At 43.4% G+C, this 216,141-nt stretch overlaps 4 protein-coding genes across 12 annotated transcripts; 3 read left to right on the top strand and 1 right to left on the bottom strand.

Annotated features, from left to right (window-relative positions):
- Positions 1 to 13,402: 13,402 nt before the first annotated feature.
- STIL (STIL centriolar assembly protein) lies at positions 13,403 to 91,258 on the bottom strand. 8 transcript variants are annotated; one of them, XM_045981400.1, is made up of 17 exons: positions 91,102 to 91,258; positions 88,825 to 88,908; positions 85,147 to 85,254; positions 82,077 to 82,189; positions 81,566 to 81,753; positions 80,346 to 80,593; positions 76,999 to 77,082; positions 75,620 to 75,706; positions 69,440 to 69,590; positions 66,939 to 67,048; positions 61,545 to 61,659; positions 59,434 to 60,369; positions 52,316 to 52,481; positions 48,544 to 48,772; positions 31,937 to 32,147; positions 30,195 to 30,445; positions 13,403 to 15,529 (listed from the first exon to the last, which is right to left on the bottom strand). In XM_045981400.1, exons 2-17 carry the CDS (start codon positions 88,863 to 88,865, stop codon positions 14,743 to 14,745), a joined length of 3,825 nt encoding a protein of 1,274 aa, XP_045837356.1. In that variant the 5' UTR covers positions 88,866 to 88,908; positions 91,102 to 91,258; the 3' UTR covers positions 13,403 to 14,742. The 8 variants fall into 8 exon arrangements, with proteins under 8 accessions (XP_045837356.1, XP_045837362.1, XP_045837368.1 ...); XM_045981406.1 differs by lacking the exon at positions 91,102 to 91,258 and adding an exon at positions 90,918 to 91,089; XM_045981412.1 differs by lacking the exon at positions 91,102 to 91,258 and adding an exon at positions 90,186 to 90,349.
- Positions 91,259 to 102,417: 11,159 nt separating this feature from the next.
- Positions 102,418 to 140,700, top strand: CMPK1 (cytidine/uridine monophosphate kinase 1). Of its 2 annotated transcripts, XM_045978065.1 has the most exons (6): positions 102,420 to 102,673; positions 130,919 to 131,065; positions 135,394 to 135,546; positions 137,049 to 137,125; positions 137,358 to 137,454; positions 138,395 to 140,700. In XM_045978065.1, the coding sequence occupies exons 1-6, from the start codon at positions 102,503 to 102,505 to the stop codon at positions 138,434 to 138,436; spliced, it is 687 nt and encodes a 228-aa protein (XP_045834021.1). In that variant the 5' UTR covers positions 102,420 to 102,502; the 3' UTR covers positions 138,437 to 140,700. The 2 variants fall into 2 exon arrangements, with proteins under 2 accessions (XP_045834030.1, XP_045834021.1); XM_045978074.1 differs by lacking the exon at positions 137,358 to 137,454 and having other exon boundaries at positions 102,418 to 102,673.
- A 28,870-nt stretch (positions 140,701 to 169,570) lies between these two features.
- On the top strand, positions 169,571 to 171,222 carry FOXE3 (forkhead box E3). The gene has a single exon (XM_046021309.1). It carries the CDS (start codon positions 169,721 to 169,723, stop codon positions 170,669 to 170,671), a length of 951 nt encoding a protein of 316 aa, XP_045877265.1. The 5' UTR covers positions 169,571 to 169,720; the 3' UTR covers positions 170,672 to 171,222.
- A 19,240-nt stretch (positions 171,223 to 190,462) lies between these two features.
- Positions 190,463 to 192,763, top strand: FOXD2 (forkhead box D2). Its single transcript, XM_046021300.1, has one exon. The coding sequence runs from the start codon at positions 190,492 to 190,494 to the stop codon at positions 191,983 to 191,985; it is 1,494 nt and encodes a 497-aa protein (XP_045877256.1). The 5' UTR covers positions 190,463 to 190,491; the 3' UTR covers positions 191,986 to 192,763.
- The last annotated feature ends 23,378 nt before the right edge of the window (positions 192,764 to 216,141 follow it).

Genomic DNA, 216,141 nt, shown 5'->3' with positions numbered 1-216,141 from the left:
GGGGTTGGCTTCCCTCTCTCCCTCTTCTGGTCCCCTTTGCTTTTGCTGGCAGCATCACTTAACTAAAAGTGTGGGAGTCATGTAATTCAGAGTTCCAAGCCCAGTGCTGTCATCCTTGAGCAAGTCAGTTCACCTCTGAGCCCCTGCAAATAGGTGCTGGCTATTCCCATCAGAAAGCCCAAGCAGGGAGCGCTTCCCTGAGAAAATGATGCCTGGACTGCGATCTAAGAGTGGGATCCAGGAGCACCTGGGTGGCTCAGCAGGTGAAGCAACTGCCTTCCGCTCCGGTCATGATCCCAGGAAACTGGCTTTCTGGGATTGAGCCTCGAATGGAAGGGAGAAGCGGGGAGCCTGCTTCTCCCTCTCTCTGCCTGTGCGCTCTTTCTCTGTCAAATAAAATCTTTATTTTTTTATTTTTTTAAAGATTTTATGTATTTATTTGACAGAGAGAGACACAGCTAGAGAGGGAACACAAGCAGAGGGAATGGGAGAAGGAGAAGCCAGCTTCCTGCTGAGCAAGGAGCCCGATATGGGATTTGATTCCAGGGATCATGACCTGAGCCAAAGGCAGATGCTTAACAACTGAGCCACCCAGGTGCCCCAAATAAAATCTTAAAAAAAAAAAAAAACTAAAAAAATTCTTATTATAAAAAATTTAAAAAAATAAGCGTGCAATCTGAGGGTGGGTAGAAGAGTGAACATCTAGAGCCTTCCACGTGGGACAAGAGCCAAAGCAGAAGGGCCTTAATTTCACGCAAGGAACAGAAGAGTTTAGTCTGGTTGGAGCAAGCCTGCGGTCATTTTAAAGGATTGGTGGGGAGGGTGTTTTGTTTATTTGGTTTGAGAGTGGGCATAGTCCTATGTAAGATCAGATTTGCATTTCTGGAAAGCTCTTTGCTGCAAGGTGGAGAAGGGATGTGGGTGGGTGGAAAGTGGGAAGACTAGTTCTGACATACAGTGGTCCAGCTGGAGGGTGGTGGACTGAAGCTGATGAAGATGGCATGTATTTAGGATACAAAACTGAATTTGTAAGAATATGGTTTAAGAGAGGAGGGAGAAAGAGAAATCCAGGAACCCTCTGGCTTTCGTTTGCCTAGATGTTGGTGTCATTCCTGGAGATGGGGACCTGGAGTAAAAGGGGCAGAGGGAGAGACTCTGCATTTGGTTTTGAATTCCTTGACTTTAGGTGTTGGAGGTATCTACAGGCACTCGGATTCTCTTATGGGGCATTAAATGATCCTACCAGGTTGTAGGGAAGGAACAACGGACAGAGGCAAGGCTCTTGTGAGCCAGCCCCATGGCAGAGGATGTGCCCAGGCATCGGTCGTGAGTTGGGGAGGTGACGCTCACCAACCCCCTCTGTTCGCAAAGCTCCAGATTGTGACAGTCTGGCAGCCATCCCGGACCTGTCCTCCACCCCCACCCCGGGCCTGGAGCTGGGGGCTCGTGACGTCTACACCCTCCCCCCAAGCCCTGTTTCCGACGGTCTGTGGAAAAACGGAAACTGCGCACTGAGCCGGGCGCCGCCCGAAATAGCATCTGGTGCCTGTCGGTCAGCGAGCTGTCCGAGCGTCCAGGAGCGAGTGACGTGGCCCATGGCCCCGCCAGGAAATGCCACCCCTCCTCCGCCCGCCCCAAGCAGGGGCCTTGGGCGGGCAGGAAACCCAGAGCGCCTGGGCTGGGGGGCGGGGTGGAGGGAGGAGGGGAGGTTGGGACCCAGAAGGGTCAGTCTGGAGTCTGGTCCTGGAGGGGAGCAGCCTGGAGGGAACAGCCTAGCGGGGTTTGGTGCGTGCGGCTCTGGTGGCCACTCCCCGTTCTGTCCCTCACCTCCCTCCATACTCCTACCAAAGGCTGGGTTCTTCCTAAACCCCAAATTTTAAGCTTTAATTTTTTCAAGTGTTTCCTCCTACACGGTTCTGGGTTCTAGCGGATCTCTGAGCTTTCTCCCCCGAGCTTGTTTTCCGGAGGGGAGGCTGGAGGTGTGCGCGCTGGTGGGCAGCCTGGTTTCCTTCCAAGACATCCAGGTGGTGGTGCCATGTTGCAGATACCGGCCTAAGCACTTCAAAGCTGTTAACTCAGCTGATCCTACAACAGCCCGGTGAAATAGGGGCTGCCATGACCTCCATTTTGTAGGTAGCCAGCAGAGGCACAGAGGCTGAGCAACTTTGCAGAGCCACATTTTCAAGGTTAAGAACTCCGACTGGAGAAGGTGTCATGGTTTCCCCCCTCCCAGTTCCCTGCGGTCTCCCTCTGTTCCTTGCTCTGAGAGACACCTTGCCCTGCCCGCAAGCAGGCCTGAGACGGAAATCCAAGCTGAAAGGTAGGGAGAGGCCTCTCTGTGCTACCAAACCCCAGCACAGCTGTCACGGCTCCCAGGGACATAAAGGGCATCCCTCTTTCCACATTTCTCAAAGTAGACCATCAGCATCACCTGGGAACTTGCTAGAAATGCAAATTCCCAGGCCCCGCCCCAGGTCTGATACATGGAAGACTCTGGGCCCGGAAGTCTACGTTTCAACAGGCCATACAGGTCATGTGCATGCTACCCCAACTTTGAGAACCGCTGCTCTGGTTTGCCGCTGTCGCCTGCAGGAAGGGCCACCGGAAGACCCTTGAAAATACTGTTCTTCCTAATGCTTTGAAGCCATATCCCTCTCCCTGACCCACAGCCCTTACAGGAGCATTCAGAAGAGAAGGGGTGCTCCCCAGAGGCAATGGTTAGTGTCTTAACTCTGTCCTCACAAGCAGAGTTGCCCAGACAGCTCTGCCATCCACGGGTTTGCTCCTAGAGCCATCGGAAAAGGACAGAGCGCATGTGCCGCGTCCCCCCACCCCCACCCCAGCCCTCTCACTAGCAAATAGTGACTAGTGGTCACTGACCCATGCCCAGGACTTAGGGTATGCGTACATGCCTGTGGGCGGGCCCCTTGGGCCGCTGGAAGGGGCTCTATGTCCTGAGCACCTGCTATGTTTGCCTGCACCACTCCCTGCTTCTGCCTCCCCTCTGCCATGTCCTCTCCCATAGCCCTGCCAGGCTGCTAGTGTGACCCCAGCTTTAGAGATGAGGACGCAGGAGCAGCTCACCCAAGGTCACTCAGCTGGTTGGCACCCATGTTGGCTTGGACCCGATGTCCTCGTCATTCCTGCTAGCTATAATGATGTATTTGCTACCCTGAGAGAACTACTTCACAATCGAGGACAGGGGGTAGCACTGTGATTATGACCCACTCTAAATCCTTTGTGACCCTGAATATTAAAAACAAATAGCTATTCTTAATTTCTTCAGGAATCTCCACACTGTTCTCCAAAGTGGCTGCACTAACTTGCATTCCCACCAACAGTGTAAGAGGGCTCCCCTTTCTCCACATCCTCTCCAACACACGTTGTTTCCTGTCTTGCTAATTTTGGCCATTCTAACTGGTGTCAGGTGGTATCTCAATGTGGTTTTAATTTGAATCTCCCTGATGGCTAGTGATGATGAGCTTTTTTTCATGTGTCTGATAGCCATTTGTATGTCTTCGTTGGAGAAGTGTCTGTTCATATCTTCTGCCCATTTTTTGATATGATTATCTGTTTTGTGTGTGTTGAGTTTGAGAAGTTCTTTATAGATCCTGGATATCAACCTTTTGTCTGTACTGTCATTTGCAAATATCTTCTCCCATTCCGTGGGTTTCCTTTTTGTTTTCTTGACTGTTTCCTTTGCTGTGCAGAAGCTTTTGATCTTGATGAAGTCCCAAAAGTTCATTTTCGCTTTTGTTTCCTTGGTCTTTGGAGACATATCTTGAAAGAAGTTGCTGTGGCTGATATCGAAGAGGTTACTGCCTATATTCTCCTCTAGGATTCTGATAGATTCCTGTCTCACGTTGAGGTCTTTTATCCATTTCTAGTTATGACCCTGCAATTGCACTGCTGGGTATTTACCCCAAAGATACAGATGTAGTGAAAAGAAGGGCCATCTGTACCCCAATGTTTATTGCAGCAATGGCTACGGTCGCCAAACTGTGGAAAGAACCAAGATGCCCTTCAACAGATGAATGGATAAGGAAGATGTGGTCCATATACACAATGGAGTATTATGCCTCCATCAGAAAGGATGAATACCCAACTTTTGTAGCAACATGGACGGGACTGGAAGAGATTATGCTAAGTGAAATAAGTCAAGTAGAGAGAGTCAAGTATCATATGGTCTCACTTATTTGTGGAGCATAACAAATAACATGGAGGACATGGGGAGATGGAGAGGAGAGGGAGTTGAGGGAAACTGGAAGGGGAGATGAACCATGAGAGACTATGGACTCTGAAAAACAACCAGAGGGTTTTGAAGGGGCAGGGGGGTGGGAGGTTGAGGAACCAGGTAGTGGGTAATAGGGAGGGCACGTACTGCATGGAGCACTGGGTGTGATGCCAAAACAATGAACACTGTTATGCTGTAAATAAACAAATAAACAAACAAACAAAAAAAACCAAATAGCTAAAACAATTTAAAAGACAATTTAAAATTTAAAAGACTGACAATAGCGCTGCCCGGGTGGCTCAGTCATTTACGTGTCTGACTCTTGATTTCTGCTCAGGTCATGATCTCAGGGTCATGAGATCGAGCCCCATGACGGGCCCCACGCTCAACATGGAGTCTACTTGGGATTCTCTCTGTCCCTCTGCCCCTCCCCACTGCCCTCTCTCACGTTCTCTCTCTCAAAATAAATAAAATATTTTAAAAAAATAAGACTGATAATAGCAAGGAATGGTGAGGAGGCGGAGCAACGGGAGTTCTCATACGTCGAAGGGAAATGTGCAAAAATGACTCACCCACTTTGAAGAACTCTTTGGCAGTTCCTTATAAATATAGGGTTTATAGACATATACTTACTTGGGACAATTGAAAAGTATATATCCCCAAGAACACTAGGACCCAATTCTCACAGATGCTTTAGTCGTAACAGCTAAAACCCAAAAACATTCCAAATGCCCATCAATAGGTGAATGGATAAAGTGTGGTGCATTCATACAATAGAACACAACTCAGCAGTTAAAAAAACCAAACTACTGATATACGCAAGAATATGAAATCGTCCCCAAAACATTATGCTCAGTGCAAGAGGATGGGCCCAAAGAGTATATTTGTGTCTGATTCCATTTTAGAGAACTCAAGAAAAGGCAAAACTCTGTAAGGACAGAGTTCAGATCAGGGGTGACAGGAGAGATGCCAGCAAAGAGGCAGAGGGGAGCTCTCTGGGAATGAAAATATTCTATACCTTCTTTCACGGTGCTGCTTTTACGAGCCTATGTGTGTCAAAAGTAAAAAATCTGTACACTACAAATGGGTGCATTTCATTGTATATAAATCATGCCTCCGTAAAGTTGATTGCAAACATTTTTTGTGGTCTGGCTTCAGTCCTATCCTGTCCAGGATGCCGTCCCTGATCCATCCTGTGCTGACACTCCCTCTCGCTGTCCTCGTTAGCGTGCCCCAGAGCCCTCCGGGACAGCCTGACAGCCTGACACTTGTTTAGGGCCAGACCCCCGAGCAGGGTAGATATCTGAGGACAGGAGAGGAACTGAATTGATGTTGTTTGCAAAAGTGACAGACACATCTGCCAGGAAGTAAGGTCACTTCCTCTGACCCTCAGTTTCCCCATCTTTAATAGGGATGGGGTGAGGGGACCACAAGAACTCCCTCCCTTTTATCTCTTATCATCTCTTTCACTCTGCTGTCTCTATCTCAAACTCTCACTCTTTGGGTCTGCTCTTCTTTCTGTCTCTGCCTTTAATCTGGCTCTCATCTTCACCTCCTTCCTCTTTCTGGGTCTCCACTCAAGCTCTCAGTGACAACTCCAGTGCCCCCACGAGGAACCTGCTTCCTCGTCCCACCCTAGCAAATCAGACCCGTAGAGTCACAGCCAGTCTGCCAGCAAACTGGGGCAGCGGCACGGGAGTGACGAAAAGGATGTGAAGGGAAGGGGAGGGTTTTTTAAAAGGTACCATTAAGGAGGCACACAGGCCTACCAGGCTCTCTCACACAGCTCTGAGTCCCCAGGAAAAGCCGTGGCAGAAGGCCCTGTCACCTGCATGGCCCTGTGTGGCCTGCGTTGTGTGTGTCCAGCTTGGAACTTACTCACAGGACTGAGCCTAATGGCTTGGATAAGAATACGTGATTGAAGGTCAACTGCACGGGGCTCAAGTTCCTCCTCAACTACTTAGTCGCAGGTGGCCCTAAGAAAGTCACTGCACTTTTCCCTATCTCTGTTTCCTCATCTCTAAAATGGGGGTAAGGGGGCACCTGGGAGGCTCAGTCAGTTAAGCGTCTCCCTTCGCTCAGATCATTATCTCAGGGTTCTGGGATTGAGTCCTGAGTTGAGCTCCCTGCTCAGCTGGGGGGGCCAACTTCTCTCTCTGCCTCTGCCTCTGTTCCTCTCCTGGCTTGGGCTCTCTCTAAAAAATAAATAAAATAAAATAAAAATAAAACAAAATGGGGGTTAAAATAATGCACGATTCACAAGGTTGTTGGAAACGCTATGAGACATATATAAAGAGCTTAGCACAGAGCTGAGCACAATTTAATAAACAGAAGCTACAATTTTTGTTGTGAGCCTACTCCACACCAGGCCCTGGGTTCAGACCTACAGAAACTAAGACAGGAGAGAAAGACACAGAAGCAAGGATCACAGTGCAGCTTCACACATGCTCTTCCAGAGAGGGGTATGCAAGATGCTTTGGGAACGCAGGAGGGACTGTGTGTGTGTGTGTGTGTGTGTGTGTGTGTGTGTGTGTGTGTGTGTCTGCACGTGAGTGTTGGGTGCTCTCACTGGGAATGGTCAGGCTAGACTCTGCAAAATTGGGTCATCTATCTTGTAGTGTGAGTAGCCCGGTCAGGTGAGGGGAAGTGCATTAGTAGGTGCAAAGGCCCAGTGGTGGGAAGGGAAAGGGTACTTATGGGGACAGTGAGAAGCTCAGTATGATTGTCCCTCAAGTTATACAAAGGAGCTTTGTGGTCGAAAAGGCAAGAACAGCGGGCCAGGGCTATCCAAAATGCATGCCTGCCCAGCTTCATTCATTCCTTTATTCCACGCTTACAAAGTGTCTAGTTTGTGCCAAACAACATGGTAAGTGCCTGGACACCTATTCCTTTTCTTGGATAGCATGCTCTGCGCTAGGTTAAGAAACCTGGCTTCCTTCTCATTTGATTATTAAAAGCTGTGGTGGGAGAGCAGCTCTCTACCCTCTCTGGAACTCAGTTTCCTCATCTGTATAGTGGGCATGGCTCCTGCTTATTTGTTCATTTTAAACAAACACTTTTGAACAGTAATTTTGGGTCTGTGGGGGCTGCCAGGGATATGAGAGGACCCAGAGCCCACGTGTGCTACCTACCAGGAGCTGAGGCTTATGTCTATGAGGTTTGGGAGAATGGAAAAGAGCCAACTGGAATCATATCCATGATCTCAGGCCTTTGGCAGAACAAAGCTGGGTATTTTGGTTTTCCCAGGTCAGTCCCACCATGGTCTTGTATCCCCAGGACTGTACACTGGGGTCCTATGGCACTGGGTGGCAGGGGGAGAGGGACAAGGTGAACACCAAGGAGATCTCCTTAGGCAGACTGAGGGAGCCAAGGACTTTGGCTGCCCTGGGACTTCCTGGAGAGCAGAAGTTCCTGCCTCTAGCTTTTTCTCCCATGTCCCTCAAACACCCCTCCAACATGGTGCCAAACACCTATAGCAGGGGGAATTTGTACCCCAGTGAGTCCCTTGGAGACAGGGACCAGGTCTGATTTGTCTATGCCCCAACATATAGAGACAGAGTAGCAGCCCGCAACTGTATGTTGAAGGATGAAGAGTAGCACAACTGGAGAAAGAAATCGAGGGAGAGGGACACCACCCAGCAGGAACCTAGGCCATGAAGTTAGAGGAAGCCCGCTGGCCAGCCCTCCCGGCCCTAGAAACCAGCCACAGAGAATGTGCAAAAGTGTCCTGTATGGTCCTTACTAGGAGAGAGAAATGACTCTACAAGGACGCAAGCTGTGAGTCACAGCCCCTTCCTGGGGAAGCCCAGGAAATGCGGGCCTTCATGGGGATAGGGCTCCTGAATGCCTGGTCTCTGGTCTCTGCGTGTACTCTCTGTGCTCAGTGGGTAGGGAGCGCAGGTGGGGAAGGGGCTTTGAGAGTCACAGCGCAGGCCTCTTCAGCGTGATTCTGGGGATTTGGAGCAAGTCCCTCATCAGGAGTGACTCAGCTATGGTCCACGTACCTGCTTCCCTTCCAAGAAGCATCTGTGACCTTGCATCATCTTATCAAGGTAGGAGGGGCTTTAGGGAACTGAAAGACGTGCTTCCTTCAAGTGCCTGCGGTTGCCAAGGGATGAGGAGGAGGAGAGAAAGGGGAAGGAAAGATAACATGAGCTCTAAAGCTAGACAGGCCTGAGTTCAAATCCTGACTTCACCTGTGTGACCTTGGGCACATCACTTTACCACCGAGTCTCCACTTCCTCTCAGGGAGAATCCTGACACAATGCTCAGGTTAAGAGCAACAGCTCTGGAGCCAGACTGCCCAGATTTGAATCCTTGTTCTTCCTGTTGACTGTGTGACCTTGGGGGAAAGTTACTTAACCTCTCTGTTCCTAATTTCTAGCCCATAACATAAGGAATAGTAAAAGTATCTGCCTCTTAACATTTGTCCTGAGGACTCAGTTACCAAACATAAAGGGCTAGAATGCACAGAGCAGGTGTATTCAGTAAACTGTTGTTACTTCACTGAGGACGACGTGTGTCTGCAGGCGAAGCTGCACGTTTGCTCCCGTCACTTCACAGGATTATTGTGAGGTCTAAATGAAGTTCTGAGCAGGACTTGGATAGATATGAATAGGATTTGCACGTGTGTGTCTAGGCACGCAAAAATGCATTGGTACAACAGCAGGGTCTAACAGGGTCTTTGCTTCCTTGGTTATGCTCCCCAGGGTCTAGCACAATGCCCCAGATATAGGAGGGATGGTCAGTAGACCCTGTCCCTGTGACTCTTCACTGGACAAGGGAATCATATGTGGTCCCCGACTTTGAGGAGTTCCCAGCCATGGGGACACAGAGCCAACATACTAGTTGGTTGTAATAGATCTGTAAGAGGACAAAGAGAGGATCAGGGAGAGAATTGATTATGTGAAGTCAAAGGAGTAACATTTCAGTTCCACAACAGGATTTTGGGAAGGTTTCTTGCAGGATGGGGAGGGCATGTGGGGCAGGGTAGTCTTTAGGCTGTGCTTTGAAGGATATACACAGGGCTTTGACCCCATGGTGGGTTTGGAGGCGAAGGAAGTCATGTGAGCAAACCAAGCAGGCTGGGAAGTGTGTGTGTGTGTGTGTGTGTGCACAGACACTGCCTTTTTTTCCCCCTTTATGGTATAAAGGGAAATAGGAAGGGCCTAGGTTATTGCTTGATACCTAACTTACTGATTCAGATACCATGGCATATGGTAGTATGGTCCGGAGTCCTGAATTTCGGTCCCAGCTCTGTGCTTACTAAGTGTGTGAACTTGAGCAAGTCCCTTCTCAGGACCCCAGTGTCCTCATTTGTAGAAGGAGGACCAAGTGATTCTGAGGGCCCTGCAGCTCTGACACACTTGGATACCTGACGTCATCTTTTCCATTGTTTTTTTAATTAGTCCCTCTCATCCTCCTAGCCTCAGACCGCCCATGAAGAGGCAGGACACAGAGCTCTCCCCAAATCCATCCTTTTCCTGGAGTTCAGCCTCTGACCAGGAAGTGGAAAACAGGATTTCCTCTGAGGATGTTCTCTGTGACCCAGACAGCTCCGGTTTGGGGGTGGAAAGGAGGAGATAGGGAATTTCACCCATGCTTCCAAACTGTAAAACCCCTTTTTGTGGATTTGAGGTTTCCTTGCACGCTGGACTTTGAACTCCTTAAATACAGGGACTACATAATTCAGAGCTGGAGAAAGACATGGTGATACCCCTTACAACAGGTATCACTCAACATTTTGGTGGAGAAAACGGAATTTTTTTTTCATTTTAAATTGTGAAATATATTAAGCAGTATAAAAAGTAGGGAAATTTCCTTTTCCTTAACTGTGACTGTGGAAATCCTTCAAAATCCTTCAAGGCCTAACTCCAATACTGTCTCTTGCAGAACTCTCTCCCTCCTCTGGACTTGCAAACCGCTCCTTGCACCTTGTATTTCTGCATCATGGTTTCATAATCACAGAATGCCAGATAGATAGGCTAACCCTTCACCTCAAAAATTGGGAAACAGAAGCATAGTGATGAGAGGTGACTTGCCCAAAGTCATAGAATTTAGGGCAGAGCAACAAGAGAAACCCAACTGTTGCTGACTCAGTGAAGTATTCTTCCTACTTGCATACTTTCTCCCTTTGGTTTCCTGACCCCAATTCCTTCCTCCAATACTGTGCCTCTTCATATCTCCATGCTTCCCAACAAGCTGTTCTTTCTATCAGAAATAATATTTCTTCCCCTTCTCTTCCCTATTCTTCCTACAAGATTCTGGAAAAATCTAGAATATTCTCAGAATTACCCCACCTCCAGCTCCTCACATATTACACCCTCACACATTATAGAGTTTTTTTAATGAGTGCTGACCTCACTGTATTGCTAATATTTGTAGGTCTCTCCCCGGTTAGAAGGAGTCCTACACGGGCAAGTTTGTCCTGTTAATCACCTTGTGCTCAGCATCTAGTTGAGTGCCCAGCAGAATCAACGCTGGATATCTGTAGAATGATTAGGAGTAAAACAGGTGCTGGTGGGGAGAGGAAGAAACTGTTGCTGGGCTGGATGCTATGGAAGAACACAAGGCTGATGTTCTGGTTAACTATAAATGTATGACCTTGACCCAGTTGTACCTTATCTGTGTCTTTCTCATTATGTGTAAAAAGGGGCTAATGATGCCTTCCATCCATGATTCAGTCTGGTTTTGGATGTGAGGATTGTATGAAGAAGTATGTCAGAAAGCACTTTGAAAAATCCGAAGCAGTCTACAAACCCAAGACACTACCATTAAATTTATTTTACAGGCACAAAGACCTCTCAGTTAATCTAGGGAAGTAGGAAAGTTTCTGGCTTCATAACATCTAGAAAATAAAAGCACAGAAAATTCTTTTGTTCCTCTAATTTTCTGGAGCTCATAGACTACCATGATGTAAAAGCGTTGACGTGAACTCTTTAACATTGACAGAGCTGGGGTTGTCTACTTCAGGACCGTTGAGTAGAAAATAGTAATTTCTGGTCTTGGCTTAAGGGCCAGAGGACTCCTTCTTGGGGCCAAATGAGGCAGGGCAGCTTGGAGGACAGCACATACTCAAAACAGCATTGATTGCAGTATTTGGAATCATTCATCCAGCTCAACATGTTTCTTGTAGGAAGCTCTTCTGGAATTCCTCAGGCCTCAGAGAAGTTGTATTTCTCAGCGGCTTAGTAAGAGCTTGGGCTCTGGGATTGTACTTGAGCTTGCATCTCTGCTAGCAACTTACTTAAGTCAGTTATCTCCCTCAGGTTATTCCCTTAACTGTGAGAATGACAATCATCAGCTGGGGTCAGCAAGGACGCTTAAATGAATCGATCAATGCATGTGGAGTACTCTGCACAGCACCCAGTGAAGACAGGGGCCTAAAAAGATGGAAGCTGTCATGATTATGCTTCTGTGATCCTTCCAGTCTCCATCACTCCTTTCAGCGTTTCATCTGTCTCATACTGTGGTATGACTCTTTCCGGGGTGTATCTCTTTTTTCTTAGTCTTCACAGCTGGCAAAAGGCAAGGTTCATGTCTAATATGTCTGCATCTACTTCTGTGCAGGTTAGCACAGGAAGGGTAAGGCAGAGGACAAGTGAGCATAGAGTTATGAGGCGCAAAGGGTTCAGAGGTTCAGAGGGGATGTTTGGTGAAAGCAGGGAGACCAGTTGGCCAGGACCTAGATGAGTGGGTTTGTTTTCCAGAAGCTGAGGAATGGAAGCTTCATCATTTCCTTATTCCATTTGAAATAGCACCCATGTATCTATAAATGGTATGCTACGGGACCGAAAGAAAAATATTCAGACAGATATCACTTGAGGCAATCGTATCCAGTCTTTTAATCCAATTTTTCCAGTACTCATGCTTTGCTCAAAGATGCCTGAAAGCTACCATAGCAACGAATTTACCAAATAACTTCACACAGTAAGCCTTTTTTTTTTTTTTTTTGGAGAGAGAGAAAGTGTGAGCATGAGGGCATGTGGGCAGTGGCGGGGAGGCAGAGGGAACCTCAAGCAGACTCCACGCCCAGCACGGGGCCCCACACAGGGCTTGACTTCACAAGCCTAAGATCACGACTGAGCTGAAATCAAGAGTCGATGCTCAACCGACTGAGCCACCCAGGTGCTCCCAGAGTAAAACATTCTTAGAAAACTTTCCAAAGGAGGCTTCAGTGACGGTCGGTCACCTCTTCTCTAGACATGCATGTTGTGAAAGAGACAGGTTTTGTTGAATTGTCTGCAGTCTAAATTCAGTCTCCAAAACTGCTTAAGCGTGTTATCATAGGCCTTAAATCAGATGTGGTTAACAGAAGGGATGGAATTAGATTTTGCCTAAAAGCGTCAGGTTCAGTTTTTATTGTTCAGACAGAGCTGCTTATTTGCTGTGAAAATGACAGGGTTCCCAGTGATAATGGTAGAGTTAATGAGGCTGTCAGTTAATTCACTAGAATTCTCTCAGGTTTTTCATCACGTGCAGTATAAATTGTACCCACACTGGCTATTGGGGGCTAGCGTTAAGTACAGCACATGCAAAGTGGCGTTGACAATTCCGTTTCTTAGAAGTTGACTCTAGTGAAGCCTTTAAGTGGGTTTTTATGCTATTTAATAAAATAACTAAAGTGCCAAATGATGCTTACCTAAGGAAACAAAGGGAAGACACAGACTTCTTGTCCTTGCTATTTCCATGTATTACTTTGTACTGAAAAGAGCAACATTGCAGGGCAACAGGCAGCAACTGGTCAGGGCTCCAGCGGGCACCAGCAGAGAGCCACCAGGTCACTACACTTTGGCTTACAAACTATGAGCTGTTCTATCAGATTATTAGCTCAGAAGGCCCAGATGAGTTGGAAAGTATTTAGAGATCCAAAGTCCCCTTCTTTCCAGCTTACATGTCAAAGTTGGATATAAGGCAACCACAGCTTAAGTTAACTTCAGCAGAAGAGCTTTATCTCTCAAGTGAATGAGGACTTTTTCCATTTATATTTAGAAATAAAAATTTAAAACTTGGGGCACCTGGGTGGCTCAGCGGGTTAAAGCCTCTGCCTTCAGCTCAGGTCATGATCCCAGGGTCCTGGGATCAAACCCCGCATCAGGCTCTCTGCTTGGCTGGGAGCCTGCTTCCTCCTCTCTCTCTGCCTGCCTCTCTGCCTACTTGTGATCTCTATCTGTCAAATAAATAAATCTTAAAAAAAAAAAATTAAAACTTAATTTTTGAGAAGGTGGGAGAAAAAAGGAAGCAACACTAACATCTTGAATGGATCTCAAGGACCTCATGCTTAGTAAAAACCAATTTCAAAAAGTTATACACTGTGCTGCCATTTATGCTGACATCCTTAAAATGGCAACATTCTAGTGATGGAGAACAGACCATTGGTTGTCAGGGATTAGGGCTGGGGCGGTGGATTGTATTTTAAAGGCACAGCACTAGGGAGTTTCTTTGTGGTGATGGAACAGTTCTGTATGCTGATTGTGGTGGAGGGTATACAAATCTGTAATAACTGACAAAATTTCACAGACTTATACACCAAAAAGTAAATAAATGAGTGCATGTAGAAACCTGTGAAACCTGCAAGGCCTGTGGTTTAGTTACTAATATCACACCCAATGTCAATTTCTTGGTTTTGATCATTTGCTACAGTTATGTAAGATACCATAATTGGGGGTCACTGGGTAAAGGGTATACCTGAACTGTGTTATTATTTTTGTAAGTTTTGGGGAGTCAAATAAGTTTTTTTAATAACAAGGGGAGAAGGATATGCTATAGAGGAAAAGAGTAAATCTAGACATTTTTATTAAGTTCTATTAAAAATATGAAAAAACTTGAAATACTCAAAAGTTTATAAAACAACTCATGCTCAATAATTTTCTTATTTTGTGATAGCTAGCGCTATCAGCTGAAAATGTTACATTAACTTCAAACCACCAGACTGCAAATGATTTACCTCCACAGAATTTAACAAATATGCATCTTAATTAAGAGAACATATATACTCATTGTATAAAAGATCTTAAAGTTATTTTTAAAAATAAAACCTTCCCCTTAAATTCAATAAGGGCTGATTTAGCTAATTTAGTCAGGGTCATGATAAGTTTATTTTACGTTATTTCAGGTGAAACTGGGTAGATGCAGAGATGCAACACACTAGGAAAATGGAGTTACTTCTCAAAATTTACAGTATAAAACAGCAGTTCATATTCAGAGTTGGATAGTACCAGTTTACCTATATCTGTAGAAATAAGTGATCTCAGGATTTGTTTTAACAATGGTTGCAGGGATGCTGAATGGCTCTCCGTGAACAGAGCACTTCTCCCTCCTCTACGCTCGCACCATCTCACCGACCATCAGGTCACCCGTTCAGCTCTTTGCAGTCAGCTGTTACCAAGAAACAGACTGGCCCCTAGAATGCTTAGGGTATCCCCCAAACTACCAAAGGCTCCGGCTTCCCTAAGCCTCTTCAAGAGACACCCTCTATCCTCGTAACAGGAGGGTGGCAAGTTTAAGGTTTAAAATAATTTTGGCAACTGTCTGAGCCGCTTTACATCTAAGAAGGTACCTACTGAATTCATACTACTCATTTGTTTTAAAGTTTCAGGTTTTAAACCTTCGGGAAGAATTGGAGTGTCCCTTTCATTTTCTTTCTCAGGATGTTGGGTAAACTCTGCTTTTCCAGTTCGGAGGTTCATTATAGGACTTGGTTTATGGTTTTTTAGTAAGAAAGCGGGGTTTTCATCCAATTGCTGCATTGCTTTTGGCTGAACAACATCATTTGTAATATTTCTCAATACTGGTGTGTCTGTGTGGGTGCTCCCGGATTCACAGTCATAACGATTAATGATTTCACAGGCATTCCTAGAAGGCTCTTTCTGACAGTCAAGTTGTTCAGGTGTGGATGTAAGTTTCTGAGTCAATAAATGTTCACTCTTACTCTCAGTATTGTTTGGAGGCTCTTCTTCATCTTCGCTGTTGTCACTGCTTTGCATGAGTCCATATCTCTTCATATATTTTTTGGTTGCAAATGACATGTTGTTTGGTGAAATTAAACTAAGCCCCACCGTGCTTCTGTCTGTATTAATATGTAGAAGGCTAAAAGATGAATCACAGTTATTTTGGTTTGATCGAGTGAGAGACAGTTGTGACAGCTGATTTTCATTTAAGTACTTCAGAGCTATAGCATTTGCCTCCATGCTCAAATCCACACCGCTGGGGCTTAAGCCACTCATGCCAACATTAGCAAATGACATGTAGTTTAATCCAGAAATCACTGCTTCAGGGCTGATGCATGCCAACACACTGAAAGACACAAAGGAGTAGGCCATCATTTATCATCATTTATTTTGAGTACCAAAATTGTGTTATTCTAAATGTATTCCACTCTATGAAAGTAACAAAAGGTCTTCAGCTTTAGGCTTCATGGTGCTTTTTTAGCTGAGTGCTCGAACATCTAAGTCTTAATGATCTAGATACATTCAAGAGATAAACATGATAAACTAGAAGATAATCCCTGACTCAAAGACTGAAAGTGGAATACAAACTAGTTTTTCCAAACTTATACATACATCATGGTTTTAAGAAATACAATACTCCAAAATGAAAAGTGTTGGTAAAATAAAACAAAAATAAAATCAAACAGAAAAAACATCTGATGATGTACCATTTATATATAAGCTTTGTGAGTAGCTCAGAATATTAAATTGTACATGGTTGAAGAGATTCCATTTGTTTGTTTTTTTTTTCTTTTTAAAAGATTTTATTTATTTATTTGACAGAGAGAGATAGTGAGAACAGGAACACAAGCAGGGGGAGTGGGAAAGGGAGAAGCAGACTCCCTGCTGAGTAGGGAGCCTGATGTGGGACTCGATCCCAGGACCTTGGGATCATGACCAGAGCCAAAGGCAGATGCTTAACAGCTAAGCCACTTGGGTGCCCCGAAGAGATTCCATTTGAATAAAGAACATCAACCAGTCTCTGGATATAGACTAGTGTGTGTGTATGTCTGTATACACTAATTTTCTTTCATTAGATATAATCTTCAACTCATTTTTGATTGGTGTTATCTCAGTAATATTAACCAATCTACTTGCCTTTTTCTTTAATACCATAAATACAATAATAGCTGCTAAATTTTACTGATGCCTTATTATACGCCAAGCACTCTGCTAAACATTCAGTATCTCAATTAATCCTCAAAGAAACCTTTCTCAGAGATGTCTTCCCTTTCAAATATTCTGACCTCATTCTCCACTCTCCAACACTTCACATTTGTATCATTTACTGTCAGTCCATATATTTAACTCACATTTCTTTTTTTTTTTTTTTTTAAGATTTTATTTATTTCACAGACAGAGAGCTCTCAAGTAGACAGAGAGGCAGGCAGAGAGAGGGAGAAGCAGGCTCCCCGCTGAGCAGAGAGCCCGATGCGGGGCTCGATCCCAGGACCCTGAGATTATGACCTGAGCGGAAGGCAGAGGCCTAATCCACTGAGCCACCCAGGCGCCCCTTAACTCGCATTTCTTATTCATCATCTAACTTGTTCATGAAACCCCATGAGGGCCCCAATCAATATCCTTGGTTGTTATAAACAGTATCTGGTACATAATAGGCGCTCATTTAATATTTATTACATGAATACAAAATAGGTACCATTATCTTGATTTTACAGTTGAAAAAACTAAGGAATAGAGATTTTTAACTGCTTTTCCTAACTGAACAGCTAGCAATTGAAGAGCTAGACCCAGGTCTCTCTTATTCTCTGGGGCTCTACAACCACTGTTTCACTACATTATATTCAGCAACTTGTATTTTGCTATCAGTTTTTCGGTTCCCTAAAAGTTAGAATCTTTTGTGTACCATTTGTTGTGGTAAACATTATATTCCAGTCAAAAACTATGATATGACTTTCCTTATCAGCCAATGAAGCTGTTTTATACATGCCAGCCCCTGTCTATATGACCAACTCTCTAAAACCTAAATAATGACCAGGTATTTTCATTCTGAGAAGCATCCGAAATTCTGAAGAAGCTATTTCCAACCATTAATATTCCTGAAACCAGTGATGTCATCACCAAAAAATGGAACTATATGCTCAATAATGTTGGTTTTTAAAACCATCTTGTAATTTTTCCTTAAGCTTCTTGGTACTTTCTGCTTTGGAGACTGTCTTAATACGATGGAAGTGATACCTTTATCTAGACATTCTTCTTCTTCTTCTTCTTCTTTTTTTTAAAGATTTTGTTTATTTCAAAGCAAGAGAGAGAGCACAAGAAGCAGAGGCAGCAGAGGGAGAGGGAGAAGCAGGGGAGCCCAACTCGGGGCTCGATCCCAGGACTCTGGGATCATGACCTGAGCCAAAGGCAGACACTTAACTGAGTCACCCAGGTGCCCCTAGACGTTATTCTTTTATGAAATATTCATAGTGGCATTATCTTCTGAATATAAACTCTTTTTCTACTTTTTTTTGCCTATTTCTTCAAAATTATAAGCAATTGGCATACTGAATCAGGAGACCTGTACCCATTAAAATATATATATATAGGTATAATAGCTCTAGAGATAATATTAATGTAAATAATTTGAATAGACAAAAACTTCTAGTTCAAAATGTTAAATATTTAGAAAAAGAAGGTCTAATTTGAATTAGATTTTCTTTGACAGAATAGCTAAATAATCTATATAAATCTGTAAATCAGTCAATATCTGTTTGGAAGGTTCTTTAAGTTTCATTGTGCAACACAGCTTGCTAATCTCAATTTGGGGTTAGGGGAAACATTACTTTGAAAAGAAAACAAATCAATAATCCTCAGAACCAGTGCATATAAACACCAGGGTAATTAAAGATGAGAAGCAAAAGGAGGCCATTCCACTAATCAAATCCTTACAGCCTTGAGCACAAATATACTATGGTAGAATCTCATTATATAGGCAGTCACAAAAGGAGGAGAATCCATTTATGTTTGTATATAAGAGTCACAGGCTGACAATTAAGGGAAGCTCAAAAATCATTCCAACTTTCTTCAAGATGAAAACTAACCTTGACTTTATTGTCCTCTTTGAATCCCAATTAGTCACCTCATACTTATCCTACATGGAATTTTCAACTAATAAGTAGAAAGGAAGGAAGCAACTAAGAGACTGCTTAAGATCTGTTTTGAATTTGAAAGGAATTGGAAATCTGCCTATAAAGGTTATTGCCAGACACCAAAACCACAATCTCCATCTTCCCCACAATTTCTAGGGTTGTCTAGGACCTTCTTTCATTGCTCTGCTGTCTAATCTTTGCAGTATTCTGGAACAGGAAAGCAGAAAGGAAATCTCTGGGGCACCTGGGTGGCTCAGTTGTTAAGCGTCTGCCTTCAGCTCAGGTCATGATCCCAGGGTCCTGGAATAAGCCCAGCACTGGGCTCCCTACTCAGCGGGGAGTCTGCTTCTCCCTCCTCCATGCCCCCCCACCCCGCTCATGTATGCTCGCTCTCTCAAATAAATAAAATCTTAAAACAAAAAAAAAGAAAAGAAAGGAAATCCTCCTTCCCTTGTTTCAGCTACTCATCTGGTGGAAGGACCTGCTCCTGAAGTCCAGAACTGGAACATGAAATAAGTTTTCACACAGGTATAATGACAAAGAATAGGTGGTATAGAGAACCAGGGAGAACGGTGCAGACTGTAAGAGTTACACAGTACTTTTTAGGATACTAAACTAATTTAAGACACTATTTCTAAAGCACAATGTACCTTAAATTCTAAATAACTGTCTTATGAGCTTTAAGCATACCAGTTATATACTTATATCTGTTAAAAGATAATAAGACCATAAATACTGACAATAAATACTACAGAGGTGCTAAAAATAAAGCATTCATTGTAAGCTTCAGTGATGACCCAAATAGTGGGATTTCACTAATTTAGCAAATGACTTATGGGAGGCCTACCAAATGTGGTAGAAGAAAAGAGGATTCAGGGGCGCCGGGGTGGCTCCATGGGTAAAAGCCTCTGCCTTCGGCTCAGGTCATGATCCCAGGGTCCTGGGATCGAGCCCTGCGTCGGGTTTTCTGCTCAGCAGGGAGCCTGCTTTCCAACCTCCCCCCACCCCGCCTGCCTCTGCTTACTTGTGATCTCTATCTGTCAAATAAATAAAATCTTAAAAAAAAAAAAAAAAGAAACGAAAAGAAAGGAGGATTCAGAGATATATATGAAATTCCCGATCTTGCTGGAAAGACTATCACAGGAACATGCTATAATCTATTGGGAACAAGGTATTCTGACTAAAAACATCAATATTCTGATGAGGGGTCCAGGAAACTTTGACAAAGGAGGTACCATCTGAGTTCAGCTTTGAAGGACAGATAAAAGGATCTGGCAGGCAGAAAGGTGAAAAAGTATTCCACATAAAAGTAAAGCAAGGAACCTTGCAAATACAATGCTGGGTAAGCTGGAAATTGGGTAGAGAATGACAGATTATACTAAAAAAATAAGTTTAAGACAAACTGTGAAACAATGTAAATTAAACAGGTAGGCTTTAGATGGTCTTATGTTTGGAGTATTCTCAGTCTAAGATTAATGACAGACAAAATCTTACTTCTATGTGTTAGAAACAGTTTCAGTGTAAGTTTCATTTTAAAACCTTTGTTTTCTAAGGTTCTAAGGTTTGTTCGTTGATTGGCTGATTGATTGGGGTGGCAGAGGAAGAGAGTATCAAGAAGACTCCACACTGAAATGGTGCCCGATGGAGAGTTCAATCTCATGCCTCTGAGATCACAACCTGAGCCAAAACCAAGAGTCAGACACTTACCCAACTGTGCCACCCAGGTATTCCAGTTTCATTTTTAATCATAATAGTTTCTAAAACTCATTAATAATCAATAAAATATAAATTAAGAACAAACTAAGAAATAAATTAATTAATTAACTAAGAATAGGTTAAGATATATTTGGTCTAAATTAGCACATATCTTTTAAAAGGGCAATTTTAGTTATCCCTCCTATGTGCTTCTTCAACAAACTGTATCTGTCCTTTTCATAGGAGGCAACAGAATATATTATAGTTGACTATCTGAGTGCCTTCTCCACTACACTATGAGCTCTGTGAGGGCAAAGATGTCTTAAACTTGTATGCCATGATGTCTCTCAGGGCTGGCTCAAAATGAAAGTTCAATATATATTTATTAAAGTAAAATGAGTGAAAATACTGGTTAAATAGTAAGATATATAGCTGGTAAGACTATAAAACCTTACTCTTTCAGAAAGCAATGCAGCAACAGCTTTAACATTTTCTGACCTTTTTGACTTAGTCTTCCCATTTCTGAGTCTCTAAGGAAATAATCCTAAAACCAAACAAAAATGTAATCTTTGGAATAAGATGTTCATCATAACAACATTTAAAACAGTTAAGAAATTGGGGCACCTGACTGTCTTGGTCAGTTAAGATTCCGACCCTTGATCTCAGCTCAGGTGTTAATTTCAGGGCTGTGAGTTCAAGCTAGGCATGGAGCCCACTAAAAAAAAAAAAAAAGGAAGAAACTGGGGTGCCTGGCTGGCTCAGACAGTACAGCATGTGACTCTTGCTTTTAGGGTTATAAGTTCGAGCTCCATGCTGGGTATTGAGATTACTCAAAAATGAAAATCTTTAAAAAATAAAAAAAAAATTTAAAGGGCACCTGGGTGGGCTCAGTTGGTTGAGCGACTGCCTTCAGCTCAGATCATGATCCTGGAGTCCCAGGATCGAGTCCCACATCAGGCTCCCTGCTTGGTGGGGAGTCTGCTTCTCCCTCTAAACCTCTCCCCTCTCATGCTCTCTCTCTCACTCTTTCTCTCTAAAGTAAATAAATAAAATCTCTTAAAAAAATCTTTAAAAAAAGTAATTTAAGTAAGAAATTGTAACTAACTTCACAAGTTCTTTTCAGTTATGACAAGAGGGGAAGGGTAAGGTAAACAAATGCTATGTCCCACTTACTGGATTATTATATCCCTATTAAAGTTGATGCTCAGAAAGGGTTACAACAACTTGGAAACATTATTTACCAGTGTGGAGTAAAAAAAAAAAAAAAAAATTGGTGGGTTTTTTTTTTTGGTAGACACGGGATGGTCAAAACACAAAGCAGCAAACAGTATCACCATGAGACCCCACCAAAATTAAATAAGCAGTAAGCAATAGAGCAAAACAGTAACAAAATAAAACAAAAAACAAACCATGGACTTTGGAATTAGAGAAGAGTAGGTCTAAAATCACAGGTATGGGGACTTGAGCAAATTGATACTTAATTTCCTTATCTATAAAACAGAAGTAATAGTGTCTACCACACAGATTACTGTTAAGGATTAAATGAAAAATATTGCATAGGAGATAGTCCAAGATGGTGGAGGAGTAGGAGACCTCTGTCTCATCTGGTCCCAGGAAATCAGCTAGATAGCCACCAAATCATTCTGAACATCTACAAATTCAACAAGGGATCTAAGAGAATAGCTGCAACTCTACAAATAGAAAAGAAACCGCTTTCTGTAAGGTAGGAGGTGCAGAGAAGTGAATCTGACACAGTATATGGGACAATAAACTGCTGAGAAGAGAGGGCCCTGCTACCTGCAAGTGATAGAGCAGTGGAGCACAAAAATCAGAACTTTTGTAACTCTGCTCCAGTGACAGACATTGGGGCCTGAAAGGTGCTCAGCTGGCTAAACAGGGTGGAAACCTAGGTGGAACAGCAGTCTCAAGATGACACTAGCTGGGCTTAAAATAAAGCATAGAAGACACTACAGAATCCCTTTCTGGAAAAATAAAAGAACTAGAATCTAATCAAGCCAAAATTTAAAAGGCTATTAATGAGATGCAATAAAAAATGGAGGCTCTAACTGCTAGGATAAATGAAGCAGAAGAGGAATTAGTGATATAGAAGACAAAATGACAGAAAATAAAGAAGCTGAGAAAAAAGAGAGATAAACAACTACTGGAGAAGAAGCTGCGGAAAAGAGATAAACAACTACTGGATCACAAGGGAAGAATTTGAGAGGCAATTGATACCAAAGAGCAAAACAATATTAGAATAATTGGGATCCCAGAAGAAGAGGAAAGCAAGAGAGGGGGGACAGAAAGTATACTGGGGCAAATTACAGTTGAGAACTTCCCTAATCTGGGGAAGAAAACAGAAACTGAAGTTTAGGAGGTACAGAGAACCTCCCTCAAGATCAATAAAAATAGTCAATATCTTGACATATAATAGTGAAACTTGCAAATCTTGGAGACAGACAAAAAAATCTTGAAAGCTGCTCAGGACAAGAGGTCCATAACCTACAAGGATAGAAACATTAGACTGGCAGTAGGCCTATTCACAGAGACCTAGAAGGCCAGAAAGGATAGGCATGATATATTCAGGGTGCTAAATGAGAAAACATGCAGTCAAGAATAGTTTATCCAGTAAGGATGTCATTCAAAGTAGGAGATAAAAACCCTCCAGGACAAACGGAAACTAAAAGAATTTGTGATCACTAAACCAGCTTTGCAAGTTAAAGGGAATCCTCTGAGGGAAGAGAGAGCCCAAAAGTAACACAGACCAGAAAGGAACAGAGACAATATACAGAAATAGTGACTTTATAGGTATTACAATAGCACTAAATCCAACTCTTTCAATAGCTACTCTGAATTGCAAATTGAGGCTAATTGCCCCAATCAAAAGACACAGGGTATTGGATTGGATAACAAAGTAAGACCCATAGATATGATGTCAGCAAGAGATTCATTTTAGGCTCAAAAACACCTCCAGAGCAGAAAGTGAGGGGGTGGAAAACCATTTATCATGCTAATGGATATCAAAAGAAAGGTAGGGTAGCAATCCTTACAGCAGACAAATTAGATCTTAAACCAAAGACTGTAGTCAGAAATGAGGAAGGACACTATATCATAATTAAAGGGCCTATCCAACAGGAAGATCTAACAATTATAAATATTTATGCCCCTAACATGGGAGCAGTCAATTATATAAGTCTATTAATAACAAAGTTAGAGAAACACATTGATAATAATACAATAATAAATAGTAGGGGACTTTAACACCCCACTCACAGCAATGGACAGATCACTTAAGCAGATCAACAAGGAAACAAGGGGCTTGAATGACACACTGGGCCAGTTGGATTTCACAGATACATTCAGAGCATTCCATCCTAAAGCAAAAGAATACACATTCTTCTCAAACGCATATGAAACATTCTCCAGAACAAATGACATACTGGGTCACATCAGGTCTCAACTGGTACCAAAAGATTGGGATCATTCCCTGCATATTTTCAGACCACAGTGCTTTCAAACTGGAACTCAATCACAAGACGAAATTTGGAAAGACCTCAAATACATGGAGGCTAAAGAGCATCCTACTAAAGAATGGGTCAATCAGGAAATTAAGAAGAATTTTTTAGAAAAGTCATGGAAACAAATGAAAATGAAAACACAACTATTCAAAACCTTTGGATGCAGCAAAGGCAGTCCTAGGAGGGAAATATGTAACAATACAAGCATACAAGCTTTTCTCAAGAAACAAGAAAGGTCTCAAATACACACCCTACGTTACACCTAAAGGAGCTAGAGAAAGAACAGCAAAAGAGGAAAACTGAGAAAGATTAGAGCAGAAATCAATGAAATAGAAACCAAAAGAACAGTAGAATAGATCAAGGAAACTAGAAGCTGGTTCTTTCAAAGAATTAATAAGATTGATAAACCACTGGCCAGACTTACCAAAAAGAAAAGAGAATGGATCCAAATAAATAAAATCGTGAATGAAAGAGGGGAGATCATAAGCTACACCAAGGAAATACAAACAATTATAAGAACATATTATGAGCAACTACACGCCGGCAAATTGGACAATCTGGAAGAAATGGATGCATTCCTAGAGACATATAAACTACCAAAACTGAACCAGGAAGAAATAAAAAACCTGAACAGACCCATAACCAGCAACGAAACTTAAGCTGTAATAAAAAATCTCCCAACAAATAAGAGCTCAGGGCCAAATGGCTTCCCAGGGCTATTCTAATAAACATTTAAAGAATTAATACTTATTCTTCTGAAGCGGTTTAAAAAAATAGAAATGGAAGAAAAACTTCCAAACTCTTTCTATGAGGTCAACATTATCATGATCCCAAAACCAGAAAAAGACCTTACCAAAAAGGAGAATTACAGACCAATATCCCTGATGAACATGGATGCAAAAATTCTCACCAAAATATTAGCTAACAGGATACAACAGTACATTAAAAGGATTAGTCACTAAGAAGTGGGATCTATTCCTGGGCTCCAAGGGTGGTTCAGCATTAGCAAATCAATCAATGTGATACAATACATAAATAAAAGGACAAGAACCCTATGATTCTTTCAACAGATGGAGAAAAAGCATTTGACTAAGTACAGCATCCTTTCTTGGTTAAAACTCTCACAGTGCAGGGATAGGGGAACATACCTCAATATCATAAAAGCCATCTATGAAAAGCCCAAAGCGAATATCATTCTCAGTGGGGAAAAACAGAGCTTTCCCCCTAAGATCAGGAACACAGCAGGGATGCCCTTTATCACCACTGCTGTTCAAAACTGTACTAGGAGTCCTAGCGTCAGCAATCAGACAACAAAAAGAAACAAAGGCATTTGAAACAGCAAAGAAGTCAAACTCTCACTCTTTGCAGATGACATGATACCATATGTGGAAAACCCAAGACCTCACCCCAAAATTGCTAGAACTCATACAGGAATTCAGCAAAGTGGTAGGATATAAAATCAATATCCAGAGCTCAGTTGCATTTCTGCACACCAACTATGAGATAGAAGAAAGAGAAATAAAGGAGTTGATCCTATTTACAATTGCCTAAAACCATAAGATACCCAGGAATAAACCTAACCAAAGGGGCAAAGGCTCTGTACTCAGAAAACTACAGAATACTCAGGAAAGAAACTCAGGAAGACAAAATGAAATAAAAAATCATTCCATGCTTATGGATTAGAAAAACAAATATTGCTAAAATATCTATGCTATGTAGAGCAATCTACACATTTAAGGCAATCCCTATCAAAATACCATCAACTTTTTTCAGAGAGCTGGAACAAATAATCCTAAAATTTGTATGAAACCAGAAAGACCCCGAATAGCCACTGAAATGTTGATAAAGAAAACCAAAACTAGTGACATAATTCTGGACTTCAAGCTCTATACAACACTGTCATCAAGACAGTATGGTACTAGCACAAAAACAGACACATAGATCAGTGGAACAGAACAGAGAACCCAGAAATGGACCCACAACTATGTGGTCAACTAATCTTTGAAAAAGCAGGAAAGGGGGCACCTGGGTGGCTCAGTTGGCTGAGCGTCTGACTTCGCCTCAGGTCGTAATCCCAGGATCCTGGAATCGAGCCCTGCATCAGGCTTCCTGCTCAGTGGAGAGCCTGTTTCTCTCTCTCTCTCCAATAAATAAAATCTTTTAAAAAATTTTTTTTAAATAAAGAAAAAAAGAGAAAAAGAAAAAGCAGGAAAGACTCTCCATAGGTGGAAAGACAGTCTCTTCAACAAATGGTGTTGGGAAAACTGGATAGCAACATGCAGAAAAATGACATTGTGGATCATTTTTTTATACTAGACACAAAAAGAAATTCAAAATGGATGAAAGACCTAAATATGAATCAGGAAGCCATCAAAATCCTGGAGGAAAACAGGCATCAAAATCCTAGAGGAAAAGAGACCTTGGCCAAAACAGCTTCTTACAACACATGTTACCACATGCAAGGGGAAGCAAAGGCAAAAACAAACTACTGGGACCTCATCAAGATAAAAAGCTTTTGTACAGCAAAGGAAACAGCTCAGGTCTGACTTTGGCTCAGGTCATGATCCTAGAGTCCTGGGATCAAGCCCCGCATCGGGCTCCCTGCTCAGTGGGGAGTTTATTTCTCTCTCTGCCCCTCCCCCTGCTCATGCTCTCTCTCTCTCCAGTAAATAAAAACAAAATAAAATTGTTTTAGAAAAAGAATAAAAGGAAAAAGTAAAGCTTTAATAATAAATGAGTTTGGTATGAATATGGTTTTTTCCTACATTTCACAAAGAAAGTTTATATTACCTTGACAATGAAAACAAAACAAATAGCAAACTCTATTTCCAAAGCTCTACAATATTTTATACAACTTATACCGTATAATAAAACTTAAAATTTTTTTTTCATATGAAGACACAGCTATGTTACTGTTAGGTTTTTGCCAGCCTACTCCTCTATGGAAATACTTAATTTAACATATTGCTTTGAACTGAAAACAATTTTCTTCAAATTGGCTTTCACCTCCTTGAGAAAATTATCTTATATGAAGTTAAAATTCCATCTATGAAAATATATCCATGAGTTTTTCAACTCACAAAATCAAATTTTAAAAATGGGTATAGGCCACAATATTAAAATACTTAAAAATTTTTATGTATATATAGTAAAACTGCAACTGTTTCTTAAAAAGCCATTTTTTTTCAGATGTTATTATAAGTTCAGATGACATTTTCTTCATTTTCTAAAACAGCAACTCTGAGCATGTATACTTTTCATAGTATAAATTTATAATGTAGATTATTATTTAAATGGAGAACAGAATAATCCTGATTAAAACAATGACTACCCCCATTGGTAAATCAAAAAGACTTTACTTCCCATTTCATTCTAAAGCATCTAAAATACCAATCAGGTTCATTATATGCTGGAAATTTATGATTTCCAATGTGTCACTATAAGGACATTAAAACAAGGTAACCAATCTGAAGAAATAATTACTTAACCTCCCCCCCCCCACCCAGCACCGCATCAAAATAGTGTTCTACACAGATAGCAGGGTGATTTGTATATTCTAACATACATTATGTGGCTTCTATCTCACAGTATTGAGCTAAAACCTTTAAAAATGCTAGCCTTACTCTCTTACACTGTTGGTAGGAATGTAAATTGGTGACTATTTTGGTGAGCAATGGCAGCAACTACTAAAACTTTAAATGCACATATCCTTTGATCCTGCCTACTTCTAAGAGTTTATCCAACAAATATACTTGTACAAGCGCCTATAGAATGATGCTTACTTAGCATTGTTTGAGATAAGAAATAAGAGATACAGCCTACAAGTCCATTAACAGAGAACAGGTTCATTATCTTATCGTACATGGATACAACAGAATATCATGCAGCTGTTTAAATGCATGCGAAAGAACTGCATATACCTATAAAGAAAAGTATCTAAGACATAATTTTAAGTAAACAAAACAAAACCAAATTGTAATATTCTTCACATCCATATACACTTGAACATGCATGGAACATTTCTACAGAATACAAAAAAAAGTTAAGAGAAGTAATGTTGGCAGGGGGTTCAGATTGAGGAATTTGGGGAGTGGGAGCTTTTACATTTTACCTGATATTCTTGTGTGCTATTTATTACTTTCTTAAATCATGAAACCATATTACTTTTGCAACTAGAAAACAATAAAAATAATTAACAGAAAATATGCTAATCTTAGTAATATAACTTTCAGATTTTAAAAACAAATATGGGCTAAGTCATCTTTGATAAAGAGGAATCTAAACAGAAGAACATGGCCAATTGTAACTGGTAAGCAATGAGTAAGCTTTGTACGACTATATTGGTCAAAACACATTCCTAAGGAAAGGAATGTTTTGCCTTTTAGATGGCACAGCTGCGTAACTGAATATCCAATAGCTGACACAGACCCTATCACCTCCAGGAAGACCTTTCAGACACAAGAAATGAGTAAGATTCATTTCTTTTTTCAAGAGTCCCAGAGCATTTTATTGGCATCTTTACCTAGGAGACATCTGACAGTATCTCTTATGTATGTAAAACCCACTCTCCTACTACAGGGTAGAGATGGTCTCTTTGTTATCACACACCTACTAGGCCCTGAATAAATGATGAAGCAACTGAATCGAGTGGCAAGCTTATACCTTTTCTCATGAGATTGCTGTAATACATTTAAATATTTTTCATGTTTTTTTAAAAAATGTATTTATTTGTCAGAGTGAGAGAGAGGGCATGCACAAGCATAGGGAGCAACAGGCAGAGGGAGAAGAGGGCTCCCTGAGCAAGAAGCCCAACACAGGGCTCAATCCCAGGACCCTGAGTTCATGAGCTGAAGACAGACACTGAACAGACTGAGCTACCCAGGCGCCCCCTACAATTTTTTCATCTTTTTTTTTTCATTAAGATTTTATTAATTTATCATTTGAGAGAGAGAATGAGAGAGACAGCATGAGAGAGGGGGAGGGTCAGAGGGAGAAGGAGACTTCCCGCAGAGCAGGGGGCCTGATGTGGGACTCAATCCTGGGACTCCAGGATCATGACCTGAGCCAAAGGTAGTTGCTTAACCAACTGAGCCACCCAGGCACCCCATTTTTCATCTTTTGAAATGAGTTTTACACAACTATATGATGCAACTCATCCTCAATAAAGCAGGAAAGACCACCCATAGATGGAAAAGACAGTCTCTTCAACAAATGGCGTTGGGAAAACTGGATGGCAACACGTAGAAGAATGAAATTGGACCACTTTCTTACACCAGACACGAAAAGAAATTCAAGATGGACAAAAGACCTAAATGTGAGACAGGAAGTCATCAAAATCCTAGAGGGGAATACAGGCAGAAACCTCTGTGATCTTGGCCATAGCAACTTCTTCCTAGACATATGACCACAGCCAAGGAAACGAAAGCAAAAATGAACCATTCAGACTTCATCAAGATAAAAGCTTCTGCACAGTGAAGGAAAGAAATGAAACTAAAAGGCAGCCTATGGAATGGGAGAAGATATTTGCAGATGACATATCTAAAGGTTAGCAACCAAAATCTACAAACTCAACATCCAAAAAACAGAATAACCAAGTTAAGAAATGGGCAGAACATGAATAGACACTTTTCCAAAAAAGGCATCCAGATGGCTAAAGACACATGAAAGGATGCTCAATAATAACACCCATCATCAGGGAACTACAAATCAAAACCAGGATGAGATACCACCTCACACCTGTCAGAATGGCTAAAATTAACAACACAAGAAACAAAAGATGTACTGTTGGTGGGAACGCAAAATGGTGTAGCCATTGGTGCAGCCCCTCAGGAGAACAGTATGGAGGTTCTTCCAAATGTTAAAAATAAAACTACTCAGGGTGCCTGGGTGGCTCAGTAGGTTAAAGCCTCTGCCTTCAGCTCAGGTCATGATCTCAGGTCTTGATCCCCTGGAATCAAGCCCCACGTCGGGCTCTCTGCTCAGCAGGGAGCCTGCTTCCTCCTCTCTCTCTGCCTATTTGTGATCTCTGTCTGTCAAATGGATAAATAAAATCTTAAAAAAATAAATAAAATAAAACTACTCTATGATCCAGTAATTGCATTACAAGGTATTTACCTAGTAGATACAAAAATACAGATTCAAAGGGGTACGTGCACCCTGATGTTTATAGCAGCATTATCAGCAATAGCCAAACTATGGAGAGAACCAAAAGGTCCAATGACTGATAAATGCATAAAGATGATGTGATATATATATATAAAATGGAACATTACTCAGCCACCAAAAAGGATGAAATCTTGCCATTTGCAATGATGTGGATGGAGCTAAAATGTATGCTAAGTGAAATAAGTGAGAGAAAGACAAATACCATATGATTTCACTCATATGTGAAATTTAAGAAATAAACGAACATAGGGGGAAAAAGAAAATAAGAGGAAAATAAACCATAAGAGATTCTTATAGATAGATAGGAAACAGGGTTGATGGAGGGAGGTGAGTGAGGGTATTCAGGAGCACATTTGTTATGACAAGCACTAAGTATTATTTATAAGTGATAACCCCTGAATTCTACTCCAGAAACCAATATTGCAGCATTGTATGCTTATTAACTACAATTTAAATAAAATTTTGAAAATAAATAAAGAAGTAAAACAGATTTGAAAGTTACCTGGCGTGATCCACTTTATGTGCATTTTTATTCACTTTAGTGGGAGAATCAATTTTTACTCCAAGGCTTCTTAGTTGTTTAAGGGTTGCATTAAGAACACAATCTTTGTCTACCAGACCTGAATCACGTTTTTTTTTCTTTGTATGGTAAACATTTTGTGTTCTGGTGCATTCATGGCTGATAATTACTGCTTTGGTCGATGGCTGCTCAGTCTCTTTGGAGGAGTTATTCAGTAGGTGGTTCACTTGACTCTGATGAAAAGAAAAAAGATATATTTGAAAAACCACTATTAACAATCTTAGGAAATAAAACTGCAAGTAGCAGCATAAGTAAGGCCAGGGAAAAGCAAAATAAAGACTAGCCAAATTCTACAAAGAATCAAGTACATTTGGAAATTTTTTATATTTTGGGGTTTTTATAAAGGAAGCCCATCTCAATGAATGATTTTATCAGACCCTAGAGGAAGTTTAGAATGTTCAGAACTTGTTCATTTTAAAGCTAACAGATTTAAAGTTATTTGAATAATATTTCAAGTGTTTTCAAGGGTTTATAGGAACTATAAACAAAAGTTTTAAATCGTGCTTTCATTTGAAAAATGGTAATGTTTCAGAGTTATATATTAGATCTTTAGGTTACTTTCAGAATTTGATTTCTCTCTTTTCTCCGTCAGAATGAGAATGACCTATGATACCACCTCTGCCTTCCTGACATTAGAGCGCATTTCATTCCCTGAGCACACAGCTGCTAGCTCCAGTAGGCAAAAAAAAAAAAGAAAAGAAAAGAAAAAAAAGACCCAGCAGGCAAACAGCAAGTATGTGTCCACAGATGAATACTTAGGGCCCTAGAGGTATGGAGAAATCAAATGTTCCTTAGTCTACACTTCAGATGGAAGTGACAGCCAGGGTCATTAAAGCTTCAAGTCTTAGTTTACATTCTAATTTTTCCAAGATGACTAGATGACCATTTCTTCCAACTAGAATTATCCTTTTTATTCCATGTTGCCTTGCTTACAGCACTTCTCAGCCTGTCCTATAATTGTTTGCTACTGGTATCCATGTGTTATTTCCCCTAGCTTCTCAACAGCAGAGACTATCATATTTATCTTTATATTATTCACTTTTTTAAAATAAGATTTATTTACTTGAGAAAGAGAAAGAGAAGGGGGGTGTTGGGAGGGAGGCAAAGGGAGAGAATCCTCAAGCAGACTCCCAACTGAGTGCAGAGCCCACTGCAGGGCTCAATCTCATGACCCATGAGATCATGACTGGAGCTGAAACTGAGTTGGACTTAATGGACTGAGCTCCCCAGGCACTCCTTTTTACTTAGTTCACTTACTTAGTTTTCTTTTTACTTAGTTCACTTTCTTAGACTAAGTATTCAATAAAAATCTCTTTACCTGAATGCAATATTACCATAGATATTCTCCTACTTTCCAACTTCCTGCAAATTGTTCCTTATTTTTTCTGGTACCAACTTTACTCTGTTTTTGTTGTTGTTGTTGTTGTTTTGTTTTATGATTTCCCCCGGCTACCTAAGTATCTGATGACTGGGATCCTTATACAAAATTACTGAATTTAGGTTATCATAATCACAAAGAGCTAAAAGAAATAAATGATGTGTCATTAATTTAGGGAAAATCTTTTGATATCAAGGGCCCAATCAGTTTAAAGAAAGGAGAGGCTTAACTAGTCTACCTGAAAGTAATCATCTCAGAACAGATGAAATGTATTACTGTTTCTTACCAATAAATCCTGGTATATTTTCTGATTATCTGTAGGTTGATGAGGCAAGGGTTGCATTACTTGCTCAATTTTTGGTTCCCCTGATGTTACAGAGTGGTTACTGGCACCCTCTGTTGGTCCACTCTGTAAGCACATGCTTACATTTTCTGCCAGCATGGAATTCGGAAAGAACACAGGCACATCAGGTTCTTTTCTCACACCTGGGGAAGAGCTGCTTGGAAGGATATACATAATGTGTTAGTTATCAAGATACTTGCAAGATACATTTATTTGAAGTGCAGTAACTTTGAAATAAAGGGATAAGATTCAACAGCATTCTGCTTTGTATTTTCAGCTCTCATCTTGATAGGCTGCACATAAAGCAGACCGTAACACCTTTTCAAGTCATGTTATTTATAGTCAGACAACTTTTTTTTGAAAGCTGGCAAACAACCTGTTGATTTCTCCCGAACTTGATGCAAGTATCACAATTTTTAAATATATTATTTGTTTGCTTTAAGTTTTAAAATATAGTTAAGATCCCTGGCAAGGGGTGCTGGATTGGCTCAGTTGGTTAAGCTTCTGCCTTTAGCTCAGGTCATGAGCCCAGCGTCCTGGGATCAAGCCCTGCATCAGGCTCCCTGCTAGGAGCCTGCCTCTCCCTTTCCCTTCTGCCTGTTGCTCCCCTTGCTTGTATTCTCGTGCTTGCTCTCTGTCAAATGAATAAATAAAATCTTAAAAAAAAAGAAAGAAAAGATTCCTGGCAAATAAGAGTTCCTAAGTTGCCATTTATAATCACATTATATATTTGGTAGTATTTCTTTCCTTCTTTATGCTTTTACTTATTTTTCGAATTTAATACAATGAGCATTTATTACTTTTAAACTTAGCACATAAATACATATTTCTTAATTTACTATGGAAAGCAATATTAAAAGACATTTCTTAGAAGAACAATAATGTGGCTATTGTAGAGAAAGGTAATAATAAATATTAGCTAGCAGAAAGCTTATTATAGGCTAGGCATTGTTTTAAGTGCATCCTTTTACAAAATCCTTACCAAAAAGACCTGTAAGATCCTACATATTGTGCCTATTTGACAGATGAGGTCATGAGGCACAGAGAGGTTAGCTAACCGCTCAAAGTTATACTAAATATGAAAAAAATACAGTTTGTTTTTTAAAAGATTTTATGTATTTATTTGAGAGAGAAAGAGATAGCAAGAACAGGGTTAGGAGAGAGCAAGAGAAAGAAGCAAACTTCCCACTGAGCAGGGAGCCCGACATGGGGCTCAATCGCAGGACCCTGAGATCATGACCTGAACTGAAAGCAGACACTTACCCAACTGAGCCACCCAGGAACCCCTCGTACATAGTTTAATACCTAGAGAAAACCACTATTAACATTTTAGAGTACTTTCATCTATACCCTTTTTTTATATAGGTAGTTATTTTCTCTGAAAAACTATACCATACCAAAGGTAGTTTTGGAGGCTGCTTTTTAAAACCCAATATTATATCAAGTATCTTTTCATTTCACTAAATATTCTTAAAACAAGTTTTAACTGTTACATAGTGTTTCATTTTACAAGTATAACTTTTCTAACCATACATCTCATTTTTAAAACTCAGTTTATTTCCAATTTTTCCATATTGCTTAGTATTTTTTTTAGAGAGGAGGTCAGGGGCAGGGAGAGGATCTTATGCAGGCTCCACGCCCAGTGTGGAACCTGATGTGGCACTCTATCTCAGAACCCTGAGATCAAGATCTGAGCTGAAATCAGGAGTTGGATGCTTAGCCAACTTGAACTACCCATGTGCCCCCCATACTGCTTAATTTTAACTTCATATGTATAATATACCAGTATTCATTGGTATATTATAAGATCAGTAAATACTAGCTGAAATAAGTATTTATAAAATACTGGTTAAGATATAATTATAAGGAAAAAAATCAATAACTCTGACCACATAAAGTAAAAAATTTTTATGGGGCAAAAAACATCAAAGTCAAAAGACAACTGACAAACCGGAAAATATTCACAACATACACTACAAACACCTAACATCTCTAATATATAAGAACACTTAAAAATTGGAGGGCAAAGAACCTAAAACTCTGGTAGGAAAATGGTGAGAGACATAAACTGACAATTCATAAAAATATGGAAATAACTTGCAACATGAAGAAATGATTCAACTTATGCATAATTTTTAAAATGAAAATTAAAACACTACCAATACCATTTATCACCTATTAGACTGGTAAAAATTTTTTAAAATATGGCAACATATTTTGTTGGCACAGCTGTGGGAAAACAGGTAATTTCATTCACTGCTGCTGAGATCAAAAACTGCAATCTTCTGCAGGGAAACTTGGTAATAATTAACAAAATTACATATGCACTTAAGTTTGGATGTAAAAATCCCACTTCTAAAACAATTCAAAAATACACATGCCACCAGGTAATCACTGTAGCAACGCTTGTAGTTGAAAAATACTAAGAAGAAAGTCCATTTTTAATTTTTAAGATTTTATTTATCAAGAGACACAGAGAGAGCATGCACAAGCAAATGGGAGAGGAAAAGGGGGAGGGAGAAACGGGACTCAATCCCAGGATCCTGGGATCATGACCTGAGCTAAAGGCAGATGCTTAACCGACTGAGCCACCCAGGCGCCCCCTGGGAACAGTCTAAATACTCATAAGTAGGAGAGCATTTACTAAACTATGGCACATCCACATAGTGGAGTACTATATAGCTATATCAGGAAAGATCTCTAGGACTGATCTGGAGTATTTCCAGTACTGGAAGTACTGGAAATACTTACTGTTAAGGGAAAAGAGAAACGTTCAAAAAAATACCTATAGCATGCTACCTTTCTACACTTCGTATAAGAAAGAAATGTCATAAGAAAATAGAGACGTTTACTCATCTGTGTAAAAGAAATACAAGAAAGGCAATCCAGTAACTAAAGAGATTGGTGATCTAAAGGAGATGGGTGGGAAAAGGGATAGGAAAAGGGGGGATTTGGGAACAGGGTGGCAGGAATGAGAATGGAGTAACTCTTCTTTGAGTATATACTTTTTCTATTTAATTAGGTCTGTTAAAGCCACAGTCATGTTTCAGATACCTAAAGAACAAATAAAGTCAACCAGAATTTGAAGCAATCCTCAAGTGGAATACAAATAATAATAAATCAACCTAATGGTATTACAAACAAACAATATAACCACACAAGGCAACACAAAAGAAAATAACCTACCTAAATAACCATGAAAAAAGGTATTTTCATTGGATGTTGTAAGGCTAAAGATAAAAAGAACTGTAAACAAATGCACATACTCTAGTAAATCCATTTTAGAATTCTAAGCAATTCTGAAATTACTTGATGTGTACATTAGAATAATTAACTATAGTGTACATGAAAGCCAGGTTTCTCACTGTTGGGGAAAGAAGGTATCAATAAGAAAAAGGGAGGTGCTGGACTGGAATCAGAGGATTGGTATGAAGTCAAGGATTTTGAAATACAGACAGATAAATGTAGACATAAATAAGGGTGTGCGTGTGTATATCCTAAGAGGACCTAGGAGCACAGATACGAAGTAGCAATGCTATACCTACTGCTCAGATCTTTGTTTCTAAATACATTCTCTGATACCATTGCTCCTGGTTTCTGCAGTTGATTCCAGGGTTGGGGCTGGGAAAATACAAGGTGAGCCTGGAACATCTTGTGGTGCCAAAAAACAAGAACATGATTGAAAAAGGATGAGGGCTTTTCTAAAAGAAACAGAAGCCAATCTAAAAGAGCTCCCAAAGACAAAAAATTGAAACAATTTAAGCAAATAAAATAAATAATAGTTTGAACTATAATTCATAGAATAAAAGAAATGTCTGGGAGTCTACACAGACATAAATAAATGAATATATAAGCAGAGAAGGAAAACAGCTTTTCCTTACAGAAAAAGTCTGATTTACAAATGTGGAAGGAATGAAGAAAATACAAAATCATCAGTAGTTAAATACTATGGTAATCACCATGGCAGGTATATCTATAGACGGACGCTTGAGTCAAACGGAGAAAGCTCAAAAAGAATATTTACAGAGTCTCAAGTATCTGCCTTAAGGTATTTATTCAATTACAAAGGGAAAATTGTTAACTTTATAGTGATAAAAACTAGCAGATGTCACATTAACTGAGTGTTAAAAGTTAATAACGTGACATCATGTAATCCACTGATAGGATACACTGAGAGGACAGGGCAGTAACACCTCTTTGTGGTAATCTTGCCAAAAACGCAAAACTTCAATTTAATCATGAGAAAGTAGCAGACAAACCAAAATTGAGATATTCTACAAAATAACTGACTCATCAAAAGTGTCAAAGTCATGAAAGACAAGAAAATAATGAGGATCTGTCACAGATTTGGACTAATAAGACACAACTAATAAACCAATGTGAAATCCTATATTGGTTCCTGGAACAGAAAAGTACATTATTGGAGAAACTGGTACAACCAGAATTTGCAGTTTAGTATACTAATGTAACAATGTTAATTTCCTGGGTTAGATCATTTTACTACGGTTATATAAGGTGTTAACATTAGGGAAACCTGAGTGAGTTCTACTATTTTCCTAACTTCTCTGTAAATCTAAAATTTCAAAATAAAAATGCTTAAAGCAAGATATAATTCTACATTTAGTTTCTTTTCCTCAAATAAAATTTGATTAAGAAGTTTGAGTTGGGGGCGCCTGGGTGGCTCAGTGGGTTAAGCCGCTGCCTTCGGCTCAGGTCATGATCTCGGGGTCCTGGGATCGAGTCCCGCATCGGGCTCTCTGCTCAGCGGGGAGCCTGCTTCCCTCTCTCTCTCTCTGCCTGCCTCTCTATCTACTTGTGATCTCTCTCTGTCAAATAAATAAATAAAATCTTTAAAAAAAAAAGAAGTTTGAGTTGGCACACAGCAATTCAGTAACGTGACAGGATACAAAGTCAATGTACAGAAATCAGTGGCTTTCTTATACACTAACAATGAAAATACAGAAAGGGAAATTAGAGAATCAATTCCATTTACTATAGCACCAAGAACCATAAGATACCTGGGAATAAACCTAACCAAAGAGGTAAAGGATCTGTACTCGAGGAACTATAGAACACTCATGAAAGAAATTGAAGAAGACACAAAAAGATGAAAGACCATTCCATGCTCTTGGATCGGAAGAATAAACATTGTTAAAATGTCTGTACTGCCTAGAGCAATCTATACTTGTAACGCCATTCCGATCAAAATTCCACCAGTATTTTTCAAAGAGCTGGAGCAAATAATCCTAAAATTTGTATGGAATCAGAAGAGATCCCGAATTGCTAAAACAATTCTTGTTGAAAACAAGAAACAATTTTTGTTGAAAAACAAAAACAAAACTGGCGGCATCACGTTACCTGATTCCAAGCTTTACTACAAAGCTGTGATCACCAAAACAGCGTGGTACTGGCATAAAAACAGACACATAGACCAGTGGAATAGAGTGGAGAGCCCAGATATGGACCCTCAACTCTGGGTCAAATAATCTTCGACAAAACAGGAAAAAATATTCAATGGAAAAGAGACAGTCTCTTCAATAAATGGTGCTGGGAAAACTGGACAGCTATACGTAGAAGAATGAAACTCGACCATTCTCTTACACCGTACACAAAGATAAACTCGAAATGGATAAAAGACCTCAATGTGAGACAGGAATCCATCAGAATCCTAGAGGAGAATATAGGCAGTAACCTCTTCGATATCAGCTACAGCAACTTCTTTCAAGATATGTCTCCAGAGGCAAAGAAAACAAAAGCAAAAATGCACTTTTGGGACTTCATCAAGATCAAAAGCTTCTGCACAGCAAAGGAAACAGTCAACAAAACAAAGAGGCAACCCACGGAATGGGAGAAGATATTTGCAAATGTCAGTACAGACAAAAGGTTGATATCCAGGATTTATAAAGAACTCCTCAAACTCAACACACACAAAACAGATAATCATATCAAAAAATGGGCAGAAGATATGAACAGACACTTCTCCAATGAGGACATACAAATGGCTATCAGACACATGAAAAAATGCTCATCATCACTAGCCATCAGGGAGATTCAAATTAAAACCACATTGAGATACCACCTGACACCAGTTAGAATGGCCAAAATTAGCAAGACAGGAAACAACGTGTGTTGGAGAGGTTGTGGAGAAAGGGGAACCCTCTTACACTGTTGGTGGGAATGCAAGTTGGTGCAGCCACTTTGGAGAACAGTGTGGAGATTCCTCAAGAAATTAAAAATGGAGCTTCCCTATGACCCTGCAATTGCACTGCTGGGTATTTACCCCAAAGATACAGATGTAGTGAAAAGAAGAGCCATCTGTACCCCAATGTTTATAGCAGCAATGGCCACGGTCGCCAAACTGTGGAAAGAACCAAGATGCCCTTCAACGGACGAATGGATAAGGAAGATGTGGTCCATATACACGATGGATTATGCCTCCATCAGAAAGGATGAATACCCAACTTTTGTAGCAACATGGACGGGACTGGAAGAGATTATGCTGAGCGAAATAAGTCAAGCAGAGCAATTCAAGTATCATATGGTTTCACTTATTTGTGGAGCATAACAAAAAACATGGAGGACTTGGGGAAATGGAGAGGAGAAGGGAGTTGAGAGAAATTGGAAGGGGAGATGAACCATGAGAGACTACGGACTCTGAAAAACAACCTGAGGGTTTTGAAGGGGCGGGAGTGGGAGGTTGGGGAAGCAGGTGGTGGGTAATAGAGAGGGCACATATTGCATGGAGCGCTGGGTGTGGTGCAAAAACAATGAATACTGTTACACTGAAAATAAACAAATAAAAAAAAAAAAAAGAAGTTTGAGTTGGAGTGCCTAGATAGCTCAGTCCGTTAAGTGTCTGCCTTTAGTTTAGGTTGTGATCCCAGGGTCCTGGGACTGAGCCCCACATCAGATTCCGGGCTCAGTGGGGAGCCTGCTTCTCCCTCTGTCCCATCTGTGCTCTCTCTAATAAATATATAAAATCTTAAAAAAAAAAAAGGTCTGGATCCTGAAGAAGGAATAACAACAAAAATATTAATGCACAAATATTTTAACAAATAATAAAATTTACAAATAGAGATTATTATAATCACCATTTAATATCTCAGACATAAAGACACACTGTTCTTAAAATCAGAAAGGAGCTCTCCAAGATACCCAGTTCATCCCTTCCTTAAAATGAAACTGTGCTTAAACCAGTAAGGACCCCAGTGAATTTATCCTAAACTCAGTGCAATTATATTGTATAATTTCCTCTAGTATCCAAATTTGGTATACTTAATTAAATACCAAGAATTGTATCTTAAAAAAAAATATATATATATATATATGTATATGTATATATATATTTCTAGTATAATTGACCTACAATGTTAATCAGTTTCAGGTATAACCAAGATTAAAACTTTTTTTTTAAGATTTTATTTATTTATTTGACAGAGGGAGACAGAGCACAAGCAGGGGGAAAGGCAGAGCGAGAGGGAGAAGCAGGCTCCCCACTGAAAGTGAGCCCAATGCAAGACCTGATCCTAGGACCCCAAGATCATGACCTGAGCTGAAGCAGACTATAACCAACTGAACCACCCAGGCATCCCAAGTATTAAATCTTATACACAGGGGGAAAGTAATCATTTAAGAACCTTAAGTGCAAGAAATATTTGCAAATTATGCATTTGATAAGGGGTTAATATCTAAAATATATAAAGAATTCCAACTCACCAATAAAATACCGAATAACCTAATTAATTAAAATGGGCAAAGGACATTTCTTTCCAAAGACAATATAAAATGGCCAACAGGTATATGAACAAATGCTCAACATCAGTAATCATGAGAAAAATGCAAATCAAAAACAATGAGCTATCGCCTCACATCCATTAAAACTGCTACTGTAAAAAACCCCAGAAAATAATAAGTGTTGCCAAACAAAACCCTGTGCACTGTTGGTGGGACTATAAAATGATTGACTCTATTCTGAAAAACAGTATGGAGGTTCCTCAAAAAAGTTAAAAGTACAACTACTTGTGATCCAGCAATCCCACTTCTGGGTATATAACCAAGAGGACCAACTGCAGAGTCTCAAAGAGATATCTGCACCCCCATACTCACAGTAGCATTATTCACAAAAGCCCACAGGTAGACGTAACCTGCATGTTCATTGATGGATGAATGGTTAAACAAAATGTGATATATACATACAATGGAATATTGTTCAGTTTTAGAAAGTAAATAAATTCTGCCACATGCTACAACATAGATGAACCTTGAGGACATTACACTAAGTAAAATAAGGCACTCATAAAAAGACAGATACTGTATGATTTACTTACATGAAGTATCTAAAGTAGTCAGAGAAACAGAATGATGATTACTAGGGGAGGAGATAGGGGAATAGCTCTTTAAAGGGTACAGAGTTTCAGACTTACAAGATGAAAAATGACTGAAGATCTGTTTTACAACAATATACATGACACTACCAAACTGTACCTTTAAACAGCATTAAGATGATAAATTTTATGTTATGTATTGTTTACCGAAACAACAAAACAAACAAAAACCTTAAATGACTTGTTAAAACAAACACAACTGCTTATTCTGCCAACCGAAGCTCTCCAAAATTTGGTAGCCAATTTGGTTTTTCAGCCAATTTCTTACAATGTCTCCTGTTTTACTTTATATTCTGAACAAACTAGATTACTAATAATTTCTGAATTCAGCCCATATATTTTCAGTACACAGTGTAGTAATTCTCAATCTTGGCAGCACAGCAATATCACTTGTAAAGTTTGGACCTCACCCTTCAGAGATGCCAAATGTGTGAAGGGCCTGGATATCTGTCTGTATTTTCAAACGCCATAGACTTGAGGATTACTGCTCTAATGCATCTAAACTGGCACACTCTTGTCAAACTATCCTATCTGCCCTCAAAGGGTCACTTTATTTTATCTATTTTTATTTTTAGTATTCTTTTTTAAATATTTTATTTATTTATTTGACAGACAGAGATCACAAGTAGACAGAGAGGCAGGCAGAAAGAGAGGAGCAGGCTCCTCGAGGAGCAGAGAGCCTAATGTGGGGCTCAATCCCAGGACCCTGGGATCATGACCTGAGCCAAAGGCAGAGACTTTAACCCACTGAGCCACCCAGGTGCCCCTATTTTTTTTATTTTTTAAAAATTTATTTATTTGAGAGAGAGAGAGAGAGCAATTACAAGCAGTGGGGGGAGGGGGGCAGGAGAGAGAGAGGCAGAATCAGACTCCCTGCTGAGCAGGGAGCCCTAGCAGGGCTTGATGCCAGGACCTGGAGATTATGACCTGAGCTGAAGGCAGACACTCAACCAACTGAGCTACCCAGGTGTCCCTTGAGGGGTCATTTTAAAAGTCTGCTTCCTGGAACGCTTGGGTGGCTCCCAAGTGGGTTGAGCATCTGCCTTTGGCTCGGGTCATGATCCCAGGGTCCTGGGACTGAGTCCTGCACTGGGTTCCCTTCTCAGAGGGGAGTATGCCTCTCCTTCTGCCTGCCACTCCTGCTTGTGCCCTCTCTCCCACTTTCTGATAAATAAAGTTTAAAAAAAAAAATTTTTTTTTAAAGTCTGCATCCTCTAAAATTCTAACTGGATATGTTCTCTTGCTTCCTTTAACCCTCATTAGTACTTCCCTTTATCTCTTATGTCACATATATCCTCATTTATAATACAGTTATCTGTGTGCTCATCATGTTTTGGCCAAATTTTGTCATCTTTTGGGGCCTCAATTTCCTCATCCACGAAGAGGGAAAAATGATATCCACTTCCCTGGGTTGAAAAAAATGTGATACAATTAAAGGAGATACAAAATACCTAGCATAGTACCAGATACACATAGTGGGTGAATCATAATTATTGTTAGTTCTGGGTGAATCATAATTATTGTTAGTTTTCTTCATCTCTTGTTGCTTTCCCCTTGTTCCCCAAACATCAAACTGAACCTTTATCTTCAACCGTGTTAACTAATTTCACTTTAATGAAAACAGCAAAACTCTCAAATGGAGAAGCAGAAATCTAGGTTTTAATAGAGATTTTATGGCTTTTTGGGAAATTACTTGTACTGAGCAGGATTTTTATCAACCAAACATTTGCAAAGCACTTTGTTTTTAAGGAGTGCGGGTCAGTTACTGAGTTTGCCTTACTCCTTCATCTTTAGCTAAAAAGTAACAGTAATTAGGTACTAAGTGCTTTACATATATTAACTTATTTAACCCTTACAATAATCCTGAGATAGGTGCTTTTATTGTCTCCATTTATACATGAGAAAACCAAGTCATCCATAAATTATGAAACCTGCCTATGGTCACAGTGCTGTGATTCAAATCCAGGCAATCTGGCACCAGAACTCATCATTTTAATCATAATCCTTCAGCTACTGCATTTTCAAGAATTTTAAAATATTTGTTTTGTGTTTAACCTAGTAAGCAAAAACAAAAGAAAAATAAAAGAACTAAAACATTAAAGATTTTAACCTCAAAATATTCAAGGTTAAAACAAAATCTCATTTTATTTATATCTTTTTAAAAGATCTTCTTTTTTAAATTTTTTTTATTTTTTAAAGATTTTATTTATTTATTTGACAGAGATCACAAGTAGGCAGAGCAGCAGGCAGAGAGAGAAGGGGAAGCAGGCTCCCTGCTGAGCAGAGAGCCCAATGTGGGGCTTGATCGCAGGACCCTGAGATCATGACCTGAGCCGAAGGCAGAGGCTTAACCCACTGAGCCACCCAGGTGCCCCAAAGATCTTATTCTTAAGTAATCTCTACACCCAATGTGGGGCTTGAACTTACAACTTACGAAAGATCAAGAGTCACGTGCTGTACTGAATAAGCTGGCCAGGCACCCTAAAACAAAATTTTAAAAGATGATTCTAATATGACAAGTATTAGTAGGTAGGTCCAAAGTATGACTTCCAAAGAAAAATGGGATTTTTTTCAAATGCAAGTCTCTATAAATACCACATACCACTGTTCTTCACTGGGAAAAAGCTTTCAGTTACCAATTATGCTTTGAGGCAAATAAATTTATCCCTCACAGACTGCTTTAACATCAGAAAGAAGATTCAGGAAGACTATGCAAGGGAGACAGGGAACCCAGGTGGCTAGGTGCCATGTATGAACACCCAGCAGTGGGAAGCACAGCATGAGTCAGATCACATATTTGGTATGGACACTGCGGAGTGTATGTGCTATGGCGAGTGCTGTGAAATGTGTAAGCCTAATGATTCACAGACCTATATCCCTGGGCAAATAATACATTATATATTAATTTTTTAAAATCACATATTTGGGAAGAATCTTATAGAAGCACTAAAAACACTATGGACAACAATGAAGATGGTATTTAGTCCAAATCAGTACATTATGCTGAAGATCAGATTTATAACTAGTTACGTGTTGGGGATCAATAGAGCTAGGTGCCCCCAAAAAGCAATCAACTACATTCTACCAATTAACTCAGATTTCTCAATTAAAAACCACAATGGACTGGAGATGTTTAAGTTCTGACTTAGAAACTATTTCAGGGGGAAACCCCCACAATTCTAGAAAAAAGTCTACAGTTTACAGAAGTCAAGAAGGATAAATAAGAATAACCATAGTTAGTTCCTCTTTGTTCTCTGCTATTTTTTAAGTTTTTAAAAATTTATTTAAATAATCTCTACACTCAATGTGGGGCTCATTCACGACCCCCAAGATCAACAGTAACATGTTCTTCCAACCGAGCCAGTCAGGCACTCTTTTTCTCAGTTCCTATAATTATTCCAAATAAAATGTGGACTTATCCTGGGGCTCACCTTAAATTGCTCTTCCTTGCATTGAACTCATATGAAATAGGTAACATGGGACCCATACACTGGGTCGAGTTCTAAAGATACAGAAACGAATATGATCCCTGTCCTATAGGAATCCAATTTAATGGGGGAGACATATTTACATACCTTTTTTAATACACTGTGGTACATACTATGAGAATTATATGATTAAAACATATACTATACTGAGCAAAGGGGATAAATGTTTCTAGTTTTCTGGAGGAACATGTTTATTGTTTTAATCACTATGGTAATCAGAATAATTTAAAATGACAAATATTAGAGGCACAAAGAAATAAAAAAGCATTTCATGCTCATGGATTGGGAGAACAAACATTGTTAAAATGTCCATACTACTCAGAACAATCTACACATTTAATGCGATCCCTGTCAAAATACCACCAGTATTTGGTCTACCAGAGCTAGACCAAATAATCCTAAAATCTGTATGAAACCACAACAGATCCTGAATAGCCAAAGAAATTCTGAAAAAGAAAAACAAAACTGGAGGCATCATGATTTTGGATTTCAAGCTAGCTGCAGTCATCAAGACAGCATAGTACTGGCACAAAAACAGACACATATATCAATGGAACAGAATAGAGAACCCAGAAATGGACCCACAACTATATAGTCAACTAATCTTTGAGAAAGCATGAAAGACTATCCATATATGGAAAAGACAGTCTCTTCAACAAATGGCGTTGGGAAAACTGGATGGCAACATGCAGAAGAATGAAATTGGACCACTTTCTTACACCAGACACAAAAAGAAATTCAAGATGGATGAAAGACCTATTATGTGAGACAGGAAAGCCATCAAAATCCTAGAGGAGAACACAGGCAGAAACCTCTGTGACCTCGGCCATAGCAACTTCTTCCTAGACATATCACCACAGCCAAGGAAACGAAAGCAAAAATGAACCATTCAGACTTCATCAAGATAAAAAGGCTTCTACACAGCGAAGGAAACAATCAACAAAAATAAAAGGCAGCCTATGGAATGGGAGAAGATATTTGCAGATGACATTATCTGATAAAGGTTAGCAACCGAAATCTACAAAGAATTTATCAAACTCAACATCCAAAAAACAAAATAACCAAGTTAAGAAATGGACAGAAGATATGAATAGACACGTTTCCAAAAAAGACACCCAGATGGGTAAAGACACATGAAAGGATGCTCAATAATAATACCCATCATCAGGGAACTGCAAATCAAAACCAGGATGAGATACCACCTCACACCTGTCAGAATGGCTAAAATTAACAACACAAGAAACAATAGGTGTTGGCAAGGATGTGGAGAAAGGGGAACCCTCTTGCACTGTTGGTGGGAATGCAAACTGGTGCCACCCCTCTGGAGAACAGTATGAAGGTTCTTCAAAATGTTAAAAATAGAACTACCCTGGGGTGCCTGGGTGGCTCAGTGGGTTAAGCTTCTGCCTTCGGCTCAGGTCATGATCTCAGAGTCCTGCGATCGAGCCCCGCATCGGGCTATCTGTTTGGCAGGGAACCTGCTTCCCCCTCTCACTCTGCCTGACCCTCTGCCTACTTGTGATCTCTGTCTGTCAAATAAACAAATAAAATCCTTAAAAAAAAAAAATAGAACTACCCTATGATCAAGAAATAACATTACCAGGTATTCACCCAAAGGATAAAAAATACAGATTTGAAGGGGTACATGCACCCCAATATTTACAGTAGCATTATCAACAACAGCCAAATTATAGAGATTGACTGATGAATGGATAAAGATGTGGTGTACACACACACACACACACACACATTATTCAGCCATCAAAAAGAATGAAATCTTGCCATTTGCAGTGACACAGATGGATCTAGAGTGTATTATGGTAAGTGAAATAAGTCAGCCAGAAAAAGACAAATACTATATGATTTTACTCATATGTGGGATTTAAGAAGGAAAACAGAAGAGGGGCACCTGGGTGGCTCAGTCTTTAAGCAGCTGCCTTCAGCTTGGGTCATGATCCCAGGGTCCTAGGATCGAGCCCCACATCAGGTTCCCTGCTCATCGGGAAGCCTGCTTCTCCCTCTCCCACTTCCCCTTGCTTGTGTTCCCTCTCTCGCTGTGTCTCTCTCTGTCAAATAAATAAAATCTTAAAAAAGAAAGAAAGAAAGAAAGAAAACAGATGAATATATGAGAAGGAGGAAAAGAAAAAAGGAGAGAGGGAAATGAGCCCTAAGAGACTCTTTTTTTTTTTTTAAAGATTTTATTTATTTGACAGGCAGAGATCGCAAGTAGGCGGAGAGGCAGGCAGAGAGAGAGAGGAGGAAGCAGGCTCCCTGCTGAGCAGAGAGCCCGATGCGGGGCTTGATCCCAGGACCCTGGGATCATGACCTGAGCTGAAGGCAGAGGTTTTAACCCACTGAGCCACACAGGTGCCCAAGCGCTAAGAGACTCTTAACAACAGAGAACAAAGTGAGGGTTGATGGAGGTGTGTAGGTGGAGGATGGGCTAGATGGGTGATGCGTATTAAGAAGGACACTTGCTGTGATGAGCACTGGGTGTTATATATAAGCGATGAATCACTGAATTCTTCTCCAGAAATCAATATTGCATTGAATGTTAACTACCTAAACTTTAAATTAAAAAAATAAATAAAAGTAAAATGCACCTATAAAGTATCAGGCAAAAAAAAAAAAATCTGTCACTGTTTCTAGCCACAATGACTTTCCTAAACTGTCATGCTCCTGCACAACTCAGGGTCTATACATGCCATTTCTTCTACCAGGAACACTCTTCAGATTTTCTCATGTCTGCCCCATGCCACCTCACCAACAAATTCACCTCTTTTAACTGTTACCTATGGTGTTTTACACTACATCATTCCTCTATCTTCAAATTTATTCTATTTATTCTGCACCTGATTCCTTTTAGCACTTCCACTTTTAGCATAGTCCACAAGTCTAAGCTCCTTCATCTCACTTGGGTTGGCTTTTACTATACTAACCAGTTTCCCTACTTCCACTCTAAACTCCTTCCATTCATTTGCCACAGAACAGCTGTTTAAAAAAATGAAAAATCAGAACATATAACTCTTTTGTCTAAAATCCTCCCTGGATTTAGTGAGCATAGAATAAATTCAGAGCTCCTTTCTACATCCTACAAAGCTCCCACATAATTTGGCTTCTGCCTATATCCCTGACCCCACTTCCTATAAGCATGCTCTCTTGAGCACTTTCTCTCTCTCCAACCCGCACTTCCCCCCCTACTCCTCCCTCCCCCCACCCCCGCCTCCCTCTCTGTCACTGTTTCTAGCCACAACGGCTTTCCTAATTGTTTCCTGAACTGTCACGCTCCTGCACAATTCAGGATCTATACATGCCATTTCTTCTATTTTTTTTTTTTAAGATTTTATTTATTTGACAGATCACAAGTAGGCAGAGAGGCAGGCAGAGAGACAGAGAGGAGGAAGTAGGCTCCCTGTCAAGCAGAGAGCCCGATGGGGGACTCGATCCCAAGACCCTGAGATCATGACCTGAGCAGAAGGCAGAGGCCTAATCCACTGAGCCACCCAGGCGTCCCTACCAGGAACACTCTTCAGATTTTCTCAGAGCTGGCTCCTTCTCATCATTCTAGTCACTGCTCAAATGTTACCAGCTCAGGGAAGGCTTCCTTTACCATCCCCTACTTAATATATCCTTCGCTCCCGTGCCACCAAAGGGTTACACTCCACTTGATCACCCTGGTTTATTTTCTTCAGAGCAGCTGTCATTACATGAAATTAAATTATTTGTTATTTATATGGTTATTATTTGTCATGGGAACGAGTCATGGAAATTCCATGAAGTTAGCAGCTTTTCCTAACCTACTACTCAATCTCTAGGGCCTAGTTCTGAGGCAGCTTTTATTAGAAGCTCAAATATATTTGAATTTCTTGAAGATCTAAATTACTTTGAAATCCTTGTTTAATAAAAAAAAATCTTCAGGAAAATTTTCAAACACAGGCAAAAACAGTATAACAAACTATTATATACAGTTTTAAAAATTACCTAATTTTTAAATTAGGTACCTGGGTGGCTCAGTCAGTTGAGCAGCCGACTCTTGATTTTGGCTCAGGTCATGATCTCAGCATCCTGGAATCGAGCCCCATATGTAGGACTCTGCACTCAGCACGGAATCAACTTGGGGTTCTCTCTCTCCCTCTCTCTCTGCCCCAAGCTTCCCCCGACCCCACCCTGCTCACATGCACTCTTGCTCTAAAATAAATGAGTAAATCTTTAAAAAAAAAAATTACCTACTTATAATCAGTCTTACTCCAATTACACCCCTAGTCATTTCATCTTCCACCAGCTATTTTTTTCCTCACCAGGTTACTTTAAATCTCAGAAATAAATTCTTACATATGTATAATTGCAATATGGAGAATCTTTAAAAATTTACAAAATTCAGGACTCCATCTCCATCTAGGGCCTAGTTTCAGAATCTCTACAGTGAGGTCTAAGCATATGGATGTCTGAAATTTTCTTCAGATGTTCTGATTCAGCTAGACTGTAACAAACCCATGACTGACATCTGGGAACAGTTCTAGGAGGACCACAACTGTCAGTTACATAAGAACTGTATCAGGAAAGACACTATTGAAAATACCGTTTAAAAAGCAAACAGTTTCTGAGTTAAAACACCAAAAGAATATTAGAACTTAAAAAGAAAAAGAGGAGGATGAATGCTGAATCAAAGACACCTTACTTGGATACAGAAAGTGGTTGATTAAATTCTTCCACAGCAATGTTGCTTTCTTCAAAGCTAGGAATATCAACTGCTTTCAATGAAGACGTGCTACCTGGTGGACTTGTGACTTCATTATTAATATCAACAGAAAAATTCATGTCCTCACTGGAAATCTTGGTATCATCTTGCCTCAGCTGAGATTCAGGCTCTTGATCATTGCCTGCAGCATTCCAAAACAAGCTGGCACCTGGAAGTTAAATGATTAACCACATACTGAAACAAATATCCTATTATAAAAATAATCCTCTGACAAACCTCTAAGTAAGACTAACTGTATTGTTTTAACACAATTACCTAGAAATGTTTGCAGATTATCTCTTCTCAGAAATGCCATAAAGAGGTAAGGTGAAAAGCCAGAGGACTGGTGTACAAGGTGGAGCCTCAGTGGCTCAGCTGGCTAACTGACTTGGTTTCAGCTCAGATCATGGTATCAGGGTCTGGAGTTCAAGGACATAGTGCTCTACATTGGGCACAGAGCCTACTTAAAAAAGAATAAGCAACAAAAAAACAAAAAACAACCTGGGACGAATGGTACAGGGGACATTCTGGGCCCTGTCTCTTCAAGAGGTGTGGCTCTCAAATGATGTGTTTCACAGATAAAGGTTCTGAACACGATTTAGGGTGTATGTGTGTGTAGAGAAAACTGCTCTTCTGAAAAACAAGGGAAAACATATAAAATAATGAGTCCCTAGGTTCTCTGATTTCTATCTTTAAATACAATATTTATGAGAATATTCAGGGATGTATCAGACATATGTAATATCATCAATTACTTAAAAATCAAATGTTTGGGTGCTCCGGTTGGCACAGTCGGTTAAGCATCCAACTCTTGGTTTTGGCTCAGGTCATGAGATGGAGCCCCATGACTGGCACCATACTCAGTGAGAAGCCTGCTTGAGACTCTCTCTCCCCCTCCCTCCGCCCCACCCCCAAAGCTCACATGCACATATGCTCGCTCTCTTTCCAATAAATTTTAAAAATCTTAAAAAAAAAAAGAAAAAGAAAGGACAAATATGACAAAGTTATGTAAATGGGGCTTCTCTTCTGGAATATTTATCAATACATACCTTTAGGAGATTAAGTAACATTGTAGAATAAACATGTTTTAAAAGCCATTTAGTTCTAACAATTATTAATAATGCTTTTTTCTGCATATAAGTAATAACTACCTCAGGTCATCCAAGTTGAATAACTGAATATGAATCTATGAGGTTTCAAAATAATTTCGGAATATCAGCTTAAACATGTAAATGACTTCACTCAGTTATCTTTTATTCAACACACATTATGATTAGGCATCATGTTAGCTAATGACATACAGTCATGGAATAAGGCAATGTTCAAGATCCTAAAAGCTTGTAGTCTAGGAACAGATTCAGATGAGAAGCAACTGTAATATAAAAAAAGCACAGTTTATAGGAGGAAACTGCACTTTTTTGGTATGTTTGGTATGTATGTTTGGTTAGCTCACAATACCTACAGCTCCTTGTCTGGACCCCTCTACAACATACACAAACTTCCCCTGGAAACTGTCACCCCTGCAATTAACAGAGGTGAGACTCCAGCAGATATGTTCCTATTACATGCTTCTCAACCCCCTCACCACTGAACCAGGGATTAAACCCTAATCCAAACTAGACCCTTCAGGTTCTCTGCAATTTGAAACAAGACGTAAGGAGAGTAACTTGGTTTGTTTACATGGCTAAAACTGTGTAACACATACACTTTGGAGCTTTGGGTGAGCTAACCCAAAGCTCCAAAACTGAGTAGAAAAAAACCGAGTAGAAAACTGAGTAAAACAGCCATATAATTGGATAGCCCTAATGGTATTCTAGCCTCTAGTTCTAGTTTTTTCCTGAAGTCAGCCCCACTCTTGGCCTTGGTTCTCATGAAACAACTTCATATCCTTCCAGTCAATTCCCCTTCCTTACGTAAATTATTTCAAAGTGGTTTACATTACTTGCAGCCAAAGAATCTTGACTAATACTCAGTAATATCTGACTTATAAATGTACAAGAGGTTCTTCCTTCTCTCCTTCCTTGCTCCCCTCTACAAGGGCAGTTAACATATGGGTTCAGAGATAGAATATAGAAATCTGAGGCGCCTGGGTGGCTCAGTGGGTTAAAGACTCTGCCTTCAGCTCAGGTCATGATCCCAGGGTCCTGGGATTGAGCCCCACATCAGGCTCTCCGCTCAGCAGGGAGTCTGCTTCCTCCTCTCTCTCTGCCTGCTTCTCTGCCTACTTGTGATCTCTGTCAAATAAATAAATAAAATCTTAAAAAAAAAAAAAAAGAATATAGAAATCTGCCTTCCTTCCTTTTCTCCCTCTCAAATATTTATTCTCCAGGTTCAAATCTTCATCTGTTACTTCTACAAGCCTTAGGTCATCATCCTATCTCCACTCCTCAAATGTATGGGTTTCACCATCTTCATTTCCCAAAGCAGCTCAAATGCAATAGATATTTAGACTGAAATCCTCCTCTCTCTTTTGCTTCTTCTCTAACTTGCCTTCCCTAGGTCCTCTAAGCTGAAAATCCTGGAGTAACTTTTATTTTCATTTTTAATAAACTTTTAATGTTAGAATAATTCTAGATTTATAGAGAAGATAAGAAAGAGGTCCTATATACTCCTCACCAGTTTCACCTGACATTAATATCTTACATTACCATCGCATTTTTCAAAATCAAGAAACCAATATTGGTGCATTACAACTAACTAAATCTCCAGACTTCATCTGGATTTCACTGATTTTTTTCACTAATGTCCTTTTTTCTGTTCCAGGATCTAAACAAGTAACTTCAGAATCCTACCTATTCCAACTGCCACATCCAATTAGTTAACCAAATCTTATCAACACCCTACATAACTCTTTCTCTTCATTCTTACCACCATCACCCTATGTACTAGGCGTCTTGCTAGATCTTAGGGATGTTCTTGAAGATCTCATGGTCTGGTGGTGATCAAACAAGTGAACAAATATAGGCCATTACATTATTAATTGATTTTTTAAAGAACTTTAATGTTGCTTACCAAATAAAGGAGACATTCCTTTTTGAAAGATATAATAAAAGCTCTCCTTTGTAGTCCTAAAATAGACAATTCAGAGCTCTGTGTTTTCTCACTGTGCCCCTCCTGTTTTCCCTACCCACCCTGTTTTGCCATCTCTCAATTCCATCTCCTAAAACCCTACACATCCTTCAAGGCCCAGAATCAATACCACTGCATAGATAAAACAAACCTTCCCTGATCCCTCAAACCACAGATGACTATTCTTATAAGAACTGTGTCCAGGGACGCCTGGGTGGCTCAGTCATTAAGCGTCTGCCTCTGGCTCGGGTCATTAATACCAGGGTTTTGGAATTGAGCCCTGAGTCGGGCTCCCTGCTCAGCAGGAACCTGTTTCTCCCTCTCCCGCTCCCCCTTCTTGTGTTACCTCTCTCTCACTGTGTCTGTCAAATAAATAAACTCTTTAAAAAAAAAAGAAAAAAGAACTGGTCCAGTCTAGGAAAGAAGCAAAAACAAATTATCATGTCATGTGGACTCCCATTTGTTTTCTGATACAGTTCTTTCATAAAGAGCAAAATTACACAAAGACTTAAATAAGTGTTACTCTCTTCACCTTGGCTTTGGTTTTGTTTGTACCATGCACCAATTTCAAACAAAAAAATTTAAAAGTGATATGAAAAGAATTTTTTTTAATTCCTTACAAATTAAAAGAGAAGGAAATTACCTGTGCTCACAGCAATGCTTACACTTTTCCTCATGTGCAAGCCAGGGGAAGACTGTGCTTCCATGGAAACCAGCTCCATCTGTCTTGCAGCTTGCACCGTGTCTTCAGCAGAGGTGGTCTTAGGGGAACAGGGTTGTAGAGACTGTGCTTCCAACAAACGCTGAATCTGTATCAGTTAAAAACATATTTTAAAATGAATTACAAAGTGCCCCAATCATAAATAACTAACTTTTAACTCTATTTTCTCACAATTCAGTTAGATCACACCATAAAGCTTATTCAATGCAGAAATCACTATCCTTCATTATTAAGGAGCCCTTAAGTAGGCTAAGTGCAAATTTTATTTATTTATTTTTTTTAAATAAACTCCAGGGGCACCTGGGTGACTCAGCCGTTAAGCATCTGCCTTCGCTCAGGTCATGATCCCAGGGTCCTGGGATCAAGCCCTGTACATGGCTCCCTTCTCAGCATAAGCCTGCTTCTCCCTTTCCCACTCCCCATGCTTGTGTTCCCACTCTTGTGTCTCTCTGTCAAGTAAATAATCTTTAAGAAAAAAAAAGTAAACTCTATGCCTGATGTGGGGCTCTTAGAACCCCGAGATCAAGAGTTGCGTGTTCTACTGACTGAGCCAGCCAGGTGTCCCATAGCTAAGTGTAAATTTAAAAGTAAAAACATAAAGGCATTTAAACTGGCATTTATAAATTGACACTTGTATAAAAAAAGCCTGAATATTAACACTTCAAATCAGTATTTCATTCCTTTTCCACTTACAAATCAAAATCAAGGTAAGAGCTATAATCTAACTCCTTACCAAATAGTGAACATTTTGACACAAGGTTCTTCTTATAAAGGGTAATCAGAATAGTCCAGATTTGGCCACGCTAATACTGGAATCATTAATAACAGTAGCAAACAATTACTGAGTGCTTCCTGTTTTATAAAACACTATAGTGAGAGCTTTTATGTATGATTATTACAATCCAGCCCATTAGGAATGTACTACTATTTTCTTTTTTAGATTTTATTTATTTATTTGACAGACAGAGATCACAAGTAAGCAGAGAGGCAGGCAGAGAGAGGGAAGCAGGCTCCCTGCTGAGCAGAGAGCCCGATGTGGGTCTTGATCCCAGGACCCCAAGATCATGACCCGAGCCGAAGGCAGAGGCTTAACCCACTGAGCCACTCAGGCGCCCCAGGAATGTACTACTATTAAAAACCCTTTATAGATAAGAAAACTTGAGAAATTAACATTATTTGCCCAGGTCATGTAACTAACCAGTAGCAAAGCTGAGGTTCAAACACCAAGTTTCCCGTGCTTCTTTTAAAACGGAAATATAACTCACATATCATTAAATTCATCCCTTTAAAGTATACAACTCAGTGGTTTTTAGCAAATTCACCACAAAGTTTGCAACCACCACAACCATCTAATTCTAGAACATTTTCATTAATCCCCTGAAAAAACCTGTACCCACTAGTGGTCACTTTCCATTGCCCACACCCAGCCTCTGGCAACCACTAATCTGCTTTCTGTCTCTACAAATTTGCCTATTCTGGACACTTTACATAAATGAAACCACACTGTATGTGGCCTTGTATCTTGCTTCTTTCACTCAGCATAACATTTTCAAAGTTCATTCTTGTTGTACCTATCAGTACTTTATGGTTGAATAATATCCCATTGTATAGATATGTCACATTGTATCTACCCATTCATGAGCTGATGGGCATTGGAATGTTTTCACTTTTGGCTATCATAGATAATGTTGCTATGAACATTTGTGTACAAGTTTTTATGTGAGCATATTTTTTCACTTCTCTTGGTATATACTTAGAAGTAGAAGAGCCTCCCTTTTTAAGCTGCAATTTTCTATTTCCCTATAAATTATACGATTGTGGGGATGCTTGGGTGGCTCAGATGGGTGGCTTAGCCTTTGGCTAAGATCATATCTCAGTGTCCTGGGATCAAGTCCCTCATCGGGCTCGATGTACAGCAGGGAATCTGCTGCTCCCTCTGCCTGCCACTCCCCCTGCTTGTAGGCACACACGCTTTCTCTCTCTCTCTCTCTGACAAATAAATAAAAATCTTAAAAAAAAATTATACCATTGTGTTCAATTTGTCTCATTAATTCCAGCAAATTACCTTTACTAATATAGGGAAATATAAATTGTCAATAAATTATTAAGATCAGTAGAAATATAACCTGCATTAATAATACAAAATGGCGAGGCGCCTGGGTGGCTCAGTGGGTTAATGCCTCTGCCTTTGGCTCAGGTCATGATCTCAGGGTCCTGGGATCGAGCCCTGCATCGGGCTCTCTGCTAGCGGGAGCCTGCTTCCTCCTCTCTCTCTCTGCCTGCCTCTCTGCCTACTTGTGATCTCTGTCAAGTAAATAAATAAAATCTTTAAAAAATAATAATAATAATACAAAATGGCATATGTATTTATAGTGGTTTACAGTGTGGACTCTGGTGTCATGAGGATATAAGTTTAAATCCCACTCTGCTACCTTTTAGGATGAGCTATTTAACCACAATGAGCCTCAGTATCACTTAAAATTAAAGTAGTTGTAAGGATTAAGAGACAAAATTGGGGTGCCTGGGTGGATCAGTGGGTTGGGCCTCTGCCTTCGGCTCGGGTCATGATCTCAGGGTCCTGGGATCAAGACCCACATCGGGCAAAAAAAAAGACAAAATAATTGTAACTTTTTGTATGTTTACTATAGCCAGGACCTACACTAACCACTTTATATATACATATACATATAGACACACACACATACACATAAACTCATTAAACCATCCAATCTACGTATAATACCAATCACTGCTCCGAATTTACAGATGACAAGAGTGAGGTTTAGAGATCACACAGGAAGCACTCAATAAAGCTATAGTGATTAATCGAATGGTACTGGTGTTAGAACAGACAGGCAAATCAATGGAGAATATAGTATAGAAGTAGATACAAACGCATGATACTTCCATTACACCATAAAAAAAGTATTTCCAAATCATTAAAAAGATATATTTCAATAAATGCATGAGGACTGTTATCTGAGGATTAAAATGGAAAAACCTCTTATCTCATATATCAAAATAAAGCAACAAAATAATCCTGATGGGGGAGGAAAGATGAAGAATAGATTATTTTTTAAAGATTTTATTTATTTGACAGAGAGAGAGAGATCACAAGTAGGCAGGCAGAGGGGTGGGGGGGAAGCAGGCTCCCTGCTGAGCAGAGAGTCCAATGTGGGGCTCGATCCCAGGACCCTGAGATCATGACCTGAGCTAAAGGCAGAGGCTTAACCCACTGAGCCACCTAGGTGCCCCAAGAATAGATTTTTTATAATCTTGAAGAAGGCTTTTCTAAACATAATTAACATGCAGAAAGAAAATCACCAATAAACATAATTATATTTAAATTGGAATATTCTGCACAAAACAAATGGTTAAAACAAAAAACATTTAAGACAAACTATAAGAAACACTTACCACATATATATGATAAAAAACCAATTTCTTAATTTACAGTGAGCTCTTACAAATTAATTAGAAAAGGACCTAAAATGGATAAATGACAGACTTTACATGAAGAAAATATAAATGGCCAATAAATAATAAAATGATCAATCTGGATTATGATAATACAATGCAAATTAAAATAGTATCTTTTTGTAAGACTGATAATAATTTTACTAGTTTTATATGCACAATATTGGAGATGTGGAAAAACAACTTTGGAGTATTAAACTGGCACAACCTTTTTGGGTGGCCATTCTCATTCAAGTTACAAAGTATGTACTAAGTAACTATTATAAGTCAAGTATTATTCAAGGTGCTTTTTAAAAAAATACAGTGATGAATCTTGTAAGCTCCCTCCCTACAGCTCCCTAGAGACAAAAACCAAAAACTCATAATTAAGGCTTGACCACTGAGAAGGAGTGAGCCATTAGAAGGTATAGGCAGAGGGGCAAGCTCAAGAACCTGAAGTGGAAACAAACAAGTTCATGTTTTTGAAGAACAAAAAGCACATCTTGCAACTGAAGTGTAGTGAATACAGAAGATGGTAGCAAGAGATGAGCTAGAAGAGGAGGCACACAGAGCCAAATGACAAGGTTTCAAGGGTCAGGGTAAGGAAAACCACTGAGAGCGAAGCCCTATGATCTGACTTGAGCTTTAAGAAGATGGCTGTCGGCACCTGGGTGGCTCAGAGGGTTAAAGCCTCTACCTTTGGCTCAGGTCATGATTCCAGGGTCCTGGGATCGAGCCCCACATTGGACTCTCTGCTCAGCAGGGAACCTGCTTCCTCCTCTCTCTCTCTGCCTGCCTCTCTGCCTACTTGTGATCTCAATCTGTCATATAAATAAATAAAATCTTTAAACTAAAAAAAAAAAAAAAAAAAAAAAGGCTGTCATGTTTCCATTGTTTCCAAGGAAAAATGGGGACAGTACTAGAAGTAGCATGGTTGGATAAGAAAAGAAGATGTTTCAATTAGGGAGGTGGCAGGAAAGATGGTTAAGAAACAGTTAAGTTCAGGGGTGCCTGGGTGGCTCAGTGGGTTAAGCCTCTGCCTTTGGCTCAGGTCATGATCCCAGGGTCCTGGGATCGAGCCCCGCATTGGGCTCTCTGCTCAGCAGAGAGCCTGCTTCCCTTCCTCTCTTTCTCTCTGCCTGCCTCTCTGGCTACTTGTGATCTCCGTCTGTCAAATAAAATCTTTAAAAAAAAAAAGAAAGAAAGAAAGAAACAGTTAAGTTCATGATACACCTAGAAAGTAAAACCTGGGTTTCTGACACCCAGGATTTTTGCCTGAGCAACAGGATGAGAAGTGATGTCATTAACTGAACTAATAATGATAATGAAAATAGTAATAGTCAACATGTATTGAGCGCTAACTATATGCCAGGCACTATTCTAAGCCACTTCTCCCTAGTAACTCATTCAATCCTTAGAACGCCATACACTTATGTACATTTTTGTTTTGTGAATGAAAAAACTGAAGTTTGAGAGGTGAAGTAATTTGCCCAAGATTGCATTACTTTATTTTACACTGAAACTGGACTAAAACCCAAGGAGGCTGGTGCCATCCCTTCACCACTACACCAAAATGAGACTCAAAACAAGTCTCCATTAGGACTGGAACAAGTCTGGCTATCTTTGAACATTTAAAATGTGTGTTCTCTTCAACTTCACACTTTTACTTCTAGGGATCTATGCTACAGAGATATGTGCACACACACAATGCCAAGCACAGGGATGCTGACGCTGCACTGTTTGCAATAGGAGAAACTTCAAACTAATTAGAAAATTTGTTGTACATCACTTTAACAAAATCCTATACAGAATAAGAGAGTTCTATATATTATTATACAGAAAATATAAGATAGTTTTTTACATGTAAATAAAGTGGTACCTAAAACAAAGTTTAAAAAAATTCACATGAGTTGTGGCACCTGGGTGGCTCAGTTGGTTAGGCGCCTGTCTTCTGCTCCGGTCATGATCCCAAGGTCCTGGGGTCAAGCCCTGCATCTGGCTCTCTGCCCAGCGGGAAGCCTGCCTTTCCCTCTCCCTCTGCTGCTCCCCTTGCTTGTGCTCTCTCTCTCTCTCTGCCAAATTAATAAAATCTTCAAAAAAATATTCACGTGAGCAAAATAAAAGTGTGTGTGTTTATCATAAAAGCATTTTCTACATCATTTTTTTGTATTCTCCAAGTATAATGATTCAGATAATGTGCTCACTAGTCTATATCTACATTTTAACCCCAAGTAACTCAGATTTCTGTTTAAAAGATCTTTTTAGTCTGCCTTTTTTAAAAAACAAAACAAGAAATATATGAGAACTATTTCTTTTCTTTTTTTTAGAACTATTTATTTTCAATGTGAAACATTTAGCTACATTAAAACGAGTGCCTAATATTTGCAAGGATTTATAAAAATCAAACTTATATTTTACATTTTGAAGAATTTACTAGGTCTAAAAAACAGTGAAGCTACATTCTTCTCAGGTGTCCTATCTACAGCATTTTAAAGCAGAAGGGGTCTTTAAAGTTTTTGGGGTTTTTTTTTTTTAAGATTTCTTATTTATTTGGGAGAGGGAGAGAGACAGAGAACATGACTGGGCAAGCCAGGGCAGAAGGAAAGGGAGAAGATGATCCCCTGCTAAACAGGGAGCAGCCATAGGGCTTGAACTCAGGACCCTGGGATCATACCCAAGCTAAAGACAAACACAGCTTAACTGACAGAGCTACCCAGGTGCTCCTAAGCAGAAGTTTTAAATTGTCTTTTTTTGTTTTTGCAAAATGCAAACACTATGACTCCAGTTTTATAAAACAAAGATTTTTTTTTAAATTGTACATGTATATAATGTCCATTTCACATATATTTACATAGTTATAGGATCATGGGCAAAATATTGAAGAATACATTTCAGGTTGTTTTCATTCATGCTGGGGGAAGGAGGGCAGAAGGAGGTAGGGGATTTGTGGTAGGTATGTGGAAGAACGGTACCAGTAAGAAAAGGAAAAGAAAAAAAGGTACGAGACTGAATGGTGTAAGGATATAACTAAAATACTAAAAACTTCCATAAAGGCCTGAAGAAAGGAAGCATTTCATAATAAAATGAGTGAAATACATCTAGTACAGATACACAGAAGAGGTTCTAGAACTATTCTCTAAAGGCACACTGGATAAAAGTACTAAATATACTACATGGTTGACAAATTAGAGCTGTATCAGAATCTCTTGGGCAGGTTTTATATTTAGTTGTATACCAAGGTTTACTAAACTACACAGACTTTTTGTTAGAGGCAATAAATGGAAGAAAAATGTAGTTTGTTGTAGATTAGGATATGCACAAGGCAGAGAAAAGAAGGTTTACTTTCTAGTCCCAGTTCTACTCCTAACTAGCAATGTGTCATTGGGTAAATTATTTTCTCTCTCTAATCCTCTTTTTACTTATCAGTAAAACAAAAGAAACTAGAATTCATTTTCCAAGGTTTTTTCTAGTTTTGATATTCTACAATTTTATTCCATAAAATGTAGTTACTGAAGAACTGCCAGTTATTTTTAAGCAACCATATTAAAACCGTGAATTTAAAAGAACTAAGAAAGCTTGCAAACCTGTGCCTGAAGCAGTCTCAGCTGTCTGTCTTGTTCTGTGAGGAACCTATATGCATCCGGAGACAGTCCCATCATTCCGTTATCTGAGCCAGTCCTGGGTGTGTGCATGCATACTGCACAAGGCGGTGGGTTACAGGAGTCCACACATGAAGGCAGTCTTGCCACAGGCGATGGTTCTACATTGCTGTGGGGAGAGCAACCACCCATGTTCCCCTGAGGTCTCAAAGCTACAGGACTACTTGAAGAATAGAATGCATTAGGGTACCAAGCTGGACATCCACCTAGGTGAAATAATGAATGCTTGTGAACGGCTTCAGACTGGAGGTCTTGAACAGACCCTACTGTATTCACTCCTTGCCAAGAATTTATTGGACTATACTGCACGTGGGCATGATGCTGACAACAACTGCAAACATTCGTAGGACAGTAAGATGGTGGTGGAGTAGGTATCTGAAGTTCCACTGGTCTTCCTGAATTATGGGATGAAAAAACCAAATTGTGTGGGTGAGACCCTGAGGCAAGAGAAGACTGCTTGGAATTTAATGTGGAGGATCTTAAAGGATATTCTTCTTTGTGGACATTTGAATTAGAAGATGGCCTATTAAGAGAAGATGCTTTAACACTGTTCTTGATATGGACGTTCCCATTCTTACAGGTAGATGGCTGTCTTACTTTGTTGTGCCTCAAAGGAACAGTGCTCTGGGTTAATTGATTTGGTAACCCTTTCAAGGAAAGCTCTCCAGCTTCAGCTTCTAGGCTGCTTTTGTCATCGTAAAGCTGGGGTTGCAATGGCTCTAAGTGTTCAGAGTGGTTAATCAACAAAGAAGGATTTTCATTATTCACCATTTCCAATGGCTTAGGCAGAGGATTTGATTCTATGAAATTGCCATCCAAAACAAGGGAAAGTTCAGGAACTGATGGCTGGATCTTAGAAACCTATAAATGGGAAAGAAATGAAAGAGGAAAAGTATTTTTTTGGATGTTCCACTTTCTTTAGACTAATAGTTTCCAAACTATATCCAATTACTTATTAAAAATTGTTTATTCTTTAGACAGTTGACACATATTTTCTGGGCATCTTCTATGTGCTAGCACTAGGAATACAACTGTGAGTAAAATAAACAAGGTCTTTGCCTTCACAAAGTTATTACTTAACAATGGAACTCCCTTTATTGGAATATTGATTTATGTTGCTTAAATCACATAACACAATATGGAAAACTGTTTTATAATACTTTTTTTACCCTCTCTCTGCAAAAAACGTATCACTGGCAAAATGTTTCAATAGATCTTATAGCAAATAATGTTTCTGCCTCTTCAGTAACAAAAGATCTTCTGATAAGTATTTCAGAATATTTTTCTACTAAGTGAAATTATTCACTGCCAATACCAACTAAGAGTTGGAAGAGAACAGGAAAAAATAAACTAAATATTTGCTGTCGTGAATTTGGTTATAATTTGATATTAATTTTGAAAAATCTTTCCTATTCCTTTTTCTTCTAAAAAGTAATTGGTCCAATTAAGGCACGACAATTCCACAATAACCCACTGGTTGCCTGTATAATCAAAAAATTATAACAGATTGGAGATTTAGCAATCTCCAAAAGCAAGTATCGTGTTTTCTCAGATTTGGTGATAACAATATCAAGTTCTGGAGAAGGTTAAGAATGTTGAGTCTATATGGGTTAAAGGCACCAAGTTCTGAAACCAAACCTTCTGAATTACTAGCTTTACTGAATTTCAAACCTCCTGAATTCTGGCTCTACTCTTACTAGTACAATACTGGGCAGGCAACTTAACCAATCTGTGCCTCAGTTTTCTTTGGAAGCGATATAATGTAATATGTACACACATTTACACATGTATCATTATACATATAACAAATAATAGTTACATGTACCTGTGAAAAATATCTGTATCTATATATACAGATATAGCCATATAGATATATACCTAGATATATCTTTGAATAAATTTCAGTAATATTATTGAAAGTTTTTTTTTTTTTTTTTTTTTTTTTTATTTATTTTTTTTTTTTATTGAAAGTTTTAACACGAAGAGATTTTAGGTTTCTAAACACATAGGTGGGTTCTTTATAAGATCAGTGATACCTTCTGACTCACAGGATGAGGACTAGGAATTGGTCTTGGAGAAAAATCTTCATCTTCAACACCAGAATCACGATCATTTATTGGCATTTTTCCTGGAGATAACTTTTGGGAGGACCTAAAGAATACAGGGGAGTAGGGAAAAGTCTTCAGTAATCTGTTTATTTGTTCCTTCTTTTTGAAACTGAATAAAGTCTTTTAATAAGCCCCAGTAGTATCTGGATCATTCAATTTGGTATCTGACAATCAGATTATTTTGTTTTTCAGGCCAGTGTTAGCTGCCTAGAAAAGGTGGTCCAGTCGGATTCATGCTTAATAAACTACCTCCCTTTGCCTGATCATGGGAAGTTAACTCAGTTATTCTTTTTTTTTTTTTTTAAAGATTTTATTTATTTATTTGACAGAGAGAGATCACAGGTAGTCAGAGAGGCAGCCAGAGAGAGAGGAAGGGAAGCAGGCTCCCAGCTGAGCAGAGAGTCAGATGTGGGGCTCGATCCCAGGGCCCCTGGATCATAACCTGAGTCGAAAGCAGAGGCTTTAACCCACTGAGCCACCCAGGTGCCCCTAACTCAGTTATTCTTAAAGTCACAAAATATCAACAGTTACTGAGCATCTTCTGATTAACCACTTTGAGGAACTAGTTATAAATAAGGCACAGTGCTTGCCATAAAAAAATTATAAACTGATGATAAAGCTGTACACTCACTGCATTCAACACTCATTAAACACTGTTAAAAAGAGAACTCGATAAGGAACTACTCCATTTTCCTGAACACTTATATTTGTAATGGGAAACTGAGACATTAACTGAGGTGCTTCCTCCTCCTACTGAACCAATTGTCATCATTGTGTCACAGCGGCCTGCTCTAATAGAACAGAGACCAATTTTGAGTTCTGGTACAGAGTTTCAAAAGTTGAGAGTTTAAGATTAAAATTTGGAAGACTATATGCATTGGGTTTTTTTGCATCCTAGATAAAGTTTCAAGAGGATGAGTTCAGGGAAGAGAAAAGAAGAGCCAGAAAGAAGCTAAAAGAGTGTAGACATTAACAGAATCGCTACGAAAGGGTCCCACATCCTGTTTCCCTGGCATTGAGCACAAAAGAAACCCCCAGGTGGATTTGGAAGGTCTGAGAAACCTTTGTCCTAGACCCTGATGGGTCTGAGAAGCAAACACAGAGGTCCTTCTGAGTCAAGGGGCTGCAAAGAAATAATCAGGATGTCTGCATGGTGTGTTTAAGCATCAGGGTCTGCACTCGGCCCCAAAGAGTTCTCCCCCAGCACCCAAGAGTGACATGGAGAATATTATGATACTCCCTGTGCCTAAGTGTAGCATGGACATGACAGAGAGCCAGTGACCTGACTAGAGTAAGGAGGTTATAGCAGAGGCCCACACAAATCTACTGCCAAAGACCAGATGCAAATGAAAACACCTGAGCAGATGGCCGCTTGGCTGGATCATAATCATGCCATCCCACATCACCACTATTGGTACAGCATTAAGTCCTCCAAATTGTATATAACCTCATAGAAAAGAAGATAAACAGATCTTGAATTGACTGAAATTTGGTTTCTATAACAACTGGGTAGTCAAATTAGAAATCAAGTTCAATTACTTTTAAAAAGAAAAAAAGTGGGGCGCCTGGGTGGCTCAGTGGGTTAAGCTGCTGCCTTCGGCTCAGGTCATGATCTCAGGGTCCTGGGATCGAGTCCCGCATCGGTCTCTCTGCTCAGCAGCGAGCCTGCTTCCCTCTCTCTCTCTCTGCCTGCCTCTCTGTCTACTTGTGATCTCTCTCTGTCAAATAAATAAATAAAAAAATTTTAAAAAGAAAAAAAGTTACATTTTTTTGAACCCGTTTGTGGCAAGGAATTAATATATTTTTTAAAGATTTTATTTAGTTATTTGAGAGAGAGAGAGGGAGAGAACACAAGCAGAGGGAGAAGCAGACTCTCCACTGAGCAGGGAACCTGATGCAGGGCTCAATCCCAGGACCCTGGGATCATGACCTGAGCTGAAGGCAAACGCTTAACCAACTGAGCCACCCAGGAGCCCCAAGAATTAAAATTTGCTATATGCTTACTTATGATAACAAAAACATATACAAAACACACATAAAATTTCTGACATCGAGCAATAAAATGCATTTCTGAGCTTTTATAGCAGCCAAGGCAAAAAGAAAAAACCTTATGTTGTATAATTATAACATCAGTTCTTTAGGTGAAACAAACATTTTATTAAACATCTAAAAGTGACTGATGGTTACTAAAGCTTTGATCAGAATTGAATATTGGCAAAATTTTCAAAAATAATGTTAAAGAAATTATGTTCCCTTAATCTAGTCTTTTCTTCCATAAATATTTAATAAAACTTTGAATAAAGACTTAAAAAGACAGTGAAGGTGTTCCTGAAAAGCTGTAAGAATATAGTTTTCTGGTGATCTAACCTATATCAAGGATAACTTAAAATGCCCAAAGATGGAGATAGTATATTTAGATAATTTTCTAAACCTCAGAAACTGTGACTATGTTTACTGCACTTGGTAAAAAGGAGTGTGCAGATGTGATTAAGTTAAGGAACTTGAGATGTAGAGATTATCCTCGATTACCCAGGTAGGCTCAATGTAATCATAAGGGCCTTTATAAAATGGAGGCAAAAAGGTCAGAGTCAGAGAAGGAGATGTGAGGATTAGCAGCAGAAGTCAGAAGCTAGCTTTAAAGACAGAGTGAGGGGCCACCAGAAAAGGAATGCATATGGCCTCCAGAAGCTGGAAAAGGGAATAAAATGGATTCTAAAGTTTCCGGAAGGAATGCAGCCTTATCATCACTTTGACTTTAGCCTCAAAGACCATTTTAGACTTCTGATGTCCAAAGCTGGAAGATAATAAATTTGTATTGTTTTTAAGTCAACAGGTTTGTGGTAATTTGTCAGAGCAACAACCAGAAACTAATACAGATTCAATCATAACTCCCATTTTACAGATGGAATAATGATGTTTAAAACCAGGACTTGAATGCAGATGTCTTATACCAAACTAAGCTCACAACTATTATGTTGTGCCCACTATAAAGTTCATATAGTTGGCATTTATTTTAAAATTGTACCATAGTTAATTTCTCCCTACACAATCAAGTGTTAAGGACAGATGAATGAATACTATAAAAAAAGTCAGGCCATTTTCTCAATAAATGCAATAAACTACAATGAAGTTGCATTCCTTCATTGTACCTCCTATTCCTCATGCGAGACACTAAACAGACAATATTAAAGCAGCCCCTAGACAAGTTAAGATCATAGTCAAAAAGTTGAGAAAAGGACAAATTAACTGCTAGAGCAAGTTAAAATAACAATAGTTTTAGGGGTACCTGGCTTACTCAGTCAGTCAAGCATACAACTTTTGATCTCAGAGGCCTGAGTTAGAGCCCTATGTTGGGTGCAGAGTTTACTAAAAAAACAATAGTTCCAGACCCACAGCATCAAGAATAAACCAGCACCCCAAAGTAACTTTTAAATGAGGTTATTAAACATTTGGCAAATTACTAACTTACATTAGTGGACCTCTCCAGTAACACGGAGAACACTGAACACACTTCATCATTGGACTTTAAATTCCATGACAGAAGAAATCATGTCTGCAACTGTTTTTAATACCTCCATATCCCCAGCCTTTGGCATATCGTAGAACAAATGAGAAAGCTGGAATAGGGATCTGAAGGGTTAATTTAATGTGTCAACTTGGCTAGGCCATGGTAACAAGATATTTGGTCCATTATTATTCTAGATGTTTCTGTGGAGATATTTTCTGGGGGCTGGAGGAGGAGGAGGAGAATGGGGCAGAGTGAAAGAGAGAGAGAATCTTAAGCAGGCTCCATGCCCTGTGTGGAGCTTGATGCTGCGCTCAATCTCACTAGCCTGAGACCAGGACCAGAGCCAAAATCAAGAGTCAGATGCTTAACTGACTGAGCCACCCAGGTGCCTCTTTGTGAAGGTATTTTTTAGATGAGATTAATATTAAAATCAGTAGACTCTGAGTAAATCAAATTATCCTCCACAATGTGGACAGGTCTCATCCAGTCAGCTGAAGGCCTTAATAGAACAAAGAATTACCACTCCCAAGAAGAAGGACTTCTGGGAGTGCCTGGGTGGCTCAGAGGTTAAGCATCTGCCTTCGGCTCAGGTCATGATCCCAGGGTCCTGGGATCAAGCCCCGAATCAGGCTCCCTGCTCAGCGGGAAGCCTGCTTCTTCCTCTCCCACTTCCCCTGCTTGTATTCCCTCTCTTGCTCTCTTTCTCTTTCTCTGTGTCAAAAAAATAAATAAAATCTTAAAAAAAAAAAAAAAAAGAACAAAGCATTACCACTCCCAAGAAGAAAGACTTCTGGGGGTGCCTGGGTGGCTTAGTTATTAAGCGTCTGCCTTTGGCTCAGGTCATGAACCCAGGGTCCTGGGATCTAGCCCCACATTGGGCTCCCTGCTCAGCGAGAGGAAGCCTGCTTCTCCCTCTCCCACTCCCCCGGCTTGTGTTCCCTCTCAGTGTGTCTCTCTCTGTCAAACAAATAAACAAAATCTTTTTTAAAAAAAAGAAGCACTTCTGCTAGCAGATCACCTTAGGACTCTAACTGCAACTCTTCTCAGCCTTCACAATTGCATGAGCCAATTCCATAAAACAAATCTTTCTCTCCCTCTCTCCATCTTGCTGTTTCCGTTTCTCTGGAGAACCCTACTATGAAGGAATATCTTTTTTACCAGAAGAGGTATATACAGACCCAAAAAGCCACAGTCATAATTTAATTACTATTCCCCAAGTACATTTTCCTTTTTAGGTAAAGAAGTTATATTTTACAGTAGTCTCTTTGATAGGCTCAGGTTTAAAACTACAAGGAAGAGAAGAATAGAAGGCAAACTAAACAAAAACAAGATGCTTCTTCCTAAGCAAGATAATTTCTTGACACTTTTTCTTCCTATGTAATAAAGCAACTCAAATGACAACCATATTAAAGTTGTCACCTCATTAAAATTATCATCTAAAGGAATGCCTGGGTGGCTCAGTTGGTTAAGCGGCTGCCTGTGGCTCAGGGCATTGATCCCAGAGTCCTGGGATGGAGACCCACATCAGGATTCCTGCTCAGCAGGGAGCCTGCTTCTCCCTCTGCCTGCAGCTCCCCCTGCTTGTGCTCTGTATCTCTCTCTGACGAAATTTAAAAAAAAAAAAAAAAAAAAAAAAGAATGATCATCCAACATCTGAGTATGCTGAGTATGAAGTAATGCATTTAAAACAAGGACATCTTATGGTATCTAAGATACATAATTAGCTTCATCAGATTGGGGAGTTACTTTATTACTCATCAAAAACTAGTAAATATAATTTTAAAAGTATACATGATAACAAAAACATTTTTTACCTTTCAATTGAAAGATGCTTGGAAACCTTGGTGAAAAACTCTGTTTCTGCATTTTGGCTTTCAGCAGTCAGCTCAAAATGGAGCGAATTCTTGTCAGAAGGTTCAACATTCTGAAATAAAGTAGGTTGTACATTGAGAGTTGACTTAAATAAAATTCTACGTAGATAAAAAGTGGCTCTGAAACACTGAGAGGAGGGAGACATAACCTTTTTTAAAAAATCATTTTTAAAATTGAGATATAACTGACATTTCACATTACATTAGTTTCAGGTGTGCGACATAGTGATTCACTATTTGGGTATACTTGCAAAATGCTCATCACAATAAGTCTAGTTAACACCCATTACCATACAGACTTATAATTCTTTCCCCTTGTGTTGAGAACTTTCAAGATATACTGTCTTAGCAACTCACAAAGATATTATTAATTATAGTCACCACGCTATACTATACATTACATCCTCAGGTCTTATAACTGACGGTTTGTACCTTTAGACTCCCTTCACGCATCCTGCCCTCCCCCAATGCTCTACCAGTCTGTGTTCTTTATCTATGAGTTCAGTTTGATTGGGTTTTTTAAGATTTCACCCATAAGATCATATGGTATTTGGCCTTCTCTGACTTCTTTAGCCCTCAAATTCCATCCATGTTGTCACAAATGGCAGGATTTCTTCTTTTTTATGACTGAATAACATTTTACTATATATACATATACATACACACACACACACACACCATGTTTTATACATATACCACATTTTCTTTACCCATTCACCCATCAATGGATACTTAGGTTGCTTCCATGTCTTGGCTATTGTAAACAGCGCTGCAATCAACATGGAGGTACAAATATCTTTTGAAGTCTGTGTTTTTGTTTCCTTTAGATAACTACCCAGAAGTGGAACTGCTTAAACATAGGTTAGTTCTATTTTTATATAACCTTTTTTTAAAAAGACTTTTATTTATTTATTTGAGAGAGAGAGAGAGAATGAGAGAGAGAAAGAGAGGGAGAGCATGAAAAGGGGGAGGGTCAGAGGGAGAAGCAGACTCCCTGCCAAGCAGGGAACCCGATGTGGGACTTGATCCCGGGACTCCAGGATCATGACCTGAGCTGAAGGCAGTTGCTTAACCAACTGAGCCACCCAGGTGCCCTATATAACCTTTTTTAAACTGTCCATTTCCCTGCCACATAAACAAAAGTGAAAACTTAATTACCTGTATTATGTAACTCACTCAATAACCAGGGATTCAGTGAAAATAAGAACTATGAACTGAGGACATGATCTAAAAATAAGTGATATATGTCTCTAAAATGGAAATAAATTATTAGACCTCAATTAAGATAATTATATTTATAATTAAAATACAGAATTTTGTTTTTAAGTTTTATTTCTTTAAGTAAGCTCTGCACCCACCATGAGGCTTGAGCTCGTGACCTGGAGATCAAGAGTCACACACTCAAATGAGCCAGCTAGGCACCTTGAGAATTTTTTTTTTTTAATTTTATTTATTTATTTGACAGACAAGAGATCACAAGTAGGCAGAGAAACAGGCAGAGAGAGAGGAAGGGAAGCAGGCTCCCGGCCAAGCAGAGAGCCCGACGCGGGGCTCGATCCCAGAACCCTGGGATCATGACCTGAGCCGAAGGCAGAGGCTTTAACCCACTGAGCCACCCAGGCGCCCGACCTTGAGAATTTTTTAATTATTAGTCTGAGACACAGGACAATCAATCATTTTACTGAAAAGTAGTCTCTGAATGTTTTCACATAACTACACTTACGGTTTCAAATATCTACTTTTTCTGTGACCAATACCTGTGTATTTTTATGTGTTTTATGAGATGCAGAACAATCTATTCTGATTCCTAGGATTAGACATAAAAACTGACTTTCAAATGTGAGAAACCATTTGTTGTATCTACATTTAAAAAACAACAGGGAGGGGCGCCTGGGCAGCTCAGTGGGTTAAAGCCTCTGCCTTCCACTCAGGTCATGATGCCCTGCATTGAGCTCTCTGCTCAGTGGGGAGCCTGTGTCCCCTGCTTCCCCACCCCCCCAACCCCCCCACCCCCAGCCTAGCTGTCGGCCTACTTGTGATCTCATCAAATAAATAAAAACAAAATCTTTCAATAAATAAATAAATAATAAAAACAACAGGGAAAACAAACGCTAAGATCACAAATTAACTCTCAATATTATTATCTCAATATCACAAAATGATACAAACATATAAATTCTTAATATTCTTCAAAGGCTTTAGAACATGAGTAAGTTATTTTGTGGAAAAGCTCTGATCCTGTATTATAATTTGGTCCTAGAGATATAATCTAAAATTTATAAAATGACACTAAGCACAAATGAATAAAGTTAATATTCAATAATAATTATAAACAAAACCTAATAATTTGAGTTACTGTTTTAAAGGGAAAAGACCACTGGGTTTAAAATGCCAACATGCAACCCTAAACAGGCATTAACATGCTACTTAATCAAATCACTTACTTTGAAAAGACGTAATGTTTCCTTGCTGGTTAGTAGCTGGAACTGAAGGTCAGATGACCTACCATCACACAGGAGGCATTCATAAAATTCAGGATCCTTATGTGTCACAGAATATAGAACTATAATGAAATTTCCAGATTCGGAAAAAACCCTGGACAAAAAAAGCCATTTAATTAAAATTTACTGAGGATACTAAGAGTATATTCTAACAAATCTACATAAATCTGTCAACCTAGTTAATAAACTACTTAAGCAGTCTAATTTTGGGAAGAAAACCGGGGGGCAGGATGACTGGGTGGCTCAGTCAGTTGAACAACTGACTTTGGCTAGGGCCTGATCTCAGGGTCTGGGGATCAGGCCTGCATCCAGCTCCTGCTTGGCAGGGGGTTGCTTGTCCCTCTCCTCCCCACGTCCCAGGCACTGTTCCTCTCTCAAATAAATAAATAAAATCTTAAAAAGAAAAGAAAAAAAAACTAGGGAGTAAATGTGCTTAGTTTTTAGTGTTACTGATTTTTATTTTTTAAAATACATTTTATGTTGAAATACATATTCCTTATAAAAACTTCAAGCAAGACAGGGATATATAAAACAAAATGAAAACCACCTCACTCTCTGGTTTAGCGTATGTAACTTCATAATTTTCTCCTTGGCATACAAAAACATTTTATACAATCTAACAAAAATGAGGCCGTACCATACATACTATATATAGTTGACCCTTGAACAACATGGGTTTGAACTATGCAAGTCTACTTACACGTGAATTTTTTTTTTAAGATTTTATTTATTTATTTGACAGAGATACAGCAAGACAGAGAACACAACCAGGGTGAGTGGGAGAGGGAGGAGCAGGCTCCCCACTGAGTAGGGAGCCCGATGCGGGGCTCGATCCCAAGACCACAGGATCATGACCTCAGTCGAAGGCAGATGCTTAACAACTGAGCTACCAAGGCGCAACATATGTGAATTTTTGTCAATAAATACAGCACAGTACTGTAAGTGTATTTACTCTTATGATTTTAATAACATTTTTTCTCCAGCTTGCTTTATTGAAGAAAACTTGTAATATTTCGAGAATATTTAAAGTATATAATACATATAACATACAAAATATGTGTTAACCAGGTTATCTATAAGGCTTCTAGTCAACAGTAGGCTATTACTGTAAGTTTTGGGGGAATCAAGTTATATGCAGCTTTTTTTTTTTTTTTTTTTTAAGTAAATGTTATGCCCAATGTGGGGCTTGAACTCATGACCCAGAGATCAAGAGTCACATGCTTGCCCGACTGAACCAGTCAGGTACCCCTATATTTCTGACTGAGTACCCCACCACCTGCACTGTTCAAAGGTCAACTGTATTAGTAATTACTATTTTCAGGTGACTGTCTCGGATTTCTTCCCATGTCACTACTCTGTATTATACCTCAGATCTCTTTATTCTTTTTTAGTGACTACTAAGTATTACAATTTACAGATGTGCCATTATTCACCTAGACTTCTAAAAGTGAGTATTTTAATTATTTATAATATTTCACTATTATAAGCATGGATAAAAACATTCATTTTATTATTCAATGAATGGCTCAACAAATATTTGTAAAGTCATCAAGGATCCTTAAAACACATACTAAAACCAACAAGAGATATCCTCTTTTCAAAAGTTCACATTAGGCCACTTCACTTTCATAGAAGACTTACATTAAAACCCGCTTTCACTAACCGAGAAATCCAGAGAGGATTTTTGCTTTTATTAAAAAAAAAAAAAAAAGGCAAAATTGAAAATAATGTTCAGCATTTGTGCTGCATGAGCCATTATAGGGGTAGCATGCATCAAAAGCGAGAGTAGCCCTGCCGGGCTCCTTCTTCAGGACTACACTCAACATCTCAGCATTAAGCAGCCATAGCTCTAAACTGTGTCTGTGAGTACTATGTTTTACCTCAATTTATTTTGTGCATCCATTAGTAAGACATGTCCTAAGGTGTCAGAAAAGCCTGAGAGGCTATTTTCTCAGTCTGGGAACAATGAAAAAATTTTCCATATAAATTAATGGTAGTTGGGGGGTGCCTGGGTGGCTCAGTGGTTTAAGCCTCTGCCCTCGGCTCAGGTCATGTTCCCAGGGTCCTGGGATCGAGCCCCGCATCAGGCTCTCTGCTCAGTGCGGAGCCTGTTTCTCCCTCTCTCTCTGCCTGCCTCTCTGCCTACTTGTGACCTCTCTCTCTGTCAAAAAAAAAAAAAAAAAAAAAAAAAATGGTAGTTGGTTCTTTGCTTTGTCATTTCAGCTTACAAAAGATTTCATAGGAGCGCTCAGTTCTTTCAGGTGGGGGAAGGAAACTGTATTTAAAAATACTTTAAGAAAAAAAAAACTTTTAAATAAACAAAGGAGCACCTGGTGGCTCAGCCAGTTGAGCATCCGACTCTTAATTTCGGTTCAGGTCGTGATCTTGGGGTTGTGAGATGGAGCCCTGCTTTGGGCTCAGGGCTCAGCACGAAGCCTGCTTGAGATTCTCTCTCCCTCTCTCTCTCCCCCCAACACGTGCATGTGCACGTACTCTCTAACAAACAAGTGCAACCTTAAAATAAATAAAACCCTTTTAGGAGTTGTCTCTCCTTTGTAAAACACTGAATGAAAGATAATTTGGGGATACGTTACAACATTAATAAAACAGTGCAGTGAGGGCTGTAGAGGCAGAATGTCTGTTCTGCTCAGTTCCTCTTTTGGGTCAGACAAGCCCACTGTTCAGAATGTTGCATAGCACCAACCTAAACTATGCTGAGCAGTGCTGACTTCTCTTTGGTTCATAGAGTTGGCAGTAATTAAAGAGTTCAGGTATCAAAGAAACTGCCTAATGCTTCAGACTGAACACAGACTAACAGAGTTTCAAAACTAATTTTACCTAGCATTTACTGGCAATAAGTAGTTAAAAGTAAGACCAGTCACTGATAATAAAACTTAGTTGTACTAATATACTAAAATGAGTATTTGTTTTATTGCAAATAAAACTAATTATCTTGAAAATGTGAAACAAAATATAAAAAGTAGAACTGCAAAAAGTACCTGAAGAAAACACAAGAGTTTTTTTATTTCAATAAATATTCCTGAGTGGGCAATTCCTTTCTAAGACTGAAAAAGAAGACCGATAATCTGACTTAGAAGTTAAGTCTGGGAAAAACACCATTAACCAAAATTAAATGAAATGGCAATCTGGGGGAAAAAAATCTTTGCCATATACACATACACAAAATTTTTGTATTTATATAACCTCTACCATACATACACACATCCATTTTTATAAATGTACATTTCTGTGTTTTACATACTATATATGTATATAGAGAATGAGAAAGAGAAATAGAGCTATTACAAAGCAACGTGAAAAAGACGCATAATCCAACAGAATGGCCAGAGACATGAATGTGAAGATCCCAGAAGAGGTTATAAAAATCAGAAAAGACCATTTCCCAATCACCAGGTTTGTAAAGATCAGAAGTTACCTCTGAGGTTTGCTACTTTCCCCTCCCCTTCTTCCTCTCAGGCATAACCTCCTTGCTGTCTCTTGAAGATGCAAAGTGGTCTTTCACCCACAGTCTTTGCACTTAATGTATCCTCTGACTGGGACGCTGCCACAGACGGCCACATAGCTTACCTCCTCCCCTCAAACCTTTGCTTCCCTGACCACCTTATTTAAAACATCAACTCTTAGGGTGCCTGGGTGGCTCAGTGGGTTAAGGCCTCTGCCTTCGGCTCAGGTCATGATCCCAGGGTCCTGGGATTGAGCCCCACATCGGGCTCTCTGCTCCGCAGGGAGCCTGCTTCCTCCTCTCTCTCTCTGCCTGCCACTCTGCCTACTTGTGATCTCTGTCAAGTAGATAAATAAAGTCTTTAAAAATAAAATAAAATACCAACTCTTTTCAGTAGAACATGTGACACTTCATCTCGGGGTTGTAAGTTCTAGCCCCAATTTGGGTGCAGAGATTACTTAAAAAATTTTTTTTTAAATCTTAAAAAAAATAAAATAGGGGCGCCTAGGTGGCTCAGGGGGTTAAAGCCTCTGCCTTCAGCTCAGGTCATGGTCCCAGGGTCTGGGATCGAGCCCCGCATTGGGCTCTCTGCTCGGCGGGGAGCCTGCTTCCTCCTCTCTCTCTGCCTGTCTCTCTGCCTGGTTGTGATTTCTCTCTGTCAAATAAATATTAAAAAATAATAATAATAAATAAAAAATAAAATAAAATTTCAACTCTTTACCTATCACTACCATCCAGACACACAATATCTACCTCCTCTGCTTATTTTTCTCCACAGCGCTCATCACCTTATAAAATACTACTTATTTTACTTATTCTGTTTACTGCCTATCTCTGCAGGGTCTTTGTTTACTGCTTATCCCCATTATCATGAACAGTGCTTGCTACACAGTAGGTGCTCAATAAATATTTTGTTCAACAGTGTTAGTGAGGGGATGGAGAAAACAGGCACTCTCAAACAATGTTGGAATGATTATAAACTGGCAGTCTTTGAAGGGCAATATCTACAAGAATTTAAATTACAAAAGAAAAAAATTTTAATTACATACTCTTTGACGTAGAAAAACCACTTTTAGGAATTTATTCTACAAATATGCTTATATATGTACATATGTGTATGTATACAAAGATGTATACACAAAATTGCTGCAAAGGCAAAAGGATGGGGCGCCTGGGTGGCTCAGTGGGTTAAAGCCTCTGCCTTTCGCTCGGGTCATGATCCCAGGGTCCTGGGATCGAGTCCCGCATCGGGCTCTCTGCTCAGCGGGGAGCCTGCTTCCTTCTCTCTCTCTGCCTACTTGTGATCTCTATCTGTCAAATAAATAAATAAAACCTTAAAAAAAAAAAAGGCAAAAGGACTAGTTTTTAAGATATAATACATATTCTTTTTTTTTTAAAGATTTATTTATTTATTTATTTATTTGTCAGAGAGACAGAAAAAGAAAGCGCAAGCTGAGGGAGCCCCCAACAGAGAGAAAGCAGGCTCCCTGCTGAGCAAGGAATCCAATGTGGGACTTGATTCGAGGACCCTGGGATCATAGCCTGAGCCGAAGGCAGATGCTTAATATACTGAGTCACCCAGGCATCCCAATACATCTTACTTTCTATTCTAACTGTCAAATAATATGACTAAATTTGTATGTGCCAAGATGTAATGACCTCTAAGGTATAATGATAGAGAGAAAAAAAAGCAACATACAGAAAAGAACACTATGTTCCTATTTGTGATAGGAGAGTGTGATATCTTTTAGGAAAGAAGCATAAGATACTGTTTAACATTTAATACTGACTGTCTCTGGGAATAGGGTCTGGGGTATGGGGAAGAAGAGAAACTTAAGTATCTTTACATATATTTGATTTATTGCCATGGACTTGTACCACCTTTTCAACAAAGTTTTTTTTTTTTAAAGTATATTATAGAGGCACCTGGGTGACTCAGTCAGGGAGCCTGCTTCTCCCTCTCCCTCTGCCTGCCTCTCCCCCTGCTTGTGCATGCATGCGCTCTCTCTCCTTGTGTCAAATAAATACATAAAATCTTAAACAAACAAACAAGAAAGGATATTACAGCTACCCAAGCTAGACACAAACAGGCCTGGAAATTTTAATAGATGAAAAGCTAAGAGGCAAATGGTGGTATCACATACAAAATAACAAGATTAAATGAGGAGCTGAAGTTAGAAAGTTTCTTTGCTAGTTCCAATACTTGTGCTTCAATTCCAGAAAGAAAATTAAGTATCTCTTCTCAGATATTTCTTATGGTACTAGTATTAACACTGTGTAACTTAATAAAACACATATAAGGCAACAAATTCAAACTCATTTTCAATCACTTCACTGAAAATTAATCTATTTATAAAATAGGATGCTATAGTAGATGATCTCTAGGTAGCACCCCCACTCCCAGCCACACCTGAAAAGTGTATCTTCTGTTATAGTACTGTGGTTAGACAAGTGAATTCCTTCACATTTCCATGTATACTGCAACCTCTTCTTTTCTGTCTGGTTTTATTCCCATTTAATGTAAGATTTGTTTTTCTTAGTGTGCTTATTCTACTGTTCTGTAAGTATTATAAAAGGTTAAGGCACTGCATGAATTTTAAACAAGACCAATAAAACATGAACAGGGAGAAGATCAAAATAAAATACAAAATATCACTTGCCTTTCTTGAATAGAAGAACTAAACATGTATCGTAAGCAGCAAGCCCATACCTGAGGACTATAGATATGTATAATTCCAGATAGCCAACTAAAAGAAAAAATACAAATTAAAACGTATAGTCACTTCCAAATTACTTAATATACATTAGATTACATTCTTCTCAAGGTGATATAGCAGAGTGTCTTGGTATTCACCAGCAACACATTAAAATAGCTCATAAATAAGAAATCTATGGACACTAGACCATGCTAATAATTAAAAGGAATATAGATATATAGACAGAGAGATATTTCTCTCTGCCCTCTTCCACTTAAGAGGACAAGAAAATGGTGGTTAACAACACAGATGAAAGCAGAAATCAATTAGAATAAACTAGTCTGGACTAGAAGAATGGGCTAAATTAGGAGAGAATGCTAACACAGCCTAAAACTATAGTGTTATTGAGAGGATTAAACATACATATGTTTATGTATGTTTACATACATACATATGTATAAATATGTATGCTGTAACATACATATGTAGCCCCAAACACCCAAGGCTCTTCACTTCGTATAACACATAGCCAATACCAGGACCACAGGAAAAAGAATGTAAGATTTTGTGGTCTGCAGAAGATTTGTACATTCTCATTGTTTAACTGCACATACCACTAGTCCCCCCCCTCCTATAATCCAAATTCTTAAAGGTACAGCTCGTTTGCTTTTTTTAAGGAAATGTCCCTTATAATCCCTCTAATGAATACTAATAATGCTCACTGTCTATATTGCTCATTTCATAATAAATCATATACTTCCTTATTATTTTCCTATTTGTGAATATACATATATTTGATTGCTCCACCTTGATTACAAATTTCTTGCAGAGCTTTAAATCCTAACATAGTACCAAATATGTGCTATGCATAGTGTAAGCACTCAATAAATACTCAAAGAACATAAATTTCTGACTGAATAATCTGTCTAAATGTCATTAACCATGAACTCTAAAGAGAAAGCCATTAACACCAAAGGGAATTACCGCAAAACTGCCTGGCAGTATATTTTGAAGAGTTATTCTGAGCCCTGTGTTCTTCAAGGTGCTTTAAGGAAAGGGGATAGTGATGAAGGTTAAAGAAACAGGGTTCTAAGGTTTCGATTTCAATCAGAAGAATTCAACTTTATATGTTTTATTTACTGGAATTCTTCCTAAGATTGAGCAAAATCTGGTTTTAACTGATTCTGCTATGAAAATAAGAAAGCTTAAGAATCATTGGCCTTTGTAGCTTTATAAGATGACCTAAGTATTAAGTATATATTCATAGTACAACTAATTAACATGCTTATTATATACCTTTGGATACATATGTGGCTGAAAAAGTTTTCATATATAATACTTACATTCCCACTAATGGTAGAGAACAAACCTTGGGATCTGATTCCAGCAAAAGTAACAATTTGCGTGTTTCATCCATGGTAAGATATCTAAACAGAAGATATTCATGTAAAAAAACAATTAAGAGTATGTACTTTTTACCTAAAAGAGATAATCCGAGTGCTTGGAGAAGCATATTTTAGGCAGGGAAGATGATTCAAATGAATGCTTTCTCTCATACACACACACATACACACACACACACACACACACACACACACACACACACACACACAGAAAATAGGTCAAAATGTAAAAAAAGAATCCAGTAAGAGGAAGAGATTGAAGAGATTTAGTATCTTAAAATTTCTACTAAAACGGTCATTGACAATCATATACCTTTTTAAAAAGTTTTGCTCTAAAATTATCCACTTATTGGGGCACCTAGGTGGCTCAGTGTGTTAAAGCCTCTGCCTTCAGCTCAGGTCATGATCCCAGGGTCCTGGGATAGAGCCTCACATCGGGCTCTCTGCTCTGCAGGGAGTCTGTTTCCTCTCTCTCTCTCTCTCTCTGCCTGCCCCTCTGCCTACTTGTGATCTCTTGTCTGTCAAATAAATAAATAAAATCTTAAAAAAAAAAAGTATCCACTTATTTTAATCAGGAATATTAAAATCAAGGCTATTTCAGATTCAAATAGGTTTCCCAGGGAGAAGTGAATTTCCTGTTACTAGAAGTGTTCAAGCATCCCAGTGACTTGACAAGACTGCAACAGATGTGACTTCTCATTAACAAAACTAACTTATGTGAGATATATTCAATTTTCCATGCACTATACTCTTCCAACTACTACCAAAGAATGCTGGAACCATTATGATAGACCCCAAAATTCACTTTTTCCTAAAAGGACATTATACCACATTTAAACTTTGTTATTACATTTATTATTGACAGTAGCTTAAAGTTTATTTTTTTAAGTAATCTCCACACTCAGTGTGAGGTTTGAACTCAAGACCCTGAGATCAAGAGTCACATGCTCCACCAACTTAGCCAGCCAGGTGCCCCTATTATTGACAGTAAGTTTTAAGAATATGAACAACTATAGAATTGTCAAGAGTTTGGGTGCCTGGATGGCTCAGTCAATTAAGTGTCAGGACTCTTGATACCAGCTCAGGTCATGATCTCAGGGCTGTGAGATTGAGCCCTGCATCAGGCTCCACGCTAGGCATGGAGCCTGCTTACGATTCTCTCCTCTATCCCTCCATCTTCCTCTGCCCCTCACACTCTACACACCCAACCCCCGCACTCTCACTCACTCTCTCTCAAAAAAAAGGTTAATTTCATCATTATGGCTTTAAAACACAAAAGTGAAAAGGTTAGAAAGTTTGCTAGTTCCAATACTTGTGCTTCAATGATGCACAAATACTTGTGCTTCAAAATGATGCTATTAGTGATACAAAGTCTTAAATAGTACCACTGAGGATATATTTTATTGCTATAACCCTAAAACACAAAGATAAAGAATGTATCAGGCCATATGACAAGATGATTAAGCCTGAGTTGGCAGGGAGATTTATGGATCAATAATGATACTTAGGGCCACCTATCCAGTTCAGTTCATAGAGCATACAACTCTTAATTTCAGGGTTGTGGGTTCAAGCCCATGTTGTGTATAGAGATTACTTAAAAATAATATCTTAGAAAAAAAAATGACTTCTGGGGCACCTGGCTGGCCCAGTCAGAAGAGCACCTGACTCTTGATCTCAAGGTTGAGTTATTAGAGTCCCTCATTGGGTGTGGAGATTACTTAAGATAAAAATAAAAAAATAAATTAAAAAAAAATACAACTGCTCTGAAAGCTCTTCTGTCTTGACCATCTGATAAATTCCTATTCTTTAAAAGAACTAGCTCAAGCTTTCCATGACTTTCCCAGGCAGTTTGGACATACCTTCCTGCTTTCCCTGCACTGTATAAAAATTCTCATTATATTTATCTGCATCATGTTTATATATTAATATACTTTATGGATAACTAATATGGTTTTTATCTATTAAATTCCAGTGTGTAACACAATACCTCTTCTATAATGGATCCTAAAAAATATCAGGGTAAATGAATGAATGTGGTCAAGGAAAAGGACAAACGTCACAAATTAGATAATTCGAGGTAAGAAGGGGCAAGGAAGACAGGTAATTAGATAGAATATTGAACATCTTGGTTTACTACTAACACACCAAGGGGTTACAGAAGGAAAATTCAAAGAAAGATAAATTCATACTTCACTAGTAGATGGGCACAGGTACTAAGAAAAACTAATTATTTGGTGAATTTTAACAAAAATTCCCATGTCCCAACTGAACAGCACTTATTACTCCTAGAGAATTAAAAGTTTCACTTAATTCAAACACTTGATCAATATCACCTTCGACCAGACCATGATATTGGAACATACACTTTTCCCTTTGTACCACTCCAACCAGAACGTTGCTCTGGTCAGCATGCAGGACTCAAAAATAGGACTTTTCTTGCTATTCCAGGGACCCTCTGAAAAGAAAACCTTCTCTTTTTCTTTCCCTCTTTTGAAGAGACATTTTTAGAGGACTGGACTTGCAGTTGAGTGTATCTTGGCAAACATTTTCAGCTCTAGAGACCTAACAGGAACTAGGGTGGAGTCAGTAGGAAAGGAAACCAGAAGTGAGTTGCTTAGACTTTAAAGCAGAGGGTGCTTCCATTGTCTAACCTAGCTCAGTAGACAATAGATAAAGAAAGTGGAAGAGGATTCACGGAAGCAGCCCTGCTGAGGGTCAGAAAGCATGCAATTTGGCTTCCATTTCCTAAGAAACTAAGAGTGGTGACAGAAAGCTGGAGAGGATGCTGCTCTAGCTATGTGGGGGAACTCCACCCTCAAGTGGTTGACAATTTGGTAAGCAAGAGTACTATGAATTTTATTTAGCTATCTCCTTTCTCTCTCTGCCATGCTCATTATTCACAATTAAAACAAGTAATAAAACAAGCAAGTAATAAAAAAATTTTCAGCCTCTGTAGGCTCATAGTCTTAAAAAAAAAAGACAGACAACGAACCAAACCTAGGCAAAATACAAAGGGCAAAATGACACAGAGGATAATGCCTCCTAATTTCAAATCATGAAATACAATCAATTTTAAATATAAATTTTACCATTAATTTTTTGGGGGATGATAAGCCACAATATTCAGAAAAATTGAACAACTTATTTTTTCACGTTCCTTGGCTATTTATCTAGCCTCCACACATCTCTGGCATATAAACTGAATGCACAAATATTTCATATGATGTGAATACCATAAAAACATACTAATGTAACCAATATTTTAAATTAATTTATCTCTTACTTACCCAGATTTATAGGTACCTTGAACTTGAGAAATATTCAGATTACTACTCAAGTTTCTTGCCAGAGCTGTTGGAATAATGGGGATGGGCTTTACAGGTGTGCACTTAAAGGTGTTTGCCAGAGTTACTGCTGCCCAATGCAAATCCAAATCCACAATGTCCAAACTTTCCCTGGAAGTGATATGAGCTCTTAGGGAAAGCAGTTTACCACAATCCAAGGAATCTTTGCTACATACATGGTGCTGCAGAGCCTGAGGAATCAATATTATATAATTACTTTAAAACTTAGAAATTTGTCCGTATCTCTAAACGTTCTGCTTCATACTGGTACAACATATACACATCCTGATCTAACAAAATTAAACAATTTCTGATTTGTAACATTTCAATTCTGATTTTTTTCCATATGACCAAAAAGTTACATGAATAATTATGTCAAGCGAAGTAAGATTTACTGTACCAAGTTCCATTACATATTGCCAACTTAGATGTCCCAGCATCATTTAAAATTCTTATTAGAGAATGTCACTTCCAATAAACATTTATCACATGAAAAAAACAGATGTAAACTAACTCCAACTCAACTAAGAAAATCTAAAGTCCATTCTTCTTTAACTATTTTCTTATTTCCACAAATTGTCAAGTCAGTTCTTCCTGCATAGTTGCTCAGGCCCACTGTGTCCTTCCTAGACATTCTGCTACCACTCTACTCCAGGCTAATACACCTTCTAAAACACACATCTGACTACAGACTTGGCCTACCTACTCGCTCTAACCACAGTCAGGCTGCCCTATCAGATTAACTATCCTTGATTTAATAGTATTTCCTCTTTTCAGAAACTTTCAATGACTCTACATAGCCCATATAACAAAGTTCAGATTCCTTAGCCTGGCAGACAAGGCTCTCTACAATCTGGCCAAACTAATAGTCCAGTCTGATTGTCCACAAATGCAGCAAAAATCTATACCCTTAATATTACCCTGAGCACATCTTGCATTTTGTTATCTTGCTCATACTGCCTTCCCTTCTGGAATACTACTCATATTACCTCCCTAGAATTCTTGCCTTCAGAAACCACATTTAATCATATTTTAGCAACAATCATTCAATCAGAAATTATTACGAATACTTGTTAAATATGGATTTATTGAAATACAACATAATACACATAATTTGATACTTGGGTTCAATTAAGGATAATCAAGTTATCAATATATCTCACCTTAAAAGCTGAACTGAAGTCATCTGCATCATGAACTATTAATTCTTTTGAACAAAGTCCATGAGTATGAATTTTGCATGGAATCACAAAGTCCCCAGGAAGAGAAGCAGTAGGGGTTCTTTCTAAGCATTCAGGTACTTCTCTACCAGGATCAAAACGATCTACTGTCAATGTCACACTTTCTTCATCTGAAGAACAAAACAGCAGTTATTATAAATAAAATTTATGACATGACAATAAAAATTTGAAATCAACCAAGTAAGCCTACAATTATAACGAAGCATTTTGTTCATACTAATAGTACACTAAGCTCTTATTCTAAAAAATGGCTCCCATACATATTCTTCCACCTGACCTGTGAAGTCTGTGATAGGTAGTGTGAAGTTTTACTTACCTTTATAAACTTGGTCTATTGCAAAGAAAACTGGTACAAAGAACATTACAACAATTGGCTGAATTTGAAACACAAATTCTATTATAGTTATAAAAATATTTTTTTAAAGTATATTACCTTCATCTACTATGAGAGAACCAAGTAAAAAGCATGGTAGGTTTTTTTTATTCTGCTTAGCATGACGACAAGCAAGTCGGATGGTCTTTTCAGTTACTACAACCTTTGGATTTCTGAAAAATAACAAAAGCCTTTTATGAATATGGTAGGTCTGATATCCTAAAAAACCCTCCTGCCATGAAATGCTGCCTAAAATATAACACACATTTTTTAACACGTACAGGAAAATCACTGTTGAGAAATCCTAGGGTCAAAGATGGGCAGGAGTTGAGGGTGCGTAGGGAGCGCTGCCTGGAAATCAGAATTGAAGTTAAGTGGACACTGAAGTTATAGTTGTTCTCTGAGCATTTCCTTAACTTTACAAACCAGAGCAATGTTCAAGAAACTATGAGGCTAGCCTCCTGTTTCTATAAATAAGATTTGGTTGAAATAGCACATCTATTTGTTTACATATGGTCTATGGACTTCAGATTCTAGTATTATTGAATGTAGAATATATAAAACTATGATTAAAATGTGTAGGGCACCTGGGTGGCTCAGTGGGTTAAAGCCTCTGCCTTCGGCACAGGTCATGATCTCAGGGTCCTGGGATCGAACCCCGCATCAGGCTCTCTGCTCAGCGGGGAACCTGCCTCCCTTCCTCTCTCTGCCTACTTGTGATCTCTGTCAAATAAATAAATAAAATCTTTAAAAAAAGAAAAAAAAATGTGTAAAGATATGTAAAAGGGACTCCAATATATGAGCAAGGAACTAGATATTCTCAAAAAAGATGAGGCAAGGGGCGCCTGGGTGGCTCAGTGGGTTAAAGCCTCTGCCTTCGGCTCAGGTCATGATCCCGGGGTACTGGGATCGAGCCTCACATCAGGCTCTCTGCTCAGCAGGGAGCCTGCTTCCTCCTCTCTCTCTGTCTCTCTGCCTACTTGTGATCTCTGTCAAATCAATAAATAAAATCTTTAAAAAAAAATCAATATAATGAACAGGGGATAGGTACATGAATTTCTATTATCCTATAAACTCTGCATATATATTATAAACAATCTTTGATATATATGGAATACTTCCACATGTAAAAAACCTAAACATACAAGTTAGATGGCTAAGTACACCTAAAGAGAAAATTAATAGAGTTGAAGAAAAAATTACCCACACTGTAGCTCAGAAAGATAACAATAGAAAATGTAAAAGGTCAAGAGACATCAAGAAAAGAATGAACAAGTCTAAGAAATATTTAATTAAACTTCCACAAGACTGTTGGTTTGTTTTTTTTTTTAAGATTTTATTTATTGGGGGCGCCTGGGTGGCTCAGTTGGTTAAGCGACTGTCTTCAGCTCAGGTCATGATCCTGGAGTCCCAGGATCATTTCCCTCATCAGGATCCCTGCTCAGTAGGGAGTCTGCGTCTCCCTCTGACTCTCTCCCCTGTCATGCTCTATCTCTCACTCTCTCTCTCTCTCAGGTAAATAAATAAAATCTTAAAAAAAGAAAAAAAAAGATTCATTTACTGGGGCCCCTGGGTGGCTCACCTGTTAAGCGTCTGCCTTAGGCTCAGGTCATGATCCCAGGGTTCTGGGACTGAGCCCCACATTGGGCTCCCTGCTCAGCAGGAAACCTGCTTCTCCCTCTCCCACTCCCCCTGCTTGTATTCCCTCAGTCGCTGTGTCTCTGTCAAATAAATATGTAAAATCTTTAAAAAAAAAAGGGGGGGGCGCCTGAGTGGCTCAGTGGGTTGAGGCCTCTGCCTTCAGCTCAGGTCATGATCTCAGGGTCCTGGATTAAGCCCTACATCGGGCTCTCTGCTCTTCAGGGAGCCTGCTTCCCCCTCTCTCCCTCTCTGCCTACCTCTCTGCCTACTTGTGATCTCTGTCTGTCAAACAAATAAATAAAATCTTTAAAAAAAAAAAAAAAGATTTTATTTATTTATTTGAGAGAGACAGAGAGAGTGCGAGCAGAGAAAGGGAGGAGACTCTCTGCTGGGCAGAAAGGCTGATGTGTGTGGTTCCATCCCAGGACCCTGAAACCATGACCAGAGCCGAAGATGCTTAACGAACTGAGCCACCCATGCACCCCCACAAGACTGGTTTTTTGTTTTTGTTTTTATCAGTGATACTATCCTTCTCTGCCAACTGGTTTAGAACTTCAATACGTTTTGACTTATCTCTCTCCTTTAGTTCCACTGAATCCATTATCAAATACTATAAGCTATTTCTTCAAAAAGCCTTGTTTCATTCTTTCCTTTTGATCTTAATACTGCTACATTGCTCTAAACCCTGATAATAGCAACCATTTATTGAATGCTTCCTATGTTCCAGGCACCATGCCAACTGCTGCTTTACAGAGCCTGTCTCATTTAATCCCTACAAGAGTGCTACGAAACAGGTATCATTATTCCATTTTCTAAATAAAGAAACTGATCCCTGCCTACGTTACTGAGGTTGCATAAATAAGAAGTGGTAGAATCAGGATTTGACCCTCCAGGCAGTCTGACTCCAGTTACAGCACCTTAAACAAACCACTAGGGCATAAATCGATGTTGCTTAGATTACAGAAAACCATCTCACAGCTAAGCTAACTCCAGATTTTCCCCATTATGACCCATCCTTCTTAGAATTCTGCTTTCAACAAATAAATCCCTTATATACAAAATCATAGTGGATCTCTATTTTCTATTTCTTTAAGTTTTTATGTCTTTCTTTCAAGATCCTGCCCTAACCATGATTTATATTCCTTCTAACATGATCTATCCACTTAAAGTAAGTTCAGTCTTCTCAATGTTTTACAAAAACACCATGTTAAAGCACGATCCAAAACCCTTCCAGTTTTTATTATATTTTGTCTCTTGAATTCCTATAATACTTAGAAATTTAGACTTGCAGAACATTTTAACTGTGAAATTAAGATTACTTCTCAAAAGCACAAGAAATAGATTTAAGAAGCAGTAAAAGAGAGTTTGGGAGTTTCTAATGGAAAAATTAAAAAAAAAAAGGAATTAGTTATAGTAATCAACTTTGCCTTATACATCCTTTTGATTCCTGTTTCTACTGGTTTGATTTGAAAAGAGAAACATCTTATACCTGTAGTAATTGAGGTGTAAGTAGATGAAATCTCCAATTGGGATTGGGTTCCAAAGTGCATATTTTGATGGAGGAAAGTAGAAAGGTACCATCCTGCTTGAAGGAAACCTTAAAAAAAAAAAAATGTTTAAATCAAAACACAATGAAAAGCAAACTTAGCAGAAATTTTGTAAGAAGCAGTTTAAATGATGGGAACTTTTCAAACTACTTATGTTAATTTTTTAAAAACTTAAAAATATTTTTAAGAATTAAAAAAAAAAAAAAGAAAGAAAGAAAAGAAAATCCTTGTAAATTTACTATAAAGAAAATAAGCACTCAGGGCGCCTGGGTGGATCAGTGTTAGGTTAAAGCCTCTGCCTTCGGCTCAGGTCATGATCCCAGGGTCCTGGGATTAGCCCTGCATCAGGCTCTCTGCTCAGCAGGGAGCCTGCTTCCCTTCCTTTCTGCCTGCCTCTCTGCCTACTTGAGATCTCTGTCTGTCAAATAAATAAATAAATAATCTTAAAAAAAAAAAAGAAAAGAAGCCCTCAGAATTTAGGTATAGCTTTTTCCTGTCCTTTTTTTTCCCCTATGCTTACATAAATTCACATACACATGTTTCTTAAAAAGAATGGGAAAGGGCACCTAGCTGGCTCAGTTGGTAGAGCATGTGACCCCTGATCTCACAGTTGTGAATTCAAGCCCAACATTGAGCATGGAGCCTACTTAAAATAAAAAGACAATAAACGAATGAATGAATGAATACATACATAAATAAATAAACAGATAAGAATCAATCCTATAATATCTTCATTAAGTAACAGAGAAAAAGTATAAACCACGAAATTACATTTAAATTTAAATTTAAAATTCTATCCTTCTAAACTAATTCCTAAATAATATCCAATAAAGTTAAGAAAAGCACAAAAACTTAATATAGTCTTAATTTTTCAGTGTTTCTAAACTTGGGTCCTATCACTTCAGTTTAATTGTTACCGAAGCATTGAAAGGACAGCATAATAAGTAATTCCTTAAGCAAACATCCTAGATACAGCATAAAGCAAGGTTTCAATGTTAAGTCATACAGAACACAATCATAAAGTTTTTATTTTATGTAAGTGAGTAACATGAGAAAACCATAAGGAACAATGGAGAAAAAGGACTGAGGAAAAGATATAAGCCAAAGTCCCATGTAATTAAAGCAAGAAAGCTCTGACAGGGAGTTAACTACACCAATACATTTGCATGGTAGTAGACTATTCAATAGCTGAACTGAAAGATTATTTATCATATCATGTTTTAAGAATATCTCATTCCAAATCTTCCTTTCTCGTATCATCTAATGAAGCTTCTCAACTCAAATTAGACTGTTTACTGGTCACCTACTATGTACTAGGCATCCCAGTAGCCACTTTACATACACAATATTTCTCACTAAAACTGCTCCAGAACAACTTTATTATCCATTTTATAGATAGCAAACAGTAACTTTCCTAACTTTATACCATAATTAAAGTAGCAAAGGTGGGCTCTGAATCTAAGTGTGGCTGATTTCAAAACTTATACTTCCATAAGCTGAATGGTATAGAGATTTAAAACCTGGATTCTATTTCTGGCTCCACCACTATTCCTAGCTGTGTGCTCTAATTTGAGCTCATAATATCTATAATAAGGATCTTTAATCTCTCTTTTTTGAAATGAGGACATAGTCTGAGATTGAGAAATCTGTTCAAGGTCACAAAGCTAGTAGGTACAAACTGTCAGTTTATGTTTCTATATTTAATATACTTATCACTTATCAGTTGGTGAGAGGCAGCATAATGTGGTGGGTAAAGCAAAATGTCTGGAAATCAGTTGCTTAGGTCTGAAAACTCGCTTCAAAATCGGCTAGCTCTGTGACTTTTCTCACGTTATTTAACGTCTCTGTGCCTCAGTCTCCTCATCTGTTAAACAGGTAATACTTGTATCTGTATCTCTAGGCAGTTACACTGAATATTAAATGAGTCCATATATGTGAAGGGTTTGAAGTAGAAGTCACATCAGGTTTAAATCCTGCCTCATATCACTTCCCAACCATATAACTTTGGATTGGTTAATCTCTCTATGCCAGTTTCCTCATTTGAAAAAAAAGGCAGGGGGATGAAAATAATAATAGTACTTATACCTCAGAGGTTTGTTATAAGGATTAAATAAGAATAATGCACATAATGTGCTTAGCACAGCACCTGGCACATAAATAGTAAATGTTGCTATTAGTCGTTTTCTTAATCTAAGGTACACAGTAGACTTTAGTGACAGGGGAAACAGAAACATCTTGAAATGTGGCACAAAAGTTTAAATATATGTATATAAGTGTTTTATCGTATAAAAGGGGATTCATGTATCAGATATTCAAAGCGGTCTGCAACCCCTAAGTAATTCAGAACTGTTGCTCTCAGCCCAGAGATTATTGAAAACCAGAGGTCGGGGCACCTGGGTGGCTTAACGGTCAGTTAACGGTCTGCCTCGTGCTTAGGTCATGATCCTGGGGTCCTGGGATCGAGCCCCAGGTCAGGCTCTTGCTCAGTGGGGAGTCTGTTTCTCCCTTCTCTCCTACTTATGCTCTCTCTCTCTCACTTTTTTATTAAAAAAAAAAAAAAAGGAAAGAAAGAAAACCAAAAATCATTAAACAAGTAAAAAAACTAAGTTGAATATATCAAGAATAATCAACTTAAATTACATGAGTATATTATCTTACCTAGAATGTAAGAAATTAATTTGATCCAAAAATAAAATAGAAAAGAGAATGTATTGATTGTTGCAAGTACAAGTTCCTTCAAAAAACAGAAGTTGACAAATTTTCTAAGAATAAGAAGTAGTAATAGGATAAAACAGAAGGGCCAAAATTAAGCAAAAGGAATATGATAGCCTCTTTGGGTCATGTTTCCCATTGTCTTCACCAAAAACATCTGGTACAAAAGAAAAGTGCAGAGAATGAAGATAACTCACAGATATAATTATAGTTTAGAAGAAAAAAATTCACATGTCAGCAATAATTGTCCCTTTCTCAAGGGAAAAAAAAAGAATGATAAATGATCCAAACAGCTAACTAACACAAGCCAATCTGCCTTATCCCTACAATATTGACAGACTGAGAAAATTAGGAGACAGGTGGCAAGCTCCTCCTTCCCATTCTACATGAGTGGGGAAAGGCTTAGGGACATTTAAAGAAACTTGGTATATCCAGTGTAAAATCTTCCATCAAGGATTAGGGTTTAGACAAGGGAAGGAACCCAACCACTTTCTCATTTGTCTAGGATGTAAATAAATATGTATATGATTTTTAGCCTCAAGAGCTCGGGTTCTATTTCCCATCAATAAAGATGCTCTGTGAAACCAGAAAAGGGAAGGCGGGAATAAAACTAATATTTACCAAGTGCTTACTGTGTGCCAGACCCTTTACCTTAGTAATCTTATTTAATCTTTCACAATAATTTCTGTTACATAGAGATTACTATCCCCCATTTACAGATGAGGAAACTGAGGCTTATAGAAGTTAATTAACCTGATTAAGGTCACCCACCTACCAAGTGGTACAGATGGGATGTGGATCCAGATTTTCCTGATTTGAAAGTTTTGTTTTGTTTTGTTTCTATTCCAACCTATCTTCCCAAGTTATGAGAAGCAATGAAAAAACATTTTGTAAAAATGCTTCTATACCTGGTACTCATCTGGGGCCCTGCAAGAGATGTAGATTCCATGACAGTTGGTGACTTATGTATTCGATTTCAAATGGTCAGAATCCTAAAAAAGTAAAGAGAATGCACTAATGAATAAAAAAAAAAAAGAAACATGATTTAACCACATATTAACAGTACAGACAAAATTAGGTTACTTGTATGAAGTACCTTCATCTATAGATTAGTAAGAGAATATGGTTGTGGATTCTGATCATTTTCATACTTTATAGTCATTCTGCCTATAAACTAATGTTAATATTAATCTGGGCAGCAGGAAGTTTTTAATATATGAAATTTTGGCCAAAAGCCTCATAATATTCAGAAAACTGCAGAACAGTACATAGGAACAACGAACTAGATATTTATTGAATCTGTAATAAAGTTAACAAACCTTAAATCTTCTGGAGATGGAAAATAAATACTGCATCCCTAGAAACAGACTTGTTTCCCTACAGAATCAGTGGTCCTTTTTTGGTCTCACATGCCCTCTCTGGGTACTTCTCATCCGTTCCCATTGCTTCCACACTCATCTGTATATAGCAAACCCAGTTTCCACCTCTCTTCTCAGTTTCAAACCTGTATTTTAAACTGCCCACTGGATAGCTCCATCTAAATGTTATCAAAGGAAAATACAGAACTCATAGTCTTTTCTTTACAGTTCAGTATTTCCTTTACTCTTTTCTTAGATCTTAGTGTTCTTTAGGCCCTGTACATTCTATTTCAATTCTAACAAGAAGGAATTGTCTGAAGCAAGATAAGGGAGGAAAGAGTTATTAAAGCAGGTGCAGAAGAGATTTTTCAGATAAAGCCAGAGGCTGAAATTATTGACTAGAAGAAAATCTTGTTTAAAGTGCTCATGTAAGGTTGACTAAAAAGTCTCTCTTGGAGATATCTGGACTTCATGCATCATCTATGGAATGAAGGTTTTAATCTTGAAAGCCCTTCTATGTCATTTGGTTGTCATGCACAATAGTATTCAGATCAATAACTGTAACTCTAGGAAGTATATAAAATGCCCTTTTACTTCAATAAATGAAAGAGTCTTAAAGCCCCATATTTGTCTCTTCTTCATGTATTAGGGTAAAAAGATGATGTTGATCTATTTCTCATTTTAAAACAATACATGAGTTTATTCTGACAGCATCACGCAAGCAATTAAAGCCAGTGAAACTAAAACCCCATAACACCTATACCTAGCAAAACATACCCTCCTCAGATAATGGAATCATCCTTTATCAAAATGGAAACCCTCAAGTTATCCTTACCTCCCTTTCTGTTTTCCGATATATATTTTGTCTTAACATCTCTAGGACCTTATTTCCTGACTTCATCAATTCTCACCATATTTGCTGAAAAGTCTCCAGAGTGCTCCTCGAAGGGTATTTGTGCATATCTGACTACATTATTTTCCCTGCTGAAAAAGCTGGTGGCTCGGGGCGCCTGGGTAGCTCAGTCGTTAGGCGTCTGCCTTCAGCTCAGGTCGTGGTCTCAGGATCCTGGGATGGAGCCCCCAAATCGGGCTGCCTGCTCAGCAGGGCGCCTGCTTCCCCCTCTCCCACTCCCCTGCGTGTGTTCCCTGTCTCGCTGTGTCTCTATCCAATAAATAAAGTCCTTTAAAAAAAAAAAAAAAGCGCTGATGGCTCTTCTTTATATACAGAAGAAAGCACCTTCACAGTCTGGTCCATCTTATTACTCCCCTTTATCCCACATTCCAACCAAATTGAACTACTTACAGTTCCCCGAGTTTGAGCATCTTTGCACAGCCTGTTCCCCTGACTTGGAATGCCCTGGTAAATCATCATACTTCACAACCCCAACCGAATGTCCCTTGCTCTGTAAAACCATCTCCTGGACACCATAGTGATGTGACCACTGGCTGCGTTCACACATAGCATTCTCACACTGTATTGTTGACACACTATTCCCAGGAGACCACGGACTTCAAACATTAACTGAGCCCTTCACTACGTAGCCACATGAGCTGAAAGTGAGGAATGCAGGAACCAGCACACTTCAGCCGTCAAATTTTCACCTTTAAATGGCACGTTATCGACGCAAACCTCTTTCACATACCTAAAGACAAACCATTCCTAGGGAATTCGTGGTCCGCTTGACTGATTTCTCCCACTAGTTTCCCTTCACGTCATCGGCCCCAGGCGGGCTGAATCCACCAAAGGGCCCTGAAAAGTTCCCACCGTCCTCCTCCTAGCTTCGCTGCCGCCCTTCGAGAGAATCCAAAACACAAAGCCCCACTCACCGCTACCTCCGCCCAGCCGGGTCTGTTTGTTGGGCCGGAACAGCGGTCGGCTCCAAGGAGCGCCTCCGCCGCCTCCGCCCCGCCTCCGGGACGTTGGGGTCGCGGGAACCGAGGCGGCAAACACAGCCTAGCGAAACCGAAGCCCGCGCCGCACCTACTGACTGGTCAGAAATCCCACCCGTCAGGGGCAGGGGCGGTGCCAGAAACAACACGCACGGTCGCCGCGACGTGCTGCTACACCAGCCAATCAGCTCTCCGCACCAATCCGGCGCTTGGCCAATCCTAAGCCTCATTGGAGAAAAGAGTGCGCCACTTGTTCTCCGGGATCAGATACCGGAGGATTTAAACACTACATTTTGGTCAACGGTTAAGTTCCGGGGTGCGGTGGACCTTGCGCACGCGCAATGACAAGCCCAATCTGGTGGATGCGGGAGTGGCAGAGGAAGTCGGAAGTGCTTGCTGCCCAGATTGTCGCCGGGCGATTAGAAGCAGGCAAAACTTTTTACTTAAATGGACAAAAGGGAGAGAAGTTCGATTCCTTCTAGTTTCTTAACGAAGAAGACTCCTCTCCTCTCAATAACAACAACAGAAAAGTTTTAGTTCCTTACCGTTGAGTAAAAAAGAACGTGATTTAAATTTATAAACCATTTATTCTTAATTTCTACACCTAATATTAGTAATTGAGCCCTCTCCACCATTATTTTATATGATTGTCCTCCAACAGCCAAAGTGGGTATTATTATCCTATTCAACAAGGGAGGAAATGTTAGAAATCACACAGCTAGTTAGTGCAGAGTGATGATTTGAAATGCCACTTAACCTTTCCACTGTATTTCACTTATGTTAGTTTCCTGAGCAATATGGGAGTGTCAAAGTGTGACATGCATCTACAGGTTGTATTGTTCTGAATAAGCGTCCACTCTTTTGAGGGAGTTAAAACACTTTTTAAAAAAGATTTGTCAGAGCACGCAAGCGCAGCAGCAGGCAAAGGAGAAGTAGGCTCCCCACTGAACAAGGAGCCCCACTGGGAGATTGGATCCCAGAGCGCTGGGATCAAGACCTTGGCCAAAGGCAGACGTTTAATGGACCGAGCCATCCAGGCGTCCCTAAAACACTATCCTGAAAAATGTATCAAACTAGCCAAGAGAAGGGCGCCTGAGTGGTTCAGTTGGTTGAGCAATCGACTCCAGATTTCAGCTCAGATAATGATCTGGGGTCCTAAAATCATCCCAGGCAGGGGGCTCCACACTCAGCAGGGAGTCTACTTGAGATTCTCTTCTCCCTCTGCCTCTTCCCCTGCTCCAGTGGTGCGCAAGTGCTTTCTCTATTTTTCTTGCAAATAAATAAATCTTCAAAAAAAAAAAACAAAACAAAACAAAACAAAACTAGCCAGGAGATATATGTCCTATAGAATGTCATTCTCTGCTTTCCTGAAAAAATTATTAGAATGTAAAGCACACATTTTTAAGAGAAATGATGGTGAGTTCCTCAGCTCTGGTGTAAGAGTACAAAGAGCCTCAGACAGTAATGCCTGTCTGACCAAGTGTTGGCCAACCCAATAGGGGGCTCTGGAACAACGATTGCCCATTAGAAGATTCCTACATCAGGTAGAAATGGGTAGAATCTCTGCTGTGCTTAGTCATTGCCTGGGGCTTCTCAGAAAAAGCAAGCACCAGGCTAAGGTAGATCCTGAAGGCAACAGCAAGAGACTGATAGCCAAGTGTACGCTTTGCAGCTGACTGGCATGATCTTTCTGGAGAAAGATCGAAGTGACACACGTCAATGGATGTCAGGAGTTGCATTAAGTGCAAAGGCTCTGGGAGGGAGCTCCCTGGCATCTTCAAGGAAGACCAAGGAAGCCAGTATGTCCTTAGCAGAGTGAGTGAGGAGAAGAATATTAAGGGTTGAAGAGGGCAATGTTGTTGGTAGACCACACAGGGCCTTAGAGGCCATGATAAGGATTTGGCTGCACTTTTGAGTTAGACAGGAAGCCATCAGAATATTTTATTTTATTTTTTAATTTTTTTTTTAAGTAGGCTCCCTGCCCAATGTGGAGCTGGAACTAAAAACCCTGAGATTAAGAGTCACACGCTCTATCAACTAAGCCAGCCAGGTGCCCCAACCACAGGAATATTTTAAACAGGGGGCTGACATGATCCGACTTTACGTTTTAGAAGGATTATTGTGGTTGCTACTTTGAGAACTGTAGGGGAAAGGAGAAGAAAGGAGACCAGTTAGAAAGCTACTGTAAGCTATTGTAATGACCTAGACACTGATGGTGGCTTAAACCAGAGTGGTAGCAATGGAGGTGGTGAGAGGTGGTTGGATTCTAGATAGACTTGGAAGGTAAAGTAAACATGATTTGATTAGAGATTGAATTTAGGATGTAAAAGGGACTTTGGGTGGGACCCTCATGATTTACAGTTTTCTTTAGAACTACTTTAAGATATCTGAAAGAAAAAATGTAAGATGATATTAGACAAAAAGGAAAGGATGAACATAACATATAACTCCCTACTCCTGTTGGGTTAGCAATAATGTACAGCATGGAAAGGAGGGGAGGAAAGAGTAACTATACACTGGAGAAACTTGACCAAAGCTACTTCAGCCAGGCAATCAAGGCCAACATTAAACAGTCATAAGTGATGTTGATATATGTACATTGGACATGCTGTGTTAAAAACGGCACTTTACCTTTGTGGTCTTCCTTTCAGTAAACTAAAGACCCAGTCTTATCCTGAGAAAAACACTGGACAAATTCTAATAGTGGGAATCCTGTAAAATACCTGACCTATACTCAAAAAATAGCCAAGGTTATCAGAAACAAGGCAAGTCTGAGAAACTAGCCAGGAGGAGCCTAAAGAGAGATGACAACTAAATGTAATGTAGCATTATGGATGAAATAATGGAACAGAAAAATGACACTAGGTGAAAAACTAAGAAAATCTAGGGCCGCCTTGGTGGCTCAGTCAGTTAAAGGTCCAACTATTGATTTCAGCTCAGGTCATGATCTCAGGGTCATGAGATCAAGCCCTGTGACAGTGGAGCTTGCTTAAGATTCTCTCTCCCCCTCTCCCTCTTCCCCTCCTCCCCAACCTCATACACATGTGCTCTCTCTCTCTCTCAAAATAAAAAAAACAAAACCACAAACAACAAAGAAAACCTAAATAAACTATGGACTTTAATTAATAATAATGTACCAATATTGGTTAATTAATTGTAACAAATGTACCATACTAAATATAAGATGTTAATAATAAGGGGAAACTCTGTGGGGGGTATCTGAGAACTCTGTACTAAGTTCTTAATTTTTCTATAAATCCAGAACTGTTCTAAAAAATAAAGTCTACTTAAAAAAAAGGAAGGGGCAGGAGGAGAGTCGAAACATATGCTAACTTTTTAAGCAACAACAATAAAATAAGATGTCTTCTTTTTGCTTAATAAGAACTCAAATATAGATAAGACTTCAATTTTTTTTGTTAAAAATTTTATTTTTTTATTTGACAGAGAGAGATACAGCGAGACATGGCACACAAGGAGGAGGAGTGGGAGAGGGAGAGGCAGGCTCCCACCAAAGAGGAAGCCCAGGTGGAGCTCCATCCCAGGACCCCAGGATCATGTCATGAGCTGAAGACAGATGCCTAACAAGACAGACACCAATAAGTCTCCAATTAAACATCTTATTACCACTGGATTCCTAAGCAGCATATACACTTAATAATATGCATAAATCAGATATTTGAATTAAATGAACAGAAAAGTAATTACTGACTTCATTTTAGGATTGTATAGACTCAGCCTCATATTTAGAACAGCTGAGAGGTGTCTAAAGGGCCTAGTTCCCTAGATAATTGAGAACACTTTTTGAATTATGTTATAAAGTAACAAGCACTGGCTTTGGGGAGCTGGCCTCAACTCTGCCATTTATTTCTCTAAGATTGATTTTCCTCATTTGCCTATTGCACAGGAAAGAGTTAATGAATGTGAAAGTTAATTAAACTTAATTAAAAGAGTACCCATATATTATAATTTGTCCAGGTGTATTGACAATTGACAGTGTTAATAAATGACCAACACATTCATAGAGATTAAGGGAATTGATTTGTTAAATTAGTGAACAAGTTTAGTGAAATAAAATCTACCAATGCTATACTAAGGACCTACTGCACACTAAGCCTTGTGCTTAATGGCACAGGGAACTAGAAGGATCTGACAAACAGAACAAGGAAGGCGCGGTTTTAAAGGTGGGATAACAAGAGGTAATTATCCAAAGCAAATATGAATTATTTTTAGATTGCAGGCAATTTAAATAGACTGAATATATACTATTCTTTTTATCTCTTCTTTGATCCCCATTTTCTAAAATTTATGTCATTTCAGGACACTATGGAATTGCTCTGGTTATGGGTCCCTACAGAGAAAAGCTACCAGCCGTTCTTTTCAATTTTGCAAGTGCTTTAATTTGCTTCACAGAGGATCGTTTCTAGTATGGCATACTTTTAAAAAATGCACAAGTTCGGGGCACCTGGGTGGCTCAGTCATTAAGCATCTGCCTTCGGCTCAGGTCATGATCCCAGGGTCCTGGGATCGAGCCTGCATAGGGCTCCCTGCTCAGCGGGAAGCCTGCTTTTCCCTCTCCCACTCCTCCTGCTTGTGTTCGCTCTCTCCCTGTGTCTCTCCCTGTAAAATAAATAAATCTTTGAAGAAAAATGCACAAGTTTGTTGCTCAATGCTATAACAAGAAAAAAATTGTAAAGAGAAACGTTCACCCCAAATTCTACATCTTAACACATCAGTTGTTCTCATTTTTCCTTATTCCCTTTCAGTATCTGTTCACATGACATAGTCTTTATGACTACCCTGGGTAAATGTTTGGTGTCATAAATCCTAGCATGCCTGTTAGTAGCCTGGCTGAAGGAATTAAAGAGATATTGTTATCACCAGGAACAGGGAAGTTGGAATTACTTATGAGCTTTGTTACTCAATTTCTCCAAATACCAATTTTCCCTTTCTCTATTTACACTTCTGAGCTCAGCTAGCCTGCTGCTCTTTAAAAACAACTGTAGGTTTGCTTTTAAGAAATATCATATCGTTTAGGGGGATTGTTAAACTGTCAATTTGGGTAAAATTCCTTTGAGAGTCTTAATTACTTGGGAGAGGTAACTATAATAATTGATAGGTCAAGTCAACTTATTTTACCTTTTATTTATTTATTTTTTTTGGGGGGGTAATCTCTACACCCAATGCAGGGCTCGAACTAATGACCTCAAGATCAAGAGTCATATCACATGCTCTGCCCACTGAACCAGCCAGATGCCCCTTATTTTACTAATTTTTTAAAAAGCTTGGATTGTTTGGAATGAAGATAGGAATGACGAAATAAGACACACAGGTAAATTCTCTACAAGTGTTTGCTTACCTGAGTTGATGTAACATCATCTTGATTTTGCAGGCAAGGAAACTATGGGTCTAACCATTCTACCCATGTTTGCAGAGTTAATAAGCAAACACACTGTAAGACCTGTCAAAGACAATCTCCCTTCACTGTTCAGCCTGCTGTTCTGCAGTATAGACCTGACTGAACTCAGCTGACACACTCCCAAAAGGTTAGGCATATTGCCTGTTGTCAGATTTACCATATCAGCTCTTTTATTTTTTTAATCTTTTTTAGATTTTATTTATTTATTTGACAGAGAGAGATACAGCGAGAGAGGGAACACAGGCAAGGGGAAGTGGCAGAGGGAGAGCAGGCTTTCCGCAGAGCAGGGAGCCCAAACAGGACTGGACCCCAGGACCCCGGGGTCATGACCGGAGCCAAAGGTAAATGCCCAACTGACTGAGCCACCCAGGCGCCCCATATCAGTTCTTTTAAAGACCATGTTTCCTTTAACAAATGTTCTCAGAATCTTTGATAAAAGGTTCTTTGATAAAAGAGGAGATCTAATATGCAAATATACATATCTAAGTAACAGGAATCTTCATTTTAGAAACTCTATTAAGCATCAGGTGATGTAATGCACCAAGCATCCTTCCAGGAAATAGATCACAATATAATACATGGCTACAAAGGCCTGAATGCAAAGGGTATGACCTGCTGCCTCATCCCCTTCCAATGCTACCACATGCCATGTCTTATCTTCATCACCCAGACTAAGCCTAGAAACTGGTTCCTAAGTATACTCAAGAAAAGTTTTTTTGTAATTACAGCGAAGTAGCCACCAAAAACCAACATAAGAAAAACTTGAGTGGCAGCAACCAAAGTAGTCTAAATCTTCCAAGGACCTTGGAGTACCTTTAAGAGAGTGAATCATGCTGTAATAATAACAGGTTATCATGCTGTACAAAAAGTAATCACATAATGTCTTCCTTCCAGAAGTTTTAAATCCAGTGTGGAGATACACAACACACCACAGTGAGAAAACAGAAGTAAAGGAGGGAAGGAGTAAGTGTGTCTGGGTGGTGGTGATATGTGTAGAAGAACAAAAAAGGGGCACCTAACCCAGTCTTGGGAATTTAGAGAGAGCTTACTGAAGGAGGTAAAATCTGAGCTGAATCCTGAAAAATGAATGGCACATACCAGCAGAGGTATGTATGGTTGGTCAAGAATGGGAAAATGAAAGAATGGGAACAGCTGATCTATCTCTAAAGGGTGATTATGATAAATAGGACAGATAAGTGGTGACAAGGCTCTATTATTTATTTATTTGTTTGTTTGTTATTTTCTATTTTTTAAGCTCCTATAGAGTTCACTAGGAACATAGCTATACCCTGGAGATAATATGCATACACCGAAGATATGCCCCAAAGACCTAAGATACTTAAATGATAAATAAACACATATGGGTAGGAGTGCATTTTGAGGATAGCACTTGTTATATGTCTTTCTGAGATCAGTCTTTTCATCTGTAATAGAACTAACTTTGAAGGGCTTTTGTGAATATGGAACTTTTTATCTTTTTTTTTTAAAGATTTTATTTATTTATTTGACAGAGAGAGATCACAAGTAGACAGAGAGGCAGGCAGAGAGACAGAGAGGGAAGCAGGCTCGCCGCTGAGCAGAGAGCCCGATACGGGACTCGATCCCAGGACCCTGAGATCATGACCTGAGCCGAAGGCAGCAGCTTAACCCACTGAGCCACCCAGGCGCCCCTGGAACTTTTTATCTTATAAGGGGTCTGTATTATAGAAAGAACTCAGATTTTAAGCCACATATACCAAGTTTGAATTCGACTTTGTTATCTACTGCCTATGTGGTCTTGAACAAAGTACTTTCATTTCCTGGCTGTTTCTTCACCTGCAAAATGACAGTACTAATATCACAGCATTATGAAGATTCTATAAGGCAAGGCTGATGTGTAACCAACACTCAGTTAGCAAGACCAGTATTGGTGGTTAAAGTAGTGAATTATTTTCATATGAGTTTGTTACTCACTGGTTACTCAGTGACTTACTCCAATGAGCACTTTAAGTGCCCTCCTCCCCTCTCCTGAGACCCCAAGGACCTCTCCATGGTCCAGCAATTAATTAAGGGTTGATGCCTGGCATAGCAAATCTTGGCAAAGAAATCTACAGATATTCTGATTGCAGTGATTATGAAACAGTTTGAATATCATTTAAAAATTAGGTAAGTGAAGTGCCTGGTACTTAGTGGATATTCAATAGATACTCATCAAATTTATTTAATCTATGACTTCCAGTCTATGGGTTTGTTGGGAAATGGCCCTCTACTTGGTGACATCCATTTATCCAATATATATTTATTAAGGCATATTACTATTGAAGGTTTGGTTGTTTGCATCTAGGTGGATCTCATTCTTTTCTCTGCCCCCTCAAAGGAATAGGAGCACTGATCTAAGGCTTTAAAAAAGTGAACTCTTTGGGGACAAATTAGGAGCAAGATGCTGAGAGTTAGATCTTTCACTGTGGACAAATAGAAGGGTTAAAAGTTACAACATCAGAGTAGCATGGTGTCTTTTATGAATCCTTGACTTGGCCCCAGGGGACTGCCTGGTACGGTGACATAGGTGTTTTGGAAAAACTCCTCCATGTTAATCCTCTTTCTACTCACCACACACTCACACTGAACATTCTAGGTCACCAATGTGGGGCAAAGTGGGGCAGGGGAGAAGAGAGGGCAGGGTTCCCACACAAAAAATTTCATGTTAAGTTTTGGGGTTGTTTTGTTATGTAACAATAGATAACGAGTACACACCCAAAGAGCCAACAAATAATAAACTGTTCTTTAGCCTAGCCTTGTTCTTCCTGGAAATAACTCCCTGGAAAACCCTTGGCAGGGGTGGGTATATGAGTTTCACTTTTTGATATATTTCCACAGCAGTATTTTCCTTAGTTGTCTAGCAGAGTTGGCACAAAGAGCTGGGCAAGATATAAGACAATAAGTGTCATAGTATTCCAGGAAGACTTAGAATAAGTCCCTGCATCTTGCCATATATGGATATACAATGAGATTTTAGATCTAAACTCCTGTGTGGATTCCTTATTCTGGTGGACTCTATCATGGAGCAAGAAAGACGACTGTTTTCTCTATGGTCTAAGGCCTTCACTAAAAGCATGTGAATAGCTTCCTAATCCCCTTTTCTATAGATTCCATATCCTAAACATCTTTTAACTCTAACTGCCGGAAGAGATACAGAAGACACTTAAGAGAACATGCACAAAGGAAAAGAAGGCACATTTGCTCCAATATGGCCTTTTTAAAACTCCTACTAGTTCTTAGTATTATGACCAACTGTTCTTGTGTTCAGCTGACTTATGTCCTAGCTCCTCCTTCCCAGGGGTGCAGGGGCTCAATAAACAAGTAAAAAGAGAGATATTGTGAAGGAATATGAGTAAGCTATTAATCATAAGATGTCTCTAGCTGTGATGATCTGAGATATTCCATTCCCTCTTCCATGGTGGGAAGGAAAAGGTAGAAATTATGGAAAGGAAAGAAGTAAGAACTGAAGGTAGAAGGGATAAGAGAAGCAAAGAAAGAGAACAGGGTGCAGAGAAGGACAGAAAAAGAGACGTAGATGGGGAGAATGGGAGGAAGTTAGAAATGGGAAAAGAATGGGAAGAGAGACGGGAATAAGTAAAAAAAGAGAGAGAGAGGAGGGAGGAAGAGAAGGTAGGGTGAGATGGGGAGGGGGCTGGAAATACTGGGTGAGAGGAGAGGAAAGTAGTAGAGGGGAAAGAGACTGGGGGTAGGCAGACAGAGGCTATATCACCCCAATTAGATAGCAAACTCCTGTTTGCTATCATTTACCAACTTTCTTGTCACTCTATCTTCAACAACTTCGTTCTTTCATAGTTTCTCTCTTCACTCTAATGCTATCTGATGTAAATTTCTCCTTGGATGACAAATCTAACACCCTGGCCACGCATTTCCAACCACAGGGCATGCTCTTGTCTCAGCCTTCTACTCCCTCAGTCTCACCCGGCTTGGGCTCACTCTGAATCTCAACAGCATCAGCAACATACAGTCTCTGAAATCTCAATTAAAATATTCAACTCAGAGCACTGGCATCTGTACTACCAGTTCACTTGCTTAAAGATCCGACTGCAGTCGTTCTTCAACATTGATGCTTCTAATACCTTGGCCCCCTTCCTGGCTCTCCTCCATGTCCCCCTCACATGCCCTTATAATGCCATCATTTGCTCTCTTTATGGTTTTGATTTCATATATATCAATGCAAACATGCTTGTGCAAACACCATGCTGGTCTTCTCTCCTTCTGTTGTGCTTGCGTGGCAAAAACCCAACCCTGGATGACCTCTAGAATCTGTCTTCTCTTTACCTGCACCTGAACAAAACCTTCAAATTTAAAATCTATGATCTCAAATACCAAGTGCACTCTTAATACTGCTCAGAAGTCCTATGATTACTTTTCTTTAGAAACTGTTCCTGTCTTAAAAAATGTCTATTTCCTACCTTCTCTCTCCTCAAACATCCTACCTCAAAATCTTTAGCTGATGTCGTCTTTTCTTTATTGAGAAAATACAATTTTCAGATAGGAACTCTTCCTACTTTCTAACTTCCCTGCAACTGTGCCCTTCCTGCAACTCCTGTTGCAAATTAATGTCTTTGTCTCTGAAGACCTTTTTAAAAAAATATTTTTAAAGACTTATCTATCCATGAGAGAAAGAGAGAGAGAGAGAGAGAGAGAAAGTGTATGTTTGGGGGGGGGGGTGGGCAAAGAGGGAGGAAAGAGAGAATCTCAAGCATACTCCCCACCAACTTGAGCCAAAACCAAGAGCTTAACCAATTGGGCCACCCAGGCACCCCTGTCTCTTAAAAATTTTTAAGTCATCTAAGGCCTCCATCTGCCCCTTGGAGCCCGTCTGATTTTTCTTCTCAAGGGGTTGCCTGTCTCCCTTTCTATCAAATCATTCCCAGGAGCTTAGACACAAGCCATAGTACAGCACTGCCCCATAAAACTTACTGTAGTGGATATGTTCTGTATGAGCGCTGTTCAACACAACAACATAACTGCCACTACCGCTTGTGACCATTGAGCACTTTTAAGTGTGGTTAGTGTGACTGAAGAACTTAATTTTTATTTGTATTTAATGAGATTTTTCTCACACGCAGGCAGCAGAGAAATGGAATTGTATGTAGTTAAGGGCTTCCCACTGCAATTAGAATATAATCCCAACTCCGTTCCATAACCAAAGGCCTGAAAGACCTGCCTGGGCCCACATTCCATTCTCTGCCTCATTCCCACAGCTCTGGTCTCTCTGTCCTTTCCCAGTAAGAAGCCGTTTTCGGGTTTTTTGCACGAATTTTTCTTTTTATGGGACACTATCCTCGTCTTGACCTGCTTTTACTCTTTCCTATCCTTAACGTCTTGGGTTAATTGTCACCTCTTCAGAGGCTTTCTCTGACTACCGTCTACAAATCACAACTACCCCTTATTTTTCTTCCTCTTTTTCCTTTCAAAGCCTATACCTCTTTCTTCCTTCCTTCTTGTCTATCCTCTGTCTCTTCTGATGTTGGCTTGTCCAGCTCAGCTGCTTCCCCACTGGAATTTAAACTCCTGGCGAGCAGACAATAGGTTTTCTCTGGCGTGTGTCGCGTTGCAGACGCCAGCACAGGTCTGCCACACACGGCTATAGATGAAGGATCTGCGCCCTGGACGCACCGCCAGCGGAGGGATGAATGAGCGGGCAAATGCGCGGGCAAGAGAACAAGCACGGACCCACACGGAAGGCGCCAAGCGTAACCGCTTAGGGAGCAGCAGAAGCCCCGCCTCTTCCGGCCGCGGCACGGACACCTCGGCAGCCACGGCGGCGGGGCCGCGGCGGGCGCCGACTCGGCCCGCCCCCTTCCCCCCGCCCCGCCCCGCGCCGCCGCCGGCCCGGCCGCTGTCAGCCCTCCTCAGCGTCGGGCCGAGGCGCTGTGTATGTTGAGTTGCTGCGGCCGCAGGCTGCTGCACGTTCTGGGCCTTAGCTTCCCGCTGCTGACCCGCCGGCCGCTTTTTCTCTGCCCTCACCGCCTCATGAAACCGCTGGTCGTGTTCGTCCTCGGCGGTCCTGGCGCCGGCAAGGGGACCCAGTGCACCCGCATCGTCGAGGTGAGGCCCGGGCAGCTGGCGCGCTCCCTGGGCTTGACCGGACGCCGGGTCGGCCTGTCCCGCCGCGCCGGGCGGTCCGCGCCCCCCGGAGCCGCGGACTAAGCGAACTACGAGTCCCGGCGACCATTGCGTCGTCCGCGTGGCGGTGGTCGAAGGGTCCTGAGGCGCGCGGCCTTTCGGGACTCGTAGTCCACGTCCGCCCGCCTCGGGGGCGCCCTGAATAGAGGGGGACCGCTTGGGGTCGCTTTGTTCCCGCGCCCCTCTTTCCTTATAATTTGGGGACCAAGTTCGTCTCGAGAGTGGGCTGGGAGGGGGATCCGGGAGGATCAGCCTCTGGGGACTCCCGGCGCGCCGAGGTCAGTGTGTCGCTGGTTGTGAGGTGGGTGAAGGCAGCGGGAGCGTGGGTTCAGGTTAGAGGCAGTGTGCGCTCGCGGCTGTCTGGAGGGGAGACCGGTTTATCCACTCCGCCCCTTCCCGAAGCAGGCCCTTTGTAAACACCTAGGCTAACCTAACCCTGGTCTTAATCCTGGAAAGGAACCCCGGGGGACAGGGTGTTGCTAAAGGTATTCTGTGATCTGTCCGGAGCACTTTTCCGGCCTCGTCAGTGGCAGTACCAGCTCTGAGGTTCAGCCCGGATTCGTGTGGTCGAAAAGCCGCGGAGCAGAGTATGAGTTCAAGCTTCAACCTCTGATCCCGCTGCCAACTCACGCTTTTGTCCGTGGCCAAGTCACTTCCTCTCTGCTTCAGTTGCACTCTAGACAGTACGAGGATCTCCATCCAGATTTAAACTCCATGTAAAAAACCTCCCAGCTCTAAAATTGTGTTTCTTTTTTTTGTTGTTGTTGCTTCACGACGTGTTCAGGTTACCGGTTCAATTCTGTAAATTTTCGAACAGATAAACGTGGTTAGCTGCAGTAACACTGAGGAGAAAGGCTTATTGGAGAATCTGGGGAATTAAATTGGGAGTGAAGGAAAACAGGGTATCTAGAAAGGGGAGGCGCCCAGTGGTGCTGTGAAACACCCAGACAATCCTTGTGAAACTCGGTGACCACAAAAGTTTTGACCCAGAACTCTAAAATAATGCCTTCCTCTGTTCCAGGACGTGGCTTATATTAGCTTTGGGCTTTCATTCCTATGTTCCTACAGTCCACGCCTGTCCTATATTTTATTCTCTAAAGAGCATCCAAAGCGAAGTGGTACCATCTACTTCATTACTATTTTACAGCTGTCTTGATAATTCCTGATCATTTTTAGGAATGAAAGTGGGACTAATTAAACAAAAAAACTCCACATAAATATTTGTCTTCTTATTTTTGTTGGTTCTTTTAACTTTTTAAGACAAGTGGCAATTGAATGATTTCAGGTTTGTTTTTTTTTTATTTTATTTTTTAAAAGATTTTATTTATGTATTTGATAGAGACACAGCAAGAGAGGGAACACAAGAGCGGGGGCACGGTTGGGCGTGGGAGAGGGAGAAGCAGGCTTCCCACTGAGCAGGGAGCCCCATGACCTGAGCAGAAGGCAGAGGCTTAATGACTGAGCCACCCAGGTGCCCCTGTTTTGTATTCTTTTGTTTTTTGTTTTTGTTTTTGTTTTTGTTTTTAATGTCTGAGATGACTCTTAACATGTATATAGCATAATAAGGGAAGGAGAAGAGATTTCAGAGCCAAACAGATATGGGTTCAAACCCTAACTCTGCCGTTTACTGTTTCTTTTCTTCTTTTTAAGATTTTATTTATTTTTAAGTATCTCTACGCCCAACATGGGGCTTGAACTCACAACCTGGAGATCAAGAGTTGCATGCTGTACTGACTGAGCCAGCTACGTGCCCCCATTTACTGTTTCTTTAGACCCAGGGAAGTTGTTACTTTTCGCTGGCCTTCCTCTGTGAAAAGAGAGAAATAATACCTGCCCAGCATGGTAGTTGTGAGTATTAAATGAAGTAAAATAGGGGCGCCTGGGTGGCTCAGTGGGTTGAAGCCTCTGCCTTCAGCTCGGGTGATGATCCCAGGATCCTGGGATCGAGCCCCACATCGGGCTCTCTGATCAGCCGGGAGCCTGCTTCCACCTCTCTCTCTCTCTCTGCCTGCCTCTCTGCCTACTTGTGATCTCTGCCTGTCAAATAAATAAATAAAATCTTAAAAAAAAAAAAATGAGAAAATATCTGGCACACATAGATGCAGATAATTTTTTTCCTTCATTTTAGACTTCCTGTTCTGAATTTATGAAGTTGGTTATTTCCACTTTGAAGTAGTATTACTTTAAAAATTGATTTATGACAGCTATATTTGCATGCATTTAAATATTTTGTTTCTGAATCGTAATGTGGCTTTATTATTTTTTTTTTTTAATTTTATTTATTTGACAAAGAGAGATCACAAGTAGATAGAGAGGCAGGCAGAGAGAGAGAGAGGGAAGCAGGCCCCTGCTGAGCAGAGAGCCCGATGCGGTACTCGATCCCAGGACCCCGAGATCATGACCTGAGCCGAAGGCAGCGGCTTAACCCACTGAGCCACCCAGGTGCCCCGTAATGTGGCTTTAAATATAAACATCCAAACTAATAATACTCAAATTACTCCACTACTTTAAAAATAATCTACACATTCTGTAACTAGTATTTATTCTTTACTCAGTTCAGTAATGGCTGATAATGTTTTAAACCTGTTAATTATCAACTCTAAGATTTCCATGATTAAATGTTTCCTAATGTATTCTTTAATATTTTGGCAATTATATAATTTTAAGTTGTCTTAAACTGTCATCTTCTTTCATGAAAATAGTTGCTCTTGATTCCAGTTGCCATAAACAATTAAGTTAATTTCTACAAATTCCATATAGTTTATAATTTAGCAATTGCTATCTCCTAGCTGACTAAATTGAACAATGGAATGTCAATGAACAGTTAAGTCAGAGGTGCCCCCCCCCCAGGAGTCTTTTGTGTTTTGATTCAATTTTTTATTTCATAGGCAAATACAAACTGAATTCTAAGCAACTCTAATTCTGGGGACTAAGTTTTTTTCTGTAAGGAAAAGTTCTGTAACTCAAGGTTAAATTTCCTATCATGCCAATGCTAATTTAGCTCACAGGGTACCTGAAATGTGGCTGAAATAAATTTGGGGAGGTGGGGAATTACACTGATTTCCGACTTAGGCTGTCAGAAGTACCTACTTGGACCTGGCTATAGAATCTGAGAATATTTGGCCCTCCAGTATCCTAGGGCATTGCGGTTAATGATGAGGGTATAATGGGAGGGAAGCTGGATTGTAGGTATATATGTATTTATTTATTATCTATTTCTTTCTTTTCTCCCTTCCCTCCCTCCTTTTCCTTCCTTCTTTCCTTCCTGGTGGTGAGTTTTACCTCTGTTAGTTACTCTCCCAGACCTTGAGGAAGAAAAGGCAAATCTGATGCAGTATTTTCTGAAACTGTTCTGAACTGGGATGGGAGGATTTGAGGGAGATTTGGGTTTTGACTTTGCCCATTTATTTGTACTGGTCTTCCTCAGTTTCATTTTCTAACTAATTGTTTCTAAATCTGTGTCCTCTTGTACTCAATTTGTTTTTGAAAATTAATGGTTTTCTAAATCAGTGCAATCCTTTCAGAGTTAAGTGCTTAGAGTTATTGTGGAATAACTTGTTACTAAAAAAGGATGGGGATACTGTGTCGTTTTTTTAATTTCTAAAACTAAGCTTTATATTGTTTTGGCCCAAGAAAAATTTTGGTGCCTAACCTAACCTAAATTTGTCTTTCAAAATAACCACAATTTTGCATGTGTTAGCTGAAAGGATATGTAAACCTCCTCTCTCTCTCCTCTCTCTCTCTTTTTTAAAAGATTTTTTATTTATTCATTTGAGACAGAGAAATACAGAGAGTGCATGAGCAGGGAGAGAGGGAGAGAGACGCAGGCTCCTCGCTGAGCTGGGAGTCCCATGCGGAGCTGATACCTGGATGCTGAGATCATGACCTGTGCTCAACCATCTGAGCCACCCAGGCGCCCCTTAAACCTCCTCTCTTTTAAAGATTTGCTTACATAAACAAATTATGCTAAAACTTATCTCAATGCCAGATTGCTTTCTTTAGTACCCCAAAAGCATTCTTGTCATCTTTTGTGTCATAACTTTGTCCACGGACGATGCAGGTAACTCGTACTTTGTATGGTCTTCCTACCTACTGTGCTTAGAAATTTGGGGATGCTATTAACTTTAAGCATGTAGAAATCAGAAAATTGATTTTATTTGCCATTGTGTTTCTAATGCTGAACATTGTGCCTAGCACGTAGGTAAGGGCTTAGTAAGTATTTTTTGAATTAGTAGTTTTAGAGGATGCTGGTTTGTCCTAAGATGTAAAAAAAGTTTTAAAGTTTGGTCCCCAGGGGGCGCCCAAGTAGCAGTTAGCTCTCCCAATTCCAGGACAGAAATGCTTGAGTGAGACCTAGCTCTGTCATACTCAGATTTCTTTTTAAAGATTATTTATTTATTTATTTGACAGACAACGAGACAGGGAATACAAGCAGGGGGAGTGGGAGAGGGAGAAGCAGGCTTTCTGCTGAGCGGAGAGCCGGATGCTGAGCTTGATCCAAGGACCCTGGTATCATGACCTGAGTCCAAGGCAAACACTTAAGGACTGAGCCACCCAGGCACCGCTACGTTTTGTTATGTAACACTTCTGCTTACTTTCCGTGAATAAATGGTATGGTTGTGAAAATGTGCTGACGATTCTAATATATCCAAGCTCCTGATTACAAATTGCCAAAGCAGATTATGGCTCATAGAAAAAACTTGATAGGAAGATTTACTAAACATTCCCTTGTTTAAGAATAAGCCTTTCTCTCCTTTTGCGAGGACAGGATAGAGTAAGAGATAAGTTTTTTTTTTTTTAATAATAGAAAGTTTAAATTATCTGTAAAAGAGTCCACAGAATTCTTGACTCTTCTGAAGTACCAACCACCTTTTTATTAAAGGTGGTTGTAACTTAGAATTTTTTTTCTTTCGGTTAAGAACTTTTAGGAGGGGAGAATGTATTGAGATATTACCATCACTACTTTTGAAAACTTTCTTTTTCTTTTCTTTCTATTTTTTTTTTTAAGATTTTATTTATTTATTTGACAGAGAGAGAGACAGATCACAGGTAGGCAGGGAGGCAGACAGACAGAGAAGTGAAGCAGGCTCTCCGAGGACCAGAGAGCCAGATGTGGGGCTGATCCCAGGACCCTGGGATCATGACCTGAGCTGAAGGCAGAGGCTTTAACTCACTGAGCCACCCAGGCGCCCCTCTTTTCTTTCTATTTTAAATTACAAAAGTAATAGTTGTTTGGGAAAAGTAAAATCCTCTCTAATTCTGATGCCACTCATGTTAGCTCTTTGGTATTAACTGCTTCCCCATCTCTTTCTCAATATTCTTAGAAATAAAAATGCCTGTGTATATATATGCTTTTTTTTTTTTTTTACCTCCAGATGGAATTCTTCTGTTTTCTACTGAATGTATCATGGATATCCTTTCAGGTCTTTACATAGATTTAATTCATTTTTTTTTTCTTTAAAGATTTTGTTATTAGGGCATGAGCGAGAGAGAGAGAGAGTGAGAGTGAGCATGAGGTTGGGGAGGTGAGCAGCATGCAGAGGGAGAAGCAGACTCCGTGTTGAGCAGGGAGCCCTATGCAGGACTCTATCCCAAGGACTCTGAGATCACGACCAGAGCCAAAGGCAGACACCTAATGAACTGAGCCACCCAGGCACCCAATTTAATTCATTCTTATTAGTAGCTGTAGAATATTCCATAATATCCATGTTCTATAGCATGGTTTTACCATTCCCCTATTGATGGACATTCAGGATAGTCTCCAGGAATTATTTTGCTATTGCAAACAGTACTTCAAAAAACTTCCTTGTAAATATAACATTGCATATGGATGCTGTTTTTGTAAGTAAAGTACCTTAAAACAGGATTGTTCAGTCAGAGGATATGTGCATTTTTAATTTTAATTGATAATTGTCAGAATACTTCTCAAAGACATACTTAGGACATTTCTGTCAACGGTGTATGGTTCTTTATTAGCACAGGACAGTTATCAATCACCTTAATTTTTGCAAACTGGTACATCTCCTTTCTAAAGTTTTTCTGAGTAAATTCCTCATTTTTTCAAAGGTGAAGAGGTGTTATTTAAAAAATATTCTTTTACTTGTCATTTATTCAGAAAACAGGTTTTTTTTTTTTAAGATTTTATTTATTTATTTGACAGAGAGATCACAAGTAGACAGAGAGGCAGGCAGAGAGAGAGGGAAGCAGGCTCCCTGCTGAGCAGAGAGCCTGATGTGGGACTCGATCCCAGGACCCCGAGATCATGACCTGAGCCAAAGGCAGTGGCTTAACCCACTGAGCCACCCAGGTGCCCCCAGAAAACAGTTTTTTGAGAGCTGGGCACTGTGTTTGTTGCTGAGACGAATAAAGCACAGATCCTTCTCTTAAGCTTTTAGTTAGTGTGGAGGCAAGGAAGTTAATCGGAGACTTCTACAGAATAGAGTGGTAAATCCTGTGATACAAATGTACTAAATCTACCATTTAGATAAGGGACATTTAAATTTCAGTCCAGTGGGTCCGGGAGGTCTTCTGAGGGGAGGTGATATTTCTGAACTCAGTTTTGAAGGACAGTGGGAAAGAAGCAGCTGGGAGATGTGAGGGAGTAGAAAACACTTAAAGCATAATTACCCTTGAATAGGGTAATTGGAGGTTTCATTTCTGAGAAATGCCTAATGAGAGAAAACCTATATGAGACTGACCTAGAAAACACTTCCTGAATGCAGACTGTGTGCTGTATCTGTGTATGGGGACACAGGCTTCTTGAGGCTTTCACTTTAGTAAAGATAGATGCACACTTAACAGAATTTTATGAGAAAAGATATGAAAAACTTGCAAATATTCAAGTTTACATTACTTTTTTTTTTACTGATTTTTTTTTAAGATTTTATTTATTTATTTGACAGACAGAGATCACAAGTAGGCAGAAAGCAGAAAGAGAGGAAGCAGGCTTCCTGCTGAGCAGAGAGCCAGGTGCGGGGCTTGATCCCAGGACCCTGAGATCATGACCTGAGCTGAAGGCAGAGACTTAACCCACTGAGCCATCAGGCGCCCCAAGTTTACATTACATTTTTAAAAACTCTTTATCTTGTAGTTCTTCCTTCTGAGTTATTGTATTGTCTTCAAGGGTAGGGACCCTGGCTCTTAGTGTCTTAGTAAGTTTTTTCACAACTACCCTAGTCCAAAATAAATATCTAAATTATATTTGTTAAGTAATTAGATCTGAACAATACTTAGGTATTTTCAAACAACTTGTGATCTTTGACCACAGTTCCAGACTTATATCTTCCTAAACCCTTGGAATTTCCCAAGTGTTGACAGTTACAAAAGTGTTTCTTGTTATGTTGATGAGGTGGGGTTTGGGTGCTGGTTGACCTGAAAACCAGCTGGGTTGGAACTTTTAGTCTCACCCCTCCCCTTCACCTCCAGGGATGTTTTAATCAGTTGCCAATGGCCAGTCGTTTAATCAATCATGACTATGTAATGGAGCTTCCAAAAATGAGGGCGGGGTTCAGAGAGCTCCTGGTTTGATGAACACGTGGAGTCAAGGGGAGTCGCCTGTGTGGAGAGGCACTGAAGTTCTGTGCCCTTGTGCTGTGCTTATATCTGGCTGCTCCTGAGTTATAACCTCTAGTGATCTAGAAAATAAAATATTTTTGTGAGTTTTGTGAGCCATTCTAGCAAATTAAGCAAACCCAAAGAGGGGTTTTGGGGCCCTCTAATTTATAGCCAGTTGGTCAGAAGTACAGGCAGTACCTTGGACTTGGGACTGGGCTCTGAAGTGATGGTGGTTTGGGGCAGTCTTGTAGAGCTGAACCTTTAACCTGTGGAAGCTGATGAATCTCTGGTTAGATAGTGTCAGCATTTAGTTGAATTTTTCCACACTCTGCTGGTGTTTGAGAATTGTGTAAGGGAACCTGTCCCTCAAATTAGAATTGGGTCCAGGAACCCCAAAGACTAGCCCAGGAGACCATAAACTCCATATGGGTGGAGAACCCTGAATTTCTGGTTTACTTTCATATTTGTAGTGCCCAGCACAACGTCTGGCATAAATTGATGCTCAGTGAACATTTAAGTAGATTTTGAAGCCATTCAGATCTGGGTTCCTGCCCCTTGATGAGTTAGTTAAATTTTTGCTTTTAGTTTCTTCCACTGAAAATTTGGGATATTAATTTACTCTTCATGGTGATTATGAGGATTAATAAAAAATGTCTAGCAGAGTGCCTAATACATGTTATTATTACTTCATATATGTTGGCACCCCCCCTTGGCCTACTCTGTGCTTATCCATAAATAGTCAATGAAGGAAATGCTTTGAGCAGTGTAAGTATATACATGAGCAGTATAAGTAAATAGCAGTATATACACTTTGAGCAGCATAAGTATATAGCAGTGTAAGCTATACTTTGGGTACATTTTGGTACAGATAGATACATTCTTAGTCATTAGACTGAAGAAAAATTGAACTGAAGGGATATGAATTAATGTCAAAGTGTCATACCTGTGTGTTGTCTATTGGGCAATATGCAGAGTTCAGATTCTAGAGTCAGACTGCCTGGGTTTGGTTTTCATCCTAACATCTACTGTGTGTGTGCCACCTCAGCCAAGTCGTTTAATCTCTCTGTGCTTAAATTTCCTCATCTGTAAAATGGGAATAATTATATGGTATCTACCTCATAGGGGTGGTGTGCAGATTAAATGAGCTATTATATGTAAAGTTCTTAGAGCAGTGCCAGGCACGTAGTAAATCATACATAAATGTTAGTTGTTTTTATTATCATCATCTTTTTATGTGTTAATTTTTTATATCCCCCTCCCCCATCTGCTTTCTTTGACTTGATTGAGATACCTACCCCCATTTTACTCCCTTCTACTTTGGTAGCTATACAGTCTGTTTATAATGATTGCCCTAGAAATTTTAAGCATACATGTTATTTAACTTAAGTCTAATATTGATTAATATTTTTACTCTCCCCACTCCCTAAACAATGGAAATGCTTTAGGATGCTTAACTCTATGTTCCATCCTGTTCCGTTTTCCAAGATTTAAATATTGCAGTGATTTTTTAAAATTTCTACAAATGATGTGTTTGTGTTTTATAACAGTGGTGTAATGTTTGTAGAATAACTCACCTATATACCAATTTGTCTATTTACCATCTATTTTTGCATCTCAGAACTTCCTTCTTTTTTCCTTAACAAGTTTCTTTAATCAGTATGGGCTTGTGGTTAGGAATTGTTGCTGTTTTCTCTGCGTGATAGTTTCTCTTTTCTGGTAGCCACTAAAAAATCACCCTTTTGGGGTTCTGACTTTACGTGGAGCTCTTTGATCTGATCTCCAATTTAGGCCCAAGTCTTTGTCCCCTTTCTCCAGTTTGTGGGCCATTAAATCCAGGTTCTAGCCATCAGATTGGGGGTGGGAAAAGACCTCAGGGCAGCCACAATTCTAGCAGGCACTCACTCTAGATTTGTGCATTCTTGATTTAGCTAAATCTGAGTTACTCTGGTTTTCTACCAGCTCCATCATGCATTGAAAAAGGATAATACACGCACACAGGACTATATATTTATGTATACATATGTGTTTGTATGTACATATACGGGGTGCCTGGCTGGCTTAGTCGGTAGAGCATGAGATTCTTTTTTTTTTTTTTTTTTTAAGATTTTATTTATACATTTGACAGACAGAGATCACAAGTAGGCAGAGAGGCAGGCAGAGAGAGAGAGAGAGGAGGAAGCAGGCTCCCTGCCAAGCAGAGAGCCCGATGCGGGGCTCGATCCCAGGACCCTGGGATCATGACCTGAGCGAAAGGCAGAGGCCCTAACCCACTGAGCCACCCAGGCGCCCCGAGCATGAGATTCTTGATCTCAGGGTCATGAGTTAGAGCCCCACATTGGGTGTAGAGATTACTTAAGAAAATAAGGAAAAAATGTTATAAAAAATACTCCATTCGGAATGCCTGGCTGGCTCAGTCAGTGGACCATGTGGCTCCTGATCTTGGGGTTGTGGATTCAAGCCCCATGTTGGATGTAGAGCTTATTTCAGAATGAAATCTTACACACACATACACGTATATCCAACTACATGGGTTTGCTATGCAGGAAGGAGTTTCCCTGAAGGTACATATATATTCTACCCACATGAAAATTAGATGCCTCTACCTAAGTCTTAGGGCCTCCTCAGTGTCTGTTCTCTCCCTTATCCATACTGTCTTTGAAATCTACTGGATATATACCCTTTGGGTTAAAGTTTCAATGACAATAATGGGTTACTCTAAATGCCACATTGTAGTTAAGATGCTAATGGGGACAGGACTTCAGTGACTGTGGACCTCTAAGTCACATAGGAGTACAGTATTTTTTCCTAACTGTTATCCTGAATTGAAATTCAGAGCACTTCAGAGAAGTTCTTTAGTAGTGGGAATTTTAGGTCTTAGTAAGAGAGAAGGGGTGGGCTTGGGTGATAACCATCTTATTCATGTCATGTTGGCCTAATCACAGTGACTCATGTTAACCTTAAAGCTAATACTTTTAGCCCAGTTGCCTATGAAAATGTATTTGCTCTAACATTTCTATTGCTTTAACCTGGGAAATGAAGAACATTTTTATAGACTGAACATGTGATAAGAACATCTAGTGTTTAATAAAGAACAGGTGTGAGTGGACATATTGTTTGCCAACAGTTTTATGATGCCTGGTAAATAAAGCTACCAAAACATTACTTTGGCAAAGGAAAAAGCACCAGTTGTTACCTACCATTCTCAGAAACTTTCATTTTGAAGGACTGGGTCCATGAGTTGCTTTCTATGCCTGATTTCCATCAGTCTTCCCTAGAAGACCCAAAAGTTGGTTTTATTCATCATTGGGCTGTATCTTATATCAGCAAACAATTAAATATGCTTTACTTGGGGCTACATAAAAGACTGCTTCCCTGCTCACTATATGTTTGAAACTCCCATGATGAATTTGTCACTGGTGTGTGCCATTGGAAAGTATTACGTGTTTAATTTAACCGATAAAATTTACCTTTATAGGGACGCCTGGGTGGCTCAGTTGGTTAAGCGGCTGCCTTCGGCTCAGGTCATGATCCCAGCGTCCTGGGATCGAGTCCCGCATCGGGCTCCTTGCTCGGCAGGAAGCCTGCTTCTCCCTCTGCCTGTGCTCGCTCTCTCGCTCTCTCTCTCTTTGACAAATAAATAAATAAAATCTTTAAAAAAAAAAAAAGATTTACCTTTATAATTATGTATGATTTAGGTAGATAACTTGAATTAATATTTTCTTGGTGTCTTTAGGGAGTAGAGAGACAGCCCAGAGACTTTGATTATGTGATTGGGAATTGACTTAATGGCTAATACAGGTTTTTATATAGTGGACAGTTTTATTTGCTACTTACTTAGTGATTATTGGGTGAGGCAGGTGGCAAGCGGAAATGATAATGGTGTCAGAAACGGTAGTGGTGCCATAAAGGCAAGAGTAAATCGAGGATTGTCAGAATCTGGCTGAATGGTATAGATAGGCCCAATATGCCTGGCTCTTGGTGTTTGGATAAATTTCTCTCAGCCCCATGCTAGGATACAACCAAATGATAAAGTACATCAACTTTGAGTTTCCTTTTTAATTTCTACCGGGAGATTCTATTATTTATTTATTTATTTATTTATTTTAAAGATTTTATTTATTTGACAGAGAGAAATCACAAGAGAGCAGGCAGAGAGAGAGGAAGGGAAGCAGGCTCTCTGCTGAGCAGAGAGCCCGATACGGGACTTGATCCCAGGACCCTGATCATGACCTGAGCCGAAGGCAGCGGCTTAACCCACTGAGCCACCCAGGCACCCCAAGATCTGTTATTTAAAGGCAGTAAGCAGCTTAAAGGCAAAAGACTGTCTCCAGGTCTGTCACCTAGGCATTGCCCTGGATGCCCACTGTGGATTAATAATCAGACTTGGGTTCAAGTGCTGGTTTCCTCTCCATACAACTGGCAAGTTGGTTTATTTCAATGTTCCCTTTTGTAAAAGGAGTAGTGTAGAAGTAAGTTGTCTTGCCAACACTGAAACATCTGTATCCCAAGACTTAAGTGTTAGATAGTGTGTAATCCAGTGCACTCATATTCAGAGGCAAATTATCCAGTCATTGTCAATATGTATACTTTCTGTGCCATTCTGTGCTGTATGAATTGTGAGCGCCAAGGAATTGTATTTAAATCATTTCCCGAGTATTTCATGGTTACATAGAACTTCAGGCTGGTAACAAAGAATGTGTAAGGTGGGAAAAGGAATAGCTTTCTGAAATAGAATTGTGTGTATGTATTTTTTAATTATAATATGTAAGAATTGGGGTATTAGGGTCAACTTTCTTACAATACAGCATAGAATTAGAAAGCATGTGGACTTTGAAGTCAGACGTTGGTTTGAATCTTAGTCTACTATCTGCAGCTGTATTCGCCAACTTTTCTGATTCTGTATCTTCATTTGTAAAGTGATGATAGTGCCAACCTCACTGAGTTGTTAGGAAGATGAAATGAGGTGATGCTTCTACAGTGTTCAGCACAATACGTAATGCTGAGTGTATAGATGGTAACATTTATTATTTTAGAAAAGATCTGTAGGAAAGAGATCAAAAAGTAATTTAGATAAAAGTAGTTGTGGGAAGCATTATTGTCATTGTTATAATACAGAGAGATTGCTCACACTGATCAGTTTATAAATTTTAGAAAATCTGGTACAGTATTTTAGAGTCTATGGAATATGAAAGATCTTTGTACTTAGAGAAAATATTTGGAGTTAGCTTACATTTAAAAATCCTAGAAAGGTGGGACGCCTGGGTGGCTCAGTCAGTTAAGTGTCTGCCTTTGGCTCAGGTCATGATCCTAGAGTTCTGGGATCAAGTCCCATGTTGGGCTCCCTGCTCAGCAGGGAACCTGCTTCTGTCTTTACCTGCCCCCCCCCCCCACAACTTGTACTCTCTCTCTCTGACAAGTAAAACCTTAAAAAAAAAAAAAAAACCCTAGAAAGGGTGAGTGAATTTAAGGAAGTTTATAGGATAAATGCTATTTATATTCAAAATAGATTATTAGATGCCAAATGGAGCTAATGACCTAATGAAGGGTTAAGTGTCATAAGCTAGTACTGTATATATATCTTAACTGTCCTGTTATTAAGATGTGCATACTTCTTATTTTGGTTACTTTTTTATTATGCAAGTAGTATAGACACATTATACAAAATTTAGAAAATACAGATATATAGAAAGAAGAATTTAGGGGTTCCTGGGAGGCTCAGTCAGTTCTGCCTTTGGCTTCAGTCATGATCAAAGGTCTTGGGATCAAGCTCCACATCAGACTCCCCACTCAGCGGGCAGTCTGCTTTTCCCTCTCCCTCTCCTCCTCCTCCCGCTCATGCTTTCTACTCTCTTTCTGAAATAAGTAAATAAAATGGTTAAAAAAAAAAAGGTATAAAAATTACCAGTAATCTTACCATCCAGAGAAAGCTGCCATCAATCACTATTTTTGGGCATATTCTTCCAGACATTTTTTTTTTAGTAGATTCAGGCTATCTGGAAACCTGCTTTTTCACTTATAATATTGTAAACATATTACCATGTTAATAAATGTACTTTTATCATATAATCTTTATAACAATATACCATATATATGAGATAAATTATATATTTAACATATTCCGTTTTGGAAATTTTGTTGTTTGTAATTTTTCAGAAATTATGTGGTTTAAAAAATATTTAATTTATTTATTTCAGAAAGAGAGAGGAGGGAGAGCCTGCAAGCATGAGCAGGAGGAGGGGCAGAGGGAGAAGCAGACTCTCTTTTGAGCAGGGAACCCGATGTCCAGCTTGATTCCAGGACCCCAGGATCATGACCCGGGCCGAAGGCAGATGCTTAACTGGTTAAGCCACCCAGGTTCCCCTGTATTCTTTTTTTTTTTTTTTTTTTTTAATAACTTCATTGAGGGGCACCTGGGTGGCTCAGTGGGTTAAATCCTCTGCCTTCGGCTCAGGTCATGATCTCGGGGTCCTGGGATCGAGCCCCGCATTGGGCTCTCTGCTTGGCGGGGAGCCTGTTCCCCCCCCCCCCCCCGCCTCTCTGACTACTTGTGATCTCTGTCAAATAAATAAATAAAATCTTTTAAAAAAAATAAAAAAATAACTTCATTGAGATAGAGTTAGAGTTTACGACTAAATAATTCACCCATTTGAAGTGTATAATTCAGTGGTTTTGGTATATTTCATTGTTAATTTTTTTAAAAATGTGTTAAAATACAACCAAGATTTCTTATTTTAACCATTTTAAATGTATAGTTGAGCAACATTAATCCCGTTCACCACTTTGCACAGCTGTCACCACTTTTCTAAAACTTCTTTGATACACAAACAGAAACTGATATACACATAAGTCCCCATTCCTCTCTTTTCCCAGTCCATGTTAACTTCTGATCTCCTTTCTCTCTTAATGAATTTGCCTATCTTGGGTCCTTCATAGAGGTGGAATCACAGTATTTGTTTTGTTGTGTCTAGCTTATTTCACTTAGCATACTGTTTTCAAGGTACACGTTAGCATGTGTCAGAACTTTCTTTTTATGACTGACTAATGTTTCATAGTGTGTACATAGTATATTTTGTTTGTCCATTTATCTGTTGTGGGAAAGGGCTGCTTCCACCTTTTGGCTATTGTGAATAATGCCTCAATGAACTTTGGCATGCAAGCATCTGTTTGAGTCTGCTTTGAATTCTTTGGGGTAAATAGCTAGGAATATAATTGCTGGGTCATAGATGAGTTCTTTAACTTGTTGAGGAGCTGCCAAACTTTTCCACAGTGACTATTACAATTTTACATTGCCATCAGCAATGTAGGAGGGTTCTAGTTTTTTCGCATCCTTATCAACAATTAATTTTGGTTTGTTTAATTATAACCATCCTAGTAGTGTGAAGTGGTATCTCATTGTGGTTTTGATCTATATTTCCCTAATGACTAGCATGAGCATCTTTCTTGGACTTGTCAGTCATTTGTATATCTTTGGAGAAATGTCTATTCAAGTCCCTGACCCATTTATTAATTTAGTTGTCTTTTTGTTGTTGAGTTATAGGAGTTCTTTATTCTAGATATTAAGCTTTTGTCAGAAAGATGATGTGCAAAACATTTTATATTTAACCTTTTGAGCAACTGCTTGACTTTCTCAAACTGGCTGCACCATTTTACATTCCTACCTACAGGGTATAAGAGTTCCAATTTCTTGATGTACTGGCCCACGCTTCTTACCTGTTTTTTTGTTTGTTTGTTTTAATAGTATTCCAGTGGGTATGAAGTGGTATCATACTATGGTTTTGATTTGCATTTCCCTAGTGATTAATGATGTTGAGCAACTATCCCATACTTAACCAGGCATTTGTATATCTGCTTTGGAGAAATGTCTATTTGGATCTCTTGTCCCTTTTTTCATCTTTTTTCCAGAATATTGCATTTTAAAAATTGTTCATTTTTTGAATTGGGTTATCTTTTTATTATTAAGTTATAAAGTTGTTTACATATCTTAGATATAAGTCCCTTACCCAGATAGATATATGATTTGCAAATCTTTTCTCCCATCCTGTGGATTGTCTTTTCATTTTCTTGGCAAGTATCCTTGGAAGCATAGTAATTCTTAATTTTGATGAGGCATTATAGCTTGTCCATTAGAACATGTGATATGCTTTCTATTGCCTATGATTTATAAATTAAAAGACTGATAAGTGGGGTGCCTGGGTGGCTCAGTCTTTAAGCATCTGCCTTCAGCTCAGGTTATAATCCCAGGATCCTGGGATTGAGCCCTGCATCAGGCTCCCTTCTTGGTGGGAAGCCTGCTTCTCCCTCCCTCTGTGTCTGTTCCCTCTCTCGCTGTGTCTCTCTCTGTCAAATAAATAAATACAATCTTTTTTTTTTTAAAGATTTTATTTATTTATTTGACAGAGACAGAGATCACAAGTAGGTAGAGAGGCAGGGAGGAAGCAGGGAGGAAGCAGGCCCCCTGCTGAGCAGAGAGCCCGATGATGCGGGGCTCAATCCCAGGACTCTGTGATCATGACCTGAGCAGAAGGCAGAGGCTTTAATCCACTGAGCCACCCAGGCACCCTTAAATAAATAAAATCTTTAAAAAAAGAAAGACTGATAAGTAAATTTAAACCTAAAAAAGAGGACAGCTGGTAAGTATGTCTTGTGCTTGGGACTGAGAGCAGGGGGTAGTGGTGGATGGAAAGGAAGAGTGGGAGTAATAGATTCTTACTACTTTCTTGTAATTGAGTCCAAGTTAAGTCAGATTAGTGGGGTGGGTGAGAGAAGTTGCCCATTTTGCAGAATGGTCTCCAGCATTCTTTCTATTGTGTAGTCATGGCAGGGAAAAAAATTTACCATAAAACTTCCCATACGTTTACCACTTTTTCCATTATAGGAAGAAATTAGACCCTAATCAAGAACTGGGAGTTTCTTATATTCTGTTCTACATTATAAAAATGGGTATAGTTATCTGTGGCCAACATTGAATTCCAGGCCAGGCTAGGATTTGATAGCTATGCCATTAAAAATGTGTATTCTTAGGGGTGCCTGGGTGGCTCAGTTGGTTAAGCAACTGCCTTTGCCTCAGGTCATGATCCTGGAGTCCCAAGATCAAGTCCCGCATGAGGCTCCCAGCTCAGGGATGTCTGCTTCTCCCTGACTTCTCCCCTCTCATGCTCTCTCTCTCTCTCTTTCAAATAAATAAATAAAATCTTTTTCCAAAAAAAGTGTATTCTTAGAGTCAGTGTATTCAAAGTCAGTCTTAGACTGACTTTGACTGATTGATGTTGATACACAATGTTACTTTAGTTTCAGGTATACATAGTGATTCAATGTTGCTATAGGTTATGATGTGGTTATCACAAGTGTAGCTACCATCTGTCACTATACAATGTTACTACAATATTATTGACTATATTCCCTATACTGTATCTTCTATTCCCATAACTTATTCGTTCCATAACTAGAAACCTGTGTCTCCCACGTCCCTTCACCTGTCTTGCCCATCCCCCTTAGGTTTGGCAACCATCAGTTTATTCTCTGTGTTTATAGATTTGATTTTGCTTTTCGTTTATTCATTAATTTTGCCAACTTTTAGGTTGAGCAAAATGTAACGAAACTAAACTTTATACCCCCAAATTGTAAAAACAGGTACTATCTTTCAAAGCCAAATAAATAATAGTTTTGGGATTCTGGGTGGCTCAGTCAGTTAAGTGTCTGCCTTCAGCTTAGGTCATGACGGAGTCCCACATTGGCCTCCTTGCTCCATAGGGAGCCTGCTTCTCCCTCTGCCTGCTGCTCCCCCTGCTTGTGCGGTCTCTCTCTCTCTCTGGCACATAAATAAATAAAATCTTTGAAAAAAAAAATAACGATTTTGCTCACGCTTTCTTCTATTAGCACAGGTTGGTGGACTGAAATGAAGATGATTCTTTGTTAAAGTTAGGCAAGATTATGTCTAAAAAAGCAGTTGAGAGAGGTTGCTTAGCACAATAAAGTCCTAAAAGTGCTGCAAAGGGTTATTCTGGAGACGAGAAGTAGTATGAGTATATTGTCTTTGCCATGAAGGTGTCATTTCCAGAAAATCTTGCTTATAATTTTGGACTCTAGTGTCTAGAGTAGGACTTCATTGAAATACATTTCCTTTTAAACCTTTGCTGCTGTGCCTTTTGGATTCTCTCAACTGAGTGTTGTCTCTAAATTTCCATCTGTTTCTAGGCTATAAAACTGAACTGTTTTCTGTCTCCTTCTATAACTCTTGACTTCATGCCCATGTAGTATGTTTTTGTGTTGCTATATTATACTTTTGTTTCTCTTTTGTTTCAGGAATGGATCACTTTACAGAGAAATTTTTGTTCAAACATTTGAATTGATTTTTGCTGTACTCTATAATTATTTAGTTTTAAATTTTAAATAAGTTTTTGATTGTTCAGGTAGTGTTTGCCTTTTTTCTTGAAATTACATGTTTTTTTACATAGGGATTTTATCCTTCATGTGAGATTATTTTGAGCTTCATTTTGCTGTTTTCTTAGGAATATATATATGTATACTTTTAAAAAGATTTTTATTTCTAAGTAATCTATACACCCATATATATAAATATATATATATACATATGTACACTCTTTTTTTAAAGATTTTTATTTCTGAGTAATCCGTACACCCATTGTGGGGCTTGAAATTACAACCCTGAGATCAGGAGTTGCATGCTGCACTGACTGAATCAGCCAGACACCCCAAGGATTTATATTAATAAAACACTTAAATCATTAATTTTTCTTTGTGGTATTTGCCTTTTAGAGATGTATGGATAGTATATATGTGCTTTATGTAAAAGCATATATGTTTAATTAAAATTTAAAAAAGCGTATATGTATACATTTATATTATAAAAGATTTAAACATTTTGAAAATACATGAAGTAAAAATGAAAGTTCTTCTTAATCAATCTCAGAGTACTTAATCTGTATGTAATCACTTAAAAATTTTTGTGTGTGTGTTTCTGGTCCTTTTTTTTTTTTTTTTTTTTTTTTTTTAATGTAGGCTCCACGCCTAACCTGGGGCTCTGACTCATGGCCCTGAGATCAAGAGTAGCCTGTCCTATGGACTGAGCCAGCCACACACCCCTCTGGTCCATTTTTTGATGTACCTTATATACAAATATAATGCGTGCACACCTTTATGCACACATGTTGCCTATTGTTTTGTGACTTGCTTTTTTTGCTTAGCAGTTTATCTTGGATAGCTTTCCATATAGATAGCTCTACTTCATTCATAATACATAGAGTGATCTATTTAACCTCTTGTATATTGGCAAATGTTTTGATTTTGTTTACCTTGAACACTCGTGTATAGAATGTCTTTTTTTTTTTTTTTTTTTTTTTGAGATTTTGTTTGTTTGACAGCACAAATGGGAAGCGGCAGGCAGAGGGAAGGGAGAAGCAGGCTCCCTGCTAAGCAAGGGAGCTATCCCAGGCCCCGGGACCATGACCTAAGCAGAAGGCAGATGCTTAACTGGTTGAGCCACCCAGGCGCCCCTGTACAGAATGTCTTTGTGTGCATGTGCAACTGTTTTCAGTAGCACAGCTCCTAGAGACCGAAGTACTGAGCCAGAGGGCGTGTAAACTTAAATTCTGATAGATTCTGCTACATTGCCCTCTAAAATGGCTGAAACAGTTCACACTCCCACAAAGTATGAGGATGCTAGTTTTTCCCCACCCCTACCTCCATTCTTGCCAGATAGAGCAGTCTTTTTATTTTAGCTAATCTGATGGGTGGAAAATGGAATCACATTGTTTTAATTTGCATTTTCATGATTACCAGTGAATTGAGCATCTGTTCTTTTCTTTTCTGTGAATTGTTTATTCTTTTCCTTTGCCCATTTCTCTATTGAGGTTTTTTATTTATTTGTTAGTATGATTTCTTCATGTACAGTATGTGTTACCCCTTTCACCTTCGTATGATGAAAACATTTTCTTCCAGGCTCTTGCTTGTTATTTGATTATATTTATGCTATCTTTCTCTGTTCCAAAGCTTTTATTATTTATGTGTTCAAACATAAATCTTAGCTGACTTGGTTCTTGTTTTAGAATGCCTTTTTTGTATCTCAAGATTATTTTTCTTTAGTACTGTCATAGGGTTTTTTTGCTTGTGTTTTAGTTTTGCAGGAAGATGATTTAAGATTCAGCAATCTGATTTAATTTTTTCCCAGATAGGTAGCTAGTTGCACAAGTATCATTTATTAAATAGTTAATCTTTTCCTCATTGATTTCTATTTCATTTAAGGTTTTTTTTTGTTTGTTTTTTTAGATTTTATTTATTTGAGAGAGAGCGAGAGAGAGCACAAGTGGAGGTTAGGCAGAAGGAGAAGGAGAAGCAGACTTAGTGTTGAGCAAGGAGCCCGACATGGGGCTCCATCCCTGGGCTTTGAGATCATGACCTGAGCAGAAGGCAGATGCTTAACTGACTGAACTACCCAGGTGCCCCTTCATTTAAGTTTTTTTTAACTTTTTTTTTTTTTTTTAAGTACTCTCTGTGCCCAATGTAGGGCTCAAACTCAGGACCCTGAGATCAAGAGTTGTATGCTTTACGGACTGAGCCAGCCAGACACTCCCCTTATTGGTTTTTAGATGCTAAATCTATCTTTTTCTTTTTAATTTTTTTTTTTTTTATTTATTTGAGAGACAAAACAGGAGAGCACGGTGAGGGGTAGAGGAAGAAGCAGACTCTCTGCTGAGTGGGGAGTCTAGAGCTGGATCCCCAGAACTCTGGGATCACTACCTGAGCTGAAGACAGCTGCTTAACTAACTGAACCACCCAGGTGCCCCAAGTCTATCATTTATTGAATTCCCACTGACACTGGGTCTGTTTTGGTACTGTTGAGTTTCACTGTTCTCTTTGCCTATTTTTATACTAGTGTCATACTGTTTTAATTACTATAGTTTTATAATATTTTATTCTTCCTGGTAAAACAAGTTCTCACTTGTAGTTGTTAAGATTATATTCAGGTTTGGCTATTCTCACATTTATGGTCTGATTAACCTGAGAATCAGTTCATTCTGTTGCATTAAAAAAATTAATTCCAGTTGATTTTCGATTGAGGTTGCAATAAATTCATAGATTAACTTGTGGAATTTTATTTTTTGTGTTTTTTTAAAAGATTTTATTTATGTATTTGTTAGAGGGAGAGAGGGAGCGCACAAGCTGGGGAAGCGGCAGACAGTGGGAGAAGCAGGCTTCCCGCTGTGCAAGGAGCCCGATCTAGCGATCTATCTCAGGAACCATGACCTGAGCCAAAGGTAGCCACTTAACCAACTGAGCTACCTAGGCATCCCTGTTTGTGGAATTTTAAAATATTTACAGTATTGCATCTTTCTGTTCAGGAACACAGAAGCACAGAACGCCTTCTTTTTATTTTGTTTTTTTAATATTTTGTTTTATTTATTTATTTTTAAAAAGATTTTATTTATTTATTTGGCAGAGAGAGAGAGAGATTACAAGTGGGCAGAGAGGCAGGCAGAGAAAGAGGAAGGGAAGCAGGCTCCCTGCTGAGCAGAGAGCCCGATGTAGGGCTCGATCCCACGACCCTGAGATTATGACCTGAGCCAAAGGCAGAGGCTTTAACCCACTGAGCCACCCAGGCACCCCTCTTCTGTACATTTGTATGCTGTTGAGCCTGTTTGGTAGCTATTTTCCTTAACTGGTAGTAATTTGTAGTTTAGCCACTGATTATTGTGGACTTTGCTCCAGGAATAACCTGAATGTGTTTGTGTAACTTTTTCCTGATGTGAATGCTCTCATAGTAGGTCTTAAATCTAGCAGTGTGGACCATGCATTTTAAGCAGTATATTCTTAAGGAGATGCCTCGGGTTGTAATAGCTAATAACAATACTTGGCTGTAGCTGATAGTGTAGTGTAGATATTATTTCTGATAGTATCGATATTGTGTTTTAGAAATGAAGAAGCCAAGATCTAAGAAAGGTAGGTTACATAATTTTCTAGTGTCACACAGGACTGCGACAGAGTTTAGTCTTAAAACTAATCCCTTAACTTTCAGTTCAGTGTTCTGAGGATATGACTTCATGCAAAGTTCTTATGTACTTGTGCTTCTTGCTGAATTCTTTGTTTCTCTAAGTGGATTTCTCCATTAGTTGGAGAGTTTCGCAGATGCTGAAATGCTATGTTTGTATGTATTATTGAATTCAGAGTTTGGTATCCTTTGCACATTTTACTCAAGAGTGGATTTATAAATCCAAATAAATTGTACCCCTTAAGGAGAACCTAAGCTGTTAAAATGTTATTTTGTGATGAGGTTTTTTACAGATTGCATTCTCAAGTAGTTATATCTCTTAGAGTGGCTTTATTGCTTTTGATATTACATAGGTAATGATATTCCGATTTTAATGTTACTTTTTAAAAAATAATAGATACAATTAGGCCTGCTTAATATTTTAAAAACCTCTCTTTTCTAATGTGAAATAGAAACAAGGGCTTCATCTGAGTGGTTTGATATATGTCCTCCAAGTGTTCTCACAGGAAATGACTTAACTGAACTTGAAGCTCTTAGGCCACCTGCAACAATATTTGGGTGGTAGTGATATGAGTGTTTAGCTTGTAGACCCTACAGTGACTGTATGAATTGATCATTTAATTAACAAGATCAGAGAGTGTTTTCTAAGACTAGCAAGACCTCTGTGCCTGTCCATTAGTATTGGAAGTTTTCAAATTATTGCTTCTGAGCTCCTGGAATCCCAGGAGGTTTCTGGGCCTGGTCTTGCCTTTTGACCATTTTCCATCTCCTTCTAATGTAGGGAATACAGATTGATTAAGAAATGGGTGAGATAAATCAAAAGAAAAACACCGGAAATGACCAACTGGAATGAAATTGGAGTGTGAAAATTCCAATTCATGGTTGCTATAGGGACCATTTGGTATGTAAATCAGGTAACCATATCGTCAGTTATCTGAGAGCCTTTTGCAGGCTGTTAGAGGGATACGCAGGCTTACACAGGTGGGGAAACAGTGTTGGGTGACTTCTAACTTACCCTGGCTTTAAGATTTATTTATTGTTCTGTCTTCTTGCCACCACCTCTGCTTCCCCAAGCAGACGGTGCTCGTAAAGACTGAATTCCTTAGGAAAAATTGTGCGAGTATGAAGAATTACCTTATTAGTTAGTATTAGGGCTCCGGTCATTTTATATATGCAGGTCACTACTACATCCTATATTAGCTTCCTTGAATCAGCACATGACCTGGCACTTCATAGACATCCAATAAATATTTATGGATTTAAAGTAAGTTCCAAGTATTGCCTGAATTAAGGTTTTCTTATATGGAGAGGAAAACATTGAGGAAAATGAATAGTGCTATAATTGTATGCAGTTGAATGGATTATATCCCTCCTTTTTTCAGAATATAAGCTTTTAAAATATCACTCTTTAATTAGAAAAAGAAGTATGCTTCATGTTTATTTAAAATCTGTCTGCTAAAGCTTTTTGCTTGAGAAAAGATTTAGCTCAGTTTATAACTTCCATAGTTTATAGTTAATATGTAGATTTGCAATTAAATAGGCATGTGAAATGCAATGCATACATTTGGAAATACAGTGAGAGTACACTAAAAATGAGATTGGAAATCTGCTAGCAACTTAATTCAACTATTACACTCAGCTTTTCTCGCACTGGATAGACTTTTTTTTTTATCCCCTTTTAATGCTAACCTTTCTGATTATAGGAAAGACCCTTTTTCAAATCCTCTGTGGGTGAAACCGGAAGGAACTTTAAACGAATGACCAGTTGTAAGCATCTTGGCACTGTGTTGGTTTTTGTATTCAAAGTAATGTAAGTTATCCAAGACTGGCAGATTCTGTTCTTGGAATGTCCTTATCAGACATTTCATTGAGAGTAACTGGAAAAAGTTCTATTGAAAATACCTTTGAAGTGAATGATAGGCTTATATAGAATGTTACTGGGAGGCTGTAGGCTCTAAAGCTGTTGTTTGCAACAAGCAGCAGACTATTGAGTCTGGATGGCTCTGGATAGTCTTTGCAGCATTTCTGGGTGTTCTGCTGAAGGTACATTGTTGATAGTACATAACCAAAACTTAGATTTTAAGGTTCACTAATCTTCTAGGGAATGCAAAATAAACTTAGTCTTAAATGCTTTATAGATGTGTCCACTATTTAAAGGACACCCAATAATTTTAATTTTAACGTGCATAGTTGTATTAAAAATATATTTATGTGTAATATATCTGCTGTATGCCCTTTCTTTTTTTTTTTTTTTTTTAAGATTTTATTTATTTACTTGACAGAAAGAGATCACAACTAGGCAGAGAGGCAGGCAGAGAGAGAGGGAAGCAGGCCCCCTGCTGAGCAGAGAGCCCGATGCGGGACTCGATCCCAGGACCCTGAGATCATGACTTGAGCCGAAGGCAGCGGCTTAACCCACTGAGCCACCCAGGTGCCCGTGCTATATGCCCTTTCTTGTGAGGCTCGGAAGCAGTCCCATGGTGCTTTCTAATTGCCACACCAACTGGAGGAGGGGTCTGGCATCTGGATCTCTTCTTGCCTCCAAGGACTTGCCATTTATGCATCATTTTTATCTTTTTTTTAAGAATTTATTTATTTATTTGAGAGAGAGAGACCATGAGTAGGAGAGGGGTATAAGGTGGGGGAGGCAGAGCTAGAGGGAAAAAGCAGGCTCCCTGTGGGGCTCGATCCCAGAGCCCTGTGATCATGACCTCAGCTGAAGGCAGATGCTTAATCGACTAAGCCAAACAAGGTACCCCACATCAGTTATACCTTGAGCTCTTTTTATTGTTGTGGTTTTGTTTTTTATTGTTTTTACTGTTTTTGCCCACATAGAACCACGTTACCTAAATTAAGAAAGAAGGAAAGATGATTGCTAAGAGGTGAAAGAAGTCCATCAAGATGATTAAAGATTTGATACTGTAAAATTTCAACATTCACCTAAGAAAATAAAATGCCATTCTCTCCTTATTGAGAACATGGTGCTTTTTTTTTTCTCCCTCTAAATCTTAGTATGTGGTTTATAAGAATTTATTGAGTTGTTTTTTCAATTTCTTAAAGGAGAAAATGAAAGTAAAAAGTTTAGACCGTTACTCTAAATGAATTGAGTTTATACATTTGTCACTAGAAAACTGTTTTTAGTTGAATCGTAGCTTGTAATTGTATTTATTCTAGTTTATAGTGTTTATAACCTACTGTGGTTTTGAATGATGTTCTTGAGACTATAGTTAGTGACCCACTAGATTTTAATTGCTAGGAAATTTCAGAGAATGTGAAAAAGTTTTGGTTAAGCCAGGGAAATAGCCATTTTTGCTTTCCTCAAAATTGGCATCAGTAACTACTTAATGACAACAGAATGCTTTAAAAACGTGCTCCTTGAAGTCTAGCTGTAACTAAAATACCATAATAGCTAGTGTGTAAGTGATAGTTGCTTTTTTGTTATAGAAACTCTGTGGTAAACGGAAAGCTTCAGCAAAATCCTTGAGAAAAATATAGTATAAAAAAACAGTAAATAGAGGATTTTAAAAAATGGAATGCGGATGAGAAATAGGAAGACACATGTATGGATTTCTGTTATATTTACTTAAATTCCTTGTTTCCTTAGACACTGCATAGAAGGTTGTTTTCTCTCTATTTGACAAACTGTGTGTAATTATTTTTAAAAATACCATTTGTATACCTCTACAGTTTACAACTAGTTTCTCTTTTAAAAAAGTGATAGGCCAAAACCCACTTTAATGCAACATAAAGCTTGTACATTTGAGCACTCCAGTGTCAGGAAACCAACACATATGTACTAATTTCCAAATTACTAGCTGGGCTTCTAAATGCATGTTGTTCATGCAGCAGAGGCAGTCCGTACAGAGCAGTCTGTGTGGTTGGTGTTTCACTAAGCATTTGTCATTGTTTAGTACTGTTTTTCTCTGCATTTATTCAATATTACCATATGCTATAATCTCCAGACCAGATGAGAACATCCAGCAAGCATAGACTTCCAAGCAGGCAACAAAGTAAGCTGTAGGAAATGGAGCTGCTATAAAATTTTATGGACACTAGTTGCAAAATGCTTTTTGAAAATTGTAATAGTGGGAAAGTGGGTCATGCCTCATTTTTTATAGTCTTTTCTACACCCATCTTTCAGAAGTTTCCTTATGCTTGGTGATCAAAGTAGCATTTTAAAATGCTGTTGTGTGGAAATAATTTAGAATAACAGTTTAAATAATTAAGCATTTTGTATTTTCATTTTCTGCAAACGCTGGGAGGGTTTTTTTTTAAAGCCTAGTAAAAAAATAAATACACTTTTGATTATTTTAATGGAAAGGGGTGTATAACTAAGAGACATGAGTGACACTGCGGTTTTGTTTATTTTCATCCAACTTTATGCCCAATTTTAGTCAGCAAATAAACTTTAGTCAGCAAATAAAAAAAAAATAAATTTTGCTGACTACCTTACCTAGCTTACTTTAGTCAGTGAGAACAAGTTTAGACAACAATGTTTAGAAATAGAAAAAGGGGTAAAGAAGGTATGGCTTCTGCAGTCCAAAAAAAAGAAGACTCACCATAATCTGGGTAATTGGAGTTTTTATGAACTGTGCAATTGAAACTTTCTTCTTTAAAAGGGGGGTGGGAATGTGGGCTTCCTCAAATCTTAATGTTGAAATTAAAGATAAATTTAAGATATTAAATTTTTATTGTACACTTAACTATGGATGAGATAAAAGCCCATATAAGGAGCCTTAAGAATTTGGGGTAAGATGATTATAGTAACTGGAAATTGAATATGTTCTGAGTGCCCTGATATTTGAGAGTAAAAACTTTTTTCTAAAACATTGTGTTCTTTTTATTTACTTATTTATTTAAAAAACACTTTTTTAAAGATTTTATTTGAGAGAGAGAATAAGATCAAGCAAGTGGGGGGAGGGACAAAGGGAGAGGGACAAGCAGACTCTGCGCTGAGCATGGAACCCAATTTGGGGCTCAGTCTCATGACCTGAGATCATAACCAGAGCCAAAATCAAGAATTGTCGACTGAACTGACTGAGCCATCCAGGCACCCCAAAAATGTTTTAAAAATAGATTTTGTAGTTCTTTTGATTTAAAACAGGGAATGTGTATGTTCATGGGGTGGAAGAAGCTCTTCATTATTCAGAATTGTTTCCTAGATCTGCATTGTTTTTTCATTCCAGGCATGGGGAAGTGGCAGAACAACACTGTACATCTTATATGACTTAGTTCAACTATTACTCTATACCCTGACCTAATGCATCATTTATAAGTCCTACATAATAATGATCATCACAATCATAATAATACTACTCTACTGACCTTTCATAGACTATTCATATCTGTTATTTCACTTTCATCTCTTGATTGGTCTTCCCATAAAAACCATTAAAGTGAGTACATACGCAGATATCTGTGTGTGTATATGTATATGGGTGTGTATGTGTGTGTGTGTGTGTGTGTATATATAATTAAAAATGGCATATAATACATATAATATAAAAATGCTTCTAGATTATTTAAGGTAAGTATCTTCATAATGGCAAGGAGGTAATTGATGACTTTTATCTCATACTATGCATCAGGCTCTTTGGTAGGCAATTTATATATATTATCTCATTTAGTCATCACCATTAACTTATAAAATAGGTATCTGTATTCCCATTTCACAGATGAGACCTCTAGTTTCAACTAGAGAAGGAGGAGATGGACTTTTAAGAATGGTGAGGAATGTACTGGTGTAGGTAGAGAGACAGTGATATTTGAAGTCACTGCTTGATTATGTGACCACCCTCCACAGTGGTCAGGAAAGTTAATTTTGTGGAGGAGGTAGGACTTGTGCTATTTACCAAGAAAGGGAACAGATCAGAAGAACAGGGGTAGTGTAAATGCTGATGAATTCAGTTTAGATGTGTCGAATTTAAGGAAGGGAAGCATTTTATAGTTATAGAAGGTGGGTACAGCCAATAGTGGTGACTTTTTTTTTTTTTTTTTTTTTTTTGCCTTGAACCATTTGGTTTTTATTAGGCATTTCTTGGGCATTATTAATGGCATTTAAACTTTGATTGTGTTTCTGAAGGATTACAGTGAAATGTTAATGGCTTGAATAGTTACATAAATTTCAGGATGATTTCTTGGTGTGTGAACATTATAGCTACCATGCCCTACGAGGTTAAGATGGTTTTTAAAGCAAACTTGAGTGTATGAAATCTCTTAAAATTTGTTTATTATTTGTTTAATATACAATCAAAGCTTATTGTAGAAAAGTTAGACTATAGAAATGAACATGAAGGAAAAAAATTTCGTAGTCCTACCACTGGGTTGAATTTATTTATTTATTTATTTTTGACAACGAGAGAGAGAGAGAGAGAGAGAGAGAATGAGTGTGCAAGCATGAGCCCTTGTGCACGAGTGCGAGCCAGGGGAGGAACAGAGGGAGAGGGACAAGCAGACTCCACACTGAGAGCAGAGCCAGACATGAGGCTCAATCTGAAATCATGACCTGAGCTGAAATCAAGAGTTGGATGTTCAACCTACTGAGCCATCGAGGTGCCCCTGGGTTGAAAGTATTCTGATTTTTTTTTCCTGTGTGTTGTTTCTTTCAGAAATATGGTTATACACACCTTTCTGCAGGAGAACTTCTTCGTGATGAAAGGAAGAACCCAGATTCACAGTATGGTGAACTCATTGAAAAGTACATTAAAGATGGAAAGATTGTGCCAGTTGAGATAACCATCAGTTTGTTAAAGAGGGTAAGGAGTGTGAATGCCAACCTGTTTAAACCAGCAATGAAATAAGAAACTAAATCTGCCTTTCCTTTGAGTAATGAAAAAAAAATGAGAGTACTAAGTATCTTGCTTGTGGTAGGTGGTTCATGCTATTTGAGAATGGTAGTATTGGACATTCTCCTGTCCCCTGGAAAGAAATTGGAAAGTAGCAAACATTCTCTACCTTGATCTAGGATCAGCTAGTTTAGCTTCACATCCATATGTGTGTCCTTGATCCTTCCCCAATATGCAGACGGTGTCTCACTTCCATTTCTCTTTTCTCTTCCTTTTTTCCTTCCCCTCCTCTTCTTATTCCTTTCCCTCTCCTTGCCCTTTTCTTTTTTCTTTTCTTTGCGCTTTTTTTTTTTAAGATTTTATTTATTTATTTGGCAGATAGATCACAGGTAGGCAGAGAGGCAGGCAGAGGGGACAGGGGAAGCAGGCTTCCTGCTGAGGAGAGAGCCCTATGTGGGGCTGGATCCCAGAACCCTGAGATCATGACCTGAGCCGAAGGCAGAGGCTTAGCCCATTGAGCCACCCAGGCGCCGCCTTTTCTGTTTTCTTGTAAGCCTTCTTTCTTCCCTCCCTCCTTTCTGTCCTTCCTTCCCTTTATTCCTTTTTCCCACGAACGTCCTGTTGTTGCCGTTTTTCTCAATTTTAATGTCTTCTTTTGTGGTGAGTGTGTCACCATCTTCAGTATGAAATACGGAGATTAACAGCTATCAAAATATGTCCCATCTTAAAAACAGGTGTCTTGCTTTTATGTGATATCTCTCCACTACAGATTCCCAAGACGAGTTGTTAACAGGTATTTTCACATATAAGAAACAGTGAAAGAGAAATGCAAGAGTGAGAACAGCAAGAAATAGTTGAAACCCAATGGAAGAGAGATAAATGAGCACCTGGATGGAACCACAGAAACTTGAGGAGGAGGAGGAGTGGCTCATTTACACACTTTCTTACCTTTTGTTTCAGAGATTGGAGTAACCTGCTTCTCTTCCATAATATATCTTCTCTCCCTGTTCTCTAGATTTGATGCCCTTTCTCCACTTTATCACAAAACATTGTGAAAAAGTGGTCTACATTTTTCACTTTTTCACTTCCTACCCTTCAACCCTATGTCATCAGGTTCTACTTCCATCTTCACTGAAACCGTTCTTGCTGTTGTTACCAGTGATCTTCCTTATAAAATCTAGAGGGTATTTTTAGTCATTTTTCTTATAGCATTTAACTCCATTCATTGTCTTTTCGAAACTTCTTGGTTCTCTATGACACCATTTTTCTTGATTCTTTCCTGCTTCAACAGGAAACTTGTTTTTTACGTCTCCTTGCAAGTTTCCTAAACGATGATGTTCTCCAGGTTTTATCCATGGTTCTCCTCTCCTTTTGTGTATTTACTGCTGGATGCTTCTAGCCATGCCCAAGGCTTTCATTATACTAACAAATGCTAAAATCTATAGCTCTAGCATACACCTTTTTTCTGAACTCCAGACCTACACTTCTAATTACTAGATACCCATCTGAATATTTGACAAGTATCTCAGCGAATCAGTGTATCATCTAAAATGTGATCGCCCTTTATCTCCTGTTCTAGTTAATGGTTCTACCATCTGTGCCCAAGCCAGAGATCTGGGGGCCATCCTGTATTTTCCACCTCTTTCGTCACTTTTCCAAATCAATTCAGTGAGTGGATCTTCTAGTTATCTTCCTCTTAACCCTCTTTGACTTAGTCTTTTTTCTCTATTACCACTGTCACCTTAGTTCAGATCCTCTTTTCCTTTCCTGGACCATCACTAGAGCCTCCTCCTGAGTCTTTTTGCCTTTAATCCATGCTTGTCCCCTTCTAATCCACCCTTCACAGTGCAGTCAGGGTGATTTTTTTTGAGGAGAGAGGGGTTAGAGAATCTCAAGCAGGTTCCACACCCAGTGTGGAGACATGGGGAGCCAATTACAGAGCCCATCACGGGGCTTCATCTCACAAACCTGAGATCATGACGAGCTGAAATCAAGAGTCAACCCTCAACAGACTGAGCCACCCAGGCACCACCCCAGTCAGGGTAATTTTTTTCCAGAAGGTGACATAAGCATATTCTGCTTAAAATTCTTTAGTGGTCCTCTGTTCCTTCCAGAATAAAAACCAGTTCCTTAGTGTGGCATAATAAGCTCTTCATTAATCTTGCCCCTACCGACTTTCTAGTCATATCTCCCACCACTCTGTACACGTGTCCTAATATTCAGCTGCCTCAGCTTACTTCAGGTTCATCAAAGCTATTATGATTTTTCATTTCTGAGCCTTTATATATTCAGTCTGGAGTACCTTGACCCCTGTCTGCCTTCCACTTCATTATTTAGGACTCATCTCCACTGCCACCTCTCTTAAAGCTCTTTCTCAGGCTGTTATCCTGGTAGTTGGTGCTTTGTTTTTTCATACATCCCCATAGAACTTAGCACATTTCTTTACACATATTTGTTACCTGCTGAACTGTGAGCCCCGCAAGAGCCATGTTCCTCAAGGCTATCCATGTTCCTTGGTAATAGGCCTTGAGTAACTGTATGTTGCATGAGTAGAATATTGATGCGCCTTAATCTTCCTCTACCATAATTGGGGTAGAAATGCTATAGCAGAACCCAAAAACATTCTATGAAAGTTTTGTATTATTGGAGAATATTGGAGAAACAAATGCTGGGACAAAAGCCAGCTCTCAGATGAAAGAATTAGAGGGCCTGACAACCCGTGTTCTTCTTGAGGAACAAGGAGATTAAGCACTGAGGGGACTGGATGTTGGTTAGCTTTGGAATGGGGGCTTCTCCAGAGCTGGTCAGAGTCGTGCATCTGTGCATACCCCGTGGTGGCTGGCAGTGGTGAGGATTTGGAGACTACAGTTCTGCATCTCCCATTCACATATTTCAACATTCTGGCCTCAAACTTTGGGGAAGATGGTGAAGTGTGCTGCTCTTCCTGTCTTCCTTGACTGAATTCTTAACTCTGCTACCTGTGTTATGGGATAGCTAGTGGTATTTAAAGTTTAATTAGCTTCAGTCAAAAATTTATTAACTTTTTGCTAGCAGTCTTTTTATATTTGTCCAAAGCTTTGTGCAATTGGATTTGAATTATTGCAGAGAATCTGAATGCCTGCAGAAGCAGCATACTTCTTCCTACAGCAAAATGACTTGGGAGTGGGAAGGGGAAGGCAAGATAGGGCCTCTAGTGGCTGGAGCAAAGGTACTGGTTTGCTTATTTTGTTTTCCTTTTGCTATTTATAACTTTGTGAATGTATATGTGAAAGTAATAAATGCTTACTGTAGAAAATTTAGAAACTTCAGAGAAAAAATTGTATGTGTGTATGCGTGTAAATTGGGAAGGGATACTTGCCTGTAACTCCACCAAGTTACTACATTGGATCATTTCCTTTAAGTCTTTTTTTTTTTCCTCTGCACCCTCCACTCTTTACTAATGATTAAAGGAATAATAATAACAAAAGAAACACTAGTATCTCCACCACCCTGCTTAAATAATTGCATTTTGTTGGAGGGAAGAAGGGTGGGGAATGGGGTAATGGTGATAGACATTAAGGAGGGCCTGTGATATGATGAGCCTGGGTGTTACATAATACAGATGAATCACTGAATTCTACTTATAAAACTAGTAATGCACTGTATGTTAGTTAATTGAAGTTTAAGTAAAAAAACAAAATCTAAAAAAAAAGGACTTCTCTACCCTTTCACCACATTTTTCAACTAATCTTTTGGCTGCCAATTTAAATTAATAGAATTCTGTACCTCTTTATATTTTAATTTCTTCTGTGTTGTCAGCATTTTGTAGTCATTATTAATATCTACCTTAGGAGCTTTTTTTTTACATTTCTGCTTATGCTTCATTGTTTCAAATATCCCCTCAAATGGACACCACTCCTGAGTCAAACCTTTTCTTTCTTTCTTTTTTTTTTTTTTTAAGATTTTATTTATTTATTTGACAGAGAGAGAGGAAACACAAGCGGGGGAGTGGAAGAGGGAGAAGCAGGCTTCCCTCCGAGCAGAGAGCCCCGTGTGGGACTCAATCCCAGGACCCTAGCATCATGACCTGAGCTGAAGGCAGACACTTAACAAATGACTGAGCCACCCAGGCTCCCCCAAGCCTTTTCTTATACCCTCACCCCAAAAAAACCTCGTAAAACTAGTCACTCCTTTACTTAGGCTACTTTTGTACCTAGTATATACTTTTATTAAACATGTTAACACTGAAAAAAAAAAAAAAGGAAAGAAATTACATTTTGTTGATGTCCTCTTGAACTTGAATCTTCCTTTCCTTTTAGGAAATGGATCAGACAATGGCTGCCAATGCTCAGAAGAATAAATTCTTGATTGATGGGTTTCCAAGAAATCAGGACAACCTTCAAGGTTGGAACAAGACCATGGATGGGAAGGCAGATGTGTCTTTCGTTCTGTTTTTTGACTGTAATAATGAGGTAATTAAGACCTTCATCTGCTCACACGGGCTTTCGCTAACTGATGGTCACCTATTAGGGAAAAACAAAGTGACTTTTTACTTATCTTTGCATTTTATATAGCAGCAGTTTTACTTCGAATTGGTAAATGGGATGAATGGAACAGTACTGTCTTGCTGTTGGAGTACTAAAAACTGTTTGGTATCAGCATCCTTGTGGATCTAAAATTTGCTTGATTTTCAAGATAACAACTATTTGCTTTGTTTTGAATTAAGAATTGACTTGTACAATAATGTTAGGTAATGAGGCTGTGCTGTTTCCTCTTAGGTATGTGCTCTTTTCAGAGTATTGCCTTAGGATGTTAGGAAAAGACTTTTGGGGAAGTTGGGAAAACTTCCTATTTTTTTTTTTTTTATATTTTATTTATTTGACAGAGAGAAATCACAACTAGGCAGAGAGGCAGGCAGAGAGAGAGGAGGAGGCAGGCTCCCCGCGGAGCAGAGAACCCATGTGGGGCTCGATCCCAGGACCCCGGGATCATGACCTGAGTCGAAGGCAGAGGCTTTAACCCACCGAGCCACCCAGGCGCCCCGAAAACTTCCTATTTTAAAGAAACATATAGGATAGCTTGATTTGAAAAGAAAAAAGATAGCTTGATTTTTATCTTCTAAGAGTGAAATGTCTTGAAAAAAGCAAGAAAGCGTTCTTTTTCTTCCTGGTACTTCTAGTAACATATCCAGACATACCTTTGAATAGCTAAATGAATTTCTCAGGATCATTTAATTAAGAGGCCTGACTGTTTGACAGCTGTAATATAACTTCATTAAGTTAATGCCAACAGCCTGAAAGAATATGAACCTAAATTACTGCCTTGAAGGAAGTTGGCTATTCTTGGGCTGAATTGCAAATGTGCCTCTGGTGGAGAGACTTGCTGCAGCCTTTGAGTTGTTTTAAAATCTAACTCTCTTTTTCCAACCCCCAAAAATATGTTTTCACTTATTCTTCAAAGTTAACTTTAGAATGTTCACCACAGCTTTATAACTAAGGAATGTTTATTCACAATTAACAAGGGATATTTCATTCAAATGCAAATTTGTTGATCCTTAAATATTTGGATATTTATGGAATTATCAAAAAGTAAGCAAAATGGAACAAAGTTTGAGGCATGTTATTCATACCTAATAAGTTAATAATATATCCTCGATGGAAGCACACACACATACAGATCTTCTTTTTATTGCGGTTTAAAAAAAAGTGCACAGGAAAAACTGAGTCATGAATGAATTCTTATTATGCTCTGTACTTATTTAACCTAGTTTATATAAATTGAACCACATGTTTAAATTTAAAAGGCCTTTGCATGTTGATTAATGAATCAGACAAATTAGTTTTAATGTAGGGGTTTTTTTTGTAATCTCTTCAAACTTTGTTCTCTTTTCAGGTTAAAAGAATGGCAAATGTGAAAGGCAAATTTGGATCTTTTTTTTTTTTTTGTAATGACTTTTTATTATTTCTCTTTTTAGATCTGTATTGAACGATGCCTTGAGAGGGGAAAGAGTAGTGGTAGAAGTGATGACAACAGAGAGAGCTTGGAGAAGAGGTACTTTGCAGATTTTATACATTGCCGCCTTAGGCTAAGTTTGGAACTTGAGGCACAGATTAAATACCTGCCTCAGTTTGCCCAGGAAAAGAAAATGGCATGCTTAAATATGTAAAATGTCTGTAAAAAGAGAGTTCGTTGGGTCAGATCTGGGTTGTGCTCTGAGCAATCCTATAACATGGGGAAGAATGGGAGGGTATGTAGAACCTTGTATTATTTGCTGCTTTTGCAGAATTCAGACCTATCTTCAGTCAACAAAGCCAATTATTGACTTATATGAAGAAATGGGGAAAGTCAAGAAAATAGATGCCTCTAAGTCTGTTGATGAAGTGAGTATCCCTAGCTTGCCTTAAAAGAAAAGTCAAGTAAAAATGTGATTTAGCAGGCAAAGGGGTATGTAGGCAGGAGAAAAAGAGAAATGACAGATTAGTTTGCTTTTCACGACCCTGGAGACTAAATGAAAAGTGAGATTTTTTCTTCTTCTTTTTGAATAGCATCTAACATAGATTTTACAACTTCGGACTTGTTCTTCACAAGAAGTGGATGGTTTATTAATTCCAAACCTCTTTTCTTAAGCACTGGAAAATTGGCATTTTGAGAACTGTGATTTGGACCACGTTCATTTTTAAAAATCTCTAATGTGAATGGCGAGTCCTCTTAGTTCAAGGGTCCCAGGCTGCTTCCATCTCTTCATCACAGAACACAGAGCTCCTGGGGTGCAGGGCTTCCAGACCCAGCCCTTCTCTCCTCTCAAAATCTGTGATCTCTCAGTGCCCAGAGTCTCTTAATCTTTTTAGTGTCTCTTAATCCAGCTCCTCTTGCCCTGATTCCCACCCCAAGTCTTCCTTTCTGGACCTTCCTTGTTTATCACATGGTTCTGTTGGTTTTTTTAATCCATTACTCCTTCCCAAGAGGTGAGGTGATACATCAAGGAACTTAGTGCTTTAGAACCAGAACTAGAAAAATAAGCCACAACAGTTTACATTTTATCAAATAATTGCTATTGATCAAGAAATTTGTCCTGAAAACACTAATAAAATTGAATGCACCTGTTCACAATTTTGTACATATTTATGGTATTACTTACTACATATTTATGGTATTACTTACTACTGTCTAAGTAAAATAGATGAAACCAAGGAATTACAATATTTTTAAAATGATACATCTTGAAAATTAATAAAAAATTGACTTTTTAACAGGAATTTAGCCATATAGTGTTTTAATAACACCTTCTTTTAAAATTGCTATTATTTTTGTCCTTTGCAGGTTTTTGATGAAGTTGTGAAGATTTTTGACAAAGAAGGCTAACTCTAAACCTGAAGGCATCCTCGAAATCATGCTTGAATATTGCTTTGATAGCTGCTATTACAACCCCTTTTTAAGGCAATTTTAATCTTTCATAATTACATCTCAATTAATGGCTGGAAAGTATGTAGTAAGACAAATTAAATTTTTTATCTTAGAGTTTTTTGGTTATAGGAGTAGACAGTGAATTCGGGTCTAACTTCATCTTAGCTATGGTGCTCACAAAACAAAGAAGGATATCAGCTTAGTTCTTTGTTTTTACTCAAAAAGCATATCCCTTTTATAGTTTGTGCCTTCTGTGAGCAAAACTTTTTAGTATGTCTATGTATCCCTTTAATAATTACAACATGTTAGGATTAGGGATTCCCTACTTCCTTGTTTTCTTGCAAGTTTTAAATTTCCACCCTGTTAAGCGAATTTGTGGACCAAATTCCAAAGGAACTTGTGTAGTTGGTTCTTGCAAAATGTGTTTGGTAAACTCATGAAATGAATTCCTAGAAGTGTTTTAGTATATATCAAATAACTGACCATTTCCTATAGAAAGGTAAGAAAATGGGCTTTGTTTTATTACAACTTATACAAAGTTGTGTGACAGGGCATCTTCTTTGCTTCCAGGGATTGGGATGGGTCACTGGGAGTTCAGAGCCTGGCAGATTTGTCAGCTTTATTCTGACATAAATCTGAGGGTAGGGGGCAAGGATCACATCTAATGACCTGTGTTCCTGTGCTCTATTGTATAGTGTTATTAATGATTTAAATTGATCTTAACAAAATTCCTAGCAGTGGAACCTTGAAATGCATGTACGAGGTTTATGGTAAATGATTGGTTAGCGTTTTGGTAACACTTCATTCAAAGCGTTTTTGTTTGTTTTTTAGACCAAATGTAGGGTTGGTATGTAGTCAAAACATCTAATGGTTAATTTCCCATTTGTGTTTTATTTTCTTGAATACTTTTTTTTAGTTATTTGTTTAAGGAGATTAAAAATCATTGCACTTTGGTCAGAAAAATAATAAATATATCTTATAAATGTTTGATTTCTTTCCTGGCTACTTTTATTTAGTATATTCTTTTTTGGCATCATGTTGAAGCATTGAAAGGTACAGAATTTAAAAAAAAAAAAAAAAAAGGCTATAGAGTCCAAAGGAATTTTCCCTTAAATCCATTCTTCCTTTAAAAAAAATCTCTGAGAAATTTGTTTTCTCCTTATCTTTTTCTGCCATTACTAATGCAGAGTAAATTCCAAGGTTCTTAATGTGAGATTTATTAAAATGTTTCTCACTTTTAGCATTTATGCTATTTGGTATACAGGGTTAAATCAGGTAGGGAATTTTGTCTTTGTGTAATTAGGTTTTACGTTTAAACTCATTGGTAATAGGAGCACCTGGCTGGCTAAGTGGTACAGCATGCAGTTCTTGACTTTATGGTTGTGAGTTTAAGCCACACATTGAACTGGAGTTTACTTAAAAGAAAAAAAAAGAAGAAGACGAAGTATAAAGTCATCAGGAATAGTGAGTGCAATTTATGGATATTCTAACATTATAATAGAGTCATTTATTTCTATGTGTATTATGAGATTCACTTATTAGTGATACATTTTTCTACAGACGTAACCATTAGGAAACAAAGTATCTGTAAGTACTGTAACATATTAGCCATGAAAATTTGTATTGAGATTATCTTGGTTTCTTAGAAGAGATAGTAATGAATTCTTACCTAGTGATTTAGTCCAGCCAGTACAGAGGAACATTACTGGTGGTTTAATCAAACAGCTGCAGTATGAAGCAAGAGTGAAGACTAAGGTTTTGAGAGCATTCCCACTCAAATAAGTGAAAAAAATCATCCGATGGGGAAATCTAAATATTTATATCGATACTGGGAAAGCAGATTTAAGGTTTTTAAGAAGACTGTTGAGACTAGGTGCTTTGCTTCCTTTTATCACACATCCTTCTGTGGCATTTGAGAACAGAAACCAAGAAACAATAATTACAAAATTATGAACCTTTGCTTATTGTTTGCTTTTGAGTAGAAAAACATGTTGGCAATGTTGAGTTTAGGATTTGACTGTGATACATCTGACTTCATTAGTTTGGTCATTCCGTTTGTTAAAGATACAGTAACCAAGAAGTTTTTGACTTTCTTGAAAGACCCCAGTGGAAGCCTTGCTTTTTTTTTTTTTTTTAAATTAATTAGTCTTATTTCCATTCATTGATGTTGGATGTATATGACTTATTTGGTAAATAATCTCAATAAATTTTGTGCTATGGCCTTTGCTGTTTCAGATTTCTGTTCTCTCAAGCATATTGAAAGACCGAGAAGTATCATATATTTAACATGTGGGTTTAAGGCAAAAGCAGAGTTCAGGATCCAGGAGAATTTTCTGTTCTGTGTATTGTGTTTGAACATCTTGAATTAAGTAGAAAGCATGACTTTATCCCATTCCTTTAAGAAGTAATTTGGATTGAGGCACAAGTATGGCGTATTTTATTACCTACCTTCAACATCGAGAGGGGGAGAATGGCAGCCAGCCATATCTCAGGATGCAGGGTTTTGGGGGCTTGTTGCTTTGTCATGTAATTTGAGTGGTTGCCTGACACTCCAGCGGTCTCTGGAGATAATAGTGGCTGAAGGTATTGGCCAGAGCAGGTCAGTATTTTTGCCCTGGAGGTTTGGTCCTTCATCTTCAAACACATACTAATTGCACTAGCCATGGTGCTACAAACATATTCTGTGCCTTCCAAGAGTTTTCCACCTACAACTAACATCCTGATATGGGCAGACCTTCAGATGTCTTCTGTTGGCTAGAAATCACCATTATATAGCTTATTTCCCTTCTCCCAAGCCTACCTGCATGCTTCAGCTAAATTAAGTGTGCCTTAATTCTAAGCATTTTTTTTTTTCTAATGAAAGCAAGGAAGCTCATTTATTGTGTACCAAGGAAAAAAGGTAAAAATGGTCCTAATCACCTATCCCTTTATTTCCTCACCCCTGACTCCAGTATTCTTGGATCTAGGTATGCTTTGCTTTGAATGGGTGGGATTATTGTGACTATGGTGTGTATGTTGGGTCTCAGTTATGTTCTGCAGGTCACCAGCTTTCCTGTCCTGGGGAGGGCTAAGGACGAAGTTGAATTTCTGGCTATCACCCTTTACCTTTAGTCAGCTATGCCAGCTCCAGGCTATTCCCAGGGCTTGGATTTGTATGGGGTCCCTGCTGTCCCTGCTCATGAAAGCAGAACCTGTTTTTCTTGAGTCCCTCTTTTTTAAAGAGGCTTTTCTTTCATGCTTTTGTCCTCCTAAGACTGAGGCATAAGAGAAGAGGGTTTAATTATTTTCTCCTATTTAGGGGGAGACAAGGGTCATAAATCAACATTTCTCTAAGTGAGTTTCTTTCAGCCACAGGAAATTGTTTTTTATTTACGATGCATTTTGAAGTAACTTCATGCAGCTTCCTAACATTGGCCTTTGATGCCCTAACCGACCAGAGGGAAAGCATCTGCACATCTGCAGAGGTAAGTTATCACATCTCAACCCTAATGGTAGATAATCCAAACCTTTAAAAAGTGTCTTCCACACAGTGGAATCGAGCAGTTAAGCAGCTTTCTGCATAGATAGCAGATGCGTTCTCTTGGGTTGAATAACCACATTTTAAAAAAGAAAGTAAAATTCAAAAAACATGTCTGTGAGCTTTGGGAACATTCGAATCCTACCCTTTAGGAGGCTTCCTGGAAGAAATATACTCTCAGTAGCTGCTTCTATGAAATTCAGGGGGGTGGAATTGATAACAGTGGACTCAAGATGGCCTTCAAGAAAACCCCTGAATTGGCTGAGACTCCTTGCTCGTTTGCAAATGCTTTCAGCCATCTGAGGACTCTAGGTGGAGCTGGCCATCTCACAACCACCTGGCTCCCAAGGGCTTCCAGAACCAGAGGGAAAAGACACTGAATTTGTTCAGCAGTTAGTACTTAAAAGCACAAAGCTGTTGTGCATGGCTCACCATAGGTTGTTCATTAGTTTTATAGAGAAGCTTTTTCACGAGTGGCTCCAAAGCAGCTGCCAGAATCTGGCCAGAGTATCTGTGATTGAGACAAGACTGCATCAAAAAGACCTTGAGATCATGACCTGAGCCAAAGGCAGTGGCTTAACCCACTGAGCCACAGGATGTTTTTTTGTTTTTGTTTTTGTTTTTGTTTTTTTTAAAGAGAGGAAGAGTGGGGCTAAGGGGCAGAGAGAGAGAGAGAGAGAATCTTAAGCAGGCTCATGGAACCTGATGTGGGGCTCAGTCTCACAGTCCTGGGACCCTGACCTAAGCCGAAATGAAGAGTCGGAGGCTTAACCAGTTGAGCCACCAAGGTTCCCCTCCTTAGGATTCCATTTTCATTCCTCCTGGGGACCAGATGCTGAGAACCATAAAGTAGTGGGAATGGGAGGGGAGATGAATCTTTCACTTCATCAGCCTCCCTCTACTTGTAGCACACAACTCTGAGAAGACTTAAAGTGTGACTGACTGTCTTGGAAGGAAAACCACGAGAGAGAGACTGGGATCAGAAAACAATATTTTGGTGCAAATCTCACCACCCATGCATAGTTCAGTCTAGTTGATTGATTTTTGACCTATTGTACCTCTGTTTTACTGTTCCTCTGCTATGACTTAAAAATTTTTTGCTTTATGAAGAAGACTTTTTTTTTTTTAAAGATTTTATGTATTTATTTGACAGAGTGAGAGATCACAAGTAGGCAGAGAGGAAGGCAGAGAAAGAGGGGGAAGCAGGCTCCCTGCTGAGCGAGAGGGCTTGATCTCAGGACCCTGAGACGGTGACCTGAACCAAAGGCAGAGGCTAAACCCACTGAGCCACCCAGGTGCCCCTGAAGAAGACTTTTGACAGTTTCTGGTTCATGTTCCAGATCTGAAACTGCTTAGTAGAAATATCTGCTTGAAGCCTTGGTAAGACTATGGTGTATCCTCAGCACTTTGACTTTTTTTTTTTTTTAATATTTTATTTATTTGACAGAAATCACAACTAGGCAGAGAGGCAGGCAGAGAGAGGGGAGGAAGCAGGCTCCCCGTGGAGCAGAGAGCCCAACGTGGGGCTCGATCCCAGGACCCCAGGGATCATGACCTGAGCCAAAGGCAGAGGCTTTAACCCACTGAGCCACCCAGGCGCCCCAGCACTTTGACTGTTTTTACTGGACTGGAAAAGAGAAGTGAGAGGCTTTCTGCCTAATTTCTCCTCCGTGGGTGTACATCATAGTTCTTGATGCGTGGAGTCTTTGGGAAAGAAATTTGAGAGATCTTAGCTGTATTTCTGTATTTTCTTACTGACCTGGCACAGAACAGATTCTTAGTACGTTTTATTCTTTTTTTTTTTTTAATATTTTATTTATTTGACAGAAATCACAACTAGGCAGAGAGAGAGGAGGAAGCAGGCTCCCTGCAGAGCAGAGAGCCCGATGTGGGGCTCCATCCCAGGACTCTGGGATCATGACCTGAGCCGATGGCAGAGGCTTTAACCCACTGAGCCACCCAGGAGCCCCTATTCTTTTTCTTTTTTTTTTTTTTAAAGATTTTATTTTTATTTATTTGACAGAGAGAGAGATCACAAGTAGGCAGAGAGGCAGGCAGAGAGAGAGGAGGAAGCAGGCTCCCTGCGGAGCAGAGAGCCCGACACGGGGCTCGATCCCAGGACCCTGAGATCATGACCTGAGCCGAAGGCAGCGGCCTAATCCACTGAGCCACCCAGGCACCCCCAGGGGCCCCTATTCTTAATACATTCTCTTGAATATTGAAGAAAGTGTCTTCCTCAAAGCTCTCCACGTACTAGAGGAATTAGGCCTAGAACCCAGCTTTCCTTTCTTCTAGCCTGCATTTCTTTTTTTTTTTTTTTTTTTAAGATTTTATTTATTTATTTGACACAGAGAGAGATCACAAGTAGGCAGAGAGGCAGGCAGAGAGAGGAGGAAGCAGGCTCCCTGCGGAGCAGAGAACCCGATGCGGGGCTCTATCCCAGGACCCTGAGATCATGACCTGAGCCGAAGGCAGCGGCTTAATCCACTGAGCCACCCAGGCGCCCCTAGCCTGCATTTCTTAATTAGCACCCAACATGCTTTTATCCACTGTCCTTCCTAACAAAAACTTGGAAAGGGGAAAGGCAAGGTCATAGCTTGTGATGCTCCAGAGTCACTCATTTAATAGGGTTTCCTTCGATGTGGAGAACAGTTGTTGAATGTCCTTTCAACCATTTCTTTTTTAAACCAGTGCCTCAGGCATCACTCCCAGAAATTCTAACTTCATTTTAAAGGCTCCCCAGGTGAATCTAAATCAGTGGTTCTCAAACTTTCATATGCATCAGAATCATTTGGAGGGCTTGTTAAACTCAGTTTGTGGGGCCCACCTCAGAGCTTCTGGTTCTGTAGATCTGGGTATGGTCCAAGAATTTGCATTTCTTGTCAAGTTCCAGGTGATACCCATACTTTGAGAACCACCGTACTAAATAGTGACCAGAGCGGATATTGAAAACTCCGAGTCTTGCATCTTTGTGGGCAAGGGACCAAGCAAGTCTTCTTGGTCTTTATATCCACAGTGCCTAACACAGAGTAGGTACTTACTACTGGATAAATGACAAATTGCTAACAACCCTAATGAGAGCTCACAAGTCAAAGAGTTGCCTAGTCTGCCATCCCTGAAGTTCCTGGGTTGGTGGGGGGTGGGAGGGGAAGGAGAAGGACTAGGAGAAGATCACAAGTGTTCTCCCTCTAAAGAAGTCGTCAGATGGGTACTAACCTGACAGTGTAGCATGGCTCAGCTCACCAGCTGCCACTGTCTTAAAAGGTGAGGATAGTCCTGGGGCCTGCTGTCACTGTCTAGACTTCTGAAGGGAGATGTAGATGTGTTCATTGTGGGCTTGAGGGCACAGCTAAGCCCCTGGAAGCAGCTCAAGAGGTCCTTTTAAAGTTAGAGCTGCCCAGGGGCACCTGGGTGGCTTAGTCAGTTAAGTGTCTGCCTTCGGCTCAGGCCATGATACCAGGGTCCTGGGACTGAGCCCCATATCGGGCTCTCTGCTCAGTGGGGAGAGCTTCTCCTTCTGCCTGCTGCTCCCCCTGCTTGTGCTCGCTCTCTCTCTGCCAAACAAATAAAATCTTAAAAACAACAACAACAACAGCAAAATCTGCCCAGCAGTGAATTGGAATAACTGAGGATGTGAGTTCCCCATCACTGGAGGTGTGCAAGCAGCCTGGATACCTACTCAGCAGGATGTTTTAGAATCTTCCAGTCCTAGATAGATAGGTTCTGTCGCCTGTGGACCATCCTATTCAAGCTGTAGCTATTGAAGTCTAAACTCCACCTGGAACCCCAGTCACATTCTCTTGAAGCCCAGGCTCAGAATAGCTCCCTGTCCATAGAACCAGAGAGGCAATCCTGAGGAACGTCATGGGAGCCTGTGCTTTCTCATAGGAACCAAAATACCGAAAAGTTTCCTTAAGCTTCTCTGCCTCCTAGGTCCCTTCCCCAGTGTCTGTAATAGGTACTCCAGAGAGTTTTTTGGTGGTTAATGCTGCTGGCAGCGAGGAGGTCCCTGCTTTGCCTCAGAGGAGAGGAGCAGCACTAGCAAAATCATGACAGGATGAGGGAGAGGTGGGGGGAACTCACCCAGCTGAACAGGGTGGGGTTCTGTGTACCAAACAATGGGAAACACGAACATGCAGAGACAAGGCGGGGAAATGTAATGGACAAACCATAAAGGCAGGTAGAAGAATGCGGACTCATCCTATGTCTGTTTAGTCAAGTCCAGACTTGAATGCTGGGGAGCTACTAGGCTGGATAAGGCAGTTTGATAAAGGCTTCTCTGATTTTGAGGCTGCTCTCCTCCTCCCCCCCTCCTCTTTTTCCTCCTTGCTGTAAGCTGTCCCTTGAGTTCTATTCTGAACCCTTAATGGTTTTTCCATCTCACTAGGGACAGTTTGCAAACCCTCCCTGGCTTGGCCTGGGTTAGGGCTGGGCCCAGGGCCGGCTTGCCTGAGCCGGGGAGAAGACGCGCCTCCTAGCAATAAGCAACCCACAGAATTGTGTCTGTTATTTAAGAAAAGTTTCTGGGTTTTCGGCTAATTGCAAAAATACATAATGGATGCTTTTCGCATCTGCTAGTTATTCTGGAACAGGCCTGCATCCAAGAGCAAACTTTAAACAAACAATAAGATTATGGAGCTTAACTATTTCAATGTGTAACAGAAAAGAAAGCCAAGGCCCAAAAAGTTATATTAATACACTCGCAGACACAAGCAGTCGTACCAACAGATACACATACAAACATACAGATGCACCTTCTAGTTCCAGTGCTCACGATACCTGCACACAACCTGCTCATGTGCCCAGTCCCCAGCACCATTATACACACTCTGACACATACACAAATACCCATGCCTAAACTCATAGACATGTACGCCCACCCAACTGAGCAGCTCAAACACACAGACATACAACCCCAGACACAGCTGTATTCCACAAAGCATTTTCACTGCAACAAGTGGTCCTCTTGTGTGGGCAAGTGGGCCCTTCTGGTCCTGACGTAAGTGAAACAATCAGCTGGGTGCTGGCTGGTTTTGGTTGGTATCAGGTGTAGTTATTCAGTGTGGCCACCAAGGGGCGCCCGTCATCTGTCCTACATCCACCTTCCGCAGGTTCTGCCAGCCTGTCGATTGTTTCTGTGCCCACAAGCCTACACCTTCCGGCTCCCGCTCCCTGCACAGAGCTGGGAGGCATCTTACTTCCAGCCCCAACCTTCTAGGATCCACTGTACTCACTGACACCTTTTCCCTCTCCCAAACCACCAAAACAGCCACAATTCCTCCTCCCTCCTAGCCGAACAAACATACTTCAGAGCCCCCTGCTCAGTCCTGAGACTTCTTGAGAAGTTGATCTGTCAGGTCTTAATCATAATGTGACTTCTACCAAAAGCTTCTTCCCCAGGAGCAGCTGTTAAAATCTTATTTCTCTTTCAGAGCCTGAGATAGCATCTCCCAGAGCAGGATTGTCAAAGTTAACAATGCATGTTAAAATAATTGAATAAGTTAATGCCCAACTCAACAACTTCCCCACCAGCCCTATCTGGAGAGATCTTCCACCCACCCCCTGCCTCCTGGCCTTTTTTTCGCCCTGTCAGACTATGAAACAAATCCTGGCTTCAAAACACAAGCTAGGGTAGAAAGACCTAGTGTATCATGAAGTCAGTCTTTTTCAGCATCCCTGACAGATAGCCACCCTAGTAACAGATTGCTCACCCCTCCCTAAGCAGTTGTCCTTACTGAGTTGCTCAGACTTCTGGGAAGTTTCTCTATGTTCTCCAGAAGCATTCCCAGAGCTGCTTTTTCATGACAGGGGCTGTGGCAGGCCTGGATTTCTGCCCTTCCCCGAGCTGATAGTCTGGAGAGGGCATTTAACTAGCACAGCACGAGACCTGCCTTCCTGCAGCAAGTACAAAGTACAGGGGAGGGTGTGGTGAACTTTGCAGAGGAGCGACCCAGGGAGTCACAGGGAGTGAGGGCTGAACAGAGAAAGAATAAAACAATAGTTACAATTTTGTTTATTGAACGCTTACTGTGTTTAGTGACTGCTAATCCTCGTAGAGGAACAATTCTAATCCAGGTCAGCCTGCCTGCCATCTGACAGTTTAACACTAGGCCAGAACATCTCCTTTCACAAATAAAATAGGAGTTTGGGGGCAGACATGCCAGGTGTACTAGTTTTCTATTTCTGTGTAATGAATCATCAAACGTGGCAACTTTAAACAACACCCACGTGTTACCTCACAGTTGTACAGAAATCTGGGTTCTCTGCTCACCATATACAAAGCTGAAATCAAGAAACCATCTGGGCTGGGCTCTCATCTGGAGGCTCTGGAGAGAGTCTATGTCCAAGCTTATCCACACTGTTGGAGGAATCCAATCCCTTGTGGTTGTAAGAATGAGGGGGCTGTTTCCTTGCTGACTGTTGGTCACAAGGCACTCTTGGCACTAGGGGCCGGGCTCGGGTCCCTTCCACTTGGCCCTTCCAAGATAGAATGCATATAGATGCATCCAAAAATTTAGAAACTAAGAAAATTTTTGTGTCATTGTGTTAGTATCATTCACTGCAGAGCTGGTGGTTACTAGATGGCATTTATTTTAAAGATTTATTTATTAGAGAGAGAGCAGGAGCAGGGGGAGAGGGAGAAGCAGACTCCTCACGGACGTGGAGCCTAATCCTAGGCCCCTTGGGACCATGATCTAAGCCAAAGGCAGCCACTCAACCGACTGAGCCCCCCAGGACCACTGATGGCATTTTATTTCTTATACTAGTTTTTCCTTTCCTCTTTCCTTACTGCCTTTATCTTTCCCTCATGTTTATGCAGTCTCTCATTCAGCCTCCCTCTGTCCCCAGAGACCTCCTTTCAAGGGCCCCTTCTCTCCCACTCCAGTTTCTCTGCAAGTGTCTTCACCTGCTAGATGCCTGTCAGCCTGACTTCCTCTTACAACTTCTGCATGGGGGGCTAGTCTTTTCGGGAACTTAAGTCTTTTTTCTTCCATGGCTTATTTCCACATTTGTCTGGAGAAAACCCTCCAAGTAATCACATAAGGAAGGGTGCATAGGACATGAATATTCTGACTCCTGATAAGGCTCCGTATATCTTTACCCTAGCCCAGTAATTGATAGCTCAGTCTTTATAGAGCTCTAGATCGGACACTCTGCCAGCGTTTGGAAGCATTTCTCAGCATTTTTGCTGAGAATTCTGAAGGCAGTTTCATTCTCATTCCTTTGTGAGCTTCTTTTCACTTTTCTTCCCTCTGAAAGCTTTTAGATCTTCTCTTTAAATCCCTGTGTTACAGACCTGTACCCCTGGGGACAAAAATACATTATATGTTTATAAAAAAATAAGAAATAAATAAAAAATTAAAAAAAAATAAATCCCTGTGTTAAAAAATGTCAGGATATTGTTCCTGAGTGTGGGTCACTTTGTCATTCATTTGGGGGACACATAGTGAAGTCTTTTAATATGGAGACTTTTTGAACTTTGTTTAAGGGAAATTTTCTGATGACACTTTTAAATAATTCCTCTTCTCCATTGCTATCTGTGCTAGTATTCCCATTTGTTGAATTTTTAACGTCTTGGATTGATCCTTTATGTTGCTTATATTTTCTTTTTCTATTTTAAAAAAATTTATTTTTCTTAGTAATCTCTGCACCCGGTGTGGTGCTCAAACTTGCAATGCTGAGATCAAGAGTCACGTGCTCTTCGGACTGAGCCAGCCAGGATCCCCATTCTCTCATATTTTCTACCTCTTCTTTTTATTTCATTCTCTGAAAAATTTCCTTAGCTTGAAAACATTCTAGTCCTATTATATATATTTATATTATGTATGTTAAACACAACTTATTTACATATTATATAAATTATATAATTACATGTAAAAATATTTATATAACTAATATATACACATAATATAAATATATGTATTTTTCCAAGGTTGTTTGGTTCTTTTTTCTTTATACCATCCAGTTTTTATTTTAGGGACACAATACCTCCTCAAATCTCCGTGAGGGTATTAATAGAGTGTAGACCTTTTTTTAGTTCTTCTCTGTTCCTTGTATCATTTCCATTTCCTCCGAGGTCATTTTATTTGTTTGTCTTACATTCAGTTTGGAGGCTTTCTCAAATGTGTGCTAATCTTTAGCCCCCCTTTCATATTGAGGAATGAATATGCTTGCTGCCCAGCTGGCATGCCTTAGTTGATGAGGCAGTCAGTCAGCCACCACATCAGAGGACTTCCTCCCTCCAGTCCCCCCCTCCCCCACCAGTGCCAGGACATTGGGGTCCTCCTTCTGGGGACATCAGATTTCTCCAGAAACTGGCTGCTGTAGACTTTGACGTCTTGGTGCTCAGTGCCCAGGTATGGGGTCACACTGTCCTTTGTCCAGATTTTCAATGAATCTGCTCATTTGAGCTCTGCATCTTGCTGGTTCTGCCAAGAATGACTGCCTCTTGCCTTGACTGTGTCTTCTCTGCATGCTCCATGCCAAGGCTTTCCCTGCCCTGCTGCATCAGTTACCCCCTTTCCACCTGCTTTCTGTTGTCTTGAAATGCATTATAGCATCTCCCCTACTGATTGTACCTCACCCATTAGTTTTATTATTGTGGGTTTACATCCTCTTTCTTTCTTTCTTTTTTTTTTTTAACATTTCATTTATTTATTTGACAGAGAGATCACAAGAAAGCAGAGAGGCAGGCAGAGAGAAGGGGGAAGCAGGATCCCCACTGAGCAGAGAGCCTGATGCGGGGCTTGATCCTAGGACCTTGAGATCATGACCTGAGCCGAAGGCAGTGGCTTAACCCACTGAGCCACCCAGGCGCCCCTCCTCTTTATTTCTTAACAGTCATTTTAGAGGGCTTTCAGGAGAAAGGGGACTAAAGCCACCCATGTATCATCCCCAGTGATGTGTCAGCCCCTGTTCTCTCTTCTATCCCTCTTATTACCACACTGGCCCAATGGCAAGGTCCTCAAAAGTGTGCCCCAGGACTCCCATACTTGCTCCCTCGTCCCCGAGCCTCAGGCACCTCTTCTTCACCTTTCAAGGTTCTCGCTTCCACGGGAAAGGACTGTAGACTTCTTCACTCCGAGTGGGCATGTCAGGTGAGAGCTTCCGGGAACAGAGTCCCTGTTGCTTTGAATGTCATGAATGAAGAGTGAATGGTGTAATTTCAGTTCTGGGGCTTGATTTGGGAAAGCTATATCTCAGGCCTGAGCACCATTCTTATATGTCTTGAGCCCCTAAGATGATCTCATGTTACTCACTGGTGATAATGGCACAAGTGTGACTCTCTCAAAGGGCCGAGACAGGCTGACTGTGCAGGAGAGAGGCTGTTGGTACTCTGTACTATACTCTCGGTCTCCAGGCCTGGACATGTGGCTTGTGATTACAGAGGGGCCTGTGCTGTCCCCGACCTGTAAAGGCTATGAAGCCTGGTTGCCTGGAGGTGGCTCTGCATCCCCGGCCTCCATGGACCGACTACTTGGCCAGGATGTTATCCCTTCCACTGGGACACAGGCCTCCCTGAGTCCTCGAGGGCTCCCCCTAGAGCATCCCCTGCAGACAGATCTGACCAACCATCCTGGATTGCCCTGGAGTGAAGGGCTTCTCTGGATGTGAGATTTCCTTCTTTCCTTTCCTTCTTTCTTTCCTTCCTTCCTTTTCTCTTTCCTTCTCTCTCTCTTTCTTTTTTTCTTTTTTCAAGACTTCATTTATTTATTTGATAGAGCAAGAGAGCACAAGCAGAACAGTACAGGGAGAGGGAAAAGCAGGCTCCCCACTGAGCAGGGAGCCTGATGTGGGCCTCTATCCCAGGACCACCTGAGCCAAAGGCACATGTTTAACTGACTGAGCCATGCAGGTGCCCCAGGATGTGAGATGTTCAATGCTAAAAAGTGGAAAGTCCTGGGCAAACTAAGGCAAACTGGCCACACTACCCCAGAGGACTGTGGCCGTCCCAACCTCAAGTTCCCACAGAGGAAGATTTGAAAGCCTCACAGACTGCTAATTGCAGAAATAGAACTCAAACCCAGGACTATCTGATACCAAAGTTTAAGAGCTTGAGATGGTCTTGAAATGTCCAGTGTATGTCCCACCTTCTCCAGGAAGTCTTCCCTGATCATGTTTGCCTCCTGCTCCAAATTTGGGCAGAAAATCCAACTGACAAATGGCTTAAACGTTTAGGACATTATTTGTTTACTTGAAAAGTCCATAAAGGGTAGTCCTAGGACCACCGCAGTGACTTATAGGTAACAAGGATGATGACTCTTTCCAGCTTAACGCATCATGATCTTCAGGGTGTGGGTGTGGTAAATTGCATTTTCCAAAGGTGGACAGAACAATATCTCCCATGCCATTTGCTCTTCTGCAATGTCAGCTCACCATTCCCTCTCCTAGAGAGAGGGTCTAATTCTCTTCCTCTTCAATCTGAGCTGGCCTTAGTAATTAGCTTAGTCAATAGAATGTGGTGGAAATGATGTTTTGAACTTTCAAGGTTACATCATAAGCCTTGTAGCATCTGTCTGGACCTCTTAAAATGATTAGAGCTTGAACACTTGCCCTTGGAAGACAGCAGCCATGCTATGGGATACCCAGGCCACATGGAGAATCCCTCTGCAGGTGTCCTGGTCAAGGGCTCTAGCAGAGCTTCCATTGGACATCCAGCATCAACTGCCAGCTGGGTGAGTGAGCCAACCAGCACATCCAGCCCCTTGAGATTTTAGATGATTTCTACCCCCCACCTCTATCAGATTGCAACCGCATAAGAGACCTCAAGTAAGAACCATCCTGTCGAGTCCGGTTAACATACAGAATGGTGACAGATAATAAATTGTTTCTTTAAGATACTGAATTTTGCAGGGTGATTAATCTTAGCAATAGATGACTGCAACAGTTGGCTTTCTTCTAGTTTGTTGCCTCAAGTTACAAGATGGTTGGTTGCCTCAGCCCCAAGTATCACTACAGACCACCGATGGTAAAAGCAAAATTGAGGGAGAAAGTATGGAGTAAAGGCTTTCTTCTTGAGTAACTAGAAGGAGGAAGAAAATCTACTTGGAGTCCCCCAGAAACACCCCCCCCCCACATTTCTCATTGGCTAGAACTGGGTCACATAGTCTCTCCTAACCACAAGAGAAGTTTTGTCTACCCACTTTAGTGGGAGGTAGGCAAAGGAAAAGGAGGATAGGAATGACCATTGGGTGGACACCAACAGTGTATGGCATACTGTTGACACTAGTGGTTGTTCAAGGAGAAAGAAGAATCAGATGGAGAGAATGACCCCATGCTAAGGAAGGAGTCTTCACTGTCCCTTCCAGAAGCAAAGCCGCCAGTGGGAACAGGTTTACTGAAAACTCCTTCTTTAGATGGCAAGTATGGTGTAATGGTTAGTCTTTCTCTGAAAGGGAGAACCTGCCTCTATTGCTTGCTCGTGGAGCAGTAGTGGTGGATTGGTACCCCATTCTGTGCCTCCGTTTCCTCTTCTCTGCAATGAAAGACCCCCTCCAATTCCTTCAGGCTGGGAGAAGCCAGGGCAGAAGGGAAGTGCTGGATGCTTCCTGTGTGTGGAGGCTATGCGCTGCCCCAGTCAAGTTCCGTAGAGCCGGCCTCTAGCCACAGATGTTGGGATTTGCCAAACAAACCCTAATCACTTAATGAGAAACGAAAATGGTGCCTGGTTCCTCCACTTAATTGCCCCTTTGAAAACAACACACGGGAGATTTATAGTAATCACCATAATCGCCTCATAAAAACCCGAGAATTTAAAGACTGACATGCCTCATTTCTGGGAGGAATTAGAGGCAAAAATTAAGGCAAGAAATTCCTGGTCTGCCTTGGCCTTGGCTCCCTGGAATCCAGGACTCAGCTCACAGAGAGCCTGCCCCTCTGGACAGCCTTGTGGCCCTGGCCAAATATCACTCCCAACGTTCTGCTGCCAGTGTCTCCCGCAGGCTGGCTCCCAGGCATCTGCTGTCATTGTGCCACCAGAGGCAGGTACCAAACGTACCAGGAAGGCTCAACTGCCCTGAAGGTCAGATGAGGTCCGGCAGGAAGAGACAGGAACCTTGCTGCACCCACTTGCACCACCTGATCTAGAGGACAGGAGTTGGGGGACACACAGGCTAGCCCATGGAGGGCCACAGCCCATAGTTCTTCTGAGGCCACCAGCGCTTGGTATCCCACGACAAGATCTTACAGTGTCCCAGGATATTTTCTAAGACACCCTGTTATCTTCTTAGTGGACGTTCATTCCCTTTCAGGTCTTCTAACTGGACTCAGAAGCACGGAGTGTCAAGGTCAGAAGTGTCCTTCAGGTTCACCTCTCCAGCTTCTCCCCTTGATAGTGGTTCTTTCTTTCTTCTTACTGCCCTCTGCTCATGCCCTTGAATCCCTAATGAATCCCTATTAAATCCCTAATGTGCACTGGAACTATCAGTTCTTACCACAATAGCCAGAGTGGTCCTTTTAAAACCTAAGTCAGATCAACTTCTCTGTCACTCTCCAGTGGCTTCCCAACTCAGAGGGAAGGGGAAGCCCTTGTGGTACCCTTCGAGGTTCTCATGCCCTGACCCTTGGCTCACTCTGCTCCAGTCTTGCTGGCTTTCTTGCTGTTTTTGCTGGAAAACACCAGGTACCCTCCCACCTTAGCACTTTTGTACTTGCTGTTCCCACTGTCTGGAATGCCCTTCCCTTATATATCCAAACGGCTCCCTCCTTTATCTCCTTCTAGGCCCTTCCTGCCCTCCCTACCTACAATCACACCCTTACTCTTTCTATCACCTCCCCACATTTTATTTCTGTCCATCATGCTTAATACCTTCGGAGACCTAACACACTATAAGATTTGCTGATTGTCTTGCCTATGTTTGAAGGTAAGCTCCCAAAGGCAGGGATTTTAATTTTTTTTTCACTATTAAATACCAAACACTTAGTACTGGCTGTCACAGAGTGGATGCTCAGTAGATATTTGTTGAGTGAATCAACAGATGGTGATAGAACAGTGGCAAAGATAAAGTCCCTACTGTTGGGGGGCTTATAGTCCAATGGCAGAGGCAGACATTAGACACACAGTCAGCTGCAGGACTAACTGCTGGAGAGAAAGGGGTAGCCGTGACAAGGGTGATCTGACTGTGGTCTGGGGGACCAGCCGGTGGAGAGTTGTTTGTGAGGGGGGTGCTGACAAGTAGAGGGCTGAAGGTTTGGGGCCATGAAGCTCTGGGAGGAAAGGGTACTAATTCTATACCCTCTAAAGGCAATGGGACTCCATGATGAGAGGAGAGTCATCTGCCAGCTGTGTTCAAGTCCCCACAGGGCCACTTCCCAGCCATCTGCCGCAGGGCAAGCCACCTCCATGATTAGGTACTTATTTCCTTGTATATAAGACAGAGAAGGGATTACTAGTTCCCAGGCTTATTGAGAGAAACAGGTGAAATGTCTATCAGAGCTGGAACCTGTAGGTACACAGGAAGTGCTCACTCATTTCCTGTTCATTTCTTCTTTGCCAAACCTTGTACCAGCTGGTCTCTTCATCTGGCTGCGCCCATCTCTCTCCTGGCCCCTTGTGTGCCTTAGGGTGCATCTGATCAGCCTGAGTAAAACTACAGGTTAACAGAGATTAACCAGAGCTTTTGGGAGCATCATCTGACAGAAGATTAGACTGATCTCTACTGTGCCCCAGGCCCTCCTGGGCTCCAGGCCCAACTAGATTGGTTTTGGAGCTATTGACTGTATAGTCCACCAGCCTCTGGGCCTGATGCCTGTGGCCCATAGAATAATCAGACTAGAATCAAGAGTGGGGGCCACGGGGTGGCCGACACAGCTGGGCCTGTATTGCTGCCAACCACTTTGCGCTTGGGGGGCCCCCCTTGCCCCACAACCTAGAGAGCTCCCTGCACAGACCTGTGCATGCCCATACCTGTGCAGTACACGGAAGATCAGTATGCAGCCCCCAACTCCCCGCCCCCTCAAACCTTGCTATCTCTCCTGATTGGTAAGTCGGGGAGGGAGGCTGCTAAGGAGGCAGCAAACACATCACTTCTTCCTGGGCTCAGTATGGATAGTGGGTATGGGCAGGTGTTTAGCAAATTTTCCCCACTGTGGGCCAGCCCCAGCACTGAGCACTAGAGAAGCCATGAATCTGATCTGAATTCCTGGGCTCAGGTCTCACATTCTAGTGGGGACAACAGATGCACAGGTCAGTATAATATAAACTATGCAGTAGAGGATCTCAGTGAGAATCTATAGAAAGAGAGTCTGGATTTCACTTTGGGGTTTGGGGGAGTGTGATAGGGTGATAGGAAAGGCCGTCAGGATAAGGTGGTCTTTGAGCCACGCCGAGACTGGATGAAGGGCTCCTAGCACCTGCAAAGGCACAGTGAGGGGCAGGGCAGGAAATGGTGAACTTCCCATGTCAAGCTAGATAGAGCCCCAGGGGGATATAACTGCAGTGATTTGGGTTGTAACCAGGCCTGAATGACTCCCAGAGGTGTAGGCTGGTAGCCTTGTTAGTACCATGTGACCCTATTCCCCTTCCCAAAGCTGACTGGGCCAGCTGGGAAGTCAGCTGCGAAGGCCTGAGAGAACTTCCCAGTGTTTAATGCTTCCCAATCCCTCCCTACATCCACCCAACACATTGGATGGCTTTGGATGGCTCCTGGGGACCAGAAGACTACCACCTTTCTTGTTTGCTACTTTAACTTCCTGCTTGGTTGCATTTTCAACTCCTCAGACCACTCTCCCTCACGTCACCTCAAGCGTCCCCTCAGAAGCATTCCACCTCATCTCTCCCTACTTACATATTCTCATCCTTCAAGGACAGAGGAGTCCTGCTTGTTCCAGGGACACACTCCTGATCACTCTAGCCCCAGTGGCCTCCTCATCAGACCACCTAGAAGGACTGAAGTTACCCCGTGCTTTCATGCAATGGTCCCCTTTCCAGGAACTGCTTTGCTACATGCTAATTAGGATACTCTTTTTACAACAAGAAGTCCAACTCGAGTCGGTTTAAACAAAGAAAGAAACTGATTACAAGGGACTGCTCATAGCACCTGACAGGTCCAGCTATCTCCAAATTCCCAAGAGAAGGTGATTGGCCCAACTGAAACAGGTGTCCCAGTCTGGCCCAGTCAGCTTTGGGAAGGGGAATAGGGTCACATGGTACTAACAAGGCTGCCAGCCTACACCTCTGGGAGTCATACCCCATAGTCGTGGGGGTCGGGGGCCAGGGTGTTCTGCCAGGAGGGACCTTGTCACGAGCAGAGCAGATACCCCAAAGATGTCTATGACATATCTATAACAGAATGTGACTAGATGCTCATGATGATCCTACTCACCTACTCTGACTTCACACAAGTCCTTCCCCTCTTGGGCTGTAGTTTTCACTGGACACAGAGGAGGGAGTTCTATTGGACTCCTTAACTTTGGGACTTTGGGCCATTTACCCTCTCGGAACCTCTGCTTTCTCACCTGGGGGTAAAATGGGAGCAAGGCTACCCATCTCACAGAGTTCTCGTAAGATAGAATGTATGAGAATGCCTAACATGGGCTGGGTACTGAGATGCTCCAGAAATGCTAGGGGCCCTAGTGGATTTACACTGGGGTAGCCTCCCAACTCACAGGGATTTCCCCGTGGTCATGGCCGTGCTACCCCGGATGTTTGAGGGAACTGTTTCTCCTCTAGCTGGGATCTGCCACCCTCCAACAGTGATTTGTCAAGGGGAAGGCGTGTCCCAAATCAGATCCCTCGGAGTGCTTTTCTGGGGCCTTTTCCCCCTCTCCCAACTGCAGCTCTGTCTCAGTTTGCAGAACTGTAAGGACGGGGCCAAAAAGCTGCGAACAGCCAGGTCCCCAACCTCACGGAGGAAGTGGTCTGTGGAATTGAAGCCAGCATGAAGAGGATGTTCAAGTACTTGGTTCCAGACATCCCTAAATCCTGCTTCATCCTTACCATAATTTACGAGCCACTGCACCCTCCTCCTTTTTCTTAAGTTGGTTTGAGTTGGGGTTCTGTTGCTTGCAAGCCACAACTTACAAGCCTTCCCTGCATCTATCTCAGAATCCCGACCTATAAAGATGCCAGGTCTCTGCTCCCCCCCCCCCCCCGCTTCATCTCCAATGCTCTATCACTGCATCCATCAATTTCTTCATTTCATCCGTCAGTCGGTTAGTCAGCATCCACACGGCGTCTGTTCTGTCCCTGGCCCTCTGTTGGGCACTGGCAGTCTCACTAGAGGAATAACACAAGGCCAGTTCCGGAGACTTCCAAAGTCAGGAGGGGGCCCCCTGAGCAAGCATTCCCTACCGAGTGAGTGTGGTCATGGCTGTGCTGGAGGGAAGCTTAGGAGCTGTAGGCAAGACAGAAAAGGAGCTCAGGGCCATGTGGAATGCTTCCTGGAGGAGGTGGCCTGAACTGAGTTTTTCAGATGGGGTGGGAGCAGAGAAAGAAGAGGAATGGTGTTGTAGGCAGAAGAAGCTAACTCTGTAAGAGCCCGAAGGAGAATGAGAGAAAGTGGCAGCCTGGGGCTGGAGGGAAGGGACAAAAGGGATGGATTTATTTTTTATTTTCCACCCATGTAACTTCTGCGGGGAAGAAAAAAAAAAAAACGAAAACAATAACAAGACCTCCATTTCTGAAGCTAGGAAAATCCCCAGGGTGAAGTCTTTGAACGGGGAAGAAAAGAAGTGCCTCTTGACCACAGTAAAACCCTGGAGCAAATGGTCCTTTCCCTTGCAGGCCGCCCCACTGGCCCTTGGTCCCTCTGGGAGGCCAGGCGTGCGCAATTGCTTCCCAAGGCTGGTCCTGGGGCTGTTGGACTTGTCTAAAAATAGGAAGGCAGGGAGCCTAACGCCAAGCAGATGGCAGAAGAGCAGGCCTGCAAGGAGCGCAAACACCCCCTCCTAGGAAACGTACTCATTACATTCGGAGCAAAGGCGGTTTACAATGCATCCTGGGGGGAAAATGCAGTTTTTGCCCCCAAACATATGCCAAAACTCGACTAATGACTGCACACCGGCTCCAAAGGCATAAACCATTCCAGATGCTACTTCTTGCCTCTGTGAGAGCCCTTCTTTCTCCCAGCCTGAGGTTCTGGGCTCTTCTTTGGGTTCTAGTCCTTTGGGAGCCACAGGGTCAGCTGAGGGGCTTGGGGTAAGTGATCACCCTCTCTGGGCCTCATTGGGTCATTCTACAGGATCTCTGCCTTAACAGATCATTGTGGAGACTAGGTTGACCTGGCCAATGGGGCAGGGTGGGAGGGGCAGTGCGAGAAAGGGGCCCAGTGGGAAGCCGGGAGCCAGTGCTCTAGGAGATCTGGGTGAGGCAGGGTGTTCTGAGCCTGAGTGTGTTCAGTTTCTGCATCCACCAAGTGGTAAGGTATCTGCAGGGAAGCAATACTTTGAAAACCCCAAGTGTCGAATGCACTCGGGGATGGAGACAGCTGGAGAGCCCTGCGGCTGGGGCCTGTCTTCTGGCTGGGTGCCCCGGGCAGCTCCCTCCACCTGTGTGGCCCTCCGTTCCCTCATCTGTGAATTGGGGTTGGTTTCTGGTTAAAGAAACCCTCTGGGTAAAGAACTCATACAAGCTTCATGCCTATTTTTTTTTTTTTAAGATCTTATTTATTTATCAGAGAGAGAGAGAGAGAGAGCACAAGCAGGCAGAGGCAGAGAGAAGCAGGCTCCCTGCCGAGAAAGGAGCCCGATGTGGGACTCGATCCCAGGACCCTGGAATCATGACCCGAGCCAAAGGCAGCAGCTCAACCGACTGAGCCACCCAGGCGTCCCTCATGCCTATTTTTAAAAAAAAGTTTCATCAACTCGTCTTTGAACAGATGATACACTCACAGGATTCCAAGTTCAAAAGGTGCAAATGGTACAGAGATAGTCTCCTTCTCACTCCTGTCCCATAACTACACCATTGTCTTCCACTGAGACAATCATTGCTATTGGTTTCTGGTGTATTCAATTTGTATAAGTTAAAAGAACTTCTATTGCAGTTTTACCACACACACACACACACACACACACACACACACACACACACACACAGAGCCAAGTGAATATGTCTCAAAACACAACTTGGTGAATAATATTACAGTTATAATTCCTAAAGGGAAAAAAAGGAAAAATCACCTGAAACTCATCACCTACAGAACAAACCTATTGATATTTTGGTGTATTTTCTGCCTCTTCCATTTTTATGTATGTACGTATATGTAAATGTCAGAATCATGCTGCATACTTGTGTACCCTGTTTTTTTTCTTTTTTTTTATATATATTTTTTTAATTTATTTGACAGAGAGAAATCACAACTAGGCAGAGAGGTAGGCAGAGATAGAGGAGGAAGCAGGCTCCCCGCAAAGCAGAGAGCCCGATGCGGGGCTCATTCCCAGGACCCTGAGATCATGACCTGAGCCGAAGGCAGAGGCTTTAACCCACTGAGCCACCCAGGCGCCCCTGTACCCTGTTTTTTATGTTGAACTTATGTCACAGACATTTCCTCATGTCATTAAAAACTCCCCTCAGGGGCGCCTGGGTGGCTCAGTGGGTTAAAGCCTCTGCCTTCGGCTCAGGTCATGATCCCAGGGTCCTGGGATCAAGTCCCGCATCGGGCTCTCTGCTCAGCAGGGAGCCTGCTCCTCCATCTCTCTCTGCCTGTCTCTCTGCCTACTTGTGATCTCTGTCTGTCAAGTGAATAATAAAAAAAACACAATCTTAAAAAAAAAAAAAACCTCCCCTCAGATTTTCTTTCAGTGTTTGCCTGATGTTTCAAGGAATGGACCCCCACCTTCCTGTAGGGCTTCAGGTTCAACTTTCCCCTATCCTAAATAACCCAGTGATGACCATACTTGAAAGTGCATCACAGAGCCCATCCCTCTGGATGAAGTCCCAGCAGGGGCCTCACTGAATCAACAAGTGGGAAGACAGCATTACAACTCAGGAGAAAGTATGGAGGGTCAGGTCCAAGGCTGTGTTAGAGCTTTTATGTAGGGCTCTTTCCCCCTGCCAGGCACAGACACAGGGCTCCATGAGTGTGAGCTAGGCCCTCTGTCCCTGGAGTTTCCTGAAGCCACAAAGGAGCATATCAGTCTTGTCTGAGCTTTATTATTTTAATCCCTAGAGACTTGCCGAAGGGTGGGCTGGCGAATGTTTAACAGCTGGCTGGAGTTGGGGGATAGGTTCTGGTTGGTGGCATTTGCCCATTTCTGTGGTGTAAAACCTCCCACTGTGACCAATTTCAAATCGCCTGCCTATCGTGGAAAGCAGAGCTGGGATGAGATGCGCCTAATCTCACAGGCTGGTCGGAGCTGATTTGTCTTTTTACCGGCCTGTGGCTCCCTCTTGCCCCCCTTCTTCCTTGTCCACATTCATCACCCTCCCTGAGGCTCATCCAAAGTGATAGGGATTGACTATTCCCCAGGGAGGTGGATGTTACTGAAGAATGAGAACATCCTCTCCCAGTTCTCTGAAGGGGAAACTGAGGCTCCAGGGGGTCCAGATGATTGCCCCGGGTTGCCCAGCCCGATGACCTTCCACGGGGATGTTCCTCCCTGCTCGCTGCTGGGGACGCGTCTCAGATGGGAGTCCGTGCTTCCTACTGTGGAAACACATGCTTTTCTCAACACTCCTCTTCCTTTTCTTCCTCTTTGGGGACTCCTGTGCCCAAATCCACAGAGCATGAGTCCCAGGTCTTGTCCTCCAGGAGCTGAGAGTTAAGTGGGGAGGCAGACACACGACTGCTGTCAAGCGACTCCCGTCCGGGCTTCCATGCTTCTCTCTTCTCTCCTGGTAGCAGACACTGTTGAGGACTTCTCTTCCTCCTTCCTCAGAGAACCCGTTTTTTTTCTCAGTATCTACTGCCTTTCATGCAGCAACCTGTCTCATGGGCCAGTCAGCCATCCCCAGCTATGGGAGAAGGTAGGTTTCTGATTGGCCTTGGTCAAACCTCTCATTTATTCCTCTTTGTCAGAAGTTGTTTAGGAACAGGAAGTGATCTAGTTCTGGCCAATGAGTGCTGAGGGGACACAGGGTGGGGGCACGAGGGAGCAAGGGGCCCTGCATAGAAAGAGACAACCTCTCCTCTTCCGGACACTTGGAACTCAGTGTTGTAGTTCTGGATGTTGTCATGATCTTGCCGCCAGCCTGAAGATGAAGTGGACCCATGAGGGATAGCAGAGCCAAGAGAATCACAGAAAAGAAGGGGAGCCAGAGCCCTAACCGCATCCTCCCTCTGACCTTCTTGTCACGGAGAAAATAGATTTCCTTCCAGCCTAAATCACTTTGAGTTGATGTTTTCTGTTACTTGCCGCCAAAAACATCCCAAATGATGAACTACTCCCCGTCCAGCTTCTACACTGCAAACAACGGGGATCTTATGACACGGCTTCCTCATGTCATAAGGACTCATTTCAGTCCTTCAGTGGCTTCTCTAGGAAGTTAGGACAAAATCTTTGTTCAACGTGTTCTCTCCCTGCCTCATGCCTACCCACCTCCCAGACAACGTCAGCCCCCACGGGTAGGACAGCGGGTGGTCCTCGCTGGCTCTCTCGTGTCTGGCATAGAGTCTGCCACAAGGCAGGTCTTTAATAAACACTGTTGAGTCCGTATGGAGCAGACGGAGATGGGGCAGGGGTGGGGATAGAGTGGTCAGGGTCCGTGAGGCATTGCACTGACTTGTTCTGGGACTTGAGGTGCATCTCTTCTCTGTCTAGAGCTCCATATCCAAAACCGTAAAGAAGGTGTACTGTGGACTAAAGCAGTGGTTTATGAACTGGGAGGCAAAATACCTCTCAGTGACTCCATTTTAGAGTAGTTGTACTTTCAGTATCCACAGACTCAAAACTTTACAATGTGGGTATTTGCCTGTCATGGCAGCACCGATGTCCATTTAGAAAGCCTTCATCCTTGTGTGTGAGACACAGTATCTGTCTCCTTGACAGACAGCTCTGGGGGCCACGTGGTTTCCAGATGCCTTCCTTGGGCTCAGGAGCCCGCAGGCTGGGAAGCCCGGCCTGGTGCATCACAGAGCTCCTTGGGCACTACGGGCTTATGTGTCCAGCAGGGACCAGGGCAGCTGGACCTCTAGCTCAGGGTCATGTAGCAATTAGCGGTGGATTCAGACTCACTCTTCTCCCGCCCAGGCTTCTTCAGCTCAGCCAGCCTGGCCAATGGCACCAGTCCCCTTCAGCGTCCCTGGAAATGAGAAGCTGGGAGGCCTATGAGTCCTGAGGGGGACGAGGTAGATGGCGGAACACAGACGCTGACAGCCCGAAATGACAGGGAACATACTTCAGATGCCGGGGCCATGGTTTAGGAGCGGCTGGAATTACACCCTCAGGGCTGAGCCAACGTTGTCTGAGTTTGAGCCTGAACCCAGCCTGGACCTGCAGGGGCAGGGACCGCGTGGGGGGTCCCGGCCCAGGGCTGCAGAGCTGAGCAGAGAGGCAGAGGAGGCACAAGGCACAGTCCTCGCTGGAACCAGGCACCAGGATCCTGTGCCTTTCCAGACATGTGTGGTCATTTGTTAGATGTGCATGTATCATTCACTCATTCATTCATTCACTCAGCCAGGTCCTCAGTCACTCAGCGAGGCTCACGGAGCCTTGTTGCTGCAGCCTGGCTTCGGGCCCAAGGAGGAACAGGGCACAGAGGGAGGGAGACGCGGGGCGTGCGCTCAGGTCTCTCTGGGTAGGGTTGGGCCAGAGGTGCCGGCAGGCCTTCTGCCTGGGCACAGAAGAGGAAGGGGACACTGGGCAGTGTGTTCCAGCAGATAAAGTGGTTATCTTCTGAGAACGGCCCTTAAAGGGCAAGGAGGGGTACACCAGGCCAGTGGGGGGAGTCTGTCAGAGGGAGGGATGGGACCTCTTGTTCATAAAGGGCTTAGGAGTCCGAGGGGCTGGTCGGAAAAATAAGTGAGACTGTATTTGTATCTAAAGCTGGCAAAGCAGGCCGTGCTCATTTCAGTTAGTGAAGGCTCAGAGTGGGAAAGGCCCTGGCCCTTGGCTGAAAGCGGCCCTGCAGAGCATGTGTGAGCGTGGAGGGGAAGAGGACACGGGCGACTGGTGAGCAGCGGGGGCACGGGTCCAGCCACGCCAGTCAGGGGAGCCCCCGAAGGTGCTCAAGCAGGGCTGCATAGTGGGGCGTCGCTCGAGCTGACAAGGAGAGGTGGAATCCGAGGGGGAGGCTTGGAGAGCAGCCAGGAGGCTGCTGCCCTGGGCACTGTGAGAACTGGTATTGGCCTGAACAACCGCCAGGCAGAGGCACGAGAGCGGAGGATGGATCTGAGAGAAACTGCTGGGAACTGACGGGGCTGGGTGACTGGAGGTGGCTGGAGAAGGGGAGAGAGGGGCCCCCGGTGATGGATGGGGTGATGGCCCTTTCCTGGACTATGTGGCAGTGGAGGTTTAAGCCACTGTCTGAGGTGGGCAGCTGGAGGGCTCCTCTCTGTCCTTCTGGAGTGAATGGGAACGAGGGGTCCGATGCTCCCCCAGAGGCAGAGCCTTGGTTCTTACCTCACTGTCTGCTCAGCCTTCCATCTGGTCTCAGTCTTCAGCTCCTTCCCTCTGTAGTCTCTCTGCGGGCACACTGGTCACAACAAGCCATCTGACCATGTCACTCCCCTGAAAAACTTCCAAAGGCTACCTGTTGTCTCAAAAGATCAGAGCTCCTTAGCCTGGCAAATAAAGTCATCTACCGTCTGACCCCATCTACCTTCGCTGTCTCTGTCCCTTGGCACTCTCTACTAACCACAGGGAATAATAACAGTAACAGCAGCAACAGCAAACACAGCTAACACACAGCATTGAGACGGGCTGGGCAGTGTCCCAACAACTTTGCATATATTCACTCACGTAATTCTCTGTTGAAAAATACAGTGCTGGACTTCCCGGAATGGGTCATATCCTCTTGCTCTCAGATCTTTGTCCCTTCGGTGATCTTGTTCTGATATCCAGCCATCCTTCCAGCCACATGATACGTGTTTATACACCATCAGCTTGTGCCAGGCCCTGCATTAAGTGCCCGGGGTCCCCATATGAGTGACACGTGTACCTGCCCACAATGCATACAATCTAGTGTGGGAGACAGATCCATGGAGAGTCGATAAGGTATGTGCAGTGACAGAGAGGATGGGGGCACAGAATGAGCCCTGCCTCAGCCTGGGGCCTGCCAATCTGGCCCACTGGGGATTTATCCCCTTCAGGAAGGTTCCCTGACTTTGCCAGTCTGGCTGAGGTCCCACGTCTGGGCCCCTACAGTCCCTTCTCTGCCCACATCACACATTGACCACATGTATGGGGAGTGGCTGTCCCCTCCTGGGCACAGTGAAGACAAGAACAGTCTGGTTCCCCACCAGACCAGCACCTGAGGCAGCCTGGACATAGATCCTTGGGCTCTGCCCAGTAGAAGTGCTTGTAGAATGAAGAGTCACATACAGCAGCATGCTCCTCGTAGATTTTTCTCTGATGCTCTCCCCAGAGTCAAGCCTGATCTTCTTCCCTTTCCTTGCTCAGGCCACTTAGCCCAGAGGACACTCCACAGGGGTCAGGCCCTGTGGGTAAGTTTGGGGCTGCTGCCCTCATTACTTGTTTCAGGAGCAGTCTGGCTAGAAAAGGCCACACCAGAATGGGGGTCCAACCACCTCCAGCCAGGTTGGAAGCATCTGCCCCAGGCTCCTGAGGAGAGCAGTATCTTGGGCAGTTCTAGTCTTGTGGGGGAAGAGGGAGGACGCCCTGCAGCAGCCCTCAGAATCTCTGGATGGTTGGGGTGGTGTGGGGTGTCTCTGAAAGTTTCTTTGGTTCCTGAACCCCTTCTTCAGCCTCTGGGCTATTTGATCCATGATGCTGTGATGAGGGGCTTAAGGAGTAAATGACTCTAGAGTGGTCTCTAGAGTGGTATCTAGTGGTATTTGAGGAATATTCCAGAAAGCCTTAAGAAGCTTGGTGACAGTTCAGGCTGGTCCCTTGGACTCACTGGGTTAACACAGCTCTTTCTCTCCAGAGCTTAGGAGCGGCAGTCATAGGCCCTCCTAGAGCGGCCATGCATCTCAGGGCAAGGACCTAAAAGGACTTTCCCAGGGAGAATGATTGGGAAGGTCTGGCCCCCACCCTTTGCTCCTTGCCTTGAAGCCCATCTTGGCTCACGGTGCCTCTGTAGGGGTGGGGCTGGAGGCAGGGAGCCTTGGGGGCTGATGCTAACAGCTTTGGACAGGGTGGGAATTTCCATTCCTATCTAGGGAGCCATCAACGCTGTGTGCCCTGACCTGGGCCTTTGGCCTCCAAAGGGCAGTGGGAAGGCCGGCCCCAGGGCCAATCCCTGGCCATTAATCCCTCCTGCCAGCCTGAATATCCACCCAGCGTGGTCAGACAAAGGACTGCCCAGCCCAGCCACTGTGTTCCTCCCGCCCCAGGGGCTCCACTCAGACGCTGGGCCGCCTGGAATCCAGGCCCATGAGAAAGGGGCCGCCTTCACTGGCCATCTTATGCCCGGATGCTCAGCCGCATCCCGTCCGGCCCAGGGCCTGTGAAAAGAGGGCCCAGCCACGCTGAAAACACGGATTAGCCCTTGGGCCACCCCCTGACACCGGCCTGCTCGGCTCTGGGAAGCAGGCCCAGTGGGGGTGGGGGGTGGGGGGACAGGCAGGCAGAGAGAACTGGAAAAGTCTGGGTTCTCACCCCTTTGGCTCCATTCCCTGCCCCCACCCTCCCCAGGATGAGCATAGCTAAGTGCATATTCAGTATCATTTACTGAACATATACTATGTCCCAGGCTCTACACATGGATTGGCAAATTGAAAGTATAAGAAAATTGCAGCTAGCCATGGGAGTTAATAAGAGCCACTCTCCATAACCCCCCTGTCCCCACCCCTAGCAAATCTGTAGGGCTCTGAAGTCACTTCTTGGACTGCCTCTCTCCTTCCTTTCCTGGTTTAATGCTGGAAATGCCAATTGGGTAGCAGGAAAAAAAAAAATCTCCCGTTAGCAAGTGCCATTGTGGGCCAAGCACCTTTCATACATGATCTCATTTGAATCTCTTAACAATGTGGGCAGGGCTCATTATTGCCCCCCTTTGGTAGATGAGGAAACTGAGGCTCCAATGAGCAAGTGGGCCCAGGTCACATGGCTGTTGCAACTGGATTCCCTCTTTGGTGAGCTGCTCACGGTGCCCGCACTGTCTTGTGTTCTGTAAGGCCTGTGCTCAGCAGTAGAACGTAATGTGGAGAGGGCACAAGGGCAAGAACTGTGTGCCTACGATCCAGGCTGATCCTCACAGTTGTAGGGTTGGGGGGTCGTCTCTCGGTCGCTGAGTGTCATCTCCTCCTTCCCCTCTTCTTCTACAGCCCTCTCTGCCCCCCTCTCCCACAGCGGTAATTGTCTCTGTCCATCTCCCCATCAGATCAAGAGTCTCTCCATTTCAGTCTTCCCGGAGCGATGGCGAAGGGCCTGGCACGGCAGTGCTCAGTGAGTGATGTGGGTTAAACTGGGGCCAGAACACCTGAAGGAGGGGAGGATTTGAGGTTCACGTGGCAGTGACAGGACTTGCAGATGGCTGGGATGGAGGGAGTGACGTGGAAGAGGAGCCCAAAATGATGTTCATTATTCCTGCTCTGTGCGGTGAGGGGCAAGGGCCCATTTACTGTGATGGGGTCAGGGGTACACGGGGTTGAGGCTGATGTCCTGTGGACACTGGATATGCTGACCTGGAGGTCAGGAGAGAGGCCAGACTTCAGCTCTGCAGACAAGGTTGCTGAGAGCTGGAACAACTCTAGACGAAGTCATTTCCGCAGTCTCAACTGTAAAGTATGGTGTTCTCAGGATAGTCATGGAGCTGGTGCTCTGAACTCGGGGGTTAATTCTGGCCCTGCTGCCTACTAACTGTGTGAAGTTAGGAAGATGCCTTAACCTCTCCGAGCCTTAATTTCCTTCTCTGCAAAGCAGAGATTGTAATGGTGCTGACCTCACAAGGTGTTTGCCCTGAAGCGGGGCATTGCCGCTAATGAAATACTCAGTAATGGTGCTGCTACTTTATGGAGCTGGAGACTGGGGGCCTTGAGCTTCCCCTTTGGCTTTGGAACCCCCGGCCACAGGCCTGCAGTAGCTAGCTTTGGTCATTTGCACCCCAGGGCCAGAATCTGATGAATGAGGCATCTAGGGCCCCCCATTTAAGAAGGATCTCAAGTGCCAGTCCCACACTTACACCACCTTGAGAGTTTGTGCCCTCCCCTTTTAAAAAGATTTAATTTATTTGTTTGACAGAGAGAAAGAGATCACAAGTAGGCAGAGAAGTAGGCAGAAAGAGGGGGAAGCAGGCTCCCTGTTGAGCAGAGAGCCAGATGTGGGGCTTGATCCCAGGACCCTGAGATCATCCCAGGACCCTGAGATCGTGACCTGAGCCGAAGGCAGAGGCTTAACCCACTGAGCCACCCAGGGGCCCCTTTGTGCCCCCTTAAATTTCAACCTTGGCCCTTCCTTCACTTGCCTCAACTACCCTCAGCCCTGCTCCCTTGATCTTGCCTGTCCCGCAAGACAAGCCTCTTTAAGGCAAGCTGTCTTCATCCTCTGATTCCCTTCAAGCTAGGGCTGGTCTCCTGTCACTTTGGAGAGATTTCCTGAAATAAACTCAGGAAGACATCACCTCTGATGGTGGTAGTAGGTGGTGTTTCTCAGAGTGAGTTTTTAATAAAAACGGCTAAGACAACCCTCACCTTCCCCAGTGAAATGTGAGTGTGGCTTTTTGGGGTCAGTAGCAGTTTTCTCAGACCTTCAGGCTGTGGAAGCACTTGGGGGTCTCTCTCTGACCCAGCAACTTTGGAACTTTGGGTTGTGTAGGCCTGTGTTTCCTGCATCTCCACAGTGTGTATGGTGTGTGTGCGTGTGTGAGAGAGACAGAGAAAGAGAGACAGAGAGAGAGAAGGCACACGGACAAGAGGCAGCCTGAAAGGCAACTTCAAGTTATGGACTTACTGGGGGCCCTTGATTTTAAAGCAGCCAGTCCCATGGTCCCCAAATATGCTAGTTGGATCACTTTTCAGGATTTTGTGTTTTTAAAGGATGCTTCGAAATGGCTTGGACAGGATAAGGTTGTGTGGGAGGTAGCAGAGAGAGGAGGTGGTGACCCTGGAGCCACCAAATGTCCTCTCCCAGGGCAAAGTAGGCCTTCTTGCTCTGCCATCATTGCCCCTACCCTACCCTTTTAATGTCCAAGACCAGCACGGTGTCAGGACGCTGAAGGGTGACAAGCCGGTCCTGGGGGACTTTCATCTCTACCCCATCTGGGGTAGGAAGAACCTGGAGAAGGCTAGGAGAGAATGACGGAGGGGACAGGACGGGGAGGAGCATAGTGGGGTAGGGGCCCCAAAGAGTACACTGAGTGGGTGGATTTGTGATTAGCATTGACCCAGAGAGGAGGGAGGTGAGGGAGAGGCCCGCCCTAGGGGGGCAGGGGGATGGAGCCAGGACCCGACCGACCCAGTGGAGATGGGGAAGGGATTGAGGCTGGGTCTGGAAGGACTGACCCAAAGGGAAGAGACCAAGGGAGGGGCGACATGTAGGTGGCAGGGGACTGTGAGCATGGTAAGGGGATTGGGGAATCGATTCAGGGAGGAGGCGCTGGCCTGCGGGGGAAGATCCGAGCCCTCTCCCCAGGCTTGGGGGGGACAGGGGAGGGGGGAGCGCGTCCTTATAAGGCGGGTCGGCGGCCCCTGCTCTCTCCGAGCTGCGCGGGCAGGGGCGGCCGCATCCCGATGACCGGGCGCAGCGACATGGAGCCGCCCGCCGCTTTCTCGGGCTTCCCCGCCCTGCCCTCGGTCGTGCCGTCGGGGCCGCCGCCGTCGCCGCTCGCCGGGGCCGAGCCGGGGCCGGAGCCCGAGGAGGCGGCCGTGGGCCGCGGGGAGCCAGAGCCTGCCCCCGCGCCGGGCCCGGGACGGCGGCGGCGACGGCCCCTGCAGCGCGGGAAGCCGCCCTACTCGTACATCGCGCTCATCGCCATGGCGCTGGCGCACGCCCCGGGCCGCCGCCTCACGCTGGCCGCCATCTACCGCTTCATCACCGAGCGCTTCGCCTTCTACCGCGACAGCCCGCGCAAGTGGCAGAACAGCATCCGCCACAACCTGACGCTCAACGACTGCTTCGTCAAGGTGCCGCGCGAGCCGGGCAACCCGGGCAAGGGCAACTACTGGACGCTCGACCCCGCGGCCGCCGACATGTTCGACAACGGCAGCTTCCTGCGGCGCCGCAAGCGCTTCAAGCGCGCCGAGCTGCCCGCGCTGCCCGCCGCCGGCCCGCCGCCCTTCCCCTACGCGCCCTACGCGCCCGCGCCCGGCCCCGCTCTGCTCGCCCCGCCGCCCCCCGCCGCCGCGCCCGGGCCCTCGCCACCCGCGCGCCTCTTCAGCGTCGACAGCCTGGTGAGCCTGCCGCCCGAGCTGGCGGGTCTTGGCGCCCCCGAGCCGCCCTGCTGCGCCGCGCCGGACGCCGCCGCCGCCTTCCCGCCCTGCCCGGACGCCGCCTCCCCGCCGCTCTACTCGCCCGGCCCCGAGCGCGTGGGGCTGCCGGCGCCGCGCCCCGGCCCCGGCCCGCTCCCCGCCGAGCCCCTGCTGGCATTGGCCGGGCCCGCCGCCGCGCTCGGCCCGCTCGGCCCCGGGGAGGCCTACCTGCGGCCGCCGGGCTATGCGCCTGGGCTCGAGCGCTACCTGTGAGCCGCGGCCGCCCGCCCCGCGCGCCCCGTCTCTGCCCGTCTCGGAGCGCGCCTCGGAGAGCCGCGCACCTGGACATCTGGCTGCCCCCGTGCGGGGCACCCTCCCGCCGTCTCTCCCCCGGACCCACCCCCTGCCCCCCAACTGCGAGCCCTCCTCGGGGCGCTCCCCCCAGGGCGCCGTATCCGGTCCCAAGTCCCGGAACTGGATCGCCGCGGGCGAGCTTCCTCCCCAGCTACTGGTGAGCCCCGAGCCTTCGGAAGCCAGACCTGCACTCTCACGTCGCTTCCTCGACTGGCTCCAAACTTCTTTCCGCCTTCCCTCGTGTTTTCACAACACAGTAGAGGTCAGACTCCTGGGTTCCTGACTCCCTTGCTGTCTTGCTCCGTTTCCTCGCAGACTTGCCCCCACCCCTCCCTTCCCCTTCTGCACCTGTCTTATTGGGAGAGAGCGCCCCTTCCAGACACACCTGGCTGCGTTATTGCAATCCCGGAGGACAGTTCTTCCAGATCTCTGAGACAGGCAGGACCAGGAGCTCCGGACTGAAAGGGGGGCTGGTGGGCTGCACCAACATCTGAAAAACGTAGGACTTACTGGGTTATTATTTTTTTTAATTAAAGCTGCTTGATTAAAAAAAAAGAAGAAGAAGAAGAACTCTTCTCTGGGCTCGGTGTGCTGGCTGGTGACCTGGGGGAGTTATCTGGGGGAGATAGAGGGTGAGCTTTGTATGGGATTTTGGGTTGCCACGGGGTGAGCCCCTTGTCAGTTATCAGGCAAAGGTTCATGAAGTGGGATTAGGATGTGATTAAGCCATAGCTGGGCACATAGTGGGCCTAGCAAAATGCTACCACCTGCTGCATCCCAGAAGCTGGTAGGGGTGTGCACAGAACTGTATTCAGTTAGGGGGTTTGTCTGCTGTATGAGATTATTCCCAGCTCCCATGGATAAGGGAGCACTGGCCACTCCTCTAACAAGTAATTATTCAACGTGCAAAGCACTGTGTAGGCACTGGAAATACATCACTAAGCAAATGGGCAAGATCCCTTCCTTATGGGGCTATGGATCAGTCCTCAGTCCTCAGAGAAATGAGTGCTCTAGGGCCTTGCACTCAGACTGTGGTCCATAGACCTTCAGCATCACCCAGGAGCTCATTAGAAGTGCAGAATCTCAGGCTCTGCCTCAGACCCACTGAATCATCAGATTCTGCATTTTAACAAAATTCCCAGCTGATTAATATGCACAGTATTCTGAAGGAAAGGCACCAGATCAAGGCTGGGGGCTCAATTTAAAAGTCTAAAGCTCCCCACTTTAAGAAAGGGGACCATGAACCACATGTTCCCCCACTGAACTTCTGGAGCTGGACTGTGCCTCATCATCTATGCCTCCTGTTCTGCCTCCCTTGCTAGGTTTGAGCTGAGGCAGCCAGAACCAGAACTGGTTACTGCTGACCGTCCCCAGCACCACGGACAGGGCAGCACCAAGGAGAGACTCCTAGGTTGCAGTTTGAGGAAGTTGGACTTTCACCTTGTCCTGCTCCCTGGTGCTGACCCAAATGCTAATCCTCAGGCTTTCCCAGGTGCCCCAGCACTAACAGTCTAGCAGGGCCTGGATTGGGCATTGTGGGTGGGGGATGGGATGATGTGTCTTGAGTCCATGTCGAACGTGATTTGTGTGTTGGATGTTGGACATGCCTGGTGTACTTCTCTTAGTTACAAGAATTTAAAGTTCTCTTGTGGTGTTGGAGGGTGAGGGTAGAGACTCAGCAGCTTCTAGGGGAGAAAGAGCAAGAAATTTGAGAAGGCAAGAAAGGCCCTCTTTGGTGGTAGGACACTGGGTACAGACTGGGTGGAATGAAATAACCTGAATGGACACCCTCCTTCAGCTATTAACCCCTTTGAGCATGAGTCAGAACTAATTTGCCTGAAACATAGCAGCCCTTCCCTTAGTACATTGACTGACTGACTCCCTGGGGTCTAATGTATTAGTCTGACTTCCTGAATAATGACTGGGTTGACAGTACTTCCGCACCTTCCTATCCATTCCCACTCACAGTCCTTGCAATGACCTGCAAAAGAGGTGGAGGTGGAGATCATCTCCCCATTTGTTGGACAAGAATTGCTCCTCTGGAGCCCAACAGGCAGCAAATATTCAGCCTGCTTCGTGTCTAAGGAGTAGAGCTCCACAAACATCAAAATGTCAACTTTCTTCAGTTCCAAATGGTGTTACAGCCCCTCCTCCTGCTTCAGAGAACCTCTTGATAAAATCCTTCCAAATCCAAGAACTGTGTAGGCGAGGGGAGAACCCTTCGAAGTCTATTGAAGCCAGGAAGTGCCTTGTGAGCTCGGATTTCCATTCCTGCCGCTGTCCTGCAGATCTCTGTCCCCAGGGTCTTGGAACTGTGGGGACTAAGTGGGAAATGTCTGTACAAAAATACTAGGAAAGTCACCGCTGAAGTGGAAAATCAGAGATTTCATTTTATTTTATTTTATTGCCTCTTTAATCTTCCTTTATTCAACGCATCAAGTCTTGCTATGTGTACCCAGTCCCTGTGCTAGGCTCCTAGGCCAATACAGAATCAGATTTGAGACCATTTATGCCCTCACAGAATATGTCATAGCGTACCCTAAGAATTTTGACATTTTGGTAGATGTTGAACAAACAGAAACAAAAGCTCTAATCCCGCTCTGTCTTTAAAAAGCACCAATCAGGGACACCTGTGTGGCTCACTCCGTTAAGCATTTGCCTTGGATTCAGGTCGTGATCTCAGGGTCCTGGGATCTGAGCCCCATGTTGGGTTCCCTGTCCAGTGGGAGTCTGCTTCTCCCTCTGCCCTTCCCTCTGCTCTTTCTCTCTTTCAAATAAATAAATAAAATCTTTTTAAAAAATCAAAAGCACCAATCACTTATCTAGAAGTAAGATTTCAAAATTATTCTCCCTGTCCCCTTTTTGGAGAAAATAATCTGAATAGAGCCTTCAGACACATTTTTTTTTTAAGATTTTATTTATTTGAGAAAGCACGAGCAATCATGAGCAGGGGGGAAATGTAGAGGGAGAAGCAGACTCCCCATTGAGCAGGGAGTCCAATGCCCAGACTCCATCCCAGAACCCTGGGAGTCCAATGTCAGACTCCATCCTAGAACCCTGGGATCATGACCTGAGCTGAAGTCAGACGCTTAACCGACTAAGCCACCCAGGCGTCCAAGCTTTCAGACAACTTAAGTAAATATTTCCCCCTTCGTTCTTGTAGAAAACTAGAAGTCATCTTTAATCTGAAGACAATTTTTTGACACTTAATTTTTGTTTTTATTAAATTGAAACAAACGTGTAATCAAATAGCAAAGTCCTATGATAGTGCCTTGCCCACTTTCAGGATCCCTGTTTTGTTCCCTAGAAGCATCTACTTTCAATTCCTATTTGTCTCCTTTGGAATATAGTTCCACATTTCCATGCTTATTTTTTTTTTAAGATTTAATTTATTTATTAGAAAGAGAGAGAGAGGCAGACAGAGGGAGAGGGAGAAGCAGGCTCCCCACTGAGCAGAAAGCCTGACTTGGGGCTAGATTCCAGAACCCTGGGATCATGGAGCCAAAGGCAGGAGCTTAACCATCTGAGCTCCACAGACAACCCCACATTTCCATGCTTATACTCCTCTCTCTTGAAACAGTGATGATTAGCTTCCTATTATAATAATAATTTACCTCTAAAATGGTTATTTCTTTCCATCCCTGCCAAACTACCCACTTTTGGCATTTACATCTTATTACCATGTAAATACTGTTCTCTGATAGGGTGCTAATGTATCAAGCCTACAATTCTTTTCCGTCTCCTCCTCCTATTCCTCCTCTTCCTCCTCCTCCTTCTTCTGGAAACTTTTAATTTCTCCTGGAGTCAATGCTTTATTTTTTCATTTGCTTAGGTTTCTTTGTACCTATGGTTAAATCTTCCTGTGTCTTCCAAAAGCATTGTGGTAACTTTTTCACAAAGTCAAACTTATCAGGAAATCTCCCATGGCTTTCGGTGGTTGTATTTTTCCTTTCCTGGGGGCATCTCTCCCAGAGTTCTCTGTCCTCCAGATCCAGTGTGAGCTGATCGCGCTCCATGTCTGCTGCTCAGATGTGGACCTGAAATTTCCCTTCACTGTTATCCTAGGGATTTTTTGGAATCCCATCCATCTTTTTTTTTTTTTAAGATTTTATTTATTTATTTGACAGACAGAGATCACAAGTAGGCAGAGAGGCGAGGGAGGAGGGTGAGGAGGCTCCCTGAGAGTGTGTTTTGGGGCTCTATCCTTTAACCCACTGAGCCACCCAGGTGCCCCAATTCCCTCCATCTTTATCCAGTGTTGGATTCTCTGCTTCCTGGATCCCACATCATCCTTTTTCTTGATTTATTTATTTAGAGTTGAGGTAAATTTGGGGGGAAATTTCACACATCTGAAATTAAGATGATTACTGTAGTATGAGAAGCTAAGTGTGCACTTTGACTATGAAATGTTTGAGTCAAAGCTGTATCTTTGTAGACTTATTTTGGGGGGTTTAGGAAGAGAGGAATGGAAGGTTGTTATATGGGTTCAGTATACCATACGTATGGGGAAGCTGGGGAGGTGGGTCAAGTGTTATGGAAATGAGGGATACATGTTTTGGCAGGAGGATTAAGGCAGGGGACAGTTTTGAGTTCCTTACAGGAATATATAGGTGAGCTGAGGGGGCAGCCTTCTGACTTAGGAGGACTTGGGACAGGATGGGAAGGATGGCTTTGGTCCCAGGATGGTGCTGAGCTGGTTAGAAGGTCTGTTACACCGAGTTCAAGAAAGTGGCCAACATCACGCTGGCACAGGGAAAATTGAATACATGGGAAAGTGACATCCTTGGAAGGGACATAGGTAAGCAGATCAATGGAGAGTCTCTTTTGGACAATTTTTCATGCCCATGGGCTTTCACTTGGGAAGGCAGAGGAAAAAATGCACAACATGGAAAATCTTCCACTCTTAGTGACTGGTTTGGTTTTAAACCCATGTGAAGGACCTCTCTGGGAGATGAGGTTGGAGAGGATTCTGCAAGATACAGGAGGCTACAGTGGTCTTCTTTTAAACAAAAAAATTCTGTGGACCCCCAGTATTGACCTTACTTTTTATTATAATATCATTTAACATGGGCAGGTATCAAATCCTTAGACTTGTGTCTCTTATGCAACTGGAAAACAAAAATTTATTCACAAATTAAATTCAAACAGAGCTACAAAATAAAAATTCATATAACATTAATCATATGTGAAAGAGATACCATTTTGCTGAAACTAAATAAATCATTTGCACCATAAATGTGGCCTTGACTGCTCCATTACAGGTCTTTTGGGTTTGGTGTGCCTTAAGCCAGGAAGACTAAATTCATCCTCCATTGTTTTCTTTTCTTTCCCCTTCCTTCCTTCCTTCCTTCCTTCCTTCCTTCCTTCCTTTCTTTTTTTTCCAATGTGGGGCTTGAACTCATGACCCTGAGATCAAGACCTGAGCTGAGATCAAGAGTCAGAAGCTTAACCAACTGAGTCACCTAGGTGCCCCTCCCATTGCTTTCTTTTGAATGAAGTGCAAGCCTTCCCTCTTATGGCAGGCCATGCCACTAACTGGCCCAAATGTAGCATTTACTTATAAAGTCAAGGTTGTTTTTTGCCTTGTCTCAAGATTAAAAAAGTAGCACTTGACAATAAATGTAAATGAGGACTCTAAATATCAGGTCTCTGATATTTATATCAGGAGGTCATGTAAGTGGTTCATTATGTGCTTATATGAATGTGTTTAAGATCACCACTGAAGTGAAAACAACAACTGAAAATGTTCATAAATTCTTATTATTCTTTTTTTTTTTTTTTATCTATTTGACAGAGAGAAATCACAACTAGGCAGAGAGGCAGGCAGAGAGAGGGAGAGGAGGAAGCAGGCTCCCCGCGGAGCAGAGAGCCCGATGCAGGGCTCGATCCCAGGACCCTGAGATCATGACCTGAGCCGAAGGCAGAGGCTTTAACCCACTGAGCCACCCAGGCGCCCCTCTTGGACCACATTTTGAATGAAGCCCTTGAAAATTTAAAATTTAAAATTTAAAAATGCTTACCTAAATAACTCTCAGGTTAGAGGAAAATTGAAACTACAGACCACCCATAAATTAATAAAGGTGAGAATAGTATATATTAAAATTTTTAGGATAGGGATGCCTGGGTGGCTAAGTCAGTTAAGTGGCTGCCTTTGGCTCAGGTCATGATCCCAAAGGTCCTGGGATTGAGCCCCACATCAGGCCATCCTGCTCAGTGGGGAGCCTGCTTCTCCCTCTGACCCCCTACCCCTGGTCATGCTCTTTCTCTCAAATAAATAAATAAAATCCTAAAGAAAAAAAATAAAATCTGCAGAATGTAGTCAGACTGTGGTTAGAGGAAATTTCATAGCCCTAAATAAACTATTAGAGGGGATCTGGGATAGGGTGGGGTGGGGAGACCAATGACAAGGCTACTCTAGTATCCAGGCAGAGAAGGATGGTAGCTTGGAGGAGGTAGCCATGGTGATAGAGGAAAATAGGTATACAGAGTTATAGAAAAGAGGTGCCTGGTGGCTTAGTTGGTTAAGCAACTGCTTTCGGCTTGGGTCATGATCCCAGGATCCTAGGATTGGGCTTCCTGCTCAGTGGGAAGCCTACTTCTCCTTCTTTTTCTGCTTGTCGCTCCCCTTACTTGTGTTCTCTCTCTCTGTCAAATAAATAAGTAAAATCTTTAAAAAACAAAAACAGAAAAACAAAGGTATAGAAAAAAACCAGCCATTGGCTAAAATCTTCCTGTTCCACAGAGGTTACAAATTTGCCATATAATTGTAGCCTCATGCTGACTCTGAAAATTTGGGGTGGTCATTTGACTGGTAGACCACCTTGTCTGGCTTGACTGATCCGAGGAGTGATTAATATATATAATAGATATATAGACCCATTAGTACAAAAGAAAGAGAAACTGTCCCTCCTTTGCACCCACCAGAGAGCACCTAGGCTAGTTGGTTTTGCCCATGAATTCTGTGAAACCATCATGGAATGTATTTTTCTTTGATAATATAGTTATATATTATACATTATATGTATATAATGTATAGGTATATAAATTGTTCTAGAACACAGAAGAAACGGAAGTCATTCCAACTCTATTTAATGACCTTTTCAAAGCCTAATAAAGAAGGGGAGAGGATTGAAAACATAGCCATTCCCACCTATGAAAGCAGATTCAAAGCTCCTTGATGAAATATCAGCAAATTGAATCTAGTAGTGTATTACCAAAAAAAAAAAAAAGCATGATCGAATACAGTTTATTCCTGGAATGCAAAGTGGCACTATTAGAATTATCAGCTCCAATTTACAGGATATGATATTGGTGCTCATAAAAGTTAAGTGACTCACCCAGGTCAAGCTACAAAGTTACTGACCCAGAACCTGATTCCAGGTACACTTAACTCCAAAGTCATTCTCTGCCTGTGAGGAAGAAGCAAATGGAAGTAGAAACTTGGCTCCAAAGCCCGTCCAAATTCCTCCATTCACCCTAATATACATCCCTTCCACGGTCCCCTCCCCAGCCCTGATCTTGTACATTCCAAGGTACATTCCAAGCCAAGTGACAAGTTTTAGATTCCTTTTTCTTTCAGTTTTCTACTCCCCGCCCCTTCTGGGCCCCCTGACTCAGACCCCTTTCCCGGTACACCCTTCCGCCCTTCCTCTCCCCTCACCATTTTTGTGGAGACAAAAGCGCCACCTATTGGCCACCCTGTATGCACCTGAACGGGATCCATTTGGATGCTCTTTGGGGCTGGGAGTGGCTTCTGCTGCTGCTGAAAGTCCCTTGCTCCAATGAGGAACCCAGTTGCTTGGTGTGGAAGAGGAAAACTGGCTTCAGTTACCACCTTGCCTGGGAAGCGCTCCCAGATCTCCCGTCCTCCTCCATTCTTCTTGGCAGCCCTTGGTAGCTGCCCCATTGTAGGGGGGCTTGGAATGGGGTAGGCAGTCCCAGCTGCCAAGAATTGATTTACTCTGTGAAAGGGAAATAGAGGAAAGCATGCTGGGCTGAGGTCAGGAAATCTGGGATCTGGTCAAGCACTTAGGCAACCCCTTTCCTTCCTCTGTCTTTCACAGCCATTCCCAACACTCTCCAAGCTCCGTGACTGTGTGTTCCTCCTCAGCTAAGGACTCAGACGGATCAGACACTGCCCTGCTCAGAGGAGTCAAATATAGGTGGGTGACAATATTGTATGCAGAGTGCTGACAAGATGAGGGAGCATGTAGGTCATCTTGGTCACTCACCAGTTGGAGCCTCTGCCTTGAGCTCAGCCTTCGTCTCTTCTGAAAGAGCCTTGCCCTATCTGCCAGAGTGATAATGCTTTTGTAACTGCTAAAGCCATTGTGATGGTGGGTGAGGATATTCGACCCTGTTTCCCTCACTGGGTAGCCTCACTAGGGCTGGACACACTGGACTTTGGCCTGAGATACCCCTTGTCTGGAGGCTGGGCTTGAGGTTTTGGGGCTGGAGATTAATTAAAGACAAGAGGTCTGGGCCCTGCTTGAGGGTTACACAGGCCCTAGCTTAGGCATCCGACTGGTTCCTGAATTGTGTAGGGACCGGGGCTTGGTGGGCTTCACAAGGAAGGCTTCCAGAAGGAGGTAAGCTCGGTTTGGGGTTTTGAAGGAAGGGAGAAGACCTGCTATTCCAGTTTCTATGAAACCCCCTTTCCTCCATCCTAATCCCTGTCCAGCCTGGCTGGCTAAAAAAGTCTGACTACTTACAAAGCAATTTAGGCGGTACCAAGACAGGAGGCAGAAATGGGAAAGGATGGAAAGAGAAGAGGAAAAGGGTAAGGTAGAAAGTTTGGGGTCCTAGCTAGTAGATTTGTCTACTTCCCTGTCTGATGGTTGACAGGTTAGCACCCACAGGCACCCACTAGATGGGGCTTAAATGTCCCTGCCTTTCACATTAGCACCAGCCATATTTTGGGATTGGAGCCTATAGAAAGTGTTTACCACATAGTTACAGTTTTTATTACTCATATGTTCTACATACTCTGCCTTACTCACTCAGATGATTCCATTGTTTACCTTAAAGTATTTATTCAATTGTTGAATTGGCTATACATTCTCTTGGCTTTAAAATTATAAAAAAGTATTCAGTGAAAAGTCTCTCTTCCATTTTTGTTCCCCATTTATTTGCCCCAACAGATAATGTTTATTAGTTATTTATTCATCCTCCTAGATATTTTTGTTGCATGTGCAAACCAAAACAAATAGACATTATTTTCTCCTTTAAAAAGACACAATTAGAAGCATAATGTCTTTACACTGTTAAGTATCTTGAATTTTTTCACTCAATAAAATATCTTGGACTCTTTCCAGATCAACAGATAAAGAACTTTTTAATTTTATTTTACACAACATACTATTTCCTTATGAGAAGTGCCATTATTTGCTTGATCAACCCCCTGTCAGTGGACACTTACACTGTTTCCCACCTTTTGGTGTTCTGGAACCGGCTGCAGTGAGAGCCAGCATGCGTCCCATGTGTGCAGGTCTATCTGCAGGGAAAGTTCCTGGAGGTGCATTTCCACGCAGTCCTTGTCAGCACACCAAGCCCCCTATGACCACACTGGCTCTCTGGGCAGTGTCCACTTTATTTCTCAAAGGAACCCTTGGTGACTGTGGTCAGAATTCCACTTTCTCAAACCTCACTGTCCTCTTCCCAGTGACCTTCCCATCAGAACGTCTCACTAGGGTCCCTCACCAGATGGTTAGACCTCTGGATCTGAGAAGCCTGGGCACTTGCCACCCCTACCATGGGTGAGGTCTGTGCCTGGGCTGTCAATCTGTCCAGAGTGATGGCTCCTTCTCCCTTCCATTCTCCAAGCCTGGGGCATCAGTGGCAGGTGTAGGAAGCCCGCTCTTCAGACCTCCACTGTTCAGGCCTCCAGGCCTCCTGCCAAATGCTGCTGTCTACTCTTCTCTGCCTTCCCTCGTCCCCAGTTGTGACCTCCTTCAGATCATTGGGTCATGTTCTAAGATCTGCTCCTCTCTGGCCTTGGATTTCCCATTTCACTGGGAGAGGCCTGCGTTGTGGGGTAAAGAGGGTGAAGGAAGACCCAGGAAGAAGCACACCTGTGAGAGGTGTGCATGTGAATAAAGGGGAGCCAAACTGACGTCATAAAACAAGGCCCTCAAGAGCCCGGGAGTGTCTGGGTTGGCCCAGGCCTGTGGGTTCAGCTTATGTAGCAGATGGTACCATTCTGGCTGATGGAAACCAGGATGAGCAGGAGCCTTGAGCAGGTCAAGACCACGCAGAAACATGGTTATCAGTATTGCTGTGAATGGCAATCACTCTCCTTTGGAATTGTGGGTAGGGCACAGTAGTTAAGAGTCCTGATTTCTAAGCCAGACTGTTCAAAACAGGGGATACCCTTCTTACATGTCAGATGAGGAAGTGGAGGACCTGGGAGGGGCAGCGGCAGGGATGGGAGGTGATCTCGGGCCCCTCAACTCGGGCTCCACTGCTCCTCTCCAGTCTCAGGAACAAATCAGGCAGAGGTCCATCCTGCTGGCAGATTGGAGCAGGCATACTAAAAAATGTCAAGGCTGGAGAGGTCAGCAAGCATCCTCGCCGAGGCTTCCTGACCTATAGATGGCTCCTGCTAGAATACTAGGCGTCAGGAGTCTCTGTGAAGTGACAGGCTAGGAAATTTCCTTGGTTTCTGTCTCTGACCCAGCTTTCTAGATCCTTCATAAACAAGGACACTGGGGCTTAGAAAGGTTGTTTGTTGGAGACTAATACATGATGGAAGCATGATCTGAACCCATCTCTAAGACTTATAGTCTGTCTGCTGTACCTAGATTCCTATCCAGTGACTACCTAGCTGGCAGCTCACATGTTTCCAGTGATGGGGTGCTCACTCCCATCAGTATAGCCTAGCACCTCAGTGAGCGACAGCCCTATTAGAAGGCTCTCCTTCCATGGAGTCCCAGATACTGAGTCTCCTGACAACCTTCAGGCTCCCTTCTGCCTTGGTCTCTATGCTCCAGGTCAGCCCTATAGAGATTTGAAGATGGCGTCTGTGTCAACCCTGAGCCCTTTATCCTCCAGGCTAATGATCCTAGTCTGGTCTTTTGTGTCTATAGGGCATCTTTCCCACCCCCCTCCTGGTATTAATTAGGGTTAAGTTCAGTTATGAGTAACGGTCTCCACCACCACTGCCACAACCCACTGCCCCCCAAGAAAATTCCACAACAGTGGCTTAACCCATATTGAAATGTGTTTCCTTTTCCCATAAGTCTGTGAGGCAGTTCAGGGTGGCATGCACTCAAAGGTTTCAGGGACCCGAGATCCTTCTCTCTTGTGGCTCTGCTGTTTGTGAAATTCAACTCAAACTAGCAGAACATCATTACACGTAGCTTAAGAGAAGGGAGAATATCTTTAGAGTGTTTGGAAAGTCTAAGGGTTCTAGTTTTGGGGCAGAGACAGTGGATGCCGCACTGTTGTTAAGCTGTCTCCCTCTTTAAGCCGTTTCCCCCTGTGTATGGGCTTCCGTGTCAAACAGCATTGTCCATGTGATCTTCTAGTCCAAAAGGAGAAGCACCCCTCCTGAAGTCCCAGAGTCTATATATCAAATCTTAAAGAAGGAGTGACTGGCTTGGTTTAGGTCACTTACTCCTGCCAATACCAATTGCTGGGCCTTGGGTTTGCAATATTATGGTTGATCCTGCTGGGTTAGCTGTCTACTCTTGGAAGTCAGTGTGAAGGACACAGAGATCGGACAGTCCCATCAGGACCATGTGGACTGTGGGAAGGGAAGTCTTATCCAACAGAGAGATGGGATACCCCCAAACATGTTCAGTTCATCATGCTAAGGAGAGTGAGTTTTGTCTTATAAGCAACAGGGAGCCCCTGGAAGATTTTGTCAGGTTTTGGCTGGTTTGATTAGTCACAACCTTTTTAAAAGAAGGAAACCAAGGAAGAGAACACAAGAGAGAAATCCAGTGAATGCTGGGGTCAGGGACCATGGAAAGACTCCCTCTTGCAGGGGAACGTGTTCTCTTCATTCCCATCCCCAGATGGGAACTGCTGGGGGAGAAACAATGTCTGCTTTCAAAGAACACATATTTCCACTGGTGATGGAAGCTGTCTGTCTGGGGAGTCCCAGACAAGAGGGAGAAATTTGGCACACTGTTCATTCATTACTCATTTGATCCTGTATCCACACGTCTAACATTCACTGAATATCTACTATGTGCTGGGGTTTTTTTTTGTCTGGCAGGAGGCAGAGTGATAATGATGAGAAACGTTTGATGAGTCCTTTCACAGTTTCAGGCACTGGACTGAGGGCTTTATAAGCATTAGCTCATTTAATCTTCACAAGAACTCAGTGAGGTAGGTACAATTATTACCCCACTTTATAGAGGAGGAAATATGAGGATAAAGGCAACAAAATGAGTGTTCTCAAGGAACAGTCTATAGAGGGCGACAGACTGGAAGATAAACGATGACAGTGGAGGGAGCCAAGTGTTTTGGGGGCACACAGCAGGAGTCCCTCATAGCCTGGCCAATGGGGGGTGTTGTTGGGGGGAAGCATCTCCTCAAGTCTGACATTTGAAATGGGCAGAGGATCAGGAGGGCGGAGCTTGGCAGGAGTGAGCAGCGGGCAATGGTAACGGGTTGAGAGAAAGCAGTTTTGAGTGGAGTGCAGGGGTTGGCGTGTGTGTGTGTGTGTGTGTGTGTGTGTGTCGGGGGGTGGTGGTGACAGGACACACAGGCAGGGGCCACCTGTGCAGACAAGCACAGGATTCCCTGAAAGCAAAGCAGCTGGGAGCAGCTATCACTGGGGCCTCCCAGCCTCTTCTTTAAGGTTCTAATTGCAAGCACCAGGGGACCTCCTCCTGCTGCTCGGAGGTCTCAGCAGCAACCCCTGGGTGTGTATTAGCAGAGATTTCTTAGCCCATCTCCCCCTTCCCAGGGCAGAGGGGAGGGCGGTATTGGCCTGAATTGAGGCTGTGTCCAGCCTCCAGCCCACCCACCTCCTGATGGAAGACACTTAGCCAACCCCTGACATTTAGAGTCCTTCAAAGTAGCTTGATCTGCACTGGGCTTGAGGAAAGCAAGTGACTGTTTGAGGAAAGCAAGTGACAAGTGACAAGTTTCCAGTGCAGCTTTGTCCTCTCTTCCTTCTTTCCTGCCCCACCCTGGAGTGGTGTACCCCTCCACCTCATTCTCTCCTGTGTTTCCCCCCTCGTGGACTCCCCCAACCAGGCCTTACCCCTCAAAATAAGCCCTTCCCTACATCTAGGTGATATGGAGAGGGCTCTGGGCTTGGGAAATGAGAGGTTAGGGATCTAGTTCTGCCTCTGCTATCAATTTGCTGTGTGACCTTGGGCAAGTCAGCCTTCCTTCTGGGTTTCGACCTCTGGGAAACGGACTTTGAAAGCCTGCAGTCCAATTTTGGGATAAATGACTTCAGTCTTCTATTTACTGAAGGGAAAGAAAAACAGCACACCCAGCATGCAGTGCAAAGGGTGGGTGGAGTGCATGGATTAACGGTCTTTTGGAGAAGGGCGAGGCAGGAAGCAGGTCGGCTGTGCAGCCCTGGGGTGCCAGCGCTCTTGTCAAGGGTTCAGCCTTTCAGTTCTGAGATCAGAGCAGGAAGAAGGCAAGATGCTTTGGGCTTTTGAGAAGCCTTCTTTCTGGATGAGGCGGGATTTGGGCAAGGATCTTAAGCATGAGTACAGGTTGGGAAAGGAAGCAAGCATGAGCAAAGAGGAGTCCAGAGTTTATGAGTCTCTGGATGACTCTGCCAAAGGGGTGGGTGGAGAAAGGGCCCTCTGGTCCTAGACCCGGTCCTCCTATTCCTGACTCTCTGCGTGGACGCGCCGCTCCTCCAGAGGTCGCTGTTCCCCAGGAATCCGTCACCGGCGTCTACAGGCAAGGCCGGGACCCCTGGTCCTCTCGCTCTGCTTCTGTGGTGGGGCTCACGCGGCTCCGCACCAGCTTCGAGCTCCGAAAGGCTAACCGCAAAGGGGGGTGGTGTGTGTGTGTGTGTGTGTGTCTTTTCCGTCGGTTACCGGGTTCGGACGGCTGGGCCCCCTCCTCCCTTCCCTTCCCTCCGTGTGTGTGGTGGTGTGTGTGTGTGTGTGTGTGTGTGTGTGTGTGTGTGTGTGTGTGTCTTTTCCGTCGGTTACCGGGTTCGGACGGCTGGGCCCCCTCCTCCCTTCCCTTCCCTCCGTGTGTGTGTGTGTGTGTATGTTGCGTCGGTTACCGGATTCGGACAGCTAGGCCCCCGCCTCCGTTCCCTCCCGCCTTGCCCCACTCCAGGGCTGCGGAAGGGCGTCCGGGTCCCGGGGTCCCGCTGCACCAGCGGGCGGCGCAGTTGGTGGGCACGCGGCCGCCGCTACACTCTTGCCGGCTCTCCGCCGCGCCTTGCTTGTGCGCTGTTCTCTCTCCCAGCTCTCGTCCCAAACCCACACCGAGGCTTGCACCCTCACGCATCCTCCTTCCCCGCCAGGGTCACGCTGCGGGCCTGGAATAGGTTGCAGGCCCAGCCACGTTGCGCCGCTTCCGGCTCGGGGGTAGAGCGGTGTGTCTGGAAAGCGAGGCTAACAGGGCAGTCCCCGCGCAGGTCGTGCGGTTGGCAGGGGAGCACTCGGGGCAGGCGCGGGTCGGACGGGCACACAGAGCCACCGCCGTCGGGAGGGGCACACGCACGCAGAGGGAGGAGAACAGCTCCGTCCTTGGAGGGCGGAGAAACAGACCCTCGTTCGCAGAAACCCAGGGCGCACTTAGACAGTAGGAGCGCTCAGACCTGGGGCTGACGCTCCGATACACCTGGAAGCGTCCCCTTCTCCCCTGCTCGCAGCAGTGCGTCTCCCCAGCTAGGGGAGCTTGTCGCACCGCAGTCGCTGCGAAGCCAGGTCCCCAGGTTGGGCGGCTGCGGAGCCGAGCTGTTTTCACCCTCGCCTGGGCCCGCAACCCTCTTCCCGCGAACCAGAGTCGACAGGCTCCGCAGCTCGTCCCGGTCTCAACCGCGGCGCAGGGCTGGGGCCGGATCGGGCTCAAGCGAGCCCCCTACGACGTCGTCTGGGGATAGGGGTGCCGGGAGGCGACCGGGGCCGGGCCTGGTGAAAGGAGAGAAAGACATTTCCTCGGAGAAGTGGAGGGTCCGTGGAGGTGTGGGGAGCAGTTCAGAGGCGCTTGGGTCGGGCGGGTGGTCGGCTGGGGCGAAGGCGCACACGCCGGAAGCCCTGTCATTTCTGTGCTTGCTGTGGGTCCGGCCTCTCTCTGAACTCTGACCTGGGGCCCTGCTCCTGTGTGAGGGGGAGCCCCGCCGCCTGACGTTCGTCCCCGCAGGTCTCCCGATCTGGAGTCTCCCGCCTCGCGCCCGGGGCCAAGAGAACCGATCGCTCAGGAACTGGCGGGGATCTGGGTGAAGAAAAGGGTCGGTGTTCGGGCTTCGGCCAAACTGTCTCCACCGCAGAACTGCAGCCGGATGGCGGAACGGGAAGAGGGGCGACTGCGCGCGTCTCGCAGCTTTCCCTGAGGCTGGCAGAGTTTGTGAATAAAATTAGAGAAGTGTGCGCGCGTGGGTTCCCCCTGCCCGGCGGAGGCCGTGCTGTGCTCGCGGAATTCACACGGCGGGAAGGCCGCGCCTGAGGTCGCTTCGCTCCGCGTCTCCGCCTCCCCCTTAGCTCAGGACCGCTCTTCGCCACGTTGGCGACTGACTTCTTTAGATTCTCAAAACCATCTGAGAGCTGTCGTTTTCCCCTAGTCCAGAACAGTACGTCCAGGGAGACCATAAGGAGGCAAGAGAGGAGCCATGAAGGGAAGGACACCACCGATAGCTAGCAACACATCACAGCAAACGCGCAACAACTCCCGGTTGTCCGAGCATTTTGGGGTGGACCTCCCTCCCAAAAGGCGCCCCCCCTCCAAAGCCTCCAGTTGTTTCTTGGCTGCGTGAAGGAGGTGGCAAAATAGTAAGGCAGAGGAAGGAAGAGGCCAGACCCTACTAGTGACACTGTAGCCAAGACCCACAGAGCCTGTGGCCTCCTGCTTCTTGGAGGCTTCAGGCCCCGGGGCTGAAGCATAGGTTTTCCCTGGAGGGAAGTGACAGAGGCACCCAGATAGCAAATGTGACCGGAAGCTGAGCCCACAGGTGGGAAAGCCTGGTGCCTGGGCGAAGTGCAGAAAACTGAATGCATTCCAAAGGTCCTGTTGGACCTTCTCCCAGCCCCCCACTCACCTACTCCTGACATTGTTCAAGACAAATCTAGATTTACACTAAAACCTTGGGAGGGATGAAAGTTTGCCAGAAACACCTCTCCCAAGCTTGGTCAGGGGATAAGCAGCGTTATTTGGATAAGTAAAGGAGTTCTGGCCTGTGAGTCTGGACACCTGTGCCCAACCCAACCCTGGGAATTGGGATCAGCACTTCAAAAGCCTGGCTGAGTCACATGACCTCTGAGCCTGTTTGCACTCCTGGAAAAGTATACATGTGTTTGAAGGGTCTAGATGATTCCTTAAGATCATGTTCCACCCCCACATTGCAGAACAAGGGCTAGGGGCCTGTATCCCTTTTCCCCAACCTGAGTCTGAGCAGCAGCGAGCCTGCAGGAGTGCCAGGCAGAGGCAAAGGCTAGCAGCTGTTCCTCGGAGTCTTGCCTGCACTCTGGAACCTGGGTTACGTGAGCACAAAATGCCTCAGCCAGTCTGACCCTGAAGCTGGGCAGGAGGCTGGAGCCTGGGAAACCCGAGAGTGCTGGCGAGGAGGGAAGTGACTGGTTCCTGCCTGCCATTTTAGAAACGAAGACATTCAGAAGGTGAGGTGTAGTAAGATGAGACCAATGTTGATTTTCCTCCCCATTTTCTCAGCTACTAGCAGAGCAGAGCCAGGCTGGAGCTGATGTGTGGTAGACAGTGTGGGGGTCTCTGGGAGTTCGAGTGAGATTTCCACGAAGTAATACACGAGCTTGGGGTATGAGTAAGGCGACCAGATAAAATAAATCTGCTAAACCTAGCAACCCTAGGTATGTGAGTTTGTTTGGACTCATGCAAAACACATCTTTCCAAAGTGCCCCCCCCATCCTTTTTCTCTGGAGGGCCTTATCACCTAGAAAATTCCAATCGCCCAAAGCCACTCCCCTGACTAACTGCTCATCCATGGTTTGGGGACTAGACCACTTTTCTCCTTCCTGAGGACAGCCTGTTTAGGCAGACCCTGCACACCAGGTGGCCCCTTGGTCTGAGAAGTGTGTGTAGGGGCCACAGAGGACTTTCTCTCCCTGGATAGGAGCAGCCAGACCTGCTTCCACTCTCCTCTGCTTTCAGCCAGATGGCTTGAGAGGATAGAAACCTCCATCATGAAGATTAAGTGATAAGCACCTGGCCCTGCTCTATCTTGCAGGAGCCTAGGCAAGTCCCTTCCCTCCTCTGGGCCTCAGGTTGTCCCAACCATGGAATGGGAAAGTTAGATTTACACTAGATTATTCCATAGACTGGAAACTGTTAGAGGAAAGAATGTATCTGCCCCCACAGCAACCCTGTTGAGTTACAGCTTGTAGGGGCCAGGAGATCCCTCCCACCCTGCTCCCAGCACCTCTCTACAGGGGATCTGATTCAGTGTAGTGACGACAGAGGGTTAGATAACCGTTATCCCAGTAGGGCTAACCCAGTGGGGGGCTAGACCAGAGCTTGAGATCCAGGTGGAAGACTATACCCCGCCTGTCTTCTCTCTCCCCAAGAGTTTGCAAAGTGCTCCCAATACCCTCTTCATAAGTAGCCTAGAGTGACAGAACTACTTTTAGGTATTAGTCATGAAGTAGGTGCTTTCTTTTTTTTTTTTCTTTTTTGCAGGCTCCCTGATGAGCAGAGAGCTGGATGCGTGGCTCGATCCCAGGACCCTGAGATCATGACCTGAGCTGAAGGCAGAGGCTTAACCCACTGAGCCACCCAGGCGCCCCGAAGTAGGTGCTTTTAAATCTCATTTTTACAGAGGAAGAAACAGAAGCACAAAGAGTTAAAGAAATGTATCCAACATGACAGAGCCAGTAAATAAGAAAGTGAGGACCAGAATCCCAGCAGCTTAACGTCAGGGTTTCCGCTCTTAACTCCTAGGCAAAGCAGGAAACTGAGGCTGGGTAGGGGAAGTAGCTTGGTGGCTGTCATACAGCATTATGACAGCGGACAGCAGCTGGGTCTCGGGCCTCGCATGCCAGATCTTTGACCACTGCGCGGCGCTGGCGGAGCAGCGGCCTGTCCATCAGCTCAGTTCTTGCCCACACCATGCCCATTACCCCTGTCACCCCTCAGGGTTGAGATGGGCCCAGTCTACTGGATGTTGGGTTCCTGGCCAGGGGAGAAAGGATCCTAATGGGCTGGGCAGAAACCCGGCTGGTAAGAAGAAGGGCAAGGACCAACCTTGTGTGCAGGGGCTCCTGAGAGACGAGGCAACGCTGGCCGGGGTCTGAGGTCAGGGCTCATTGAGGAAGGTGTCTTTAGGGGTCCTGTTGCGGGTCCGTAGAGCCTACAAGTCCGGCCAGAAAGGGAGGAGGGAAGCCCTGCAGTGCGGCTGGGGGTAGGGAAATGGAGCGAGGGATTCTCGACCCACGAAGAAACACCCAAACAAATGCAGGGTTTCCACAGGAAACGAGGCAGGGATTCACCGAAGGCGAAAGACACAGTCACAGAGCCCAAGACAAACGGATACCCGGACCGAAAGGGGCGGAGTGCAGACAAACTCAGAGCGATGGACCGGTGCGCGCCCCCCGGAATACCGCCGAAGCGCCGCACAGAAGCTTGGGGGAGAGGCCGACGCTCAGGCGACGCGCTCCCCGGGTCTCCCCGCACACACTTCTGCGTCTGGGGTCCTTCGACGCGGCAAGAGGATGTATGGCGGGGTCTCGGCTTTGTAAGGGAGAAGAGGGGCGCAGCCGGAATCTCTCACCTCTCCGAGGCCCGAGGCTGAGAGCGCCAAGTTTGCTCCTCGCGATCACTGAAGTGCGTCTCCCCTTGGGCCGGAAGCCGCTCTGGATCCGGCGGGCCCCGCTCGGGCGGCTTGGGTCCGGCGGTCTCAGGCTCCCGATCGCGTTCCAACTGTGCTTCGGCCTTGGTGGCCCCGGGCGCTGCGGTGGATAGATGAAGGGTGGGGGGCTGTCCCTACTTCTCCCCGCGCCGAATGGCGCCCGCGTGAACCTCAACATCCAGAGCCTGAGCGCACTGGTTCCAGGAGCGGCTCCGGGGAGCGGAGCGTGTGCGGGATCTGCGGGCAGAGGAGGAACCGCCTCCGGCCACCCGAGCCAGCTCCCGCCTGTGGCCGCCGTTTGTTCCCGCCGGGCCCCTCCGCCGAGGCAGTCCTCCCGCCCCCTCCCGCCCCGCCCCACCCCGCTCGGGGAGCTCCGCCCCCGGGTTCGCGCTCTTCCGCCTTAGGCAGCCGCGAGGCGGGAGGGACAAATTCCCCTATCCCCCCCCCATCCCGGGGGCACTGGGGGCCGAGACCGGCCAGGGTCAGGGGAAGCCTCAGCTCCTTCCGCCCACGCCCCGGGTGCGGGCGCCGCGCTTGGGCTCCCGGGGCGGCGGGGAGAGCGACCAGTCGGATGCTCACCGGGAGGTGAAAGCGGCGAGTTGGGCCACGAGGGGGCGCTGCGGAGCTGGGGGACACCCCTCCCTACCCTCCTCAGTCCCCCGCCCCCTCCCCGCCCGCGCGCAAAACACACTCGCCCCAGAGGCAGCACGGCGGAGCCCGAGCCGCGGCCGGAGCGGAGCCGGAGAACGGCGGTGGCGGCGGCGGCACCATGACCCTGGGCAGTTGCTGCTGCGAGATCATGTCCTCCGAGAGCTCCCCGGCCGCGCTGTCCGAGGCCGACGCAGACATAGACGTGGTGGGCGGCGGCGGCGGCAGCGGTGGGGGGGAGCTCCCTGCCCGCTCCGGGCCCCGCGCCCCCCGGGACGTGCTCCCCCACGGCCCCGAGCCTCCTCCAGAGGAAGCCGAGGCGGACGCAGCCGAGGACGAGGAGTCCGGCGGCTGCTCGGACAGCGAGCCCCGCGCTCTAGCGCCCCGGGGGGCGGCGGCCGCAGCGGGAAGCCCCGGGCCAGGCGCGGCGGCGGCGGCGGCGGCCCGGGGCGCCGCGGGGCCCGGGCCGGGACCGCCGTCGGGGGGCGCGGCGACGCGGAGCCCGCTGGTGAAGCCGCCCTACTCGTACATCGCGCTCATCACCATGGCCATCCTGCAGAGCCCCAAGAAGCGGTTGACGCTGAGCGAGATCTGCGAGTTCATCAGCGGCCGCTTCCCCTACTATCGGGAGAAGTTCCCCGCCTGGCAGAACAGCATCCGCCACAACCTCTCGCTCAACGACTGCTTCGTCAAGATTCCCCGTGAGCCGGGCAACCCGGGCAAGGGCAACTACTGGACGCTCGATCCGGAGTCGGCCGACATGTTCGACAACGGCAGCTTCCTGCGGCGCCGCAAGCGCTTCAAGCGGCAGCCGCTACCGCCGCCGCATCCACACGCGCACCCTCATCCCGAGCTGCTGTTGCGTGGCGGGGCTGCGGCGGCGGGGGACCCCGGCGCCTTCCTGCCGGGCTTCGCCGCTTACGGCGCTTACGGCTATGGCTACGGCTTGGCGCTCCCGGCCTACGGCGCACCCCCACCGGGACCGGCCCCGCACCCGCATCCGCACCCGCACGCCTTCGCTTTCGCCGCCGCTACCGCGCCTTGCCAGCTGTCGGTACCCCCAGGCCGCGCCGCTGCTCCTCCACCCGGACCTCCGACGGCCTCGGTGTTCGCGGGCGCAGCCTCGGCTCCGGCCCCCGCGCCTGCCCCGGGCGCAGGGTCGGGCCCCGGCCCCGCAGGCCTGCCAGCCTTCCTGGGCGCCGAGCTGGGGTGCGCCAAAGCCTTCTATCCCGCGTCGCTGAGCCCTCCCGCAGCCGGCACCGCGGCCGGTCTGTCTACCGCACTCCTGCGCCAGGGCCTCAAGACGGACGCGGGCGGTGGTGCGGGCAGCGGGGGCGCCGGTGCCGGGCAGAGGCCTTCCTTCTCTATAGACCACATCATGGGCCACGGTGGCGGCGGGGCAGCACCCCCGGGCGGAGGCGAGGGCTCCCCGGGATCGCCTTTCGCGGCGGCGGCGGGTCCTGGGGGTCAAGCCCAGGTCTTGGCTATGCTGACTGCCCCAGCCCTGGCTCCAGTGGCCGGCCACATCCGCCTCTCTCACCCCGGGGACGCGCTCCTGTCCTCAGGGCCCCCGTTTGCCAGCAAAGTCGCCGGCCTCAGTGGCTGCCACTTCTGACCGCATCGAGCTCAGGGCCGGTAAGGCCCGCACTCCTCAGCCTCTCCCGGGAGCTCCTGCGGTCCCAGCGGAACTCAGGGAGTCTATTTATGAAGAGTCTCCAGACCTTGGGCCGGCGCTCGTGACTTGGCACTTCAGGCTCCATGCTCAGAATTTCGGCAAGAGTTGGGACCAAGCGGGCTCCATCGATCAGGGAGAGGCCCAGGTCTACGCGATGAAGTCGCAAGCCATGATCCATCCCACTCCAATATGAGCAGTAAAAGGGGCGGAGGAGCCTTCACTTTTTCCCAGCCTCTGCGCCTCTCAGAGGCCCGGGAGGAATGCTTTCCTAGAGAGATGTCTGCCCAGGCCCTACCGATTCCACCAGAAACACCAACTGCACAGAGAGGTCTCCCTTTCTGCCCCTCCCTCACTCCTTCCCCCACTTTGAGGACCTTTTTGTCCGATATTATAATTTAAAGATACCTATTACCCGCTTTGTGCTTAAAAGAAATTTTCAACTTTTTTTTCTTGCTGTTCTCCAAGAAAGCTCGTTTCCTCTGAAGCCTAAAGCAGTGTCTACACCGGCGAAGTTGAACGGAGAGGTTAAGCGAGGGGTTTCCACAGTCCCGGCAGAAACCCGGGATCCCACTACACTGAGGAACATCCTCCCTCTTTTGTGTTGGGGTACTTTTAAAGGAACTGTCCCCTTTTCCCATGGCAGGCTGGGTCCAGCCATCCAGGGCCAGCGGCTCTCTCAGCGCTCTGCTCTGTCCCAGGCCCTGGGATATTTATTGTAGCTAAAGGCAATGAGGTTGGGGTGGGACAGGAGGGTCTGGGTCAAGGACTGGAGAGGTGGGGGTGGGGTGGGCAAGGGCACATCCTGTGGCAGGGGGTCCTGTAATTATGTGTAAATATCTGTACAGCGGGCTGCTATCTGCGTTCTCTGTCCACTGGGTGTGAATTGATTTAGATTTCCCCACTGAGGGGAGACTCTGTGAAATTGTCTGATGGTTTGTGTGGAAGAAAAGAAAAATCTGTCTTCCCCCCCAATTCCCATTGGTGTCAGTTGAATAAATGTATGTGAACTCCAGCAGTCATCAGCTCTGTCTGCTTGCCTGCAGTCCCTTTTTCCAGTCAGGGCTTTCCCAGACACCCAGCTCCCAGGTAGAGAGGGAGTGGGGAAGAACCCTGCGCAGCCCAGACAGGTAAAGGAGGTCTTGGGCTTATTGGATACTGGGAATGTTGTGGCCTTAGCCTTGGCTGTTGATGGGGCCAGGACTCTGGGAAGCCTGGGACCCCTGTAGCACTTTCATTTTCGCTCTGGTCCTAAATGTCTGCCTGGGGTTCTACAGCAGAGGTTTTGTTTCAAATGCACCGAGGGATTCTCATCTGGTTTAGACTTCAGCGAGGCCTGGCCTTATCTGGGAGCCCAGTGCTCATGGACACTCTACCCACTAAGTACAGTTGGAGTGAATGTGTTTCTTGATGTGTATTCTGTATGCCTCTGTGTACGGAGGCTTTCCTGGAGCTTGTTCCTGTTTGTGTTTCTGAGGGTCCTCTGTATCCTTGCTTTTTGTCCTTTGTGGGGGGAGGGAGTGAGTTGTATTTTAGGATATCTATATTTTTATTTCTTTATGTGTTCATGTATGTGTGTCTCCATGTTTGTGATTCTCTGTCACTGTCTTTTTCTGGCTCTGTAAGAGGAGAGAGACCTCTCTTTAGCCACTGTAGAGCCTTTTTTTGGGATCTCCCTCCCTCCTGCTGCTGTGGACAGGTCAGTATGAAAAGCTTGAATGGGGGACCGTGAAACCCTTCTCTCTGGCCTGAGAGGGTTAGAAGTGCACTATGAGCCAAAAGAGAGAGGCAGTGGGGTCCTACTCTGTTAAGGCAAACCTTCCCAACCCTTGAGCCATGCTCACAGCCAGAATGTACTGCTGAAATGCAAAACCATTGGGAAGCATGGCTGGAGCCTTCCATAAGCTTACTGAGTTTCCCAGCTTGCTGCCTGTGCCTGGGACTCCAGCTGGCCAGACTCGAAAGCATGTTGGGCGGGAGTGGATGCTTTGGTTGGAACAAAGATGGTTACTCAGCTCTTTGTACATTCAACTGAGGATAGAAGAAGAGAAGGAGAGGAGAGAAGGAGAGATGTGAAGGTGCAGAACGAGGCATTTCAGCCATCACGGGAAAATAGACACATGCTGAGGGCGAGTGTTGGGCTAGAGTGACAGCTAGAAGGAGGAAGACAGGGTTAGGGAACCAACTCTGGAAAACTTGAGAGGGGCAGGCAGGGAGAAGCCCCACAGGCCTCTTTAGCCAGAGTCCCAGGCATTAGCAATAGCAGGAAAGGAGAAGGTGGTAGAGGACAGAGTGCCCTAAGGGAGGAGGGTCAGATCAGGATCAGGTTAGGGAGAACGCACCAGGGCTGGGGAACAGTGGTTGGAACTCCTAAGTGTCTCATCTGGTTCCCTAACAGAGGGGAGACAAGGTTGGATGTGCAGGTAGTAAATGAGGCTCCTCTGCCAGACAGGAGTCCTTGTCCTTGAGAGACTGTGGGAGGGGAGGGTGGGGAGGTCGAAAGAAGTGGGCCACCTTCCCATGATTTTATCAAACAGTCCATGAGAAGTAAGGTTAGAGTTAGTGGTAGAAAGGGAAATGGCCTGCTGATATGGGGATAATGGCTCTGGCGGGCTGCTTGGTTGACTTCCGTTGCTGACTTTGATTTCTTCTCATTTGAGGGAGGTTGAACATGACCGTGTGTGTTTGCCCTGAATAAAGCATTTTGTAGCTTACGTGATCTCATTTAACACGAGTATGTCACTCCCAGATCTTAGGTTGGAGCTTCAAGTAAAAGATTTATCAGTTAGTTTTTCCTCTGAAAAAAAAGAGAGAAAATTCCATCAGAATTCATATCTGAGGGTGGATAGGCAGACGAGAAGATAGGACCTCAGTCGCTTTTTCCAGGAGAAGCAGCAGATCCTTCTGGACTCCTCAGTGTGTGTTTGTGAAAGTAAATGTGTGTGTAAATTCATTTGAGCATATTGCCTTTATGTATATGTGTGTCAGAGGGTTCATATTAGGAAGTGGTAGAAATAAGAGGATCGGGGAAGAGTGAGATGCACCCTTAGAAACCAGCGGTTTCTAAGAAGCTTGAGGCGCCAGACCCATGACTCAGATCCCAGTTTCCCCATGGGTCAAGAAGGCCAGATCTGGCTCAGATTATGGCTGAGGACTGGGAGGCAGAAAGAAACCACAGATGCCCAACTGCCCTTGAAAAATACAGAAAAAGAATTGCTGAGAGATCCGTACTACTGAAGGCAGGCGAGAAGGGAGGATGTTTAGAATTTGAGACTCTTTTAGGTTGTGTGGACCCAGAACCTGTAAATTAGGAACTGGGAAGGACCCACCTGGGACCTGGACTGTAGGGAAGAGCAAGAAAAAGGATAAGGGGATTGCAGATAGAGCCTTCTCTTTGTGTTCACCGCCCCCCTCCCCAGACCAGAGGGACTCGGTAAGTGGCTCCTTCCCTCCCTGTGGGTGCAAAGGGTGGGTGTTCAGTGTAAGGTGGCTTACTTAGGAGACCAGGTCCCTGGAAGGAGAAACAGGCCATCCCATCTGGAGCACCTTCTGTGGGTTCCCTTCCTGTCTGGATGGAGACAGCTGAGCCTCTACCCCCGTAGGCCCCAACAATCGGTGACAATAAGAAAATATCCAGGGCACACCTTCATCTCTCGAGGTGAGAAAAAAAAAATGCTAAGAAATCGGCATGGGGTTCAGAGAGTGCTGTTGAGAGCGGGCAGTTTAAAGGGGAAGAAAATTGGCGAATTTCACTGGTCAATTTCACTTCATTTCGTTCAATTTCGTTCAATTTCATTCCTTTTCATCCGGCGCCGGGAGGCCCGAGGCCACAAGGAGGGGGAGGGGTCTTTCCGGACAGAATTTACCCCATCTTGCAGATTTACTTTCTACCGGCCGAGAACAGCCTTGATTCTCAAACTTTGACATACGTCTTTCAGCACGGTTGGGGAAGGGATTTTATTTTGTTTTATTTTATTGAAGGGCATTTGGTTTGGGTGATCGAGGCACATCGGTGAACCTCTCCCTACTTCTCTTGCAGCCCAATTAAAGTGGTTAATTCTTTTCACCGCCGATTCCTCCCCATCTTTCTTTTCTCCTGGGGCTCCCCGGACCACCCAGGAGCCAGAGTTGAGGTGGGGGCGGACACTTCCCCTCCATTTCCAATTTGTTCTCGCCGCAGCGGGCGCGTCTTCGTGGTTACAAAGCGCTTTTCCCCTGATGACTTTTTTCCCCTTTTCAAAAACACTTCTCTCTCTCCCCTTCAACTAGCAACCCTCCCCAGGCCCACCCCTCCTCCCTCTCCGCTCGGGTTGATTTAAACTTCGCCTCCTCCAGACCCGCCGTAGCGCGCACTTAATGAAGTTGAAGGCTCGGTGAGCCCGGGTGAAGAGGGTTTGGAATCCGTTGAAAGGGGCGTTTTTGTGACACTGATTGGGGCGGGGGCGGGGGCGGTCGCGGACCAGACAATGACCGATCGGGCGGGTTTTCCTTCGCCTAGGGTCAGGCGAATAAAGGCGCCGACGCTGTTTAAACGAGGGACCCTGCAAAAGAAAGGGAGAAAAGATTTTGAGTGTGGAGCGTGCCTCCGAGGATTTCGAGCAGTTGGAGCAGGCAGCTCGCATAGGGTCTTTACGGACCGGATTCGGGATTTAATTCATACCCCGCGCATCCTGCCAAAGAGAAGAGAGGCGAGTCTGGTTTGTGCCTAAATTATTACGTTACGTGGTTCCAGAGGTTGTCTAGGATAAGGACTGGAGATGTGTCCAGGGAGGACCAACCGGGATGATGAGACCCAGCTCACATTTGTCCTCGGGGATGGCGCTCTGAGATTTATGGAGAAACGGTGAAAGAGAACTTGAGGTGGGCAGATGTCGTACAAGATAATTCAGCCTCCTAAGCTTTTCGTCAGTCAGGGTGTTTGAGAGCAAAACAAATGTTAATTGGAGTTTCTCGGAGCGTGATGATTCTGTTCTTTAAGGTCGGATAGACACGTACCAACACAGAAAGCTGAAGGGGGGATAGAGGTTCCTAGCTCTAGTTTCCGCAACGAATTTTTCCGCGAGCTGGTGGGCGCGGCGCGGCGCGGGGCGGAGCGGGCACCGCCTCCTTTCCCAGACAAGGGAGCAGGGCGGCCGGACCCTGCAGCCGCGCCAGAGGTCAGGCCGAGACGCTTCGGACGGCTGCGAAGCCAGGCGCTTTCCTCCGGTGCCTGCATCCCCGGGTTGCCCTGGGCGCCGACATCCTTGGAGTTGTTTCTCACCCGCGCTGGGTTCCTAGCTCCGAGTCCCGGGTGTCCGCTGAGCACTCTCTTTTCGCTCCACACGGACTCGGAGCGGAACTCGCTCGCAGTCTGCGTCTTCGGTTTGCTCCTTGGCGGCGGGGGTCTACGCCGGGTGCCCTCCTGCCGGCCAGGGACAGCCTCCTCGCCGCAATTTCGTACTCCTGGAGGGCGTCGACAGGGTCCCGGTCTTCACCCCCGCCCTCCCGCTATTCGGAGATGCGCGGGTGGCGAAGGGTGCGAAGCTGACCCCGCAGGAGCGGCTGGGGAGATGCGCATAGTTGCGGCTACCAGGGTCTCGCGCGTTTCCCCTTCGGAAGCCCGGACTCTGTAGGTCTGGGCTGTTTCCCTAATGCTGGGAAATCTCCTTAGACTGGTCTCACTTCCGGGGCATTTCTGTCTACGCAGGCAGAAGTATCGTTGGAATTGCCGTTGGACGGATTTAAGGACTGGAAAAGACAAATTATTGGGGGAACAATATATTTAAATATGTCCCTTTGATTCTGTCCCTTCCTAAAAAATCACACTGCCTTGAAAAGCATATTTCAAATGATCTGGGCAGACACTGCCAAATTGTGTGTGGAGAGGTGGGGGCGCTGAGGGTACAGGAGTGAGTCTTATTGTCCACGTTAATTCCTGCCGCTTACAGAGTGCCCTCGCTTCGCGCCCCTTTCCCCTGGCAGGTGTCGGTGCTGCTAGGACTCCTTGACTTAGATGCCCCATCCCATTCGGGTGCCGACATGTCGGGTCCCTGCTGGGTGTGGGGAGATCCACCACCCCCGGCCGCCCACCTCAGTCCTTTTCTGCCCGCAGGGTCACCTCTTCTCCTGGGCCCTGTGGGTTCACGTCTCATGTGCAGAGTTCTACGCAAATGTTTCCATCTTTATGAGCCGGTTCTGGCTTCCCCACCAGTCACCCCAGTCAAAGAGGGCTGCTGGTGAGGTTATCGCTTAAATTAGCCTCTGAGCCAGACGGCAGGGGCCACTTTCTGCGCTGGAGCGGAAGCGACCAGGCCGAGATCGAACCCTGGATCAGTTGCGGAGTCCGGGAGTGGATCCAAAGACCTGGACTCCTTGTGCAAGGAGTCGGATCCCAGGGCTCGGAGGTATGGCTTTTCGCCCAGTTCCCAACGTCCTGGCCGCTCTGGCCAGTCATGCTTTGTGGAGCGCTAGGCAAGCGGGAGGATCGATGACCATGCTGAGTATCCTCTTGCAAACCCATGGGTTTTCGATCTAGCAATGAAAGGGCGCATAGGCTGCTAGGCCGCCAGGCCGCCTCCGGGTTCTGATCCGCTCCGGGCCTCAGCTCTGATCTGCATACCCCGCACCTTCTTCCCTCCGCTCCTCTGTTGATCACCTGGAGATTCTGAGGCCAGCGTCAGGGCTTAGTCTGTGTCCAAGAACAGTTTTCCTGCGTGAGGAGGAGTTGCCTGGTAAAGAGCAAACATAGGCAAGTGATTTTACCTCCGGTGCTGGAGATCTCTTTCCTCTCTTTTCTCTCTTTCCTCTGGTAGTTATTTTCCTCAATAAATACCTCTCCACAGGTATTTATTAAGCACCTACTGTGTGCCGGGCATTGTGCCAGAGATACAAACAAGGAACATTTGCCTAGCATCATTACACTCAATCTAACTTTAGTTGAGAACCAAAAGTCAGGCAAAACAAATGATTACCACCATATTTGAGATTAAAAAAAAAAGTTTGGTGTTTTAAGAGTTTCTACTTCATGATGATGGTACCAGGTATCACAGCCCAGAGGTGTGTATGTGCTTGGATATTTGGGGTCTGTGACTGTGTATATATTTGTGCATGAGAGCGGACCTGAGCCTGTCATCGTGCGTGGGTGACTGTGCTTGGGGAGGGATATCTGTTATTGATTCAGTGTGTCCTAACACGTATACTTGTGACTATATCAGTGTAAGTCCCAGCTTGTGGTCCCCACTCCTTGGGTGTCTGAAGCGGAGGCTGGAGGAGTGTGGGTGTGAAGGACTGGGGTGGGAGGGTTAGGAGTGGGTCTCTGCAGGGCTGTAGATGAGGAGGACTCAGTGTTAAGCCTCTTTGCCTATTCTTTGAGTCAAGATTGGGGCCGTCAGTCTTCCCCCTCCTTCCTTCCCCACTGCCCACAAGGCTGGGAACGAGGAGCAGCCAGTGAGGGTGCTGAGAGGCACAGATCTCCTCCTGATGCTCCTGCTTTCTCCCTTTCCTGCTGATGTCTAGTCCTCTTAGCTTACCTTCGGTTCAGGATGGCTCCAGGTTGTTCTAGAGTAGCCCGGAGGCTCCACTGTCTGGCCTCCTTCCCACCTGCTCTCGAGCCAGGGGCCTTGAGCCTCCTTCCCTCCAGCTGGCACCTAGGGACTAGGTCTGCATTCCTGGGGAACTTTGGAGCCCCCCCTTCCATTCCCAAGAAACTACCCTCCTGCAGCCAGGCGGTGGGTGCAGTTTGTAGAGCCAGTATCTCCGGAATGTGCAAGGTTTTCAAGTCTGACATTCAGCTGATGGGCAAACAGGTCCGGAGGAGGGGTAAGGGTAGAATTTGCCCAAGCTCACTCAGCAGGAAGCCTCTGTAAAGTTGGAGCCCGCTGCCTCTCTGCACAGGCATTGATAATTGAAGCGTTAGGCTAGATATTCTGAGGAAACGAAAAATCTAGCATCTCCCCTTGTACTCTAGGGAAACCTCAAGTATTGTCTGGGTTATGGATTGCTTCTGAACCTTCCTTCCTTCCCAGAGGCAGGATGTGAACATAGTTGAGATCAAGGTGTGGGAGAGCAGTCAATTATCCAGATAAATCAGGGCATGAGATCCGCTGCCCTAAAGTGAACGAGGTGCTGGCGGCCGTCAGAAGGAGTGTGGGGAGTGTGGGTGAGCAGCAGCATTGTGGGCTCTGCCATAGCCTGGCTTGCGGGGCCCCAGGAAGGCAGCTGAGTTGCTCCCCCAGCCCCAGGCTGTGCAGAAGGTTGGGCACCAACTTAATTGTGAGGAAGGAGTTGGGGGGTTATAGTTTTCCAGTCAATCACCCTTTTCCCTTCAGTTTTCCCAGGCAGTAGCGTCCCAACTTCCACGAGTCTGTTGTTGGTGAATCTGTCAGCCAGTCGGCCCACCTGGCTTGTCCAAGCCTTGCTTCCTGTGCCCCTTTGGACTCTAAACCTTTTCGGCAGTGGGGAATAAATGAAGAAAATCAAGAAAATCGGGGCCATCTGGAGCCATTCCTTCCTGGTTGGGAAGTGTTGGCTGAGCTTCTGGGCTTTGGGAGGTAGAGATCTGGGGGAGGGCTGGCCTGTGTGTGGAGGAGGGTAAGGGAGGAGAGTGTTAGAGGGTGTGTGCGTGAGAGGCGTGCAGCAATAAGGATTCTGAGTTATACTGGCCTGGAAGCTACCAGAGATCTGATGCCTCTTTCTCCCTCCTTCTTAGTTTTCATTTAATACCTACCCTGAAGACGATTAATACTCTAATACTGGCAGCTGAGAAGGGGAGAAGGAGAGACGCGTCGTGATTCCAGCCAAGGTGCTGACTTGGTAGTTGAAGGTAGTTCCACCTTCAACGAGCCTCAGTTTCTCTGTCTGAGAAATGGAGCTGGAATACAGTAGTCTGGATTCATCTTCTGAGTCCCAGGTCAGTAAGCTCCTCCCAGCTCCTCCCTCTAGTTTACTGAAGTTCTCACTTCTCTTTGGGCTCTCTCTGCAGTGAGGCTACAGGATGGGACAGTGCTAGCCTGCTGAAGGTTATGCGGGGACTCCCAGAGACATAGACCAAGCGTCTGCCTCCTTCGGGCTTCCACTACAAGGGAAAGGGGAAAGACGTGGTTCCTTCCTTTCTGGACCCGAGGGGCTTCCACCCAAGACCGTGGGATTTCTCCTTCTTAGGCAGGACCAGACACAGGTCAGGTGGTCCGGGGACTGTGGATGCTTGGGTTCCTCTGTCTTGCATGAACTTGTCTCCTTTTTGAAGACAGGGAGTGTGGGTGAATGGGAAGGTGACTTCCCAGCTGGTAGCCCACTGAGATCTCAGCCCTGTCCCATGGTGTCTGGCACTGGGCTAGGGAGGCATGGAGTAGAAGGGGAGTCCAGAATATGAAAGGGAGCCTCTACCCCACCTCCTTTTTTTAAATTTTTTTTTAAATTTTATTTATACCCCACCTCCTTTTACTCTTGTCTCTGTTCACCTTGCCCCACCCCCTTTTCCTGGAAACCTCTAGGCGGGTGTTTGAATGTTTCCAGGGAGGCAGGAGAGGCAGAGCCCTGCAGAGGAGCTGGGAACTGGACCATGGACAGCTGGTGGTATAGGGAGAACAGTGGCTCTGCTCCCTCCCCAGTGTCCCTGTCCCAGACCCAAGCTGGAGAACTGCAGATTTTGTGGGGTTGCAGTAGAAGCACCCAAAGCCTGGGAAGTGTCTGGGGGGTCGGATGGCTTCTCTCAGAGACACATCCGAAGAGGGGGTGTCGGCCCGGACAGAGACCTAGAAGAAGGGAAAAGCCTGGAGGGGAGGAGCCAGGCTCTGTGGTCCCTTACCCTGGAACTGGGGCCGGACCTGGGCGGGCGTCTTGTCTCCTCTGCGCTAGCGTCTAGGATTTTTGCTGTCAGATGCGCTCGCGCACCCACTTGCATTCTGTGAACAGAAAGAGCCCCAGAGAATATTCGGAAGCGGAAGAAACTCCTGAAAGGCGAAGCCCGGGACTAAGTCCGCGAGGCTCCCTGACAGAGGGCGAGAGGAGCGAGGTTCCAGAAGCCCTCCCTACCCGGATCCCGAGCTCAGGCGGGACCCTGCCACTTGGGGGCGCCGCTGGCCCCAAAGTGCCGGGAGCGTCCCCGGCGCTCACCGCGGTTACCCCGCCCCGCCTGGGTCTGACCCTCCCTTCGAGGCCGGTTCTGCAAACCCGGACGCTCTAGCTCCCAAGCAAGCTGGCCTCAGGTGAGAGGGATGACCCCACGTTCACCAGGGCAGCTCAGCTTTGAGCGAGCCTGACTCTGCTCTTGGGAGTGATCCTAAACAGCTCGGGGGCGAGGGGAGGAGGTCGATCTCATGCTAGAGGGTGTGCTTGGGCTAACCCTGCTGGCTCTGTGCTCTCGCCCTTAAGGCTCACCTGCACAGGTTCGCTGCCAGGACTGTCCAGTCCTTGTTGGAAGTCCCCTAGATCTGGCGCCAAAGCTGGGCTCCCCGCCCCCACCCTCCACTGGTCGCTGCTCCATTCCTCCTACTCCCTGGCCCTCTAGGCCACTTGTGGGACTTCCGTTGGAAGTGTTTTCCGTTGGGAGTGTTTTTTTTTTTTTCTCTTTTCTGCATTTTATTTTTTATTTTTTTTAAAATTAATTTATTTATTTTTATTTGCTTATTTACAGCATAACAGTGTTCATTGTTTTGGCATCACACCCAGTGCTCCATGCAGTACGTGCCCTCCCTATTACCCACCACCTGGTTCCTCAACCTCCCACCCCACCCCACCCCCTCCCACTGCCCCTTCATAACCCTCTGGTTGTTTTTCAGAGTCCATAGTCTCTCATGGTTCATCTCCCCTTCCAGTTTCCCTCAACTCCCTCTCCTCTCCATCGTGTTTTGCAGGAGTTTACAAGGCCGAAAAGGTGACGGAGGGTAGGAAAGGAGGATTGGTAAAGGGAACTGATTCTGAGGAGACTGGAGCATTTTGGGGACCACTTACCCACCCCCGCCCGTGGCCTCCCACCTCAGTATCCATTGGCAGCTCTGTCTTCCGGCAACTGCACAGTCTGGGGCTCAGTGTCGGGGTTGGGGAAATGAAATGAGCTCATCACCAGGCTGCCCTCATCTGCAGGACTGTCCTTCCACATCCACCTGTCAGTCTCAGGTCATTTCAGGAGGCGTTTATGACTGCTTTGCGCCAGGTGTCTGCCCAGCACCGAGGATACCGTGCAGAATAAAACAGATGTTGTTCCTGGCCTCAGGGTGCTGGTGATCTAGTGGAGGAGAGGAGGAAATCCACAGACATGTATCTAATTAAAAGAGTAATAAGGGCTCTGAGGGAGGAACAGCTAGGGCTTTGAGAAGAGTTGAAGAATGTAATTTGGAGGTGAATCGCTCAATTCTGCTAGGCTGGAACCTGTTGGGAGTAGCTATCACCCCAAACTCCTTCCTGTTCAACTCAGACTCTAGCCAACAGAGCTCTGACCATTGGGAATTCCAGTCACAGCTGCTCAGGGAGCCAGGGTTCATGGCCATCGTCCATTGAAAGCTCCTGGTACACTGCATTCTGACACCCTGGGCATCTTTAGACTTCTCTTCTTATCCCCAGGCCCTTGGAGTTGGAAGTCGCCTTGGAAGAAGTGGTCTGTCTCTTAAGAGTAGGGTATGGAAGCCAAGCTGGCTTTTGGCATATGAGAGCCCTTCAATTCTGAGATCTCTTTACCTTGCTTGGCTTCTGGTACAATAAATAGCTGTGCATTAAAAAAAAAAAAAAGATTCTAGCAGTCTATGAGTCTACCCTTTGATAAGCCCAAGAGCCAATGATTCTCTGTTTTATGCATCTGCTTGTCCCCTCTTCCCTTTGCTACTTGGTTCACTCCCAACTCAGGTGTCACCTCCTTCAGGAAGCCTTCCCTCTCTTCTGCCCCTTATTCCCCAAACATGGGCTTAGATCCTATCCTCTGGGCTCCTACCACCCCCGGAGCTTTTAAAGAACTTATCGTGGTGTATTATTTTCTGCTTACTGTCCTATCTCCCTGGCCAGACTGAGAGATCCTTGAGGGCAGGACTTGAATCTTAGGCATCCTGCTCTTCTTGGCACATAAGAGCAAGGCCTGGCACATGAGTAAATGAATCAACCGTGGGTCTGGAAGTGCTCCTAAAGTGTCACTTCCCAGAGACAACCAGAGTTAATATTATTCAGAAGTTTGATCCCTAATAGAGCAGTAAGTGTCTCCTGGAGCCCAGGGTGGCAGGGGAGGGAGTGGGCACAGTAGTACCCAAGGCAGGATCTGGAGGCCCCCTGAACACCAATGTAGTAAGATATCCTGAAGGGAGGGAGGGACCTTTACTCAAGGTCAGTTCATTCCCATTCCAAAAGGAGCTTGGGCTGTTCATCGCCCTCTCCCACTATCCCCACTCTCCCACCAAGCAGCATCTGTCCAGGAAGCAGGGCTGGGCTTCCAGAACTGCACAGAGATGATGAGTGCTCCGAGCCCAAGGGCAGAAGCTGCAAATGCTTAGTGGGATTGGGACAGGCTGGAAGAGGAAGGGGGATGGGTGGAGGGAGTGTCTTTCAAGGGTGTGGACAAAGAGCTGACTCAGCTGGGACCCACCAGAGGTGTGGGGTAGGAGAGGACACATCTTGTTTTTAACTCCTTCTTGACTTCTCATCTCACCTGGCTACCCAAACGACAGAGACCCAGACGGTAAGATATTTTGGTGTAAAATGCAGATGGGGCAGAAATAATCTCTGAGAAGGGAACTTGCAGCCTCAAGGTGGGAAAGCACTAGCTCACTACCTCTCCCTGCCACCCTATCCCATATTTTCCTTGAACATGCTGACTCTGTGCACACCTGGACCAGGCTGAGGGAATAGAGGCAAATCAGACACACTGTTCTCTGACCACCCACCTGCCTCCCATGCAGCAAATATTTCCTGGGCCTACTGTGGCTGGGCATCCCTGGACTGTGCTCGCTGTAGGGCTTGGGTGTAGGTTGGGGAACAGAGTGGGGAGGGCAACTGCCTACCCTTGGGGAAGCTCACTGGCTGATGTTGCTGACTCTTGGTGCTTTGGGTCAGGGCCAATAAGTTCTACGAGGGGAGAGGAGGCCCATGAGACTTCCTGGAGGAAGTGGCATTTGAGCTGGGCCTGAAAGGTTTGGGAGAACTGCCATAGTAGAAGGTTGGGTATGAGGGAAGGGCATCCTGGGAATTCCATCCTTTGTGAACATTTAGGAGAGCTAAGAGTGAGTCCACAGTGAATGTAGGCTGAGAGGTCTGTCCTTTATTCCTACTGTGGTCACAAGGACTCCCCTCTGTACTATAAGTGTTCTCAAAGTCTTAGTAGTCTTAGGAGTTTAACAAACAAAGATTTTTAAAATCCATCTCATAATCCAAATGCTGGTGGTGGGAGCCGATGGGGGATACTTTGTCCCAGACAGTCATTCAGGGACCCAGGGCCTTCTCTCTTGGGACTGCATCATTTTCTAGGGGGAGGATTTCCCATCTCTTTTGTGCCATGGATCCCCTTGGGCAGACTATTAAAGCCTATGAACCCCTAAGATTAAGGATTTGTCCATGCATAAAATCCAGTTCACAGGACTACAATAGAAACCAATTATATTGAAGTTCAAGTATCAAAATATTTCTGAGTTTTGTGATATAATAGAATGTGTAATAAAACAATAGAATATATTTTTGACATAATAATAACATGACAAGTTAAATAAAAAAATAGCAATGGGATTAACAGGACAATTTCAAAATGTTCTTAATACAAGTGACCTTTTGCTATTTCTGCAACAACTTAACACAATGTAGAAAAATACCTGCAATTTCTGTGGGTGGCAAAATTACAGGTATGGGGAAAACTGCTGTGGTTTTTGGCCTCCTTTCATAATTGAATAAAATGCTGAATTTCAGTTCAGAGCTATGTCAAAGAAAAAATTTCTCCCAGCCAAATTTATGGAACTTCCATGTACCAGATTCTCCCACTGACCCCTTGTGGGTTGTAGACCCTGGTTCTAGATCCTTGGCATCCTCCATGGGTCTTCTAAATGCAGAGGAGGAGAGTGATCAGAAAATTCTGGGGGAGTGTTTTTTATAAAGGGCCAGGTCGCAGGTGACTAATATCACTCTGACCACTTTCTTTGGCCAGAACCCAGTCATATGGCTCCACCCAACTTCAAGGGACACTGGGAAATAGTTTCTAGTTGTGTGTGCAAGACCAAAGGAATTGGGAAAGGGATACTCACATTTGCCACACTTCTGCCCCTGGGTAAGGTCACCTGAAACTAAACACAGCAGATGCTTAGTAAGCAAATGTTGAGTTGAGCAGCTGAATGGAAGACTTCTTTCTCTAGAATTCTCTTGCCCTCTTCCTGCTTCTGTCTTCATTCCTCTATCCACCTGTCTGTCCCGTAGTCGGTCTATCAGAGATTTTTCCCTCTCAGCCGCCTCAAATGGTTTGTGGGATGAAGCAGGACACAGAGGCATATGTGAGTATAAATAGGAAAATCTCCTTGTTGGCAGATAATCGCTCACTGTCATCTCCATCCTGTCCCGTGACTTCTCCCCTTCCAGCAATCTTGAAGAGTGAGGGTGCTCAGAGACCTCCCTAGAAGGCCTTTTCACCCCCACAGTCTTATTTAGTCCCCACAGGGCATTTGCAGCCTCTGTTTTCCAGAAGAGATGCAGAGAAGTCTCATGATTGTTGCACGTCTGCCCGGTACATAGCAGGAGGACTTGAACTCCCATCTTCTGACACCATGGGGCCGTCTGCTCCCTTGCCCCACTCAGGTTTGCTCTTCCTTCTCTCCCACTGGCTTCCCGCCGGGTCCTGCTGCATGGTCTGCTGAGGGCTGTACGTTCACCCATGCCCTTGCCCTGCACAACCCCAGCCCCCCGGGGAAGGTGTCCTGGAGGACTGGCAGCAGCTTATAGGCATGTCTGGCAGGACCTGCTTTTCCTCAGTGGTTCGTGAAAGCTGCGGGAGTGACCCTGGGCTCCTGAGTCCTTACCTGGCTCCTGCTGCAAGGATTCCAGTCTCTGAAGCTCTCAGAACTGCTTGGGTCTCCTGGGAGCCCAGTTTTCTCATCCTGGGGACTCAGACTCCCTTCTACCGTCCCGTGTTCTTACCTGTCTTTCCTTCTTCATTGAGCTTTTTGGCCTGTCTCTGTACCCAGTCTGAAATCTGTAAGAAGGCAGCTGTGGTACGCTCCCTCAGCACAGGCTCACTCTGTCGTCTACACACATGGGATCTCCGACCTCAGAACCCTACCTCAGAACCCCCCTGGAGGGGGCTGAGGCTGATCCCTGTCCTCCTCCTAGACATGAGGACCCAGAGGGCCTCACAGGGGCTGGAGACCTGCATCCTCCTCAGACCCTCAATCGGTCCGCTTCCACAGCTCTGGGCCATCTCCTTGGAGATTATGGATGAGCACACGTTCTGACTGTATTCTCCCCTGGGCTGATGGGCCGGAGTTTCTTCTTCTGCCCTCAGAGCCCCCATCCCCTCTCATTTCCCTGCCTTATCCCCTGCTCCCTTACCACGTTCAGAACCACCCCCTCTTCGTGGCTACACTCATAGAGAGAGGGTGGCGTGGGGGTCTGGTTTCCATGAAGTGTTTGCTCTTCGCTAGCTAAGCGGAGAGCAGCCCCACGCTGCAACGGCTCCCCAAGGAGAGGGCCAGGAATGGAGCCGAAGTGCCGGGTCTGCTTTATACAAAAAGACACATAGAGGTAGACGTGCTAGTGTGTTCCTACCCCACTTCACGGCACCCACAGGCACTGGCCCGCTGACAGAGGCGAGGAGTCAGGTACATGCACCAGGATGAACATCCCCAAACATAGGCAGAAGGAGAGAGAACAGTGGGTTTCCCTACATATCCGATACCTAGTTACAACAATGATCAGAAACGTGTACATCCTGGTGATATGGGCATTTAGCACAAGTAAGTGAGGATATCTATTCAGTATTTTTCTGGTTACAGTCATGCAGAGTTGAGTGTGTGGATTGTTTCCCCATAAATAATTATGCAGGGAGAATGTATTTTGTGGGAATATATATGAGATAGGCATGACTCGTAGCCGGTCCCATGTGCATTCTGCTTTACACAGAATATCTTCAAGCGGTTACCTTGCCATGTCTTGGGTGTGGATGACAGGAGGTGGGTGGATGGGGTGGGCTGGGAGTCTGCTGCCCATCATGTGTGCTGGGGGTCTGATCAGTGAACTCGGATCATCTCGTGGTGAAAATTGCGCATGAGGAGTTGTCTGTGTGTGATGGCGTATTTGGCATGTGTGCACATGTGTGCACGCCTGGGGCCAGCAGGAGAGGTGTGCAACCGTCAGGAGCAGCCGAGAGGCAGCCCAGCCTGACTCTCGGGAGAGACACTCATGTATGAAGAGCTCAGTGCTCAAAAGCGGCTGGTTAACAACTTGAGCATCAAATTATAGCCCACGTGGCCAGAGGTGGCAGCGGTCGCTGGTTGCTGTAAATACTTCACTGCAATTGACAACAGCTTGTGGAGGGCTAAGTGAGATGGGGAGGGGGCAGAAGGAGGGGCAGTGCCTCCCGACGGTCCCCTCTGCCCCTCAGTACTGTCGCTGCTGGATGGAGGGCTGGTGGGGGGGGTGGGGCATGCAGCAGGGGCTCTGTGATGGGGTGGGTTCCAGAGCAAGGCGGGTTCTCATAATCCATCATTTACAGTGGGGTAACCTTGGGCATAATGACTTACCTACTCTGTGCCTCAGTTTCTCTATCTGAAACCAACCAACCAACCAACCAACCAACCAACCAACCAACCAACCCAGTCAGTAGAGATCAGAATACTCTGTAAGATCTTTGTGAGCATTATAGGAACTTCTTTCACCTGGAAGCCCTTGTTACACAGGCATTAACTTTTATTGCCTTGTCAGGATACTGCATGGGAATTAACACGGTGCCTCTCATGCAGGAAGCCCTCAGTAAATGTTAGCGAACGTTGTTAGCCCATTTCTATTGTTTCTGTCAGCCTGGACCCATAGCTGGAGTTGCCACGGCCCTTCCAAATACGCATGGAATAAAGGCTTCCCAGAGGGCAAGCTGGTGGGTCTTTGTGGGCTTTCAGAGAAGATGTTTTTAGGCTCCAGGCTTTCAGAGAATCCTGCTGGACAGGATCTGAGACAGTCTGCCCAGGGAGCTCTCTCCGTAGATCTGCTGCCTTCATTAGTGCCTTGGCGGCTGCCATTCTTGAAAAGTCATGTGTAAATGGGTTTCTGCAAACTCAATCCCGTTTAAAATGCACTAGCCGGGCTGGGGGCTTAAAGGGACCCTGTGGTGAATTCTTTTGTAAAGCATAGAATTTCCTGAATGTGTCTCTTTTGTAAAGTGCTTATCTTTATAAAGTAGTCATAGTCAGGATTTCTTAAGTGCCTACTATGTGCCAAGTACTCAACATCATTATTCAGTTTTAGCTTTGCAACAAGCCTGTGGGGGGGACAAAATCCCAGTTTTCCAGAAGAAATCTATGCACAGCGAGTACAACACACTTATCCAGAGTCACACAGTTAGAGCGTGGAAGAGCTGGGATGGGAGCTCTGTCCAACTCCCGTGAAAGCTCACGCACCTTCTGCTGGTGCCTTCCCCTTCCCCTTCTCCTCCATCCCTCCCTCTCCTCCTTCCTTTCCCTCTTTTTCCTGAAGCCACCACTGGCAGTATATTTTGCATATACTACAAAGAGGGTAGTTCTAAGCCTGATGTAATGAGTAGACCTAAACCACAAAGACTTAAACAGTATTTGAAGAGTAGAAGCAGGGTGCCTGGGTGGCTCAGTGGATTAAGCCTCTGCCTTCGGCTCAGGTCATGATCCCAAGGTCCTGGGATTGAGTCCCACATCAGGCTCTCTGCTTGGCAGGGAGCCTGCTTCCTTCTTTCTCTCTGCCTGCCTCTCTGTCTACTTGTGATCTCTCTCTATCAAATTAAAAAAAAAATGTTTAAAAAAAAATAAAGAGTAGAAGAAGTAGTTGTAACAAACCTCTGAATTTGGGGGGAATACTTGCTAAGTTCTTTTTCTTTTTTTTTTCTTTTAAAGATTTTATTTATTTGACAGTCAGAAATGTGGGGCTTGATCCCAGGACTCCGGGATCATGACCGAGCCGAAGGCAGAGGCTTTAACCCACTGAGCCACCCAGGTGCCCCACTAAGTGCTTTTTCTTATGGACATTTCAAATGTATGCAGAAATAGAGAGAAAATCATGCCAACCCCATTTACACTCACTTTCATATTTAGCAGCTCTCAAGACTTGACTTCATCTAGCCTCTAATTTTTTGGAGATCCTGTTTTAATTTTGGGCAAGAGGGATTGAGGCTTTATATCTACACTGGTGTTCTGATCACCCACTGAATTATATAGCCTTGCAGGTGTTTGTTTGTTTTTATTCAGAAGACCTGGATATATTATCATATACCATAGGCAATTTTTCTGCATGTCTATGGAAAGTTATCACAAGCTCCTTCTAGGTGTGGTGATTGCATTGCTTTAATTGTGGGCGCCCTCCTGAGACCATGTTCAGTGTTTTCTGGTTAACCCACTGAAGGAAGGAGGTTCTCGGCGAGATGGAAGGGACCAAATTCTCCAGCAGCCCGTTCTCCATACTCGAGACATTGGCTGGGGACTAGACTTTTTGCTTTCTTTTGTGAGGATGCGGTGAGTCTCTCTGTTCCTCCTCCTCAAGTCAATAATCGTGATTATAATTACTAATAATGACTGTGACCTTCTAGAGCTTCCCATTCTCCAGAAGGACCTCTTTCTCAATGCTCTGTGAGTCCTACTTCTCTTTCAATGATTGACTTTTGTATTTTGATTCATCCTTGAGAAGCCCTGCAGGTCGCGACAGTTCCCTGGACAGGTGTCCGGCTGGTAGCAGCAGGGGGGGCGGGTCCTTCCATCCTAGAGGAAGCCTGGGCTTCCAGCTGCGTCCTCCTCCTCCATGATATCTGGACCTTCGGTGGCAGGTCTGTTGGATGGTTCTTGAGCTCTCTCTGCCTATAGCTATGGGTGTGGAGGGTTCCCAACACAAGGCCACTGAGAGAGGTGAGTCCTCGGACCACGAGGACCTGCCCTTCTGATGTGAGAACCCAGTGTCCTGCCACCTGGGACAGTGGCTGCCTAAGCAGCAAGCCGAGTAGAGCAGCTGATCCTCAGTGAGGTCGATGGCTGCCTGGGCACACCTGCCCGCAGGTGCCAGGGTGGTCATCTCATGGTTTCATCATCAAGAGAAGGGTGGGCTGGCAGCAACACCACACCGCCCCTTCCCTCAGCAGCAAATGCTTCTCTATGTCCCACCAGCTCACGTGCCCATCCGTTCTGGTTCAGACGGGGCTGGGTTGTAGCCTCCCCTGAGGACCTAACACCCCAGGACAATCGAACAGTTTCTTCAGGAGTTTTGAGTTTTGAGGCACAAGGATTGCATGAAAATGTGACTCAGTTTTCATTATCTTTGTGAGGTACCGTCCCCTCCCCAGGGTTTGTCATAATTACAGAATTTGATTGAGCTTTCTCCTCCTTTTACTCTAGAACGAACACTACCTTACCCTGATATGGCCTTTCCCTCACTGAGTTTACCTTGTCCTACCAAACTATCTTTGAACAAGAGTCGTTAATGGAAACATTTTCTTTGTTCCAATTCTGGAACCCTTTAGAGGGCGGGAGACAGCAGAGTGATTTCTGCTGGCTGAAGCTGTGACTGGTCACCACATGGTATTTTGTCTGTTAAGTGACCCACAGACACATTATTAAAAGATATCAGAAAACAGGGTGCCTGGGTGATTCAGTTAGTTAAGTAGCTGCCTTCGGCTCAGGTTATGATCCTGGAGTCCTGGGATCCAGTCCCGCATTGGTCTCCCAGCTCCACGGGGAGTCTCCTTCTTCCTCTGACCTTCTCCCCTCTCATGTTCTCTCTCACTTTCTCTCTCTCAAATAAATAAATAAAATCTTTAAATAAAAAAAGATATCAGGGGGCGCCTGGGTGGCTCTGTGTGTTAAAGCCTCTGCCTTTGGCTCAGGTCATGATCCCAGCGTCCTGGGATCGAGCCCCGCATCGGGTTCTCTGCTCAGCGGGGAGCCTGCTTCCTCCTTTCTCTCTGCCTGCCTCTCTGCCTACCTGTGATCTCTGTCTATCAAATAAATACCTAAAATCTTAAAAAAAAAAAAAAGATATCAGAAAACGAAGGTGAAAATTTTGAGCAAAATTTAAAAATTAAAAACGATCCAGCTTTAAACGTAGGAATGACTCTGCTCAGCGCAGACTTCTAGATCTGTGCAGTTAACACTGAGACATGTAGTTCTTGACCAGCAGCACACTGCAACATCAGACGGGCCCCAGAAACATCATGGCTTCACTGGTGTGCTTCCAAACCGGGCTACGACACAGTGCGTGCAGAATACTGTGGTCTCCGTGTGGCCCACTGGGCTGAGTGGAAAGGGATTGTCAGAGGCCCCAAGGCTGTGGGGATCAGGGATTATATCCACTGTGCAAGTGCAGTGATGAGATCAGAACAGGGATGCCCATGGAAGAGGGTTCACCTCAAACAGCGCGGGGTGGCCGGGAGGGGGTAAGTTCAGAAGGAGTTATTGTGTCTGACAGGGGATTCTGGAAGGTTCTGCAGAGGAGGCAGGCATTGGCCGAAAACCTTAAAGGTCTGAGAGAATCTCATAAATGGAGATGGTGGTGGAAGGGGGAGGCTGGCATTATTATTGAGAGTGGCTAGGCCGTGATAGTGGCCCCTGGGGCGGAGGGGGTGTGAGCAGAGGTAGGACAGGGAAGCTTCTCACCATTCGTAATTGTGCAATTGCTTTTTAAAAAAAAAATCTTATTTATTTATTTATTAGAGAGAGAGAGAGAGAGAGAAAGCAAGTGAGGGGAGGGGCAGACGGCAAAGGAAAGAATATCTCAAGCTGACTCCACACTGAGCATGGAGACCCATATGGGGCTCGATCTCACAACCCTGAGATCATGATCTGAGCTGAGATCAAGAGTCAGATGCTTAACCAACTGAACCACCCAGGCACCCTTGTGCCATTACTTTTTGCTGACTCTTTCGAGGGTAGCAGACCCACCTAACTTCTTCGTCACAGTGCGCCCAGCCCTGCAGCACATACCAGTGGTAGTCAGGCCTGACAAGGACTTGTCTCCAGCAGGGCCTTGAAGGATGGTAGATTTGGATGCAGGGAGAGGAGAAGGGAGGGCAGTCCTGGAGGGGAAGCGGTGTGGGCAAAGGCACGGAGGTAGGAAAGCATGAAGCATGTGTTGAGATCAATGAGGAGCCTGGTTTGTCTGGAAAAAGGGGCTGGTGCCAGGGAGTTGTGGGTAGTGAGGTTGGAAGGTGGGCAGGAATGCTGCATTTTCCAGGTTGGGTTTGAGGCCGCGACAGTAATTCCCTGCAGAAGGGCTGGGGAAAGGACTGGGCAGCCGAGGGCTTTGCTGTGTGGTGCACGGCAGGATGGGGTGGGTGTTCAGGAGGCTGGGGCCACCTCCGTAAGTTTCTGTCCAGCCCCTCATCTCTTCCAGTGTTATGCAACCAGAGTTGAGGAAAGGGCCAAAAATGTCATTTTTTTTTTCTAGGGGCACACACACACACACACACACACACACACACACACCACACGTGCATGCACACACACACGCATCAATCCTAAGAATGATTTTGTTTTCCATTTGTCGAGAGCCAGAAAAGGGCTGAAGGCATAAAGTTCAGAACTGGCAGGGCTGGAGGGCCTTACAGGAGATGGAATGAGGATCTTGAAGTTTCCTAAGCCGTGGCAAGAGCTGGGAGTGGGGAGGAAAGGAGAGTTTCCATGAAGCGTCCAGTGGCCTGGGGAAGGCTGTGTGGAGTTTCTGGAGGAAGCTGTGCTCTCTGAGGCCGAGGCATTGGCTATGCTGGGTGGGTGAGGTGAGGGGGGGTGTAGGCGTCTCTGCTCATCAAGCTCCTCTTGGGAGCTTGGGAAAATGTGTGCTGGGGCTGGAAGACACACAGTCAAATTCTGCCCATTGCCAGCCAGCCCTAAGACCTTGAGCAAGTTATTGAGATGCTGGCGCCTCCCCTTCTTTGTCTTTAGGGCAGGAGTAACAACATCTGGGGGGGAGGGGAGGAGACAATGACATGAGTTCACACCTAGAACATGCATGTGGTGAGTGCTCGATAAATGTTAGTTATTATGATTGTTCTTTTTTTGATTTTTATTATTATTTTTTAATGATTGTTCTTATTGAGATAAATGGAAGTCAGAAAAGAAAGGGATGTGATGAGCTTCCTTACATACACACAGGGACAGCTGGGATCAGTGTGGCTGCCTTTAGGCATTAAGAAGGGCTAACTCACTTTCCATATATTCTGATGGAACAGTCAGGAGGCGTGGCTTCTTTCTAGAGGACAATTTCTTTCTTTCTTTTTTAAAGAGTTTGTTTATTTATTTATTTGACAGAGATCACACGTAGGCAGAGAGGCAGGCAGAGAGAGGGGGGAAGCAGGCGGGGCTCAATCCCAGGATGCCGGGATCATGACCTGAGCCGAAGGCAGAGGCTTTAACCCACTGAGCCACCCAGGTGCCCCTCCTAGAGGACAATTTCTAAGTATGACCTAAAAATGTTTAAAACATTGATCCTAAAATTTGTAGCTATTTGGAAGCTCGGGCATCTGGATGAATGTGTTCATCAAAGGTCCAAGATGGCTGAGGTTTCGCTGTATTTTTATTTAGATACGTGGCAGTTGGACACACATGCTGATTAAAAACTGAATGTCAGCGCTGTCCACACCAGGAAGACGTCACACAGAAGTGTGTTTGTTCTGTACCGTGGAGACCACTGGGTGCTGGCTCAGTGGGGAGCTGGCTAATGGGGTCAGGTCCAGTAACCTAGTGTTTCTGGGTCTCCCTTTCCTCCCCTGTGAGGCGAGGATGATGATCCCCACTCAGGGATGAGGACGGTGACAGGAATGATGGTTCACATGAACCAGCACAACAGGAAATGCCCCTGTCGAACTCTGAAATATTAAACTTCTCTCAGTTCCTGAGAATGATTTTTTTTCAAACTTTAGTGTTCTGACCTTATTAAATAAGTAATTTTTATTTGCTGTAAAAACATTAAAAACTACCATGAGCAAAAAGAAGAAATTGAAAAATCAGCTTCATGTAATTGTGTCGTATACCTTTACCTTTAACAGATGCATAGTGAGGGGACAGTTTGCATTTCATTTCATTCTTCTTAGAGCACCGTGGGATAGGCAGAGCTGGGATTATGAAATTTGTTTTACATGCAAACAAATCAAGCCCAGAGAGGTTCCCGACTTGACTGAGATCACACAGCCAACCTTGTTTCTTCTGGATGGAGGAGACCTGTCTCCCTTCCAGTGAGGCCAGGGAATGTGAAGTGGGCAGTGGGGCACACTGACTGGGAAGCCTGGGGAAGAGGCAGAAGGGAAGGCGGCCAAGCTGGCCCGAGACGTGCAGGAAGACACATGAGCTCCAGTGGGAGCCGTCCTGTGGGTAAAGTCTTCTCCCTCCAGCTGTGGGTGTGCCTTTCCAGAGCATGGTTTCTGGTCATCCCTTACTGCCTCGTCCTCACCCTGGGAAGCTCCCAGAATGGGATGATTTTCAGGTAGATTGAGTAGATGGAAGGAAGGGGACAGGATTGTGTCCCTCAGGTGGCAAGAATGGCACAAACGGAAGTGCAGACAGGGTGACCTCAGAATCAGTGGGCCCCTGACTGAATTTATAGTGTTCCAGCTCCATGTGCCCTCAGCCTCCTCTACTTCGCTCACCAAACTGCTCCTGCTTTGATGTGCTTGTCCAGCAAAAGGCACCATTCTTCACCCAAGTGTAGGTGTAACCTCCTCCAGGAAGCCCCCCCAGTGCACTCTGCCGAGCTCCCGTTGGATCAGACTCACCTGGATGGGCACGTCTGTGTGGCTTCCATCTAAGAGGTGTGTGCGCGGCCTCACTTGTCCTTTCACGTACCCTTGTCACTCACTCACTCTGTCCTCCTCCTCCCCTCAGCCTGACCTCGAGGGTGCCTGTGTGTCAGACCTATGCCGTCACTGGGTGGCTGTGGACTGGAGCCACGCCGACGGCCACACTGATGGCCACTCCTGGATTCTCTGGGACAATACCTTGGACGTGTTTCCATTCT

This window comes from Meles meles, chromosome 1 (assembly GCF_922984935.1).
Source record: "Meles meles chromosome 1, mMelMel3.1 paternal haplotype, whole genome shotgun sequence".
NCBI lineage: Eukaryota > Metazoa > Chordata > Mammalia > Carnivora > Mustelidae > Meles > Meles meles.
Note: the sequence above shows the minus strand (reverse complement) of the source record. Positions and strands in the feature narration are given on the sequence as shown.

Excerpts from the sequence above, each read along its gene's own strand:
- STIL (XM_045981400.1), bottom strand. The coding sequence starts at position 88,865 with ATGGAATCTACATCTCTTGCAGGGCCCCAGATGAGTACCAG. Across the intron at positions 69,591-75,619 it reads AGTTCTTCTATTCAAGAAAG|GGTTTTTTCCGAATCTGGAA; the intron begins GCAAGTGATATT and ends TTTTTTGTCCAG. Across the intron at positions 67,049-69,439 it reads AAACATTACGTCTTTTCAAA|AATGTTGAACCTTCTGACAA; the intron begins GTAAGTGATTTG and ends ACTTTATTTCAG.
- CMPK1 (XM_045978065.1), top strand. The coding sequence starts at position 102,503 with ATGTTGAGTTGCTGCGGCCGCAGGCTGCTGCACGTTCTGGGCCTTAGC. Across the intron at positions 102,674-130,918 it reads AGTGCACCCGCATCGTCGAG|AAATATGGTTATACACACCT; the intron begins GTGAGGCCCGGG and ends TGTTTCTTTCAG. Across the intron at positions 135,547-137,048 it reads TTTTTGACTGTAATAATGAG|ATCTGTATTGAACGATGCCT; the intron begins GTAATTAAGACC and ends TTCTCTTTTTAG.
- FOXE3 (XM_046021309.1), top strand. The coding sequence starts at position 169,721 with ATGACCGGGCGCAGCGACATGGAGCCGCCCGCCGCTTTCTCGGGCTTC.
- FOXD2 (XM_046021300.1), top strand. The coding sequence starts at position 190,492 with ATGACCCTGGGCAGTTGCTGCTGCGAGATCATGTCCTCCGAGAGCTCC.